Consider the following 288,358-nt stretch of genomic DNA (forward strand, 5'->3'; position numbering starts at 1 on the left):
GTTTTGATATTACTGTTTATCGCAATATTTCTCTGTAGCGATATATATCGAGCTTCAAAATGTGGAAGGCCTGTCTGTAACCTGTATTACCAATAGATCTATCATGATAATTAATATATAAATTTATCGTTCAGTATATGAAAGCTGGAATGATATTTTTTGGGGTCAGTATTTATCGTGTGTACATTTTCTTTGCACTAATGGGAAATTTGTGTTTATTTTTTTGCTATATGATAAGATTTGAGCTCTAGAGCAGTGTTTCCCAAACTTTTTTCTGGTGACTCATATTTTAAAAGTCACAAACCTTCACGACCCAAGTCAATCACAAAATAAAGGTAGATTTGACCATTATTGAACATTAATGAAGATATTTTATTGTTGACTGAGTGTCATGTCTCTGTGAACAGTTAGTTCAAGCTTTAAACAATGAAAAACATGAACTAAACCAGTCGCCTATTTTGACATTAAATGTAGCCCATTTCTTTTTCTTTTCAACATTGAATTGAGCCAGCAATATTGGAACAAAATAGTCAATAAAATACAAAAAGAATTACAAAAAGATTAGAAATTATCCAAAACATGTCTTAACATTTCAGCATGTGTCAGAACTGTTTATTTCAGACCTAAAAATCTCTCGCAACCCACCTGAAGGTCACAGCCCAGTCTTTGGGAAACAATGCTCTAGACCACATGTGGCAAGGCCAAGGCCCGCGGGCCGCATCCGGCCCTCTAAGCCGTTTTATGTGGCCCACAAGGGGTTAAAAGGTATAATTTATTATTATGTTGCGATTCTGTGCTGCTACTACATTTCCCACAATGCGCCGCGAAGTGACCGCGTCCCGCAAATTTTAATAGATCCATGATCCCGCCACTAGAGTTTCCCCTCTTGCGAGCGAGTCCCCAACGCGCTCTGGCGGAGAAAACTCAACAAATCTCCCCGAAATGTTCAAGAAAAGAAAAATTGATGAAGAAGGACGGCTATTTCATGAAAGATGGGAAAATGAATACATGTTTGTACTTCAAGGAGATAAACCGGTATGTCTTTTATGTAACGAGACAATGTCCGTAATGAAGGAGTACAATTTACGTCGGCATTTTGACACAAAACATGGAACTAAGTATGCTAATTTTAGTCTCCAACAAAAACAACGAGCTGTCCAAGAATTAAAAGAAAAACTAAAATCGCAGCAGGATATGTTTTCAAGAGCTACAGCCAAGAACGATGCAGCGGTGAGAGCTTCATAGTGGCGGAGGAAATCGCTCGCGCTTCCAAGTGCTTCTCTGAGGGTGCGTTTATAAAGCAGTGCATGCTGAAGGTGTGTGAGCAGGTATGCCGGGACCAGATACAGACTTTTAAAAATGTCAGTTTGTCAAGAAACACCATTGCTGATTGAGTGAAAGAGCTAGCAGGGAATCTTACATCACAGATTACAAACGACGCACGTAGTTTTCTGTCTTATTCATTAGCCATTGATGAAAGCACAGACAACACAGATACAGCACAGCTGTCCATTTTTGTGCGTAAAGGCAGATCTGTCTGTCACCGAGGAGCTGCTGGATATAGTTCCCATGCATGGGACAACAACAGGGAAGGAGATTTTTGAGGTGGTGGAGAAGTCCGTAACTAGCTGTAAATTACCGTGGGAAAGATTAGTGGGGCTGACTACTGATGGCGCTCCTGCAATGTGTGGCGAAAGACGAGGCTTGATTGGACTGGTAAAAGAGAAACTGCTACAAGAAAACTGTCCTGCACGTCCGATAACCTATCATTGCATTATCCATCAAGAGACTCTGTGTGGAAAGGTTCTGGAAATGGATGATGTTATGGCCACTGTAATGAAAACAGACAACTTTATTCGTGCGCGTGGCCTAAATCACCGCCAGTTTCAGCACTTTTTACAAGAGATTGGCGCTAAGCATGGAAGATGTCCCGTATCACACAGAAGTAAGGTGGCTCAGTCGAAGCGCTGTCCTCCAGCGATTTTTTGAGCTCAGGGAGCAAATTGCGCTTTTCATGCAAAGCAAAGGAAGAGTCTTGCACGAACTATCAGATCCAAAGTGGCTGTGCGATTTTGCCATGTTGTGTGATCTAACAGAGCATCTCGCCCAACTGAATAAGAGACTGCAGGGACGCAAACAAGTCATCACGCAGATGTCCGACTCAATCTCAGCGTTCCAGCGGAAACTTCACCTCTGGAAGTCCCAACTAGAACAGGACAATCTTGCCCACTTTCCTGTATGCCAGAGGATTTCAGCCTTAAATTCAGTTTTTTCATGTGCTCGGTTGGCAACCAAAATAACCCGGTTAATTAATTAATTTGACCAACGCTTTTCTGACTTCAGAGCGCAGCAGCCAGAATTTGTTTTCTTTGCCAATCCCTTTACTGCTGATGTTGACAACGCACCTCATAATCTTCAGATGGAGTTAATCTCGCTTCAGAGCGACAGTGGCCTGAGATCAAAATTCCAGGACGTTGCACTCGAGGACTTTTACCGTCTGCTTCCCAATGACGTGATGCCACAGCTTCGACTTCATGCTGCCCGTATTATGTCTATGTTTGGGAGTACCTATCTGTGTGAACATGTTGTGATGATGTTTTCTATCATGAATCTAAACAAGACCAAGCATAGATCACGCCTCACCGATGACAACCTCCATGCTGTTTTGAGGATTTCTACAGCACAAGACCTAAAACCAGATCTGGACATGCTGACCAGAGGGAAACGATGTCAAACCTCCAGCCAGAAAACAAACAGATGAGCATTTTGTGTTTTTAATGTTTTAAAATTAATATCTCTAGTTTAATGTTTGATTGTGTTTTGTGTTTTTATTTTCAGTTCATGATTACTGGACTGGACTTCAGAGGAGAGCAGCAATGATAATGTGACCAATATAGTGAGACTGACAACCTTTCTAAAAATAACTTTTATTACAGTTTTTGAAGACTTCATGTTAGATCTGTTATGCAAGTTCTCAGTAGATCACCCTGAAAGAGAAAGGTTCTGAGGGAAGTAAATTAAATAAATTTGATAAGATTTGTTAATTTATTATTTGTGATCTGTTAGGTTTACTTACATTTTGCTCTGTTACTGAAGGAGTAATGTGAATATCTTAACTTTGTCAGTAGATCAATACAAACAAATTCAATATTATATAATATTTGAAACTTAAATAAATATTATGAAAAATCAATTACAGTCTCTCATTTGTAACATACCAATATTGCATATACAGAGTAGCTGTTACAGTCTTAACTTTACAACCGGCCCTTTATTGACAACCATGATCCAAATGTCGCCCTTGGTGAAAATGAGTTTTACACCCCTGCTCTAGACGGTTCTTCTATGACTCATTACAGATGCAAACTAACTACTAAAGTGTTTAATTCTACTGTTTATTTATTGCAGCTCATGTTTTTTTTGTTTGTTTTTTTTTACAATATTGTAGATTTACAGTAGAATAGGTTCAAATGTGCTCTTGAGTTTTTGTGTCAGTGGCATAAATTTGTTTCAGTGTTATCGTTTATCACAATATTTCTCTGTATATACCGTGCTTCAAAATACAGTATGTTATCATGACAGATCTATAGCTGTAAATCTGGATTACAAAGGTTCACGTGTTTCTTATTTCTCCAGGTGGACGGGCTGTTTATCATTGGCTGGATGTATTTACCACCTCATGATCCAAGAGTAGAAGATCCAATGAGAAGAAGGCCTCTTTTCCGGATTCACCTTTGGGAAAGTAAAAAGGCAACAGTGGAGTGTATGTACGGGCACAAAGGTCCACATAAAGGAGACATTCAGGTAATATCACAGATTCTCAAATGAGGTAAAAGGTGCATTGTGTAACTTTTCTGGAGGAGGTAAAAGGTGCATTGTGTAACTTTTCTGGAGGAGGGTCTTTGTGGAGTTGTCAGAATGCCTGTTTTTCTAGGTATAGTTGAGCTATAAAACCATCTGTAATTGAATAAATGTAAGGCAGAGCTGTTTAATGTCACACTGTGGAACATTCTAGGCAGAGCAAGTGACGGACCCCCAGCCAAAAAGTTACATAATGCAGCTTTAATGAATTACAGAAGTAGGTCATGCTCAAATATATGTCTCTATTATTAGACTGTGAAAAAGGACGAGTTCTCTACAAAATGTAATCAGACAGATCACCACCGCATGCCTGGAGGCCGGCAAGAGGTAGGTCAGGAAATTATTGGAATTATTTGGCGTTTTCATATTAACAGCCTCCTTTCACAATAGAGTCTTTGTGTTGACTTGTTCGTAGGAGTTCAGGACGTGGCTGGAGGAAGAATGGGGCCGAACACTGGAAGAAATCTTTCATGAGCACATGCAGGAGCTCATCCTAATGAAATTTATTTATACTAGTCAATATGAGTATGTTTTCAACTTTCAATAATTACAGTACAGTAGATTCTTGATTTTCAATTTCTGGGTAATGTTATTCTCTTTTGTTCATTAGTAATTGTCTTACATATCGGCGGATATATCTACCACCTCCGCTGCCTTCAGCCCTGCTCCAGCCCGGCCTCTTCAAGGGCACTTACGGCAGTCATGGCCTGGAGATTGTTATGCTGAGTTTCCATGGGACGTCAGCAAGAGCCACTAAGCTCACGGTAAAAAACTCTTCATCGCTGCTCACTGTTCTGTCTTTTTAAAGCTGCACAAACCTACGTCATGCATTAGACCAAGTGAACTGTGTCAGTAGAAAAGAGGCTATAAAGATAATTTTGTCTTTGTCTTGTCCCACAGGGAGACCCCAACGTTCCGGCTGGACAGCTCACTTTAGATGTGGACCTCGGTCGGCCTGTGGTGCTTCCGGACCTGGAGCGTCAGAGGAACATTGAGGAGCTGTCCCGCCTGGTGCTGGGGGTGCATGCCGAGGTGCAGAGAGACATGGAAGGAGCCTCTACTGCAGCTGCAAACAGCACAGAAGAGGGCGCATGTGGTGGTGAGGAGGGAGGTCCAGACCAAAGCGCTGCCTCAGAAAACTGCCAGCCAGAGACCAGCGGCAGCACAAACCCACCTGAACTCCAGCCGTTTGTTCTGCCTTTGGGGGTGATGGCACGCAATGAAGTGTACCCCCGCACCTGCAGGAAGTGGTGAGTAAGATTTGACCCAAGATAACTAGCAGTGGAGTTCAACTGGCCCACCTCTTGTGTTGTATAAGTAAAATTCCCATAAATTTTTCCAATAGAAATACATTAAAGAAGACCTATTGTGCTTGTGTCCTATTGTGTGTCACATAGGCATCAATACAGCTCTTTCAGTTCTGATACTAATTCCGATCCTATGGATTTAAGTATCTGCTGAGACCTGAAAACAATTGACACCAGTGCAGAGACTGAAAACAACATTTATTTCCTTTAACTAAAATAAAGTAAGACAAAACTGATCCAAGAGTGTAACTGTTATTTATCCCACAAGTAACTGCTGAGCAACACTGTAATGAATAAAAATGCAAACATTATGAGACTTTCTGGGCCAACAAAGACCGGTAAATAGTCTTATTACAACAATTTATATAAAATGTAGCGTAGAGTACAACCTTGTTTTTACAGTTTTAAATAAATTTATAAAATCAAGCCATTTCTATCTCTGTGTGATTTAGAAAATGTCATTTACGCTTTTATTTACTCCAGATTAGATTACTGCAATGCTCTTTAACCGGTCCTGACAAAACTCGCCTTCAACTTGCGCAAAATCCAGCAGCTAGACTATTAACAGGTACAAACAGATATGACCATATCCTCCCAGTTCTCTCTGCCCTCCACTGGCTACTTATCAAGTATTGATTTTAAAATCCTGCTTTTAACATTTAAAGCTTTAAATGACTTGGCACCAGTGTACTTCAGGGATCTCCTTACACCATATGCTCCAGCTCGTACACTTCACTCTAATGAGGATTCCCTTCTTGTGGTGCCAAGGACCAGTCTTACCACCAGAAGGGACAGGGTCTTTTCAGTTCATGCCCTTGATCGCTGGAAGTCACTGCCCCTTGAGCTCTGAAAATGTAAATATCTTACCACCTTTAAAACCAACTTTAAAACATTTTTATTCCAGTAAACATTTGAGTCATCATATTCTTTTCTCTATGGAGATGTTATTGCTTTATCTGGAATGTTACATAGTATAGTTTTTTCACTATAATATAATGCAACTCAGTGTAAAAGTATTCAGAAGACAGTTTGTTTGGCCCATGGAGTACATTACAAAATACATTCTAATGCAGGTATTCAGTATTCTGTAACTAAATACATGATCAGAGTTTTCTTTCCAACTCTATTTACTGATGAGTCTTTCTTTCTTTCAGTTTCTATGGCACTGGCCTGTCCACTGGGCATGGGTTCAGGAGAATTTTAATCAACCATTATTTTTGTTTTTATTGTATCAAAATAGTTTTAATTTGTGCATTTTAAGATACATATAACTCACCATTTCTCTACTAGCTCACTATTGTTCCTCACAGCAATACAGTGCAAAACATGTATTGTGTAATTTGATATAGGAAGTAAGCAAAAAAAAACACAAAAAAAAACAGAAATGAACCTAAAAAGGAGATAATATGCAAAAAGGACTTTTAAGAGCTTTTAACCATATTATAATTGTTGTATTATTGTTTTCTCTTCTCATTTACCCACTTGAAAAGGTATTTAGAGCGATTCTCTTGCACTTACTGATGAGTCTTTCTTTCTTTCAGTTTCTATGGCACTGGCCTGATCGCTGGGCATGGGTTCACGAGTCCGGAGCGTACCCCAGGGCTCTTTGTGTTATTTGACCAGGACCGGTTTGGGTTCATCTGGCTGGAGCTGAAGTCCTTTAGTCTGTACAGCCGCCTCACGGACCACCTGCCCCACGCACAGGCCCCTAACATGGAGCGCTTTGAGGCCATGCTGCGAAATATGCAGTCCTGGACATCCTGATGCATCCAGCTTTAAGTCTACAGTCACGTGCAGATGGACCACGCACCCACCACTTGGTTCCATAAGTAAATTTCACATAAATTTTCCCATAGACGATCAGAAAAAAAACAATTCTGAAAGTCTGCTTAAAGATGCACTGTGTAACGTTACTGGTGGAGGGTCCGTCAAATACTTTTCTCCATGGAGATTTTTATTGCTTTGATTGGAATGTTTCACAGTATGGTACTAAACATTTCTATCTGCATGGAGACCAAACCAGACCAAGTTATAAGTCAGATCTGTGGAGAGGCAAGCCCACTCACAGTCAGAAAGCCTGTTTTTCTAGGTATGTTTGAGCAATAAAACCACCTGTAATTGAATAAATGTAAGGTAGATCTAATGTTATACTGTGGAACGTTCTAAGCAGAACAATGAAATATCCATAGAAACAAGACAGTGACGAACATCCAACCGAAAATACAGACCTTTAAAGATGCACTGTGTAACTTTCCGGGTAGAGGGTTCGCTACCATGGAGATGTTGTTGCTTTGCTGGACATTTTTCACACTTCTCACTTATCTATTTCCATGGAAACAAGCACCATGCCAATTGACAGGTCCAGTTTGTGGAGAGGAGATCCCACTTACAGTAGAATGCATATTTTTCAAGTCTTTGTTTTCTGTAAAAAAATATATACAAAAATATATAATTAAGTAATAAGCAAGTTTGTTAGACTCTTACTAGAAAGGTTAAATAGTGCACCTTTAAGGCTAAGTAGCTATAACCACTGCATGGCATCACAAGGTGGAACAGAGCATTTGGAGCTTTGGAGATGTAGACAGACTAATAATAAAATTACTAATTACTCAAACGTGTGAGCATGACTTGACTAAAAGCTCATAAGAGTCAATTTTGTGTAATATAGGGCCTTTTATGTTTGAATTTTTTGAAAGTCTATGGGAAAAATTGAAATTTTTCTTCCAGAACAGCATGGGACTCTGAAGTGAGCGGGACTTGAGCTCCATTCGCCCTATGAACGCACGTGTCACTTCCTCTGTCCTTCGCCTGACAATGTTATGACCACATTTACTGTTAACCTTAACTCCACTGGTTTTATCTTTGTTTCCATCATTAAACCCCAGACACAGGTTTACTGTCCAGTTAAAGGTGCATTACGTAACTTTTTGCTGGAGAATCCGTCAGATGCTTTTCCCTGGAGATGTTATTGCTTTGTCTGAAAAGTATCACAGTGTAGTATTGAACTTTTGCGTCCAAACCAAGTTACAAGTCAAGTCTGTGGAGAGGCAAACCTTCTCACAGTCAGTTTTTCTAGCTATTTCTGAACTATAAAACCACCTGTAATTGAATAAAAGTAAAGTAAAGCTGTTTAATATTACAGTGTGGAGCATTCTAGGCAGAGCAATGACATATCCATTGAAACAAGCAGGTGAAGGACCCACAAAAAGTTACACAGTGCACCTTTAAACAAGTTACACCACCTCACATTTTGCGCCAATTTTCCTTTAAATAGTACTTGGTCACTTTCTCTTATGACCTTACAAATAAATATTGCCAGGCAGCATGATCAGGTCACTATAAGTATCCTATTAAACTATAAGTATGTCTATTTATTCCCCACCCGAAGAAAGTGAATGAGCATTTTTAACTCTTCTTACCGATAGAAGTGTATGTGCCTCTGACTATTACAATCATGTCTGTACTTGATAGTGCTTGAAGGCCTCTAATGTATTCTACAATATAGTATTTCACTTGTTATTTCGCATGTTGCATATTACTCATGAGGGATTATATCATATCTGACCCAGTATCATTAATAAAGGTGCAATGCACAACTTTTCTGGTAGAGGGTCCATTACCTGCTTGTCTGGAGATGTTATTGCTTTCATATTAAACAGATTTATCTAGCATTTATTCATTACGGGTGTTTCTATCGCTCAAAAATACAACAATTTTCTCTGTGAGTAGGCTTGCCTCTCCGCAGATCTGACCTGTAATGTAGCTTAGTTGTTTCCCTTGAGATATATAACATTAATCTCTACTGTGGAACATTTTAGACAAAGCAATAAGTACTGTATATCTCCTTTAAGACATGAAGGTGGCGGACCCTCCATTAGAAAAGTTACGCAAAGCAGCTTTGATTACACATTTCGGTTAACAGACAGTATGTTTTTTTCGTAGCCGCAAGTCATTAAAACACAAAATATCTATGTAAATACAGTATAAAGTAGAAGTATACTTTTCTACTAATGTACAATTGCCTAGTAGTGATGTAAAGTGGACTTTATGATCACTTTTTCTTGGTTGCAGATTGCTTTCTTAGAATGATATGTTATTGATCTTTGGACCCTTCTGTAGTGAGATATACTTGACAATGACACTTCTACCACGCCCACCAGAGTACACGGGTCAGAAAATTACCGCAGTTTAGTATAGCCTCCTAGACATAAGCTGTATTTATTTAATGTATCAAAATATACAATTTATGTGCTTTTGACAAGGTGTCCTATCTTTAAAAAGTATTGCATTTGGTGTTTGTTTAAAATTGGCTGACATAATGTTTGTATGGCTGTGCATCTTTATTAACTTACCATTTCAGTTTTGCCAAAAAATATAACTGTGCAAGCTTAAAGGGCCTATATTACCTATTTTTGATCTATGTTATAATTTTGTCTCCCCATGAAAAACATACTCGGAGTTGTGTTTTTTTGTATTCACACGTTTAACACACAAACCCTGCGTCATTTGGGTGGTTTCAGCCCTGGAATTGTCAATCTCTACTGAACTAAAGGTAAAAGGTATCTTGAAATCACTGCATGACATCACAAGGTGGTGCTTTTTGAGCTTTGGAGATGTAGACAGACTAATAATAAAGCATTACTGAAACTTGTGTGAATTAAACAAAACACAACTCTGGTATGTTTTTTGAAACGGTAACAATGTTATAACATGGGTTAAAGATCACAAGAGCCAATTTTGTATAATATAGGACCTTAAACGTAATTTAACAACCAATAAGCTACTGAAGTGCAGCTCCGAATTTAAAGGAATACTACGTAAAATTTCTGATATGGGCTTGTTACTTGCCTGTCTCCATGTGTATATGCTATTGCTTTGCCAGGAATGTTCAGCAGTATGGGCTTTAACTTGTCCATTGATACTTTGACGTGACATCTCACTGGGGGTGTTATACATGAATTTCTGTGATGGATTGTTCTGCAGTTACCATGGTGATGCAATGCACACATGAGCAAAGACTGTCAAAGGCTTAAAGAGTATCTCAAATGTTGTAGTTCCAACAAACTCAGCTCTTTGTGATCAGATTGTGTTAAAACGAAGCTTAGATCAAAGTCTAATTTAAGTAACAGCTTCAGACAGAGTAATACCCCCAGATAGCATCACACCCCAAGAGAATGCTGATGTAAAATTGGGTTTTTTCTTTTGTTTAAAAAATCAAATAAAAATCACACAAAAGCACTACTGTTCTCTCACAAACTGTACTTGTTTTCGTGGAGACTGATTTTAGTTTAAAGTCATACTGACGAGCATTCCAGGAAATCTAAATCATCTACACGAAGGCAAGCAGCTGGTGGACCCTCTACCAGAAATGTTCCATAGCGTCCCTTTAAGTAAAAGTCTGTATGTCTCATTATGGCCTGATGGTAACGCCCAGTAGCTTTTTATCTTCTACAAGTGCACTTTTCTGGGCTGTATTCCATTCAGAACCACTGGCCTGCACTTTGAAAAATGAGAATAACTTTATTAACTTGTGCAAAACGTTTGTCAGCTCATTTTGTCAGCTATTTTATTAATTTATTGAAATTTTATTGTGTTTTTGGTGTATTTCTTGTGTGGACTCGTGCGGTCCTTATGTACACAGCTTTCAGAATGATTTGCCTTTGATTGTCTAGTTTACATGTTCTGCTTTTAATGCCACTAGCCTAGTCTAAATTTGGTCCATTGAACTGCTCACTTCAAACTTCAGGGAGTTTTGAGCTTAAGCGCTATTCTCGGTAAATAAATTAAAAACTTTACAAAAATCCAGTCTGTTTTGTTTTTATTATTGTTTATAGCTCATCTATACCAAAGTCCCAGTCCAGTTCTGTTCCAGTTGTGGCAGCATCTTGGTATTTGGGGGAGTTGTGTGATTCTTTAATTTTGATTTAATTTGGCGGGATTATAGCTATTGTAAACATAATTTATCGTTTTATATAAATCAAGAAACAAATTGCAAAAAATAAATAAATAAATATGATGAAAATTACAGAAACACAACGACATCACTCAAGGGAGAATTCTATCCTAAATTTCAGCCCAATTCACACACAATAACCTTTTTTCTGATACTGTTAACATGATTTCAACAAAATAAAGGTGTTTTCTTACATTTGTATTAGCCAGATAATAATTTCCATGTACATTAGAGTTTTGTTAGGTAACAGGTAAGGAATTCACTAGTGCAATGTCATGATTTCCAACTAAGAAGTCAAATTTTAAGCCTAAAAAATATCGAGTGTGAATGCTGTTTTAAAAATCTTACATGTAATGATTTCTACTGTGCTTTAGTAAAATGAGTAGTCTAAGATGAGATAAGCACTTTAACTGCTCATAATGTGACAAGTGCGCTCCCTCCAGGTCAGAAGAAGAAACAGCATACACGTAAACAAGTCAATGTGAAAAAGAAAATATTCACAGATTTGGCCGCTCTTAATGAAATTGAAATACCTTGAAAAGCAGTTGAGAGATTTGATAAAGCAGTCTACCGTTCTAAAGGAATTAAATACTAACTAGTAAAGAAAAACAAGACATACAAGATGAACAAAAATATTAAATTTATTATTATTTTTAGATAAGTCACAGTTTTGAGTGCTTGGTAGTCCACAAGGGTTAATTTGGTCTATGATTGTTCAGTTTGCTAAGTCTTAATGGTGCATTGTGGGAGGGTCCGTCAAACATTGTTTTCTCCATGGAGATGTTATTGCTTTGTCTGGAATGTTTCACAGTATGGGATTAAACCATTATATCATAATGGAAACCAAACCAGACCAAGTTACAGGTCAGATCTATGGAGAGGCACAGTCAGAATGCCTGTTTTTCTAAATATTTTTGAGCTATAAAACTATAAAATTTGCTAAATGTAAGGTAAAGCTGTTAAATATCATACTGTGGAACATTCCAGGCAGAGCAATGACATATCCATAGAAACAAGCAGGTGACGGACCCTCAGCAAAAAAGTCACATAGTGCAGCTTTAAGTTGAGTATCCAGTGTTTGATCATGACAGTGTTATAAAAGTCTCATTAAGGGATTTCAATGTTTTAATGATTATTTCTACAGATTGTGGCCAGTTGCTCTATAACTCTATGTGCTCTTTCTTCTCGAGCTCCTCCAACATTTTTGGAAGAGTCTGAGTAAAGAACACAAAGTGGTCCTTCCTCAGCCCCTGACGGACCACCTGCTCAGAGTCAATAAACAGGTAGTTCTCCTCTTTTCCATACTGTGGCCAATGCACCAGGCCTTTCCCATTTGGAGACCTACAAAACAAACAGAGTGACCAAGTCTGTACAAAAAATGCCCTTGTATTCGTAGATGTATTTTACATTTACCCAGTGTAAGCAAAGTTTGCCCAGTATCTCATGACACTTTGGGTGAAATCTTCCTCCTCTTTTGAGCATTCTTCTGCAGAAACAAAGAATTGTTTCAGACAAAAATATAGTACCAACAAGCAGACAATTTAAACATTTAAAGGTCTTATATTAAGCAAAAATTTACTCCAGTGAGCTTTAAGCCATGCAATAACATGAAAAACATAGCTGGAGTTGTTTGTTTCATTCATAAGTGTTTGAGTAATTCTGCATTATTAGTCTGTCTATATCTCAAAAGCTCAAAATGCTCTTCCACATTGTGATGTCAAGTTAACAGCTATCTTTACCCAATTCCAGAGATGAAATCATCCAAATTATTCTAGTGAATGTGAATGGTGTTTAAAAACACAGTGGAGCACTTCCTGTATTACCACAACATCACAAAATGGAACAGAGTGTTTTGTGTTTGAAAGAAGAACTCCATCCATCCATTTTCTTCCTCTTCTTTCAGGGGCGAGTCGTGGGGGCAGCAGTCTAAGCAGGGACTCCTAGACTTCCTTCACCCCAGACACCTCCTCCAGTTCCTCCGGGGGCACCCCGAAGCCTCCTTCCAGTGAGACATGCCCAGAACACCTCCGGAACAGATGCCTGAGCCACCTCAACTGGCTCCTCTCGACGTGTAAAGCAGCGGCTCTACTCCGAGCTCCTCATGTGTGACTGAGCACCTCACTCCATCTCTAAGGGAGCGCCCAGCCACCCTGCGGAGGAAACTCATTTCGACCACTTGAATCTGCGATCTTGTCCTTTCGGTCATTACCCAGAGCTCATGACCATAGGTGAGGGTAGGAACAAAGATTGAGTGGTAAATCGAGAACTTTGCCTTTCGGCTCAGCTCTCTCTTCACCACAACGGTCCGATACAGCAGCAGCATCACTGCTGACGCCACACCGATCCACCTGTCAATCTCACGCTCCATCCTCCTCTCACTCGTGAACAAGACCCTGAGATACTTGAACTCCTCCACTTGGAGCAGGGACCCCCCCACCCACCCGGAGAGGGCAAGCCACCTTTTTCCGGTCAAGAACCATGGCCTCAGACTTAGAAGAGCTGATCCTCATCCCAGCCGCTTCACACTCAGCTGCAAACCGCCCCAGTGCACATTGCAGGTCCAGGTTTGATGAAGCCATCAGGACAACATCATCTGCGAACAACAGAGATGAGATCCCATGGTCCCCAAACTGGACCCCCTCCGACCCCTGACTGCGCCTAGAAATTCTATCCATAAACACAATGAACAAAACCGATGACAAAGGGCAGCCCTGGTGGAGTCCAACATGCACCAGGAACAGGTCTGACTTACTGCCGGCAATGCAAACACAGCTCCTGCTCCGGTCATACAGGAACCAGACAGCCCTTAGCAAAGTGCCCCGGACCCCATACTCCCAGAGCCCCTCCACCCCTACAGGACACCACAAGGGACACGGTCAAATGCCTTCTCCAAGTCCACAAAGCACATGTGGACTCGTTGGGCAAACTCAGATGAACCCTCGAGCACCCTCGGTGAGAGAGCTGTTGACCTCGACTAGGGACGTTGTCTGGCGGTGGAAGTAATACTTTGAGGATCTCCTCAATCCCACCGTCATGTCTTCCGAGGAGGAAGCCGAGGCTGGGGACTCGGAGGCGGACTCGTCCATCACCCTGGCTGAAGTCATTGAGGTGGTTGGCAAGTTCCTTGGTGGCAAGGCTCTGGGGGTGGATGAGATCCGTCCTGAGTACCTTAAGTCTCTGGATGTTGTGGGGCTGTCTTGGCTGACACGCCTCTTCAACATCACGTGGTGGTTGGGGACAGTACCTCTGGACTGGCAAACCGGGGTGGTGGTCCCTCTGTATAAGAAGGGGGACCGGAGGGTGTGTTCCAACTACAGGGGAATCACACTCCTCAGCCTTCCCGGTAAGGTCTATGCCAGGGTACTGGAGAGGAGAATCCGGCCGAGAGTCGAACCTCGGATCTAGGAGGAGCAGTGTGGTTTTCGTCCTGGCCGTGGAACACTGGACCAGCTCTACACTCTCCATCGGGTGCTCGAGGGTTCGTAAGAACTCTCAAACATAAAAAAAATATGCAGCCTAAATATGCAGTATGTGAATGAAACAAAACACAACTCCAGGTCTGTTTTTGATGAGGAAACAACTTTATAACACAGATCAAAAAATAGTGTAATATGGGCCTTTTAATAAAACTGTCGCTCATACCTTTTAGTGTGATATGAGTTGTAAAGCAGAGTCCAAATACAGAAAAAATGTCATCTGCGTGATCTGTTCCGACAAAGTCTGGCCTCAATTTCTTCAGCATCCGAGGGGTAAAGTTGTATTCATAAGCGTACACAGGAGCTCCTGCATCTGGATATAAAAGAACAATAACGTTTCTTATTCTAAAGCTAATCATTATATAAAACAAAACACACTTTCCACGAGAGCTGTAAACCTTTGTTGTTTAATCTATTAATTCAGCAACCCCAGCCCCCGGACCACAGACTGGTACTGGTACGTTTCTCCAGTGTGAGCGCAATCAAACCGTGCCCAAGTGTGGAACATTTGGGACTTTGGCTCAGCTGGAGGAGGTGGGAAAAAGCACGGCACGTTTGCTCATGTACGCGCACACGCACAACTTTACTATACGAGCCCTGTGTGTGCGTACAATAAAAACAGTGAATAAAGTCTTCTGGAATCTGAATGTCAGATCTGTGGAGAGGCCAGCTCACTCACAGTAAGAATGCAAGCTTTTAGTTCTGTAATAATGTGTTATTATGTAAATGCAAGATGAATATGTTCATAATGCCACTCCAGGACATTCCATACAAAATAATAACATCTCCATGGAGACAAACAGGTGGAGAACCCTCCACCGGAAAAGTTACACAATGCACCTTTGAATATGAGTTCAACAAAATAAAGGTGTTTTCTGATGTTTATTTGTTAGATAATAATTTCTATATACATTAGAGGAGTTTTGGCATGACTTGATGATTTCCAAACAGGATGTCAAATTTGAAACCTAAAAAAATGACCAAACTGGAGAATAAAAATCATAGATATAATGCTCTTAACTGTGTTTTAGTAAAATTTCTACCTAACCTGTCTAACCTGTCATATTTGCACAGTTCTTGTTGTTGCACTGTCCATTGTTTTTTGCATTACTGATAAAGCAACAACACAAAATATCAACATAGTTTTATGCAAATGTCAAACCTGTATGGGCGTTTATGGTTTTCACTGCAGGAACGTTGAAAACAAAATCCCCAAGAATGTCAGTAAAGGCCTTCCGGAGTATTTTGGGGTCCTCACTTTTTCCAGTGAATTCGTCTATGATCAAATTCAGTGCTTCATCTTTACGCTTTCAATAAAAACATATATTGTTAGAGCAATGTCAAATTGGAAATCATGCATAATATTTGGACCCAGGATGTAATCTCACTTCAGCAGTGTAAAAGAGGGACAGTATGCCTTTCACTTCGTCTCGCGTCATTCCCTCTGTCCAGTTTGGAGGCGCCATAGACTGTGAAAACAATGGAGAATTTAGATAGAGGTGAGGTACATCTTTAAAAGGCCCATATTGTGCAATTTCATGATGCGTTATAATGTATAATGTATAATGTTTCCTCATCAAAAAGAGTTTTGGTAAGCCTTTACTATTAGTCTGTCTACTTTTCCAACGATCAAAATGCTCTGTTCTAACTTGTCATTTGGTGGTAGTTTTTAAGTTACAGCTACATTTTATCTTTAGTTCTGTACAGATTGCTAATTCTAGGGGCTTCCAGGGAAGTTTAAAAACATAGTGGAGCATTTCTTGCATGACATCACAAGGTGGAACAGAATGATCCACCTCAGCCTAAATATGCAGGGTTCGTGTGAATGAAACAAAACACTTCAGGTAAAAATAGCATAATATGGGCCCTTTAAAATCAAATATTTGAACTTACTTACACTGGGGAGTAACCAGCCGCCTTCATCACTTGTTATTCCGGTCATAAAAGGAACTTTATGGAACTCGTGGTTACGAAACAATTCATTCACAGGTTTGGGCAAGAAAAGGCCATCAATAGTTACAGTAATTATCAATTCCCTGACCTACATAAGAGAGGTAAAAAACACAGGTGAAAAGAAGGGTGCACTATGTACATAGACTGTATATGAATGGACAGAGCTGACGCGCGAGCCGCCGCGTTCCAAATAGGAAGTGCTTCAGGAGGCTCTTCTGGCTCCTTCTGACCCTGACTCCAACTGACATACACTGGGATCTTTTCGTCCCTCTCTCTGTAACTGCTGCTGTGAACCTCGTCATTTGGGTCTTAAAATGTTTGCTTTAACCTGCTCTACATGATTCTGAATTTCACTGTTTTGTCCCTAAATATAATATAATAAGATATGAACATAAATAATGCACCAATCATATGCCTTCACAAACTCTTGGTTTGATTGACAACTAGTGCATTTTGTTGTCCCCTTCCCACTTTCCAGTGAGAAGGGTGGGCACATTTAACAACCTCAGTCATGTTTGGCTCATGTGGTTGCTATGATACTCGCAATCAAATTTCCAAATATGGAGCCTGGCTCCAAATTTGCTTCTGTAACAGTGGCAACAGGAGCCTCATTTGAGCGGTGCTGAACGCTGTGGGTGACGTCACACTCGCTTAGTCTACTTCTTTTTCTATACAGTCTATGACGAGGTAACAGTGTTAAAGGTGCACTATGTAACTTTTTGGTAGGTAAGCCCGTCACCATCTTGTTTCTATGGATAAGTCACTCTTCTGCCTGGAATGTTCCACAGTATGACATTAAACAGTTCTACCTTACATTTATTCAATTACAGGGGGTTTTATAGCTCAAAAATGCCTAGAAAAACATATTCTGACTGTGAGCAGGGTGGCCTCTCCACAGATCTGACCTGTCACTTGGTCTGGTTTAGTCTCCATGATGATAGAAAGGTTTAATGCCACACTGTGAATCATTCCCGACAAAGCAATAAGATCTCCACAGAGAAAAGCGTTTGACGGACCTTACACAAGTTACACAATGCACCTTTAATAATAATAATGATAATAAGAAGAAGAAGAAAAAAAGAAAAAAGAAGAAGAAGAATGTGCTGTAGTATCTTACCTCTGTGAGCTGCACTATTTTTTGTAGATCAAGGTTTCTAATGCAGTTACTAATAATTTCAGGACTTTCAAGGCTGCAGCCAGACATGTTTGCTGCCATCTAGAAAAAGTTCACAAGCATTAAAAGTTGTACATACTGTATTTTTGTCTTAAGCGACACTGATTACATATTTCATTTAGACATGAAACGGGAACGTAACAAAGTAAAAGTAGTACAGTAGTATAGTTAAATATAGACTTTAGGTATCTGTACTTCACTTAAGAGTGTTTTAAAGTGGATACTTTTTACTTTTACTTCACTACATTTGACAGTATGTATCTGTACTTTCTGCACTACATTTTTTAACAGGACTGAAAAGTATTTTTTATTATCATCTGAGACCTGCTGGTTAATTTTTAGCACATTCTTCGTTTGAGCTAACACAATTAAAGAATTAAGAAAAAACAATCCATTCAGTTGTTCCACAAAATTCAGCACAAATCTTTATTAAAATCTCTACATTTGAATCTTTATAAGATCTAAAAATCAGCATGAAATACCTTAACTTTTTAATCTTTAAGTACTTTTTAAACAGGTACTTTCAATACATTTACTTCAATAGATTTTTCATGTGATTCTTTTACTTTACATTATTAGATTTTTTTTTTTGCTCTGGTATCTTCCACCACTGCCTGCCAGTTTCATTTAAGGCTAAACTGACCTGTGCTATGATGAGGGGGTCTGATAGAGTTTCAAATAGTGCAGCTGTGCCACTCTCTGCGATTCCCCGGTGGAACAGTCCATTTGACAGAGGTGAGAGATACTGTTAAAACAACCATAGACAGTAAGACATATTCAAAGAGACATAATTCAAAATATCATCATCAAATATCATCGTCAGATCTCAGAAGCTAAGCGAGGCCGAGCCTGGTTAGTACTTGGGGTTGGGAGACCGCTGGGAATTCCAGGTGCCACAGGGGGTCGCCAGTGGCAAAAACTGTCATCGTGTTCTTAGGCAAGACACTTCACCCACATTGCCTAGTATGAAAGTGGTGTGTGTGTGTGTGTGTGTGTGTGTGTGTGTGCGTGTGTGTGCGTGTGTGCGTGTGTGCGTATGTGTGTGTGTGTGAGTGATGGTGGTGGTCAGAGGGGCCGATGGTGGAGATTGGCAGCCTTGTTGCGCTCCTGTCAGTCTGCCCTAGGGCAGCTGTGGCTACAGTAGGAGTTTCTGTAAGGATTTGTCGAGTAAAAACAAAAAAAAAATCTGGAGGTTAATCCAGATTTTCCCATTGAAATCACATTATGTTCCATTTCACTTTTGCCTCTGCCATTCTGGAATTTAAAATGTTTTTGTTTACATATTTTAAAGGGTCTATATTGAACCCCCAAATACGTGGTTCCAGCGGTCAGTTATCGAATGATAATTTGATATAATAATTATCATGACAGGCTTAGTTTATGTGAATATCTTACCAGAAGAGACACACTCATTCCTCCAGCAGACTCCCCAAATATCGTGACTTGATCTGGGTTCCCACCAAAGTTGTGGATGTGCTGCTGCACCCACTTCAGAGCCTCTACCTGATCCAAAAGGCCAAAGTTTCCAGCCATGTCTTTCTCTCCAGTGCTGAAATGAGTAAGAGGTTTCATCACAAAAGTTTAAAGGTCCTATACTATGTGAAATTGACTCTTGTAAACTTTAAGCCATGTTACCTCCTCAAAAACATACCCAGAGTCGTGTTTTGTTTCATTCACACATGAGTAATCCTGCATTAGGCCAGTTAATAAGCAGCAAGACTATGGACCAGTGGACTCACTTGGTCACTGCATCCAACAGATCAGTGTGTGGATGCAAAACAACTTTCTCCAGCTAAACTCTGACAAGACTGAAGTCATAGTGTTTGGTCCACAGAAACAAAGGGACAGTGTCAGCAGTCACCTCCAGTCTCTCTCTCTAAAACCTTCAAATCAGGCAAGAAATCTAGGGGTAATAATGGACTCAGACTTGAACTTTAACAGCCACATCAAATCAATAACATCTGCAGCCTTTTACCATCTAAAAAACATAGCAAAAATCTAAGGTTTACTGTCTAAAGCAGACTTGGAGAAACTTATCCATGCGTTTGTCTCCAGTAGGTTAGACTACTGTAATGGTCTGCTCACTGGTCTCTCAAAACGAGCTGTGAGACGCTGCAGAACATCCAGAACGCTGCAGCTCGGATCCTTACTCGAACTAGGAAGTATGAGCACATAAGTCCTGTGCTCAGGTCTCTGCACTGGCTTCCTGTGCCTCAGAGAATAGACTTTAAAGCAGCTCTGCTTGTGTACAAGTCTCTCCATGGCCGAGCACCAAAGTACATCTGTGACATGTTAGTGTCATATGAACCATCTCGCACTCTGAGGAGCTCAGGGACCGGCCTCCTGCTGGTGCCCAGAGTCAGAACTAAACAAGGGGAGTCAGCGTTTCAGGTTCATGCAGCTAAAACCTGGAACAGTCTTCCTGAACATGTGAGACAGACTCTTCTGTGACGCTGTTTAAATTCAGGCTCAAAACATTTCTGTTTAACTGTGCATATAACTGAAAGGTTTTCATTCCTCACTGTTCTCTCCAATTTATGTCTCTCTTTTTTAATTTTAATCTTCATGATTATTTATGTTTTGATTTGTTTTTATTATGATTTTAATGTATTTCTTATTCTGTAAAGCACTTTGAATTACTTTGTGTACGAATTGTGCTATACAAATAAACTTGCCTTGCCTTGCCATTATTAGTCTGTCTTCATCTCAAAGTCAAAATTTTCTTTTCCTCCTTGTCATGTCATGAAGCAGAAGTATTCAAGTTAACAACTACTATTTACATTTTGTTTAGTAGATATTGGCATTTCCAGGGCTGAAATTATCCAAAAAAGTCTTGTGAAAGTGTATGGAGTTTAAAACACAATGGAGCACTTCCTGTGTTACTACATGGCACCCCAAAGTGGGCAGGGTGTTTTCTGTTGTGAGAGAAGAACTCAGCCTAAATATGCAGGATTTGTGTGTTAAACATGTGAATAAAACAAAACACAACTCTGGGTATGTCTTTGATGAGGAAACATTAAAACATAGATCAGAAAATAGTGTAATATAGGCTCTTTAAGGTTTAGGTATGAAGAGAAAACAAAGACTGAAAACAATCAGCCCCAACGTTTTACCTGAGAAATCCCAGAATTCCTAAACGATACTGTATCACCACCACCACCACATCTTCATACGCAGACAAGGCAGAACCATCATAAGAAGAAGCTGCTCCTATGGTGAAGCCTCCTCCATGAATCCAAACCATAACCTGTGAATAACAATAATAATAACTGTTAAGTTCACTTATATTAGAAATCATGCTCACACACTATGAGTCAAAGGTTTGGACACTTGGACACAGGCTCCTACAGCTCCTCTCAAACTAAGAGATACAGGACTACATTCATACCATACTCCATACAACTGTAGAACAACTCACCCTTACGAAACAGATAAGCCCACGTTTCTGTCAATCATCATATCATCTTTGCATTGCTTTGTTTCCTTATGACCTCTTGTAACTGTCTTATACTGTATCTATATTAACATGTTTATGTTTTACTCACTGTACATACATGTATATAATTTATGTTTTAATGATACCAGTCTCTCTCTCTCTCTCTCTCTCTCTCTCTCTCTCTCTCTCTCTCTCTCTCTCTCTCTCTCTCTCTCTCTCTCTCTCTCTCTCTCTCTCTCTCTCTCTCTCTCTCTCTCTCTCTATATATATATATATATATATATATATATATATATATATATATATATATATATATATATATATATATATATATATATATATATATCATATTAACCTACATAATCTACATAATCCTGGTGTTTTTATTAAGATATTTTGCCTGTAAATAAATTCCTATTCCTAATATGGAACTGAGCTCCAATTTCACCCCATGACTGCCAGCAGCATGAGCTTCATTTGCCTGGAGCAGTTTAGGAGTAAACCTAAAAACCAAAAAAACTACTTAGAAAAAGAAGTCCAGACTTTTGACCGGTTGTGTAATTTATAGCCTAAATCTGATCTAATCTGTTAGTTCTTACTGGGAGCTTGGCGTCGGGAGGTGTGTTTGCAGGACTATAAATGTTGAGGTAGAGGCAGTCCTCGGAAATCCCTGGGATATCTATTTCCATTTCCATTTTAGTGTAAACATCTTCCAAGAATGCTACATCTTGAACACACCTGGATAAAAAGAAGGATTTTGTTTGTCTGTTTCTGTGTAAAGTGGGCTACTGGAGTTTATTCACTACTTGCTCATAACAGGAGTCTTACATGGGAGGCTGTTTAGTTGCATCCTTCACTCCATTCCAGGCTTGGACAGGTCGAGGTGGAGCCAGTCTGAGCTCTGGGCCCACAGGTGGATAAGCAAACGGAACTCCTAAAAAGGCATGTACTCCAGACTCTTTGCCCTTTACTGTCATGTAGACTCCTTTCAGGCCACCCAGAGCCGTTTGAACAACAGGAGCTGTAAAGATATGATATGAACACTTTGTTGTAATAAAATCAATGACGTCTAATGACAGTCTGTCAAATACTTCCATATTACGCTATTTTCTGATCTATGTTATAATGCTGTTTCCTCATCACAAACATTCCTGGAGTTTTGTTTTGTTTCATTCACACATTTAACACAAACCCTGGATATTTAGGGTGAATTCTTCTCTCAAACAGAAAACACTCAATGTTCCACATTGTGATGTCATGTTGTAATGAAGTGCTTCATCTGTGGTTGTACGCCCTTCACCTTTACTAGACTGGGAATTGGGATAATTTCAGAGGTTGAATTCCCAGTCCTTTGTGAATTGTACAAAATCAAGGACCGTGACATCACCTAGTGTGGCACAGCTGGGGCCCCACCCTGCAGCCAGGTCGAATTCGAGCGCCTGTTCCCTGAGGAGGTGTTCTGGGCATGTCCCAATGTGAGGAGGTCCCGGGGAAGACCCAGGACACGCTGGAGGGACTATGTCTCCTGGCTGGCCTGGGAATGCCTCCCACCGGAATAGATGGAGGAAGAGTATGTGGAGAGGGATGTCTGGGCCTCCCTGCTTAGACTACTGCCCCCGCAACCCGGCCCCGGATAAAGTGGAAGAAAAATGGATGGATGGAATTGCCAATCTCTACTGAACAAACGGTAAAAGGTTGCTGTTAACTTGAAAACTACCTCTTCATGACATCACAAGGTGAAACAAGACTCTGTGTCTTTCTCTGTCTCTGTGTGTTTCTCTGTCTCTCTCTGTGTCACTGTTTTCTCTCTCTGTCTCTCTCTCTCCTTTTCATATAAAATATATAAACCATATCTGTACGTTTTAAATGTTTTTTGAATGTGAATTGTAAGAAAAAGGACTAGTCAATAATTGATCCAAACAACAATAAAGTAGCTGGGAAACTGTGACCCACATATCCCCGCACCAGCAGCAACAAGAATTACATAACACACTGTAATGTAAACAAAAAAAGAAACAAAGAAGAAACATATCCAAGAGTCTTAGATGCAGAAGACCGCTGAATGTACTCACCATGCTGGTTTGCGCTGTCACCTTCTGCATGTAAAAACAGCCCTAAAATTAAAGTCACAATGAAGTCTGTGCGGAGCATCGTGTTTCCAAAGGGAGGACAGGAAGACAGTTCACAGTTTCCCCCTTTTTAAGCGCAGATCCTTTACAACTGGACAGGTGGGAGGGATCAGTGTCTCATATTGTGCTGTAAGTAGCCCTTCCTCTTTGCCCTACAAGCCTTTGGTCACACTTTACTATGCAAATGGTTATTGAAACAGAGGTCGTAAGTAACAGGCTAAATTGACCATAAAAGGACTATATTATAACATGAGTAACAGCTTCTGAAAGAGTAGTATCCCCAGTTAGCAGTTAGTTATTTTACATTCAGAATCACTGGCCTATACTTTGAAAATGACAATAACTTTATTAACTTGTGTTGTCAGCTCATTTTGTCAGCTATTTTATTAATTTATTGAAATGTTATTGTGTTTTTGGTGTGTTTCTTGTGTGGACTCGTGTAAAAAGAGGTTCAGAATATGCTGAAAATTACAGGAAGTAGATGTTAAAACACAGTGACATAACCTTTTTTCTGAGACTTTTAACATGATTTCAACAAAATAAAGGTGTTTTCTTACATTTGTATTTGCCCGATAATAATTTCCATGTACATTAGAGGAGTTTTGTTAGGTAACAGGTAAGGAATTCACTACTGCAATGTCATGATTTTCAACTAACAAGTAAAATTTTTAACTTAAAAAATATCCAAATTGTGAAAATGAGTGTGAATGCTGTTTCAAAAGTCTTATGTGTAATTATTTCAACTTTATTTGAGCAGTGTTTTAGTAAAATGATGAGATAAACACTTTTAACTGCTCATAAAGTGTGCCCACTAGAAACAGCATACATGTAAAGAAGTCAATGAGAAAAAAAAAATCTGGTCTTAATGAAACTTAAACAAATACCTTGAAAAGCAGTTGAGAGATTTGATCAAGCAGACTACCATTCTAAAACAATTAAATACTGACTATAATAAAAGTAAAGAAAAACAACACATACAAGATGAACAAAAATATTAAATTTATTATTATTTTTAGGTAAGTCACAGTTTTGAGTGCTTGGTAGTCCACAAGGGTTAATTTGGTCCATGATTGTTCAGTTTGCTAAGTCTTAATGGTGCATTGTGGGAGGGTCCGTCAAACATTGTTTTCTCCATGGAGATATTATTGCTTTGTCCGGAATGTTTCACAGTATGGGATTAAACCATTATATCATAATGGAAACCAAACCAGACCAAGTTACAGGTCAGATCTGTGGAGAGGCAGCCCTGCTCACAGTCAGAATGCCTATTTTTCTGTTTTTTAGCTATAAAACTATGAAATTTGCTAAATGTAAGGTAGAGCTGTTAAATATCATACTGTGGAACATTCCAGGCAGAGCAATGACATGTCCACAGAAACAAGAAGGTGACGGACCCCCAAAACAAAAAGTCACATAGTGCAGCTTTAAGTTCAGTGTTCAGTGTTTGATCATGACATTGTTATAAAAGTAATTTCAATTTTCCAATGATTGTGGCCAGTTGCTCTATAACTCTATGTGCTCTGTCTTCTCGAGCTCCTCCAACATTTTTGGAAGAGTCTGAGTCATGAACACAAAGTGGTCCTTCCTCAGCCCCTGACGGACCACCTGCTCAGAGTCAATAAACAGGTAGTTCTCCTCTTTTCCATACTGTGGCCAATGCACCAGGCCTTTCCCATTTGGAGACCTACAAAACAAACAGAGTTTGTACAAAAGCCTGTACAAAAAATGCCCTTGTATTCGTAGCTGTATTTCACATTTACCCAGTGTAAGCAAAGTTTGCCCAGTATCTCATGACTCTTCGGTTGAGCTCTTCCTCCTCTTTTGAGCATTCTTCTGCAGAAACAAAGGGAATTGTTTTAGCCAAAAATATAATACCAACAAGTGGACAATAGAACAGACCAGACTGGAGTTTTCAGAATTTAAATTTAAAGGTCCTATGCAAAAATTGATCCTGTGAGCTTTGTCACTCTTACCTGTTAGTCTGACATGAGTAGTTGTAAAACAGAATCCAAACACAGAAAAAATGTCATCTCCATGATCTGCTCCGACAAACTCTGGCCTCAATTTCTTCAGCATCCGAGGGGGAAAGTTGTATTCATAAACATACACAGGCGCTCCTGCATCTGGATATAAAAGAACAATAACATTTATTATTCTGAAGATAATCCTTATAAATATAAAGCAACACACACTTTCCACGAGAGCTGTAAACCTTTAGCTGTTTATTCCATTAATCCAGCATCCCTAACCCCCAGACCGCGGACCAGTACTGGTACATTTGTCCAGTGTGAGCGCAATCAAACCGTGCCTAAACGCGCTGAACGTTTGGGACTTTGGCCCGACTGGAGGAGGTGGGCCAAGCTTTTAGTTCTGTAATAACCCTTGTTATTAAGTAAATGCAAGATGAATATGCCCATAATGCCACACCGGGACATTCCAGACAAAATGATATCTCCATGGAGACAAACAGGTGGAGAAAAGTTACACAATGCACCTTTGAATATGAGTTCAACAAAATAAAGGTATTTTCTGGTGTTTATTTGTTAAATAATAATTTCTATGTACATTAGAGGAGTTTTGGCGTGATTTCATGATTTCCAACTAGTAAGTAAAATTTGAAACCTAAAAAAATTACCAAACTGAAGAAAAAAAATCATAGATATAATGCTCTTAACTGTGTTCTAGTAAAATTTCTACCTAACCTGTCTAACCTGTCATATTTGCACAGTTCTTGTTTGCTTTTTTGCATTGTCCATTGTTTTTGCAATGTTGATAAAGCTACAACGCCAAATATCAATATAGTTTTATGCAAATGTCAAACCTGTATGGGCGTTTATGGTTTTCACTGCAGGAATGTAGAAAAGAAAATCCCCAACAGTGTCAGTAAAGGCCTTCCGGAGTAATTTAGGGTCCTCACTTTTTCCAGTGAATTCGTCTATGATCAAATTTAGTGCTTCATCTTTATGCTTTCAATAAAAACATATATTGTTAGAGCAATGTCAAATTGGAAATCGTGCATAATATTTGTATCCAGGATCAGTATCTTACTTCAGAGGGGTAAAAGAGGGACAGTATGCCTTTCGCTTCGTCTCGCGTCATTCCTTCTGTCCAGTTTGTAGGCAAAAAAAACTGTGAAAACAATGGAGAATTTAGATAGAGTTGTGGTACATCCTTAAAAGGCCCATATTACACAATTTCCTGATCTGTTGTAATGTTGTTTACTCATCAAATAGAGTTTTGGTAAGTCTTTGCTAATAATCTGTCCAATCTCCAAAGCTCAAAATCTCCATTCCAAATTCTGATGTCATTTAGTGATATTTTTCTAGTTAACAGCTACCTTTTATCTTTATTTCTGTACAAATTGGTAATTCAAGGGGCTAAAATCATCCAAATGATTCTAGTGAAGGTGTAAGGCAGGCATGTCCAAACTATGGCCCGGGGGCCAAATGCGGCCCTCAGACAAATTTTTCTTGGCCCTCAGGCTTCCAGGTGAATTGGCCCAAATTACCTTGTATCAATTAAAAAGTTTTTTTTTTTACCGCAAGTTTTTTGAAAATCTACTTGATAAAGCTATTATTTAATATTTTGTGTGTGGTTTTAAGGATCTTTGCATGAATGTTAAACATGCACATATTTCAATTATTCACTGTACTGAGCATCAGTCTACGGCCCACGATCGGCCCTCTGCTTCATCTGTGTTTAGATATGTGGCCCTTGATGAAAAAAGTTTGGACACCCCTGGTGTAAGGAGTTTAAAACAGAGGCGGTGCTACCATTAGGCAACAATAGGCAGCTGCTTAGGGCCCCCGAACATGTAGGGGCCCCCAACCAATGCCACTGCCACTTACGGCTGAGGCCTCAAAGCAATCTGAGTTTCTCTTAATATGACATTAAATGAGAGTAGGTTTATTTTTACTTCCAGCTCTGGTTATCTAGTAGGCTACCTAAATAATAACACAAGTTTCCAGTCCACCCTAATTCAAATAAAGATGTACGTGTCTCATGAACAATGGGGAAAAAAACAGACAATAAATATATACAAAACCCCCCCCAACAAAATAGAGCATTATAGTGAGGGCCCCAAATTCAAGTTCCCCTAGGGCCCCCAATATAAAACATTGTGGAGCACTTCCTGTATTGCCACATGACATCACAAGGTGGAACAGAGTGTTTTGTGTTTGAGAGAAGAAGTCTCAAACACACAAAAAACACAAAGTCCAAGTCTGTTTGTGATGAGGAAACAACATTTTAACATAGATCAAAAATAGCATAATATGGGCCTTTAAAAATCAAATATCTGAACTTACACTGGGAAGTAACCAGCCACCTTCATCACTTGTTACACCGGTCATAAAAGGAACTTTTTGTATTTCATGGTTACGAAACGATTCACTCACAGGTTTGGTCAAAAAAACGCCATCAATAGTTAAGCTAATTCTCAATTCCGGTATCTACGTAGGAGAGATAAAAAACACAGGTGACAAGAAAGTGACAGGGCAGTGTTAAAGGTGGGTTAGTCAAAATGTCATTGCTCTGCTGGGAATGTTCCACAGTATGACATTAAAGAGCTCTACCTTACATTTATTCAATTACAGGGGGTTTTATAGCTCAAAAATACCCAGAAAAACAGGCATTCTGACTGTGAGCGGGGTGGCCTCTCCACAGATCTGACCTGTCACTTGGTCTGGTTTAGTCTCCATGATGTTAGAAAGGTTTAATGCCACACTGTGAAACATTTCATCTCCACGGAGATAAGCATTTGACGGACCTTACACAAGAAAAGTTACACAATGCATCTTAAATAATAATAATAATAATAATAATAATAATAATAATAATAATAATAATAATAATAATAATAATAGGCTGTAGTATCTTACCTCTGCTAGTTCCACTATTTTTTGTAGATCAAGGTTTCTCATGCAGTTACTAATAATTTCAGGACTTTCAAGGCTGCAGCCAGACATGTTTGCTGCCGTCTAGAAAAAGTTCAAAAATATTAAAAGTTGTACACACTGTGTTTTTGTATTAAGGGACACTGATTACATATTTCAATTAGACATTAAACTGGAACGTAACAAAGTAAAAATAGTAAAGTAGTGTGTGTGTGTGTGTGTGTGTATATATATATATATATATATATATATATATATATATATATATATATATATATATATATATATATATATGTAAATACATTTACTTCAGATTTTTTTACTTGACATGACATGAGTATTTTTTTTTGCTCCGGTATCTGTACTTTTACTTAAAGGTTGTATAGAGGATTTTCCAAGGAACGAGAAATCCAGCGACTGTTTGTCCTTTTTCAAATGTTGCGCATGCGTGAAACCACCCCCCCTCCCCTACAGCTCCCTACGTAGAAACGCCTCCTCCCGCCTCCTCCTTACGCCAGAAACAGGTTTGTTTACAGCCGGTGCTGCACATGACTTGTAAACAACTAACTACAGTGTTGGTTAGGCAAGACGGAGAAGTGAGGAGCGGGGGGAGGGGTGTGCGGACATTTCGTGCGCGGACGAGAAGTGAGGAGCAGGGAGAAGAGCGGAGCAGGGAGAGAGGAGAGGAGAGAGGAGAGGGGAGCGGTGCGCGGAGATTCCGTGCCTGGAGAAGTGAGGAGCAGGGGGGAGAGCGGAACGGGCAGCGGGGACAGGAGCAGGAAAGGGGAGCAGAGAAGGTTGCGTGGAGATTCAGTGCGAATGAACTAACTACAACACGCAGCAGCAAGCGGACTCTTTCTTTGCCTTGAAAATTACGTTTTCAGACATAGGATATCGCTTTCGTGTCCTGAAAAATGTTTGACTAGCTCTTGGAAATAAAGTACGTTTTCATAATAAGCAGAAGTGACCTGTCCAGGAGTAATTTGGCGACCAGTGCGTCAGTCTTTAGACCCTGCGTCTGCTTCAGTTGCGCCATCGCTGGAATGAATCTTCAAGAATCACCTTAGTTTGGCTTCGCTGCTTTTCCCCTTGTCTTCTTCTTTCAGCAATCTCAAAAACGGACTTTCTGCTCCTGGATTCTTGTCTGCCATTGCAACAAACTTTGTGCAAACTGCGAGGAAGATATAGGTAAAAAAAAGCCGCTAAGAACTGTTGCGTTGGTGGAGTAAACAGCGTCTGTGCGGCTTGCGTCTGTGGACTGCGTGACAGTCGTACGTAAACCACGTACCGGCGGCGCGCAGGCAAGTCAGTTACGCTAGAAACGTAGGGAGATTGATTGACAGCCTGTCAGCTCACAGATAACGAGGCAGTGTTGTTATCTATTGGCAAATGTTTAGCCCCACCACGTCCAGAGTTGATGAATTTTTATTCTCTTTTTTTTGGTCATCATAATTCCAAGGCTACTGCATCTCTATAATGCTATCATTGACAATTTGAAACAAAAAAAAATCCTCCATACAACCTTTAAGTAACAACATTGAGTACATCTTCACCCACTGTCTGCCATTTTAATTCAAGGATTTACTGACCTTTGCTATGCTGAGGGGGTCTGTTCCCAGAACATCAAACAGTGCAGCTGTGCCACTCTCTGCGATTCCCCGGTGGAACAGCCCGTTTGACAGAGGTGAGAGATACTGTTAAAACAACCATAGACAGTAAGACATATTCAAAGAGACATAATTCAAAATATTAGTAGTCACAATAATTATTATATCAACTCATTATTCAATACATGAAAGCTGGAACAATATTTTTTGGGGTCAGTATTTATCGTGTGTGCATTTTCATAGCACTACTGGGAAATTCTTTGGTTATTTTTTACTTTATGATAGGATTTAAGCCATAAAAGGTTGAATAAATCACTTCTATGACTCATTATCGATAGCTATTGGTAGGTTTATGATGACAAAATTTGACTAACACTACATTGCTTTTATTTTAGAAGTGTTTTTAAAATGACATTTTTTATAAGGCAACCTCACTTTATCATTGCTTAGTCATAACATAAACTCTTACCAGTATTACCAGCCTGTCAAAACAATTTCAGCTATTTACTGTTTTTTATTTTCCTTGCTGGATTTTTCATATTTTGTGATATTCTGAGGTTAATCCAGAATTTCCCATTGAAAACACATTATGTTCTGTTTCAGTTTTGCCTCCAGCTGCCTCCATTCTGGTTTACATATTTTTAAAGAGTCTATATTGAACCCCAAAATAAATCGTTCCATTTTACAGATATTGAATGATAATTTGATATAGTAATTATCATGACAGGCCTAGTTTACACGAATATCTTACCAGAAGAGACACACTCACTCCTCCAGCAGACTCCCCAAATATCGTGACTTGATCTGGGTTCCCACCAAAGTTGTGGATGTGCTGCTGCACCCACTTCAGAGCCTCTATCTGATCCAAAAGGCCAAAGTTTCCAGCCATGTCTTTCTCTCCAGTGCTGAAATGAATAAGAGGTTTCATCACAAAAGTTTGAAGGTCCTATATTATGTGAAATTGACTCGTAAACTTTAAGTGCATTCAGCACCACCCTCTGGCGGTCATCCGGGATTCATAGACCCGCAGTTATATACGTAACTTTTATTTTAAACATGTGTGAATAAAACAAAACACAACTCTGGACATGTGTTTGATAAGAAAACATTGATCAGAAAATAACATAATATGGGCTCTTTAAGGTTTAGGTATGAAGGAAAAACAAAGACTCAAAACAATTAGCCCCAACGTTTTACCTGAGAAATCCCAGAATTCCTAAACGATACTGTATCACCACCACCACCACATCTTCATATGCAGACAAGGCAGAACCATCATAAGAAGAAGCTGCTCCCCCAGTGAAACCTCCTCCATGAATCCAAACCATAACCTGTGAATAGCAATAATAATAATTGTTAAGTTCACTTATATTAGAAATCACACACACACCCACTACCAGTCAAAGTATTGGAAACTTTTTCATTTATGTTTCCTCTATGGACACAACAAAATCCAGGCACTCCAAAAAAGTAAAAGCCACACAAGGGAAAGTATAGTTAAAAGACCTATCTAACGACGCTTTTCCTCCTAAGACTTTTACTTTTTTGGAGTAACACATATGTTCATGTCCTGTTCTAAACAAAAAATTAATTCTTAAGTAAAAGTTGTTTCAGATTTTTTTTTTTTTTCAAATAACCACCCTTTGCTTTTACCACTACTTTACACTTCTGACATTTCTTGGCAGAGCCTTGCAGTGACAACCATTTCATGTGAATTCATCAAAAAGCTAATTTAGAGAAGGCCAAGGGTTTACGGTCTGCACAGCAAAGCAAAGGCTGGCTACTTGTGCCGTGTTCCAAAATAAAAAGTGTTCTTGGGGCGCTTCCGGCTCCATTGACTCTGTTTCCAGATGACTTTACATTGGAATATTGTCACCCGTCTCTGTAACTGCTGCAGTGAGCCTCGTTATTTTGGTCTTAACATGTTCGTATTAACCTACTCCACATGATCCTGGTGTTTTTATTGAGCTATTTTGCCTGTAAATAAATTCCTAATATGCAACTCAGCTCCAGATTCACCCCTGTAACCGCTACAGTCACACTCCCTTAGGTCACTTCTTTATACACTCTAGGAGTAAACCTAAAGAAAAACTACTTGAAAACGAAGTCCAAACTTTTGACTGGTCGTGTAATTTATAGCCCAAGTCTGATCTAAGATGTTAGTTCTTACTGGGAGCTTGGCGTTGGGAGGTGTGTTTGCAGGAGTGTAAATGTTGAGGTAAAGGCAGTCCTCCGAAATCTCTGGGATATCTATTTTCACTCCTAGTTTAGAGTAAAGGTCTTCCAAGAGTGCTACGTTTTGAACACAACTGGATAAAAAGAAAGGTTTTGTTAGTTTTTTTCTGTGTAAAGTGGGCTACTGGAGTTTATTCATTACTTGCTCATAACAGGAGTCTTACATGGGAGGCTGTTTAGTTGCATCCTTCACTCCATTCCAGGCTTGGACAGGTCGAGGTGGAGCCAGTCTGAGCTTTGGGCCCACAGGTGGATAAGCAAATGGAACTCCTAAAAAGGCATGTACTCCAGACTCTTTGCCCTTTACTGGCACGTAGTGTCCTTTCAGGCCACCCAGAGCCGTTTGAACAGCAGGAGCTGTAAAGATATGATATGAACACTTTACTGTCATAAAATCAGTGACGTCAAATGGCAGTCCTCTGTCAAAAATACTTAAAGGATCCATATTACGCTACTTACAGTGGAGGAAATAAGTATTTGCTCCCTTGCTGATTTTGTAAGTTTGTATATTGACAAAGAAATGAACAGTATATAATTTTGATGGTTTTAACAGTGAGAGATAGAATATCAAAAAGAAAATCCAGAAAATAACTTTAAATAAAATGTATAAAAAGATTTGCATTTCAGTGAAATAAGTATTTGAACCTTCAGCCGAAAAAGACTTAGTACTTGGTGGCAAAACCCTTCTTTGCAAGTCAGAGGACAGACGTTTCTTGTAGTTGATGACCAGGTTTGCGCACATATCAGAAGGAAGTTTGGTCCACTCTTCTTTGCAGATCATCTTTAAATCATTAAGATTTTGTGGCTGTCGCTTGGTAACTCGTGTCAGCTCCCTCCAAAGGTTTTCTATAGGGTTAAGGTCGACAGACTGCTAGGCCACTCCATGACCTTAAAATGCTTCATCTTGAGCCACTCCTTCATTGCCACTCCTTCGTTGCCTTGGCTGTATGTTTTGGGTCACTGTCGTGTTGGAAGACCCATCCACAACCCATTTTCAGTTTCCTGGGGGAGGGAAGGAGGTTGTCACTCAGGATTTTAATGGTACATGCCTCCGTCCATCCTCCCGTTGACACGTTGAAGTTGTCCTTTGTCCTTGACAGAGAAACACCCTCAAAGCAGAATGTTTCCACCTCCATGCTTGACAGTGGGGATGGTGTTCTTGGGTTCATAGGCAGCATTTCTCTTTCTCCAAACACAGCAAGTTGAGTTAATGTCAGAGAGCTCGATTTTGATCTCATCTGATCACAGCACCTTCTATCAGTCTCTCTATAAATCATTCAAGTGTTCATTGGCAAACATCAGGCGGGACTCCACATGTTCCTCCTTAAACAGGGGAACCTTTGAGCACTGCAGGATTTTAATCCATTGCGGTGTAAAGTGTTACCAATGTTTTTTTTTTAGTGACTCCCAGCTGCCTTGAGATCATTGACTAGCTCCTGATGTGTAGTTCTAGGCTTCTCACTGTTCTCATGATCACTGAAACCCCACAAGGTGAGATCTTGTATGGAGCCCCAGACAGAGTTCGATTGACAGTCATTTTGTATTTCTTAAATTTTTGAACAGTTGAACCAACAGTTGTCTCCTTAACACCAGCTTCTTGCTTATGATTTTGTAGCCCATTCCAGCCTTGTGCAGGTCTACAGTCTCGTCCCTGACGTCCTTTAACAGCTCTTTGGTCTTTCCTACATTGGAGAGTTTGGAGTCTGATTGATTGACTGATTCTGTGGACAGGCGTCTTTTATACAGGTGACTAGTTAAAACAGGCGTCTAATTCAGGTGATGAGTTGATTAGAAGTATATAACAATACTTATGTCCTCCACTTTATGATGTATCCTCATGATAAACATACCTGGAGTTTTGTTTTGTTTTTCTGTCTGTCTCCATGGAGTTAGACAAGTTTAATGTCACACTGTGGAACCAAACAAAGCAATAGCAGATCCATGGACACAAACAGGTGGTGGGCCCTTTACCAAAATGTTACGCTCTTTGTGTCTCCAATTCTCTGTCTCTCTCCCTCTGTCTCTCTCTCTGACTCTCACTTTCTGTCTTTTTTTCTGTCTCTCTCTCTCCATCTCCATCTCTGTCTATCCTCTGCCTCTCTGTTTCTGTCTCTCTCTCTCATTGTCACTCTCTCTCTCTCTCTGGCTGTGTGTCTGCCTCTCTGTGTGTATGTGTTTCTCTCTCTCTGTGTGTCCCCGTCTCTCTGTCTCTCTTTATCTCTCTCTCTGTGTCTCTCTTTATCTCTGTCTGTGTGTCTTTCTCTTTCTCTCTCTCTGTGTGTGTCTTTCTTTCTGTCTCTCTTTCCATCTTTCTTTCTGTCTCTCTGTTTCCTTCTCTTTGTGTCTCTCTGTCTGCCTGTCTATCTCTGTTTCTCTTTCTCTCTCTATCTTTCATTCTGTCTCTGTTTCCCTCTCTGTCTTTCTCTCTTTCTGCCTCTGTCTCTGTCTCTGCACCACACTGTCTCTCTCTCTCTCTCTCTGTCCTGTCTCTCCTTTCCATATAAAATATATAAAACATATCTGCACGTTTTAAATGTTTTTTGAACGTGAATCGTAAGAAAAAGGACTAGTCAATAATCTATCAAAACAGAAAAGAAACAAAAAGTAGCTGGGAAACTGTGACCCACATATCCCCGCACCAGCAGCAACAGGAATTACGTAACTCTCTGTAGTGTAAATAACTGAAAGAAGAAACATATCCAAGGTTCTTAGATGCCGCTGAATGTACTCACCATGCTGGTTTACGTTGTCACCTTGTACATGTAAAAACAGCCCTAAAATTAAAGTTACTATGAAGTGTGTGGAGAGCGTCATGGTGCCTCTCCAAAAGTGCGAACCAGGAACGTGTCCCCGCATTTTAAGTGCCCAGTCCTTTTAAACTGGACAGGAGCGGGGGGGTCAGTGCCTCATATTATGCTGTATAAAGATCATAGATGATAAAGACCTTTATCTTTGCCCTACAAGCCTTTGACCATGCTTACTCTACTGTGTGAATGGTTAATGAGACAGAGATCAAAACGTAATAACGGGTTAAAGGGATTATATTACACTGTGTTACACTATTATATTACACTATTTTTGGATCTGATTCCTCATCACAGACATACCAGAGTTGTGTTTTGTTTCATTCACACATGTTTAAGCCCTGCATAATTGGGCTGAGTTCTTCTCTCAAAAAAACAAAACAAAAACAAAACACTGTGATGTTGAAAACAGGAAGTGCTCCACTGTGTTTTAAAACTCCACATGGCTTCACTTGAATTATCTGGATAATTACAACCCTGGAATTGCCAATCTCTAGTAAACAAAGGGTGAAAGTAGCTGTTAACTTGAAGACTACCGCTTCATGACATCACAAGGTGGAACAGAGCGTTTTGAGCTTTGGAGATGTAGACAGAGGAAATGTTTTACTCAAACATGTGTGAGTAAAACAGAACACAATTACAAGTAGGCCTATGCAGCCGGTGCGACGCACTGGGGCCCATGGCACTTTGAGGGCCCATCGTAGGCTAGGACTGAGTGTGTAAGAGCAAGTGAGCAAGTTTTGTTAGTTGTTAGTGATGGAATCCCCTAGTGTTATGTCGCAATTTTCCAACCAAGAAGTAAAATGTTAAACCTAAAAAATTTCCAAATTGGGAGAGCGACTATGAGTGTTGCTACAAAAATCTTATATGTAATGATCTTAAATGTGTTTTACTAAAATGAGAAGTCTAAGCTGACATAGGCACTTTAACTGCTCATAATGTAACAATTGCGCCCCCTTCAGATCAGAAGAAGTCAATGTGGGAAAAAAATCTGATCTGGTTGGTCTTGAAATTGAATGACCTGAATTGAAATACCTTGAAACGCAGTTCAGAGATTTTATAAAGCAGACTACCGTTCTAAAGGAAATAATATTACAACCCTTGACACTAGCGCTTAAATAAACACTACGTACAAGATTAACAAAAATATTACATTTATTATTATTTTCACAGTTTTCAGTGCTTGGTAGTCCACAAGGGTTAAGTTGGTCTTCCATGATTGTTCAGTTTGTTAACTCTTAAAGGTGCATTGTGTAACTTTTGTGGTGAAGGGTCCATCAAACAGTTTACTCCATGGAGATGTTATTACTTTGTCTGGAATGTTTCACAGTATGAGATTAAACCTTTCTATCATAATGGAAACCAAACCAAACCAAGTTACAGGTCAGATCTATGGAGAGGCACAGTCAGAATGCCTGTTTTTCTAGGTATTTTTAAGTTATAAAACTATAAAATTTGCTAAATTCCAGGCAGAGCAATGACATATCCATAGAAACAAGCAGGTGACGGACCCCCAAACAAAAAGTCACATAGTGCAGCTTTAAGTTCAGAGTTTGATCATGACAGTGTTATAAAAGTTTCATTAAGTGATTTTAATTTTTAATGTATTATTTCTGCAGACTGTGGCCAGTTACTCTATAACTCTATGTGCTCTGTCTTCTCGAGCTCCTCCAACATTTTTGGAAGAGTCTGAGTCATGAACACAAAGTGGTCCTTCCTCAGCCCCTGACGGACCACCTGCTCAGAGTCAATAAACAGGTAGTTCTCCTCTTTTCCATACTGTGGCCAATGCACCAGGCCTTTCCCATTTGGAGACCTACAAAACAAACAGAGTGACCAAGTCTGTATAAAAAATGCCCTTGTATTCATAGATGTATTTTACATTTACCCAGTGTAAGCAAAGTTTGCCCAGTATCTCATAACACTTCGGTTGAGATCTTCCTCCTCTTTTGAGCATTCTTCTGCAGAAACAAAGGGAATTGTTTTAGCTAAAAATATAGTACCAACAAGTGGACAATCAACCAGACCAGTTTGGAGTTTTCAGAATGAAAATGTAAAGGTCTTATATTATGCAAAAGTTTACTCCTGTGAGCTTTAAGCCATGTTATAACATCAAAAACATAGCTGGTGTTGTGTTTAGTTTCATTTATATACGTTTGAGTAATCCTGCATTATTACTCCATCTACATCACTAAAGCTTAAAATACTCTGTTCCACCTTGTGATGTCATGTACTGGTAGTTTTCAAAATAGTAACTCCTTTTACCTTTAGTTCAATATAGATTGGCAATTCCAGGGCTGAAATCATCCAAATGATTCTAGTGAAGGTGTATAACATTTAAAAACACAGTGGAGCACTTCCTGTATGACCACATGACATCACAAAGTGGAGTGTTGACAGAAGAACTCAGCATAAATATTCAGGGTTTGTGTGTTAAACGTGTGCGAATGAAACAAAACACAACTCGAGGTCTGTTTGTAATGAGGAAACAACACAGATAAAAAATAGTGTAATATGGGCCTTTTAATAAGACTGTCAATCTTACCTGTTAGTTTGACATGAGTAGTTGTAAAGCAGAGTCCAAACACAGAAAAAATGTCATCTCCATGATCTGCTCCGACAAACTCTGGCCTCAATTTCTTCAGCATCCGAGGGGTAAAGTTGTATTCATAAACGTACACAGGAGCTCCTACGTCTGGATATGAAAGAACAATAACATTTCTTATTCTGAATATAATCCTTATAAATATAAAACAACACACACTTTCCACGAGAGCTGTAAACCTTTAGTCCATTAATCAGTTGCAGTTCAGGTTGCCGGTCTGCTACCATGGAGATGCTACTGCCTTTGCCTGTCATGTTCCACAATATGGTATTAAAATGATGTAAGCTGTAATTTATTCAATGATGGGAGTTTTTATTGTTCAAAAATGCCTTTAAACACAAATGCACGATGGATATGTTCATAATCCCATACTGGGCCATTCCAGACAAAACAATAACATCTCATGGAGAGACAAGCAGGTGGTGAACCATCCACATGAAAAGTTACATAGTGCATATTTAAAGTGTGTATGACAGGTTTTGGTGATTAATAGTCTTACACCAACAAAAAGGAAAGTGAGAAGAAAAGTTAAAAAAAAAAATGTATGGGAGACACTGAGAAGAATTCTATACAAAAATCTGGCACAATTTATTCTTACCTGTAACTTTTCTGATGGAGGTCTGGATGGATGATTTCAACAAAATAAAGGTGTTTTCTGATGTTTAATTGTTAGATAATAATTTCTATGTACATTAGAGGAGTTTTGGCGTGATTTCATGATTTCCAATCAGTAAGTAAAATTTGAAAACAAAAAAATGGCCAAACTGGAGAACAAAAATCATAGATATAATGATCTTAACTGTGTTCCAGTCAAATTTATAGTCCAACCTGTCTAACCTGTCATATTTGCACAGCTCTTGTTTGCTTTTATTTTGCATTGTCCATTGTTTTTTGCAATGTTGATAAAGCAACAACACAAAATATCAACATAGTTTTATGCAAATGTCAAACCTGTATGAGCGTTTATGGTTTTCACTGCAGGAACGTTGAAAAGAAAATCTCCAACCATATCAGTAAAGGCCTTCCGGAGTATTTTAGGGTCCTCACTTTTTCCAGTGAATTCGTCTATCATCAAATTCAGTGCTTCATCTTTATGCTTTCAATAAAAACATATTGTTAGAGCAATGTCAGATTGGAAGATCGTGTAGGATATGGATGTAATCTCACTTCAGCGGTGTAAAAGAGAGACAGTGCGCCTTTCACTTCATCTCGTGTCATTCCCTCTGTCCAGTTTGGAGGCGCCATAAACTGTGAAAACAATGGAGAATTCAGATAGAGGTGTGGTACATCCTTAAAGGGCCCATATTACATATTATTGTATTGTTGTTTACTCATCAAAAAGAGTTTTGGTAAGCCTTTACTATTAGTTTGTCTACATCTCCAAAGATCAAAATCTCTGTCCCAACTTGTCATTTGGTGGTAGTTTTTAAGTTACAGCTCCTTTTATCTTTAGATCTTTCTTTCTACAGATTGCTAATTCCAGGGCCTTCCAGAGGAGTTTAAAAACATAGTGGAGCATTTCTTGCATGACATCACAAGGTGGATCAGAGTGAGAGAAGAACTCAGCCTAAATATGCAGGGTTTGTGTGTTAAACGTGTGAATGAAACAAAACACAACTCCAGGTCTGTTTATGATGAGGAAACAGCATTATAACATAGATCAAAAATAGCATAATATGGGCCCTTTAAAATCAAATATTTGAAATTACTTACACTGGGGAGTAACCAGCCACCTTCATCACTTGTTATTCCGGTCATAAAAGGAACTTTTTGGAACTCATGGTTACGAAACAATTCATTCACAGGTTTGGTCAAGAAAAGGCCATCAATAGTTAAAGTAATGATCAATTCCCTCACCTACATAAGAGAGGTAAAAAACACAGGTGAAAAGATGTACATAGACTGTATATGAATGGACAGAGCTGACACGTGAGCCGCTATGTTCCAAATAGGAAGTGCTTCAGGAGGCTCTTCTGGCTCCTTCTGACCCTGGCTCCAACTGACATACACTGGGATCTTTTCGTCCCTCTCTCTGTAACTGCTGCTGTGAGCCTCGTCATTTGGGTCTTAAAATGTTTGCATTAACCTGCTCTACATGATTCAAAATTTCACAGTTTTATCCCTAAATCAAGATATGAACATAAATAATGCACCAATCATATGCCTTCATTCCCTGAAGTCCCTCCCGCAAGCGTGAGCAACAGGTGAGAAGGCACATTTAAGAACCTCTATCATGACTGGCTCTTGTGGTTGATACTCGTGGTCAGATTTCTAAATATCCCAAATTAGGAGCCTGGCAACAGTTACAGGAGCAAATTTGGAGCCTCATTTGAGCGGCGCTGAACGCTGTGACATCACATTCGCTTAGTCCACTTCTTTATACACTCTATGATGATGTAACAATGTTAAAGGTGCACTATGTAACTTTTCGGTAGTTAAGCCCGTCACCATCTTGTTTCTATGGATATGTCATTTGCTCTGTCTGGAATGTTCCACAGTATGACATTAAACAGCTCTACCTTACATTTATTCAATTCCAGGAGGTTTTATAGCTCAAAAATACCTAGAAAAACAGGCATTCCGACAGTAAGTAAGATTTAATGCCATACTTGTGAAACATTCCAGACAAAGCAATAACATCTCCACGGAGATAAGCGCTTGACGGACCTTACACAAGTTACACAATGCACTTTTAATAATAATAATAATAATAATAATAATAATAATGGGCTGTAGAATCTTACCTCTGCTAGTGCCACTATTTTTTGTAGATCAAGGTTTCTCATGCAGTTACTAATAATTTCAGGACTTTCAAGGCTGCAGCCAGACATGTTTGCTGCCGTCTAGAAAAAGTTCAAAAATATTAAAAGTTGTACATACTGTATTTTTGTCTTAAGGGACACTGATTACATATTTCAATTAGACATTAAACATACATTTACTTCAATAGATTTTTCATGTAATACTTTTACTTTACGTAGTGTTGAAAGTATAGAGTATTTTTTTGCTCTGTACTTTTACTTAAGTAACAACATTCCATACTTCTTCAACCACTGTCTGCCATTTTAATTCAAGGATATACTGACCTTTGCTATGCTGAGGGGGTCTGATATTAGAGTTTCAAAGAGTGCGGCTGTGCCACTCTCTGCAATTCCCCGGTGGAACAGTCCATTTGACAGAGGTGAGAGATACTGTTAAAACAACCATAGACATTAAGACATATTCAAAGAGACATAATTCAAAATATCATCGATAATTACTAATGTTGTGGCCATACCGGCTTGTCAAAACCTGATCTCGTCAGATCTCAGAAGCTAAACAAGACCGGGCCTGGTTAGTACTTGGATGGGAGAACACTGGGAATTCCAGGTGCCACAGGGGGGCGCCAGTGGCAAAAAATGTCATTGTGTTCATAGGCAAAGCACTTCACTCACATTGCCTAGTATGAAAGTGCTGTGTGTGTGAGTGATGGTGGTGGTCGGAGGGGCCGATGATGCAGATTGGCAGCCTCGCTTCCGTCAGTCTGCCCCAGGGCATCTGTGGCTATAGGAGTAGCTTACTACCACTGAGTGTTGAGTAAATGAATAATGAACTGTAAAGTGCTTTGGGTATCTTGAAAGGCGCAAAATAAATGCAATGATTACTTAATAATAATTAAAAATAACTATATCGACTCACTGTTCAATACATGGAAGCTGGAACAATAGTTTTGAGTCAATATTTATCGTGTGTACATTTTCTTAGCATTATTGGGAATTTTTTGGGTTATTTTTAAACTTTATGATAGGATTTAAGACATAAAAGGTTCTGAATGCATCGCAACATCCTATAGGCCAATTATATGTAATACAGATGGGGGCAGCTAAAATTGATATTGTTAAAATGTAGATTTCTGTTGTAATATAGTGAGTTCATGGGTCTAGTGAATAATAAAAATGAAATCAGGTTTAACAATTGTGCATTTGTACCAAATAATACTATGACACACAAAGTACACATATTAGTTATTTGCTTCTCTGGTAATACGTGTATCAGTGAAAAACTGTAGAGGGCTCTGCTTTTCTGTAAGAATTTGTCCAGTAAAAATTAAAAATCTGGATTTTTCCTTTGTCAGAAATGCTTGGTGTCTATTAGAACCTCTTTTTAAATTAACAAATAAGATAAAATACAATTGTAAATGTTTTTAAGATGGGCTCTGATATAACTCACATGTATCATAAGGGTTTCATTTGCCAAATTTCCCTGGATTTTTCATATTTTGTGATATTCTGAGGTTAATCCAGATTTTCCCATTGAAAACACATTATGTTCAGTTTCACTTTTGCCTCCAGCTGCCTCCATTCTGGAATTTAAAATGTTTTTGTTTACATATTACAAAATCATACATACATCTATATTGAACCCCAAAATATATCATCTAGCTTTCAGATATCAAATAATAACTTGATATAGTAAATATCACAACGGGCCTAGTTTATGTGAATATCTTACCAGAAGAGACACACTCATGCCTCCAGCAGACTCCCCAAATATCGTGACTTGATCTGGGTTCCCACCAAAGTTGTGGATGTGCTGCTGCACCCACTTCAGAGCCTCTACTTGATCCAAAAGGCCATAGTTTCCAGCCATGTCTTTCTCTCCAGTGCTGAAACAAATAAGAGATTTCATCACAAAAGTTTAAAGGTCCTGACTCTTGTGAACTTTAAGCCATGTTACCTCCTCAAAAGCATACCCAGAATCGTGTTTTGTTTCATTCACACACATGTTTGAGTAATCCTGTATTATTAGTCTGTCTACGTCTCAAACTCAAACAACTACCTTTTACATTTTGTTTAGTAGATATTGGCATTTCTAGGGCTGAAATTATCCAAATGATTCAAATGATAGTGTATGGAGTTTAAAAACACAGTGGAGCACTTCCTGTATTACTACATGGCACCCCAAAGTGGGCAGGGTGTTTTCTGTTGTGGCAGAAGAACTCATGTGAATAAAACAAAACACAACTCTGGGTATGTCTTTGATGAGGAAACATTAAAACATAGATCAGAAAATAGTGTAATATGGGCTCTTTAAGGTTTAGGTATGAAGAGAAAACAAAGACTCAAAACAATTAGCCCCAACGTTTTACCTGAGAAATCCCAGAATTCCTAAACGATACTGTATCCCCACCACCACCACATCTTCATACGCAGACAAGGCAGAACCATCATAAGAAGAAGCTGCTCCTATGGTGAAGCCTCCTCCATGAATCCAAACCATAACCTGTGAATAACAATAATAATAACTGTTAAGTTCGCTTATATATTAAAAATCATTCTCACACACTACGAGTCAAAGGTTTGGACACTTTTATTTCGGACATGTTTCCTCTTTGAACACAACTCTGGTGACAACTCTGACACAACTCTGGTGAGAAGGACGAGGTGAAGAGGGTACAGCAACAGGCAGAGTCAAGAAGTGTACAGGAAGAGGCAAGAGGACAACACCAGGGATGTGTGGAAGGGTTTCAACATAAAAAACAAAGCAGCAGGACCAGATAGGTCGCATTTTAGTCATTTTTCTGGCATTCCCATCTCTTCACCTCTCAGATCCCAATCCACACCTCACCACAGACCACTCAGACGTCCATTCATCAGCCCATCTCTGCTTTCACATCTACCCCCATCCCCAAGGAGGAACCCAGCCCAGTGTCTTTGTCACCTGCCCAGGGGAGAAGACAGCTGGATAAAGTTCACCAAAGCAACTCTCCCGGATTAATTTTGGTCTTAACATGTTCGTATTAACCTATTCTACATGATCCTGGTGTTTTTATTGAGCTATTTGGCCTTAAATAAATCCTTATTCGTAATATCGGGCTCAGCTCCAATTTCGCCCCTATAACTGCTAGCATCATGAGTGTCATTTGCTTGCAGCAATTTAGGAGTAAACCTAAAAAACAAAAAACTACTTAGAAAAAGAAGTCCAAACTTTTGACTGGTCATGTAATTTATAGCCCAAGTCTGATCTAAGATGTTAGTTCTTACTGGGAGCTTGGCATCGGGAGGTGTGTTTGCAGGAGTGTAAATGTTGAGGTAAAGGCAGTCCTCCGAAATCCCTGGGACGTCTACTTTCATTCCCAGTCTAGTGTAAAGGTCTCCCAAGACTGTTACATCCTGAACACACCTGGATAAAAAGAAGGATTTTGTTTGTTTTTTCTGTGTAAAGTGGGCTACTGGAGTTTATTCACTACTTGCTCATAACAGGAGTCTTACATGGGAGGCTGTTCAGTTGCATCCTTCACTCCATTCCAGGCTTGGACAGGTCGAGGTGGAGCCAGTCTGAGCTCTGGGCCCACAGGTGGATAAGCAAATGGAACTCCTAAAAAGGCATGAACTCCAGACTCTTTGCCCTTTACTGGCACGTGGATTCCTTTCAGGCCACCCAGAGCCGTTTGAACAACAGGAGCTGTAAAGATATTATATGAACACTTTATTGTAATAAAATCAATGACATCAAATGACAGTCTGTCAAATACTTAAAGGATCCATATTACGCTATTTTCTGATCAATGTTATAATGCTGTTTCCTCATGACAAACATACCTGGAGTTTTGTTTGGTTTATTCACATATTTAATACAAACCCTGCATATTTAGGGTGAGGTTTTCTCTCAAACAGAAAATGCTCTGTTCCACCTTGTGATGTCATGTGGTAATAAAGGAAGTGCTCCATTGTGTTTTTAAACTCCATTCACCTTTACTAGACTTATTTGGATAATTTTAGAGGCTGAATTGACAGTCTTTGATGTACTGTAAAAAATCGAGGAAGGTGACATTGTCCAGTATGGCGCAGTCAGGCCCCCACCCTGCAGCCAGGCCGAATGTGAACATCTGGTGGCCGAGCCTTTGCCCACAGGGCTCGGGCGGGTTCAGTCCAAAATGAAAACATTGGTCCACCTTTCTGTGGGCTCACCCTCAGAGCGATTCAGAAGGTTCGGGTGCACAGAGGACTGAGTGGCAGTCAAGTAGAGGAGTTCAAGTACCTTGGGGTCTTGTTCACAAGTGAAGGGAGGATGGAGCGTGAGATTGACAGGCAGATTAGTGCAGCATTGGCAGTGATGCAGTTGTTGTATTGGACTGTTGTGGTAATGAAGGAGCTGAACCAAAAGGCAAAGCTCTCGATTTACTGGTCAATCTACATTCCTACCCTCACCTATGGTCAGCAGCTTTTCCTCCGCAGGGTGGCTGGGCACTCCCTTAGAGATGGGGTGAGAAGCTCAGTCACACGTGAGGTGCTCGGAGTAGAGCCGCTGCTCCTCCACGTCGAGAGGAGCAGCTGAGGTGGTTCAGGCAGCTGTTCCAGATGCGTCCTGGGAGGAGGTCCCGGGGAAGACCCAGGACATGCTGGAGGGACTATGTCTCTGGGCTGGCCTGGGAACACCTCGAGATCCAATCGGAAGAGCTGGAGGAAGTATGTGTGGAGAGAGAAGTCTGGGCCTCCCTGCTCAGACTACTGCCCCCGTGACCCAGCCCAGGATAAAGTGGAAGAAAATGGATGGATGGAATTGACATTCTCTACTGAACAAACGGTAAAAGGTTGCTGTTAACTTGAAAACTACTTCATGATTTCACAAGGTGGAACATGGAGAGATGTGGAACATTCCAAACAAAGCAATAGCAGATCCATGGAGACAAACAGAAGGTGGGCCCTTTACCAAAAAGTTATGCTCTAAGTGTCTCTCTCTTTCTCTCTCTCTGTATGTGTGTCTTTTTTCTGATTCCCTGTTTGTTTCTCTTTCTCTGTCTATCTGCCTCTCTGTTTCTGTCTTTCTTTCTATCTGCATCTCTCTCTGTGTGTGTGTGTGTCTTTCTCTCTCTCTCCTTTCCACATAAAATATACAAACCATATCCGCATTTTTTAAATGTTTTTTGAACGTGAACTGTAAGAAAATTGATCGAAAAAACTATGAAGTAGCTGGGAAACTGTGACCCACATATCCCCGCACCAGCAGCAACAAGAATTACGTAACTCTCTGTAGTGTAAACAAAAAAGAAACAAAAGAAGAAACATATCCAAGATTCTTAGATGCAGAAGACCGCTGAATGTACTCACCATGCTGGTTTGCGCTGTCACCTTGTGCATGTAAAAACAGCCCTAAAATTAAAGTTACTATGAAGTGTGTGCGGAGCGTCATGTTGCCTCTCCAAAAGCTCAGGACAGGAAGGCTGTTCACTAAACCTTCCCCTCTTTTTAAGCGCAGATCCGTTACAACAGGACAGGTGGGAGGGGTCTGTGGCTCGTATTGTGACCTTTATCTTTGCCTTACGAGCCTTTGACCGCACTTTACTATGTGGATGGTTATTGAAACAGAGATTAGAGCGTAGGTAACAGGTTAAAGGGACTATATTACACTATTTTGTGTTATGTTTTATTCACACGTTTAACACACAAGCCCTGCGCGCTTGCACAGGGGTCTTGCGCAACTACGCTACTGAACACAACGTAATTTTTCTGATATAAACTCGTCACTTGCCTGTCTCCGTGTGTATATGTTATTGCTTTGCCAGGAATGTTCAGCAGTATGGGCTTTAACTTACCCACTGATACTTTGAAGTGACAACGCCTGGGGTCCATATGAAATCAGCTGCACTCCCCCCATGAACCATCTCAGATTTGGCTGAAAAAAAATCTAAAAATTTCTAAAATCACCAAATGAAAGAATCTCAAATTTTAGCTCAATCTCTTGAGTCGTTCCTGAGTTATGGCCTGTTGAAATTTTGGGGCCATGCTCACTTTTTCTGAAGCCTTAATTTATAAGCATGTTTGAGAGACCACAACTTCATAAAAAATAGAGCTAGGAAGTTGAAAATGTGTATTATTGTAGATTCTTGGTTATAGATTCTGAATCTGTATCTTAATTAAGTGTGGGCCCCCAAAATCTCACATTCGTTTTTTTTGGTCAATTTTTTATTTTATTTTTTTTTTTTTTGAGGTCCAAGATCTATTTATTTCAAGCAGATATATACAAACTAACTCTTGAACCTGAATATTTGAGAGAATGACCATTTCTGACAACAATCTCACACTTTTCTGAGCTTTCATATGGATGGTGTACAGTCCCAAATATAGTCACAGACCAAATGTGATCTTTTTGGCCCTTTCTTTGGTCCCACAGTTCCCCATGTGGACACCATTAGATGCTGATTTAAAAAATATATAAAAAAAATCAGCTTCAGCTTGCTCTGTTTTTATGAAGTTATGATCTCTCAAACATGCTTATAAATTAAGACTTCAGAAAAAGTGAGCATGGCCCCAAAATTTCAACAGGCCATAACTCAGGAACGACTGAAGGGATTGAGCTAAAACTTGAGATTCTTTCATTTGCTGAATTTAGAAATTTTTTGAATTTTTTTCAGCCAAATCCAACCAAATTTGGTTTTCCTTGAAGACGCCTGATTTCATACAGACTGACCCATGCATATCTATGATGGAATGTTCAGCAGTTACCATGGTGACATTGACAAATGGTGTCAAAAAGTCTGAAAACTTTAAGAACAGAAAAATTACAAAATGCATTTTAATGAGTGTTCATGGTCAGCTCTTTCTTTTCAGATTGTGTTAAAACAAAAACTCAGATTAAAGTTTAACTTGAGTAACAACTTCAGACAGTAGTACCTCCAGTTAGCAGTTAGTTGTAATTCCATTCAGAATCACTGGTCTGCACTTTGAAAATGGCAATAACTTTATAAACGTTTTCTCAGCTCATTTTCTCAGGTATTTTATGAATTTACTGAAATTTTATTGTGTTTTTGGTGTATTTCTTGTGAGGACTCGTGCGGTCCTTATGTACACAGCTTTCAGAATGATTTGGCTTTGATCGTCTAGTTTACATGTTCTGCTTTTAATGCCACTAGCCTAGTCTAAATTTGGTCCATTGAACTGCTCACTTCAAACTTCAGGGAGTTTTGAGCTTAAGTGTGGTTTAATTATTGTTTATAACTCATCTATACCAAAGTCACAGTCCAGTTTTCAATGTTTGTTCCAATTGTGGCAGCATCCTGGTGTTTGGGGGAGAAAAAAAAAACAAGTATCCACAGATCTAGCTGCTCTGAATGAAATTTAAATACCTTGAAAAGCAGTTCAGAGATTTTATAAAGCAGACTACCATTCTAAAGGAATTCATACTGCAAACCTTCACACTGTTTGAATAAAAGTAAAGTAAAACAACACATACAAGATTAACAAAAATATAAAATTTATTATTTTTGTTAACTACACTGAAAAAACGGTCCGAGAGGGGTTGCTCAAATTGCAAAAACAAATTTGACAACAATAACATCACTTTTTTACGTTTCTCTGTCAACCATGTTTAAATCTTACAAACATCGCTTGATTGTGGCCGATGTGAGACCTGCATGTTTTAATCAGGTTGAGGAAACATGACTTTATTATAATTTCTGGTGAGGCTCCTCCCTCTGGAATTCTCCTCCCCAAAACTTTTGGAGGGAAAATTCAAATGTAACAGGACACAGGACAGATACAAGAGCAGAGGACACACAGTGTGGAGCAGGAGGATTATGAAGTTGATCTGGAGGTAAGACTTTTCAAAGATTTTATTATGTGCTTCTCCGGCCTAGAATGTCGTCATTGTTAAAACATGTTTGTGGTGTTTTATTTGAAATTAGAGTTAATGTAAGGACAGCTTGAAACATCTACAAGAGTGTGACACTTGTACTAAGATTTGAATGTGTTGCTTCCAGAGTCGTCTACAAAGAGTGACGTCCAGAGCTTTGCTGGAGCTGTGGGGAAGTTCATGAATGTTATAGTTGATGTTTCAGAAAAAAAGGAAGATGTTTGAGAACCAACAAAAACACAGAGCACAGATGAACAAAGTAAGTAAACCAACTAAAATTATTTTAAAATTTTTCAAAATGAACTTCCTATTGAAACTGTTATCGTGTTTCTACAAGGTGATGTGGCATTAGGAGACTTTATACCAGATGCCCTCCCTGTTACTGTGTTTAGAGGAAGAAAAGCAGCACATGGTGAGTTTTGTTTCTGCAGATACACTTCTAATGTTCTTGTGATTCTGTTCTGGTCCATTATTGTAGTAATAAGTGCTTTAAGTGTATTTAAACATGTAGAACAGAGTAGATCATCAGAATGTGATCATCATGTGTTATTCGTGTGTCCACAGGCAGAGACCAGAGCTTCTTCACTGGAATAAATCTTCACACTGTCCAGCTCCAAACTGTGTGTCTCTGTCCCTGTGCTCTCTTTGTGTTTGATTCTGTTTAAGACAATACAGAACTGTGGAAAACTAAAGACTGTTTTTGTATTCTTTTACAGAATTAGATCAATTAAATTACATTATACATACTTATACATTTCATGATAAGGTACCATAAGATAAATATGCATATTCAGCATGATTTGTTCAAATTTCATCAACATGAAAAAGTGATGTTCATGTTCCGAGAAAAATATGTGTAGAGGGGTTCGAAAAAAGTTTCAAAGCCTAAACATAATTTTATTGCGTGCAACCGCTGTCCATAACTTTTTTACGCAAATCCAGCAACCTTTTTTTTTCAGTGTAAGTCACAGTTTTCAGTGCTTGGTAGTCCACAAGGGTTAATTTGGTCTTCTATGATTATTCAGTTTTCTAACACTTAATGGTGCATTGTGTAACTTTTGTGGTGAAGGGTCCATCAAACATGTTTTTCTCCATGGAGATGTTATTGCTTTGTCTGGAATGTTTCATAGTATGGGATTAAACATTTTATCATAATGGAAACTAAACCAGACCAAGTTACAGTATTTTTGAGCTATAAAACTACAAAATTTGCTAAATGTAAGGTAAAGCTGTTAAATATCATACTGTGGAACATTCCAGGCAGAGCAATGACATGTCCACAGAAACAAGCAGGTGACGGACCCTCAGCAAAAAAGTCACATGAGTCATAGTGCAGCTCAGTTCAGTGTTTAGTGTTTGATCATGACAGTGTTATAAAAGTCCCATTAAGTGATTAAAATTTTTAATGTATTATTTCTGCAGATTGTGGCCAGTTGCTCTATAACTCTATGTGCTCTGTCTTCTCGAGCTCCTCCAACATTTTTGGAAGAGTCTGAGTCAAGAACACAACGTGGTCCTTCCTCAGCCCCTGACGGACCACCTGCTCAGAGTCAATAAACAGGTAGTTCTCCTCTTTTCCATACTGTGGCCAATGCACCAGGCCTTTCCCATTTGGAGACCTACAAAACAAACAGAGTGACCAAGTCTGTATAAAAAAATGCCCTTGTATTTGTAGTTGTATTTCACATTTACCCAGTGTAAGCAAAGTTTGCCCAGTATCTCATGACTCTTCGGTTGAGCTCTTCCTCCTCTTTTGAGCATTCTTCTGCAGAAACAAAGGGAATTGTTTTAGCCAAAAATATAGTATTTATAATATAGCATTTGTGTGTTAAACATGTGTGAATGAAACAAAACACAACTCCAGCAGTGGCGGCTGGTGGTATAATTGGCAAAATTATAAATATATATTATAAATATTTGTATTATATATAGGCTATTTAACAAATGCCAGAAACAGTGAGTCTTTTGGTCACTATTGGCTAAACTATATCAGAGTGCAATGCAGCCAAGCGCAAAGTTTACAAAGTTTATGCAGCAGCACAACCTGATCCACCACTCACACCCAACCCCAAGAACACAACGTTACACACATCTCACACCCAGCCTCAGGAACACAATGTAACACATCTCTCATACCCAACTACAAGAACAAAAGGTAGTCCCCAATTTACACCAATGCATAACAGCGTGAAAACTCATCAGCACACGAGCAGGTTTGGCTTTCTATTTTAATCGGTGGGATAATTTACCCCAACAGTGTCATGCACGCATCTAACATCCATCATGATGCTGCGCGCTGCTCAAGGTTGGAGTTCTAATTTTACAGCCTCATCAGAGCATCTCCAGGCTTTTTAGCAGAAGAAAGATAGGAAATGGGAACGTGGTGTCAACATAAACTGTTGTTCATTAGCCTTAACATGCTGCCAGGGCAGAGTTGGGGCTGGGCAGGACAGAGCGAGCACGCTGAGTCACAAAAGGCCAGAAGTGTGTGATAATGTTTATAAAGACCAATCACTTGATTTCAGGTTGCTCCCATTCTGCGCCCCCAAAACATATTTCAGAGCTGCAATGTAGAAGCAACGCAATGATGTAAAATTTTGTCAAAACTTCAGGCTCTCCCATAGATCTCCATTAAGTCGCTCTGACTCAGTGTACTCAATTGACAAACACAAGAAAAAAATAAAGTGATATGACCACATTTAACATGATAAAAATATGTCTATCTAGATCAGGGGTGTCAAACTCATTTTGGTCCAGGGGCCGTGTCCAAACTACATTGATACCAAAGGGGCCGGATCAGAAAACTCATGGCATATAAACCTCAAAAATAACAAATCTATTACAGAAATCTTTTTTAATTGATGAACTCTTTCTTATTATAATATTATACTATTATGAACAACCTGAAACTTTAAGAAAAATACAATTTCAACACAATGTTTTAACATTAACTTGTATGCAAATAGGAATAAGTCAATTTTTCTTGGAAAATCCTGCACTCGGCTCCACTTTTCTCATTTTGGACATTTTTCTGATGAGGGTGTCACGGTCAACAGTCAAAACGATCGTCCTTTAAGAGTGTTTGGAAAGAGACAAGTCTTCATTTGTGCTGCTCTGGTGGGAGGGGCCACGCACAGAGACACTGGAGACGCTGCGATACTAAGCACCGCAGAAAATTACCAATATTTTAATAGAAAATATAATTAAAATATTTTAGTAGAAAATCACCCAAGGGCCACATTAAAGGTCTTGGAGGGCCGGATCTGGCCCCCGGGCCTTATGTTTGACACCTGTGATCTAGGTACACATTCAATTTTAAACAAAATATTAAACATATAGCCTAATACAAAATAACAACTTCATTATTTATTTATTTTTTATCTAGGTCAAGTTAGGGAGTGTGGCACACCTGTGCCCTCTATTGACCAGCCGCCACTGAACTCCAGGTATGTTTTTGATGAGGAAACAACATTATAACATAGATCCGAAAATAGTGTAATATGGGCCCTTTAATATGACTGTCGCTCTTACCTATAAGTCTGACATGAGTAGTAGTAAAGCAGATTCCTAACACAGCGAAAATCTCATCTGCGTGATCTGCTCCGACAAACTCTGGCCTCACTTTCTTCAGCATCCGAGGGGAAAAGTTGTATTCATAAACGTACACAGGAGCTCCTACGTCTGGATATGAAAGAACAATAACATTTCTTATTCTGAAAATAATCCTTATAAATATAAAACAACACACACTTTCCACAAGAGCTGTAAACCTTTAGTTGTTTAGTCCATTAATTGGTTGATAGTTTCTTAAAGGCGCACTGCGGAACATTTCAGGTATCTGGTCTGCTACCATGGAGATGCTATTGCTTTGCCTGTCATGTTCCACAATATGGTATTAAACTTGTGTAAGATGCATTTATTCAATGATGGGAGTTTTATTGCTCAATAATGCCTTTGAAAACCTGCATTCTCACTGTGAGTGGGGTCACCGCTTCACAGATCTCACCTGTAAATTCACCTGGTGGCATCTCCTGCTTGTCTCAGTGGAACGTGGCAGGCCAAGCAATAACATCTCCATGGAGACAAGCAGGTAACAGGCCCTCCACCAGGAAAGTTACGCAATGCACCTTTAATCAACCAAAAATTGAATTATCCAATTCATCACTCTATTTAGATTAAAGTTGTTGAGTGAGTGTGTGTGTTAGCTGGTATTTACAGGTAAAAAGGCCAATTACACCCATGACTCCCAAATTTAATGTCTTTATGTAGATATATTGTTTCCTGGTCCTTTTTTTTTTTGCAACCGGGTTGTTTTTGCATGAACCCCAGTGGAATTGTAATCCTGTGAACGCAGTTTGGGTCAGGTACATAGAGATACGTATTAGTTTTGAGAGCTTTTGTCATGCTCTCTTTTTAATCGACCAAACAAATGGCCGGACATGTCTTTACCTGAGCAAGAATATCTTTAGTCTAATACAGCTCTTAATATTTACTTACAGCATACACTCAGATTTCTACATTGTAACTTTTCCATCACTTATTTCTCTCTGTGTAAATATGGCCTGAAATGTCCCACAGTATGGCATTACACTTATATATCTCTATGGAGACAGTAGGTGACAGAACAGGGCCAAGTTACATGTCAGATCTGTGAAGAGGCGAGCCCCCTCTCAGTAAGAATGCAAGTTTTTAGTTTTAAAACCCATGTTATTAAGTAAATGCAAGAGGGATATGTTCATAATGCCACACTGGGACATACCAAACAAAATAATAACATCTCCATGGAGAAAATCATTTGGCAAACCCTCCATCAGAAAAGTTACACAATGCACCTTTAAATATGATTTCAATAAAATAAAGGTGTTTTCTGATGTTTATTTGTTAGATAATAATTTCTATGTACATTAGAGGAGTTTTGGCGTGATTTCAAGATTTCCAAATAGTAAGTAAAATTTGAAATCTAAAAAGATGACAAAACTGAAGAAAAAAATCATCGATATAATGCTCTTAACTGTGTTTTTTTTGTTTTTTTTTTTGCATTATTCATAAAGCAACAACACAAAATATCAACATAGTTTTATGCAAAGGTCAAACCTGTATGGGCGTTTATGGTTTTCACTGCAGGAACGTTGAATATTAAATCCCCAAGAGTGTCAGTAAAGGCCTTCCGGAGTATTTTGGGGTCCTCACTTTTTCCAGTGAATTCGTCTATGATCAAATTTAGTGCTTCATCTTTATGCTTTCAATAAAAACATATATTGTTAGAGCAATGTCAAATTGGAAATTGTGCATAATATTTGTACCCAGGATGTAATCTCACTTCAGCGGTGTAAAAGAGGGACAGTATGCCTTTCACTTCATCTCGAGTCATTCCTTCTGTCCAGTTTGGAGGCGCCATAAACTGTGAAAACAATGGAGAATTCAGACAGAGTTGTGGTAAATCCTTAAAAGGCCCATATTACACAATTTCTGATCTGTTGTAATGTGGTTTACTCATCAAATAGAGTTTCGGTAAGTCTTTGCTAATAGTCTGTCTACATCACCAAAGCTCAAAATTTGGTGATAGTTTTCAAGTTACAGCTACCTTTTTATCTTTGGTTCCATACAGATTGGTAACTCCAGGGGTTAAAATCATCCAAATGATTCTAGTGAAGGTGTATGGAGTTTAAAAACATAGTGGAGCACTTCCTGTATTACCACATGACATCACAAGGTGGAGCAGAGTTTTTTTTTTGTTTGCTTTTTTCAGAGAAGAACTCAGCCTAAATATTCAGGGTTTGTGCATTAAACATGTGTGAATGAAACAAAACACAACTCCAGGTATGTTTGTGATGAGGATTCAGCATCAAAAAACAGCATAATATGGGCCTTTTAAAATCAAATATTTGAGCTTACTTACAGTGGGGAGTAACCAGCCACCTTCATCACTATTTACACCGGTCATAAACGGAAGCTTTTGTATTTCATGGTTACGAAGCGATTCACTCACTGGTTTGGTCAAGAAAAGGCCATCAATAGTCACACTCATTACCAATTCCGGTACCTACATAAGAGAGGTAAAAAACACAGGAATGAAAGATTTGTTTCATCAGATTTTGAATTTTAAATGCCATCGAATTTTTCACTTTGAATTTTTTAACTCTAAAAAAAGATGTTTGAATTATTTTTATTCTGAATTTTAGTTGCTAAAATTTTAAGAATCCTTTTTCAATATGTTTGAAATTCAGAATATAAATTTCACCTTTTAAATATTCAGCACAAATATGTTCAAGCCCTCAAATTCAACTGTCAAAGTTCAATTCAGAGTGTAAAATTCACAGTGAAAAAAATTAGTAGGAAAGATCCAAGATGCCAAGACAGAAGCAATTGATCCAAAATGATCTCATTTAACTTCCCCTGCGTTCGATTATCTTCTGACTCCCACTTGGACCTCAGGCACGCTGGAGCTTGAAGTGTATTATTATATTTCGCGTGTCGGACTTGGAGAGTAGCATGTAGCCTCACCACAACACCAACTACCAAACCCACAGGCAGTGATATGGACACAGTCAGGTACTGCAGTAATACAAGTGACTGAAATTGTTATTTAAACCACCAAAGTGGCCAAACACAATGGAAAATGTTCACATTTACACATCCCAGTGGGCGCTGGGATTCTGACTCGGAATCCTTGCTCGGTCTACTTTTTCCACCGAGGTCTGAGTCCGAGGGTTAGTAACAAGCAGGAAATGGTGCTGTGAACTGATCTGATTGGTTAGCATTTGACAGACCCTTCACCAAAAAAGTTACATATTGCACCTTTAATAATAATAATAATAATAATAATAATAATAATAATAATAATAATAATAATAATAATAATAATAATAATAGGCTGTAATATCTTACCTCTGTGAGTTCCACTATTTTTTGTAGATCAAGGTTTCTCATGCAGTTACTAATAGTTTCAGTACTTTCAAGGCTGCAGCCAGACATGTTTGCTGCCATCTAGAAAAAGTTCAAAAATATTAAAAGTTGTATATACTGTATGCTGATTACATATTTCATTTAGACATTAAACTGGAACTAGTAGTTAAATATAGATTTTAGGTATCTGTACTTTACTTAAGAATGTTTTAAAGTGGATACTTTTTACTTTTACTCCACTATATGTGACAATAGATATCTCTACTTTCTACTGCAGTACATTTTTTTTACAGGACTGAAAAGTAAAAGTATTTGTTATTATCATCTGAGACCTGCTGGATAATTTTTAACACAATATACAAATAAAAACAACTAAGAAAAAACAATCCATTCGTTGTTCCACTTGAACAAAATTCAGAACAAATCTTTATTAAAATCACTACATTTGAATCTTCATAAGATTTAAAAAATCACAATGCCATATCTTTACTTTTTACTCTTGAAGTACTTTTTAAACACTTTTACTTCAGATTTTTAGATGTGATTCTTTTACTTTACATGAGTATTTTTTTGCTGTACTTTTACTTAAGTAACAACACTGAGTACTTCTTCCATCACTGCCTGACATTTTCATTCAAGGATTTACCGACCTTTGCAGTGCCGAGGGGGTCTGCTACCAAAGTATCCAGTAACACAGCTGTGCCACTCTCTGCGATTCCCCGGTGGAACAGTCCGTTTGACAAAGGTGAGAGGTACTGTGAAAATAACCATAGACAGTAAGACATATTAAAAGAGACATAATTCAAAATATCAGTTGTCACTATTTATCATGTGTATATTTTCTTAGTACTACTGGGAAATGCTTTGTTTTGACTTTACAATAGGATTTAAGCCATAAAAGGTAGAATAAATCACTTCTATGACTCATTATCAATAGATTTCTGATCACAACATCCTATAGGGTAATTATATAGGGTAACTGTACTTCAGAATGGTGGTGGGGGGTCTGGTGTAATACAGTAAGTTCATGGGTCTAGTCAATAATAAATGTTACCAGGTTCAACATTTGTGCTTTTGTACCAAATACTACTATGACCTGTAAGTAAAATGTACTTATTTGTTCTTAATAGATAACTGGCCTTTTCATATTTTGTGATATTCTGAGGTTAATCAAGATTTTCCCTTTGAAATCACATTAGGTTCCATTTCACTTTTGCCTCCAGCTGCCTCCATTCTGGAATTTAAAATGTTTTTGTTTACACATTTTAAAGGATCTATATTGAACCCCATAATATATCATCCAGCTTTCAGATATCAAATGATAACTTGATATAATAATTGTCATGACAGGCTTAGTTTATGTGAATATCTTACCAGAAAAGACACACTCATTCCTCCAGCAGACTCCCCAAATATCGTGACTTGATCTGGGTTCCCCCCAAAGTTGTGGATGTGCTGCTGCACCCACTTCAGAGCCTCTACTTGATCCAAAAGGCCAAAGTTTCCAGCCATGCCTTTCTCTCCAGTGCTGGAATGAATAAGAGGTTTCATCACAAAAGTTTAAAGGTCCTATATTACGTGAAATTGACTCTTGTGAACTTTGAGCCATGTTATAATGTTACATCCTCCAAAACATACTCAGAATCATGTTCTGTTTCATTCACACATGTTTGAGTAATCCTTTATTATTAGTCTGTCTACATCTCAAATAAAATATATAGTATTACAATGAATGCCAGAAACAGACAGTCATTTTGTCCACTATTGGCTGAACTACATTAGAGCACAATGCACAGCCAAGCGCAAAGTTTACGCAGCAGCACAACCTGATCCATCTTTCACATCCATCCCCAAAAAAGTCAACAAAACTACAGTAAGGCTACGGTCACAAGATGAACACATGGCACACGGCAGAACACTGGAGCAGCTCTGTCGCACTCACAAGATCTTTTACACACTATTTAACTATTAACACTATAACACCATTTACCTGTGAGGCTCCATCTTCAGATTTGCCCCCAAACTAACGAAAACAAGCCTCTTACCTTCTCCAAAGGACTGAAGCCGACTGTAGCCTCTACCCACTATCCCACTGGTTCTGTCTCCAAAAGTTTATTGTCCAATATGATGAGATCAAACTGGTCCAAATCCCGGTCCAGTCAGGTCCGCGACACAAGGTCCAGGAACCGAGTGCACAAGCTGGTTGTAAAACTAGTCTTAATCCCACATCCCACTTTCCATAGCACACAGTTCTGTTGTTATCCATTCATTAGCCTGTAGCAGTAACATGCCGCCAGTGGAATGTTGGGATTGGGCAGGAGAGCAAGCAGCTGAATCACAATAGGTCTGGTGTGTGATAATTTTATATATACGGACATATAAGGTCTATGGCTGCAATGTAAAGTAATGGGCAGAAGCAACGTAATGACATTCAATTTTGTCAAAACTTCAGTGTACTCAAATTCCCAACACATGACTTACATAAAGTGATACTACTACATGGAATCACAAGGTAGGTAGGGTGTTTTCTGTTTGAGAAAGGAACTCAGTCTAAATATGTATTTTGTGATTTAGATTTGTGTTTTAAACATGTGTGAATAAAACAAAACACAACTCTGGGTATGTTTTTGATGAGGAAACATTATAACATAGATCAGAAAATAGTGTAATATGGGCTCTTTAAGGTTTAGGTATAAAGAAAAACAAAGACTCAAAACAATAGGCCCCAACGTTTTACCTGAGAAATCCCAGAAGTCCTAAACGATACTGTATCATCACCACCACCACATCTTCATACGCAGACAAGGCAGAACCATCATAAGAAGAAGCTGCTCCATGAGTGAAACCTCCTCCATGAATCCAGACCATAACCTGTTAATAGCAATAATAATAATTGTAAAGTTCACTGATACTAGAAATCACACTTTTTCATTTATGTTTCCTCTCTGAACACAACAAAATCCAGGCACTCCAAAAAAGTAAAAGTCACATGAGGAAAAGTATAGTTAAAAGACCTATCTCATTACACTTTTCCTTGTAAGTCTTTTACTTTTTTGGAGTGCCTGAGTTTCATTGTGTCTATTGATGCTTTTTCCAAGTGCTAAGAACCTTTCCCTGTTCTCTCCAAAAACCTGCAGCAAACAGCCACATTTTTGATTCCTTGATTATTTACATTGCAGATTCTCACTGAAGGCATCAGAACTATGAATGAAACATATGACCTGTACTAAAGAAAAAATGAACTCAAAAAAGGGTTTGTGGTGCTGTCAACAAAGCAAAGGGTGGCTACTTTAAATAATGGAATTAAAAATATAAAAATAATAGATAATTCCATTTATCTTGCTTATATATTTGATGTCTTTTGTGTGTATCTAAAATGTAGAAAGTGGTAAACCAATAGTATATATAAATGGACATAGATAACTCCATAGCCGCCGTGTTCCAAATTAAAAATTGTTCTTGGAGCGCTTCCGGCTCCATCGACTCTGTTTCCAATTTACTTTACATTGGAATATTGTCATCCGTCTCTGTAACTGCTGCAGTGAGTCTCGTTATTTTGGTCTTAACATGTTCGTATTAACCTACTCCACATGATCCTGGTGTCTTTATTGAGCTATTTTGCCTGTAAATAAATTCCTAATATGCAACTCAGCTCCAGATTCGCCCCTATAACTGCTAGAGTCACATTCCCTTACTTCACTTCTTTACACAGTCTAGTGGTAAACTACTTAGAAAAAGATGTCCAAACTTTTGACTGATTGTGTAATTTATAGCCCAAGTCTGATCTAAGATGTTCTTACTGGGAGCTTGGCGTTGCGAGGTGTGTTTGCAGGAGTGTAAATGTTGAGGCAAAGGCAGTCCTCAGAAATCCCTGGGACATCTATTTCCATACCCAGTCTAGTGTAAAGGTCTCCCAAGACTGCTACATTTTGAACACACCTGGGTAAAAAGAAAGGTTTTGTTTGTCTGTTTCTGTGTAAAGTGGGCTACTGGAGTTTATTCACTACTTGCTCATAACAGGAGTCTTACATGGGAGGCTGTTTAGTTGCATCCTTCACTCCATTCCAGGCTTGGACAGGTCGAGGTGGAGCCAGTCTGAGCTCTGGGCCCACAGGTGGATAAGCAAATGGAACTCCTAAAAAGGCATGAACTCCAGACTCTTTGCCCTTCACTGGGATGTAGACTCCTTTCAGGCCACCCAGAGCCGTTTGAACAACAGGAGCTGTAAAGATATGATATGAACACTTTACTGTAATAAAATCAGTGAGGTCAAATGGCAGTCCTCTGTCAAAAAAACTTAAAGGGCCCATATTATGACAATCGCTACTGAACAAATGGTAAAAGTAGCTGTTAACTTGAAAACTATGTCTTCATGATATCACAAGGTGGAACAGATCATTTTGAGCTTTGGAGATGTGTAAATTTTCTGATGTAGGCTGTGGAACCTGCTTGTCTCCACAGAAACGCTTGCCTTCTATGTTCCACAATATGGCATTAAACATCTATATAACATCTAACGTCTTTCAGTGAGATGTGTTATTACTTTAAAAAATTGTTGTGAACGGACCTATCTATGTCTCTGACCTCTGTCTGTCTGCATGGAGTTAGATAAGTTTAATGTTGCACTGTGGAACATTCCAAACAAAGCAATAGCAGATCCATGGAGACAGGAAACAGGTGGTGGGCCCTCTACCAGAAAAATGACACTCTCTGTGTCTCTGTCTCTCCCTCTCTGTCTCTTTCTCTCTGTTTGTCTCTCTGTCTCTGTGTGTCTCTCTCTCCTTTCAGTCTAAACCATATCTGCGCATTTTAAATGTGTTTTTAACGTGAATTGTAAGAAAAAGGACTAGTCAATAATCTATCAAAACAACAATGGAGTAGCTGGGGAACTATGACCTACATATCCCCACACCAGCAGCAACAAGAATTACGTAACTCATTGTAGTGCAAACAAAAGAAGAAACAAAAGAAGAAACATATCCAAGGTTCTTAGATGCCGCTGAATGTACTCACCATGCTGGTTTACGTTGTCACCTTGTACGTGTAAAAACAGCCCTAAAATTAAAGTTACTATGAAGTGTGTGTGGAGCGTCATGTTTCCTCTCCAAAAGCGCTGACCAGGAAGACAGTTCACTAACCTTCTCTTTTTAAGCACCTGGTCCTTTACAACTGGACAGGTGGGAGGGGTCAGTGCCTCATATTGTCAGAGCCATATTAAGCCATTTTGGTGCCCCTAGGTATTATACCTCACAGGTAACCCTGCCCCTCCCCCACTCACACTCACACTCACACACACACACACCTATCTTCGTGTCAAAAATACTACACATCAAGGGCATTTCTCATATGTAATGGGGAATGAGTGGTCATGTAATCTTGATTTGTTCAGTATTATCATTATTATTGTTGTTGTTAAATTGAAATTAGTGTTAAAGAAGAGTTATGTATGGCCATTTTACATTTTCAAGTGAATAAAAAGTGTATGAAAAATATTTTAAGTTTGTGTCAAGTGGTGCCCCCCCCACCACTTGTTGAGAATGGTTGGTGCCCTGGGCATTGTGCCACTGGCACATATAGATAATCCAGCCTTGCGTATTGTGCTGTATAAAGACCTTTATCTTTTCCCTACAAGCCTTTGACCACGCTTACTCTACTGTGTGAATGGTTAATGAGACAGAGATTAGAACGTAGGTAACGGGTTAAAGGGATTATATTACACTGTGTTACACTATTATATTACACATTTTCTGATCAGATTCCTCATCACAGACATACCAGAGTTGTGTTTTGTTTCATTCACACGTTTAACACACAAACCCTGCATATTTATTCTGAGTTCTTCTCTCTCACCACTGTGATGTGGGAATACACTAAGTTCTCCACTGTGTTTTTAAACTCCATATGGCTTCACTAGAATTATTTGGATAATGTCAGTCCTGGAATTGCCAATCTCTAACATACATGAACATTCACACAGACAGTGGCTCCCTCTTTTCTGCTTCACTTGAGGAAAAACTAAAACTAAAACACAACACTACCCATGCCAAAGGGAAAAAGGTCAAACATGTGTGAATGAAACAAAACACAACTACAGGTAGGCCTATGTTTTGATGAGGTAACAGCATAATAACAAAAAGAGTCAATTTTCTGTAATATAGGACCTTTAATTCTTTTAAAAATAACCTTATACTGGCAGCTAGTCATAAAGCTTCTAAGACCTGTCACAATAACATATTTTGAAGCTGAATTGGTACACAGAGATACTGCTTTAAATCTACAGTAAAGTATTGTTAAAAAGGCATGTGCTGCAACAAATAAATAGCAGAATGAACCAATAATTAGCCAAAGATGTTAATTATACTTCCCTCTGGAGCTGTTATTGCATAGAAATGGTACACATAACAAATACTGAGCCCCAAAATATACAGTTTCAGCTTCCAAATTTAAAATATTTAAATTTAGGCTATGACTGTTTGGGGTTTGATTTAGAAATATATTATTTTGTTATTTGTTTTTTAAATGTGTTAAAATGGCAATTCAAATGACAGGGGAGGCTCAGAAAAAGACAAAATGAGTGAGATCTGAAGAACTTTAGTTTGAAGTTTATTAAGTTATGTTATTATTATTATGTATTGTTTGAGGGGGGCCAAACAGCAGGACAGCAGGCATGTTTTTCCCTCCAGCACTGAAATAGTAATAAGAAGGCAAAAAAATCTAGTATATACAAAAGTAAAGTGTACACAGAAGACTTGAGTTGAGATAAGGATATGACAATTCTTTTAACTTCTCTGTTTTTGTTTTGTTTTGTTTATTTCACAAAAGGCATCACTGGTCTGCTTGATTTCTCTGTGAGTAACTTAATCCTTGTAACAAATATCCCTGTGGTTTGACTCTTTACCTCTGCAGAGATCCTGATTCTCTTACAGGACTCAAAAGGGAACAGAGTTGAACCTGGTTGAAAGAGCTAATGCCTGTTCAAATTTAGGTGTGTTGAGAGAGGCTGCTAACATTATTATACATGAAGACTGCAAGATTTATGGCAAAGACTGCAATTATTTAAATTACAACAAAAAAATCTAGGCTTATTATGTAAGAAACCAGCTAACCCAGACCTTTTAGACCGTTAGAACATGTTCTGAACTGAACTGCATGCTTGTTTTTTAGCACTTCATATCTTCATGTCTTCTTTCAAACCTTACTGCTGCTTAAACCTTATACTTGGAATTGTGTTTTGTTTCATTCACACGTTTGAGTAACCATTTATTATTAGTCTGTCCACACCTCCAAAGCTCAAAATGCACCAAATGTTTCACCTTGTGATGTCATGAACCTCCCTTTTTCAGGTAAACAGATTCATTTTAGTTCAGTACATATTGGAAATTCAAGGACTGAGATGGTCCAACTGATTCTAGAGAAAGTGTATGGAGTTTCAAAAACATAGTGGAGCACTTCGTGTATTGCTACATGACATCACCAGGTGGAGTGTTTTCCGTTTGAGACAAAAACGCATCCTAAATATGCAGGGTTTGTGTGATAAACCTGTGGATGAAACAAAACACAACTCCTAGTATGTTTGTGAAGAGGAAACAACAATATGACATAGATGAGAAACAGTGTAATATAAATGTAGAGAATATATTTTTAAAACATAAATCAGCAATTGCAATTCTTGTCAGAAAAAGTCACACTTGGATATTTTACCAAGATCCTAAACATCCCCACAGTAGCTTACGTCATATTGGTACCGACGCAAAGCTAACATTACAATAAAAGATTGTGTGTGTAATATGATCTTATATTACACACATAATATATTCTATATTACTGAAACAGAGCAAACATCATTGGGACAGAAGACAGCAAACATTGTCACTGGTTTAAAGAGGCAATCAAAACTACGGCTGTCACAATAACCGCAAAAATGAATCACCGCGGTACTACAAAGGCCACCGTTTTGCATGTTGGGCCACCGTGGTCACCGCATTGACCAACGTGACCCAACCCAGAGTCCTGCACAGGTCCATTTTTAGAGACCTGCACCCACCAGTTTCTGCCCGTGCCCGTGATAACCCAGGTGCGCCCACGTAGACCATTGGGTGACCGTAGGTGAAAGGACCACCGCAGAGCTCCACGCCACACAGAGTTAAGTGCAGCCATCGCCTGATCGCACTATGTGGACACCTACTCAGCATGCTCATGCTAGGGGCTCTCTCTCTTAAGTCCGCGTGTACCCGAGCCAGTGCAGGACTCTGACCCGAGCTGCCACAGTGAGAGGTGGAGAGATGCAGCGGCACTTGTTACAAAGCCAAATGTTACTTCTCCCATGCTACACACATGACAACCAAGGCACACGTGCATCTGCGCAACAAGCACATCATCTGAGAGAGTTTTCAGCGCCGCAGCCCTAATCAAAACACAGAAATGTGCGCACAGGACTATAAACCGGGACGAGGGGGCATTTTTACTCTCACACACCTGGGATACTGTTCTGAAGTAGTCAGACTGCAGATGGCGCCGTCATCCTGCCTCCACCGGTAGGAAGACAGCGCCAAAACCTGTTTAAATCAGCTGACCGGACATGTCACAACAACATCACGTGACCACTGTGAGGAAGACTGCTAGTGAATGAACAAACTCTTGATCTGAAAAAAGAACCTAATAACATAAATTATCAGAAGACCAAATAAACCTCACTGGACTACAGATATTTGGGTTCAGACCTGCAGAAGGAACCCACTGATTCTGATGCACACTCTCACCTTCGGAAGAGTAGAACCTCAAGAGGGCTTCTTTAAAGGTTTAAAGACGGTTACGGCACTACGCTACTTTACAATTCAGATCTGTGGAGAGTCGCCCCTATTCACAGAAGGAATTATTGCATTTTGAGCAATAGAAACACCCATAATGAATAAATGCTAGATGGAAATGTTTTAATGTCATACCATGGAACATTCCAGGGAAAACAATAACATCTCCATGGAGACAGGTAAAGTTGACATTTACCGGGAAAGTTGCAGAGTGCAGCTTTCCAAAAATATGGTTGTATATTTGAGATGCCAATGCAATTTTATTATTTTATTCTTGTGTGTGTGCGTGTAACACCACTTTTATTATTTAATTTTTTTTTGTATATTTTTTTATTATTGTTTTTCATTTTTATTATTTTCAGTTCTTTAGATTATCATACCCATCCGAAATTAAAATTAAAGTAAAAGTGAAGCTGCACTACTGTTGAAAATAACAGCTTCAAAACAAAGTGGAGTTGTGTCTTCTTGATAAAAAAACAAAAAGACACTACTGCACTACTGACCCCATAAAACAAATTATTAGTAGTACAGCGTCAGCATGGATAACTGTTTGCTGATATCAACTTACGTATGGGTGTGTTTTAGAGATAAGACTTCGTAGGGTAGTTTAGGGTCACACAGGAGCATTGATTCTCCCTTAGAATTATGTATATTTATCATTACCTCATCTTGTAGCTTTTTAGTGTCCAAAACCGATATCAATACTTTGGCTTTAAGTATTTGCGAATATCTGATATTAACCAATACCAGTGTAGAGAGGGAAAATGGCACTTGTTTCCTTAAAAACACATTTAACTTATTATAAAGAGATCCAATTGCGTTACGTAACTGTTATTTATCCTTCAAATCACCACTGAACTGCTTTGTATGAATAAAAGTTTAAACATAATGAGACAGCCAAAATCAGTCTGTAAACAGTCTTACAACATCCATTTTTTACAATGTCATCAAGTGTAAATTGTGCACAGATAGTTTACTTTACTCACAGCTACAAATTTGTGGGTCTTAATGATTGTGGTAAAATAACATTTACTCTCAGGGTGAAAAAAAAAAGCACATGACTTGTAAATTAGACTAAGGTCAGCTTGAATGACACGAGTAACTTCAACAGTGACGTATTACTGGCAAAGGTCCAGCTCCATTTCCAAGTCTGTTCCAGTCCTCCTTTTTTTTTCCCCTCCCTGTTTTTCCTACAACCGCCACAAATTATTCATTCAGTCTGTGTTCGATTACACCTGTTCACCTGTTTTGTTTCTTCCAGCATTTTTTGAGCTCTAAGTGCAAGGGCCTTGGTTGAGTTGACATGGAACGACCGAGCTTTATTATTTTATTGATACACATGTTACGATGTGTTTTGAACTTAAGCTGAACAAAAGTTTTGCAAAGTTTTTTTCAAAGACTAATAAATATTTAAATCCTTGTGTAGCTGATGCTGATCTAAATGGGATTATTGTAGAATAGAACCTGTTTTTACTCTAACTTGTATATATAAGTAACATTTATTTGCTCAATTCAAGGCAATCGGTTTCCATAGTTTTGCCAAGTAAGATGAATTTACTCTTAAAGTAAAGGTTACTACACCACCAGGTATGGAGTGAATGAATAATGCTCTCTAAAGCATCATTGTGATAAATGTCTGTGAAAAGCGCTCTATAAATAAAAACTTACTTGCTTACTTACATATTTCAGATTTGAGGAACTGACTGATGAGTTGCCACAGCTTCACAACATGAAGCAATAAATAAAAGTACACTGAACTTGTGACTAGTTATATGAAAGAGGAATTTACTGTACACTACACAAGGAATTACTTAACCTCAGTTTTAGATTCACAGTCCACTTTAGTCAGATTTTTCAGGGCAATCAATTTCTTAGAGTTATTCATGTAAAATCTGCTTATTAGATTTTACAGTGCAGTTAAAGGTTGTATGGAGGATTTTTTTTGGTTTCAAATTGTCAATGATAGCATTATAGAGATGCAGTAGCCTTGTAATTATGATGACCAAAAAAAAAGAGAATAAAAATTCATCAACTCTGGACGTGGTGGGGCCAGCTAAACATTTGCCAATAGATAACGACACTGCCTCGTTATCTGTTAGCTGACAGGCTGTCAATCAATCTCCCTACGTTTCTAGCGTAACTGACTTGCCTGCGCGCCGCCGGTACGTGGTTTACGTACGCCTGTCACGCAGTCCACAGACGCAAGCCGCACAGACGCTGTTTACTCCACCAACGCAACAGTTCTTAGTGGCTTTTTTTGACCTATATCTTCCTCGCAGTTAGCACAAAGTTTGTTGCAATGGCAGACAAGAATCCAGGAGCAGAAAGTCCGTTTTTGAGATTGCTGAAAGAAGAAGACAAGGGGAAAAGCAGCGAAGCCAAACTAAGGTGATTCTTGAAGATTCATTCCAGCGATGGCGCAACTGAAGCAGATGAAGGGTCTAAAGACTGACGCATTGGTCGCCAAATTACTCCTGGACAGGTCACTTCTGCTTATTATGAAAACGTACTTTATTTCCAAGAGCTAGTCAAACGTTTTTCAGGACACGAAAGCGATATCCTATGTCTGAAAACGTAATTTTCAATGCAAAGAAAGAGTCCGCTTGCTGCTGCGTGTTGTAGCTAGTTCATTCGCACTGAATCTCTGCGCAACCTTCTCTGCTCCCCTTTCCTACTCCTGTCCCCGCTGCCCGTTCCGCTCTTCCCCCTGCTCCTCACTTCTCCGGGCACGGAATCTCCGCGCACCGCTCCCCTCTCCTCTCTCCTCTCCCTGCTCCCGCTCCGCTCTTCTCCCTGCTCCTCACTTCTCGTCCGCGCACGAAATGTCCGCGCACCCGCTCTCCCCGCTCCTCACTTCTCCGTCTTGCCTAACCAACACTGTAGTTAGTTGTTTACAAGTCATGTGCAGCGCACCGGCTGTAAACAAACCTGTTTCTGGTGTAACGAGAAGGCGGGAGGAGGCGTTTCTACGTAGGGAGCTGTAGGGGAGGGGGGGTGGTTTCACGCATGCGCAACATTTGAAAAAGGACAAACAGTCGCTGGATTTCTCGTTCCTTGGAAAATCCTCTATACAACCTTTAAGTATACAGTGTCTCTGCAAACATTAGAAAAATTAAGTGGAAAAAAACAAAACAAAACATACACATTACAAATACACATGGGCTTATAATGTTTTAGCAATAATCACTTTTAAATAATAATTCATTATATTTGCTTTCCTGGTGGTACATCTCTAGAAAGTTGCCTTTGTACATAAAAATAATAATAATATTTGCACATTTTTTATACGTTAATTTTTTATATGTCCATTCCTTTTACTCATTTGTCAAATTGTTGTACTATTTTGAATGTGCCAGGATAAAAAGAAGTTTTTTTCTTGTTGTTTGACTTCTGGAGTTTATTCATTGCTTTCTCATAACAGGAGTCTTACATGGGAGGCTGTTCAGTTGCATCCTGCTCTTCATCCCAGGTTTGGACAGGTCGAGGTGGAGCCAGTCTGAGCTCTGGGCAATGTAACGGAACTCCTAAAAAGGCATGTACTCCAGTCTCTTTGCCCTTCACTTCCACGTAGAGTCCTCTCAAGCCACCCACAATCAGTTGAACAACAGGAGCTGCAGAGATTAAGTGATTTATTATCATGTGTGAGTCATTTCATATGCAGCACAACGACTTAACTGCAGGGCCTTTATCTTATATCATATATGTTATATCTATATATTATATCTGTATAGCCAGTATAGGAGAATGACATAATACGGCTGCAATCAGCAATTTTTTGGAGATGTCACATGTTGTCTCCATGTGAAAGTTTATATTATGAGAGTGAAAACATGATATAAAGGAACAGCACTCTTAAAGTTACCAATGATAGTTTCTGCAAATTGTACCTTATACTTTTCTACACTGACCCATTTAGCCACATGTTTTGCTATGCAGTCATTACTTTCAAGACAGATTGATGCATAAGCTATACAGCTCACATTTCAATTTAAACAATCACTATTTGACAAGATTTAGAACATTTTGTACATGTATTGTATGTATTTATGAAATGTATGAATCGGTGTGTGCAGGGCACTGGCTTTGGGTATTGGCTCTGTAAGCAATACGAGATTTATTTTCCTTTAATAGTGCACTAGCAGTAATTCTTCTAGGTATGTAAGTAATGTGAATTCTAGGGCTGCCAAATCGTTGATAACAGGTTTATAAGCAGACTCAAATATGCCATAAACTGATAAAAGAGGTTTTATGACAGACACAGCAGAAATTGCAAGAAAATGACATCAGAATTTTGTGTTTTAGATGAAATTGCCTAGTTTCAAAGGCAGACATCATTCAGCTGCTATTTGGAAGTCATTTTCAATCCATCTGTAAATAAAGCCCACCAGAATGACCTCAAGTGGCTTCGCTTCAGCTTTATCTGGGTAAAGTGCTGTAAAAATCACATGTTCATGGGGCCTTCGCAACAACTAAATGATATTTCGAAAGAATAATCACAAGATGAATTGATTCCCAAAGTAATCATTAGTTGCAGCCTTAGCAGACTCCCACTAGTCATGTAGTATTAAATAGTTAATATTATAAATATACTATTCTAGATGACAAGGATAGATTTAGATTATCCTTATGTATTTCAGATTCAAGAGATTTTATCATCATTGTCAGAGAAACAACAGAATTACGTTTAGAGCATCAAACACTGCAGATTTGATGTAAAGTGAAATACTACAGGTGCAATACCCCCAATAAACTCTTCAGTATCTCCAGTGTAAACATTAACACAATAAGGACATTCAGGGCAGCACATGAGTAATAATTCAAAGTCCGCAGGTTGTTGTCCGTGGGAGAAAGGCAGAGAGGGGAAGGGGGCACTGTTCAGCAGCCTCACAGACAGGAGTTATAGGCTGTTGGTCAGTCTGGTTGTTCTGTCCTCTGTGGATTTGTACTTTGCAACAGGTGGAAAAGGTGATGAGCAGGGCAGTGTCGCGAGTGGTGTAGGTGCTATTGATCTGCGGGAAAGTTCTCCGATTAATTTCCTGTTTCCTTGTTCTGCTGTTTTCACCACCCACTGGAGAGCGTGTAGGTCGGCCTTAGTGCAGCAAGAGAACCACTCTAAAAATCCAGCTGTCAGCCACTTCTGATGGCACAGTTGTAGTAGTTCACCATAAGTCCTCAGTTTCCTCAAGTTGTAAAGGCGTTGTTGGGCTTTCCCCACACCTGAGGCAGTGTGAATGCCTCAGGACAGGTCCTCAGTCACAGTTACCATCTTTATTATCGACACCATCCATTTTTGTGGAAGTCCACAATATTCTCCTTGGTTGTCACCATGAGGCCAGATGTCACACATGGTTCCTGTAGTCCGTCGCATTGTCATTGTCATTTTTCTCCATCTGTGCTGTCTTCTAATGAGCTTCATCACTTGTTTTTGAGTCCTCCAAAGACCATTTGTTTCTTTTTGTTCCCCCATTAAATCCACAATGTGCCCCTCAGCATCTGCACAATCACAATATTACATAGGGATCATAGAGCAAAAATCTTATTGTAAAACTTGCAAATATTTAGTATAGGTTCTTTTTTCTCACCACTGTTGGAGGTTCTGGTTCTTCTGGAGATCTTCATCAGGAGTTGTGACCTTCATCAGGAGTGGTTCTTCAGTTTTGATTAGACTGAACTTCAGAGTAGCAGCAGATTACAAAGACTGAAGGCCTTCTCACTTGTGTTGGGCCAAGTCTCTTTTTGGACCAGGCCTCGTTCACCTGCTCTCGTGTAGGCGAGAGCATCTGGCGGGTCACATTCAGGAATGTTTTTGGATCCTAAAACACATGTTTAATGTAACTTTATATTCTACTTTACCCCACAGATTTAAACTGTATTTCCAGATAATAACTTACAGAGGTCTGTGGATCTTCTGAGCGACATAAGCCACTGTAGCTGTACACGTCTTAGCAGAGATGACGATGACTATGGATCCTAAAAGTGCAATAAAAGTACAAAACACATCATTTATAATTATTTCATTATTATTTCTCTCATTTCTCAGAATACCTTGTGTTCTAACGTTAGGCTCAGGACTCCCTCTAGTGGTGGTTCACTGCACTTTGTGGATGATACCAGGGACAGCTCCATCAGAGATGCACCTTTCTGTGAAAAGTGAACAACAGTTCAATAATACAAATATTACGTTAGTTTTGCTTTTTACTCACCAGGACACGGTGGATCTGACTGGAAAACATTTCTGGACATACATATAATAAGACATATCAATCAAAGCCCTTTTTATGGAACTAGGAAGAAACCATTAAGTGTGTATTTATTCTCCGTCTGTGGAATCAGTCCACAAATACACTTGAGATGCACTTTGGTTTAAGTCCTCTTTTGAATGAACAGCCATCCTGAAAAACAGGCTTTTGTGTACCAGTACACTGTGCAAAGAAACAAGAACAATGTTTTATCAAACACACAGTTAAAATTCAACTTAAACAGGAGAAGTAGGGAGTGTCGCACCAAATGACAAGTTAGAGAACAAACTCAAGTCTCCCCATTTTACAAATCATTATAAATCAAAAGTACAATCTCCACAGAGACTGTTTACAGGGATTTTGGATGTCTTGTTATTAATATTACCGTATATTGATATTATAATATAAAATATTAATTAATAATAAGGCACATATCATATATATTTGAATAAACCTGGCAAATTGGCATAGACCAAGTGAATGAATCAAGATTAGATACTAAGTCAAACTTGCAATGTCCCATATAAATCTATGATTCAGATGTTTGATGCTATAGAGGTGGAATTAATTAGTTTAATAATATCACATTCTATCAACAAACTGAGTCAACTGTCGCCTAAGCAAAAGATCAAACTGATCTGCTAAGGCATGAAAGTCTCCTGTTGGTTTCTCATCAATGACCCGAAGGGGGCGACTCTGCACCGTCCTGTGGTTAGAAAACTCGAGTTGGTTTTAATGCACGAGACTGCGAGTCCTCTTGTGCCAGCAAACATTTCATAGGTCAACCATCAGTGTGGGTCAGATTACTTCAAAGTAATCTGATTACTAACTTCGATTACTCCTTTTAAAATTAATCTAACTACTACTCTGATTACTACAATGGTACTTTCTGTACATTCGGTAGGCCAGTGTTTTTTAATACTGATAGGGTGCAGATAAAATTAATACTGTTAAAATTTAGATTTGTGTTGCAATACAGGAAGACCCTGGGTCTAGTATCTCAAAGAAATGATCAGGTTCAACATTTGTGCATTTATATGTTAGATATTTCATGAGTAAATATAATGTGATCAATAGGAAAAACTGTCTCTTGACCCACATCTGGGAAAATCAGAAAACCACCAACAGAGCTTAATGTGAAGCAGAAGGGATGTGCACAGTCCTCCTTAAATTAAACCAATATTTGTGTAGGTTTGGTTGATCTTTGAACAGAAGAGGACAGCTGTGCTTCTGTTTTATCTGTTTTGCAACACTGTTCTAATGGATAACACATATTTTTTACAGGGGAAAAATAACTTAAAATTACTAGCCCAAGTAACTGTAATCTAATTACAAAATTTTCTATTGTAACTATTTACATTACTACATTACCAAAAAAAGAAGTAATATGATAATAATATAATTCTGTACTTTGTAACTACTGCCCAACACTGTTAACTGTAGACTACAGCCAAGTGGGTAACTATTAAAAAAGTCTGTGATGTTCATTCAGACTGGATTGTAAAGGTTGTCTTCTTCTTTTGTTTGTTCATATTTTTTACATAACATGCTGATTTCTTGCACTAGTTTTTCTCTTGAATTTTGACATCTGATGTAACAAAATTTGTAGTTGCATATTTGAAGTATTACAGTTTTACAGTTGTGTGTCTAGTTCTCTAATGTGTTAATGTTGTAATTTCTTGTAATGTGGCTTTTCCTTCATGAACAAAATCCTCCATGAGTAGCAAATCTGAATTAAATTTCCAAAGTTTTTGCTGTGGTTAGAATTGAAAATAAGGATTTAGAATTAATTTAAGGTGCAGCAGCTATTTCTACTTTCTCAACAACATTTAGTATTTAATGCTCTGGTTCAATATTTTCATATCCTGTGTCACTGTTTTTGAAAATTTTGTTGAATTTTGTTGTTCATCTTGTTGTATTTTGTGACTATATTTGAACTCTGTCTTAGTTTTTGTTCAGATTTGATTTATTATGTGTCTAACAGTCAAGTGTGAGTGACTGTGTGAGTGTGTGTGTGTGTGTGTATGGTTGTGTTGCTTTTGTTGTTTTGATGTTTATTTGAATGTATGTAGCTGACTGTCTGACCTACTGTATCTGTCTTCTGCTGTTGTAACTATGAGGACCCCCTCAAAAACAAGACGGCAAGACATCTCAAAGGGCTTATCCTCCAGACAAATAAATTCAAATAAATTTCAGGTGACAATATCCTCATAAATTGACTTGTATCGATGTGTGTTACACAAAATTAACTTTAACCCTTTCCTTAATGACGTCTTTTGACACCTCCGCTGTATCACTTAAGACAAATGGCTCAGTTTTTCACATGTAATCAGAGGCTGTGATAGGTGGGGGGCACTACAACCCATATATACTTATATGTATGGGTTGTTCCAAGTAGGCGTCCAAGGGGGAAAGAGTTAAGCCACGTTACAGTGTTGTTACGTCATCAAAAACATACTTGTGTTTTTAAACTGCACACATCTTCACTATCATTTGGATAATTTCAGCACTGGAGTTTCCAATCTCTACAGAATAAAAGGTAAAAAGTGAAAACAAAACACAACTCCAGGTTTGTTTTTGAGGAGACTACATGGCTTAAGGTTCACAAGGATTAATTTTGTGCAATATTGGACCTTTAATAAAAGAGAAGAAATAAATACTCAAGTTATTTGCTAGCCTATTATTATATACTATTATTATAAACTAGTATTATATTATACTAGGCCTGTGAAGTGTGGTGACTTTATAATACAGTACACAGATAAAAACAAGGTGTGTTTCCCAGGTTTATTACAGGCTTGTATAGCATTACTGGCAGTTAGTAGTCCAATATCAAAGGAAAGTCAGCAAATGTTATATTGTAGAAAACTGGATACAATCTCTGAAAAGCTTTACAAAGGACAACCTGGTAACGACACAAAAGCAACTCTTTAACAACATTTTAAAGATAATATTAATTAGCTTAGCATAAAAACAAAATAAAAAGGGATGCCCCAGTTAAATATTCTCACATTTCCTCTCTTTAAATATAAAATGTCCGTGTCACTTCAGTAAGTGTTTTGTTTTGAATGTAATACTAAATCAAATAGAAATAAAGACATACATAAATACATTTTCAGTCCAGGGTCCTCCCAAAGCTTCATTAGGTACATTAAATCACAGCCAAAAGTCCAGCATGGCCACATAGCTTCATTAGTTACATCTTTACACAGTTCTCCAGTCAAGACCAACTTCCACATCTACTACTCTAATATTCTTGTCTTCCAGCGCAAGTCCGCATTTTGTCCAGTAGGGGCAGAAGCGCATTACAGTTTCTTGCATTTACGTTCTGCTTTTGTCAGTTCAAACTGGGTTCATTCGTCTTCCTGATCAGAACAACTTCTCTTTATCCTTCGTAGAGTGTCCTTCTCAATACAACACAGTCTGTGGTCTTTGTGCAATATGAACAGCTCCACGTCAGAGAAATAACGCAATATTTTAAAGGTGCACTGTGTAACTTTTCCGATACAAGTCCAGCATCGAGTTATGTCCATATGGCATTAAACTTGCTTATTATTTAATTATAGACGTTTTGTTTTCTTTTCTTTTTTTTGTTTACAATAAAGCAATGCCTTGAAAAATATCCACTGTACACTAAGCAGCTCGCCTCTCCACAAACTCAACCTGTAAATTGGCTTGGTGCTTGTCTCCATGGAAACAGATAAGTTTAATATCATACTGTGAAAAAAATCCACACAAAGTAACACCATCTCTCTCGGAAAAGTTACGCAGTGCAACTTTAACTGTGCATTGTGTAACTTTTCTGGTGGAGGGTTTGTCAAATGTTATCCATTATTGCTTTGTTTGGAATGTTTCACAGTTACAGGTCAGATCTGTGGAGAGGCGCCCCCGCTCACAGTCAGAATACATGTTTTTATAGGTATTTTTGATCTATAATTTAACAACTATAAGGTAGAGCTGTTTAATGTCACACTGTGGAACATTCTAGGTGGATAAATGACATCTCCGTAGAAACAAGCAGGTGACGGACTCTCCACCACTAAAGTTACACAGTGCACCTTTAAGACAGTAAGCGTTAGGTCCTCCTCACACTCTGGAGGTGACATAAAGCAGGTGAAGACGCTGCGCTAATGTAGTCTCCATTTCTTCCAGAGGAGAGTCGGATCTGTGGGCCGGAGAGGAGGAAGAGCCGTTCCCCTGGCGAGGTCCCAGCAGCAGACTCTTGAAGCCCTCCCTCTCCAACATGGCGGGCATCTGTTGTAAGAAGAAGCCCTCACAGAAAGAACTCAGCTCCGACAAACCGTGGGCCTGGAAATGGAAAGATGAGATGGAGGACGACGGTAAATACTGTGCATGTGTGAATGTTGCAATAAAAGTTAATCAGGTTAATCATCTCCATGTTTAAACAAATACACTAAGATTCAAAGGTCCTATATTATGCAAAATTGACTCTTATGAGCTTCATCAAAAACATACCTGGAGTTGTGTTTTGTTTCATTCACACTCGTTTGAGTAATTATTATTAGTCTGTCTACATCTCCAAAGCTCAAAATGCTCTGCTCTACCTTTTTCTCCTTTTTACTTTTTGTTCAGTAATAATTAACAATACCAAAACTGAAATTATCTTAGTGAAGGTGTATGAAGTTAGTATAATTCATCAGCCGGTTTCACTTCGCGGAAACCGTCTGACCTCGCCGCATTAGGATTTGTTCGCTTGACAGTAGGCGGGTACTTTTTTATTTAACCAATCTCTGTTACTTGGTCATGACGTATGTAATGCGCCAAATCCCGTGGGAAGAAGGGCAATAACGTCTTTTCCCTTGATTCACCAAACATTCTCTTTGTTCCGGCTTTAAATCCTGTCTGGCTTAATCACAAAAAGGATCCAGACAGGCGCTTGAGTTTGACGTCATGGCTTCACAGCTCTTTTTGATTGGCCGATGCGTGGTCTACAACTTCAGGGGTTCTTGCAAACCGTCGAGTGTATTCCGATTCCTGACCGAGTTGCTGGAGAGAAATTAAATTGAGCAGAGGCACTAGGTGGCGCCACCCAGGCTAGTATGAAATATTTTCCTTAGTTTTAATTGATCCCTCTATTTTGCTCCACAAGAGAGATTTTAGGAATAATTAAAGGGTCCATATTAGAGTATTTTCAGATCTATGTCAGAATTTAGTGTCCTTATCACAAACAGACCTGCAGTTGAGTTTTGTTTCATTCACACATGTTGAACACACAAACCCTGCATATCTAGGCTGAGTACTTCTCTCAAACAGAAACACCCACTGTGTTTTTAGACTCCATACTCCTTCACTAGAATCATCTGGATGATTTCAGCCCTTGAACTGTCAATCTCTACTAAAGAAAAGGTAAAAAGTATCTGTTAACTTGTAAACTACCACTACATCACATCACAAGGCGGAACAGAGCATTTTGATAGCTTAATAATAATAAAAGATTACTCAAACATGTGTGAATAAAATAAAACACAGCGGGTTTGTTTTTGATGAGGCAACAGCATTATAACATTGCTTAAAGCTCACAAGAGTCAATTTGGTTTAATATGGGAATTTTAAAAGCAAAACAACATTTTATGACAGAAAAGCGGCAGTAAAATCCCCATTTCAAACTTACTTTGGCAGTTTTGTAAATGCTGACTGCATTGTCCAGATGAATGTGCTTCGAGCAAATCACTTCACAATGTCTCTGCAGCGTCCCCAACTTAAACAGAGAAGCAGCCGCCAGCAACTAAGCAGGAAAAACAAAGAAAAAGTTGTAAAAGACTGTTGGATACGCCCAGAGATTTAACTAAAAATAGAAAGAAAAGGAACATGCTTTTCATTACCTCCAGCAAATCGGGAACATTGGTTTTGAGCGACTCTGCTCCTCCGCAGTATAAGTACGACATCATCATCTGTGAAAGGGTCAGCGGTCATTAGAAACAGGTTTGTAGAAGCAGCTGGACAGAATTATGACCAGTCTGTATTCTGTCACATGCATTAAGACTTTCCAGCAACACCTCGTCAACATTTACCCAAAGGAAAAATAAAGCTTTAGGTAATAAAAAGCTTACCTGGAAAGTGTTGTATTTGACGTCACCGATATTTATTTCCTTACTCGGACTTCCATCAGAGCTCATTGACGCCAGCAGAGACCTGAATCTGCAAGAAAATAAAAAACAAAACACAGGATTGTTAAAGGTGCACTGTGTAACTTTTCTGGTGGAGAGTCTGCCATCTGTTCGTCTCCATGGTGATGTTGTTGCTTTGTCTAGAATGTCCTGGTATGGTATTAAACGTATAAACATCTTGAATTTACTCAATAAAATGGGATTTTATCAACTTAAAAAGGTACATTCTTACTGTGAGTGAGCTCGACTCTCCATAGATCTGACATGTAACTTGGCCCTATGGTGTCACTTGCGTCTCCATACAGATAAATAAGCGTAATGCCTTATTGTGGAACATTCCAGGCAACATCTCCATGGAGTAAATGACCCTGAACTTATGACAGGTTTTGATGATTCTCTAATTATGACTTAATTTTGTGAGATAATACATATTTATGGGGTAAATATAAATGTTTTGTTGTTATAATTGTACAAAAATATGGAGCAGTGACTTTTCTCTATACTTTTTTGATAAATAAAACCACCTATAATTGAGTAAATGTGGGGTAAAATTGTTTAATGTCATACTGTGGAACATTCCAGGCAGAGCAATGACATCCAGAGAAACTTAAAGGTGACAGACCCCCAACCAACTTTTTAAATTAACTTTTCACACACTCGAGAAATCAGCAATTACGGTAAATAAACATCACTAAAAGAACAGAAAAAGAAAAGGCTGTTTGTGTTTCTCACTGTGTACCTTTCAGAGGCTGTGATTAAGAGGACTTTGTGGCCGTAAAACGGTTTCCCCTCAACAATAAATGTCACATCAGACATGTCCGGGTTGTTCAGGAAAAGTGGATCTGTTTGGGAAGAAAAATGCAGTAACCGTTAGCAACAGTAATACGTTTTAAAGGGTCTGTATTACGGTATTTTCTGATCCATGTTATTTTTTTTGTCTTCAGCATACCTGGAGTTGTGTTTTGTTTCATTCACACATGTTTAACACAGAAACTCTGCATATTTAGGCTCATATTAAGTTTTTCTCTCAAATGGAAAACACTCTGCTCCACCTTGTGATGCCACGTGGTAATACAGGAAGTGCTCCACTGTGTTTTTAAACTCCATACACCTTCACTAGAATCATTTGGATAATACTACAGCTACGGTTACAGCTACAGCTACTACTACTGCTGCTACTACTACTACTACTGCTGCTACTACTACTACTGCTGCTACTGCTGCTACTACCATTACTACAACAACTACAACTACAACTACAACTACTACAACTACAACTACTACAACTACTACTACTACTACTACTACTACTACTACTACTACTACTACTACTACTACAACTACTACTACAACTACTACTACTACTACTACTACTACAACTACTACTACTACTACAACAACTACAACAACTACTACTACTACTACAACTACTACTACTACTACAACTACTACAACTACTACAAACTACTACAACAACTACTACTACAACTACTACAACTACTACAACAACAACAACAACTACTACAACTACTACTACTACAACTACTACAACTACTGCAACTACAACTACAACTACAACTACAAACAACAACTACAACAACAACAACTACTACAACTACTACAACTACTACTACTACAACTACTACAACTACTACTACTACTACTACTACAACTACTACAACTACTACAACAACTACTACAACTACAACAACTACTACAACTACTACAACTACTACAACTACAACTACAACTACAACTACAACTACAACTACAACTACACTACTACTACTACTACTACTACTACTACTACTACTACTACTACTACTACTATAATAATAATAATAATAATAATGATAATGATAATGATAATAATAATAATTATAATTTCATCCTTAGAATTGCCAATCTCTACTAACATAAGTAAAAGTTAACTTAAAACTACCACTTCATGACATCACGATGTAGAACAGACCATTTTAAGATTTGGAGATGTAGAAGGACTAATAATAAAGGATTACTGAAACAAAACACAACTCCAGGTATGTTTTTGATAAGGTAATAACAATATAACATGGTTTAAAGCTCACATGAAGCAATTTTGCGTTTTATACCAGCAGTGTAAATGTGAATGTTTTGAGTATCTGTTGTACCTAGCTGTGCGGAGAGAGTTGCCTTGATTTCAGGGATGGATGGGAGAGGAGCAGGGCCATAGCAGTGACTAAAGATAGAAGCCAACTGTTGGATAATCGCATCATTCTGAAAAAAAAGAAAAAGTATATTTAGTTAATAACACACACGAGAATACATACAGTACAAAGCAGTGAGAGATTTCAAGACTACATTCATACCAAACTCCATAAAACTGTATAATAACTCACCCTTATGTAACAAATAACCCTATGTCCTGTCAATCATCACATCATCTTTGCACTGTTTTTTCCTTATGATCTTTTGTATATAGCTGAGATATATTTGTATTACTTTATTTCTACATTTTCAATCCAATCTACTTTATTTCTATAGCACATTTCATAAACAAAGACTGTTTCCAAAGTGGTACAAGTCTACAAAACTGTAAAATAGACCCATAAAAATAAATAAATAAGTTAAAATAAATCAATAAAACAAAACAAAGCAATAAAAGAAAACAGAGGACCACACAACTGAAAAAAAGCCAGAGAATAAAAGTGATTCTTTAGACGAGACTTAAAACGCTTTTATTTTACTTGTACGCATACAAATATATATATAATTATGCTTTATTTCACACTAGTCTCTTGGTATTTTTGCGACTTATTTAAAATGTATTATTACCATTTACATTTTTTCTCTTTGTTATTATAATATATTGTGATGTGTGAGCTGCTGTGTCCAAATAATTCCCCTTGTGGATCAATAAAGCTCGTCTAAGTCCAAGTCTAATGTGATTGGTGTAAAACTGGACTTGCCTTGGTGGAGCGTAGGATGGTGAACATGAGCGGCAGGCCTGTAGTGACCAGCTCCTCGCAATAATCTTCGTCTTTGATTGTGGTGAATTCTCTGAGGAGGGACAGAGTGACTCCAGCGCGCGACTGCTGCTGGGCACAACGCAGAGACTCCAGCCACACATGCAGTTTCCATGGCACACCTGTTAAAAAAAAAAAAATGTTTATTGGGTTACAAATATACCAAAAACTATAATAATAATGTAAAAAATAAATGTCTTGTCTAGCAAACTGCTTTAAAGGCAAGGCGAAGGTTGTGCAAGTATATTTATTTTATTTTTTAAGTATAGAGATTGTAGAACAGCTGGATATATAGTTTATTTTGGATACATTTATGTTTTTCTATGCCTTATTTCATGTTCAAAGTATATTTTATACATCGCAAAACTGCTCTTGTAGCCGATATTTTTTTTTCAATTTGAAAGTTTTGCATAAATTATCAATAACAAAGTGTTTTTTTTACATTGTGTAACAAAATAATAATCATTTGAATAATCGTGATTTCAATATTGACCAAAAATAATCGTGATAATGATTTTTTCCATAATCGAGCAGCCTAATTTAAAGGGGCATTATGTAACTTTTCTGTTGGAGGTCCGCTCAAGCCTCCACCTTTCTGACAAAGGAGGTCGTTCTCAAACAGGCTCCAACAGGCTCCAACAGCTCTGCTCAAACAGTGAGAGATACAGGACTACATTCATATCATACTCCCTACAACAAGAACAACTCACTCTTATGTAACAGATAATACTCTCTATGTCCTGTCAATCATCATTTGCACTGTTTTTCACTACGACCTCTTGTATAGAGCTGAGGCGCATTTTTCATTTCAGTTCAATTCAAGTTTATTTATAAAGCACATTTAAAACTACTTGATCTGACCAAAGTGCTTCATATAAAAGTCAACAAAAACATATACAGATATACAGATAAAACAAAACATGTGAAAACTACAATAAAACACCAAGATAACCTGACAAGCTAGTATTAGAGGTGAGTTTTCAGTCTAGTCTTAAACTGCAGATTAAAAACTGAGAGGATCGAGCTTTTTTATTACTGTATTTCTGGTAATTCCTTCAATATTCACAGAAGAAGGAATTATCAGGGTTCCCACTCTTTTTCACTCACAAAATTTTTGTCACTTTTTCATGACCTTAAAGCGAATTTTCCATGAGTTTACAGTACCTACATATGTACAATTGATCATACTTTTAGGCCTAAATATGAAATGTTAACCCTTTCCACTCACTTTATGGTTTGGTATTATAGTTTTTTTTTAACAATCAATATACTGTCAGTGCATTTATTGTCGTCTCTTTTAAACAAAATGCGCACACTTTCAGAAATAATCATAATAGTCTAATGATAACAGAACGCTGTAGCTGCGTGAAAGAGATACTTAAATTCCATGACCTTTCCAAAACTTTCATTAAATTTACAAAATGCCATGGCTTTTCTAAGCCTGGAAAATGACATTTTCAATTTCCATGACTTTTCCAGGATTTCCATGACCGTTGGAACCCTGAATTATTGTATTTTTGAGCAACAGAAAGATCCATAATGATAATAAATAAATACTAGATGTATTTTGTTTAATGTAATACCATGGAGCTTTTGAGGCAAAGCAATAACATCTCCATGGAGATGAGCATGCAGCAGACCCTGCACCAGAAAATGTTACACAGTGAACCTTTAAAGTTATGAATCATGTTTGTACCCATAGCGCGCAGCTCCATGGTGACATCCAGGTATCCGTGCTCAGCGCTGTAGTAGCTGGCCTCTTGTAGCGCCTTCATTCTGGCCTTGCAGAGCTTGGGGACGCCTCCCTGGGGCAGTGGGCCTGGGGCAGAGGAGGGGGTCTGCAGGGGCGACAGGGGCAGAAAAGGGCACAAGCCAACTTCCTCTACCCCCTCTGCCAGAATCTCCTCCAGAGACAGGACGTCCTCTTTGACCTGCTGAGGCTGAGTCAGGAGCTTCCTCAACACGTTCCTGAAAATGCAAAGTAAATAAAAGTTTAAAAGTCACAATTTACACAAAATAAAGGTGTATTCTTCTATTTTTATTTAAGAATTTCTGTGTACATAAAGGAGCATAACATGGTTGGTAGGTAATGTGATGTCATGATTTCCAACAAGGAAGTAACATTTTTCAACCTAAAAATGGCCAAAGGGAAAACAATTTTATTTTATTTTTTAGCTAAATTTTAAATATAATGGCCTTAATAGTGTTTTAGTAAAACGACTAGCCCAACCTGTCATATGCATTTTAAGGTACAGCTGCATTGTATAACATTTCTGGTAGAGAATCCATCAAATGCTTTTCTCCATGGAGATGTTACTGTTTTGAAATATTTTACGGTACAGTATTAAACCTGTCTATCTTCATGGAGACCAAAGCAGATCAAGTTACAGGTCAGGTCTGTGGTGAGGCGATCCCGCTCACAGTCAAAATGCCTGTGTTTTCTAGATATTTTTGAACTATAAAACAATTTGTAATTGAATAAATGTAAGGTTAGAGCTGTTTAATGTCACACTGTGGAACATTCCAGGCAGAGCAATGACATCTCCATAGCAACAAGCAGGTGACGGACCCCAAACCAAAAAGTTACACAGTGCACCTTTTAGTAAAAGAAAGTAAGTATATATACTGGAGCAAAAAAAAAAACTCAAGTAAAAGAAAAAGTATCACGAAAAAATCAACTTAAGTAAAAGTATTTTGTGCATATTTTGAAGTCTTAAAGCTTAAAATATTCTGTACTTTTAACAAAATCATTTGACAGACCCTTCACCAAAAAGTTACGCAATGCACCTAAAAGTAAAAGCAAGTATATATAATAAATATTGGAGCAAAAAAAATGCTCAAAAAAACAAAACTCTAATACTTTAAAGTACTGGTTTAAAAATGTACTGAAAGAGTAAAAAGTGAACATTTCGTGGAGAGACAACCCTGTTCACAGTTAGAATGTTTATTTTTCTAGGTATTTTTGCACTATAAAACCATCTGTAATTGAGTAAATTAGTAGAGTAAAGTAGAGCTGTTCAATGTCATACTGTGGAACATTCTAAGCAAAGCAATGACATCTCCATAGCAACAAGCAGGTGATGGACCCCCAAAACAAAAAAACATACATAATCCACCTTTAAATGATGCTGTCTATTTAGAAAAAAAAGTCAGTGCTATAAGGTAGTTTCAATATTATCATTTATCATTATGTATCTCTGTAGAAATATACGGAGCTTCAAAATGTGTTGTTGTGACAGGCCTACAAAAAAATACACGTGTGAAACCATTTCTCTGGTTGCACAATCTGCCTGCTTAGAGGAATGCGCAGTGTTGAGTCTATCCTGTCTTCACACATTGGAACAGTAAACAGGTGGAGAGGTTAAAGCTAAGCAGTTGGTGCCCTCTGACAGATGGGCCCAATATAGAAGGCCATCCTGAGCAAATTCCCTTTTTCAGCACATGATTAAAGAGATGTATTCCTCCCCAAAGCTCACGTGGGATCTGCATGACATTTTGTTGATGCTTTGCACTATTTCTGACGTTTAAAGGTCCCGTATTACACAACATGGATTCTTCTGAGGTTTTAGTCGAGATTAATGTTGGTACGTCCTCAAAAACAGACCTGGAGTTGTGTTTTGTTTAATTCGCACATGTCTGTTTCCAAAGCTGAAAATGCTCTGTTCCACCTTGTGATGTCATGAAGTGGTAGTTTTACAGCTACCTTTCACCTTTTGTTCAGTAGAGATTGGCAATTCCAAAGCTGAAATTCTCCAGGGTTCTCACTCTTTTTCATGGACAAAATTTCAAAACTTTTCCATGACTTTTTCATGACGTAAAGTGAATTTTCCATGACATTACAGCGCCATGTGTAGAATTGATCAGACTTTTAGGGCTAAATATGAAATGTTAACCCTTTCCACTCACTTTATGGTTTGGTATTAATAGTTTTTTAACATTCAAAATACTGTCAGTGCATTTACTGTCATCTCTTAAAAACAAATTACGCATACGTTCAGAAAAAAATCATAATAGCCTAATAACTTAACAGAATGCTGTAGTTGCATGAAAGAGATACCAAAATTCCATGACTTTTCCCAAACTTTCATTGAATTTACAAAATTCCATGGCTTTTCCAGACCTGGAAAATGACATTTTCAACTTCCATGACTTTTCCATGACCAAGGGAACCCTGATTATCCAAACGATTCTAATGAAGGTGTAAGAAGTGTTTTCTGTTTGAGAGAAGGACATAGCCTAAATATGCAAGATTTGTGTTTTTAAAATTTGGGTGTTTATAATTTTTCTTCCTGGCTGGACATGAGCAGCAGATATGACATAAGTAGAAATAATTCCAAAACCGGTAAACAGTGAAAAAATATATATATATTGCAGAATAGTTATGCCTTTCTTGCATGTATGGAATTTCCCATATTGACGTCAATGGTATTTTTTTTTAGAAAGCAGCACTACTTCCTGCATTTTTGTCCTTTTCTTCTGAACTTTCTTTTCACAAACTGCCACTCAACTGATGCAAAAGTACAATACATATTTATTTATTTATAGTACGGGTACAGTCCAACCAAACCAAATCAAAACGAGGCAAAAATGTAAACAAACTTATGCGCTTTCCCTGCAGTTATGAACCTCTGTGTGTGTTTTATCTCTTGATCAGAATGCTGTTGTATAGAGACATACCTGTGTCCGTGTGCGGCCGCGTGACTGAAGCAGTTCATGTCTTCAAACAAAGACGACGTCAGTGCGTTTCCATCGCGAGTCTTTGACAAAGGATCGGCTCCTCGGGCAAGAAGTAGGCTCACCATCTCGTAGTTTCCTGGAATAGAAAGAGTGGTTAAAATAAAATATATGTGGCTTTCAACCTTTCAAACTATATTTAAAAAAATCATGTTTAGATTTTTATGCACTGGCAAAGAAGAACTGGACAAACTTTTACTATTTAAATAAACCTTTTGCCATGAATTTTACCTGGAGGACTGAGGGATTCTTATATATTCTGCAATTTGGCTTCTGAGACAAAAAAAATAAAAATAAAATAAAATAAATAAAACCCTTCTTTCCTAAATGGTAACTGTAATGTTAAAGCTGCACTTTGTGACATTTTTGGTGGAGGATCTGACTGGTTGTAGTCATGGAGATGTTATTGCTCTGCCTGAAATGTTCTGCAGAATAATTTTTAACTTGTCTATTTCCAAGAAGAAGAACTGAATAAATGCAAGATTGAGATGGGTCCTTGTACCATTTGTTCTTTTGAATTTCAATTAACAATGAAAAACAATAAAATGGGAAAACAGTTTGTTGTTTCATTATTCTGTTTTAGTGTCAAACAAAAAAAAAACAACTATGCTTATGCTGCAGTGTCAACCATGGACCTACAATAAAAAACTATTTTTATTATCGCTCTGTGGTGTCAACTGAACAAAGAGATTTTATCGCTGCTTCCTGTTTCTCATTTTGGAGTTCAAAAATGACTTTCTAAGACTCGAAAGTAAACACGTTGCTATAAAAGAAGAGGAAATGTTTGTCCACAAAATTGCAACGATTTTTCAGATAAGTCCTTCTAGCAGCAGAACTTCTGGGGCAAATAACCAGAGAGATTAAAATATCCAAATTGAAATAGGCACAATGACATAAACTTTAAATACTACTACTAATAATAATAAATAACTAACTTTAAATAATACTAATTATACTGAAACTTTAAACTTTAAATTAAATATTGAGAATAGAGGTCGAAATCTGTGTGTTGTTTTTTTTTTGGACACTAAAGTGGAATAATGAAATAAACTCTTGTTGTTCTGAATTGAAATTCAAAAGAACGAATGATACACAGACCGAGATGTTTAATGCCATACTTTGGAACATTCAACTTTTCAACTTTTCAAACTATATTAAAAAAAACATAGCAATTTGTATGTATTGGTAAAGGAAAAATGGACAAATGTTTATTATTTAAATAAACATTGTCCATTTGACCAACTGAATTTCTCCTTTAACATGAATTTTACCTGGACGACTGAGATATTCTTATGTGTCTGTAACTTGGCTTCTGAGACAATTTGAAATTACCACTACATGACATCACAAGGTGGAACAGAGCATTTTGAGTTTTGGAGATGTAGAAGGACTAATAATAAAGGAATGAATGTGAATGTGTGAATGAAACAAAACAACTCCAGGTCTGTTTTTGATGAGGTAATAACATTATAATGGCTTAAAGCTCACGAGTCAATTCTGTGTAATATGGAACCTTTAACCTTTGACTTTTAACCTGTACATTCTGTCAGCACCCACCTGCTGCTGAAGCTAACTGTAGTGGAGTCTCGGCCATGTTCTCTTGTCCATTCCTCACCGCAGCCCCCTCCACATTGGCCCCGGCGTCTAACAAAAGCTGTGGAGAAAGAGCACATCTGTTCAGCCTGAGTGATGCTGTAACTCATGTATGTCCTGACCCCGCGAACTCCCATTTCACTTTTCAACATCACGTTTGCCTCTAGACCGGGATTAGTGACAACAGCTATATCCTCCGTGCGTGCATACAGCTGTCTGACAAATGCTTTTCAGAGTGTTTTGGATTCCGACCTGCACTACGGAGATATGGCCATGGAGCACTGCGAATGTGAGGGCCGCCCAGTGTCTGCTGTCCGGGTGCACAGAGGGGTGCTTCTGTGAACATGGAGGAACCTGTAGAAAAGAGAAGATAGAATTACATCCATTTTCTGGTTTTCAAATATATGAGAAAGTGCTATAGCGATTTGTCATTTTGAAGGTGCACTGTGGAACGTTTGTGGTCTGTCACGGCCCCCGTTGTACCGTGTTTGTATTAATTGTTGTTCTATTTTGAGGTGACCCGGATGCACTAGGGCCCAGCGCATCCAGCCGCCTATAAAAGGGACCCGCCTCCTACACCCATGGCTGCTCCTTTGACTCGACTCCACCTGGCCACGCCATCAGCCGATTGCCACAACGCACTTTTGCACTATTTGTACATATTTATTGTAACTAGGACCGGGTACGTTAATGTGTTAATTTTGGGTTAACTAATTAATTCATTATCGCCGACAATTATTTTTCTCCCCTTAACACAGTTTTTATTTTTTTATTTTTTTATTGTAAACGTCTCTTGCTCACTAGCTTTTATTTTGAAAAAGTCCATTGCGAGCGAGAATTGCTTACTGCTGCGGTACTCACAGAAATTGAAGAGAAAGAAAGCGGAATAAACAAACATGGAGAAGGGTAAGGAACTTTTACATGGCCATTTTCATTTTAAAGTTCTTCCAGACAGTGCAGTCAATAGAGCCAAAATAATTTGTAACCACTGCAACACTGAATTGTCTTATCACCGGAATTTCACGAGTCTGAAATATCACCTGAATGCAACACACTCGGTTGATGCTGCTAAATCATTCAACGAAACAAGTGGAGCGGAGATGTGTGGCACTTTTGTTTACATTTTTAATAAAAGTGCACTATATGCTACTTTTTAATTCATTAACTGGTTTTGCGTATAACAAGCGGTTAATCATGATTAATCACAGCAACTCATGCGATTAATGCGATTAATATTTTTCATTTTTGCCCAGCCCTAATTGCAACTTATTATTAAATGCTCCAGCAGGGAGTTTAAACCGTCACCGTTGTCCTGTCCTTATATCTGTCAAGCATTTACTCACTGCGGGTGTTTCTGCTGCTCAAAAACACAATAATTCCTTCTGTGAATAGACGTGACTCTCCACAGATCTGACTTGTAATGTAGCATAGTGCTGTAATCTGCTTGTCTCTCTTGTGATAGGTTTAATATGTACTGTGGAGCATTCTAGACAAAGCAAAAGCGTTTCCATGGAGATAAACAGGTATCGGACGCTCCACTGGACATGTTATGCAGTGCAGCCTTAAAGGAAAATATTATCTCTTTTTAATGTCCTTTTGGAAATCCTGTTGTTATAACTATATATAGAACTATACAGAAAGCTAAAACTCATGAATAGTTTAGTGGTTTGACTTACAGGGATGTCAGGATTCGCTCCAGCATCAAGCAACATCTGCACCAGAGCTTCGTCTCCAGCAGCACACGCGTACATCAAAGGAGTCATCCCCTGTGACAAGAACAGAAATGTGAGACTGACAACAGAACTATATTTCTATATTTTATTATTATTATTATTTTACTATTTTTGCTTTTTGTTATTGTATTTATATTATATTGTAATGTGTGAGCTACTGCGTCCAAATAATTCCCCTTGTGGATCAATACATTTTGTCTAAGTCTAAGAAGAAAATGTAAGGTATGGTTCGCTTTATTGTCCCCATAGGGAAATTCGTCTTCCACATTTGACCCATCCTTCAGTGTCTCTAGGATAACCTGTCAGGGGCAGGGGGCACCACAGTGCAGCGCCCAGGGATCCAAATCCAGATTTTGAGCTAGGCTTGATCAAGACTACCTTAGCTGAAGGACAACATGGACAATAAGTAGACAATTGTGCATGTTTTTGAGTTGGGTAACCAGCAGGATTTGTCCATAGAGTAGGCTATAATGAACAAAAGTCTATGATTAGAGTGAGTCCAAATTATACAAACTCTGCAGTGCATGGTAAGGTTGTAAACACTCATTATAACTGATACTAAAGCTCGTATTTCAGTTTGTATTTTCTCAATAGCTTTAGAAATATTTTTGGTTGCTCGAAAATAACATTAAAGGCACATTGTGTAACCTTTCTGGAGTGGGTCCTGCTGTGAGTGGGGTCGCCTCTCCACAAATCTAACCTGTAATTTGGCTTGCAAGTCTCCAAGGAGATTCATAAGTTCATGGCCATACTGTGGAACATTCTAGGCCAGATCGTCCAGTAGACAAGTTACACAGTGCTAGCCTGATTCATTAGCTGGTTTCACTTCGAGGAAACCGTCTGACCTTGCAGCATGAGAATTCATTCGCTTGATGGTAGGCGGGTACTTTTTTTAATTTAACCAGTGGCTTCTATTTGGTCATGGATGGGGCTAACTGGTATATTAAGTTTTTTCCAAATCCTGAAGGAAGAAGGACAATAACGTCTCTCCCCTTGATATAATTCACCAAACATTCTCTTTGTTAAGGCTTTAAATCCTTGATCTCGGGAATTGTTGCCAACACAGAATGTATGGCTTCATCTACATCCATCTCGACCGCTTTGTTTACTGTTGTGCTGTATCACAAAAAGGACCCAGTCATGGCTTCACAGCTTTTCGCTGATTGGCTGGTGCACGATCTACAACTTCCAGGGTTCTTACAAACCATCTAGTCTAGTGTATCCTGATTCCTGACCAGTCGCTGGAGTGAAATTAAACTAAACGGAGACACGAGGTGGCGCCAGCCTGGCTAACACAGTGCATCTTTAATGTCTAAAAAATGTGTTTCATGGTTGAAATCGGTCTTGAGTGTTGAATCTTTATCTCTGTATCAAACTGTGCAGTACCTGGTCGTCCATGCTGTTAACTCCATCAGGCCCGAGCAGATTGATAGCGTGACCGATCAGATCCGTCCTCCCACAGTTCAGCATCCGGAAACCAAGATCCAGGTGAAACTTATCCGTGGCTGCTTTTGAATCCAGACGCTTGAAGGAGCTGAAGCAACACTCAGGCCTGAAGGTGACAGGAGAGAACAAAACATAAGTTTATTCATAATGCATGGCTCTTTTTTTGAAGCTCCTATATCACACAAAATGGATTCTATGAGCTTTAAGACTGTTATGGTTGTTATAATGTTGACATCACAAGGTGGAGTGTTTTCTGTTTGAAAGGAGAATACATTTGCAGAGTTTGTGTGTTAAACATGTGCAAACAAAACACAACTCCAGGTATGTTTTTGATGAGGAAACTACATTATAACAGAGCTCAGAAAAATAGCCTAACATGGAAACTTTAACTGGCTTTGAGGTGATAATGTACTTTATGAAAAGGTTAATTTGGGTTAGCTGTCACTTTTTGTTAGGAAGCTATTAAAACCTTTTGCACTGTGCTGCCATAAAGTGTTTTGTTCAGACTGATGTAAACCCGGAGCCCTGAGTTGGACAGCGGCGGTCAGTCAAAATGAAAAATGAGCTCTGTGGTGCGTGGATACAGTGTAGAACATATGAAAGAGGTGCTGTTGTATTTACTTCAGTTGTCTTGGCTCACAGTCCAGCCCAGGCAGCAGCAGTCTGGCAGTCTGCCTCACATCATCACTGTCCACCAACAGGCTTTTCCTGTGCTCCGCGTGAACAATGGCCACTCGAATCCACTCCATCAGAGGGGGCAGCAAGAGGAACGGCCTGCAAACACAAACAATGTATTATAAGATGTAGTATAGCGTACATTATATTTTGGGTTTGTTTCAAAAGCCCTAATGGAAAAACAATGTAATAGGTTTTCATTTCTCAAACTGAAAGGGAAAATTTATGAGAAAGTATGCTGTTTACATTTATTTTACAGGAAAGTGCAATTTAAAGAGACAATATGTAACTGTAAGTGTTTACGGTAGAAAATCTGCTACCAGATTGACTTTGTTGTGTTGTTATTGCCTGGAATATTCCCCAGTATAGCATTAAACTTCAATCCAGCATCAGTAAAATGTAATAATAATCATTTTAATTAAAAAATATAACCGAAATATCATGAAATCGTATTGTCAAAGTTCTCACAATAATATCGTGGACCATCACAATGTATTGAATTACAAGTCTCTTTGCTTAAATTAAGAGTTAAGGTACAGCAATAGCCAAAAAAAAAAAGACAGAGGGAACTACATAGACCATGATCCTTTGCTCCATTTCAGTGCAGACTACAAGAAGAAATCACAGTTCTAAGCACTTTTAAGACTTAGTTCTTTGGATTAAGTCTTATCAAGGCATTTTATGAGGAAAAAGTAAAATATTAACAGTTTTAGCTGTATTGCCTCCACAAAATATCGCAATAAATATCGTACCGTGAGATGTACAATTTGGATATTGTTACATCCCTAATCGTGAGCCTCCCCACCATATTGTGAGCTTTCCAACGATATCGCAATAAATATCATACCGTAAGATTCATACTGTGACGATATCGTATCATGAGACTTGGATATCGATTTACATTTCAAGAAGATCTCAAATCGTTTTTACCTTGAAAAAAACATACATTCTTTCTATGAACGGAGTCACCTCCCCACAGATCTGACTAAATCAACTAAATCCATTTAATACCAAGCAATAACATCACCATGGAAGAGAGCAGATTGTTAGCCAGGCCGGCGCCACATAGTGCCTCCACTCAATTTTATTTCTCTCCAGCGACTAAATCAGTAATCGGAACACACTAGACGGTTTGCAAGAACCCCGGAAGAGCGAGTCCGGGCACGAGTCAATCAGCGAAGAGCCATACATTCTGTGTTGGCAACGATTCAAGAGATTGAGGATTTAAAGCCGGAAACAAAGAGAATGTTTGGTGAATTTTATCAAGAGGAAAGACATTATTGCCCTTCTTCCCACGGGATTTGGGAAAAGCTTAATATACCAGTTTACCCCGTTAGCATACCTCACAACCAAATAGCAGCGATTGTTTAAATAAAAAACGTACCAGCCTACTGTCAAGTGAACAAATCCTAATGCTGCGAGGTCAGAGGGTTTCCACAAACTGAAACCGGCTGATGAATCAGGCTAGTAGATAATTGACCCCTTGAGAAAAGTTACATAGTGTATTTTTAAGTCCATTTTCAATAACTTTTATGAACATGAAGCTGGATTGTGCATACTTATCATTTCTTCTTGATTAAAATTACTTCAAGACAGATTTTGAGTACAGCTTTTTACTATTGCTCAAAGGCGGCTCACTGGTGTAACTCGTAAAATACCCATTGTGAACACTCAAAAAACACTTCCACAAGTAGGTGTGAACGTTTACTGGTCATAAAATATTATCAGACCAAGACTCCACTATGACCCTGAAACTGCTTTGTAACTAAAATGTCAATCTTTCATCTCTGATTCACTAAAAGAAACTCACGACTGACTTGTGTACACCTGGATCCTCTTCTGACCTTTACTCAGAGTTAGTCACAGCCAGACTCTGCTTATCTCACACACTTGTTACTTTTACACACGTCAGACCCTTCACTCCAGTGTCACTCACAAACACTACACATGTCCACACACACAGGGAGGAGCATTTACAGGAAGGGTGGAAAGCTGGTTTACTTTTGTAGTTATGTCAACATGAATAAAAAATCACTATTTCAATTGGATAATATGAAACTGTGGTAAATTTAGGCATAATTGGACTCGTTTTTTATTATATTACACTATTCTCTGACCTATGTGATGTTGTTTCCTCATTAATAACAGATGTAGAGTTTTGTTTTGTTTCATTCAGACACGTTTGACACACTTTTCTCAGACAAAAAACACTCTATTCCACTTTGTGATGTCATATGGCAGTAAAGGAAATCCTCTACTGGTTTCTTTTTGTTAATCTTTACACCTTTACTGGAATTATTTCGATAATTTCCGTCCTGGAATTGCCAACATCCACTGAAGAAAAGGTCAAATGTAGCCGTTAATGTGAAAACTACCTCTTCATGACATCACAAGGTGGAACAGAGCACAAACTAATAATAAAGGATTACTCTACTACTATGAATCAAACAAAACAACTCCAGGTATGTTTTTGAGGAGGTAACAGCATTTTAACATGGCCTAAAGCTCACATGAGTCACTTTTTTGTAATATGTTTGTCATGAGGAAACAAAATTATAACATAGATCAGAAAATAGTGTAATAAGGGCCCTTTAAAGACCAGTATTTTCAAGTAAGGTATTGCCTTCTATGTGTGGAAACTAGAAACCGTTTAAAAGGACTTTACAGAGCTTGGACTTGTGTTTTGTTATCTTTTATCTTTTTTTTTTTTTAACCTGTGGCTGTTCAGTACTTATCTTTGTACCATTTCAAGCTCTTCATTGGACTTGCACGACTTGAACTGCAATAAATAACTGGAAAAGTTAGGGTGTTGTAACACTTTTGACCGGTAGTGTAAACAGATTAACAATAAAGCATTACTCAAACATGTGTGAATGAAACAAAACATGCATATACTCCACATATATTTTGATAAGGTAACAACATTATAACATGGCTTAAAGCTCACAAGAGTCAATTTTGCGTAATATAGGACTTTTAATACAAAAACGGTAAGTGAATATATAATTAGACAAACCTTTAAAAATAAGTTGGCCTATTTAAACCATTAACCATACATGGCTTGCTATATGTGGAAACTAGAAACTGTTTAAAAGGATTAAGTGACTTTACAGAAATCCTTCAGGTCTTTTTAAAGTGTGTTTTGTTTTTGCTCCAAGCCTCACGTCTTCCCTCTGTATTCCAATTGTTCTCCTCCTCCTCTTTCTAATCCCTTCCCTGATATGGCTCTGACTGCGGGCCAGCGTCTAGCCGGCGTGTGCCTATCGTCTGACCATATGTGCATAGAATGGAGCTGTGAACAATGGAGCGTGGCTGCTGTTTGTGTTTGATTGGGAGTCAGGGGTGTTAATGATTGTTTGAACACGAAACTTCCCCTCTCCTGCTGAGGTGTTATTTTAAGCCCCGGTCCACCTTTGTTTGGTGTTATGTGATTGCTTTAATGTATCTATGAATACAAATAGAGGGGAAAGCAAAGACATTACACATGTAGATTGTAAACAAAAGAAGATGTGTTACACGGAGTTCATTCTCTGTTAATGAGAAAGAGGAGTCTTGCAGTGCTTTGTATTCCCCTCATGGGTTTTAAGTACCCTGCTGTTCCTATGTGGGTTAAAACATTTCTATTAGATAGGCTTTTTAATGCAAAAGTTAGCCAGTCAAAGTGCCCATGTTCAGCTATTTTCTGATCTATCTTATAAAGTTGTTTCCTTATCAATAACATACGTGGAGGTGTGTTTTGTTCCATATACACAGATATGTTATAAGGTACTTTTTTCAGACCAAGAGTTTGTTTTCATACCTGACAGTTTGGATTGCTCACTAGCAGTCTTCCTCAGAGTGGTCACGTGATGTTGCTGTGGCGTGTCCGGTCAGCTTTTGGTGGTGTCTTCCTACTGGTGGTGGCAGGACGACAGCGCCACCTGCAGTCTGACTTCCTCAGGACAGTATCTCAGGTGTGTGAGAGGAAAAAAGCCCCCTCGTCCTGGTTTATAGTCCCATGGGCACGTTTCCCTATTTCGATTGGCTGTTTAATCCAGCAACGGTGTTTGTTTTCCTCTGTCCCAATGATGTTTGCTCCGTCCCAGCCCATAATGTGGTTCTGTCTTTTACAGAGGTCAGAGATGGCTAGAGATGGGATAGTGTCCTGAGGAAGTCGGACTGCAGATGGCGCTGTCGTCCTGCCTCCACCGGTAGGAAGACAGCTCCAAAACCTGATTAAATCAGCTCATCACATCACAGCAACATCATGTGACTCGGAAGACCGCTAGTGAGCAGTTGAAACTGTCAGGTATGAAAACAAACTGTTGGTCTGAAAAAAGAATCTAATAACATAAAATATCAGAAGACCAAATGAACCTCACTAGACTATTCATTTACACATGTTTAACACAAAAATCCTGCAGATTCATGCTGAGTTTTTCAGAAAACCTTGTCATAACATGTGGTAATGCAGTAAGTACCCTGCACCACTGTGTTTTTAAACTCCATACACCTTCACTTGATTCATTTGGATAATTTCAGCCCTGGAATTGCCAATCTCAACTGAGCTAAAGGTAAAAGGTGTAAACTTAAAAACGACGGTTTGAGGATATCATAAGGTGTTACATCTAGTGAGCATTTTGAAATTTAGAGATGAGGTTTGGAGACGTGTGAATCAAACAAAACAAAACATACAAACAGAGTATATTTTTGATGAGATAACATTATAACATGGCTTAAAGCTCACAAGAGTCACTTTTGCATAATATAGGACCTTTAATACAAAAACGGTGGTACAAAGTGGATATATAATTAGACAAACATTAAAAATAAGATGGCCTATTTAAACAGTTAACCATACATGGCTTGCAGCAAGGAGTACAACATATTTATAAAACTGTTGACCTTAAGCTACTCTGCTTTTCTATCTTAGGCTCTTTATCAGCAGATATCTCTCAAGAGGAGGACCATTCTGTCAAGAGTGAAGCTAACAAGCAACAAGGCCTAATGAAGGAGGAGGAATGGACACTTAAATGGGACTGATAAGAACAGTTAAAGGGGGTAGAGACTGGTGGAGGGCTGGAGACAGGTGGACAGGAGTAAACAGGGCAGACTGGTGGGCGGGGGTGAGTGTTGTGACAGTCGAGGTCCTGTGTGTGAGTGACAGGAAAAACATGTTCGAATGAGGAGCAAAAACTTCGGAAATCAATGTTATGTCTGGGTCAATGCAGCCTCAAAACTGAAAAGATCTAATGTGTGTTTATGGCTTAAAACCAAGCTGCAGGGAGTATAATGTGGCTCACTTGATGCTTCAAACTCCTTGTTTTTACATTAGTGGTTTTAATCTTTGATCTCTCTTTGCAATAGACTTGAAACTAAAGTCTTATTTTCTTTGATATTTTGAAGTGGAATAGCTTGATGCAATTTGCAATTTTGAGTTTAGTTCATTAAACGAAGAATGAAAGAGTGGGTGGTAATTCAGTTCTGACTAGAGGGGATGGAGTACGTATTAGGGATGTAACAATAACCAAAATATCGTGATATCATATCGTCAAAAGTCTCTGAAGTGGCTAAATTTCCCTTCTTGTGTTCATTGAGTTCTTCTTTTCATATTCATGCAATTAACCACTTTCAGATGGAAAGAACGAGTCTACTTGTGTTCATGGTTTTAACAACGGTAGAAAACGGTGTGTCTGTTCCGTCTTTACTGAAAATCTTACACAAGATACAGAATAACGGTTTTACCTTCCATCAGTGTGCGAGCTCAAAGCGTCATATTGGCGCCGGCTCCTACTGACTATACATCTGGAAATTCTAAAACTTCTAAAAAATTATTCTGAACTAATTCAAAACTAAATAAAAAAATCACTAAATACAAATGATCAAATATAGTAATGTAAATGTAATGTAATCCTAAATATGCTGTAACATGCAATCACTGAATATAAATCAAATTATATTATGAATCTGAATCTGACTTGAATCTGAGCTTAAATTGTAACATAGAAAATGGCACCAAAAGTCTCACAATAATATGGTGGACAACCTAAATATAATGAATTACAAGTCTTTTTGCTTAAATGAATAGTTATGTGTTTTTTATGTCTTTCTTAGTGATTTGCCATTCTTATTCTGTAAAGCACTTTTGTGAATGAATTGTGTGACAATTAAACATGCCTTGCCTTGCCATGGTGTACCAGTGGCTAAAAAACAGAGCAAACTACATAGACCATGATCCTTTGGTGTTGTCAGTGCAGACTACATCAATAAATAACTATTATTAAGAACTTTTAACATCTTAATTCTTCATATTATAACAGGACAAAAAACATGTGAAAGCTTTTAAAAGGAAAAGTGGCATATTCACAATTTTATACGCCTCTATAAAACATCGCAACAAATATTGAACAGTCAGATACATATCGTGAAAACACTGTATCGAGGGAATTTGATATCGTTACATCCCGAGTAGGTATGTATCCTATAGTCCAACAACCAATAACAACAGAGAAGAGAAGCTCAATTAAATTCTAATAGCCTCATTGATTATGTGGTAATACAGGAAGTGCTCCACTGTGTTTTTAAACTCCATACACCTTCATTTTAATCATTTGGATAATTTCAGCCCTGGAATTGACAATCTCAAAGGTAAACTTCACTGGTTATTATTAACTTCACTGGTTATTATTTATCTTCAAATGCATAAATCTCAGTTATCCTGAATATCTCAAACAGTATTTAATTCCGTTCAGGTTCTCTTACAGTTTTTGTCACGTAGATATAAATCACATATTTTTTGTTGTCCCAAGAGTCAAAAAACAAATAGGAAAACACTTGGTTAAATATAAAGCTCCCTCTGATTGGAACAATCTTCCCTCATGGATTTGCGTTTAACTTCTGCCCCATTTAAAAATGCTCTGGTTCAGTGTTTACATAACCCGTGTACTTGTTTTTGATCATTTTGTAAAATTTTGTTGTTTATCTTGTTGTATTTTTGACTATATTTGAACTCTGTCTAAGTTTTTGTTCAAATTTGATTTATTATGTGTCCAACAGTCAAGTGTGAGTGAGTGTGTGTATGGTTGTGTTGATTTTGTCATTTATTTTTTCATGTTTGTTTGAATTTATGTAGCCGTCTGTCTGCCCTACTGTGTCTGTCTTCTGCTGTTGTAACTATGAGGACCCCTTCGAAAACGAGATGGCGACATCTCAAGAGGTTTATCCTCCAAACAAATAAATTCAAATTCAAATGGTAGATTGATTAATAATAAAGGGTTACTAGAGATATAACGATATCCAAATCTCTCAGTACGATATTATCACGATATGTGTCTCACGGTAAGATATTCATTGCGGTATTTTGGTATGATAGGACACTTTTTTGCTTTTAAAATACCCCGACAAGTGTGAATTATTACCGTCACAAACCCAAGAATTAAAGTAAAAAATTAAAATAAGTAAAAAACATATTACTTTAAGTTGTCTGCGCTGAAATGAATCATGGGATATGTAATTCCTGATGCTTATTAGGTATTGCAGCTGTAAAACCATGCATTTAAGCAAACAAACTTGTAATATGATTTACTGTGTCAGCCCACGATGTTATTGTGAGATTTCTGACAATACGATATCTCGGATATTTCGGTTATTGTTACATCTTTAAGGGTTACTAAACATGTGTGTATGTAACATTTTGAGCTTTGGAGATGTAGACAGACTAATAATAAAAGGTTATTCAAACGTGTGAATGAAACAAAACAACTCTGGGTATGTTTTTGAGGAGGAAGCAGCATTTTAACATGGCTTAAAGCTCACAAGAGTCAATTTTGCATAATACAGGTCCTTTAAGCCTAGGTTGGATTTATTTAGATAATTCAGCACCAAGAAACATACCTGTCAAACGGCCAATATTTTTCCAACATGCTCTACAACTGTGTACAGACCTCTGCCAGTGACCCAGAGCCGCACACGAAGCATATCTGGTTCATCGTCCATGCTGTTCTGGCCTCTTTCCCACAATGCATCCTGCCTCTAATCTTTGTACGTGAAGAGTCAAACCCCAAACCCCAGCCCCTGACCCCTGCCTCTGGGTTATGGCCCCCGGCATGAAACCCAAACTTGAGGTCCGCATGACATCAAAGACTGGACGCCTGTTAACGCTGTAACTGGATAGGCTGTCTGGCTTGCCCACTGACCAGCATTGCGAGGTTGCTCTGTGGGAACACATACACAGACCTGTACGCTATCTGTGATTTATTCTGACGCTTTCTACCACACCTGGCTGATCGTAAAATAACTCAGACCCAAGCCAGGTGTGCACGAACTTTAAAAGGGCCCATATTATTCTATTTTCTGATGTTCTATGTCAGTGTTTCCTTTTTTTTTCTGGGGACCCTTATTTTAAAAGTCACAAACATGTCAATAGACATAATTCATAAATCACAAAATAAAGGTGGATTTGAGCATTTAATTTAGCTTCAATTAAGCCCTGATGATGGTTGAAAGATGTTGGCTTTGGCCATTTAAATAAAGACCTTTTACTATATTTTTCCTCGTGCTATATACTGGAGTCCTGTTGTGTTTGGATTTAAGCATTACTGAACATTAATGAGCATATTTTATTGTCGACTGACTGATCGTGTCTCTGAACAATTAGTATTACTCAAGTTTTAAACAATGAAAAACAGTCATTGAACCAGCAATAAAGGGGATTAAGTAGTCGCCTATTGGGCCCGTTTCTTGGCCCGTTTCTTTTTCTTTTCAACGTTCAGTTGAAACAGCAATATTGGAACAAAAGAGTCAATAAAATAATTACAAAAAGATTATAAATTATACAAAATATGTCGTCACATTTCAACTTGTATCAGAATTGTCTATTGCAAACCTACATGCAGATCGTGACAAGGCAACCCCAAAAAAATCTCTAACTTGAAAACGACCACTTGCTGAAATCACAACTTGGAACACAGCATTTTCAGCTTCAGAGATGTAGACAGACAAATAATAAAGGATTATTCAAACATGTGTGAATGAAACAAAACAAGTCCAGGTAGGGCTGCTCGATTATGGAAAGAATCATTATCACGATTATTTTAGGTCAATATTGAAATCACAGTTATTTTTTAGTTACACCATGCATTTATTCAGCATTTCTCTATCAAAAAAACCCACTTTGTTAACTTTCAAACTGAAAATAAACAGATGCTTCAAATATATATCTCGTTTTTGCTCAGTTTTACGATGTATAAAACATTAAATTAATAAAATATACTTTGAACATGAGACATAGACATAAGGCATACTTATACATATTAGGGATGTAAGGATATTCAAAACTCTCGGCATGATATTATCACGATATGCATCTCATGGTACGATATTGATTGCAATATTTTGAAGAGGCTGATATAATTGTACAAGGGACACTTTTTTGCTTTTAAAATACCTTGACAAGATTTTGGTGTGAATTATTTCTGTCATAATCCCAGTAATTCAAGTAAAAACATATATATTCATATTGTCTGCACTGAAATGAATCATGGGATATGTAGTTTCCGATGTTTATAAGGTGTTACTACTAGAAACGTGATAGAAATTTAATTAATTGCACAGACTTAACTCCAGGGATATTTTTGATGATGTAACAACATTATAACATGGCTAAAAGAATCTATTTGGCATAATATAGGACCTTTAAACAGTCCACCATTAAAAACACACATCACAGCATTCCTACATCCAGTTTTTTACATGTTCTATCCTAAAGAAAATATACAAGTGTCTTTTGAACTGACTCCAAAGAGGTTTCAAAATGGGGGGTATAATGAGCGAGTACAGGTCAGGGTTAACTGCTGATGTGGAGTCGGATTACTCGCATTAAAGGGGGAAAAAACTTGTATCTGATGAACTTTTGGTTAAGGTTACTACTACCAGTCCGCTCTTATCGTGAACACACATCGATCCATTAGTACTCGAGGGCGTCTGGGGAGGGGAAGTGGACGTGGTCTGCTGAAAAGATGGAAATGCTTCTATTTTTGCCAAGGAGTTTGTCAGTTTTCATAATATATATTCACTATGTTATTATTTCATTGTTGAGAACGTCAGAAACATTTGTGTGTAAAACTAGTAATTACTTTTTTCATATTTGTGCTGATTAAACTATAATTTGACTGTTAGACGTCATATAATTTAAAGTTTCGTAAAACAACTTTTGTAAGCAAGAATTCGTCTCGTTAAAGAAGAATAATCTTGATTTAAAAGGTCCTATATTACGCAGAAAATAGCGAAATATGGGTCCTTCAGGAAGCACTCGCTGCTAAATTAATGCTTTATAAGAAGGAGTAAAAAAGTAAAAGTATGTAGCAGTGTAAAATGTAAACACTACATGTGATTTAATCCTGTATTATATATTATTATTAACTAATTGCCGACTCTAAACAGGGTCTTAAAAAAGGGCGTCTCCCAAAATAATTCTAACATGCCTGAAGTGTTTGACGATCTGGGCCACACAGTTTCTGGTGGTTTGAGGTTTCCACCATAAATTTTATAAGCTTTTAGTAGAGGTGGAAGAGAAGGAGGGAAGGAGAGAGAGAGAGAGGTGAGAGGTAGAGAGGGAGAGGAGGAGAGAGAAAGACTGGGGCAAAGAGAGAGAAGAGGGAGAGAGAAAAAAAGAGGGAGAAAGGTGGGGGAGTGGGGGCAGGGAGAGAGAGAGAGAGAGAAAGAGAAAGAGTGAGAGAAGGAGGCAGAGACAGAGAGAAGAGGGAGATAGAGTCGGGGAGAGAAAGACTGGAGGGCAGAGAGAGAGGAAAGGCGGGAGAGAGGAGGAAGGGAGAAGGAAAGAGAGAGAGAAAGAGAAGGAGGGAGAGAAAGAAAGGGAAGCAGGGAGAAAGGTGGGGGGCAGGCAGAGAGAGAGAGAAGGAGGCAGAGACAGAGAGGAGAGAGGGAGAGAGAAGGAGGAGGGAGAGAGAGAGATGGAGAGAAAGGGAAGGAGGGGAAAAGAAAGCAGGAGAAAGGGGGGGCAGGTAGTGAGAGAGAGAGAGGGATGAGGGAGAGAGAAAGAGGGAGAAAGGTGGAGGGCAGGGAGAGAGAGATGAGGGAGAGAGAGGAGGGAAGGAGAGGAAAGAGAGAGCGAGAGAGAGAGGGAGAAAGGTGGAGGGCAGGTAGAGACAGGAGGGAGAAAGAGGAAAGGAGGGACAGAAAGAAAGAGAGAGAGGAGGGAGAGAGAGAGAGAAAGAAAGAAAGAAGGAGGCAGAGAGCGGTAGAGAGGGAGAGGAGGAGAGAAAGATTGGGGAGGCAGAGAGGGAGTGACATAGATAGAGAGAGAGTGAAAGAGAAAGGGGGAGGGAGAGAGTGAGAAAGAGAAAGGGAGAGTCATAGTGAAAGAGGGCAGAGAGGCAAAGGGAAAAAGAAAGAGAATGAGAGAGAGACATAGAGAGAGACATGGGCAGAGAGAGAGAGAGAGAGTGAGAGAGACGGTGCCAAGATGCAAAGAGGCCTGACTGCAGAGAAAAGCCTTCATCATTACCAGAACCCACACCATAACCATAGATTCTATAAAGCTTTTAGTAGAAAGGAGAGAACGAGAGAGAGAGAGAGAGAGATGGAGGGAGGGAGAGACATAGAGCGAAAATGTGCCAAGATGCAAAGAGGCCCGACTGGAGAGAAAAACCTTCATCATTACCAGCACCCACAAACTGTAATCACTACCAGGTTTTGCACCGTTCTACTCCACTACCTGCTCTGCCACAACAGTAGAAAGCAGATACGAAATGCAGCTGCTTCTTCTATTAAAGTCTATAAGTTGCAGATGTTGACAAGCAGCAAAGCATTTCATCTTGGGAATAAAACTCGTGATATACAGTAGGCATAAAACGGAGACAGCATGGGAGTAATATGGAAAGCTATAGGAAACGTATATTCTCTAACTCGGACACACTGGCCACTTTATTAGGTACACCTTATTGTCTGGTATTTTTTAAAGGATTTGAGCAAACAGGATAAAAGCAAAACTCAACCACACAAGTTACTAAAAGTCTGTCATACTAATTTAGGGCCCATTTCAGTTTTTTCTTTGTTTACCAGGGGGTTCTGCCTTCACTTCAAAATTAAGTTCAAATATTTGTGCAGAAACACAAATCTATTACAGAAATCTTTTTTTAATTGATAAACTTTCCATGAAATTTGTAATTTAAGTTTTAACATGAACTTGTATTCAAATTGGAATAAGTCATTTTTTCTTGTAAAATCTTGCACTCTGCTCCACTTTTCTCATGTTGGACATTTTTCTGATGAGGGTGTCACAGTCAACAGTCAAAACGATCGTCCTTTAAGAGAGTTTAAATTTGTGCTGCTTGGTTACAGAGACGCTACTGCTGTGATAAACCACAGAACAAAATTGAGGGCCACTCTTGGAGGGCCGGATGCCACCTGTGCTTTAAGCCATTCTGAATGCTGTTACCTCATCAAAAACATACCTGGAGTTGTGTTTTATTTCATATGAATATCTATGTGTACTGGACTGTGCGTCTATATTGTGTATACCAAAAGAATTAACTACATATTCTTTCCTGCATTCATAAAGTTTGATGATTTTTGTGTTGTTTTCTGTAAATAGTTCTGCCGTCTTGTATCCTGTTCTATATGTTAATAGAGTTAGGTAAAATAAGTGCAAAAACTTCAGTGATATGCATATTTTTTTGTGTTAATTCACTGTAATATGATTATGATTGTGATAACTGACCAAAAAAAATAAACTTGAATAACTAAATGTACATGTTGTTGAGTAATTACTGAGTTGTCTACATCTCCAAAGCTCAAAACGCACTCTTTTATCTTCTCATTTGACAGCTACCTTTTACTTTTAATTCAGTAGAGATGTGAATTCCAGGGCTGAAATTATCCAAATGATTCTAGTGAAGGTGTATGGAGTTTAAAAACACAGTGGAGCACTTTGTCTTTTATCACATGACATCACAAGGTGTAACACAGCGTCTTACACAGCCTAAATATGGGACATTTGTGTGTTAAATAGGGCTGGGTATCATTAAGAAATTGCAGATACGATACATTTCTTGATACAAGGCACTTTCGATTCAACACACTTCAATAAAAATAAAGGCTAAATCGTGGCTGTGATACTAAAAGTGTTTGTTAAACCACCTCTTGTGCAAAGTGAATTTGAAACACACCCATATTACTCAAAAAATTGTGAAAACGTCAAATCTGTTGCATAAATGAGTTTCTTTCTTCTCAACCAGCAACAAAACTGTAGCTCTGAAACAAAATAATTTACTAAAATATACCAAAAAATACTCTTGGCGATATATCAATACAGCAGCCTACGATATCGATACTGTATTATCACATTAAACAATACGATATATCGATATTTCAGCGTGTGTGAAAGAAACAAAACACAATCCCGGGTATGTTTTTGAAGAGAAAACATTACAACAAAAATCTGAAAATAGCGTAATATGGGCCATTCAAGTTGCACAATAAAATTACATAGATAAAAAATAAATGCTGATAATTTTCACTGTAAATTGTAATCTAGCAATCCAAACTATTCCAGTAAACCTTATGAAACGCTCTCTGTCTCTAAGACTCTCTCTCCTTGCGTAAGAGTCCCAGTAGGCATAAGCAAAACACTATGACAAAATTGCTATCTACTTCCTCCCATTGACAATTACCTTTCAAAACCCCTGATCCTACTCTTGCAATCACTAACACATGGTCTTTTCACAATCCAGCCACTGCTCCGCGTTCATGTCCCTGAGTGTTACCTTGAGACGGGCCTGCATACATCAATTCAAAAGTGTAATTAACCTTTGAACATATGCAAGCACTTTCCAATGACATTTTAACATGAACTCGTGTCGAAAAAAGCACGTCTGAATACTTTACAAACACAGATGTGCAGGGAGTCTGGGAGCACTTTTCTCAAATATACTGCGTTAACTTGCCTGGTAATCTTTTCTATTGGGTATATCAAAAGTAAATACATATTAGATTACTACTTCACAGCTTTTGTATGCGTGGGGGAAGAATAAAAGACTTGAGCACTTCTTAAATCAACAGTTTTCAGACTCAACATTCTCATCAACTTTCCCGTTTATCCGTTCATAAAAAAACATTAATTCAATTTCTGTTGGACAAAATTCTGTTCAAAATCAGTATATTTGAAACTTTATTAAACCTCAAACTCTGCACAAAATAAATTTACTTGGGTACAATGGGTACTGTAATGCTTGAACTTAAGTCATTTTTGTCATTTGATCATTTTACTTGAGTATATTTTTTTGGTCTGATATTTGCACTTAAAGATTCACTGTGTAACATTTCAGTTGGGGGTTCGTCACCTGCTTGTTTCTATGGCTATGTCATTGCTTCGTTTAGAGTGTTCCACAGTATGACATTAAACAGCTCTACCTTACATTTATTCAAGTACAGATGGTTTATTGTAGCCAGGCTGGTGCCACCTAGTGCCTCCGCTCAATTTCATTTCTGACCAGTAACTAGGTCAGGAATCGGAATACACTAGAAGGTTTGCAAGAACACCAGAAGTTGTAGACTGCGCACTGGCCAATCAGCGAAGAGCTGTGAAGACAGGACTGGGTCCCTTTTGTGGTACAGCACAACAGTAAACAAAGCGATCGAGATGGATGTAGATGAAAACAGACATTCTGTGTTGGCAATGATTCCCGAGATTGAGGATTTAAAGCCGGAACAAAGAGAATGTTTGGTGAATTTTATCAAGGGGAAAGACGTTATTGCCCTACTTCCTACGCGATTTGGGAAAAGCTTAATATAGTTAAACCCTGTTAGCGACGCTTTACATACGTCTCGACCAAATAGCAGCGACTGGTTAGATAAAAAAAAAATATACAAACAAATCCGAATGCTGCGAGGTCAGAGGACGGTTTCCACAAAGTGAAACCAGCTGATGAATCTAGGTTTATTGCTCAAAAATACTTAGAAAAACAGGCATTCTGACTGTGAGCGAGGTTGTCTCTCCACAGATCTGACCTGTAACTTGGTCTGGTTTTGTCTCCATGAAGATAGAAAGTTTCGTAATATACTGTCAAGCATTCCAGACAATAACATATCCATGCAGGAAAGCTTATGACCCTCCCTGCTGTTTACTTTGGAGAGCAGGTATCTGTACTTTTCACTCCACTACATTTTTAATGGACTGATACTTTAATACTTTTACTTAATTAGTTCTTTTTCATGTGATGCTTTTATGGTATCTGCACTTTTACTCAAGTAACAAAACAGAGTACTTCTTCCACCAGTTTGTGAGAGATTAGATCAGTTTGTTGTGCTGTTTATTTAAAGTGTTTCCGAGTGTGTCTCCCACCTCTCTTTGCTCAGTGCCATGCGTGGAGGGTCCAAGTTGGGATTCTCCATGGACTCCATCTGTGGACAGCGCAGGAAGTAGTAGAGGGTGTGGAGGGCGTCCGGGGACCAGGACACGGGCTGCTGAGGGCGTGCGTGACGAGACGGACTCTGCCCCGCACGGACCGAGCTCAGCCTCTGCATGTGGTGCATCGCCCTGGAAACCAAATCACCTGGAAAAAGGAAGAGGAGATTCATGTTTAGAGTTATTTAAATTTTTTTTTACTTTGTGCTTTAAAGGAGCACGATGTAATTTTTTGGTTGGGGGTCTGTCACCTGCTTCTATGGATACGTTATTGCTCTGCCTGAAATGTTCCACAATATGACATTAAACAGTTCTACCTTACATTTATTAAATCACAGGTGGTTTTATGGCTTAAAAATACAAAAAAATTTTGACTGTGAGCGGGGTTGCCTCGCCACAGCTCTGGTTTAGACCTGGTTTAGACCTGGTTTAGACCTGGTTTAGTCCTGGTTTAGTCCTGGTTTAGTCCCGGTTTAGTCCAGGTTTAGTCCAGGTTTAGTCCAGGTTTAGTCCAGGTTTAGTCCAGGTTTAGTCCCGTTTTAGATCCGGTTTAGACCCGGTTTAGACCTGGTTTAGACCTAGTTTAGTCCTGGTTTAGTCCTGATTTGGACCTGGTTTAGTCCTGGTTTAGTCCCGGTTTAGTCCCGGTTTAGTCCCGGTTTAGTCCCGGTTTAGACCCGGTTTAGACCCGGTTTAGACCTGGTTTAGACCTGGTTTAGACCTAGTTTAGACCTGGTTTAGTCCTGGTTTAGTCCTGGTTTAGTCCTAATTTAGACCATGTTTAGCCCTGGTTTAGTCCTGGTTTAGACCTGGTTTAGATCTGGTTTAGTCCTGGTTTAGACCTTGTTTAGATCTGGTTTAGATCTGGTTTAGTCCTGGTTTAGTCCTGGTTTAGACCTGGTTTAGATCTGGTTTAGTCATGGTTTAGTCTTGGTTTAGTCTAGGTTTAGTCTTGGTTTAGTCTTGGTTCAGTTCTGGTTCAGTTCTGGTTTAGTCCTGGTTCAGTTCTGGTTTAGTCCTGGTTCAGACTAGGATTCATATTTATTTCATACAATCGTTTTGTTTTATTGACATATTTAAAACATTAATGCATTTTCTAAAAGTAATTATTTGTACTGACCATATTATAAACTCAGTGTCGTGACATATTTCAGCCACTAGTCCTCAGCGCAAACTCCAACTTTGTTTATAAATGCCAACAAAGATGAAATTAAGCACTTATTATGCATTTACTATTAACTAGCTTTTAATATGTGGTCCCTAATCTAAAGTGTTAACAAAATTAGAGTATATGGACTCTTTAAAAAGTCATTCAGCATTCACATGTTTTGAGTTAATCTAGTACAAAATTGGTTCAACAACAGTAACCAAGCCCACAAATTGTAGTTCAGAACTTTTCATGCACCATCCACAAATAAACCAATGAAAGCATCAATTCATGTAGATTTCCTCGCTGCAATGTCAACCAGCTTCTTACACTCCTAATGTGTGTAGTATTTCCCATTAACAACCGTATCATAATCACTCACCAGAGCAGATGGCCATTATAAATTCATCTAAATTCTCAGCAAACTAAATGAACCAGGAATGTTGAAAGTGTAAATGAAGTGTGTAACCTCTTCTGTGTTTCTTAATCACTGCTTTCAGCCTGAGGTGGTCTGTCTCAGTCTCAGTGTGGGCAGCTATGTGATTAGGACTCTTAAAATATCGTGTATTTTGTTTAGACTAGTCTGCCTGCTATATTTACGCGCTATAGGGGACTTTATCAGTAAGTCATGTGAGCGTCCACTATAAACAATGTGACCATGAGCACGACAAGACTACAGTAAGAGGAACAAGGGAGAGACCCAAACTGGAATCACAGAAGAGATAACGGAGCTAGAGATAAGAGTTAAAAGAACAACCATTTTATACATCCACTGGTTTCAGAGTGTTTTGTCTGGTTTCTCAGTATGGTATTAAAGGGACAGTCTGGAATTTTGGACATTCCTAGTTGGCCAGAGTGTTGGAGACGTGTGGAGACACTTTTTAAAAATATTGCATCCAGTCCTTGTATTTGCAGAGGTCGCTGGTGCTAGACCAGAGTCCCGCGGGTTCGGGCAAATAGTTGCTGAATCGGGCAGGTAGTACCGGTATGCGGGCGGGTAGTAATTACACACGGGGAGTCAGGACTAAATCAGAACTAAACCAAGACTACACCAGGACTAATCTTGGGCTCGAGAGAGAGAGAGAACCCCGAGCTCGTGGAGCAGGGTGTCCACAAAGTGCGATCGGGCAACGGCTGCGTTTACCTCTGGAGCACGGAGCTCTACACGGTCACCGCTGAGAGTCCGAGCCCATCCCGACAGTTAGTCCTGGTTCAGTCCTGGTTTAGTCCTAGTTTAGTCCTGGTTTAGTCCTGGAATCAGTCCTAGGTCAGTCCTGCCTTAGTCCTGGTTTAGTCCTGGGTCAATCCTGGCTTAGTCCTGGTTTAGTCCTAGGTTAGTCCTGGCTTAGTCTTGGTTTAGTCCTGGTTTAGTCCTGGAATCAGTCCTACTGTAGGTTAGTCCTGGTTTAGTCCTAGTTTAGTCCTGGTTTAGTCCTGGAATCAGTCCTAGGTTAGTCCTGGCTTAGTCCTGGCTTAGTCCTGGTTTAGTCCTGGGTCAATCCTGCCTTAGTCCTGGTATAGTTCTTGTCAATCCTCGTTTAGTCCTGGTTTAGTACTGGAATCAGTCCTAGGTTAGTCCTGGCTTAGTCCTGGTTTAGTCCTGGTTTAGTCTGTGGCATCTCAATCAGTGTTTCTTCTGCTCAGTAAATAAAGCCTGTGAAATGATGACTGTAAATTCATGTCTGTGAATTTGTATTCGTAATGAAGAAAGCGTAACCGTTTCATTTCATTTCGTGATTGTAATTCTTAAAGTCGTAACTTTTCAGTTCGTATTCTAATGGATGAAGTAAAACCAACCTTGCATTTGAAGGATTTATGTCTGAGTAGCAACAGCGAGTTGTACTTCCTGATAGAAACCTTGACAGCGACGGGCTGATATCACCTAGCACCTTTCTTACCGGCAAAGTAAAATTCCACAGCTGCTGAGAAAATAAATTCCGCTGCTGAGAAAATAGTCCCTCAACATGCGACGATTCAAGCGATGCAAGGTTAGTTTTATTTCAAGCATTATTCTATCAACACAGACATTCACATCGATAGTCTGGTGTAATAATATATTTGCTTTGAGTGTTTTGTGGAGTGGGTAAGACTGTTTTTAGTGGCAGGATAACTATGGTCATTGACATGCACTAGTCTAGCACCAGCGACCTCTGTAAATACAAGGACTGGACGGAATATTTAAAAAAGTGTCTCCACACGTCTCCAACACTCTGGCTCACTAGGACATGAGGCCCTATGTGCAAAATTCTGGACTGTCCCTTTAAACATTTCTATCTTCATAGAGACTAAAACAGACCAAGTAACAGGTCAGATGTACCCTTCTCACAGTCAGAATGCCTGCTTTTCTAGGTATTTTTAAGATGTAAAACCATGTGTAATTAAATAAACGTAAGGTAGAGCTGTTTCATGTCATACCAAGCAATGATATATCTATAAAAACAACCAGGTGACGACCTCTAAACCAAAACAGTTACACAATGCACCTTTAAACTTTTAAACATTTTAATGAAAACTAAAATATTACTTAATTGATTACGGTACTACAATGACTAGAACCAAGATTTGTAACTATAGAATTAACACTTAAGTATTCATAAACAGATTTCCCTTTAGTAGTAGGAGTAGTGTACTTCAACTCTTTTGAGCAGTACTGGGTTGAGTCAGTATTGTGTTACTTCTGGCTTCTGTTAGAACTTGGAATCATGTAACAAATTCTAATTAAACTTGATTAGCTCTTGCCCTGGGTTAATTTCTAACCGGATTACTGCAGTAATGGGGCAGCCTGAAGGCCAAGGCTGAGTGGGCCTATATGTCTTTATTAAGGGACGTGAGGTTCTCCGAGGGGGGCTTATTGGAGTAGCCCTCCCAAAACAGCTCCACTTAAATCTGAAGGGCCTCTTTTGTACTTAACCACCAGCAGCAGCCGTCCCTCCAGGAGGTCTCCCAGGAATTCCAGCCTGAGATGGAGACCCTCTTCTTGGCTTTCCATCACTGTACTGTGCCCGGAGGCAACTCTGGACTGGACTGGGGTTTGGGGGGCTACTTCTTTTCTAGATAAAGACTTTTAATGGGTTTTTTGTGTAGGCCTAGAGGGCAAAATGCAATGATATATTTATATTTTGATAGACAAGAGAAGATGGTTTAAATTAACTTAAGATTTATGACTAGATTTAGAAGATTTTAGACAAAGCTCTTCTTATGTAGTGGCAAAAGCGAAAGGCAAAAACCCACCACCTCAACGTTTCCCAGATAAACTACTGCTTGTCCCACGTTGCAAGTAATTTTGGCATCTTAAAGCAAACATTCCTAGTCTTCCACCATGCATCCTCAATCATGCTAATCATTTGGATTTGGAATATTTTGAACAAAGTTGGTGTTAATGTTTTTATGTCGTTCCAACGCGAAAAACGACCGCCTCAAAACTTTCCCAGATAAACTCTTGGTTGCCCAACGTTCCAAGTCTTTAAAAACACAGCGTTTTCTATTTGCGAGAATAACTCAGCCTATAAATATGCAAGATTTGTGTGTTAAACATGTGTGAATGAAACAAAACACAACTCCAGGTCTGTTTGTGACGAGGAAACAACACGAAAAACACCCACCTCCAACTTTCTCGGATAAACTATTGGTTGCATTCCAAGTATTTTCTTTTCTTAACACATGCATTCTCAATCATGTTAATCAATGAAGCATTACTTTAGATTTGGAACATTTTGAGCAAAGCTGGTGATGATGTTATGTTATTCCAAGGTGAAAAACGACCACCTCATACTTTCTCAGATAAACTACTGGTTGTCCAACATTCCAAGTCAGTTCTGAATCTTAATGTTGTCTTCCACCATGCATCCTCCATAACGTTAATCATTTAGATTTTGAATATTATGAACAAAGCTCATGTCCATGTTATTATTCCAAAGGGAAAAAATGACCATCTCAAATCTTTTCACATAAACTACTGGTTGTCCAACATTCCAAGCAATTTTGGGATCCTAAAGCAAAAATTCCATGTCTTCACGCATCCTCCATCATGATAATCAATGAAGAATAAGTTTAGATTTGGAATATTTTGAAAGAACTGGTGTTATGTTGTTTTAAAGTGCAAAATGACCACTTCAAACTTTCTCAAATGAAATATTAGTTGTCCACATTGGAAACAAACTTTGGGATCTTAAAGCAAAAAATCCTAGTTTTCTACCATGCAACCACCTCAAACTTTCTCAGATAAACTACTGGTTGTCCAACATTCCAAGGAATTTTGGGATCTTGGTGTTATGTTATTCCAAAGTGAAAAAACGACAACCTCAAACTTTCTCAGAAAAAGTATTAGTTGTCTCACACAGGAAGTAATTTTGGGATCCTAAAGCAAAAAGTCCTAGTTACTATGCAACCACCTCAAACTTTCTCACGTAAACTACTGATTGTCCAACATTCCAAGAAATTTTGGGGTCTTAAAGCAAAAAATCCAAGTCTTCCATCATACATCCTCCTTTCTGTTAACCATTTGGATTTGTAATTTATTTATTTATTTTTTTAAAGTTGGTGTTAATGTTTTTATGTTGTTCCAAAGTGAAAAATGACCACCTCGAATCTTCTCAGATAAACTCTTGGTTGTCCAACATTCCAAATCTTCCACCATGGAGTTTAAAAACACAGTGTTTTTTATTTGAGAGAAGAACTCAACATATAAATATGCAAGATTTGTGTGTTAAACCTGTGAATGAAACAAAACAGAACCTCAGGTGTGTTTGTGATGAGGAAACAACACAAAAAACACTAAACTATTGGTTGCATTCCAAGCATTTTCTTTTCTTAACACAGTCTTCCACCATGCACTCTTCATCATGTTAATCAATGAAGCATTTCTTCGAATTTGGAAAATTTTGAACAAAGCAACCACCTCAAAACTTTCTCAGATAAACTGCTGGAGGTCCAACATTCCAAATAATTTCTCGATCTTAATGTAGCCTTCCACCATGCATCGAGTAAATCATTTAGATTTTGAATATTTTGAACAAAGCTGGTGTTGATGTTTTGTTATTCCAAAGGGAAAAACATCCACTTCAAACCTTCTCAGATAAAGTACTGGTTGTCCAATGTTCCAAGTAATTTTGGGATCTTAAAGCAAAAATTCCAAGTCTTCATGCATCCTCCATCATGATAATCAATGAAGAATAACTTTAGATTTGAAATATTTTGAAAAACCTGGTGTTGTGCTGTTTCAAGCCAAAAAATTACCATCTCAAACTTTCTCAGATAATGTATTAGTTGTCCACATTGGAAGTAATTTTGGGATCTTAAAGCAAAAATTCCTAGTTTTCAACCATGCAACCACCTCAAACTTTCTCAGATAAACTACTGGTTGTCCCACATTCCAAGCAATTTTGGGATCTTAAAGCAAAAAGTCAAAGTCTTTATGCATCCTCCATCTAATAAATGAAAAATAGCTTTAGATTTGGAATATTTTGGGAAAAAACTGGCGTTATGTCGTTCCAAAGTGCAAAATGACCACTTCAAACTTTCTCAGAAGAAGAATTAGTTGTCCACATTGGAACAAATTTTGGGATCTTAAAGCACAAATTCCTAGTTTTCCATCACGAGACCACCTCAAACTTTCTCAGATAAACTACTGCTTGTCCCACATTCCAAGTAATTTTTGGATCTTAACGCAGACTTCCGCCATGTGCCCTCGATCATGCTAATCTCCAGTGCATCTTGCCAAACTCAGCGCGAACATGGAACACTTCGGATCAGCTCAGTACAGATGCTCCTGTGTCTGTCCCTCTATCCGAGCCCAGATCTGTAGCTCTCAAACTCCTCCGTGTTTTTGTTGTGTGTGTTCGTTTGGAGACTGGTATGGGTGTGAAGCATGCCAGGACAGCCCAGGGAGATGTGGCACAAAGAGGGCTCTGAGTTGGGGGAAGAAAGTGTGTCTGTAACCGCGCCACTGGATCAACGTGGCCTTGTCCTGAGGAACAAACTGCAGAGTGTTGGAGAGGGGAAACCAAGCCCTCCTCAATCCAATATGAATATCCTCTTTTCCCCATAGGAAGACATACCTGCCCCACCAACCTGACTGCCCCCCTCTGTATTCCTCAGTCTCCTAACTGCCCCCACAGACCTACACTTTACCTTCATCTGGCCGCTGCATCCTTCAAGTTAATCCTCTCTTTTCCTCTCTCTCCGCAAGCATTTCCACCTTTTTCCAAAGCAGACTTCAGTTGTATACATAGGTAGTAGTAGTATGGTACTGACTGACTTCTAAGGTAATACCCAATGTGTGTTCCTCAATCAATTAAAGATTCTATATTACACAAAGTTGACTCTTGTAAACTTTACAACTTGTTAAAATGCTGTTACCTCATCAAAAACATACCTGGAGTTGTCTGTCTATGGTAGTTTTCAACAGTGGTGTAGTGAGGTACGCGATTCGTGACGTCAGTGATGTGATGAAACCAGGAATAAACCAGAACTACACCACGACTAAAGCAGGTCTAAACAACCAGGATTAAACCAGGACTAAACCAAGACTAAACCAAGACTAAACCAGGACAGGACTAATCTTTGACTTGAGAAAAAGAACGAGAACCCCGAGTCCATGGTGAAGAGGGTGTCTGCAAAGCGCGATCGGGCGATGGTCTTTTTGCCTGCGATCACCCGATGGTCTACATGGATGCATCTCCAGGACCGTCCTGACACTCCATCCTGGTTCAGTCCTCGTTCAGTCCTGGTTCAGTCCTGGTTTGGTCCTGGTTCAGGCCTGATTTAGTCCTGTTTTAATCCTGTTTTAGTTCTGGTTTATTCCTGGTTTAGTCCCTGGTTTAGTCCTAGGTTTTAGTCCTGTTTTAGTCCTGGTTCAGTCCTGGTCCCCTCATGTCGCAGATCACTATAGGACAGTACTGCAGATATCATGAGCCTATGCAGGTTGTTTTCATCATTGCCAATAGCTCCGGTTTGACATTTAAATTGTAGCTATTTTATATCTTACGTCAAAAGAAGTGGGTGGACGGCGCAGCCTCGCGTACCACGCCCACTACACCCCTGATTTTCAAGCTACCTTTTACCTTTAGTTCAGTTGAGATTGGCAATTCACAGGGCTAAAATCGTCTAAATGATTCTAGTGAAGGTGTATACGCAGGGTTTGTGTGGTAAAATGAAACAAAACACAACTCCAGGTATGTTTGTGATGAGAAAACAACATTATAATATGCAGTAGATCAGAAAACTGCATTAATATGGGCCCTTTAACCTCCCTCAAACTTGAGCAGTAAACAGCAGATGTCAAACAATTATGGAGAATGCATGAGACTCACCAGGCTAATGATCTGAACTTTAACTTTTCAAAAACAAGGCTAAATCTGGGAGAAACTAGGCGTAACCCCATAATCATTAGTAAAATGGAGCGTGGAATGAAGTTTCTAATTAAGACAAATAAATTATAAAACTGCAAAATCTTGTGTACTGCCAGAAAACACTCAGAATAACACGGAGAGTCTGCCAAGTCATGGTCAAAAGTATTTTAATAGAAATAAATATAAACTGACAATAACGAATGACTAGTTACTGTTCATGCCTTAGATTAAGACTGAACATATAAATGGACAAACGTGCTAGCCACTGCATTCCAAACAGAAAGTGAGCATGGGGACACTTCTGGCTCCATCGACTTTGGTTCCAATTCACTTTGTATTGAAAAAAAACAAAAAAAAAAACTGTCACTTCTCATTCTGTAACTGCTGCTGTCAAGTTGCTCATTTCCTTCTTAAAATGTCTGTATTAACCTGCTCTACATGACCCTGTTGTTTTTATTTCACTATTTTGTCCGTAAATCAATTCCTATTCCTAATATCAAATTTGCCCCCATGACTGCAAGCCTCATTGAGCTTCATCTGACTGGAGCCATAGTCCACTTCTTTATACAGTCTGTGGTTGACGCATATTGTGCTGTGCTCCAAAGCTCCAAAATACAAAATAACGCCATTACCACTTAAATCTGGCAAATTGAGTGCACAATAATAGTCTCTGAGGGAATTTAACTGCATCGTGTTGCTTAATTTACCTTTAAAGGAGCAATATTTTTGATCTATGTTATAATATGATATGTTGTTTCCTCATCATAAATATACCTAGAGTTGTGTTTTGTTTCATTCACACATGTATTATAATACAGACAATACAGAAAGTATATGGGAATGATCCCCCACCAGACCGCAGCCCCTCTAACCATTTATCTGAAGTCCCACCAAATTTATATTTAATAAAAGGAGTTCTAATGAATCTAATTTTAGTTTTCCATTCAAACTCCCTTTGTTCTGGGCTGTTTGTAATTTTGTATTCCTCCCAATCCTCATTTTTAATTATTATATTCATTTCTAATTCCGATTTCTCCTTAATATATAGTGTGTTCTCTGTAGTATTTTGTAGATATGAGATGTTTAGTAATTGTTTTTTTAATCACAGAGGTTAAAAAGATTTCTATATTTGAAGGTGGAGCTTGCAAAACACCCAACACTGTATTTTTATTTAGATAAATGTAAAGGAAATCTTGGCTTGGGAGATCATATTTTTGTTGCAGTTGCTGAAAAGACATCAAGCTTCCACCCTCAAACACACTCCATTGTGTTTTTAAACTCCATACACCTTCACTCGAATCATTTGGATAATTTTGAATTGCCAAAAGGGAAAAGGTGTTAACTTGAGAACTACCACATCATGACATCACAAGTTGGAACAGAGCGTTTTCAGTTTTAGAGATGCAGACAGCCTATTTAAGTTTAGTCAAACATCTGTGAACGAAACAAAAACACAAATCCGGGTATGTTTTCAATGAGGTAACAACATTATACCACGACTTAAAGATCACAAGAGTCAATTTTGCGTAATATAAGATCTAAATCTGGCAAACTAAAAAAGTAAAACTAGTCTCTGGGGGCATTTTAACTGTACCGTGCTGCTTATTTACCTTTAACATTATCTTTTACAGTGTCTTTTTCAGTGATCAGAGGGCAGATAAAACAGGGATAAGTGGGAAAACAAGCTCCTAAAGGACTATATAAAGGGCCACTGTAGCGCATAAATGGCATAATGGAGTCTGGGTCTTTTATCATTGTAAGTGGGTTAGTAGCAAACGTGACACAGAGGCACTCATTGTTTGCACTGACCTGATGCTCGCCGCTCATATCCACTCAAACAAACACGGCTTTATCTAAATATATATGTGCAATGTGCTATAACCAAACAACCACATTATCGCTGTATTCTCCAGAGAGGTCAGTGTAAATAAGCCACTTCATGCATTATTTATAGAAAGGTGCAAATTGGATATTAGTCAAGTTAAAGGACAAGATAGGACATAACATTGTAAGACCCTATTATCTCAATGGAAAATAGAATTAGTCCACCAAGGGAAATCATCTTCACTAGTATGGTACTTTGCAGCTGATGTCGGGAAAATTGCATGGGGGGGTGCTGCTAACTGGAAGTACTATTCTGTTAGAAGCTCTGTTACTCAAGTTAGACTTTATCTGAGATCTTTTATAACACAGTCTGACCAGAAAGAGCTGATTTAGTTGGAACTACAACAGGTAAGATGATGATTTATGCCATTAAACAAGTCTCTCACACATAAAATTACAGTTTACAGCAGTTTTTCAGTTAGTCGCTCTAAACTTTTTATTGAAAATCAAACACTTAAACAGGATTGAGCACAAGCTCCTGAAAATGCTGACTATCATAAAGGTTCACTGTGTATAGATCAGAATTTCAAAATAATAAATCTGGAACATCCCCATTTTTTTGGTGATTGGTAATAATAAAATTGTGTGTAATTAAGGAAATTTGTTTTGCAGAGACCATTCATGACTAACATGTGAGTCAGTATAGTGTTTTGGTCATTTTCAAGCAGCTTTTCTGTATTTTACCTAAACAAATGACAATTTATGCTTCTCTTTACTGTTGGCAGGTGTCAAATCTGTCAAACTCCTAGGACATTTCTTGTATGAAAGTCGGACAAATCAGTGTTTTTGGATAAATCTGATGGGATAGGGGACACAGGGCTCAAAACTGGGACTGTCCCGGGTAAATAGGGACGTCTTGTCATCCTAAAGCCTCTGGTTTAGTGTCCATCACGTTCTTGTTTCTATGGACATGTCACTACTCTGGAATGTTCCACAGTATGACATTAAACAGATCTACCTTACATTTATTCAATTACCATATTTTCTGCACTGTTGGGCACACTTAAAAGCTTTTAATTTCATCAAAAAAAGACTGCACGCCTTATAATCCAGAGTGCTCTATAGTGCGGAAAATACAGTACAGGCATTTTGACTGTGAGTGGGATCACCTCTCCACAGATCGGACCTGTAACTTGGACTGGTTTGGTCTCAGTGAAGATAGAAATTGTGAAATATTACAGACGAAGCAGACTCCATACAAGTGTACAACAACCCAACCATGTGCAACAGATAACCCTATGTCATGTCATTTATTATTTCATCTTTGCACTGTTTTCCTTACGACATCTTGTATATAGCTGAGACACATTTGTATTACTATATTTCTGCGTTTTATTTTTACTTGTACATATACATTTATATAATTACGCCTTATTTGACCCTAGTCTTTTGCTATTTTTGCGACTTATTTAGAATATATTACCACCATTTATATATTTTTACTCTTTGTTATTATATTATATTGTGATGGGTGAGCTCCTGTGTCCAAATAATTTCCCTTGTGGATCAATTAAGTTTGTCTAAGTCTATGTAAGTCTTGTGTCAACATGGTAACTGATGGACATTCCTCTAATAGACACACATGTAGAACACTCCCAACATGCGATGTCCCTGCATAGTATCAGTATGGGGCTTTTTGGACAGGGACCCCGGCCGGTAGCAGAGCAGCTGTTGGATGTCAATGGCGGGTTAATGGGCACCGATCTGCCAGCACTCACTCAGTTCGGAGATGCTGCCCACACACGTCGCCAGGAGGGACTGTTCCAGGGTCCGGAGCTCGAGCTGGGCATAGGCGTCCTCCCTGCTGTCCACACACGCCTGGTTCTGGTTCTCCGTGTAGGGGCTGAAGTGGGCTGGCAGGGATAAAACACCTACGAGACAAAAAGCACAAAGCGTTGATGAGTGATGAGGTCTATTAGTGTGCAAAAGCTGGGAAAGACGGAGGAGTTGGTTGTAAATCCAGGCTACTTCTTACACACGGTTAGAAGAACAATCGCTCGGGTGTTTACACAGAGAAACTATAATCCCTTTGCATGTAACTGAAACTGCTAAAAGGCAAAATAAACACAAAGAAATCCAAGACATGTTTCAAAGCAGTTGGGGAAGGAAACGGTATGCAGACATTAGCTAATATAAATATGTGGACATTGGTTTGATAAATTAGAGTAAAAAAAGAATGTTAAGAAAAGATATGGGTGCTTTAAGTTTTCACAGATAACAAGTTATGAATTAAGTGTTAAAAGGGGCACTTTGGAGCTTTCTGGTGGGGGTTTGTTTCTTGCTGGTCTCCAAGGACATGTTGTTATCTAGTCTGGAATGTTTTACAGTTTATTTACTCCAGTTTCAGTTCAGTTTATTTATTTTAGCAACATTTGATTGTAGGACTTTCTACGAAGTGAAACCGTCTGACCTCACAGTGTTAGAATTCATTCGCTCGATGGTAGGCAGGTACTTTTTTATTTAACCAATCACTGTTATTTGGTTGTGGCGTATGTAAACTGGTATATTAAGCTTTTCCCAAATCTTGTAGGAAGAAGAGTAATAACGTCTTTCCCCTTGATAAAATTCACCAAACATTCTCTTTGTTCCAGCTTTAAATCCTCGATCTCAGGAATCGTTGACAACACAGAATGTATGGCTCTTCGCTGACTGGCTGGTGCCCGAACATGCACTTCCGGGGTTTTTGCGAACCGTCAAGTGTATTCTGATTCCTGACCTAGTCGCTGGAGAGAAATGAAATTGAGCGGAGGCACTAGGTGGAACCAGCCTGACTAATTGTTGTATGTACTATTGTACATATTGTGCAGTATTGTAGCTTGTATTTATTCAGTTACAAGTGTCTTTTTATTGTTCAAAAAACCCCTGAAAAACATGGCATCTTACTGAGCTCGATATCATCTCCAAGGACACAAGTAAACAGCAGAGTTTCCAGAGACGGCGCTACCATTAGGCAAAAGTAGGCGGCTGCTTGGGGCCCCCAAAGCTGGAGGGGCCCCCAACCAATTTGCCGTCAGTGTCACTAATGGCAGAGGCCTCAGATTTAAGACATTAAATTTGAGTATTTTTACTTTTAACCATTAATCATAAGAAGAAAAAAAAATCATATGTAATGGATGTAAAGAAAAATGTAATTGTAGTAGCAAAAAAATTAAAACTACTTTCAGCTCTGATTATCTAGTTGGCGATCTAACTAATAAGACAAGTTTCCAATCCACCATAATTCAAATAAATAGAGATGTGCATGTCTCAAGAACAATGGCGAAAAACAGACAATAAGTATATTAAAACAAACAAAACAAACAAAAAAATGGTGCATTACAGTGAGGGCCCCAAATTCAAGTTCGCCTAGGGCCCCCAAACTGCAAACTTTACCACTGAAAGCTTTCCTATTCAAAAAGTTACATAGTGAACTGCTAAATTACGGCATAAATCGACAGGACTGGAAGAGCATCTGATTTGAAAACCTCTACCACGTGAAGGTGCGTGTGTTTGCAAATGAGGAGGCAGATGTTGATGGCTGCACTCTGAAAATCTGAATGGAAAAAGCAGTTCTACTTCATGGAAACATACAATGGTAGACAGGACACTTTGCCATTACAGTGATTGGAGCGTTCAGGGACAGAGCTGGTATTTCCTCTTGAGTTTTCTCTCTAGAGCAACAATCTGTGCTATCTCTGCTACTAACTGGATCAAATCAGCCTATATCACACAAAACTGACTCGTGACTCGTTTTCCGTTTGAGAGAAAAACTCCTAAATATGCAGAATTTGTGTTAAAATTGTGTAAATAAAACAAAACACAAGTCCAGGTCTGTTTTTGATGAAGAAACAACATTACAATACATCAGAAAATAGTGTAATATGGGCCCTTTAACTACAATGTTTGCCTTGAAAACGTGACCTGTATTTTTAGCTGGAAATGTGTACTTTCTTTTGAAGGAGTAATTACAATATATTCAAAATTATGAGGTTTCCATAAGGTAAACTTTATCTCCAAACCAAAGGGGAGTTCCAGCAGCAGTGGAAACAGCAGCAGAAAAGAAAAAAAACCCTCCTGGTTAGTGATTTGTTTACAAAAATCTAAAGGGAAAGTCTCCTCATCGCTTTGTCTTTGGGGAAGAGAGACGCTGCCAGTCCCGAAATGACATCCCCATGTGCTGCTGGGAATGTTCTCTTGGAATCTGGGAGGGAAGCAGAAAGGAATTACTGTAGTGGATTTTCAAGATAGCTTTTGCTCTCAGATGTCTTTATTAAACTGACTTGTGGTTAGAGCAAGGGTTAGACTCTGAGTAAGTGAATATATTACAAAAACGGATATGAATCACTACAGAATTGTCATTGGAAAAACAAAACCGGGCTTATATTACTCTGTGCTAAGGGTGTGACGATATTTAAGTCTCACGATGCGATATCGTCACAGTATGAACCTCACGGTACGATATTTATTGCAATATTGAGATTTGGGGCAATACATATAAGACTAACACAAATCCAGTTTTTACCTTGCAAAAAAAGGCAATAAGAGCAATCACATTATCAGCTTATAACGAATCAACCAATGCGTTATTTATAAACCTTCAAACTCTGAAATTTTAGATTTAGTCGACCTTTATACTCTGAAAATCATGTTCAAAGAAAACAATAATCTCCTGTCAAAATCTTTACAGAACATTTTCAAAATCTGAAAGAGCCGATATGAGCTCAGAGGCATGGCCATGTTTATCAAAAATAAAATCAGAACAAACATTATGAAATTTTGTAGATCTGTTAAAGGGGTGGAGCTGTGGAACAACTGCACAGAAAACCTAAAATTGTGCACCAGTCTCTTTCACTTTATAAAGGAGTTTAAATGTTTAACTCTGGACAGACACATGAATTATGATACTTAGTTTGTGCTGTAGTACTTTGTTGTTCTGTTTCTAATTTGTTTGTTTCCTCTTGCTGTATTTATGAAGATGAACTGGTGTTAAGATGATGCTCTGATAAAGGAATAAAGGGTAAAGGCATAATAAGCTTAAGCTTCAGCCTATACCTTTTCGGTCTCTGTATGTTAAATATGACTGTCTGTGAATTAATGTCAAAATATACCTGTGACCGAAATAAATAATCAAATCAAGCAATATGGTGGGGAGGCTCACAATTAGGGATGTAACAATATCCAAATCTCTCGGTACAATATTTTCACGATACACATCTCACAGGACGATATTTATTGTAATATTTTGTGGAGGCAAACAAAACAGTGAATATCTTTTCTTCTTAAAATGCCTTGAAAAGACTTAATGCAAAGAATTAAGACTTAAAAGTAAAAGTGTAACGATATCCAAGTCTCACGATACGATATCGTCACGGTATGAACCTCACGGGACAATATTGTGGGAAAGCTCACGATATGGAGGAGATCTTTTATGATATTTACGCAATATTTTCACAATATACATCTCACCATACGATATTTATTGCGATATTTTAACTGTCAATACGCTACTTTTTCCTCTTAAAATGTCTTGACAAGACTTAATCCTAAGAACTAAGACTTGAAAGTGCTTAGAACTGTTATTTCTTCTTGTAGTTTCCACTGAAATGGAGCAAAGGATCATGGTCTATGTAGTTCCTTCTGTTATTTTTAGCTATTGCTGCACTACAACTCTTAATTTAAGCAAAGAGACTTGTAATTTGATATATTGTGATGGTCCACGACATTATTGTGAGAACTTTGAAGATATAATATCACGATATTTCCGTTATTGTCACATCGCTAACTCTATACTATTTTCTGATCTATTATAATGTTGTTTTCTCATCATAAAGAGACCTGGAGTTGTGTTTTGTTTCAGTCACACAAATTTTACTGCTTACTTCTTTGTGTATAAAAGTAAATCAGAACATGTTTAGTTTACCACAGTCCTTGCTTTTCTCCTGAGAAATTCTGTATGCGTCACGTGTGTGCGCAGGTGCCTAAGTTGACACCTGTAGTCTGTGATAAGGAGCGGTGTTACTAAACAGATACAGATGTGACGCACATGAAAATCTAAAAATATAGTCAATTATCTGACTTTCAGTGGAGTGATTCATGAAAACATCTCCTTGACGACAGTGTTACTTCATTTTAAAAAGCAGAGACAGGAGCTTTAATTGTTTAAGCTAGAATAATATAACCCATGCTAAAATACTCTCACTGTGAAGGTTGAGTCATGTTTATTTTAATTTATACATAAATTTTTCCCCATTTTTTAAATTTTATGTCGCAAAAAACCCTCCCAAACTCCAACCTTCTCTCCACACTACACAAAATTACATTAAAAAACACTGGAGAAACAAAAATCAGTAGTCACTTAAGTCCAATCTTGTCAAAATGTTAAAAAGGGGGGATGTGTTCATATGTGTTCATAGTATGTTTATTTCAGTTTATTTATTTTTCCCCAATTTTGAAATTTTATGTAACAAAAACACTCCCACACCCCTTCCTTCTCTACACACTACACAAATTACATTACACTCGAACACTTGAAAAAAAAAAATCGTCACGTAAGTCCAATCTTGTCAGAATGTTAAAAAATGATCCGTATTTGCTCATACTATGTTTATTTAAATGTATTTATCAAAATGTTAAAAACAAAAGGAGATCCTTATGTGCTCATAGTATGTTTATTTCATTTCAGTTTATTTATTTTTCCCCAATTTTCAAATTTTATGTAACAAAAACACTCCCAAAACCCATCCTTCTCTCCACACTGCACAAAATTATATTGAAAAACCACTGGAAAAACTAAAATCAATAGTCACTTAAGTCCAATCTTGTCAAAATGTTAAAAAAGGGGGGGTCCGTATGTGCTCATAGTATGTTTATTTCATTTCAATTTATTTATTTTTCCCCCAACTTTGAAATTTTACATAACAAAAACACTCCCACACCGCTTCCTTCTCTCCACAGTACAGAAAATCACATTAAAAAACACTTGAAAAACAAAAATCAATAGTTACTTAAGTCCAATCTTGTTTAAAAAGGGGTCCATATCTGGGTCCATACTATGTTTATTTCAATTTATTTTCCAAACGTAACACAAATTACTTCCCTGGCACATCCAGACTGAGATTTCTGTGTGTTTTTAAACAGATTGATATCAGTCTGGTGCCCACGCCCTTTGTTGAGTCAGAAGTCCTGCCAAACGTGATTGTCCAATCAGATTTGTTTATTTCAGTGAAACGAAGGAGCTCATTGGTCACTCGTCATTTACAAACAAAATCAAATTCAAAATCAAAACAGTTGAATGCTTCGCTCATGAAATCTGCAGAAATCCTCCTTGCTTTTCAGTTCCCTTTTTTTATTTTTTTCCAATACAGATGAAACATGCATGTCCCTGATTGGCTGATCCACCTGTCAATCACGCCCAAGTGAAAATGAGATTTCCCACTGACCAGACTCACATCGTAAAATCCTGAAGAAGTGTGTATTCTGGATCCCAGGCAAACAAATGACAAAATTATGACGCAACCACCATCTACGAAAGCGCCATTCCGAAGTGCTCACTGCAAAACATAACATTAATGAATCTGCACACCAGCCTCCACATGCTATAACACTCCAAATACTATAAGAGCTCTCAAACTTTCAATTGATTCTGAGGTTTCTGGTCAGTTCCCACAGACCCACCCCATTCACCGCTGAGCCTGGAGCCTGCGTCATTTTGGCCTCATCTAAGTCCCTGCCACCACCACTAATATCATGGGCACATTCAGCTGGAGCAGAGGGAGAACTGTGCAATGAGAGGGAAGGGTCTGGACTCTGGAGCAGGAGCTGAGGGGACGACAATCTATAAGAGACTGGAAGAAACTAGGCCTGTCACAATAATCATTTTTTTAAAAAGGTGCACTGTGCAACTTTTCCGGTGGAGGGCCCGTCAAGTTAGTCAGGCTGGTGCCACCTAGTGCTCAAATTAATTTCTCTCCAGAGACTAGGTCAGGAATCAGAATAGTTTGGGCACCAGCCAATCAGAAAAGAGTCATACATTCTGTGTTGGCAACAATTCCCAAGATCGAGGATTTAAAGCCCGAACAAAGAGAATGTCAAGGGTAAAAACGTTATTGCACATCTTCCTACGGGATTTGGGAAAAGCTTGATATACCAGTTAACCCCATTAGTGGTGCCATTACATACATCACAACCAAACAACAGTGATGGGTTAAATAAAAAAAGTACACGCCTACTGTCGAGCGAACGAATCCTAATGCTTCAAGGTCAGACGAATCAGGCTACCGTCAAGTACTATTCTCCCTGGATATGTTGTTGCTTTGTCTAGAATGTTTCACACTATGATGTTAAACCTTTCGAAATTCATGGAGACCAAGCCAGATCAAGTTCACAGTCAGAATGCCTGTTTTGCGAAGTATTTGTTTGCAATAAAACCACTCATAACTCATTGGGGGTCTATCACCTTCTTGATTCTATGAATATGTCATTGCACTGCTTTTTGAATGTTCCACAGTATGACATTAAACAGCTATACCTTACATTTATTCTTTTACAGGAGGTTTTATTGCTCAAAAAAACAGAGAAAAATAGGAATTCTGGGGTTGCCTCTTCACTAGGGCTGCTCGGTTATGGAAAAAAAATCATGATCCCGATTATTTTTGGTCAACGCAGTTATTCAAATGATATATTTTTTAGTTACACAGTGCATTTATTTAGCATTTTTCTCTCTTAAAAAAAAAAAAAATACTTTGTGACTGATCATTTACGCAAAACTTTCAAATTGAAAATAGATATAGGCTACAAATATGTACCTCAGAGCAGTTTTGCAATGTATCAGACAAAATAAAATACTTTTAATAAGGTATAGAAAAAACATAAATGTATCCAAAACTAGAAAAGCACTCAGAGAGCGCAGACCTTTTTTATATAAATTGCGATAAAATCAGTCTTCTGGATCAGATCCGGATCAGCCTTTGGAATATGAAAGAGGATCCCATTGTCCATCCCTGAGTCAAATTTCATGGGGTTTGGTCAATAATTAACCGAGATATTGAGAAACAAAATTTTTGGCCCCATTTACCACAATGTTAACTAAAATTTCAAAGTGATCCAGAATCCAGGATTTCTTCCGGATCACCCCCAAAATGAAATCAGTTCTTCCTTTTCACGTTTCCAACAAATCCTGAAAATTTCATCAAAATCAGTCCATAACTTTTTGAGTTATGTTGCTAACAGACAAACAAACAAACAAACAAACAAACAGACAAACGCCGGCAAAAACATAACCTCCTTGGCGGAGGTAATAAACTATATATCCAGCTGTTCTACAATCTCTGTATTAAATTATGTTTCAACTCGATTTTATGAGTTTTGAGATCGTTTGACACGCAAATTGTAAACTTGATTAAAATTCAATTAAATGCACAGCCTTACTCTCCACAGATCTGACCAGTAACTTGACCTGGTTTGGTTTTAATCCCATACTGAGAAGCATTTCAGACAAAGCCATGACATCTCCATACAGAAATGGATCTAAATTAACATGTTACGTGAGCACCCACATTTAAGAACTTAGCACCCGTTTAATTCCTCCAACAAAAATGGCCCAGTGGTGAGGAGGGCGTGGCACTGCAGACAACTGGCACAAGGCTTTCATTCTGTTGGGACTTGGGACCGCCTTTATGGTTCCATTACTGAGGTCTGACCCTGCAGATGTCATGTGAGGATGCCGACCATAAATCCCAGCTGTAAACTCATCACCAAGCATGCAGCCTGTGTCTTCATTCACTTAATACTATCTCCCATAAATAAATCAACCAAAATATCAGTGGAAATGGAATCTCCAGTAAAACCAAGCCAAGATTTCCGTTTTAATAAGGCACCGATTGTGAATTCTTGATTGTGCAAGTTTCCAGATATGAATACCAAAAAATCAGATTCAAAAAGAGAGAAAAGAGGCACTGTCACAAACTTAAAAACCTGTACTGAGCAAGTGACAGCCTAATAATAAAAGATTCTGACTGCTTAAAATGGATCACAACAACAGGGACAGTTTTACAAGATCTATCATTCATGTAAAAGGTAGCTGCTAACTTGAAAACTACCACTTCATGAAATCACAAGTTAGAACAGAGCATTTTGAGCTTTGGAGAAGTAGACAGACTAATACTAGTGTTACTCAAACCTACTAATCAAGCTAATAATGAAAGGTTCTGACTGGTCAAAATGGACCCCCGTAACAGTGACAATTACACCGTGTTGCAAGAAGTACTCAATTTTGTTAAAGTATCACGTGAAAAAATCTATGTAAGTAAAAGTATTAAAGCACCTGTTTAAAAATGTACGCAAAGATATTTTTCTTTGTTCAAAAAATGAACTCGACTGGTCCTCTCGGAAATCAGCTGGAAACTCCCCCTGGCTCGAAGGTCCACAAGCTGGAAAATCTCCCTGAATTGTACCCTTTATGTAAGTCCGTTAGTATCTATACACATATAAATACACTTTTGTACCTTCTTAAAAGTGATTCTGAATGATTTTTGAACAAATTCTGTAGCTTTAAGTTAAGTTTCTTGTGTTGCGCTGCTTAGAAATTATGTTCAAGGCAAGTAGGTAAGGAAATAATAAATATTTCTTCCCAAATCAACAGTTACAGATGTTATATGACATGGGGAACAAAAAAAAAAATTAATATACGATTTTATAGTGAACTTCTGCGAGCAAATGAGGATTATGTTGATATTACAGACTGAAAAAAATGTGTGCCGCTTCGGGAATATCGGTAAAATGACATAAACAAGGCCCGACATTTGGTCTCGCTATATTCACATTTCATTTCATTATGATATAGAAGCTGATTTTCTAACCTACTAAACGCCGGAGAGAATGTCCCCCTCAAGTAGCAGTTACCCGTGTGCCGCCCAAGAGAAGGGTGCGCCCAGAGGGACACTCCCTGAGAATGGGACACTCGAGCCGGGACTTTCAAGCCAGGGGAACGCTCGAGCCGGTATTCGTCCTCTCTGTACTTTTAATACAGATGACCTCTCAGTATTGCCACTACCTCCTCTTCCTCTGCTTCTCAAGCCAAAACTCAAATAGGTTAGTTTACTTCAGGGGCACATAAAGTCTATCAATCTGTCATTTAGAACAAAATCACACTTTATTATTATAAACTGACATTTGTATTTTTGCTCTTTGTATAGATACCTGACAATATACTATAACAACAATGTTTAGTGCTTTGCTCAAGGACTTCCCAGAAATCTGTGACCTTTTCCATCCTCTGTGTTATTATATATTTCCATAAGCAGCCATGTTTTAAGCAGCCTGTCCCGATTGACTAATGCGTCTGAAACTGAACAGATAAGACCAGTGCCCAGACTATACACATCTTTGTAAAGTAATGGAAAAGTGTGTGGTCTTGGCTGGACATCAAAGTAAAGTGCACAAAGAGCTGAATTTAAGCAACAGATTTTTATGATTCTCTCATTTTGACTTGATGTGGTGGGATTATAACTATTGTAAAAATAAATTATAGTTTTCCATCAATCAAGAAGCAATTTGTGAAGAAAAGTTGAAAACATGTTGAAAATTAGAGAACGTAGAAAGTTCAAACAACAAGATTCTGTCCGAAAGTTTACAATTTACACAAGAAACATTAGATTTTTTTTTTTTCTGATACTTTACATATGATTTCAACAAAATAAAGGTGTTTTCTTTATTTATATTTGTAAGATAATAATTTTTGTGCACTATAGAACAGTTCAGAACAGTTAACTTGGAAAAATAATTGTGAATGTTTTTGCAAAAATCTTAAATTTGAAGATCTTAACTGTGTCTAATCTGTCATAGGTGCTTTAAAGGTTCACTATGCAACTTTTTGGCTGGGCGTCTGTCACCTGTTTCTATGGATATGTCACTGCTCTGCCAGGAATGTCCCACAGTATGACTTTAAACAGCTTTACCTTACGTTTATTCAATTATGAGTGGCTTTATAACTCAATTTTAATCATTTTGAACAGGTCGTGCATGCTTTTATCTCAACTCTTGTGGACTACTGAAATGCACTCTACACAGGAATCAACCAAAACACACTTCATCTTCATCGTCTTTTAACAGGGAGCAAAAAGCGAGATCACATTACCCCAGTTCTTGAGTCACTGCACTGGCTTCCTGATAATTTTAGAAATGATTTTAAGATTTTATTATTTGTTTTTAAAGCTTTGAACGGACTGGCCCCACAGTACGTCTTGGACCTCACCCAGATTTACTCCCCAGCGCGCTCTAAGGTCCGAGGGCCAGCTCCAGCTCATTTTGCCTAAAACAAGACTTATAACCAGGGAGAGATGGGGCCTTCTCTGTAGCCGGTACCAAACTCTGGAATGTTCTGACCCCCCACGCCCCCACAGTGGAGTGTTTTAAGTCTTGTCTTAAAAGCCACTTTTATTCTCTGGCTTTTAACACTGTGTGAGTTGTGAGGTCCTCTGTGTCTTTTATTTATTTTAGCTTAATTTTATTTAATTGTATTAATTATATTATATTATTAATTATATATTATACTATATTAATTATATTATTTTATTTTTGTTATGTATTGCTTTTATCTTTTATTTTCTAAGTACTGCATTTATATAGTGATTTTATTATTTTTGTTCATTGATTTTATTATTATTATTTTATTTATTGATTCTATTAGTGTCCTTATCATTGGAACATAATTCTGCAGGTTTTTTTTTTTTTTTTTTTTTTACATTGCATTGTAAAGCACTTTGGAAACTGACTTGTTTATAAAATGTGCTATACAAATAAAGCTGGATTGGATTGGCTTGGATCAAAAATACCTAGAAAAACATGCATTCTGACTGTGAATGGGGTTGCCTCTCCACAGATTTGACCTGTACCTTGGTCTGGTTTGGTCTCCATGAAGATAGAAATGTTTAATCCCATACTGTGAAACATTCCAGAAAAACATCTCCATGGAGTAAAAACATTTGACAGACCCCAATGCACCTTTAAGTCACCTCAATTTATTGAAAATCATAATGTCACAATTCACATGATGTCAGCATGCATAAAAGTATACGACTGGCAAACTGTGATGTGGTGTTTTGTTGATTTTGGACCTTTTAAAAGTTTCGTTCACAACACTTCCAGGAACAAATGACATCTTCTTTATAGGTCAGGTCTCATATGGAGCAGAAACGCGCGCTTCGCCATTTTCCAGTTCAACCAAACCCTGAAATTTCCTCATGCGATGCCATACTCTCCCACACTTCTTACTTTCCCACCACCTCAGCTCTGAAAACACCACACCTAATTGGTCTGTGCAGTGATGTGTTTTGTCTACCAACCTGAGAACTCTTTAAAGACACAAGGACGGGGTCTCTGGTGATGGACGTGCTCACAGTGAGAAACCCCGAGTGTAGAAATGCAGAAGTCAACACCTGCTCGGCCTCATCCAACAGTCTCTTCATTCATTCTAGTGCAGAAAGATCAGAGGCCTGCAGAAAAATGCCTTCAAAGACTTCCCCCCTTCAGTCAGAACTTTGCTCTGATATCGGGCCAGGAGACAGAGCAGGGCCCCAGTGCGGATGGATGTCTGACTCTTATAATATTACTGCTAATGCTTTAAAATGTGTATTACAATACTCTTGAGTATGACAAATGAGCAAAAGCTACTTGTATTGTAAAGAAAATATTCCGATTGTATTACAGTTTGGATCTTTCGTTGAATGGTTCCACTGAAAGGTAAAATATTGTCTGGAAAAGGGATTAGATAACATAAGATTTACTCTTCTTTCTCCTCCTTTTCATTCATTTCTTGTATGTTTAATGTTATGACACAGTTGATGTCTTTTTATATTTTATGAATGAAATAAAAAAAATAGAAAAAAAAACTTCTGGAAAAGACTTCAGGAAATGTTGCTAAAGCATTGCAGAAAGTGGTTGGGTCATGGGGTCAGAAAGTCAACAACAAAAATCTGCCAAAAACCATATTAAAGCAGACCTACTATTCAACTTAGACCTGTGTTTCCCAAACTTTTTTTCTGGGGAGCCATATTTTAAAAGTCACAAATCTTTGCGACTAAAGTCAATAGACATTATTCGTGAATCATAAAATAAATTTGTGACCATTATTGAACATTAATGAGGATATTTTATTGTTGACTGAGTGATCGTGTCTCTCTGAACAACTAGTTTTACCGTATTTTTAGGACTATAAGGCGCACCGGATTATAAGGCGCAATATCAATAACGTTGAATTCACAAATGGGCAACACTTGAGACTTTTTTATTTCCTACGAGGAGGACTCAACTATACATTGAGTAATAATGTGTTTAATGCAGCTTTACGCACATTTGTTTACATTTTACAGGAAACTTAAAACCACATAACTAATTTGCATAAACTATAAGAGATAAAAACAGCTTGCTCCTGATCTGTCGGACTAAAGAACTCAACTTGGTGAAATATGTGTGAAAATCTGTTTGAGGTCAGTAAGCACAACCAGAATTAATACATAATGTGCACCGGATCATAAGGAACACTGTCGATTTTTCAGAAAATTAAGGGATTTTAAATGTGCCTTATAGTCAAAAAATACTGTACTCAAGTTTTAAACATAGAAAAACAGTAATCAGTATTTCCCACAGTGCTACTCATGCAGATGCAGGTGCAGATCGTGTCAAGGCGACCCAAAAAAAATCTCTCACAACCCAGTCTTCAGGAAACAATGTTATAGAGCTTTTAATGATATTATAGTTGTACAAAACTGCTCACTAACTTGATCTGCAACTAATTCCTAACTGAATTTTTCTAACATGGACTTAGTTTGGACTTGTTGTGATTGAAAATATCCAAATTATGACATAAAGGCTCACGGGTGTCATAAATTATAGCTATACAGCAGACACAAGCACAATAGGTCTTTAAATGTGCTTTGTGTGACGTTTCTGGTGGATCTGTCAAATGCTTTTCTCCATGGAGATGTTATTGTTTTGTCTGGATTTTTTCACAGTATGGTCTTTTCTATCTTCATGGAGACCAAACCAAGCCAAGTTACAGCCAGAATGCCTGTTTTTCTAGGTGTTTTTGAGAAGTAAAACCAACTGTAATTCACAAAATATAAGTTAGAGCTGAGTTTGATTGCATTTTTTAGTAATTTAAGAGTCCAAACTGTGTCACATTTACACTTGTACGTTACATGTTTTTCTTCCATGTAAACACAGCTCTAGTTTGACACCTTAATACTCTGGCTAAGCTACTTCTACACTAATCCTCTCAGCCCCTATAGTAAACATATCTGTGCATAGAATAAATCTTATCATCAAACTTGTTCCATTGGCTCGAGTCCAAGGGCCAGATGCGATATATCTGTCAAGACGCACTGTTGTGTTTCCAAACGTAAGCCTTTACAGACACCTGTTTTTTTACATAACCAACTCCAACCGAACACATGAGCTACATTCTTTTACACAAGGGTGGGCCAAACATACAAAACTCCCATTGATGCTTTGGAGACTTTGGTTCCATAGTGATTAATTTGTGGTTTTATGCAGTGGTGGAAGAAGTACTTGGTTTTGTTACTTGAGTAAAAATACAGATATCGGAGCAAAGAAAAACTTAAGTTAAAAGTAAAAGCTTCACATGAAAAATATACTTAAGTAAAAGTATGAAAGTATTTGTTTAAAAATGTACTTCAAGAGTAAACGTAAAAGTATTTGATTTTGAGATATGATAAAACTTCAAATGTAGTGATTCAGCTGAAGATTTGTGATTAATTTTGTTCAAAATAAACAATTAAATCAGCATTTTTATTAGTTTTTGTTTGCTCAAACTAGTAATGTAACAATAAAACCTTCAGAATTTTCAGCAGGTCTCAGGGCCTGTTTACACGAGAACGCTTGCAGGTAAAAACGACAAAATATTTTATCGCAAGTTGCCTTTCGTTTGGATGGTGACCGCGTTTTTGGGGCTTAAAAACGCAAAAACCTGAAACCACCCTCCAGAGTGGTGTATCGTTTCCGTCTACACTGCCCAAGACGCAAAACTCTGGTCAGATCTGCTCACGTCGCGTACGCATTTACGTCACACACATACAGTACACAGAAACAAACATGTCGGATCATTTCCATGCGCTGGACCTTCAAGCTGCTCTGGAAGCTCTAATAAACTTACAGGAGGCATCCCAACAAATGTACAGATTATGCAGAAATACTATTAGTGGACAGAGAAGGATTTGCAATTACCTCGATGATGGTACAACTTGGTGGAAGGAGTAGCTGATGAAAAAGCAACCAGGGCATCTTTGGACATATGGAAGTTTTCACGCCACGCATTAAGTACAAGGATACCCAATCGAATTCCACACACTTTTGCGTCACCGTATGCACGCCATATTCCCCCCGAAAAAGCTTGTGGAATAAAAAGTGAAGACGTGATGCCACTTTTGCGTCCTTTGTTCAGACAGTCACCATATAAACGTAGCCTCAGACAATAATAAAACGTACTTTTACTTTTTAATCCTGTTCAAAAATGTAGTAGAGTAGAAAGTACAGATAAAAAAATGTAGTGAATTAAAACTGTAAAATGTACTTAAAGGTGCAGTGAGTAACTTTTCAGGTTGAGGGTTTGCTACCAGATGCTATTGTTTGCTTATAATGTACCACAATATTTTATTAAGCTTATATAAGATGCATTTATTTAATTATGGGCACTTTTATTGCTAAAAACACCTTTGAAAATGTATTCTGACTGTGAATGTGGTCGCTTCTTCACAGATCTCACACGTACAGTAAATTGACCTGTTTCTATGGTGATTGAAAAGTTTAATGCTATACTCTGGAATATTTTACGTAAAGCAATAGCATCTCCATGAAGATAAGTAACTGCTGGGCCCTCTACCAGAATAATTACACAATGAACCTTTAAATACAGCACTTTACTAACTTTTAATTTATTACGTTCCACGACTGGTTTTATGTTTTGGTGGAATAAGAAAGATAATCTGCAACAACACCGGTTCAAAACATCTTAAAGAGCCAGCTCGCGTGCTCCAGCAGAGAGACTTATCTAAACAAAATCAAGCCGGACAGAGCGCCATTGACCAGAGAAAAGTAGTCTATTAAGATGTGGACCAAAAATAATCGTGTATTTGACAAGTTAGTATAAGAGCGGCCTTCATAATGTCGTGAACAGTGTGGCATTCATCGGCCTGGGCTGTGTACACTTCAGATCACTTTAAATGGCCACTCACTGTTAATGTTTCTATCCAGATGTTTCATGAGATGCTAACTCAGATCGCTCCCAAATCGCTTTCAGGCTGGAAAATTAAAGGCGCATTGTGTAACCTTTCTGCTGGAAGGTCCATCAAATGCTTTTCTTCATGGAGATGTTATTGCTTTGTTGGGAGTGTTTCACAGTATGGTTTAAACAATTCTATCTTCATGGAACCCAAACCAGACCATGTTAGAGGTTAGATCTGCGTAGTGGCGACCCAGTTCACAGTCAGAATCCCTGTTTTTAAGTCTTTAACAACACAAACAAAGGATTACTCTACATTCTATTGGCTGAAAGTAAAGTGGCTTAAACGTGAGCGACCAACAATTGAGAAGTGAACTGATATTGTGCAAGATCTACACAATGGAAAAGGTTTCATTTTTACTGAAAGTGCAGCTAGACTTATTTTACAAGATGTGGTCTAAATGAAGTATGGAGTAGACCAGACTTCATATAAAACTACTTCAAATTTACAGTGTTTTGTTGATTTGTGAAAGAGGTTCCCCCCTTTTTTTTAAAGCAGGAACATGTGATTTCATTCTACACATTGCAATGTTTAATCTGCGTTTTCAATAAAAAGTTAATTTGAAACTGTTTTTCATTATTTCTGAGCAATAAAACCACCTGTAATTGAATAAATGTTAGAGCTGCTTTTTGTCACACTTTGGAACATTCTAGATAAAACAGTGACATCTCCATAGAAACAAGCAGGTGATGGATCCCCAACCAAAAAGTTACGTAGTGCACCTTTAATTACAGTTGAACAGAAACCATTATTTGAAAAATCGCTTTTAGAAAATGACAAAAAATAATAAAAAATAATCCTAACCCTGTAGTTTAGTGCTCAACAAACATGTTCTAAAATGTATTTGATTCTTGTATTAATAATTAATTTTAAGTCTTCTTCCAAATGTTAAAGGCCAATATTACACTATTTTCTAATCTGTTATAATGTTGTTTTCTCATCAAAAACAGACCTGGAGTTGTGTTTTGTTTCATTTACACGTTTAAAACACGAACCCTGCATATTTAGGCTGAGTTCTTCTCATAATAAAAACATAATAAAACACGCTGTTCCACCCTGTGATGTCATGTGATATTACGGGAAGAGATCAACTGTGTTTTAAACTTCACACACCTTCACTAGAATAATTTGGATAATTTCAGCCCTGGAATTACTCATCTCTACTGATGAAAAAGTAAGAAGTAGTTGCAAATTTGAAAACTACCACTTCATAAAATTACTAGATTGAACAGAGAAATTTGATGTAGACAGACTAATAATAAACGATTAAAAGTTAATTAAGCTAAAAGAAAAAAAAAAAAAAAAGTAGGATTAAATAAAAGTAAAAGTAGTATTTAGTTAAGATGGTTTGAAAACTCAAGAAAAACTACAAAAACATTTTCAGGAGTTTTTCAACAAAAAGGTGAGAGAGACTATCTGAAAAACTGTCGGGTAAGTAATTTGTGACTGTAATTTTACATGTCAGACTTGTTTAACAGCTAAAACTACAAAGGCAGAGTAACCAGACGACCCTCTTTACCCCAGGACAGTCCCAGTTTTGAGCTCTGTGTCCCCTGTCCCAGCAGATTTACCCAAAACTATTGATTTGTCCCAGTTTTATACCATAAATTTTATACCAGGTGTCCCTATTTTGACCACTGATACCCAACAACACTTAATAGGGGAATATGTTGTCATTTGTTTAGCTAAAATACAGAAAATTTTGCTTGAAAATGACCATAAGGGGTAAAAAAGCACCGTCAGAAGTCCCTCAGAGTATGATGGACCCACAAAGTAAGTTGTGAATTAGTTACAGTTACGCTCTCTTTATAATAAAGAATTACTCAAACAAGTGTGAATGAAAGAAAACACAACTCCAGGTCTGTTTTTGAGGAGGTAACAACATTACAACATGACTAAAAGCTCACATCATTTCAAATATATATTGCAAATCCAATCACAATCGCTAACATAAATAGTTCACCCCTAATCTTTGACACAAAAGCGCTTAGTTAAGTCAAATAAATCTGCCGCACTGACAGGCGACTGGAAGAAGGGGTCTGCACCTCGTCCCTTGACACCTCCCGTAACCCCAAGCAGCCTCGGGGATCACAAAAGGTCAAAGGTGGCGCTCAGCTGGGGCTAAAAGAGGAAGTAACTTTTATCAGCTGTGTAAAGCGGCTTCCATACACTCCGCTGGGAACACCCACACACAGGAGTAAATCACAGCGTGTCAAAAGCAACAAGAAAGTGTCTATGCTCCGGAATGGGAAAGAATCTGATGAATCTGGAGAAGTCAGGGCCAGAGATGTGCAGAGGAGGCAATTAGGGGGAGGTTTCACACAGATCTGCAGCTTGGGGTACATGTGTGGGACTATTTTGGTAACGTGAACTGTAAACATAAATCAGTCTTAGAAATGTAACGATATCCAAATCTTTCTGTAAGGTATTTTCACGATATGCATCTCACGGTTCGATATTTATTGTGTTATTTTGTGAAGACTAACAAATTAACAATGCTACTTTTTCTTCTTAAAAAAAACTTGTGATGTCATGTAGTGGTAGTTTTCAAGTCAACAGCTTTTACCTTTCGTTCTGTAGAGATTGGGGAATTCAAGGGCTAAAATTATCCAAATGATTCTAGTGAAAGAATGTGTATAAAGTTTAAAAACATAGTGGAGCACTTCCTGTATTATCACATGACATCACAAGGTGGAAAAGAGCATTTTCTGCTTAAGAACCGCCTAAATTATGCAGGATTAGAGTGTTAAACAAGAACAAATGAAACAAACAAGTCCAGATATGTTTGTGATGAGGAAACATGACATCATGGATCAGAAAATTGAGTAATACGAGCCCTTTAAAAACAAATTATGATGAAATTAGTGTCTTTTGAAACTGCATTACCCCAAATGAATTGCTTATTTATCTGTATACTATATTTCTTGCATAGTAGTGTACTTGTAAGATTGAAAAAACAGTCCCTGACCGTCCCCTTCCCGTCTTCCAGCTGAAAAACTACTTCACCCAGAGAGAGCCCAGTCCAGGGTCAGAATACAGGCCTGGTACCAGAATGTTTATAGACTTTACTAGCTCATTGTACTGTATGCTCCTAAAATACCCCCATATGAGAAATAGTTTGAGCTTCTTAAATTACACGGCGCCGAATAACGGTCTCATACACATATACATTTAACCTCAAATCCGCCCTTATAACAATATAGAGTTTCAGTATAAAGACGATGATGTCATGACTCAAGCTAAGGCCACGGCGTAAAAGCCCCGTAATATGCAACTGAATACAACGACTGCAAGTGCTCTATATAACTTCACCTGCTTTGGTCACCATGGAGATGGTATTGTTCCACAGTATAGCATTAAACTTGAGCGAGGTTGCATTTCCACAGATGCCTGCTTGCCTTAAAGGGGATAGATTTGCTTAAAGGGCCTGTATTGTGCTATTTTCTGTTGTCATTGTTCCACCTTGTGATGTCATGCAATAATACAGGAAGTGCTCCACTGTGTTTTTAAACTCCATACACCTAAAGTAGAATAATTTGGGTGATTTCAGATCTGGAATTGCCAATCTCTACTGAAACGAAGGTAAAAGTTAGGTGTGATATTGAAAAGTAGAGGTAAAAACTAGGGATGTAACGATATCCAAATCTCTCAGTACGATATTATCACGATATGCATCTCACGGTATGATATTTACTGCGATATTTTGGAGAAGGTGATATAATTGTAGATCGGACATGTTTCTGCTTTTAAAACACCTTGACAGGATTTTGGTGTGAATTATTTTTGTAATAATCCCAAGAATTAAAGTAAAAAAACATATCTCTTCATGTTGTTCATGCACTGAAATGATTAATGGAATATGTAGATCATAAGCTGTTGCAGCTATAAAACCATGCATTTAAGCAAAGGAACTTCTGATTCGATGTATTGTGACACCCCACGATATTACTGTGAGAACTTTGACGATACAATATTTCGGTTATTGTTACATCCCTAGTAACAACATTCTAACATGGCTTCATTTTGTATAATATAGAAGCAGATGGCCAGAAAAGATACATAGTGCTGCTTTAAAGGGACAGTCCGAAATTTTGGATATAAGACCTCATTTCCTAGTGAGCCAGAGTGTTGGAGATGTGTGGAGACACTTTTTAAAATATTCCATCCAGTCCTTGTATTTGCAGAGGTCGCTGGTGCTAGGCTAGTGCATGTCAATGGCCATAGTTATCCTGCCACTAAAAACAGTTTTACCCACTCCACAAAACACCTGAAGCAAATCTATTTTTAAACCAAACTATCAATGTAAATGTCCGTGTCAATAGAATAATGTTTGAAATAAAACTAACCTTGCATCGCATGAATCGTCGCATGTTGAGGGACTATTTTCTCATATATCAGTCCGCTTCTGCTAAGCTTTCTGTCAGGAAGTACAATGCAATCAGACATAAATCCTTCAAATGCAAGGTTGGTTTTACTTCTAGAATTACTCTATCGACACAGACATTTACATCGACAGTCTGACATAATAATTGTTTTGCTTCGTGTGTTTTGTGGAGTGGGTAAGACTGTTTTTAGTGGCAGGATAACTATGGCCATTGACATGCACTAGCCTAGCACCAGCGACCTCTGCAAATACAAGGACTGGATGGAATATTTTAAAAAGTGTCTCCACACATCTCCAACACTCTGGCTCACTAGGAAATGAGGTCTAATATCCAAAATCCGGACTGTCCCTTTAACTCCTTCTTGGTCAAAGTGCAAAGGGGGTCGAGTTTTTCATTAGTCTTCAACAGTGCGTCTTCTATACTAGTGAATTCACATCAATAACCAACTTCACTTCAGAGGGGCAACACAAAGGCCATTGTATGTCCATGTACTAATTACTCCATTTGTGTGTGTATGTGTGTGTGCTTATTTTCTCTCCAGGGCAGCATCGGGAGAACAAAAACGCACAGCCAGTCAGCCCCGACGCCACACTGAATGTTCATTGAGCTAAGACCTTAACCTGAACTCCAGATTCTGCTACACACACGAGCAGAGCGCACACACAAAGAATGATTCAGCGTTTAATTGAGGGGTTAACTGTGGAGGTGTGGTACTACAAGGCTCTGGTTTTTAGGGCTCAAGGCTTACAATAAAATATGATCCTTGAAGAAAGTCTGAAATGAAAGTGGATGCAATAAGTTTAGAAGTGGGTTTAGAAGTTTTGAGAGTGCGCTGAATTTCAAGCCTTTAAAATGAGAACAGTCACGACTAAGTAGAAAAAAAAAATTCGACTGAATATTGGAACGTTACTGAATAAACTTCTTTCTTCTAAATCTTATTCTAGTTGCCAGAGCAGCCAGTCTCTTCTACATTATGTTTCAAATGCAGAAGATATCCCCTTTAGAAAATTCTCATATCATTTAGAACAAAATATATAACTACTTTTACCTGCTATAAATAAGAGAAATAAGAGTTTTGTGCTTTGATTGTTGATTTGGCAAAACTTTAAGCTGTTTTTCTCCTAAAAATGGACCATACATCTCTCTGATTGGTTAATCCGCCTGTCAATCACACCCTCTGCACTTAGGAAGCCAAGATACAGCTCCAGACCCACTCATCTTTGTAAAAGTTTTGTGAAAGCGTGTGGTCCTTGTTGGTCAGGTAAATATTCTGATGTAAATCTGTACTTAAAGATACACTCTGTAACATTTGTGGTAAAAGATCTGCCACCAGGTTGTCTCTGCGTATGTATTTGTAATCTATCCCAGTTTTACCCTAGTTTCCTTTATCTTAGGCTACGTTCAGACTGCCGGGCTTAATGCTCAATTCGGACTTTTTTGTGAAATCAGATTTTTTTGCGAGGTTGTTCACATTTTCAATTAAATGTGACTTGTATGTGATCCCCAGTGTGAACATTAAACGCCCCAAAAGTGTCCTGCATGTGCATAGGAGCAGTGCAGCGAGCATGACCAGTGTTTATGAAAGTCGCCTAAACATGGACGTGAGCATTGAGCACCTGGTGATTTTAAAGTTGCTGTCGTACTGGAGCCAGAACATGTACAGCTTATTTGTTTTAAGGAGGAGATTGAGAAGGAGAAGGATGAGGTTTTTGGTCATGGCGTTTTGTGGGGCAGTGGCAGCAACGTCCGTAGAAAGGAACATGTGGGTGTGGAGTTGCAGCCAAGAGTCGTGGGATTGCGATGTGCTTCACTGCTTCACTGACACGGAGTTCATACACAATTTCCGTATGACGAGAAGAAAGTTTGTGTACATTTGTGAGCGTGTAGGTGGGATGAATGCGACCTGGCCGTTCAGACTGAAGTCACATGTCAAAAGATCAGATATGTATCGTTTTAGGAGCACATATCCAAGTGACCTGGGTCGCATTTGAAAAAATCAGCTGTGTCGTTCAAACTGTCATTAAAAGATCCGATACAGGTCACATAGGGGTGAAAAAATTTGATTTAGGTCACTTCAGGCTGCAGTCTGAACGTAGCCTTAGACCCCTTTTCGTTTTACATGTTCATGTGTTGGTGAGTGAATGCATTATTTTCGTCTAAGATTTAGGTTTAATGTCATTCTATGGAACATTCAAGGCAAATTCTAACTATTATTGACTTTATTTACACTTACACTTTGATTTATGGTAGAATACTAACACATTTCTTATACCAATTTCTGTTCAGGTGGTTTTGAACTATATGAGGGTAAAATTAGGGCAATACTGCTAACAGAATGAGCTATTGTTATCCTTAAAAAGTCACACGCTCCACTGTTAAAATCCCTCTGTGAGTCATTGGCTAGTCATACCCAACATACAAATGTGACCTGTTTGTCTGTATTTCCCATAGCAGTGCAATAGTTTACATAGAGAGGATTAACTTGACATTTCAAAGGGACTGGATCCAAATTCCCCTTGTAAATTTAAAGCAGCTTTCTCCTGATTAACATTCCGCTTTGGGAAGAAGTGAGGGCAAACCACGAAAAGGAGTCTAACTAAAGGAAACTAGGGTAAAACTGGGATAGATTACAAATGTGAAATGACTGGACACTTGCTTTGTGAACACGCACACTCAAATCTGACCTTTATCTGATTTCTGAAGTAATCTGATTATCGAAATACCAGGTAAACAATTGCACCTGATGTGAGTAATCTGATTTCTTAATGATTGTTCATACCAGTGCAGGTTACCACAAGGAAAATGATGACAAAAACATGCAAAGTAGTGAGTCAAAGATCAAAAATTAAACAGAAAATCTAAGTGAAGAGTTATTTTAAAAGTCCACTGTGTAACTTTGCTGGTGGACGGTGTGCCACCTGCTTGTTTCCATGGAGATATTACTGTTTTGCCTTGATTATTTTGCCAACAGTATAGAAATAAACTTGGTAATCACAGTGGAGAAAGGTTAATGGTCAGATCTATGGAGAAGCAAGGCTGCACATGGTAAAAGTTCATGTTTTTTAAGATATTTTTGAGCTATAAATCACCTGTAATTGAACAAATGGGGGAAGGGAGATATGGTTAATGCCCTACTGTGGAATATTCCAGGCAAAGAAATAATATTTCCATGGAGAGAAGCCAAAAACCTCCACCTTAGAAGTTACAAAATGCACCTTTAAAATTATTTGTACTTTCTCCTATTATATTACATATTACCAGGTGTTTTTATGATATGATGTTGATGATTGATATTATTATTATTATTATTATTATTATTATTATTTATTTTTTTTACTTTTTTTTTTTTACAGTTGTATTAATTTTATTTTATTTATTTTTTATCTTTTATTTATTTATTTTATTTTCTGCTAAACAAATACATATCTTTCAGTTTTTTTTTTTTTTTTTTACTTATTTATGTTTGTACTCCTTCATGACAGTTATTATCACAAATTACACGCTACAAAAACTATTACTACACGATTATAGATTTCTACCAACCATGTAAATGTACCCATTGTTTTAAACAGACACAACAGAGCGCACTATCCTATAACTTATTAAACACCATTTAAACATACATTAGAGCGAAGAATAGGTAAGCCCATATTATAACTCATCAGTAAAAGGGTGGATATAAAAGTCTATGCATAATTTAATGGGCACCAGAGCTCAGCAGTATTTCAGAGCTGTAGACAGTGACTGGGGCAGAGCTTTGTTCAAAAGGCCAGTGTGTTTTGTGAGCGGTGATGAGTGGGGCTGGCCCGTTCCCCATTGTAACTGTTTACTCATTGTTGAAGCCATAAAAGAGGTGAGGGTGCACGGGTGGGGAGGTGGGATTTAAGCATGATGTGTGGCTACAGAGAAACAACGAGAAATAATGGTGGAACATAACGAAGTAAAAGTAGTGAAGTGATGTAAAAAGGTGCTCTATGTAACTTTTTGGTTTGGTATGGCTGTCACCTCCTTGTTTTTATGATATGTTATTATTATTATATATTTCAGACACAAATATTGTTCGTTCCACAGTTTAAAAGAAAAACTGGATTCCAAAAAACATACAAAGCACCCAAATTAGTCTGTAAAGTTCATTTAAAAAAGTGTTAAAGAGTTTCTGTGCCCAGTGCTTTCTCAGAGCAGAGGTGTACAGGTCCACAAAATGATATTAAACAGCTCTATCTTACATTTATTCAATTACAGGTGGTTTTATAGCTCAAAATACTGAGAAAATCAGGCATTCTGACAGTGAGCATGTTCGCCTCTCCGCAGATCTGACCTGTAACCTGGTCTGGTTTAAATCTCCATGAAGATAGAAAGGTTTAATACCACACTGTGAAGCATTTCAGACAAAGCTAGAACATCTCCATGGAGAAAAGCACCAAAAAAAAGTTACAAGTTGCTCCTTTAAATATACATTTTGGAAATCTGTACTTTACTTTTTACTTTTATTTCACTACATTTGAGAGCAGGTATCTGTACTTACTACTCTACTTCATATTTCAACTGAATTTTTTTATTATAGTTTGAGAAAAGTTTGCTGAAAAGTTTGAGAAAACAAAAATATACAAATAAAAACAGCTTTCTGTTGAACAAAATTCATAAATCTATATCAAAATCACACATTTAAAGCCTTATAAGACCTCAAATTCTGTGCAAAATACTTACACTTTTTACTCTTTACGTACATTTTTACTTAAGTAGATTTATTCATGTGATACTTTTACTTTTGCTGGAGTACTTTTTGCTCCAGTATCTGTACAAAACTGAATACTTCTTCCACCACACAATGTGATAAATGATAATACTGAAACTACTTAATGTCACTGTCACAATAACAATAAAGCAGAATCATCCCAGAAAAACATTTTTAAATATACTGCATCATTAAAATTAACCAATAATTAGCCATAGAAGTCATTTATTCCACTCTCTACATCTCAAATCTGACTTTTCTTACCTAAAAATGACCCTAAAAATGACAAAAATCTCACCACTTTTGTACAGAAATTGTACACACGATAAATACTGAACCCCAAAATGTATTGTTCGAACTTTCGTATACTGTGGATAAATCTATATATTAATTATTATGACAGGCCTGGAAGCGATTGGTATTTCATAATGTGTATTTTCTGAATGGGTACAGCTGCTTACGCAATCAGTCTGGGAATCAAAACGAAATGAGTGAAAGTTTAAGCTTGTTTAAATCTTCAACCACCCAAAATTAATACACCATGAGAAAGGGCACGCAAGGTTAGGCCTCGTTCATTCACATGTCAGCGGATTCACAAATCACCTGGATATGAGCTGTCTTCGCCGAATATTTTTTACGCAGAGGTCGAGTCTGGGCACGCCGTTGACCTGGGTGTGTTAGCAACCTGCGGGGCGTGTGCAAAAGTCCGGCCATAAACCACCTCTAACCAGACAAGTCAGACCCATTCATCTGGCTACACGACCTCTGACCTTTCCACGCAGAGGGAGTGTCCGCTGCAATAAGAGGCCGCGCTCGTTTGACCTCTGAACCCTCACCCTTCAGATTAACAATACGGCGCTCGGTGTACATGCATGATGCCACCCGCCTCGGTGTCTGTGGACGAGCACAAGAGCCCAGTTGGGACACTAAAAATGAACAATGTGAAGATTTGGGTGTCCGAGATCTTTTCTAATTAAGCACAGACACGCCCCCTTCAGCCACAAGTTGTAGATAAGCGCTGTTAAAGATGCATTGTGTAACTTTCCTGGTGGAGGGTCCGTCAAATGTTTCCTGCTTTTGTCTGGAAGGTTTCACAGATCAACATTAAACCTTTCTAGCTTCACCGAGACCAAACCAAACTCACAGTCAGAATGTCTGTTTTGGGAGTGTGCCTATGTTCCCTCATTTCTAAGTTTTGTTGTTGTTGTTTCCTCAAAATTAGGCCCTATGTTCCCACATTTCCTTTATCATCAATTTATCAATTTATATTAGATTTTTTCCCAATTTCTCCCATTTTCTCTACATTTTGTAATGTAGAGATCATGGTGCAAAAGACCCTAGGTTGAAAAGACTCTGAATCATCAAATGTGGTATAAAAAATAAAAATGACTTGACTTTGAGTTTCATTTTGAGAAAAAATTAACAAATTTCAAACATCTTAGAAATGAAGGAACATTGGGCTGACTCACTGTTTTTCTAGGTATTTTTTTGAGTTATAAAACCAGCTGTTATTGAATAAATGTAACGTAGAGGTGTTTAAAGTCATACTATGAAATATTCCAGCCATATATATCATATCCATAGAAACAAGCAGGTGACGGACACCCAACCAAAAAGTTCCTATAAAACTGCAACTTTGGATTTTTTTTTTGCTTTATGGTAATTCGTGAACCAGTTTTTCTGAATTTTGGCTAAACAAGTGGAAGCGTGCCTATGTTCTCTCAGGTGTTTTGTTTCTAAGCTTTTTTTTTCCAAAATTAGCCTTATGTTCCCACATTTCTTTTATCATCAATTTGCATCAGATTTTATCCCCATTGCTCCCAATTTGGTCGTCAATTACACCTAACCTATTCTCCAGCAGCAGTGGACTACAGATGAGGTTGACAACAGGTCAGTAGAGGTCATGGTGCAAAGGATCCTAGGTTGAAATTACTCTGAATTATCCCTTTAAATGTGATATAAAAATAAAAATGACTTGACTTAGTTTCATTTTTAGAAAAATCTTAGAAACGAAGGAACATAGAGCTGTGGGAACATAGAGCTGATCCCAAAGAAATGACAATTTATGTTCCTCTTTACTGTTGTCAGGGATCAAATTAGTCAAAAATGGTGATTGTCCTGTTTTAGTCCTGGTTTAGACCTGATGTAGTCCTTGTTTAATCTTAGTTTAGTCCTTGTTTAGACCTGGTTTAGATCAAATTGGTCCAAAATAGGGACTCCTGGGACATTTCTTGTATAAACCTGGGACAAATCACTGGTTTTGTATAAATCTGATGGAACTGGGGACACACAGCTCAAAACTGGGACTGTCCCGTGTAAATAGAGAAATCTGGTCACCCTAATCTCACCTAGTTCCAACTAAATCTGTACTTTTTGGTCAGACTGTGTTAAATTAAACTCAGACGTATACAAAAGGTAACATAAGATAGCTCCTTCTCATTCATTTCTTGTATATAGTTGCAAGTAATTGTAGTAATAGAATTATCATGTCGACCTACATCAGTTCCAAAGCTGAATCCAAACACATGTTAATGCAATGAACGTCCGATCGCTCCAGTGAAAAGACATTTTCAGTTTCCAAAATTCAACCGCTGAATAAGTGTTGACATACAGTTGAAACATTAATAACAACATTTTGAAATAATTTTTGCCAAACCACATTGTGAATAAATAAAACAATAAATCAAGACTTGGCAGGAAGCAAAAGCCAACAGCCCCAGTGTCTCTCTGTGTGTATACGAGTACAAGAGCCCATTTGGGACACTAAACATGAACAATAGGTCTAATTGTGTAACATTCGCACACACTTCAACGCCTTTTTTCTAGCAACTGTGTTAAGTGGGACCTGCTGCTGCTGCTGCTCTAACCTGGAATACGATAGGCCTGTTGAAAGCTCTGCAAAGTGGAGGCTCTTGTACTTGTATTTAGGGAGAATATTAAGCTACTGGAGTGTTACTTTTCTGTCAACACACTTAACTTGTCTGAATATTAAGTCAACTATGCTTAAACACAGGGGTGTAGTGAGCGTGGTATGCAGGGGTACGCTGTCCACCCACTTCCCCCGACGTAAGATATAAAAAAAATATATATATATATAAAATAGCTACAACTTAAATGTCAAACCGGAGCTACTGGCAATGATGAAAACAACCTGCACAGGCTCATGATATCTACAGTACTGTTCTATAGTGACCTGCCACATGAGGGGACCAGGGCTGATTCCAGTACTCAACCAGGAATAAACCAGGACTAAACCAGGACTAAACCAGGACTAAACCAGAACTGAACCAGGACTGAACCAGGACTGAACCAGGACTGAACCAGGACTGAACCAGGACTGATAGTCTACTCAGTCTACTCCACCCTGTCCTGACAATCGAGTGACCGCAGGTGAAAGGACCGATGCAGGGTTCCCCTCAGGGTTCGCTCTCAAATCCAAGATTAATCCTGGATTAATCCTGGTTTAAGTCCTGGTTTAGTCCTGGTTTAGTCCTGGTTTAGTCCTGGTTTAGTCCTGGTTTAGTTCTGGTTTAGACCTGGTTTAGTCCTATTTTCGTCCTGTTTTAGTCCTGGTTCAGACCTGTTTCAGACCTGGTTCAGACCTGGTTCAGTCATGGTTTAATCCTGGTTTAGTGCTGGTTCAGTCCTGGTTTAGACCTGGTTTAGTCCTGGTTTAGACCTGGTTTAGTCCTAGTTCAGGTCTAACTCAGAACTGAACCAGGACTGGTTCAGACCTGTTTCAGTCATGGTTTAGTCCTGGTTCAGAACTGGTTCAGACCTGGTTCAGTCATGGTTTAATCCTGGTTTACTTCTGGTTTAGTCCTGGTTCAGTCCTGGGCACATGTGTTGGATTTTGAGCTTTGGAAATGTAGTGAATGAAACAAAACACAACTCCAGGTTTGATTTTGATGAGGCAACAACATTATAACATGACTAAAACCTCACAAGAGTCAGTTTTGTATAATATAGGACCTTTAAACGTTGGGCAAAAGTAGAAAAATCTAGTTAAAAGTTCAAGCCAGGAATCCTACGTAATATGTAAAAAGGGGGAAAAAAAGCATTCACTGACCTATTCCTGTATTCCGTAATCAAAAGCTCAATATTTTTACAGTTACAGACTCCTCCAAGTCCAACGCCCATGTCACAGTCAATCAGACACTAAAGCCCACAAAGACATAGTGTACTTTACAGCGAGAGGCACTTCATCACAACTGCCAACAATTTCTCTTTTTCTGTGAATTTTTAAAAGGAAAAAAAAAAAGTTCATGTGACTGTGCTTTATGATGGTGTCAAAACATTAAAATCATACACAAGAAAACTGCATATTAACAATTCAATTTTGATACCACAATGATGCAGCAGTAATGAAAAAGTAAGTTTTGAAATAATTATCAACATATATTAAAAGTGCACTATGTAACTTTTCTGGTTGTCTCCATGGAGAAACCGTTTTGCCTTGAGTATTCCCCAGTATGGAAATAAACTCTGTCATCACAATATGCGGAACATATAGAATCCACAGCAGCTTGAGCACGTCACGGTTCTAAAGTCCAAGTATGATTGCGCCCTAAAGCTTAACAAAGTTTATTTTGGGATATTTTTATATAAATAAGTATATTTATTTTATTTTTTTAAATATTGAGATTCTAGAACAGCTGGATATATAGTTTATTTTGGATAGATTATATGTTTTTCTATGCCTTATTTCATGTTCAAAGTATATTTTATTCATCAAAATTTTATGTTTCATATATTGCAAAATTGCTTTAAGTTTCATATTTGTAGCCTATATTTATTTTCTATTTGAAAGTTTTGCTTAAATTGGCAATAACAGAGTGTTTTTTGAGAGAGTGAAATGCTGAATAAATGCATTGTGTAACTAAAAAATAATCAATATTTCAATATTGACCAAAATAATCTTGATAATGATTTTTTCCATAATCGAGCAGCCCTAGGTTAATGGTCAGATCTATGGAGAAGCAAGTCTGCACATGGTAAGAATTAATGCATTTTTAAAGAATTTCTCAGCTATAAAACACCTGTAATTGAACAAATGCAAGGGAAATATTGTTTGTTTAATGCCCTACTGTGGAACATCTTCATGGAGACAAGCAAGTAGCTCCACCTTAGAAGTTACACAGTGCACCTAAGAGTATTTTCTTTTATAATGCCACGTAACTAGTATTGCTTTTTCAGTATTGATACCTACAAATACGTATCTAGCTTTGATAAAAGCTTTTGTGTTTTGTTTTAAATTTGTTTTCATTTTGACGCTAATCCTGAATATGAGAATTGACATTTAAGGTTGGCGGCTGTTTACTGAAGAGGTCTTAGTCTGTAAATGCTTCTTGTTTTTTTGCTTATTTGTGGAAAACGATCTGAGTATCTCTGCAGAAGACACCTGCTCACACATTCTTCAGCGCAGGCCTGGCAGCAGTACAAATAAAATGGTGGGAGGTGAGGAAAGCATGTGTGTCTGTGGCGGTAGGTCAGCTTGTTTCCACAGCTGTTGTCTTCTGCAGGTGCCTGGGTCAGATGGGAAATGACACAGAGGACGCCATAGTATTTTATAAAGCAGTAATCTTTTCAGAGCTTTAAAGTTCTTGTTTTTATGTTTGGGTCTAACACTCTGTGGGAATGTGGGACGATAACGGGTCTGAGGATCTGAGGAGATAAGACCACCCACTGAAGCAAAGCCAATGGAAAAATAAAGATATTGAGAGACACCATTTCATGAGTTCCATCTTTTTTCCATCTATTTTCATGAAAACTGCACTATGTAACTTTTCTGGTGTAGGATATTTTCTCTTTTAGTCTCCAAGGAGATTTTATTGTTTTACCTGGATGTCTTAAAACTAATCTATCTTCATGGAGACAAGCTTATGACACCACCAGGCCAAGATACAGGTCAGATCTATGGAGAGTTGATCCTCCTAATTGTAAAAATACATATTTTTCAAGGTATTTTTCAGCAATAAAAACACCTGGAATGGAATAAATGCAAGATAGACAAAAAAATGACAAGAGTCCGCCGCCTATTCCGACATCCCTTCATTATAACATGCCTCTATTTAGATGTTCCGGTTTTCCAACACTTTTCTCAAACCTGTAGCTCGCCAAGGGATTTCTGAATTCTATATATTGTGGAGAATAAGTAAAATTTGACTAATTACTGATTAATTAATTGTAAATATATCATTCTGATGCCCAACTTGGTGCACCAATAAATGGACAATGGTTTACACTGCCGGTCAAAAGTTTTAGAACACCCTAATTTTTCCAGTTATTTATCGCAATTCAAGTCGTGCAAGTCCAATGAAGAGCTTGAAATGGTACAAAGGTAAATACTGAATATCCAGAGGTTAAAAAAAAAAAAAAGATAACAAAACACAAGTCTAAGCTCTGCCAGAACTACCTCAGGGAAAAAGAACAAGATGGTAAACTTGAAAACAAGTGTCCAGCACAGTCTCCAGACTTAAACCCCATCGAGCTGGTTTTGGATGAACTGGACAAGCAACCTACAAGTGAAACACATTTATGGGAACTTCTGCAACAGTCTTGGGAAGAACTTTCTGAAGAATATTTGATTTCTATTGCAAAAAGAACAAGCCATAAGTGTGTTCAGCTGTTATATCTGCCAAAGGTGGACACTTCCATGAATCAAAAGTTTAGAATATGATTTGATCAACAGTAAACAGTTAAAAAAAATGGAAAAAGTGTGGTGTTCTAAAACTTTTGACCAGTAGTGTATGCTTTATGGGCATCTAACTTTTCCTCATCTAAGTCTTGTGTGGCTCTTATATTTACTCAGTTTTCTTTGCGATTGCTGAAATTGGTAGCTCTCTGGCATTTTTGTTTCATAAAGGTAGCTCACTGGAGGAAAAAGTTTGGAGACCCCTGCTATATGACGAAATGAATGAAGCACAAAGGGCCCATGCAGCCTCGGTTTTAGATTAGATATTTTCCTGAAGGCTGGCCTATGTTCTTTTTTTAAAATGCATGACTGTTTCCCATGGCTCAATTAGGACATTTTCCCACTGCTTGATATTATATGTAGTATCCTATGTAGTATCCTATCCTATGTACTAGTATCCTACGTAGTATCCTATCCTATGTAGTATCCTATGTAGTATCCTATCCTATCCTATGTAGTATCCTATGTAGTATCCTATCCTATGTAGTATCCCACGTAGTATCCTATCCTATGTAGTATCCTATGTAGTATCTTATGCAGTATCCTATCCTATGTAGTATCCTATGCAGTATCCTATGCAGTATCTTATGCAGTATCCTATGTAGTATCCTATCCTATGTAGTATCCTATGTAGTATCCTATGCGGTATCCTATGTAGTATCCTATGTATTATCCTATGTAGTATCCTATTCTATGTAGTATCCTAAGTAGTATCCTAAGTAGTATCTTATCCTATGTAGTATCCTATGTAGTATCCTATGCAGTATCCTATGCAGTATCCTATGTATTATCCTATGTAGTATCCTATTCTATGTAGTATCCTAAGTAGTATCCTATCCTATGTAGTATCCTAAGTATTCTCTCAAATGTTTTGCACCTTCCCAAGTATATTATGATCTATGGGAGGCAAAGTATAATAGGCTATCACATTAATATTAATCATGTCAGAAAAGCAGAATGTTTGAAAAATCGTAAAGTTCTGCTACTCCGACAATGGGGGAAAAAAAAGATGTACAAGTTGTGGGATGCTTGAAAAATAATGTTTATGCCGCTACTCCGATAATTAGTGGCATCCCTATGGAGACAAGCATGTGGCGGATTGCCCATTAACCCTTTATTATTAGTCCGAAATGCTCTGATCCACCTTATGATGTCATGGAGTGGTAGTTTTCAAGTTAACAGCTACATTTTACCTTTTGTTTAGAAGAGATCGGCAATTTCAGCATTAAAAACACAAATCCAAGACAGATTCAGGTTTAATGCCATACTGTGAAACATTCCAGGCAAAGAAATACCACAGTGCATCTTTGACTGTAAAAGCAAAGTATTTTAACAGACACAGCACTTAGAGGACGCGCTCTGAGAGACTTCCATAACTGCAGGCCAATTCTGTTAATGCATTGCTTCCTGAATTATCAAAGAAGATTAAGCACTGACGTTCCCACTTCAGCCACAAGTCCGAGATAAACGCTGACACGCTATCAGGAAGCTAGATCCGGGAGCATAAAAAATACAGGATGTGTTATTAAACTTTGGAATAACATAGGACTACAGTAGGCCTATTGATACCGTGCAATGTTTATCAAGTATTAGCATGGCGACACAAAGCACACATTAGCAAACACTAGAAACACAAACTCAAGAAAGTTTAAAGATTGCCTGAAAACTCAAGCGAAAATACAATATGGATTTAAACAGCACATTTTTAAGCGTCTGTGATCAATTCGAGCGTTCATGGTTTAGATGTTTGATTTTGAACAAAAAGTTAAAGAGAGATGAACTGAAAAACTGTTGGCTAATGCTAGTTAGCTTGTGGCTAATGCTATTTGACAGGGACCAGCTAAGTTTGTTTTTGTTTTGTTTTTTGGTCCGACTGTGTTAAATTAAAGCTAAATTAAAGGAGTATACATACATAACATAAGATAGCTTTTTTAAATTTTTTGTATGTTCAACTTTATGATTAGTTGAACATACATCGTATCATTAAGTCTTACAATAAAATCATGGGCCATCGCAAAATATCGAATAACAACTTTACAATACTGACACAAACTAAAATATATATGGCAAAAAAAAAATAAAATAAATAAATAAATAAATAAATAAAAGAATTACAACTTCCTCTGCTTAAATTCACTATTATGGTGCAGCAAGAGCTAAAAAACAGACAGAACTACATTTACCATGATCCTTTGCTCTGTTTCAGTCCAATCTACATGATGAAATAACTGTTATTAAACATGTTTACATCTTAATTATTTGTATTATGACAGAAAATATTCACACTTTTGTTAGCCTACGCAAAATACCGTAATAAATATCATACTACAAGATGCATATTGTGAAAAAAAAAAAGATTAAGATATTGTTGCATCTCTATTTATGACACTGTTGACGGTCCCAGTTTTGAGCCCTGTGTCCCCTGTCCCAGCAGATTTATCAAAAAACGGTGATTTGTCCCAGTTTTATACAAGAAATGTCTTAAGTGTCCCTATTTTTGACCAATTTGATCCCTGTCAACAGTAAAATGAGGCATAAATTGTCACTTGTTTAGGTAAAATACAAAAAAGCTTCTCAAAAATGATCAAAACACAAAGAAAATGTGACTATACTGACTCACATTAGTGCATAACAATTTTCCATATGTACTCGTTTCACAGTTTGATTATTAACAACCAACCCAAACCAGGGGAATCCCAGTTTTTTAGTTTGGTTTCAAATCTGGTCACCCTATTCATATATGAATAATAAAAGTAATAACAGTAATTGTAGTAAAAGTACCTTCTAGAATTAGCATGTCTACCCTATTATTATTAGTTTGTACGACCATATACGAAAACAAAACTGGCATCTTTAAAAGATGAAGATAAGAAAAAAAAAAAAAAAAAAAAAAAAAGTATAGAGTATGTCTGTTAGAGGGGTTAGTATATGGAACAATTTGTGGAACACTGTAGAAGCCTTTAAAAAAAGAGTATAAAGTGTTATGTTTGATGAAATGAATGAATATGCGTTAAATTTAGTTTATGTTAATTTAGATTTGGTCTCTTACTATATACAGTAAGTTGCAAGTGAAATTGTAAATGTAAACGTTTCAAAAGCTGCTTTCTTTCTCGTAATTCTGTCATTGTTTAATAGGGTTTGGCATTACAAGTACTTTTACTTCAGCCTAAACCCTTTCAGGCATGATCCATGGGGTTGTAGTCTACGTTTTGTTTTGTTTTGTAGTGCTGCAAAATGACCGAATAAAACTACTACTACTATATCAGTTATAAGGCTAAATCTAGACACATGTTAATGCAATGAAAGTCCGATCAGTCCAGTTAAATGACATTTTTAATTTCCAATATTAAACCTCTGAATAAGTGTTGACATACATTTCAAACATTAATAACTCACATTCTGAAATTATTTTGCCAAACCACATTGTGTATAAATAAAACAATAAATCACGACTTGGCAGGAAGCAGTCACCAACCGCATATATGCATAAATTCAGATTGGCTAAAAACTAGGAAATCACAAAATTGCCAATTACGGAAAATTTTCACAAAACTTGGAAAACACGCTGAGTGTCTGAAAACCATTGGGTTTTGTTAGTAAATCAGCCTGAGTGAGAGGTGCTAGCCACATCCTGACCACACACACTAAACACACAAACCCCCTCTCTCAGTTCCCATAGTCTACTTCCAGTACCAGAAACAACCTTTTACAGCCTAAAGAGGAGAAGGGCGTGGGTGAGTGTTCAAGACAATGTTTTTGAAGGACAGATTGGTGGGGAAAGACCTATTCTTGCCTGTTCAAACAAGCCATAAGTGTTGTTTTACTTCACAAAAACAAAGTGTGCTGGACAAGTACCCTATAGCAGCGGTGATAGGAGAAAAGTACTGAACTTAAGTAGAATGTTTAGATATCTGTACTTTACTTAAAGGTGCATTGTGTGATTTTTCTGGTGGAGGATCTGCCAAATGCTTTTGTCCATGGAGATGTTATTGATTTATCTCCAATACATGCATCCCAAATTTCGTCCTTCAGGTCATCGCACAATGCATACTGGGAAGGATCCTCCAAAAAAGTGAGCATCAAACTGCCATGTTTGATTTCCCAGTGGGGCGTATCTATTGTCAAAGCTGATCTTTTCAAGTCTTTTGAACCATATCGCTTTTGTTTCTGGTTCTGATATTGTCATATTTTGTTATGGGATTCGGACATCGTAATTGTGTGGTTGCTGGATCTCCCAGCAGCGGAAAACAGCTCGAGAAATGGGCTTCAGAAGTTTGCAAACTCCCTAACTGCAAAAGGGAATCAGATGTGTGTGACTGCAAACCTCTGTTCAAACTGTTTCTCTTCCCATCGGAATTGAAAAATAGTGAAAGGCGAAGGTGATGGGCAGTATTGATACACAGGAAGGATGAAAAAGGAAACATTTGGTTGCCGAAGAAATCATCCCGAGTTTTGTATGTGGAGCACCATCAACTTACCAAAGTCCCACACTGGGTCTGGTACCTGCGGGTGCCCGGCGTGACTATTACTGTCAAAAATCCATCATCACTTCACTGGCATTATTTACTGAGCAGAAGAAACACCGATCGAGATGTCGGACTTTTGCGCAGCATACAGACTGAATCAGGACTAAACCAGGACTAAACCAGGACTAAACAGGACTAAAACAGGATTAAAACAGGATTAAAACAGGAGTGATTCCAGAACTGAACAAGGAGGACTAAACCAGGACTGAATCAGGACTAAATAAAATCAACTTTACAACATATAAACAATAACCACGATAGAGTATCATCAGCCTATTTGAGATTATAACGTTTTTAATGCAGCTTTGCGCACATTTGTTTACGTTTTACAGAAACAAAACTTAAAACCACACGGATAATTTGCATGAGTGTTCTTTGATGATGTTGACAATGCATACATGTGAAATAGTTGAACAAACAAACCCCGGGTCAGTTAGGATCACTGCAAAAAACGAGACTTTGACGCTCCCAAAATCGTGTTGTCTGAGATCGCGATTTTCGGTCCAAAACTATCGCTTAGCCCTAATTTCAAGGCATTTTTCTCAGCAAATAAATTCACCTGTAATTGATTAAATGCAAGATGGTCACAGTTAATGCCACAGTGAGGAACATTCCAAGCAAAGCAATAACATCTCATGGCAGCAGACAATTTCTAGTGCATCTTTAATTATATTTTTCTATGTGATACTTTAACTTTTACTTGAGTAACTTGAGTAACTCTGTACTTTTACGTAAGAATCAAAACATCATACTTCATCCAGCACTGCCCTATAGGCTACCCACTGTTTGTATTGTCATTTTGGTCTAATCTTTCATCATTTTTCTATCTCGGTTGCTTTAAAATCCTCATTCTTATCCAATGTAAACAACTGCCCAAGGAGAGCCAGCAACCACAAATGGGTAGCTGGACAGTCAGGAACAGCCCATGGGAAGTTCAATTATCTTTTCTGCCAAGAGTTACTACATTTTTATGCTATAAGCCTACTCAAATTCTCGAGTTTCAACCAAAGAGGACAGATGATCAGAGGAGAGAAAATGAATTAGATTAAACCCAATTTAAACGCCCAACGGAGAGGAGAATTGGAGTAACAAATTGTCATTTTATTTCGAAATAAAAACGACTGTTCCCTCAGCGAATACCGGGTGAATGTGCCTCCCAAAAGATAAGTGCAAATTCAAAAATCAAACCTCCTGGTGAGTTGGGATAATGCTTTACCCAGCCACTGCGAGAAAAGAAATAAAATGAAAGAAAATAACAAAGTTTGGTACATGACGTTATGATTTCAGACTGGGGAATTACACAGACTTAGCACACTTAACAAAATTGGTTTAAAGGTCCTATATTACGCAAAATTAACTCTTATGAGCTTTAAGCCGTGTTATCATGTTGTTACTTCATCAAAAACATACCTGGAGTTCGCACGTTTGAGTAACCCTTTATTATTAGTCTGTCTACATCTTCAAAGCTCAAAATGCTGTAAAAAGTGGTAGTTTTCAAGTTAAAAGCAACAATAATTTTTTCCATGGGGCCACATCAGAAATAGAAAATATTGCAAAGGGCTGGGACCGAAATGCTTAACTCGATCCTGCATAATATTAATTGTATTTCTTTATAAAAAGCAGATATAAAGTAGAAAGAAGAGAACGTTGCACATCATTTACTTGAGACGGGTGCGTTGGAGGAGAGAGAGCAACCCAAGAACATAGAGAAAAATCCTGCACACCGTCTTACTTCCAAAATGTGAGATTTATTAGGACAAACGGAGTAAGAGCTCACTCTGTTTGTCTGATGAAGGCCTAGTGCCGAAACTTTGCACTGTTTGTCCTAATAAATCTCACAATTTGCAAGTAAGACGGTGTGCAGGATTTTTCTGTATTAAGAGTTACCAGCAATGAAAAAGTGAGGTTGCCTTACAGAAAATGTCATTTAAAATCATCTCTAAAGTAAAAGCGATGAAGTTTTAGTCCATGCATGAGGTAAAATTTAAAAAATATGTTTATTTTGTAGCTTAAACTGGCCGGTCAGATTCATCCAATTTGCCGTATGTGGCTCGGGAGCTGCAGAATGCCCAGGTCTGATTTACCTTTTGTTCTTTTTGTGAAACATTACTGACAAATCATTAACATCTCCATGGAGACAAGTAAGTAGTGGACCGTCCAACTTAGAAGCTACAAAATGCACATTTTTGTTGGTTTGTGTATTGATTGGTTAAGATTTTCTTATGTTATTTATTCATAATAAAGCCAGTAAAGATATTTCAGTTGTAATTTCTTGAACATTAATACACACATTGCCAATTAACACAAAAAGATATTTACTTTTTCTCCTCAAAACTCAAAGCTGAAATCATCAGTGACTCTAGTGCAGCTGTATGGAGTTTAAAAACACAGTGGAGCACTTACTGTATTACCATTTGAGAGAAATACTCAGCCTAAATATGCAGGATTTGTGAGTAAAACATGCGTGAATAAAACAAAACACAACTCCAGTTATATTTGTGAGGAGGAAACAACATTATAACAAACTGTAGATCAGAAAATAGCATAGTACAGGCCCTTTAAAGCCTGCCATAGCACTTGACTTCATTGTGCTCGCCGGCTAAATGCTGCTAACTCCTGACCTCTCTGCCCAAAGCTACAAACAGGAGTCGACCAAAGGGTAATTACAGGGTCTGAGCAGCAGAGCACGGAGCCAGGAACCACCAGGCAGGTTCATCTCTCTTCTGTTTCCCCAGTGGTTTTGCTGCTGCAGGCATGTTATTCTCATTCATTCAGACTGCAGCCTAGAAAGCTTTGGGTTTCAGCTCTTTGGAAGTAAACACATGACTCTATTAGTACTTTATTCTAAATTTATATGAACTTTTTTAATGTTAGCTGATGTTTTTAATAGCAGTATTTTGTGGCAAGTGCTGAAAATGATCTATGTAACTTTTCGGGTGGAGGTTATTATTATTTTTATTATTATTATTATTTCACAGTATGGAAATAAATTTGGTTATCGCAATGGAGACAAGTTAATGGTCAGATCTATGGAGAAGCAAGCATGCACAAAGTAAGAATTCATGTTTTTCAAGGTATTTTTGAGCTATAAAACACCTGTAACTGAATAAATGCAAGACAAATATGTTTAATCCCGTACTGTGGAACATTCCATGCAAAGGAATGGCATTGCCTCTCCACAGATCTGACCTGTAACTTGGGACTGGTTTGGGCTCCATCAAGAGAGTCACTATTTTCAGGACTTGAGACTTGGCTTGATAAAATGGACTAAGATTTGGGACTCAACTTAAACTTGAAGGTCAGTGACTTGGGACTTGACTCAGACTAGAGAAGACTTGAGAAGCACTTTTAAATCTGAATTCTTTCTATTCTGACCCTAATGATTCACACTAAGATCTTGTCAAGACTTAACTAAATTAATTTCTACAACTCTTATATACTCTATAAATACTCATATATAAATATACTATGATTTTTTTAAGTACAATTTATCTTAAAAGTCAAATATATTGCACAAGCTATATTTGGTACTTTGGTTTAAAGACTTCAAATGACTTGAAGCTCAAAGCAGACTTGGAAATATGGGCCAGTGACTCGAGACTCGACTTGGACTTGAGGTCAAAGACTTGAGACTTACTTGAGACATGCAAAACAAAGACTTGGTTCCACCTGTTCCCTCCAACTTAGATGTTACATGATGAACCTTCAAGTTGGTTTGTGTATAATTGATTAAGATCGTTTTTAGTCATAATAACATCAACAAAATATATTTCAAAAGTAATTTCTGGAACATAGACAATACAGACGTTTAATCATTGCCATTTAACACAAAAAATAGTTTGTTTTCTTCCTCAAAACTTTATTCTCTGCTCCAAACCACATGATAGTACTGAATGAGGACCGGCTGTAGACCAATTAATTAAATCCTTACAGTTAGAAATTACAAAATCTTGATTAAAATTAAATTATCCTTATTAAAATTGGGGGATTTCTGCAAATGCCAATCAGCTGACAGCAAGAACTCTAGTGGTAAGTGGCTTGAGAGTAAAAAAGAAAAGTAGATGTTGCACTGACGTCACTTGTCAAACACACAAGGTTTTGTAATATAATAATTCCGTGTCTACACCTTACATTACTCCTCCTCAATTTACAACAGTCTGGTAAATTTCTCAAGTGTTGTGTTGAAATACATAAGCCATGGCAATCAATGGTTACGGACAGAACAAAACCTACTAAAAACAAACATGTAGAAACTTTAAATCTCTGCTTCTGGCAAAACAAAAGTATGAAATATGAAGATTTCCTCATGTAGCTCGAGCCAGTAAAAAGACTGTGATGGCATTTCAAGGTTTCAAGATCTCAGGGTGGAACACAAGACGCTTAGCAGAGGAAGAGGGAGAGAGTTATGGAGCTTTTGGGAGTGAAAAGTTTGTCTATCACAGCGGTGGAAGGTACCACAGTAAAAGTAATAAAGTACGGTATATATTTTAGGTATCTGTACTTCATTTAAATGTGCACTGTGCCACTTTTCTGGTAAAGGGTCCACTACCTACTTGTCTCTATGGAAATGATCCTGCTTTGCGTGGAATGTTCCATGGTATGACATTAAACTATTTACACTATACAAAAACAAAATCTAGCCAAGTTAAGATGACTTGAATTAAGAAAGCTTTATCATGATTTCAGTAAATTTCACTTGACAAGTAAAATTATCTAGCCTGATTCATCAGCGAGTTTCACTTTGTGGAAAACGTTATGAGGATTCGTTCACTCGACGGTAGGCGGGTACTTTTTTAACAGTTAACGGGTCCAACTGTTATATTAAGCTTTTCCCAAATCCCATAGGAAGAAGGGCAATAACGTCTTTCCCCTTGATAAAATTCACCAAACATTCTCGTGGTTCCGGCTTTAAATCATCCAACACAGAATATATGGCTCATCGCTGATTGGCTGGTGCCCAAACTTGCACTTCCGGAGTTTCTTGCAAACCGTCTAGTGTATTCTGACTCCTGACCTAGTCCCTGGAGAGAAATGAAATTGAGCGGAGAAACTAGGCAGCACTAGCCTGGCTATTTTTGAACAGGACTGAAAATTAAAAGTATTTTTTATTATTGTGTGACACCTGCTGAGGGATTATTTTTTAACACATTTGTAGTTTGAGCAAACCAAAATATACAAATAAAAACAGCTATTCAAAAATAACACAACACTACATTTTAAGCTTCATTAGATCTCAAAATCTGCACTAAATACTTTTACTTTACAGAGAGGGGATCGGGCATTTGCAGTGGCTTCTCCAAGGCTGTGGAATCGGCTCCCTTTAGGCTGACCGACTCACTGCCCGTTTTTAAGTCCCTCCTAAAAACTCACTTTTTTTCCTTGGCTTTTAACACACTTGGAGGGTTGACTTTTTATCTGTATTTGTATTGTATTATATCTTACCTGTTGTCTCTGTATTTGTCACCGTTTGTTATCTGTTTGTGTACAGCACTTTTTTCGACTGTGCTGTTTTTAAAGTGCTCTAGAAATAAAGTTGAGCTGGTTTGAGTTGAGTACTTTTACCACTCTTAAAACACATGAGTGGATTTTACATGTGATAGTTTTACTTGAGTATTATTTGCTCCATTATCTGTATTTTTACTTAAGTAACACAATTGAATACTTCTTTCACTGCTGGTAAATCCTAACAGAAGCAGCTTGACATGATCGTAGTCTGCAGTTGCATAATGACCGGTAAGAATTCACTTCCCTTTCCTTCCTGTCACGAGCCCCCAGTATCACAGTCAGTCTTTGCGTGTTTCTACTGGCTCCCACAATCACACCTGCATCTCATAAAAAACAACATTTCTTCAACTTGTATCTGTGTTTTCAAACGCGCCGCCGTCTTGACTGACTGACGGATTTTTGATTGTCATTTACTGTTTACAGACCTGACATAAAGGCGCCATTATCTTCGCTCGTACAGATACAAGCGCAGAATTACAATGTTATCTGAGCCAAGTCTTCCCTTATGTGAGTCTTTCCTCTGTTCCACACAGACTGAGGTCATACAGGCTTCAGGGTCCAGCTTAGAGATACAGCAAAACAAATAAAACTCTCCTGGAACATTACAATAACAAGTTGGAAGGTTTGTCAAAATGTTTGGGTGGATGGATCAAGACAAGGATACACTGCAGAATGTGGTATGCAAGTGAAAGGCCTAGTTAACGTTTTGTTATGTTCTCCAGTTTGTATACAACGGAGAAAATTGAAATAAGGATCTATCTTACCAATTCTCTGTAGTTTAATTGACCTACTTACAGTATTTAATAACACCACCAGTAGCATTAAAATATCATGTCTTATGGGGTGAGTGGTAGTGTTGTAGTGAAGATTGCATAATCAAGACCAATACCAGTCCCGAGGGTCCCGAGACCAGGACAAGACCAAGACCTCTGAGAATCGAGACCAAGACAAGACCAAGATCTCTGACAGCTGAGACCAAAACAAGACCCAAGACTTTTAAAGATCAAGACAAGACCGAGATCAAGGCCCATCGAGACCAAATCAAGACTATCTTCGTTATTTCCGACATTTGTTTGTATTTTACAGTTATTTTGGCACATATATATCAATGTTTTTAGAAATTTATCTCCATTTTATCACTTGTCGAGTGTCAGACCTCGAGACTGAGACAAGACCAAGTCCAATCGCAGTAGAGTCTGAGACGAGACAAAGACTGCAAAAAAAATTGTCTTGAGGCCAGTCTCAAGTACTACAACACTAGTGAATAGTCACAATACTATAATTTTGATACTGTAATAATGTAATTTTCAACAAAAAAATCTACTGGTTCCTCCAAAAGTATCTGGTCTGATATGTCATCTTTTTTTAAAAACTATTCAACAAAATGTCCAATTCTGTGCATTGCAAAGAAGTTTGTCCAAAATTTAAGATAGAAACACTTAAATCTATCAGAAAATGACTTTAAAGTAGTGAAATTATTTGTCCATGCAGCAAGTTATCTTAAAAGAAACTCCCTCTAGACTTGAATGAAGCAGTCTCAGAACTAGTACATAATACATCTGAAAACAAGATGAATAACCTGATATAAGTTTTAAAATCTTGGCCAGATCAGAGAAATTGGCAGTGCACCATTTTTTTATACTGATACTTTCTCAAACAAGTATCTACCATTTTTTTCCGGAGTCGCAACAGCCAAAAAATGCGTAATGAAGAAGAAAAAAACATATATAAGTTTCACTGGACTATAAGTCGCAGGACTACCCAAACCATGAAAAAAGTGTGACTTATAGTCCGAAAAATATGATAGTTTTAAAGGTGCATTGTGTGACTTTCCTGGTGGAGGGTCTGTCAAATACTTTTCTCCGTGGAGTTGTTAGTTGTTATTGCTTTGTCTGGAATGTTTCACAGTATGGTATTAAACCTTTCTATCTTTATGAAAACCAAACCAGACCAAGTTACAGGTCAGATCTGTGGAGAGGTGACCCGCTCACAGTCAGAATTCCTGTTTTTCTAGATATTTTTGAGGTATAAAACCCCCTGTAAATGAATAAATCTAAGGTAGAACTGTTTAATGTCATTGTGGAAAGTTCCAGGCAGAGACATACCCATAGAAACAAGCAGATGATGAACCGTCTACTAGAAAAGTTACACAATGTGCCTTTAACATACAATGTCTTATGAGGTGAGTGGTCACAATACTATACTAACAGCCTAAAAATGCATATATTTAATTCTACACAACAGAATGTCATTTTCTACAAAAAATATTCTGCTTCCTCCAATAGTGTATGGCCTGATGTAGACTTTTCTAAAACTATTCAACGAAAGGTCCAATTTTGTACCATTTTTTGTATTGATACTCGCTCAAACGAGTATCTGGTTTTAAAGGTGCACTGTAATGTTTCGCAGTATGGTATTAAACCTTTTCATCTTCATGAAGAACAACCCAGAAAAAGTTACAGGTCAGATCTGTGAAGAGGAGATCCACTCACAGTCAGAATGCCTGTTTTTTGTAGGTATTTTTGAGCTATAAAGCCACCTGTAACTGAATAAATCTAAGGTAGAGCTGTTTAATGTCATACTGTGGAACATTCTAGGCAGAGCAATGACATATCCATAGAAAGAAGCAGGCGATGAACACCCAACCCAAAAAAGTTATATACTAGTTTTAGTTTACATTAGTGTTTGGGTATGTTTTCCTGCAGCAGAACATTTTCATTATCCTGGGAATATGCAATTGACAAAGAATCATAATTGTTAACAGGCTGCCATCACAACGCATTAAATCACTACTTTCCACAGTTTTCGCATTTTAAAACAAGGTAGAACCCCAAACCGTGACTACAATTACTCTTTTCTGGGTGGGTGCTGTATAACATTTATTTACTGACCTCCTGGCTGTCTGTCTGTCTCTCTTTGCCCCTCACCCACTTCGACCCGCCCCTTCTTAGCACCTCTCGGGGCTCTGAAAGACTCCTTCTGTCTGGAAACGACTGCTACAACTTTCCTCACGTTTAAAAGGACAAAGGCTGGATTTGTTAGTGCTTTGATTAATGGCCATAAGGTGTGTTAACCCGGTAGACTCCAGTTTCCTATGTTTTGACCCCTGCTTCATATGTATGCTCAAGTGGAGTTCACGTCGTGTATTTGATTACCTCAGAGGATGGTTTGAACAACACCTCTTTAACAGAAGCGCCAAGACACGTGCGTATATACTGTACATGAACTGTAAAGTGCGGGCTTAATGTAAAACACATGGGGAGTAATGCATGGACTTCCCCATTAGTCACACAGAGCAGGGAGCGAGGGTGGAACAAATGTCAAATCCTAACACGGTTAATAATGCCATTGGTCTGTAACAGGAAAAGTAAGTTTGATGAGCTGAGGAACATGCAAGCTCTGAACTTTTGACATCGTGAAGTGGACCACAGAATCTGATCAGATCTGCTTAAAGGTCCTACTGTATATTACACAGATTTGACTCATGAACTTTTACTTTCACAGCAAGCCCAAGAATATTTTTCTGCTAGTTTCCCCTGTATGTCAGGATACACATGCAAAATTTAGGGTTATTTGACCATTTACCATATTTTTCGGACTACAAGTCACTCCAGCTAAAAACTGCGTAATGAAGAAAAAAACATATATAAGTCGCACTGGACTATATGTCGCACTTTTGGAGGAAAAATTTTATAAAATCAGAGACCAGGAACCGATATTTCATCTTGAAAGGCAAGTTAGAGTGATAATAATCGAGAACAACAGGCTGAATAGGCGTCTAGTTTTTTAACGTCACAAATTACATAACATAAGTTTACCAAACTCTCCATCTCACTCCAAAATCACTAAATCCATTGAATTCTTTATCCTCGGTGTCACTTCTGAGCAACTCCTTGACCACAGGACATAATCAAAGCACCACTTCCTCTTCTGTGTCGCTGTCATCAGACTCAACATCTGTTCCAGTTAGAATTATTCCGGCCTTTCTGAATCCCCACAGGATGGTTTCAGTTGTCACCGAAGTCCAGGCTTTGTCGATCCATTCAATGACTTCCAGGAAAGTCACTTTAATCTTTGCAAAACAAGATCTTGGTCTAATTCAGTGTTCTTCAGTAATATACTCTGGGAACATGACACACTAAGTAGATTATGAAGGACATAAGACTAAATGGGCAAAACAAATCAATCCCTCAGACTAAAACATACTTTCTTTGTAATTTCTTGCATTCTTTCTTCATCTTGTTGTCCTTCTCTGCTCTTGTCCTCAATGTGCAGATTATGAGATGAGAATTGTGTTATAAACATTTTAATAAAAATATGTATGTAACTACTTTTTCAGAGATTCAATTCACAATGCATGTTATTAAATTAGCTAGGATAATTAAGATTCAAGGTTCAAGGTTCAAAGTTCATTTTGCCATTCAAGCATCCAAGAGAAACACATGACAGAACGAAATGTGTTCCTCGAGGCCCAGTGATTAAGAAAGATAAAAACGATAATAAATAAGCAATATTAAAAAGAACATCAACAGAATTTAGCAGTTCCAACAGACAAGTACAAGTAGAACATGCGGAAAGATAGAGAAAGACAAAACTGAAATATTAACAGCTAAAATAATACACAAATCCCATTTATTTCAAAACCAAGGACTGTATACGGCAGTGTGACACCATAGCATTCAGTTCCAGTCAAGCGAGGCTCAACGACGATGGCAGTTATATGAGCCAATTCAGAGCCGAGTTTCGAATTTGTTAAAGGTATTTATTTACGGACAAAATTGTGAAATAAAAACATCAGGATCATGTTTCAGACCCAAGCATGTTTAGGAAGTGGGTTAGCAGGATTTACAAATAATACAACACAATGGATACTATATTTAACACTTATTTACTACGTACTACTGATAATAATAAAAGCCTTTTTGTTTGCCCACTGCGAGCATTTACATACACTTTCCATTTGTTTGGTTTTAATCTTGCGGTCCTAAACGTTACAGTAGAATCTCGTGACCTGAATAGAGTGTATTATGTCCAGTAGTGTCAGCGACCGGGCTGAACACACAGATGGCCAAAGAACAGATGTGACGCAGACAAACAAAGAGCTCTAACTCAAACTGTGACAGGGAGACAAGCCCACACCAGCACATACATCACGACTATGCTAATGAACAGACACATACATCCTTCAGTTTATTCCAAGTACAATCCATATTAAACAGACCTGGTTTGACAAGTAGCACAATCATAGTAATGGAGTATATGTTTGCACTGCAGACTGTTAGTGTGAGTGCTACGTGAACATCTTTTTGGTCTGCTGTACTTTAATTTAATTTCTGTTATGGCCTCAATATGAAACCACAGACCTACATAAAGCATCAAAATGAATTGGGTTCATGAAGAGGCTTGAGGACATTGTCTGTTTACTTACTTAAGATTAAACATGTTCCTACCGAGATAACCACCAATGTAAACAATGAATAATGACCTTACTTGTGTCTTTAAAGGTGCACTGAGTAACTTTTCTACTGGGATTGTTGTGCTTAAAATGCCCAGTACGGCATTAAACTTTACATTTATTCAGTTACAGGTGTTTTTATTGCTTAAACAATACTTTAACCAAAATCATGCATTCGTACTGTGAGTGGGCTTCCATCTTCAAAGATCTGGCATGTATGTTGGCATAGTGTTGTCACTTGCTCAACTCCATGGAGATAAATATGTTAAATGCTATACTGTCGAACCTCCCTGCTATAGGTAAAGCAATAACATCTCCATGAAAACACACAGTAGATGGATTGTCCACCAGAAAAGCTACGCAGTTTTAGCCTGATTCATCAGCCAGTATCACTTTGTGGAAACCGTCTGACCTCACAGAATTAGGATTCATTTGCTCGCTCAACTGCAGGCGGGTACTTTTGTTTATTTAACCAATCACTGCTATTTTGTCGTGACATATGTAATGCACCAAATCCCGTAGGAAGAAGGGCAATAATGTCTTCCCCTTGATAAAAATCACCAAACATTCTCTTTGTTCCGACTTAAAATCCTCGATCTTGGGAATTGTTGCCAACACAGAATGTATGGCTTCGTCTACATCCATCTCGACCGCTTTGTTTACCGTTGTGCTGTTCCACAAAAGGGACCCAGACAGACGCTTGAGTTTGACGTCATGGCTTCACAGCTCTTCACTGATCAATGCGCGATCTACAACTTCCGGGGTTCTTGCAAACCATCTAGTGTATTCTGACTCCTGACCTAGTCTCTGGAGAAAAATGAAATTAAGCAGAGGCACTAGGTGGCACCAGCCTGGTGAACACAGTGCACCTTTAATAAAGATTAAAGCAGACCACTTTTGCAAATTTGAATCTTTTTAAAGCTTTTAACCATGTTATAGTCGTCACCATTTACTCACTCAAAGTTGTATTTAGAGTGATTTCTGCATGTCTGAGCATTCTTTAATTGCTTAGTTTCAAGACACCATATTGCCATTTAATCCCTTTTTTCACTGCAGCATACGCCCACTGCTCTGTACTTCTCCAATTTTGTTTTCTTAATCAGTGATACGTGTAGGACTTGGCAACATCACAGACATTTTGGTGCAAAACATAATCTGTAACTATCCATGGACATAGGAGGGGCAAACAGTTACTTGGTTCTTTGTTATGATGACGTTTACAGCGATGTCAGCTCTCACTGGGTACCGCAGCTTTGTAACACAGAAATCAGCTGACTTGTTTTTATTTTAGTAAGTCATTTCAGATGAATATTATGATTTTTAATGTCCAAAGCATATCATAATTATCCACGGGTGTCATAGATTATAACTATATAGCAGACACAAGCCCAATATGTCTTCTTTAAATGAATGGAAAAAACAACTACCGCAGCCCCCTTTGTTTAACTTTTGTGTCACATCACCACGGAAACATGTTCTGTATCACCCAAAATGTACAGCTAAGGCACTTATCCTATCACAAAACACGACTGCTCACCCACAACTGAACACCACTGTGGACAGATGTGGAGCGAATGAATAAAAACAATTTATCCTTAAAGACAAACAGAGTGTGGCGTCTCTTATCACAGCTGGCTCTGCGGCCGGCCATGCCCACGTGTACAGATTAAGTTTTCCCATTTTTACACAAACACAACACAGACGCAGAACCAAACATCAGCATTTCCAAAGGGAGGGCGCAGACAGCTATTATGTGAAATAGGGACTCTGCAGAAACAAAACATGAAGCAATTATAGTTGTGAAATGATTCTTAAGAGGTCCTGTATTACACAAAATTGACTTTTGGGAGCTTGTTCAAGTTAGAACGTTGTTACCTCCTCAAAAACATACCTGGAGTTGTGTTGTGTTTCATTCACGCATGCTTGGGTAATCCTTTATCATTAGTCTGTCTACATCTCCAAAGCTCAAAATGCTCTGTTCCACCTTGTGATGTCATGAAGCGGTAGTTTTCAACCTACCTTCTGTTCAGTAAGAAATGGCAATTCTGGGGTTAAAATTATGCAAATGATTCTAATGAAGGTGTATGGAGTTTAATAACACATTGGAGCACTTCCTGTATTACCGCATGACATAGGTGTGTGCAAAAATATCAAAATATCGACATATCGTATCGTTTAATGTGATGATACAGTATCGATATCATGGGCTGCAGCGTCAATAGATCGACAGGAGTAGTTTTTGGTATATTTACTAAATTATTTTACTACAGCGTGAGGAAGGATGCTTTTTTACGTGACACATTTGACATTTTCACAATTTCTATGATTAAAATGGGTGTGTTTCATATGAATTTTGCACAAGAAGTGGTGATACTTGGGACTATGAAAGAGATAATTCACACCAAAATATTGTCAAGGTATTTTAAAAGCAAAAAAACGGTCTTATCTAAAATTATATCAGCCTCTCAAAAATATCGCAGTAAATATCGTACCGTGAGATGCATATTGTGATAATATCATACCAAGAGATTTGGGTATCGTTACATCCCTATACTGGAGCACGGCTAAAATATACGGGAAGTAGGGGTGCACAAAAATATCAAAATATCGTTTCTTTTAATGTGATGATACAGTATCGATATCGTGGGTTGCTGTATTGATATATCGACATGAGTATTTTTTGGGTGCATTTTACTAAATTATTTTTGTTAAAGTGCTTGTTTAGAGGAAGGAAACTCCTTTATGCAACACATTTGACATTTTCACTGTTTAGATAAATAAAATGTTTGTTTCATATGAACTTTGCACAAGAAGTGGTTTAACAAAGACTTTTACTATCACATCCATGATTTAACCTTTATTTTTTATTGAACCATATCAAATCGATTTGAAATATATCGTATCGAATCAAATGTTCACTGTATCAAGATATGTATCGTATCATGGCGTATGTATTGAGGTATGTATCGTATCGGCAACTTCTTAATGAAACCCAGCCCTAGACATCACAAGGTTGAACAGGGTATTTTCTGTTTGAGATAAGAACTCCTAAATAAGCAAGACTGGTGTGTTAAACATGTGTGAATGAAACAAAACACAACCCCGGATAAGTTTTAAATAATCCGTGACAAAACTATAACAAAGCTCAGAAAATAGCGTAAAACGGGCACTTAAAGTCTGACCTATAGCAGCGTTTAAACTTTATTTTTAGTCTTTACCTTGAGCTGTTTATTTTAGTTCCAAGCGGAGGTCCCAAGCGCTGGACGTGCTGTGGAGATTTTATCAACAAAAGTCAGACTTAAGTTAAGGTTTGTCTTGTCTGCAGTGTTTGGCTGTGCCCACATGTGCCGACCATATGACCCTAAAGCTGCTCCTTCCTCCACAAAACCACACGGGGATTCCAGTCTTACTGTATCAGGCTGTGGTTTAGGGCCGTGTGCTGAGCCGTGGTTTTTCTAATGATCGTGTGTCTAAATGCGAGCTCTGGAACAGGTGATGCTGAAGAGGCTGAAGCGCAGTTGTTGTTGTTGTTGAACTAAAAGAGTTATTACAGTGTTTGGACCTGCAACATGGTCTGGTTTGATCTACAGAAAGAACCTTTAAAATGATTTTGTTATCTGAATTCTTGGTAGGGGTGGGTGAAAAATATTACTGTGTGATGATTACACTGCAAGTTTTCTTTTATTTTTACATTTAAAGAGCACTGAGTTCATTTTAAAAGGTTTGCAGTGGTCCAAGTTATTCCTCACTTACCAGAATTTCTAAGATTTCTTATTATTCACCACCACCTCCGACTAGGATGCTAACACGCACTTAAAATACAATACAATGTTTTTTTTTTAATTAGATGCATGTTATTTTGACCTATTTTGTTACAGTGCTACAGTTTTGTTGCTTGTTTAGTGGAAAGAAACTCATTTATACAATACATTTTTCACTGTTTTGATGATTAAAATGTTTGTGTTTCATATTAACTTTGCACAAGAAGTGGTTTAACAAAGACTTTTAGTATCACAGCCATGATTTAGCCATTATTCTTATTGAACCATATCGAATCGATTTGAAATATATCGTATCAAATAGAAAATGCACTGTATCAGGATAATTATCGTATCATGGATGATGGATCGAGGTATGTATCATATCTGCAACTTCTTATGATTCCCCGCCCTAATGGGAAGATTTGTGTATAGGCCCTTTAGGTCAGTCATGCCCAAGCTCGGGGTCTGGACCCAAATTTAGGTCACAAAAGATCCTCAGGGGGTCTTAGAAAAGAGGTCCAAACTAGATTATGAAAGTTTTAATGAAGGGATAACATGTTAATTGCATCTATGTAATGTATTGTAGAAGAACTGCTGTTACAACATCTTTATTAACGAGAAAAATAATAAAGACAGTAGCTTATCAGGTTGTAGAAGGATGTAAGGGTCGCGAATGTACCCTTGGATAAAATAGGGGTCCTGGGAGAGTATTTATTCTGGTTGCCATAGAGGGACGGGAAGTCAAATTTAGAAGGAGTTTGACTGGAAGGCCGCTGAAAACTTTTATTTCGAAATGTGGTCTTAGTGACAAATGTTGGAGGAATTGTGGACTTGTGGGTGACCAAACTCACATATTTTCGGACTGCCCCAATACACAATGTTTCTGGATTGATGTTAAAGATGTTCTACAAAACATATAGGCTGTGGACCTCTTGTTGGACCCAAAGATCTTTTTGCTTGATACGTTTCCTCATGGTCTCTCTCATGATCAATGCTTTCTGTTGCAGTTTCTTCTGATGAGTGCAAGAAAAATTATCACAATCTACCGGCTGAAACCTGAAGCGCCTACCATTGGTCAAGTTTATACAATGGAACTTTTAACGGCTCAACTAAAGCTCAAGGTGCCAACTTCTAAAAAGAGGTGGGGTCCAGTTACTGACTTTTTCAAATAAGACTAACATGCCTTACTTTTTATTTATTTTTGCGAACCACTACTTTAAATTACAGAGGACACATTAAAGGAACAACTGGGGGAGATCATTGCCAGATAAGCATTTTGTAACTGATCAGAAATAGTTATTTGGGTTATTTTCTGCCCTGATTGTCGCTCTCCTCTTTTCCTTTGAACCTAAACAACAGTAGTTAGAGCGGTTCTCTCGTTTACAGGAGCAGCTGAAGTGTCGGAGCATGTGTCTGCTGCTGACAAAGCTAAAGACAGGCGCAAACACAAACACATTCCACCGAGAGACGAGCCCCTGACAGAGGAGTGGCCACAAGGAGACAGAAACTTGGAGACGAACTGTGAGAATGAATGAAGTTTACAAATCAAATGCAAATGAGACACCTATAGGCCATGTGCACTTATGCAGGAGATGTTTGAAATGCATAAAGGTTCTGAGTTCATTGTACTTCTTTGTGTATTTTTAGACACTACTTTTTACTTCTTTCAGTGCAAGACAAACAAAATGAAGAAAAAACATCTAAAAAGTTACATACTAGAGAGTTAACTTGCAATTACAATTACTTTTAGAAGTAGTTTCCCAAATATGTTTTGTTTTGAGTATTTTCTAGGATCACTACTTTGCATTTATTTGTATAATATTTCGTAGCACACTTCTCTACTTGAGAGCAATTCTGAGAAACTCGATACACAAACAAGAACATCAATGCACATCCAGGCTTTTGAAAAACAGATACTATAGGTTGGAAATGAGAGAGGGAGAGAGAACGAGAAGAGAGAAACAGAGAATTAGAGAGGCTTTTGAAAAACAGAGGGAGGGAATGGCAGTGAGAGAGGGGGAAAGAGAGAGATCAGAGTGAGAGAAAGAAGAGAGAGAGCACAACATCAAAGCATGCAAAAGACTTGAGGGAGGGAGAGATAGAGAGAAAGAAAGAGAGAGACAGGGAAAGAGAGTGAAAGAGAGAGAGGCAGAAGGAGAGGGAGAGAGAAAGAGGGAGGGCCAGAGAGACGCACAGAGAGAGAAGAAGAGAGATAGAAAATTAGAGAGAGAAATAGAGAGACAGAAAGAAAGAAAGAGAGCAAGAGGAGGGGCCAAAGAGAAACAGAAAGAGAGAGATGGAGAGAGAGAGCACACACACAACATCATAACACACACAAGAATAGAGGGAGAGCTAGAGAGGTAAAGAGAGAAAGAAAGAAAGAAAAAAGAAAGAGAGAGACAGAGAAAGAGAGTGAAAGAGAGAGAGGCAGAAAGAGAGGGAGAGAGCAAAAGGAAGGGCCAGAGAGAATGAGAGAGAGAGAGAGAGAGAGAGAGAGAGAGAGAGAGAGAGAGAGAGAGAGAGAGAGAGAGAGAGAGAGAGAGAGAGAGAGAGAGAGAGAGAGAAACAGAAAGAAAGAGCAAGAGGAGGGGCTAGAGAGAAACAGAGAGAGAGAGCACACACAACATCAAAACAGGGGAGAGATAGAGCGGTAGAGAGAGAATGAAAGAAAGAAAGTGAAAGAGAGAGAGGCAGAAAGAAAGGAAGAGAGCAAAAGGAAGGGTCAGAGAGAGGTAGAGAAATAGAGTGTTGGAGAGAGAAAGAGAGAGAGAGAGAGAGAGAGAGAGAGAGAGAGAGAGAGAGAGAAAGAGGTGGGAGAGGAAGAGGAAGGGCCAGAGAGAAACAGAAAGAGAGAGAGGTGGAGAGAGACAGAGAGAGAGCACAACATCAAAGCATGCAGCACAAAATTGAGGGAGAGATAGAGATTTAGAGAAAGAAAGAAAAAGAGAGAGACAGACAGGGAAAGAGAGAGGCAGAAAGAGTAGGAGAGAGAATGAGGAAGGACCAGAGTGAAACAGAGAGAGGTGGCAAGAGAAAGAGAGAGCACACAACATTAAAGCATGCACAAGAATTAAGGGAGAGATAGAAAGTTAGAGAGAGAGAGAGACAGAAAAGAGGAGAGAGAAAGAGGGCAGGCCAGAGAGAGAGAGAGAGAGAGAGAGAGCACAACATCAAAGCCCACAAAAAGAATCGTCCAGTAAATCATGACCGACTTCTAAACAGGTTAAGACTTTTCTCAGCGGAAAACACACATCAACAAGCACTTATGACACAGGCCACAGCCCTTTCCATACACCTCATTTCAGAACCACTTTCACTCCGGGGAAACTTGGCGAACTGTTTTTGGACTTGGCTAAAAGGCTAAAAGCGGCTCTTAAGTGCAATGTCATGGAAAAACCTCTCCAGATTACATATTAAAATCCAGGTTAATGGAGTAATGAAGAAATTGAGTTTAAATTCTCTGACAGGGCTGAACAGCGGGACCGGTGACGTCAAATGTCAAATCGAATAATGGAAAGCCACACAGTGTAATATTACACAGCAGCGAAAATTGTTTAACAGTTTCATGAAGGTCTTAAAGGTGCACTAAGTAACTTTTTCGTTGGGCGTCTGTCACCTGCTTCTTTCTATGGATATGTCATTGTTAGTTAAACCTTATTTTTATTGTTCAAAAATACCTCAAAAAACAGATATTCTGAGTGTGAGCGGCATCGCCTCTCCACAGATCTGACCTGTAACTTGGCCTGGTTTGGTCGCCATGAAGATAGAAAGGTTTAATACCATATTTGCCACACGAGAGAGCTGTAATTCCAAAAAATTCTGAATAAAAACTAATTCTGCTTTTAAAAGATCACGTAAACACTTAATTCCTAATGAAAATGTATATCCTTTTATTTAAAGGTACATGGTGTAACTTTATGGTTAGGGCTCCATCACCTGCTTGTTTCTATGATTATGTTATATTGCTTCACCTGAAATGTTCCACACTATGACATTAAACAGCTCTGCCTGATATTTATTCCATTACAGGTGGTTTTATAGCTCAAAAATACCTAGAAAAACAGGCATTCTGACTGTGAGTGGGGTTAACTCTCCACAGATCTGACCTGTAACTTGGTCTAGTTTTGTCTCCATGAAGATAGAAAGGCTTAATATCATATTTACCATGTTTGCACGAAAGCTTTAATTCCAAAAAATAAATAAATAAATAAATTAAATTAAATAAATTCTGAATATGAATTAATTCTACTTTAAAAATAAATTTTTAGCTCAAAAATACCTTAAAAAAAACATGCATTCTGACTGTGAGCATCGTCGCCTCTCCACAGATCTGACTTGTTTGGTTTGGTCTCCATGAAGATAGAAAGGTTTATTAATACCATATTAATGTGAAACATTCCACACAAAGCAATAACAACTCCATGGAAAAAAATGTTTGATGGACCCTCCATCTGAAAAGTTACACAATGCACCTTTAACCTGAACCAGTGGGGGATGTCAACATTCTAAGTTAAAATTAAAAGGGCCTATATTATTCAAAACTGATTCTTGTGAGCTTTAAGCCATGTTACAATGTTGTTACCTCATCAAAAACAGACTTGGAGTTGTGTTTTGTTTCATTCATACATGTCTGAGTAACCTTTTATTATTGTTTTGTCCACATCTCCAAAGCTCAAAATGCTCTGTTCCACTTTGTGATGTCATGTAGCGGTAGTTTTCAAGTTACCTTTTACCTTTAGATCAGTAGAGATAGGAAATTCCAGGGCTGAAATGACCCAAATGATTCCAGTGAAGGTGTATGAACTGAAGTTTAAAAACACAGTGGAGCAGAGTCAACCTAAACATGCAGGATTTGTGTGTTAAACATGCGTGAATGAAAAAAACACAACACATGTCCAGGTATGTTTGCGATGAGGAAACAACATTACAATAAAGATCATTCAATTTTAATCCTTTAATTTTGTGAATCACTTCTGCATCCTGGCCCATCCTTTGAGGCCCGATGTCGTCTGTCCAGTTTATGAAATAGTTGTATATGTAAAGTATGGGAACCAAAGCAGTTCACAGTGTACCTTTGTGTATTTAGTCACATTTGCTCACTCCACCCTTTACACAGAGGCAGCCCTTATAATCACACAGGTTCAAATAAAGGCATCTTCTATCTGTCAATGGGTGTGTTTTATGACTGGGAAAGAACTATACTACACCATGAATAATACAACAAGGGAATGCATTTTATATTGTTGCTTCTTCCTGGAGTTGTCAAATACAATGATAGTGTGTGTGTGTAAATGTTCTTTATATGCATGACAGAGAGGTGTGCGTGTTTAGGAGCAGTGTATTCTGGGATTGTTTACTTTTACAGGGTCTTTGAGTTTCCACACTAGTCCTTTTAAGACCAGGACGGACAGAGGGGGCACTGAAAGCAAAACACAAAACTTTCTTTACACTCTTGTGAGCTTTAAGCCATGTTAGAAGGGCGTTATCTCATGAAAAACATACCTAGAGTTGTGTTTTCATTCGCACATGTTTGAGTAAAACATTATTATTAGTCTGTGTACATCTCCAAAGCTCAAAATGCTCTGTTCCACTTTGAGTTTTCAGCTGCCTTTTATGTTTAGTTTAGTAGAAATTGGCAGTTCAAGTTACAATCATCCAAAAAAATATTCTAGTGAAGGTGTACGGAGTTTTTTTTTTTTTTTTTTTAACCAAATGTTTATTGGTTTTTGGCTTAACAAATAAACTAGTGGACCTGTTAAGGACCAAAAAAGTGCCCATTTGTTCACTTCTATGGTACAAGCATGAAACTTTGCCAAATTAAAAGCAACTAAACTAAAAAAAATAGTTGTTCAACATTACAAAATTAAAATACAAATTAGACTATAAAAAAGGGGATTAAGCAGTATTTTTTATGACAGCCTCATTTTCATGTAGTTCATTTTGTGACATGTGCACTTCTCAGCTCCAGTGTTAAATCAGACTTAGTTCCATATCTAGAAATATTACTTTTGGGGGTGTTAGTAATCTGGTAAAGTTTCATGCTTGTACCATAAATGTGAACTATTTTGGTCGTTAACAGCTTCACTAAACAATATACAAACAAATATAACAGGTCCAGGACAAAATTAAACAAATGAAAGATTAGTGCTCATCTATACATACCATATTAAACTTAGACAAACTTAAAACTACAATATCGCTTAACCACTCAGTTGTCTAATATATACCTCATAACAAGGTGGCTTTAAGATCAGATACTATTTGGTTCCAGAGCTGAGCAGTTTTTATCTTTTGCATTATGGATATGTGCCGTGGAAAGTGCATGGATTTTAAAAACACAATGGAAACAACATTATAACTAGGGGTGTGCAGAAATATCGAAATATCGATATATTGTATTGTTTAATGTGATGATACAGTATCGATATCGTGGGCTGCTGTATCGAAAGTATTTTTTGTTTATGCAACACATTTGACATTTTCACAGTTTTCAGGATTAAAATGTTTGTGTTTCATATGAACTTTGGACAAGAAGTGGTTTAACAAAAACTTTTAGTATCACAGCCATAAATTAGCCATTATTTTTTATTGAACCGTATTGAATTGATTTGAAATATCGTATAGAACTGAAAGTTCACTGTATCCAGATATGTATCATACCGTGGGCCTATGTATCGAGGTATTTTTCGTATCGGCAACTTCTTAATGATACCCAGCCCTAGCTATAACATAGATCAGAAAATATAACAATAAGACTACTGTAATGTTTCTGTTGGAGGATCTGCCACCTTCTTGTCTCAAATAAGACACTATTGCTTTACCTGGACTCTTTCATTGTATGGCAATAAACTTTCCTATCTCCATGGAGACAAGCATCAAGTTGTAACAGGTCAGATCCATGGAGCAGCAACACTTCTCACAGAAAAGAAAAAAAAAAAAGTCTTCAAGTGCATTTTTAGCTAAAGATGTAATTATGCAACTGAATAAATGTAAGATAGACAGGTTTATTGCTGTATTGTGAAATATTCAAGGTAAAGCAATAACTTTTCTGAGGTGACAGACTAATTACACACCACCACCCACCAGAGGAAATACACGGTGCACCTTTATAAATCTAACTGGAATACGCTTAATTTGTTAACATGAAAAGCTTAGTCAGAGGATAAGTCCATAAGCCTCTGGGACTTTTCACACAGAAGCGTTCACAATGGGAACACATTAGTTCACCAAATTTATGAAGAAAGAAGACAAAACAAATCTTTAAATAAGCGTTTAAAAGTTTGTAGAAGAATTTGCATATTATTCGTCATATTGTTCGTCTCTCTGATTAGCTATGGGTCTTAAAGGTGCACTTTGTAACTTTTCTGGTGGGAGTTTCTACAGCGCAGCATTAAACTTATCAATTTCCAAAAAAACAAAGCAAGTGACGCCACAAGGCAAAGTTACAGGTCAGATCTGTGGAGAAGCGACTGCACTGCCAATGAAATCAGCTGGAAAGTCCACTTGGCTGGAAGGTCCCTGAGCTGGAAAGTCCCCTTGAATAGTACCCTTTATGAAACCAAGTTATTTAATCGATATACATATATAAAAACAAAATAAAATAAAAACATTCTGTGACAGCGGTAGCATTTAAAAGCACTGCCAGCGTATTTGAAACCTATTGGTCAAAATGGTTGAGGTATGTAACGACAAAAAAACCCGACTTTGTATGATGTAGTTATGTCTTTATATCTACCCCCACTGTCTTGTTTTGTTTTGTTCTTACTGTTTGAATGTTGTCTATTTTTAATGTATGTCCTTATAAAAGTTGAAAATCCAATAAAAAGTGAATGACAAAAAATAAAAGCACTGCCAGTGTGAGTAATGTCTAAAATCGTCGCTTCATTGCAGGCAGCAAAGAGGAGTGTGGGGAAAACGTTTTAGATAAATATGTACAATAAAACGACTCCAGAGCCCCATGATACAAGTACGCACCAGTAGAAGCACCAGGAATACAGACTGGGACTTTGAAGCCAGGGGTACGTTCAAGCCGGTATTCACTGTCAATGGCACTACATGTTTTTCTAAGCAATAAAAATACCTGTGATTTACTTAATGCGAAATAGAAACGTTTTATCGTACCGTGAAACATTCCAGGCAAAGCAAACACACACATCTTCATGGAGACAACTGGGTGGGAATCATTATTTCAAATCTGCTCTATCCACACATATAACTCCAATTCAGCATATTTTAGACTTTCTTTTTATCCATTCACATCCTGCCGTAATCCCTCTGTTCTCAAGTGTTCCCTGCCTGGGAAAGTGATACCAGTGAAAGCGCCTGTGACAAGTTAAACTCCTCGTTTGACTAAAACACAGAAAAGATCATTATATTTCAGATTTTACAAAACATTTGACACTTTTTTGGCCAGTTTTTTTAGGTTTCAGTTTCAATTATTACCAAACAACCATACTAGAGCCAAATCTTTTATAATCTGACAAATAAAAATACAAGAAAACACATTTATTTTGTTGAAAAAAAAAAAGTTTCTCGTGTGAAAATTGCGCTTAACGTTTAGACAAAATTCTCCCCGTGTGAAGCCATCAATATAGAACTCTACCTCCTCTAATTTTTAACATAATTTTCAAAGTAATTTGTATTTACAACATGTATTATCCCACGGGATGAAATCAAAATTTGAGAATCATAAAAACCGTAATACGCACTTTAAGCCACCTCCTTCCAGTGAGAGGTGATTACATGTAATTCCTGGTTGGACAAATCTGTTTCCACTTAAAGCGCACCCTTCCTGATCCTAACGTGATCCTGGCGTGTGCTCCCTCTACCCTCACTTCCTCCGCTGGTCTGTCTGTCCCATCGGATTGCGTGTAATTAAATACTACAACCAAGTCACCACAAACCCACGGCTACACTGACTGCACTGTAACTAAGTGAAGTTTAGAGGAGCACACACACGAGCACTCATTGAAAAAAATAATATAAAAAGTAAGTTTCAATTCCTCACGTTAAGAAGAGTTAAAGGTGGATTGCGTTACTTTTTTGGTAGAGGATCCGTCATATAGATGTTCTTGTTTTTTCCTGGAATGTCCTGCAGTATGGGAATTGATTTAACTAGCAGGCCACATCACCAGGTTACAGGTCAGATCTGAGGGGAACTAGGCCCACTCACTGTATAAATGCATGTCTTTGTAGTAGTTTAGAGAAATAAAAACACATGTAAATCAAAAATTCAAGATATATTTGTTTAATGCCATACTGCGGAACATTACAGGCAAAGCAACAAGCAGATGGTGGACATACAAATGTTAGAGGAAGACCTGTATTTTAAGTTTTATATTGAGAATTACTTACAAAATTATGGTAAGTTTGGTTTGGTTAGTTTTTACCAGAGTTGGGGACTTACAAGTCATGACTTGGACTCGAGTCAGACTTGAGTCGCTATTGATTTGTTAAAATGGACTAAGATCTGGGATTCAACTTGGACTTGAAGATCAGTGACTTGGGACTTGACTCGGACTTGAGGCCTGTGACTTGAGAAGACTTGAGAAACACTTTTAAATCTGAATTTGTTCTGTATTCTGACCGTAATGATTCACACTAAGACCTTGTCAAGACATTTAAAAAGGAAAAAAATTGCATTTCCACAACTCATATATAAGACTTGAAATGACTTGAAGCTCAAAGCAGACGACTTGGACTTATGGGCCAGCAACCCGAGACTCGACTTGGACTTGCCTATATTTGACTTGGGACTTGGGTCTCCCTCTCTCAAGGTCGCCTCTCCACAGATCTGACCTGTAACTTGGTCTGGTTTGGTCTCCACAAAGAAACAAATGTTGCCATGCTGTGAAACATTCCACAAAAAGCAATAACACTGAGAAAAGTATCTGACGGTTCCCTCACCAGAAAAATTCCACAATGCACCTTTAATTCAAACAACACACAATTTTGTTTCTTATTTCAACTATAAAGAGTTACTGTTTTTCTTATCTTCAGTGTAACTAGGTGTATTTTGCTATTTAAAGTCTAAAAATACTTGTTCGATTGCTAGATAATTTTACTTGTTATGTGAAATTTACTCAAATCAATATAATGTTTATAATTCAGGTCATTTTAACTTGGCAAGATTTTAGTTTTTGTAGTGTAAAGTCGAGTACAGTCCCAGCAAATGCCTTAAAGCTATTGGGTTGGTATTGATTATATGGATCATAACCGTGGAAATTGGTGAGTTAGTGGGTTTTCTGGGTGTCACGGTGATTACATAGTGTGAGATTGGCAATAAAAACAAAGGTATAAAGGTCCTATATTGCGCAAAATTGACTCTTGTAAGCTTTAAGACATGTTATAATGGTGTTACCTCCTCAAAAACAGACCTGGAGTGTGTTTTGTTTCATTCACAAGTTTGAGTAATCCTTTATTATTAGTCTGTTTACATCTCTAAACCTTAAAATGTTTTGGTCCACCTTGTGATGTTTCAAGTTTTACCTTTTGTTCAGTAGAGATTGGCAATTCCAGGGCTGAAATTATCCAAATTATTCTTGTGAAGGAGTTTAAAAAAACAGTTAAGCACTTCCTGGATTGCCACAAGACAGATTTTTTTTTTCTATTTGAGAAAGAAAAAGCCTAAATATGCAAGGTTTGTGTGTTGAATGAAACAAAACACAACTCCAGGTGTGTTTTTGACAAAGAAACAACATAATAACAGATCAGAAAATGGTGACACATGTGCTCTTTAACCTGGCTCGAAGAGGATATGAAACTGTTTGTAGATTCAGTATGAAGTGTTAGATTCCAGCTTAGAAAAACATTTCCTCTGTTTGTCTCCAAAAGGCAAAGTTTATTAACCATTTGAATCGGCTGCTCTTTGAAATAGCTCATTACACACATATACAACATACTGAAGAAAAAAATAATCCCCTGGAAAACGCTGTATTTTTACAAATGACTAAGACTTGGCGGCCAGCGCACAGATCACAGATGCTTGACCTTTCCGAGATGGTGTCCATGGGAGAACACAAATATGAGCAACAGGAGTCCAGTGCTACGTCACGAAAAAACTCCCCTCTTTCTTCTGCCTTGAACCATGACTTTAAAGCTGCAATATGTAACTTTTTTAGATGGAGGGCATTGCTTTCTTTGCCTGAAATCATCCTTAATATGGCATTCAGTTTCCCTGTGCTGGATTTATTCAGTTACAATGGGTTTTATTGCTTTAAAAATGCTTTGAAAACACGCATTCTTACTGTGTGTGGGCTCCTCTTTCCACAGACCTGCCCTGTAATGTGCCTAGTTCAATGCTATATTGTGAAACATTCCAGGTAAAGCATTATCTTCTCTATGGACTTTCTTAAAGGTTGTATGGAGGATTTTTTTGTTTGTTTGTTTATGAATGTAAATGAAAGATGACCAAAAAAAAAAAAAGAAAAAGAAAATCCATCAACTGTGGACGTAGTGTGGCCAGATAAACATCAGCCAATAGAAAACAAGGCTACCTCATTTTCTATTGGCTGTTAGTCAATCAAACTCCCTACGTTTCTAGTGTAACTGACTCGCCAGCACGCGGGGATTGCGTAGTTTATGCAGCGGTTCTTAGAGGCATTTTCAAACTGTTGCTTCCTTGGCAATTCGCACAAAGTTTGTTGCGATGGCGGACGAGAATCCACGACCAGTTAGTCGCAAAAGAAAGTCCATTTTTCGAGGTCTCTGAAAGAAGAAGAGAAGGGGGAAAAGAGCAAAGCCAAACTGTGGTGATTCTTCTAAAAGCTGACGTGTCGGTGACTAAATTATTTCTAGACAGGTCACTTCAACAGTAATTCTGAACACGCACTGGCTGTAAACAAGTGTGATTTCTAGAGTAAGGAGGCGGGAGGAGGTGTTTCTACGGAGGGGAGCTGTGGAGGAGAAAGGTGGTGTCATGCATGCACAACATTTGAAAAATTCCCTTCAAAAATCCTCTATACAACATTTAATGCAACAGCAAAGTTTAATCAAATACAGTGTTAGATCTCGGGCAAAGAAAATGTACGTAATAGACATTTAAACACATTTACCATCATTTTTGTTTCGATATGTGTCACTTCCCTTCATTGATAAAACTGCGTGAAGAGCTTTTATGACTCATGCCATTGTACGGTAATTTAAAAGGAGAAGCGTCATATACTGTACCAAGACAATGGGAGAAACAGAAAGCACATTAAATCAAAGACTAGACGCATCCCTTTTAAAGAAAATACACTCATCTCATTCCTTCACTGGAAATAAGCAGGAGGTTTGCATTGACTTTGATAAGAAATGATGATTCCTGCGCTTGTATCTGCTTTAATATCACACAAAATGGATTATTGTGCGCTTTAAGTCATGTTATAATGTTGTTACCACCTCAAAAACAGACCTGGAGTTGTGTTTTGTTAAGAGTAATCTGAGTTTATTAATCTCAGGGATGCAACGATATCCAAATCTCTCAGTACGATATGCATCTCATGGTACGATATTTACTGCGATATTTTGGAGAGAATGATATAATTGTACATAGGAGACTTTTTTGCTTTTATAGTGTGAATTATTTCCATCATAATCTCAAGAACTCAAGTAAAAACATATTTCTTCATGTTGTTTGCTCTGAAATGAATCATGGGATATGTAGTTCCCGGTGTTTATAAACTGTTGCTACTATAAAACCATGCATGTAAGCAAAAAAATAATGTAATTCAATATATTGTGACAGCCCATGATATTATTGTGAGACTTTTGACGCTACGATACATGCATCCCCAATTTCAGACTTTCGGTCATCAATGTATAATGGGGGAGGATCCTCTGAAAAAGTGAGCATCAAACCACCATAGCTGATTTCCAGTGGATGTGTCTGTTGTTAAAGCTGATCTTTTCATGTCTTTTGAACCATATCACTTTTGTTTCTGGTTCTGATATTCTCATATTTTAGTTATGGAATTCGGACATCGTAATTGTGTCATTGTCGGATGTACTATCAGCAGAAAACTGGCTTTGGAAGTTTGCGATCTCCATAACTGCAAAGGGAATCAAATCTGTGTTACTGCAAACCTCTGTTTAAACTGTTTCCCTTCCCAGCGGAATTGAAAAATAGTGAAAGGTGAAGGCGATGGGCAGTATTGAAACACAGGAAGGGCCATTAAGGAAACTTTTGGGCTGCCTAAGAAATCACCCCGAGATTGCAGCGAACACTTTGTACGTGGAGCACCAACAAAGCAAAATCCCGTTTGTTAAGCAACCACACAACCACACAATTACGATGTCCGAATCCTAAAACTAAAATAAGACAATATCAGAACCTGAAACAAAAGTGATATGGTTCAAAAGACTTGAAAAGATCGACTTTGACAATAGACACATCCCATTGGGAAATCAAACGTGGTGATTTGATGCTCACTTTTTCGGAGGATCCTTCCCAGTATGCATTGCGCGATGACCGGAAGTCCGAAAATATCACAATATTTCGGTTATTGTTACGTTCCTACTCTTTACATGTCTATAACTCAAAATGCTCTGTTCAAGTTAACCTTTTATGTTTAGTGTGATAGAGATCGGCAGTTCCAGGGCTGAAATCATCAAAATGGTTTTAGTGAAGGTGTATGGAGTTTAAAAACACAGTGGAGCACTTCCTGGATTAGTACATGACATTACCACATGAAATCAGCCTAAATATGCAGCGTTGGTGTGCTAAATTTTAAATGTGTAAGTGAGACAAAAAGCAAGTCCAGGTGTGTTTTTGATAAAGAAATAACATTCAAATCAAGATCAGAAATACACTCATCGCTTTCACTGGAAACATGTAGGAGGTTCGCGATTATTGTAATAAGAAATGGCGACTCCTGCGCTTGTATCTGCTTCGGCGTGACTCAGTGGTTTTACAAGAATAGCCCGTGTTGTATATATGGCCTCGCAGCAGAACAGTAATGGGCCCAGTGTTTTCACAGCTGGGACGAGACACAAAGCAGCCAGTGCAAACAGACCTGGACGTGTGTGTGAGCCGTGCTACAATCAACACACAAGAGATTAACCCTTATTATACAGTAAAGTTATACTCCCGACACTCACCTCTGCTTAAATAGAACAAGGAAATATATGGTAATCCCTACACACTTTAGTACTAACATTACATTCTATACTGACTTTTACTACCAACTACTACTACAACTACTGTTACCACTACTACTACTACTACTACTACTACTACTACTACTACTACTACTACTACTACTACAACAACAACAACTAGTGCTACTGCAACTACTACAATTACAGCAACTACAATTACAGCAACTACAACTACAGCAACTACAACTACAGCAACTACAACTACAGCAACTATTACTACTACAACTACTACTACAACTACAACTACTACTGAAACTGCAGCTGCAACTACTACTATGACTACTATGACTACTACAACTACTACTATGACTACTATGACTACTATGACTACTACAACTACTACAACTACTACTATGACTACTATGACTACTACTACTACTACCGCTGCTGCAACTACAACAACTACCACTACATACTACTGAAATTACTACTGCTGTATACTACTACTACTACGGCAACTACTACAACTACAACTACAACTACTAAAACTACAACTACAACAACTACTACAACAATTACAACAACTACAACTACAACTACAACTGTTGCAGCTACTACAACTACTACTACATACTGCTGCAACTACTACAACTACTGCTACTACTACTACTGCAACTACTACTGCTGCAACTACTACAACTACAACTTCTGAAAAAATAATTTTGTTACTGGTCTACATGGTGACATATGTACCTCATAGGTGAATCTCAATTACAATTTTGATTAGTAGTAGCAGTAGTAGTAGTAGTAGTAGTAGTAGTAGTAGTAATAGTAGTAGTCTATAATTGTTCTTATTATTCTTATTATTACTTAATTGTATGTGTAGTGAGTGTCTTGTAAACTGTTTGACTCCAGCCTGGGTTAGCTATAATCACATCATCTATAATCATTATCTATAATTATTACATATTTACAATTTAAATGTTCATTCATGCGTGCTGTCCCTTTACAAATAAACAAAATAAAAAAGAAATTCAGTCCTTTACAATTGTCAGTGATTGGGTATTTTTATCAAAAGGTGGTGTTTGGGAGTAGAGTTTATACTTTGGATGTCATTTGTTCAAAGTTTATATTGTATAAGCTCATGATCAATCAATATGACAAAAACATTTATTCATTTGATATCTGTCATTTCCCAGACTTAAATAAGACTACTTACTTAATTTACGTAATGATAATAATCCTGCTAATCCTTCTAGTACTTCTCTACTGTTACTACGATGACTCATACATAAACTAGTACTAATACATGATACAACCTGGGATCTTGTGGGAATTATAACATCAAGACAAACTTGCACCTGGCCATCGGAAAGTTTTTGTTTTGTTTTTGTTAGTAGTAGTTAGTTATCATATATACATACACTTACTACTACTACTACTACAGTTATATCTTTGTACTACCTTTCGACTACTACTGCTACTATAGTTACTGCTACCGCTACTACTACTACTGCAACTACTCCAAGTATGACTACTACTACTACTACTACAGCAGCTACTCCAAGTACTACTACTACTACAGCTACTACTACTACAGCTACTCCAAGTACAACTACTCCACATACTACTACTACTACTACTACTACTCCACATACTACTACTACTACTACTCCACATACTACTACTACTCCTACTCCACACTACTACTACTACTACTCCTACTCCACATACTACTCCTACTCCACATACTACTCCTACTCCTACTACTACTACTACTACTACTACTACTACAGCTACTCAAAGTACAGCTACTACTACAGCAACTCCAAATACCACTACTACAGCTACTCCAAGTACAGCTACTCCAAGTACGTACTCCTACTACAGCTACTCCAAGTACTCCGACTACTACTGCTACTCCAAGTACTACTACTACAGCTATTCCAAATACCCCTACTACTACTACTACTCCAACTACTACTACTACTCCAGCTACTCCAAGTACTATTACTACAGCTACTCCAAGTACTAATACTACAACTACTCCAAGTACTACTCCTACTCCTACTACTCCTACTCCAACTCCTACTACTACTTCTATAACCACAGTGACTACTTCTTCAAACCAAAATAATCCTAATGTACTTGGTAACAGAGTAAAAGTTGTAAAAGGTTAACTGCACTGCTCCCCACCACTACACTAATATTAATGTCCATCAGAGCACTTGATCCTGGTCCAGTTCTGTGGCAGAGGGAGTGTATTTTAGTATTTCAGTTTTGCTGGTTTCTCCATCTGCACTACCACAAAACTTTTTCTCCTCTCTCCCAGCGCGCCCTCGTCTTCTGTTCCCACGCCTCTTTTTGGGTTAAAAACATATTTCGGGGCAAAACTGAACTGCAAATCATATGCGGTGGTGTACTTACAATGCACCCCGAAGCATTACTCACTTGGCTCCGTATCTGGCAACAAGCGACGGAGGGACTGGGGTTTGTTTATCAAGGTACATTTGCGAAGTATGAATCGCTTCTTTCATTTACGCAGCACACTCGGACTCTGTGCAGTAACTTAAAGTCCGATCTGCGGTGGGATAATTGGAGTTGATAAGAGTCCAATCAAAACCATGCTCATTTAGCTTCTGATTTGAACATAGACAAGCTAAAAACTCATTTCCTCAAGCTCACAATAATGAACTCGCAGCATGTCAAACACAAACGTAATGCCAATCTGAAAAACACTGCCCACTTAAAGACGGATGGTGGATCTTGCCTTTGTTTATGCCTGGTTAAGACGAATGTGATTGCATATATGTGTACTGGGACTCTTCTCGACTGATTTTTGTGCATGAAAACCATCGCGAGCTGGAAGAGGTACAATGACGCAAACATATGAATGGCCAAGAACTGAGAAACTCCCCATTCATAACTTCAACTGCCTTCTTCAACCGCCAAGGGGACATCGAAGATACATAATGCAGATGTGATCTTAAATGAGTAATATGTAACGTTTCTGGAGCGTCACCGGGTTGTCTTCATGGAGACGTTATTGTTTTGCTTGGAATGTCCTAGCCAGATTCATCAGCCGGTTTCAATTCGTGGAAACCGTCTGACCTCACGGCATTAGGATTCATTCTCTCAACTGTAAGCGAGTACTTTTTTATTTAAGCAATTGCTGCTATTTAATCATGACATTTGTAATGCGCCAAATCCCGTAGGAAGAAGGGAAATAATGTCTTTCCCCTTGATAAAATTCACCAAACATTCTCTTTGCTCCGGCTTTAAATCCTCGATCTCGGGAATCGTTGCCAACACAGAATGTATGACTTCATCTACATCCATCTCGACCGCTTTGTTTACTGTTGTGCTGAACCACAAAAGGGACACACAGAGACGCTTGAGTTTGACGTCATGGCTTCACAGCTCTTCACTGACTGGCCAGTGCGTGGTCTACAACTTCCGGGGTTCTTGTAAACCTTCTAGTGTATTCCGATTCCTGACCTAGTTGCTGGAGAGAAATTAAACCAGCTAGGAATGTCCCACAGTATTGTATTAATCTATCTCGTATTTATTCAAGCTGGTTTTATTGCTAAAAACATCTTGAAAAACATGTATTCTTTATGTGAGCGAGATTGCTTCTTCACAGATCTGACTCATAACTTAATTTGGTAGTGACATTTGATTATCTTTAAGTTTAGCAATTGATACTTTGCGGTGACATGGCGCTGGGGGATTGTTCTACATGGGTCTCTATTCGTGAAATGTTCAACAGTTACCATGGCAACACAATGTCATCAGCAAACACTGATAAAAGTTTTACGATTGTTTGAAAACTCAAGAAAAAAAAAAAACACAAAATGGATTTAAACAACACATTTCCAGGAGCCTGTGCTGAATACAAGAGTTCGAGGTCGTGTTTTGGTGTTTGATTTACAAGAAAAACATGAGACAAGCTTGTCCAAAATAAATGTAAAGAAATGATGGCTCAGTCAAAGAAAATTTCACTGAAGTGTGTTTTTTATTCACAACTCAGCCCAATGTGCAGAGTGCAATGTTTACAGAGAAAATGACAAAGCAGAGTCCCCAAAAAAAAGAAGAATTTACAACAATATTTACAGCAGCAGCACTCACATCAAGCCTGCACCCTCATAGTCAGGTCAGGGACAGACAACAAAAAGAATGGAGCTTCCCCTTAAATATCACTTAGCCCCTCCCCCTGGGCTAACCAATTAACAAAAACTATACTTATTTTGTTTTAACAGCACAAATCAGCTGTTGTATTTCCAACCAAACCAGCTCTTTCTGATCAGATAGTGTTAAAATAAAGCTCAGATTGAGTTTAACTTGAGCTTCAGACAGAGCAGTGCCTCCATTTAGCATCACACCACCAGGGAATTTTGACGCAATCAGCCGCAAAGCATCAACTGTCTTAAAACATACAACCTACCAGTTCGATTTGCAGGATAATCAAGTTGCAAAGACCGTCGAGTTCGTGTCGGCATTGTCCATTACAGAGAAGCCACCATTGTGGACTTTAATACTCCCCACAGTCCCGTCATTTGAAATTACACCAGGAAATGCTCAGTCATACTTTTTACTTTAGTGCACAGAAGTGAATGTTAAATGTTAAATGAATGCCTACTGAAGGGCGCCTTGTGCGGTGGACACAAGACTGTACAAGAGGCTATTGGAGTGGGCTAAGAATACAGTCCAAGGTCTTTTGTTAATGTGGTTGTATAGATGTATGGATGAGTAATGAATAAGATCCTAGTACATTACGAGCCAGTTCCTCTAATGTACTCCCCACAGACGCGAGATATAAACAGATAGAGTGAATGGCAGAGAGGGAGAGAGGGAGAGAGAGAACGTGCATTGTTATTGGAGCCCTGTAAGTCATTTAAGCCGTAAAGAGTTCCAGATGTGCAAGGGCCAACCAACCAAGTCTAAGAAAAGAAAAAAAAAACAAATTTGACTGAAAAAAATCGAAGGAAGAGGAAGGAGCATTGGTGGAAGAAGAAGTGCTCAGTTTTGTTGATTAAAGGTGCACTCTCTAGCTTTTCTTTGAACCTTTCTATCTTCATGGAGACCAAACCAGACCAAGTTACGGGTCAGATCTCTGGAGAGGCGACCCCGCTCACAGTCAGAATGTTGTTTTTTTAAGAATTTTTGAGCTATAAAGCCACATGTAATTGAATAAATGTAAGGTAGATTTGTTTAATGTCATACTGTGGAACATTCCAGGCAGAGCAATGACATAACCATAGAAACAAGCAGGTGATGGACCCCAAACCAAAAAGTTACACAATGCGACTTTAAATAAAAGCAAGCAAGTATAGTATTTTGTAACAAAAAATATTCAAGTAAATGTAAAACTATCAGATGAAAAATTCAACTTAAGTAAAGTATTAAAGTTTCCAATAAAAAAGTACAAGTATTTCGTACACATTTTGAGGTCGTATAAAACTTCAAATATTCTGTATTGGACCCTTCACCAAAAAGTTACACAATGCACCTTTAAGTAAAAGCAAGTAAGTATATATATTGGAGCAAAAAATACTTTTACTTACGTTGAATTTAAAGTATTAAAGTATTGGTTTAAAAATGTACTGAAAGAGTAAAAGTAAAAGTATTTTGAGCATATTCTGATGTCTTATAAAGCTTATAATATTCTGTACTTATATATTCTGTAAAATTCTGTACAATTTCGTGCATATTTTGAGGTCTTCTAAAGCTTAAAATATTATGTACTTTTGACAAAACCATAGTAAGTATATATACTGGAGCAAAAAATACTGAAGTAAAAGTATCACCTGGAAAAATCCACTTATCAACTACAGTGAAAGTATTAAAGTACCAGTTTAAAAATGTGCTGAAAGGGTAAAAAGTAAAAGTATTTCATGCATATTTTGAGGTCTTATAAAGCTTCAAATATACTGTACTTTTGACAAAACCCTCCACTGAAAAGTTACACAATGCACCTTTAAGTACAGTACTTTTACTTTCGAAGGAGTTCTAGACGAGTCCCATTCTGATGATGGCGTGTCTGGTGCGCTGAGGGCATGTGCTGTGGGCAGTGGGCAGTGGTGGGGTTTGGGTGTGGGGTGTCAGGTGGTGAGGTGGTAGTGGGCTCTGTGGGTTATACAGGCCCAGACCTAGACCTATAAAAAGCCGGGGTGGTCAGAATAATGGGCTGTTGTCATTATAACTGAACTGAAAAAGGACAGTGGTGGAGATGGTTTACAGATCTGTGTGCAGACGTAGAAGAAGAGTTAAACAGACGATGGTAAAGTCATGATGGAAACAAAGGACGTTGGTTAGATTTGACTTTGGATTGCATTATGGAAATATTATACCTATGTAAAGTATAAGATTATAGATTAAAGGGGCAATACTCTTTTTTTATTAATGTAATAAATAGGGATGTAACAATAACCGAAATATCGTGATATTGTATCGTCAAAATTCTCACTATAATATCATGGACGATCCCTTTACTTAAATTAAGAGTTATGGTGCAGCAATAGCTAAAAAAAGACAGAAGGAACTACATAGACCATGACCCTTTGCTCCATTTCAGTGAAGAAATAACTGATCTAAGCACTTTTAAGTCTTAGTTCTTTGGATTAAGTCTTGTCAATGCAGTTTAAGAGGGAAACATAGCATATAAATATTGTACCATGAGATGTATATCATGAAAATATTGCGTAAATATCATAAGAGATTTGGATATTGTTGCATCCCTAATCGTGAGCCTCCCTACTATATCCTGAGCGTTCCCACGATATCACAATAAATATCATACCCTGAGGTTCATACCGTGACAACATCGCATCGTGAGACTTGGACTTCCACTTTCAAGCCACTCGAAGCTGTTTACACCAAGAAAACACTCATCCATGTACAAAGACACTGGGGGTGAGGTGTGCTAAGTGTCTTGCCCAAGGAAACACCGACAGCATTCACCTGTGTGAGCTGAAATCGCACCGCCAACCTGTGGATCTGATCGTTCTAACAATGACGTCTATTTGGAGAGCGAGATTCGAAACAGTAACCTTCGGATCAGTGGACAAAAGCTCTACCAACTGGTCTATAATTACTAGGGATGTAACAGTAACCAAAATATTGTGATGTCGTATCGCCAAAGTTCTCACAATAATATCGTGGACCATCACAATATATCGAATTACAAGTCTCTTTGCTTAAATTAAGAGTTATGGTGCAGCAGTAGCTAAAAAAAAGACAGGGAACTACATAGACCATGATCCTTTGCCTTTCAGTGCAGACAATAAGAAGAAATAACAGTTCTAAGCACTTTTAAGTCATAGTTCTTTGGATTAAGTCTTGTCAAGGCTATTATTATTGTTATTGTTGTTTATTATTGGATATTTTTACACCTCTAATCGTGAGTTTTCCCACGATATCGCAATAAATATCGTACTGTGAGGTTCATACCGTGATGATATCGTATTGTGATACTTGGATAATGTTACACCCCTACTAATTACAAAAATGTTTTATAATTATCAAATGATTTTATCCTCTGTGACCCATGAAGTAAAGCATGCCAGAGCTGGTTAGTAGTTGTTGAAAATAGTAAAAAAGAGCTTATGAACACATCACCATGAATAATTACGATGCTAAAATCACATTTGAACGACTGCCAGAACGTAACAAATTCTGGTTTTCATGTTCTAACATAAATCAGGTACAATGCCTTTACAAGCTACTGTCTGTAAACTACCTTTAACTATCCAAATTAATTAGAAAAATCAGTAAATCATCATCTATCCGCACCATGGAGATCGTCTAGACATGTCCAGCCCAAAGTCTCCAGCTCAGACCTCTCCCTCCACCTCACTCGACTCAACTTTACAGCCATAAAAGTTTCATAACATAGCTCTATTGTTACGGACAATTACATGCATTTCTTTGTAGACAACAACACTGTCTGTGACCTCATACCTGTTTGTTGCGTCCAGTCTGATTCTGTTATTCTGCGAAACGCTTCAGACACATGGGAGTCGATCTTGTGACAGCCACAGATTCATATGACCGTCGAGTGTGTGATCATCATGTTATGTTGTAATGTTCTTCGCTCACCACATCTTTTACCACAGTTTCTCTTAAGAGTTATGACAAAAGACAGTCATTAAAGGCCCCATATTACACTCTGTTCTGATCTGTTATAATGTTGTTTCATCATCAAAAACATACCAGGAGTTGTGTTTTGTTTCATTTACACATGTTTAACACACAAATCCTGCGCATTTAGAGTCAGTTCTTCTCTTAAACTGGAAAAGCTCTGTTCCACCTTGCGATGTCATGAGGTAATTTGGATAATTTCAGCCCTGGAATTGTCAATCTCTACTGGAAAAAAAAGCAAAATGTAGCTATTAACTTGAAAAAGCCCAAAACGGTTCTGTTTAACTGTGCATACGACTGAAAGGTTTTCATTCCACACTCTTCTCTCTCTCTTTTTTAATTTTAATTCTTTAATTTTATGATGATTATTTATGTTTTGATTTGTTTTTATTGTGATTTTAATGTATTTCTTTTTCTGTAAAGCACAATTGAATTACTTAGTGTACGAATTGTGTTATACAAATAAACTTGCCTTGCCTTCAAAACTACAGCTTCATGACATCACAAGGTGGAACAGAGCATGTTGAGCTTTGGCCATGTAGACAGACTAATTATGCAAGCTAATTACTCAGACTTGTGTGAATGAAACAAAACACAACTCCAGGTCAGTTTTTGAGGAAGTATCAACATTATAACAAGGCTTAAATCTCACAAGAATCCATTTTGTGTAAGATTTCAGTCATGTTTGCGTTTGATTTTATTTCTCAATATTTACTTTGGAGTTTGCTTTGGCATATTGTGTTCTAGACTTTTCACATTATGCAAATTCCAGAAACCACAGTAGCACAATGTCTCTGGCACAACTTCACCGTCCCCACCCTGTTCCAGAGACGTGCTCCTGCATGATACCCCAACTTCATTCCAACCAGGTATCGCTGACTCTCTCTTTGTAGTCTATTCATGGGTTTCAGTGTCCTTTTGTGGTGACATTTTGAGAACGTATTACCATTCAAAAGAGAGGACATTTTGGTTGCAGTGTCTCAGATGTGTACTCATGTGTCTTTTGTTTGTTATGTTTCATTTTTGAAGGTCTTACATTACACAGAATTGATTCTTGTGAGTTTTAAGCCATGTTATAATGTTCTTATCTTCAAAAGAAACAGAAAACGCACACCAAAATTCCTGTAGAGGTGCAAATGCAAGGAGCAGCAAGACAAAAGTGAAAAAATGCATAGTGCACTCAGATGGCCGATGTCCAAAAGCCTTTTTATTTTTAAATTACGTTTCGCCGTTAATGTTATTTATAAATAAAAAAGCTTTTGGACATCGGCCATCTGAGTCTGCTCTGCTTTTTTTCGCTTTTATAATGTTCTTATCTTATCAAAAACATACTCAGAATTGTGTTTTGTTTCATTCACACATGTCTGAGTAAGATTTTATTATTAGTCTGTGTACATCTGCAAAGCTCCAAATGCTCTGCTCCACCTTGTGATGTCATGAAGCGATGAAACAGCTACCTTTAACCTTTTGTTCAGTAGAAATGGGCATGTCCAGGTCTGAAATCATCCAAATGATTCAAGTGAAGGTGCACAGAGTTTGTTCAGCCTTGTGTTTTCTATTTGAGAGAAGAACTCCACCCACAGAGTTTGTGTATTAAACATGTGTGAATAAAACAAAACACAATTCCAGGTCTGTTTGTGATGAGAAAACATAATAACATAGATCAGAAAATAGATACATGGGCCCTTTAACCTGCTTTAGGACTGATTCGATTTTGTGTTGAAGCCGCTTGTTGTCACATACATTCATAAGCACTGCCCTCATTCATTCATAAATAAACAGACTTAATTGCCATGACAACAGCCCTAATTTTTCATCACGCTGGACCCCACGGATGCCAGGCCTCTCCCGCGTGGTTTCACTGCCTCTGCTTTGGGCTGAGCTGCAGCGCTGTACGATCACACAACAAAGAGGTATTGTTCTGGCCTGAAAGCACAGCTCCGGGGATCTGGTGGTGGGCCACAAAACAAAGGCTGGCTGCACTGTCCCAACACGGGCTCATGCATCTCCTCCACACCGGACCTGCCAAAACTACACTGGTAACATGAGCGGTGAGGGGGCACGTGAGTCTGACAGAGAGCAGAGCCAGACCAGTGTGCAGGGAGAAGACAATATACACTGTACGCTATACAGCAGAGGTGGGGACTTGCATGTCGCGGCTTGGACTCGAGTCGGACTTGAGACTTTACTTGATAAAATGGACTAAGACTTGGGACTTGGGGTATTATTATTTTTATTATTACTATTATTATTTCACAGTATGGAAATAAACTTGGTTATCGCAATGGAAACAGGTTAATGGTCAGATCTATGGAGAAGCAAGCATGCACAAAGTAAGAAGTTTTGTTTTTCAAGGTATTTTTGAGCTAAAAACATCTGTAATTGAATAAATGCAAAATAAATATGTTTAATCTGGTATTGTGGAACATTTCATGCAAAGAAATGGCGTTGCCTCTCCACAGATCTGACCTGTAACTTGGGTCTGTTTTGGTCTCCATCAAGAGAGTAAGGTCTAATACCACACTGTGAAACATTACAGACAAATCAGTAACATCTCCATGGAGACAAGCAAGTAGAGGGCCCTCCAACAGTGGTGTGGACTTGCAAATCGTGACTTGGATTCGAGTCAGACTTGAGTTACTATTTTTAGGACTTGAGACTTGAGTTGATAAAATGGACTAAGACTTGGGACTCGACTTGGACTTGAAGGTCAATGATTTGGGACTTTGGCTTGAGGCCTGCGACTTAGGAAGACTTGAGCAGCACTTTTAAATCTGAATTCTGTCTATTCTGACTTTAATGATTCACTCTAAGATCTTGTCAGGGGAAAAAAAAGGAAAAATTTTGATTTTTACAGAATCAACAATCGAAGCACCAAACTATTACTTATCTCAGGTCCAATTATTTATATATAGTTCTGAAATGTTACGAGAAATTTTGATAGAAATTAGCAGCTGTGGTTCAATCATCTTAAGTTTGTACAGAGGATTTTAACGCTCTGTGCTCCAGTTCCAGACCTTTCTGTGGACAAACTGAATGCAGAAGGGACTGGCTGGTCAGGCGAGGGATGTTTGGCAATGTTGGCATCATACTGCAACCCACTGATCATTAACTTATGCAATATCCATGAGGAAGTTCCTGGGTTTAAATATGTAAAAATAACTGGAAGACATGGAGGGAGAACTACAGAGACTGTAAGCCTTTCCTGTTTCAGCCCACAATCTGATACCAAAAGGTCAGATGTAATTTTGTTACTAAGGAACTGGTGAGATACAATCTTTCTTTAATATTAACTTATGGCCTTAACTTGTTCTTACAGAGATCATTTGCTATTCTAGAGCTACTCAGAAATGGTCCAACTTTGTTTTTATTTAAGTAATTTTCTTCAGAATTGATCCAACTATTTTCGATACTAGTTTTAGTATAAATTAGTATCTGGTTTTCATTTTTTAATACAACTTTCCTAACCAAAACGACAACACACTTGATGTTGGAGGGTCCGTCAAATGTTTTTCTCCATGGAGATGTTATTACTTTGTCTGGAATGTTTCCCAGTGTGATATTAAACCTTTCTATCTTCATGGAGACAACACCAGACCAAGTTACAGGTCAAATCTGTCAGAATGCCTGTTTTTCTAGGTATTTTTGAGCTTTAAAACCACCTGTAATTGACTAAATGTAAGGTAGAGCTGTTTAATGTCATACTGTGGAACATTCCAGGCAGAGCAATGACACATTCATAGATCCAGAGGTGACAGACTCTCTATTCTTTCTCTCTGTGTGCTCTAGATTTCTTATAACAGGTCTATTTTGTTATTATTTTGAAGTAGAAACACTTTAAGACCAAGTTACGGCTACTCTCCACAACCATCAAAACACATGAGTTTGACAAAAAGCAGATAAACACACGGGCAGGGACCGGGTTGCACAGCTGGGGTCAGGGATGCGGTCAGTGGAGGGTGGAGGAATGAGATAAGGAGAGGATTTTAGGAGGAGTAGAGCCAGCGCAGTGGGGGAGTGGACAGGAGCAGTGAGTAACAGAAAGCTGTGCCTCACTCCTGGATGCTAAACAATAACAGAACAAGATCCAAACATGTGGCGCTGCTAAAAGTCAATCAGAGGAATGAGGATAGGCCAATCACACTTCTCCCTGTGGAACAACCCCTAAGAAAATGAAGTCTTTGTCTCAATCAGAACCTTATGCAATGTTTTCTCAACACTGACGAGCCAAATCAGCAACATATCCATCACAGAGCGGGAGGAGAAAGCAGCTATTGTACAGGAGGCAGACTTCAGTTCACCTTTACCGACAGTGTGGAAAGTAGTGACCAGTGAGGACTGAGTGACAAACACAAAACTCTCTTTGACATCAGCTCAAAGATAGGCGAAGCAATTCTTCACACCAATAATGATTGACAGCAATAGTGGCAAGTGTATAATGGCCAAACATGTGCAACTTTGAAGTGACCTCACTGAACATCTGGGGAAATAGTCTCACTACTAATGGTTTGTTATGTTATTGACTCAGGCGTGTCTAAGTTTAACACGTGACAAAGAAAAATGTAACACAGTGACAAAGTGCCCAGGTTAGTTTCAGTTTGCAACGTGCCTTTCAGAGCTGGCACCAGGCCAGAGTCAGGCAGAGAGAGTCAAAGTGTGTTCTGAAGTTCTGTGCATTACTGACTGTGTGACATAAAGGACACAAAGTGACATGTGCAGTGAATAAAGCTGAAGTATATTTACCGCTGGCGTTCTTGCCGCAGATCAGGTGCTCGTGGTGCTGCAGGACCCCCCACAGCTCTGCGTCATTGTTCACGAGCGCCTCCAGGCTCTCCGCGCTCACGGGGCACGCGGCTGACACAGCATCCGGACCCGCGTGCCCCCTCTCGGCCATCAGGACACGCGCTCCTATCTCCTCCACCAGAGCCTCTATGCACGCGCTCATGCAGATCGCCGCGTACTCGTGGATGCGCACGGAGATGCGCGTGTCCACCATCCAGCGGAAGAAGCGGCCCACGGAGAGGGTCAACCCGCAGCGGGCAGACTTCCCCTTCCTCAGCAGCTCCCCCGCGCTCATGCAGTACATGGAGATGGCTTTGACTGTCGCGGACACGCAGTGGTCCGCCAGAGCCCAGCTCAGGATGAGCCGGATGGCGCTCTGCACCTCGAAGCGCGTGCAGCGGCAGTGCATGACGCTCAGACGCTGAGCTTCTCTGGAGATACGGATCAGAGCTCTGCGAAGGAGCCCGGACAGTTTCTTTACGGCCTCGGGGGAGAAAACAGCAGAAACTCCCCCCTTGGCAAAACTTCCAGCAACTCTGCGCAGGATCTTTGCAATTTCCTCCTCAGTCCAGGGGAACTCCTCCAGCTCTGGGAGCCGCGGACACTTGGAGAAGATGTCCTCGGGATCCTCCGGGAGAACCGTGTTGACAGTGTCCCAGCTGTTGTTCCTGCTGTTCATGGAGCCGGAGTAGTACCACCAGTTGCCCCGGTGCGGGGCCGTCATGAAGGCTTGGGAGTTGGACTTGGAGGAGGACAGGCTGAGGGACTTACAGGAGTCCCCTGCGCCGTAGCCCGAGTCCAGAGTCAGGTCCTCCAGGGTTTTCATGTTGCTGACACCGGCCATGTTGTACAGAGCCACGGCAGCGTGGCTTTGGAAGTGCTGGTTACCTGCGTGCAACTCCCCGTCGGGCTGGACGAACTGGTTACGCTCTGCAACTTTTGCCACTCATGCTGCAAACGCGAGTTCAAAGCAAGTCCCGCTCCAATACTATCTTTTCCTCATTCAAACAAGTCAGAAAGTCTCACCTTTTCCCTTGGACACAGAAAACTGACGAGAATGTAAACTTTCTTTGACGTTCCCAGTGATCGGATGTGTGAAACAAACTGCTCCTTATTCTCTGAGACCAAACGAGCTGAGTTCATTGATAAAATCCGTGGCGTAGCCGCAACAAACTCCAGCGTCTCCGCTCCGTGTGATGTTCGCAGCGGTAAAGTCCGAGTTCACTTGATCTGAGCTGCGCCTGGTGCGCGTCCTGCAAACACTGACGTGTGAGAGGAGGGGCGCACAACACAGAGCGAGCAGCGCACCAATCACAGCACGACTCACTGTTCGTCTCAACCAATCAGAGAGCAGCTCCAAACTCTAACAACTTCTGCTATTTTGATCGGAGTGGACTGTAAATGTGTGTAACGTGACCGACGTCTGTGGGTTTGAGACTTGTGTTGAATCAGTGACATTCACATGACGCAACCGTGTTTTCCCAATTATATTTCATAACAAAACAAACACAAACCAACATCAGAATTAGACCCAGAGAAATCAGAGAACATCAAAGACCTAATATTAGGGCCCATATTAGGCTATTTTCTTATCTGTTAAAATAAAAACATACCTGGAGTTGTGTTTTGTTTCACTCACATGTTTATCACACAAATTCTGCATACTTAGACTGAATTCTTCTCTCAAACTGAAAACACTCTGTTCCACCTTGTGATGTCATGTGATAAGAAGTGCTCCACTGTGTTTTTAATCTCCATACACCTTCACTAGAATCATTTGGATAATCTCAACCACAGAATTTTCAATCTCTACTGAATAAAAGGTAAAATGTCACTGTTACCTTGAAAACTACCACTTCATGACATCACAAGGTGGAACAGAGCATTCTGAGCACTGGAGATGTGGACAGACTAATAACAAAGGATGACTCAAACATGTGTAAATGAAACAAAACACAACTCCGGGTCTGTTTTTGAGGAGGTAGCAACTTTATAAGACGTTTTACAGCTCAGAAAAGTCCATTTTGTAATATAGGACCTCACAGCAAAAACCTCATCTTGCTCTTTGGGTGATAGCTTCAAACCAAACACCGCCTGGATAATTTCTCGCCTAACTACAGCCTAAATTGAATCTGCATAATCCTCCGAAGGCAGCATTATGTTGACTCTGATTATCGAAAGTGCAGTTAAAAGCTTTGAGGAGATTTTGTCACACCTTTGGTTCACTTTAAGAGCTCTTTCTTCTGAAATCTGTGGATCATTTGGGGGAATTACGATACCACTGAAGCTCTGTAATGTGTAAACACCAGCAAAGTCCTATATAGCTTTTATTTCCAAAACAAAGCGCATGAAAAGAATACGCAATTTTTGGATCATTGTGCGAAGACTGTTATTTTCTGATTAAATTATAACACGCTTGAGTGAAATCACATGGGCCGCCTATAGTCATCACTGCACATACCAAGACAAGTGCGTCTGCTGGGGATTGAGCAACAGCTTTTAGACACACAACGGGACTTTCTTAAAGGGCACACATTACGCAAAATTGACTATTGTGAGCTTTTGTTACAATTTCTGGAGTTGTGTTTTGTTTAATTCACACGTGTTTGAGTAATCTAAGCTTTGAAGACGCAGACAGGCTAATATGTATTATTAGTCTGTCTGCTTCTCCAAAGCTCAAAATGCTCAGTTCCACCTTGTGTTGTTGCGTGTAGTGGCACTTTTCAGCTTAACTTTTCAGCTTTTACCTTTTGTTCAGTAGAGATTGGCACCTACAGGCTTGAAAAAAAGCGATCGGATGATTCTAAAGAAGGTTATGGATCTTAAAAACGCAGTGTTAAACATGTGTGAATGAAACAAAACACAACTCCATGTCACAAAATCAGTCACTCATTATGGACTGGCTGTTTCTTTCTGAATATTATGAGATCATTGTTCCCACACTTATATTGTGGAGGCGAGAGTATTCTATAGACAGCTCTGTATGACCATAAGTGGAAACAGTGAGTGACAAAGCAAACACACACACACACTCACACTGAATCACTGTCTGCCAAGAGCTCAATGAACAGGGAGTGACCAATGGTGGAGGGGAATGAAGTAAAAGTATTCAAGTACACATTTTAACTTGAAACTAATTGAAATAGATACTTTTTACTTTTATTTCACTACATTTGAGAGCAGGTATCTGTACTTTTTACTCCACTATATTTTTGAACTGGACTGAAAAGTCAAGTCCGAAGTATTTTTATTATAGTTTGAGAGCTGCTGAAAAGTCTGAGGGTTTATTTTTTAACACATTTGCGGAAATAAAAATATACAAATAAAAACAGCTACTAATTTGGTTGTTTCTTTTGAACAAAGAAAAATCACTACATTTGAAGTATTATCAGATCTCAAAATCTATGTGAAATGTGAAAAAAAACTTTTACTTTTTACTGTTTAAGTCAATTTTTAAACAGGTACTTATACTTATATACTATATTTTTACTTAAGTAGATTTTTTCATGCTACTTCTACTTCTACTTGAGTGTTTTTTGCCCTAGTATATGTACTTTTACGTCAAGGTGCACTGTGTAACTTTTTGGTTCAGTGTCCGTCACCTGCTTGTTGCTATGGATATGTCATTTATCTGCCTGGAATGTTCCGCAGTATGACATTAAACAGCTCTGCCTTACATTTATTCACTTGCAGATGGTTTTATAGCTCAAAAATACATACTTTCACTTGAGCGGGGTCACCTCTCCACAGATCTGACCCGTAACTTGGTCTGGTTTGACTGAAGCACTTCTTCCACCGCAGGGAGTGACCGGCTGAGCTCAGAGGACCTCCTGGTTTGTTCGAATGACATCAGTGCCCGGGGCCCAGTGGAGATCACAGGAGCTTCACACTTGCCTCACAGACCTCACAGCCCCACAGGCAGCGGGCGGGACAAAACTACCTCATCATGGACCTCCTGTGTTATTTTCAGAGGGAACGAGGAATATTGGAAAGACTAAATTAGATTGGAACAGATCAGTGGTGGAAGAAGTGCATTTCATTACTTAAACATAGTATCCCCAGGTTTGACTGCCCCAAATTTAAGACTTTTTAAAGACCTTTTTTACAAGCACTTACATGAAAATTAAGACCAACATCGCACCCATTATGTGGGTGAAAAATACCAGATCTTGGCAGAGTTCTAATAATGACCAACCAACTACTGGTATTATATCTAGAATCTAAGAGCCACTGTGGATTAAACCTACACTACCCCATGATCCATCCAACGTCTTCCTCCACTCTACTGGAGCCAAAAACCAAATGCTGGTGCCAGAAACCAAAATACTGTTAGCATTGAGAGCAAAGAAACATTCAAGTAAAAGTTAAAGTATCACATGAAAAAAAAAAAAACTTAAGTAAAAGTGTAAAAGTACCCATGTAACAATGTTTGCGAATAATCCAAATTAGACATTCATTCACATTATGTGATTTCATGTTGTTTTTTTTCCTCCCATTGCCATGCTCCCGGTTGAGGATACAAAAAAACATAGTATAATGAAATTTAAGACCTTTGTGAAAAAAATAAGACTTGGACAACATAATTTAAGGCTTTTTAAGGCTTTAATTTAGGAACATGAAATTTAAGACCTTTTTAAGACCTTTAAGACCCCACAGCTATCCTGTTAAAGGTTGTTTAAAATATATATTTTTATGCAGATTTGCAGATCTAATAAAGTTTCAAAATTGAGTGATTTAATAACCATTTGTGCTGAATTTTGTTCAATAGAAACAATTATTGCAGCGAAGGTTTTTACTTTTCAGTCCTGTTAAAAAATGTAGTGGAGTAGGAAGTACAGACCTGCTCTCAAATGTAATGAAGCAAAAGTAAAAAGTATCCACAATTAAAGGACAGACATCCAAAGCTTATACTTAAGTACAGTACTTTTACTACTTTTACTTTGTTACGTTCCACCACTGGAATAAATGTCATTATAGAGGCTCAAAACCTTGGTCCTCACGTATGACAAGAATAAAACCATTTTCTCTCTAATCATTTATTTCATTGAACACAGTATGAAAGGTTTCAGCTACACTTTACAAAAGCGTCAGAATGCCAACTGCACCCCCTTGTGGACATTGAAGGCAACAAGTACCATTTTCATGTGATGCATTTGCACAGTAAGCAGACTGTGACGAGCCCAGGAGGAAATACGCAAAAGACAAAAACTAATAAAAGCTTGAAAAGTATAACTGTAAGGATAGTACATTTTTATTTGCAAAAAACAGATGAAAATAAAGGAACAGTACATTCTTAAACCCACTTTCTACAAAACAATTTCACAGAAATTACTTTGGAATGTAGTCCCATTTGTTTTTGTAGGTTTTAAAATGTATTTTCTTGCATTTATCTCTATTTGTTTTGTAATTTATACATATCAATGCTAAAGGTTGAACAGTATACAGCTTTATGGCAACAGTGACCTATAGAGGGCGTTTGAATCCTACTGTCAGTCACCACCTCGTCAGTAAAAAGCCCCCTGCTGTTTGATATAAGTACAGTTACATGGACAGGGTCATGGGGACTTGAGCTAAACTAATGTGAGCAGGTGGGCTCCTCGCAGCTGCCTCCTCTCCATCACACCTCCTGTTTACAGTAATAACTCTGACCATCCCCAACTCTGTCTTTAGACAAGTTAGTGACACTTCATTTATACAGTTTAAAGGGCCTATATTACACAAAATAGACTCCTGTGAGCTTTAAGTCATGTTAGAATGTCATTTCCTCATCAAAAACAGACCTGGAGTTGTGTTTTTTTCATTCACACGTCTCAGTAATCCTACATTATTAGTCTGTCACATCTCCAAAGCTCAAAACGCTCTGTTGCACCTTGTGATGTCATGGACTGGACAAAAGTTTATTTGGTTGAAGACGTTTCGCAGCTCATCCAAGCTACTTCTCCAGTTCTGGTCAGATGCTGGTGGACACTTCCTTATTCCTTATCTGCCTGAAACGAGGAGCTAACTACACTGAAACTACTCTGAAACTAACACATCTATGTGTTTACAGTTTCTGTTAGTTAGCAAGGCCTATTGAACTTGCAATGAGTGTGGGGTCTTATCAGCATAATCATTCATGGCCATAATGGAGCTTTCACACCTCTGGGCCTGACCTGGCTACACCTATTGTTTTCCTTTGCTTGTTTTGATTTAGGTTTGAGGATGGACTTGTAAATAGGAGATAGATTATGTCTGAGTACCACATTTCTGTTCAAAGATGGATTGTCTTTCCTAACAAAAATAGCTTCTTTAACTCCCCTCTCAAACCAATTATTTTCTCTGGTTAAGATCTATCAACCTCATTCATCAGCTGGTTTCAGTTCGTAGAAACCGTCTGACCTCACAGTGTTAGAATTCGTTTGCTCGACGGTAAGCGGGTACTTTTTTATTTATTTAACCAATCACTGCTATTTAGTCATAATTAATGTAATGTGCCACAAACGGGGCTAACTGGTATATTAAGCTTTTCCCAAATCCCGTAGGAAGAAGGGCAATAATGTCTTTCCATTTGACGAAATTCACCAAACATTCTCTTTGCTCCAGCTTTAAATCCTAGATCTTGGAAATCGTTGACAACACAAAATATATGGCTCTTTGCTGATTGGCTGGTGCCCGGAATTCGCACTTCCGGGGTTTTTGCGAACAGTCTAGTGTATTCCAATTCCTGACCTAGTCGCTGTAGAGAAATGAAACAGAGAGGAGGCACTAGGTGGCACCAGCCTGGCTAAAGATCTGTACCTCACTATCCTCAAAGGAGTGACCCATGGATTTTAGATGGAGATTTACAGTAGACTGAGGTCCACTATTGCTTTTGTCCAGTTAAATTGAATTTCTCCTTTTGCCATGAATTTTACCTGGACAACTGAGGGATTTTACACACCTCATGATGCAGTAGTTTTCAAGTTAACAGCTACCTTTTACTTTTTGTTTAGTAGCGACTGGGAATTCCAGGTTTGAAATTATTAAAATGATTCTAGTGAAAGTGTACGAAGTTTTAAATTCCTGTAATACCACAAGACATACAAAATTGGAACAGAGAGTTTTCAGTTTGAGAGAAGAACTCAGCCTAAATATGCAAGATTTGTGTTTTAAACATGTGAATGAAACAAAACACAACTCCAGGTTTGTTTGTGATGAGGAAACAACATTATAACAGATCAGAAAACAACAAAATACGGGCCCTTTAAAGGATCTGTTCCTACCCAAATCCTGTTCAGAGCTGGTTTGTCATGTATAAACTACAGTGATACTGAACAAGGCACTCTTACAGGGATAACATGCCTTCTTGTATTACACAGTACCATGAAGCAAGAACCCTTTTCGTAATCAAATTTCACTCATTTTCCCTCAGAATTGTTGCGTTTTCAAGTTAACATTTAAAGGTGCATTGTGTAACTTTTTGATTAGGGGTTAGTCACCTGTCATTTACTGAATTACAGGTGGTTTTATAGCTCAAAAATAACTACAAAATCAAGCATCAGACAAAGCAATAACGTCTCCACGGAGAAGTTTTTGACGAACCCTCTACCAGAAAAGCCACACAATGCACCTTTAAACTAGGTCCAATCTGTAACGTTGAGTAATTAGGCCAGTATTTCATGTACAGCTTCTTATTTTTATGATTTTGGTGACTTTAAAGACATCATTAGCAGAGTTAAATGTGTAAACTGTTCACAAGTACAGTGTATGAGAACTAAAGCACCCAATCATTAGTACACCAACTATGTACAAAGCCATGAGAAGAAATCAGATTTAAATAATTTGACAAAACCCTGAAGTTAATTTAAAACAAGTCTCCTGGACATAATAAGCAGCAAGGCCAAATAAACTCTGAAACATAAATACATAAATAAAAATATGAAGGTAACATGGATGGCAGGTTCAGCAGAGTCCTCGCTAAAAACTCAATTATCTGATGTGACAAGCCACAACCTACGTACCAGAAGTGCTTTACAAACATCACTTTATTAATGATATTCAACAGGTAGTAGTTCACTTAGAAATATTTTTGATGTAAAACAGTTTCCTATGTCACCTATGTCACCAGTTCTGATCTATTGTTGAAACATTCAGTTAAGCTCTCGGCGGACGAGAGCTTTCAGAAAAGATCTTAGGTTGTCTTCCTGTCCCATTTACTTGTACAAAAGGTGCTTCCGGACACAAAATCAGACCCGCATTCACCCCCGCGCAGACAAACGCACAAGCACGCACACACAATAGCTGATTGACAGTCTGTCTTTAGAGATTGCACCAAAAAGAACAGAGAGAAGTCGCACAAAAATCCTCTCTGTGGACAGTAGTCGAGTCAGTGAGGCAATGTCAGTGAGTCAAAACGCGTCAACGAAACGCTTTCAAAATCCTGGTCCAGTTCCTCATTCAGGCCTCACCGCGCAGGCCGATGGTGAAACACAGGCTTGTTTCCTAAAGGCAGAGTTTAAGCAGTGAGAAGGCTCCCTCACTCACTCACAGTGGATCTGCTGCTTTTTGTCTTTTGTCTTTAGGCCTCCTGACCAGCGGGTGGTGCTATCCTTTAGGGCTTTTCTTGTTCTGAGCGTTCCACATGCCCCGTTTGGAGTGGTAGTAGTGGAAAAAGTTCCTCAAACGAAGCCGCTCCACTTCTAACCCGTTTTGTAGCACTCTGAGGAGAAAAAATATTATGTTTTTAATTTTATCTTCGCTTTTCAATTTGACAAATACATCAATATGGAAGACGTCCCTCACTATAATGCGGTTCTCACTGTTTTGAATTTTTTTTAGTGCAAGTTTAGTGCTTTTTTCTTTTTACAGCATATGAACGTGTATTGTGTTCCTTCCCCTGCGTCCTGATTGGCTAAGAGACTGTAGATTGTCAATCAGTCTCCTCCGTGCCGTGTCTCCTGTACAGAATGTGTTCAGCTTTCCAAATTTACATAAATGTTTGATCACTACCAGTGTGATTCTGAAGTGCTGTATGTTTGCAAGTTTTCTCCCACAATGTTGACAAAAATGTTGATGAAACCCACATTGTTATGCTGCACCGACAAAGGCTCCTGCGGTCGTACCCAAAAGACAGAAGAAGATGCAAACCATCGCACAAAAAGTTGGACTTCTGGACATGCTGAAGGAAGGTAGAAAGTTACGAGGCTCTAGGGTGCCATTACGGAATAAATTAATCTTCAGTTCATTACATAAAGAAGGAGGAAAATAACATAAGGACGATGGCAGCAATAAGTTTTACGAAGGATGCAAAAAAGGTCCTGTCTGAAAAAAGTATAAAAAGTGTGTGGTGAGGGCTTTTATAGCCTTAAAACAGATATAGTAATTACAAAAAATGAAGCTGACTACTTTGTGGGTTTCGCCTACTGTGGGTTATTTTTAGAACGTAACACCGGCGATAAACGAGGGACCACTGTGTAATCCTCCTGTTTAAGACATCATTATTTCTCTCCATGATGTTACCTGTCCAACAGCTCCCAGTCCTCTCCTCCCCAGCGGTCTTTGAACTCTTCTGTGTTCATCCCACCGATCTTATCAAAATCAGACTTGTAGATTCCAAAAAGGCCAAATCCATTTACCTCCCAATAACCTGACAAGGAAAGAAATAAACATTAATTTAAACTGTTCTTTCTTTCATGTACAAAATAATGATGTGACAGTTGTACCATCAGGCTCCTGTGGGGAGCTGCCACAGCTCAGCCTCATGACGATGGGGGCGAAGGCCAGACGTCCCTCCACACAGTGTTTCCTGATGCTCTCCAGGATGTTCATGGGGAAGTGAATGTGCAGGTCACACAGGAACACGATGCTGTGGTTGTCCTGGAAACAACAACATCGTTTAGGATTATTTGTTTGGTTTAGTACTTATTATCAGTGTGCATGTAAATTCTGCCACTAGGGGTCAGCAAAGACACATTAAAGATTTTCAAGGGCTTTTCCGTGTGAAAAGTGAGGTTAGATTAGTGGAAATAAATTAAAATAAATGTTTTCCATATTGCATCCAGAGACTATCACAGCAGTGTAGGTCTATTTACAGTAACAAAGGCCCTTTATCACAGCTGACAGATGAGTGACAACTCTTTCATGTCTCCATGACAACGCTGACAGACAGATGACAGATCACTGTCCACGCTCCCCGGCCCCGGGCTGTGTGAACGTACGAGAGGAAGAGGAGAGGGAAGAGGAGAGGGAAGAGGAGAGAGAGAGAGGCAGAGCGAGAGATGGAGAGAAAGGGGAGACAAAAAAAGACAGAGATAGAGATAGAGAGAGACAGGGAGAGTGAGAGAGATGGAGAGAGGGGGAGACACAGAGAGATGGAGAGAGAGGGGGAGAGAGAGAGAGAGAAGGCTAGAGAGAGAGTGAAAGATGAGAGAGACACACACAAAGAGAGAGAGAGAGAGAGACAGAGAGAGTGGGAGACAAGGAGAGAGAGAATGGGGAGAGGGGGAGAGACAGAGAGAGAGAGATGGAGAGAGGGGGAGACAGAGTTAGAGACAGAGGGAGAGAGGGGGAGACAGAGAGATGGAGAGAGAGAGAGAGGGAGATACACAAAGAAAGAGAGAAAGACAGAGAGAGGGGGGAGACATGGAGAGACAGATAGAGAGAGCTGTAGCTAGAGATAGACAGAGAAAGGGAGAGAGAGAGAGAGAGGGACACACAGAGAGAGAGAAAGAGAGAGAGGAAGGGGAGAGAGACACACACAGAGAAAGATAGAGAGAGAGGGAGGAGAGAGAGAGAGAGGGAGGAGAGATAGAGAGAGAGAGAGAGGCAGGAGGCACAAATAACCTGAGACAGTGAGACAGGGAGTGGATGTGACAGCCATGGGAAACATATGACAGGGAGATGGAGCCAGGAGTCACACTGATTCTGTCTGTGTCTGTCTGGGCTGAGGGCGGAGCGGAGATAAGGTCCAGGCCCGTTACAGTCTGACGCGTTCATAATTCATGAGAGTTCTGCCTGTCCATCAGCTCAAAGGGCAGTGGGCAGTGTGGGTGTGTGACCTTCATAACTGACAGATATTACTCTTTACCTCTATGGTGTCAACCCCGATCTGGAGTCCAGCTGAGCGCTCAAAGTTTCCTTCTCTCCTGAGATACTCGTATCTGTCAAAATAAATATACAAAAATATAAGTCATAAATAATGCATTAGAGTCTTATTTTTAACTTGACATGTTGACTCCGGGGTGCACAGACCTGGGCACGCTGCTCTCTCTCAGCGCCTGCTCCACATCCATGTCCTCACTCTCAAAGTCAACGATAATGATGCTGAAATTGTCGTCCTTGGTCTGACGATGGAGATTCTCCATGTCCGAGATAAACTGTTGCACCCAGCGAGCCTGGTTTTTCACTGCACAAAAGAGAGGGAGCGTGAAGAAGAGAAATGATCCCTGAGAAGGTCCATTGATCGGTTCATATTGATTGTGAATAAAGTAACTTCTCTTTTGTCTGACCTGGCACAACGAAGTGGACCATTACATCTCTCCTCCATTGCAGCATGACGGGCTGGCAGAGCAGGGGCTTGGCGTAGGCGGTGCTCCAGGCCGTGGGCGCGGGGCGGGCGGGGGGCTTGTTGGAGGGGGGTGTGGTGGTGGCGTGGTTGGGTTGGGCGCTGGTGGGAGCGGCCGGAGCTGAGGCCAGTACAGAGTCTGTGTTCTCCGGGCTCTCGTCTCCCTGTCGGCCGCGGTGCAAAAGCAGGTAGATGTATTCGGACAGACGCACCACGCTGCGCCCTCGCTCCATCAGCTCCAGCTCCACCAGGTAACGGTTCCCCCGCGCAGAGTCACGCCGCTTCTCCACGTTTATGATGCGAAGGAGGGTGTAGATACTGAGGCAGAGCAGACAGCGCAGATGCTCATTAAATCTACATAAGTTTCTAGTTATTTATGAGGAACTGACTGTACATGAATAGTCAAAGCTTCAATTTATTTTTTTCACTTTGGCAATTTCAGTTTATCAGTTACCATGCTGTTAAAAAACGTAATGGACACTGTCAAATTGAGACACTTAAATACTAAAAAGGCCATGACTTAGGGAGTAATTGGTAAAAAAATGAATGTACGATACTGTATACATGTAGTGATACTTTGCAGTCATGTCACGCTGGGGGTGTTTTACATGTATGTTCAGCATTTACCATGGTGACACAATGCACATCTTAGAAAATGATGTCAAAAAAGTATTAAGATGGTTTGAAAACTCTACTCATAAATACAAAAACATATTTTCAGGAGTCCTGGTTTAGGAGTTTGATTTTCAACAATAAAGATGAAAGTGACTAACTGAAAAACTGCTAAATAGCTTGTGTCTGTAATTTTAACTTGTTTAACAGCTAAAACTACAAAGGCAGGATGGCCAGACGTCCCTCTTTACTCAGGACAGTCCCAGTTTTGAGCCCTGTGTCCCCTGTCCCAGCAGATTTATCTAAAATGAGTGATTTGTCCCAGTTTTACACAAGAAATGTCCAAGGTGTCCCTGTTTTTGATCAATCTGATACACACCAGCAGTAACGAGGGGAATATATTGTCATTTGTTTAGCTAAAATACAAAAAACTGCTTGAAATTGACTATAAGGTGAAAAATCTATACTGACCCACAAGTAAGGCTGTGCTATTAATTGAATTTTGTCTGCAATTTACATTTGTGTGCCAAACGATCTCCAAACTCATAAAAAACGACTTGAAAGTTTATTTTGGGACATTTTTTATATAGTTAATTAAGTATATTTATTTTATTGTTTAAATATAGAGATTGTAGAACAGCTGGATATATAGGTTATTTTGGATACATTTATGTTTTTCTATTCCTTATTTCATGTTATTTCAAGTTTATTTTATTCATTTTATGTTTTATACATCACAAAACTGCTCTAAGGTCATATTTATTATCAATTTGAAAGTTTTGTGTAAAAAAGAGACAGAAATGTTGAATAAATGCAACATTTCCAGATTTTCAAAATTAAAAATCTGGGACACATCTGGGTTGGGATGTTGGTGTAAATAAAATGTGAAAAGAGAGCATATATATTACATATTTACAAGATAATTTTTTAGTTACATGATTATTTTTTTGTCAATGCGTCATGTAACCAAAAAATAATCGTTTGAATAATTGTGATTTCAATATTGACCAAAATAATTGTGATAATAATTTTTTCCATAAACGAGCAGCCTTACCCACAAGTGAATTGAGAATGGACAACGTTATTCTCTCTTTTCACAATTTTATTTACACCAATATCCCAACACAGATGCGTCCCAGTTTTTAATTTTGAAAATCTGGTCACTCGATACAAAGGTGAGATGATTGTGCCAAGTCAATTGTTTATGGTCAGATTGCGTTAAAACACAAAACACACTAATATGCACTGAATAAAATGTAGTAATGCAATCATCAGTCTGTTTATTACTTTAGAGATTTCATGAATATGCTTGGCCTGTGATTCTGATCCTACATTAGCCTTACCCTCCATTGCGTTCGTTGAGTTTCTCCATGTACTGCGCCAACACGTCCACCACCTCGCTCTCCGCCAGCTGCAGGTTCCCAGACACATTACAGCGCAGGTCATTCCAGTCTGACCTGAGCAGCTCGAAGTCCATGGGGTTCACCGAGAAAGTGCGTTGCCAGTTGATGCTCTCCTCCACCCAACCCGGCCTCGGCTCCACCTCCTCATAACTGTAGTCTGACAACTCGCCTTCCTCCGGCTCCGGCTCCGCGTCAGGCTCCTGGTCCGGATCCGGGTTGGACCTGTTGATTTCCGGGTCAAATTCCGGCGGGTTTGGGTCCGCTTGGTCCCTTGGGTGTGATTCTGTAATCTCTGAAGTTCTGAGGTAAGATGTAACACGTATTTGTGTGTTGTGCGTCGTGTTCACAGGAGGTAGAGGAGTCACTGTTTTCTTTATAGCTTGATAATCTCCTTTTCTTTTCGTTTTCTCGATCTGTTTTTCCATTACAGCCTTGTGCACGCTTTCGTTTTGTTTGCTGCCATTTTGCGGACCAGTTTTGTCTTTCAGCGGAGGCCAAAGAGGTGGACTAACATAATTCCTCCCTCCTGTTGTGTGTCCCTTTGCTCCAACATTGACAAGTTTGGTAGTTTTTCCGTTCTGATACAAAAACACACCTGGAAAAACTTCTCTAGGATGTCGAGAGGCCTTTTCTCGTTCCTCCCTCCTCTCCCGGCGCTCCCGCTCTCTTTCTTTAGCTGGTCGAGGTCTCGTTATGTAGATTTTACTCTCTTCTCTCTTTTTATTTTCATGGAGGTTGTTGTTATGAGCGGAGTTCGTGAGGATTTGCTTGGCACGGTTTGCGAGAACGGAAAGGTGCGATTTTTGTGGAAAAAGCAAGGAATTTTTGTTAAGTTTAGGTGGAGATTCAGCGTCCTTCTCTCCTTCTGGTTCCTCGGGGCCGGTTCTGATCCAAGACAAGGATCTGCCTCGCACCACGCTGTACGCATCGGACTGGAAAGCGCCGTGTTGGATTTCAGAAGGCACTTTTCCAATGTTTCCTCGTACCCACTCTCTATCTCGATCTACAAAGTGGCGTCTCCCTCTCCGTTGCATAATTCTGTTTAACGCATCTTCATCCTCGTCAGCCTCCTCTTCCTCCGGTTCCCTGGCTCCCGCGGTGGAAGCAGGCCTGGAGCGACGGGGGTGCTCGGGGTTGGATGTGTGGCTGGTTTGGCTGGGTTTTTTAGGCGGAGGAGTGCCAACAATCTCTGCTTCATCTTCGGTGTCTACAACTTCCTCCTCCTCAAGGAAATCTGGAATGAAAAAAGAGATAAAAACGCTGACTAAATTCCAGGATACATTTACGGATTTCAAATTAAGGATGCTATAAATGCTGCACTTTGTAGCTCTGAAGGTGGAAGGTAGAGATGCTATTTATTACTTTGCAGAAAATGTTACACAGTATGGCACCACCAGGAGGGATGAGCGATACGATACTGGTGTCAAATATTGGGGTCGATACAAAAAAAACTGTCCAGATCAGGTATCCAATCCAATCCAATCCACTTTTTTAACATTTATATTGCACATTTTATAAACATGACAGTTTCTGATGTGCTGCACAGACAAAATAATACAATAAAAGACAATAAATTATAATTAAAAACAATAAATAAAAAGTGTTGAAATGCATAAAGGTAAAAATGATAAATCAATTAATAAAATAAAATAAGTAAAAGACATAGAGTACCACACAATTCACATGGTGTCAAGAGTAAGGGCCTCTTTACACAAAAACGCTTGCGGGAAAAACAACAAAATATTTTATCAGCAGTGCCTTTCGTTTAGACGGTGACAGTTTTTTTGGGGGGCTTAAAAACGCAAACATCTGAAACCACCTTCCAGAGTGGAAAAGGTTGAACACGCTCCACCACCGTAGCGTTTCTGGCTACACTGCCCACGTCATGTACACGTTTATGTCACATACATGTGCGTGACATGCATAATTAATCGAATTCCACACACTTATGCGTCACCGTATGCACGCAGACTTCCTCCCAAAAACACTCGTCTAAACACGGAATAAAAAGAGAAGACACGACTCCACTTGTGTGTATTCTGTTCAGACCGTTATCATAAAAACGTAGCTTAAAAGTACCAAAAGTACACACCTACCAATGAGCGAACGAGTCTGAATGTTGCGAGATCAGACGGTTTCGAAGAAGTGAAACTGACTGATGAATCAATAATTTTCCCTCCCTACACTGGTATCGGTTGATATCGGATATTCGCAGATACTTAAATAAAAGTATTGATATTGGTATGGACACTAAAAATGCTGGATCGGTGCAGGCAAAGTTACAGGTCAGATCTGTGGACAGGCAAGCCCACTCAAAGTAAGAATGTTTTTCAAGGTATTTTAGAGCAATAAAAACAAATGTAATCCAACAAATGCAAACTAGATATGTTTAATACCATACTATAGAACATACAGACAAGCACACACACACACACAGATTGGACATGTGTCATAATGAAATAAATATTAAGTATAGAAATGTAGCCAAGAGAGGAGGAGAGGAAACGAGCCGTGCATACTGATGTCTGTGCATAGGTGTTTTATTCTTAGTTACCATCTGGGTTGGGGAAAAAGAAAGGCCTGTCATCCTCCTCCTCATCCATCTTCATGTATTTGTAGAAACCAAACCTGGAACACATAATAAGGCACAGTTATATGGATTATCAGGGATGGTAGCGTACACTATCCGTCAAAAGTTACGACTCACACTCGCATTTCTACATTTGATATACATACAGGAAAGGAATGGGATTATGTAGAAAAGAAATAAAAACTTAAATAGCTCTACTAAATCTACTAAATATCAAAAATGTAGAAAGTAGTAAGCAAAAATAAACAAAACACTGAATGAAAAGTGGGTCCAAACTTTTGACGGATGCTGTTTAACCATAAAAATGACAGTCAAAAGTTTGGACTCGTCATCCGATTCAGTGTTTGTTTTTTTTTTTCTTTATTTTTACTATTTTCGACATTTTATATAAATACAGGAAAGGAATGGAGTTATGTAGCAAAGAAATAAAAAGTGAAATAGCTCTACTAAATCTACTAAATATCTAAAATGCAAAAAGTAGTAAGAAAAAACAAAACAAAAACAGTGAATCAAGAGAGTGAGTCCAAACTTTTGACTGGTGCTGCTTAACCAAAAGTTTCGACTTGCCATTTCATTCAGGTTTTGTTTTTCTTTATTTGTACTAATTTCTGCATTTTATATATATACAGGAAAGGAATAGATTTGTGTAGAAAAGAAATAAAAAGTTAAATAGCTCTACTAAATCTACTAAATATCTAAAATGTAGAAAGTAGTAAGAAAAAAAACTAAAAATCTAAACAAAACAAAAACAAAACAAAACAGTGAATCAAGAGAGTGTTGAAACATTAGACTGGTGTTATTTCATTCAGTGTTTTTTTTTTTTTTTCTTTATGTTTACTTCTTTCTACATTTGATATAGTATTTACAAAACACATCAAATATATAAAGAAAGAAATGCGGAATTATTTAGAAAAGAAAAAGAACTTAAAACTGCATTGTGTAGCTTTTCCGTTGTGATCCGTCAAATGATTTTCTCCATGAAGATGTTATTGCTTGGTCTGAAATGTTTCACAGTATGGCATTAAACCTTTCTATCATCACGGAGACCAGACCAGACCAAGTGACGGGTCAGATCTGTGGAGAGGCGATCCGATCACAGTCAGAATGCCTGTTTTTATAGGTATTTTTGAGCTATAAAACAAAATGTAATTGACTAAATGTAAAGTAGAGCTGTTTAAAGTCATACTGTGGAACATTCCAGACAAAGCAATGATATATCCATAGAAACAAGAAGGTGATGGACCCCCAAAAGGAAAAGTTACATAGTTCATTTTTAAATAACAAATGTGAGTTAAATAGTTAAACAAAAAAGCATAGGGTGTCTAATTTGAGGATTTAGTTATAATTAATAATATAATTAATAATAATGTACATATTTTTTTGGTTACAGTGTTTTGTTTTTGTTTTTTTTTGCTTTTTTCCATACAATTAACTTCTTACATTTGATGTTTTCTGTGTGTAAATCAAATCCAGAAAGTAGTAAATAATTTTTATTTATGTGTGACTGGTAGTGTACTTGGACAGAAATTAACAAAAAAGAAAAGAAAAAAAACTTAAAAGCCACAAACTGTCCTTACCGTTCCAGGTAGATAGGAGATTCTCTGTAGAAGCACTTGTTCTCTCTCTCCATGTGTGTCAGACGAGTGAAGTCGTTGGGATACACAAAAGACAGATAAACCTAAAGAAAAATAACAGGACAGGTCTGAATAGAAGCAGAAAACGTAATATATTCACAAACACTCTCTCTCTGAGCTGTTGTAAGGATTTTCACACGTTTAGTTACGGTGTCAAGGCAACTGCAGTACCACACTTTGGCCTGAAGAGGGGGGAAGCACACAGCACGTACTCGAAGCTTAGTTACTGGAGTCAGGATAAAAGTTTAATCTCTTCTGTTTAGTTTTTTTCTTTTCTTTTCTTTTAAATATTTTGCATTACTTTGCATGCATTCAGTACATTTTATCATTACTGGTCCTTGTTTTTCACTAAATCGTTGAAGCAAATTCCTAGTTTGAGAAATTGCGAGATTCGCAAAAGTTATAATAAATGGAAAAGAATTTGAACTTGGTGATATTGAAAAGTCAAAAAAATGTGATCCAGACTAGTGACAAATAATATACTACATATTGAGAACAACTACATATGAGGGTTTTTGTGTATTAAATATAAAGCAAAGGGTTTTGAAAGCAGGAGTCTCCAACCTTTTTCCTCCTCTGAGCTACTTTTTGTAAATCAAAAATGCCACAGAGCTACTAATTCTTGCGATTGCCAGAAATTGAGTAAATATAAGAGCCATGGCAAGCCTTTAAAAGCCTTCAAAACATAAACCATTATCCATTTATCAGTGCACAAGTATAGGCATCAAAATTATACATTTACCATGGAAAGAGGCATTTAATCAATCAAATTTGAGTTATTCAGCTCAATACGTATAATTCAGAAATCCCTTGGCGAGCGACTTGGAAGGGGGTGGAGAGCTGCCAGTCGCTCCCGAACTACAGGTTGGCGATCCCTGGTTTAAAAGTTAAAAACATTACAGCTACTTTTAATGATTTTGTATGCAAATTTGTTCAATGGCACTTCGCAAATATACATAACCAGGCAGACGTTTTAATTAAGATTCACAGCCAACCCTCTGTCTCTAAAAGCATTTGGTTTGGAGAAGTGTTTTCACGGTACTAAAATTTCAAACTATTTCGACACTAAGGAACAGACTTGACACTCAATATTGATTCTGATACCACAATGAGAATAAAAACACTCTTTATTTAGACAATACAATGTTTCCTTCTTTTATATTATCATGTGGTGTTAAATCTGTGTAATCCCACAGTCGTCCACGTAGGTTCCAAAGGTTCCTTATACTTCTGATTCAGCTCAAGCTCATTCTAAAACTATTAAGGAAAGGTTCATTTCTGTCCTGTGAATGTGACATTTTTAGTATCGATTAGGGGTGTAATGATATCCAAGTCTCATGATACGATATCGTCACCGTATGAACCTCACAGTACGATATTTATTGAGATATTGTGGGAAAGCTCACGATATGGTGGAGAGGCTCATGATGTAACAATATCTAAATCTCACAGTACGATATTTATTGCGATATTTTGTGGAGGCTAAATAAACTGTTAATATGCAACTTTTTCCTCTTAAAATGCCTTGACAAGACTTAATCCAAAGAACTAAGACTTAAAAGTGCTTAGAACTGTTATTTCTTCTTGTAGTCTGCACCTAAATGGAGCAAAGGATCATGGTCTATGTAGTTCCCTCTGTCTTTTTTTTTTTTTTTAGCTTTTGCTGCACCATGACTCTTAATTTAAGTAAAGAAACTTGTAATTCGATATATTGTCATGGTCCATGGTATTACTGTGAGAACTTTGACAATACGATATCACAATATTTCGGTTGTTGTTACATCCCTAGTATCGATACTTGCTCAAATGAGTATCAAATTTTGATACTAGTTTTAGTATCGATTACGTTTTTTGATACTTTTGACGAACCTTAGTCTGGAGCAGAGTTCAGACTTTGAAGGGAAAAAAATCAAAGCAAACATTGTGGAGTAAACATCTGTGTTGTTTATATTCACAAAACTTATCTTTAAAGGTGCACTGCGCAACTTTTCTGGTGGAGTGTCTGCCCCATACTTGTTATTGCTTTGCTTGGAATGCTTCATAGTATGACATTAAAAATATCCACAGTATTTTTGGACTATAAGACGCACTTTTTTCATGGTTTGGGTGGTTCTGCGACTTATACTCCGGTGCAACTTACATATTAAAATTTTCCCACTGACAGCCACAAGAGGCTCTAGTCTTGTGTGTCAGTATCTGTTACCCCTATTACTCCTGTACCACTGTCACTTCTCGCTCTACTGTGCATGTCTTCTGCAGAAAAAGACGCTGTCCTGCTGCAAGTAGTGAAATACTCAGCTGAAAATGGTAATCGAGCAGCAGAAAGAAAGTTTGGAGTGAGTGAGACACTTGTGAGGGACTGGCGGAAAGAGAAGATGAAGAATTTAATTGATTTAATGATTTGGAGTGAGATTGAGACTTTGGTAAACTTGTTATGTTCTGTCGTTTATGTGACAATTATCTGAAGAACTGTTCATATGTTACATTAACACACCAGACACCCGTTCAGTCTGTTGTTCTCTGTTCTATTTTTATTACTATAACTTGCATTTCAAGATGAAATGTCGGTTCCTGGTCTCTGATTTTATAAAATAAATTTCCCCCAGAAAGTGCGACTTACCGTATAAGGCGCACTGTCATTAAATGGTCTATTTTCAAACTTTTTTCACAAATAAACCGCACCGGACTTTAAACGAAACACAACAGTTGGATGGGTCAGTCGGACTTTGTTTGTCACATTCACGGTGACTCTGGGCTTTGTTCAGTTGTGGCGTGTAGGGAGGGTGCTGTCTGGGACCAACGGATTGTTGCCGTGTTCGCAGTGACTCAGTTGTTCAGTTGTGTCTAGAAGTGGCACATTGCACTCGCTTTTTCGGTTCATTCCTCCGTTCTGTTCCTCGTCGGCGTGGAGTGATGAGTGTGGCTGTGGGTGTTTTTCGCTGTGCGGTCGCTGTCTGCTCCGTGTGTGTTTGCGTGCGCTGCGGGTGGTGCGGCTTTGTAGTTTACTGGAAGTCGTGCTGGGACACCCGAGTGGATTCGTGTATAGGGCGCTCTGGATTGTGGGGCGTGTGGCCATTTTTTGATGGAGTTGGAGGCTTAGAGTGCGCCTAATAGCCCGGAAAATACGGTTTATGTTTTTTCTTCTTCATTACGCATTTTTTGGCTGGTACGACTTATACTCCGGAGCAACTTATACTCCGAAAAATACGCTACTCATTACAGGTGTTTCTATTGCTCAAAAACACAGCAATTCCTTCTGTGATTAGGGGCAACTCTCCACAGATCTGACCTGTAATGCAGCGTAATACAATAACATTTCCATGGAGACAAACAGGTATTTGACCCTCTACTAGAAAAGTTGGGCAGTGCACTTTTAAAACCATTGTATTTGCTTTAATAAGACAAGAAAAAGAATGTAATGAGGTTGTGTGTGGAAGAGACTTTATAGAATGACTATTGACAGAACATAATGTGACACAAATCACTAAGCCAGTAAAAAAAAACACTGTTTATTGTCCAAGTTTGTGATGTGCAGTTTAAATCAATACACACACTAACGAAGTGCTATGTAAAGATGTTCCCAGCTGCAATCACCAGCCATAAATTTGCAGGCCTCCATTCAATACAATTATACACACACTGACTTTGCACTGGGGAGCTGGTTTAGTGTAGCTCTGACTCATTCTGACAGTTGTGTTCTCGTGTATTTTCTCCTTGTACGTTCGTCGGTGAAGGGTGTATTAAAATGGCAGCTCTGTGAGGATGGAGAGGATTAGTGGTACTTACAAACTGCAGACCCTGATATCGTGCGATGGGGAAGTCTTTAACCACGTAGGTCGGGGAGTAGAGACAGGCCGGCAGCACGTTCTCCAGACGGGCAGGGTCAATCATAGGAACTAAAACAGGACAAGATGAGTTTAGTCAGACCGAGTTAAAGATTTATGATGCATTCAGACTGGGGTGACAAAAAAACGCGCTGGACGCCTTTGGATTTGAGTTTAGACGCCCTCGAAGCACATCTTGGACGCCACGGATGAACAAGAGAAATATACTTCATGCTGGTTTAGTCCTGGTCCAGTCCTGGTTTAGTCCTGGTTCAGTCACGGTTCAATCCTGGTACAGTTCTGGTTTCGTCCTGGTTTAGTCCTGGTTAAGTCCTAGTTTATTCCCAGTCCAGTTTTAGTGTAGTCCTGGTTCAATCCTGGTTTAGTCCTGGTCCAGTTGTGGTTCGGTCCTGGTTCAGTCCTGGTTCAGTCTTGGTCCAGTCCTGGTTCAGTCCTGGTTTATCCTCAGTTTAGTTCTGGTCCAGTCTTGGTGTAATCCTGGTTTAGTCCCAGTTTAGTCCTGGTCCAGTTCTAGTCCAGTCCCGGTTTAGTCCTGGTCCAGTCCTGGTTTAGTCCTGGTGTAGTCCTGGTTTAGTCCTGGTTCAATCCTGGTTCTTTCTGGTTCAATCCTGGTTCAATCCTGGTTCAGTCCTGGTCCAGTCCTGGTTTAGTCCTGGTTAAGTTCTGGTTCAATCCTGGTTCAATCCTGGTTCAGTCCTGGTTCAGTCCTGGTTCAGTCCTGGTCCAGTCCTGGTTTAGTCCTGGTTTAGTCCTGGTTCAGTCCTGGTTCAATCCTGGTTTAGTCCTGGTTCAATCCTGGTTCAGTCCTGGTTCAGTCCTGGTTCAGTCCTGGTTTAGTCCTGGTTTAGTCCTGGTTCAGTCCTGGTTCAGTCCTGGCCCAGTCCTGGTTTAGTCCTGGTTTAGTCCTGGTCCAGTCCTGGTTCAGTCCTTGTCCAGTCCTGGTTTAGTCCTGGTTTAGTCCTGGTTCAGTCCTGGTTCAATCCTGGCCCAGTCCTGGTTTAGTCCTGGTCCAGTCCTGGTTCAGTCCTGGTTCAGTCCTGGTTCAGTCCTGGTTCAGTCCTGGTTCAGTCCTGGTTTAGTCCTGGTTTAGTCCTGGTTTAGTCCTGGTTTAGTCCTGGTCCAGTCCTGGCGATGGGCTTGGCAGCTGTGGTGTGTATATTTATAATCTGCTAATGACACGGTTTGGATTTCTTGTTCTGGTGTTTCTGGCTCTCGGCCCAAATTCCCGAACCTTTCTCTTTTTTCCGGATAATAACGTCGCTTCGTCACTGGATACTCGTCCCTGATTGGTTGACGCGGCATGTCCGATGCCAAAAGTTAAGCATTTTCAACTTACGACGCCGATGCTCTGGACGAGAGTCTAGAGCGTCGATGCCTGAATGCACAAGACGCCAGTTTTGCACCAAACTGACGCCTGAAAACCTGAAAAAAGACGCCTCGGTCTGAACGCAGTATTACTCATTATATACAAAAGGGAAGTGTAAGAATATAAAAAAATAAAGTTAATAATGGTATGTTTTAAAATATCTGTTCTCTACTTGGTTGAGATGTATTGATACTTTGCTATCAACATAAATATGAAGCTAAATGGAGGCACTGCTCTGTCTAAAACTCTGTTAAAGTTAAAGATCTTAATCTGAGTTTTACTTTTTAACACAGTCTGACCATAAAAAACTGACTTTCACTATTTCCTGATCTGTGTTATAATGTTGTTTCCTCGTCACAAACAGACCTGGAGTTGTGTTTGTTTCATTCACACATGTTGAACACACAAACATATTTAGGCTGAGTTCTTCTCTCAAACAGAAAACACTCTGCTCCACCTTGTGATGTCATGTGGTAATACAGGAAGTGCTCCATTGTGCTTTTAAACTCTATACACCTTTGGACTAGAATGATTTGGATAATTTCAGGAGTAGAATTGCCAATATCTACAGCTGCAGTACATCCAGAACGCTGCTGCTCGGGTCCTGACTTGAACCACGTGCTCAGGTCTCTGCTCTGGATCCTGTAGCTCAGAAAATAGATTTTAAAGTGTCTCTGCTCGTGTACAAGTCTCTCCATGGCTCCGCACTGAAGCACATCTCTGACATGTTAGTGCCACATGAACCATCTTGCACTCTGAGGACCCCAGGGACCGGCCTCCTGCTGTAGTCCTGATGTAGCCCTGGTTTAGTTCTGGTTTAGTCGCGGCCTCCTGCTGGTGCCCAGAGTCAGGACTAAACACGAAGAGTCAGCGTTTCAGTTTTATGCGGCTAAAACCTGGAACAGTCCTCTTGAAGATGTCAGACAGGCCTCTGCTCTGACTGTGTTTAAATCCAGGCTCAAAAATGTTCTGTTTCGCTGTTAGGGCTTCATTCTGCACTCTTCTCTCGCATTTAATGTCTCTTTTTTACATTTTATGATGATTATTTATGTTTGTATTGTGATTTTAACGTATTTTTTATTCTGTAAAGCACTTTTAATTCTTTGTGTATGAATTGTGCTATATAAATAAACTTGCCTTGCCTACTGAACAAAAGGTAAAAGGAGCTGTCAATTTGAAAACTACAGCTTTATAACATGAGAAGGTGGAACAACATTTTGATCTCTGGAGATGTACACAGAAAATAATAAAAGATTACAATTCTCAGACATGTGTGAATGTAACAAAACACAACTCCGGGTCTTTTTTGATGAAGTGACAACATTTTAAGACGCCGTAAAGCTCACAAGAGTAAATTTTGCGTGATATTTAAACATTTAAACGATGATTGACAACATGGCAGCAGCTCTATTCAATTGATGATTTAAGCATATACTAGACACATAAATAAAACAGCAACATAACGAAATGTTGACGTACAAAAGAACATATCTGTTTCCTGATTCAACAGACCGAATAAGAAGAGGGTGCAATGGAACACAGCCAGTCAGGCAAAATGATAGACTTAATATAGCAAAACTGACAGCCAAATAAGACCGTGAGCCAGAGGACCAGCCAGCCAGTCAATCAGAAGCTTAGAGCAGACGGGGGAGGAGGAAAAGGGGACAGAGGCGGGGGGGGGGGTGGGGGAACATGCCGAAATGATGAGTGTCAGATTTACTGCTATAGAAGGTGTCCCGTGGGTCTGGCTTGAGCATGTCAGCCCCGTGCTGGGAGCTCGGAGGCGCAGACTGCTCGGGGAGACGGATGTGACTGGCCAAGGTCTGGGGGATGTGCTCCACGCTGTTCATCTTCAAAGTCGACTCATCTGGAACACACAAGATACAGGCTGAGTCACAGAGAGAGAGGACTGAGCAGGAGGGATATTACATGCAAATCTGGCAACGCGGGTCGGGTCATGTATCATAACGCTGGTGATCGTGATATAAACTACCAGTCAAACGTTTGGACACACTTTTTTAAGTAAGAGACCGTTGGATTGTGTGAAATAAGCGGTTTGTTTTTCCTGTTTGCATGGAGACTGTGCGAGGAGCCTATGAACATTTAAGATGCTACAGGCTTTTTAAATCTGTGTGTCATTCATTTTTCAATGTTAAAAAAAACCCAGCTGTTTTCTTCATTATTTGTCTCCAAAACCAAAATGAAAAAAACAGATAATGATTCATTTTTTCAGTTTTCAATTTTGTGTTTAAATGAATAATGGGAAAAACGGATAACAGCCATTTCACATTTCCATGACTTAAACCATGACTGAACCAGTCCTGGTCAAGTTCCAGTCTCAGTCCTGGTCTGGTTCCGGTCTGAGTCCCAGTCTGGCTCCAGTCTCTTCCTGGTCTGGGCCCGGTCTCAGTCCCGGTCTGGCTCTGGTCTTGGTCCCGTTCTGGTCCTGGTCTGGTCCCGGTCCCGATCTGGCTCCGGTCTGGCTCCGGTCTGGTCCCGGTCTCAGTCCTGGTCTCAGTCATGGTCTGGTCCAGGTCTCAGTCCTGGTCTCAGTCATGATCTGGTCCTGGTCTCAGTCCCGGTCTGTCTCTGGTCTGGTCCTGGTCTGGTCCTGATCTCGGTCCTGGCCTCAGTCCCGATTTGGTTCCGGTCTGGTCCTGGACCTGGTTTAGTCTTGGTTCAGTTCTGGTTCAGTCCGGCATCCCTGTTTAAGTCACGGAAACGGGAAATGGCCGTTATCTGTTTTTTCTCATTATTCATTTAAACACAAAACTGAAAAACCTGAATCATTATCCGTTTTTTCGTTTTGGTTTTGGAGACAAATAATGAAGAAAACAGTTGCTTTTTAATTTTTTTTATTTTTGGTTTTATATTGAAAAAAAGAATGAACAAATGATACACGGGTTTTTTTACACCTACGTGGCAGCAAATGTGGCCTTCAGACCTTCAGAGGAAACACTCTGAGGGAATGAACCATTTCATCACAAACTCAAACACCAGATTATGGAGCTGTTAAATGACTCTATGAAATCTAAACTTTTTAAAAATATTTTATATTTATATCATCAAAGTATATACCCTTTACTTTTAACTTTTTTTTCTTTGTTACATACAGAATTCCTTTTAAGACCATTGATATAAAAATGTAATACCTATTTCATAGACCTACCACCAAATAAAAACTAAATTCCTGAATTTGTGTTCATTTATTTCTCAAACAAAGAAATATGGGAAGCAGAGAGACTCTTTCTCATAACCCCAGCAGCTCGGTAATGTAAAACCAATGTTAAAAAACAATATAACAGCGTTAGTCAAACTTTGTGTTCTGCTGAGATTTTCTTTGATTTTACACACTTCTGCTTAGTTGTTGCTTGTGATGCTGTAGCGTGCGATCTTCAGTGACGTGTTCAGAGTATTTTGACCCAGAGGAGCGTTGCGTTCTCAATAATTGGTTCTGCTACATTATTTAACCAAATAATGGTGTATGACAAATTAATTTTTGAGGAGAAACGCGATACAGAGAAGTTTCATTCTGCACAAATTTTAAGACCCAGATATACAAATTCAAGACTTTTCCGAGACTTTTTATGGTATTATTTCCATATTTTTGAATTCAATGCTCTTAAAATTTATTAAAATCTCCGCGTGAACCCTGTACATAATCCCAGATATCTTGCTTCATATATTTGATGTCTTGTGTGTATATATAAAATACAGGGAGTAGTAAAAAATAAAGAAAGAAAAAAAAAACATTGTGTGGAAACTTGTGTCCAAACTTTTATATACTGGGATGAAATTCAGTACTGCTTGTTTTGCACTATTGTTCTGTTCATATTGAAGTTCGTCCTTGTATTCAGTCAAAGTACATTTCTATCAAACACTTTATTGTTTGCATACCTTTATTTTATTACCTGGCAAATCCAGACTCTTATCACTCTGTATTTTTTAAACAGATGGATATCAGTCGAGTTCCCACGGCCTTTGTTTTGTCTCGACCCGACCAAACGTGATTGTGTGCAATCATGACATCATATGTCTCAGATTAACAGAGATTAATTTCAGATTAACAGAGATTAAATCTTTGTCCATTGATTCAGCAATGTTTTTCAGTCACTCGTGGTATTTTTTCTCTTGTAAACATCCATATGCATCAGTGGTTTTCAGCAAGAGCCAGTTTTCCTGATTACATTATACTTTGGCATGAAATGAACAAATGTGCGTGATCATTTTTATTTGTGACTAGGCCCAAGAACTCACTGAATTACAACAAAAATGCATTTTAACAATATTAATTTTAGCTGCCCCCATTTGTATTAAATAATATTGATCTATAGAAGCTTTTTATTTATTTTTTTCTTTTGGTACCCTTAGGTAAAGCCCATCTCCCCTGGGGACACCACACTGGGGACTGAACCAGGAGGAGTAAACCAGGACTGAACCAGGACTAAAACAGGTCTAAATCAGGACTAAACCAGGACTAAATCAGGACTAAACCAGGACTAAATCAGGACTAAACCAGGACTGACCCAGGACTAAAACAAGAGTAAATCTGGACTAAACCAGGACTGAACCAGGACTGAGAGTTGGGATGGGCCCGGAGGTGCACCTGAGTAAACTGTCAGGTGCAGCAGGAGAAAGGACCGGTTTAGAGCTCTGCACCCCACAGGGTTCTGCGCAGCTGTCACCTGATTCTCTCTCTCCCAAGTCCAAGATTAGTCCTGGTTTAGTCCTGGTTAAGTCTTTCTTTAGACCTGGTTTAGTCCTGGTTTAGACCTGGTTTAGACCTGGTTTGGTCCTGGTTTAGACCTGGTTTAGACCTGGTTTAGACCTGGTTTAGACCTGGTTTAGACCTGGTTTAGTCCTGGTTTAGACCTGGTTTAAACCTGGTTTAGTCCTGGTTTGGTCCTGGTTTAGACCTGGTTTAGTTTAGACCTGGTTTACCTGGTTTAGACCTGGTTTAGACCTGGTTTAAACCTGGTTTAGACCGTTTCCTGGTTTAGACCTGGTTTAGACCTGGTTTAGTCCTGGTTTAGACCTGGTTTAGACCTGGTTTAGACCTGGTTTAGTCCTGGTTTAGATCTGGTTTAGACCTGGTTTAGTCCTGGTTTAGACCTGGTGTAGACCTGGTTTAAACCTGGTTTAGTCCTGGTTTGGTCCTGGTTTAGACCTGGTTTAAACCTGGTTTAGTCCTGGTTTGGTCCTGGTTTAGACCTGGTTTAAACCTGGTTTAGTCCTGGTTTGGTCCTGGTGTCCTACTGATGTTCAGTGATGTTAAAAGCCTGCATGAAGTTGGAAATTATTAGCAAAAATGATTTATCAATGTACTAAAAAAAAAAAAAAAGAAAATAGAATATTAAAAAAATACATTATCAGTTGTTGAAACTCATCATTGCCAGGAAAACAAAAAATGCATTTACTTCAAAGGCCTGTGTAGGGTAGGTGTGGGATTTTGGGCAAGGGGAAGGGTTCTAGTCGATAGAATGTTGTGATAGAATGTCTGAAACCTGGAAGTGTCTGTTCTGGATCCCAGGCAACATATTTTCTATTATTAATTATGATTATTGATTGTTTTATGTTGAATCATATTGCCAAATTTCCAGTTTGTGAATTTTGTTCCCTGACAACGGCAATAAAACTTAGTCTGAATTTTGCAATATCGTAATGTAATTGCGTCAAGCAGCACAAAGGATTTTTCTCTCATTTGCGACGGGAGGCAGACAGAGATTGTGGCTAATTGCTACTGCTAAAGCTTAGAGTGACTTAAACACTGTGGAGGCCCTGCAGAGGCTTCAAAGTCTAATAATGAAAGAGATAAAACATGAGGAGTGAAAGCCTAATTTATAGCTATAACTTAAAGGGCCCATATTACGCTGTTTCCTGATTTATGTTATAATGTTGTTTCCTCGTCACAAACAGACCTGGAGTTGTGTTTTGTTTCATTCACACATTTTAACACACAAATCCTGAATATTTAGTTCTTCTGTAAACTCCAGACACCTTCACTAGAATCATTTGGGTGATTTCAACCCCAGGACTTGCTCTCTACAGAACCAAAGATAAAAGGTAGCTATTCATTTGAAAACTACCTCTACATTACATCAAAAGGTGGAACAGAGCATTTTGAGGTTTGGAGATGTTGACAGACTAATAATAGGATCATTCCACGCCACATCTCCAAATGTCCTCGCTCGACCATCTCAGATTTGACTGAAAATTTCAAGGAGGTTCACACACAAGTCCCAAACTTTAGCTCCCAACTCCTTAAAGTTTCGCCATTAAAAAAATATGTTGTCAACTCTCCCCTTTGCGCAGAGTTTTTCAATGAGCCACTTTCAGATTGCTGTATCTAAAAAACTATTTAAGGTCGGTCCTTCAAATTTTTAAGGGTTAATATTTGGCAAATGTACTTGTAGAATATAGACTTTTACACATTTGCTTTTGGTTTATCACAGATTTCTGGGAGCTTGAAACTGCTTGAAAATTCTACTCTTCAAATGTAAGTTCATCTTTGAAGGACTGTGGAAAGTGCAATTTCAGAGACAGAGGTTTAATATTGACCTTCCCGCACAGCCGGTGTACTTTGTATTTTAAAACTGTCCCTCTGTGATGAATGCTGTAGAAGATATTAAAGGGCCCATCTCATCTAAAGTCAACTTTTCAGAGCTTTCAACCTTCTAAGAGAGATGTGTGGGCCTTGCATATGTCGCCAAAGTGGTTTTCAGATTGATTTGGCATTTTTAAAATTTATTTCTGCCACCCTCCCACGTGACAACAAACTAAAGCTGCTACAACAATGACGCGGTCAGATACACCTATGACGCGTTTGACACACCCACCCCCGTCCTCGTCCGATTCCAGGTCCAACACATAAAGCTGAACGTGCTGTATCGCCATGATGAATAAAAGTTTATTCCTACCGCTATCAGACCGCTAAACAGGTTTGAATGGCGGAGCCTATGCTTTCTCAGGACGGGCGGGGGGATGAGCAATAGTCGGCCTTTCATAGTTCCTGGGCTGTGACTGCCTCCAAGAAATCAGTAAGATTTCATAACTATTGTGTCATGGATGGATATGGGTTTCCTCCGCAGGGTGGCTGGGCGCTCCCTTAGAGACAGGGTGAGGAGCTCAGTCACATGGGAGGAGCTCGGAGTAGAGCCGCTGCTCCTCCACGTCGAGAGGAGCCAGTTGAGGTGGCTCGGGCATCTGTTCCGGATGCCTCCTCGGCGCCTCCCTCGGGAGGTGTTCCGGGCATGTCCCACCGGGAGGAGGCCCCGGGGAAGACCCAGGACACGCTGGAGGGACTATGTCTCTCGGCTGGCCTGGGAACGCCTCTGGGTCCCCTCCGGAGGAGCTGGAGGATGTGTCTGGGGTGAAGGAAGTCTGGAAGTCCCTGTTTAGGCTGCTGCCCCCGCGACCCGGCCCCGGATAAGCGGACGAAAATGGATGGATGGATGGATGGATGTGTCATGAATGTTCCAAAACCCAAACTGTGCTTGTATATGTGCAGAAGATACAATGTGAAAAGAGTTATTTTGCATGAGATGGGCCCTTTAAGTGTTAAAAATGGAAAAAATACATTTGGTGCCATCTTTACCATGTTATACCAAAAAAGTGACAGCACTCACCAACATAAAATGCACCGTTTTAAAAAGACTAGATGTCTGTTTTTAACATATCCAAAATTTGTGATGGTGTTCTGGCTTGTTTTCGCAAAATGAATTTTTGAAAATGAAAGGGTCGAGCTAGGGCATTCGAAGATTTGACATGGAATGACCCAATAAAGGATGACTCAAACCTATGAATGAAACAAAACAACTCTGGGTATGTTTTTGAAGATGTAACAACATTACAAAGATGGTTTAAAGCTCTTTTTGCGTAATATAGGACTTTTAAAAAGCCTGAAACAAGTGAGAACAAATACTATAAAAGTCACAGTTAAGCAGCCTGAGTTATATAGTCATTCAGTTATTATTATTATATCTCTTTTATATCTTAATAAAAAGTTAGAGCCGTATCACCCTGCCCTCTTGCAACTTGAGTTTTAGCTGATTAAAGGGGAAAGAACATCACGTGTAATCAAAATAGGACAAAGCTGAAGTTGGGAAAAACGTAGAAGAAACAGGCAAAGTAGTCGGAGTCATAATTATACTAATCAATGCAAAGGGAGGAGAGAGAGGGTGATTAATGGCATGTCAGCGCTTAGGCCTGATGTGGAGATGGGTTATAATTAACAGGGTGGTCAGCATCAGAGCATCCTCCAGGGGCAGCAGCGTACACTCTGTGCTGTTTCTGCATTCTCTGTAATGGTGACTCATGGTAACAAAAGCAATCTATAAAAATGTCTTTCTACTCAATAAGGATACTGTATTCAGGCCAGACTGGATTCAAACTAATACTGTGTTTTTAATCAGACATTTTAGAGTAAAGTTAAAGCAGCACTTGGGTTACAAAAGATGCCAGAAAAAGCTACACTTGTCATGGAGAAAAACATTTGACAGACCCTCTACCCGAAAAGTTACACAATGCACCTTTAACTGTTCCCATACCAATGACTAGTGTTGTAGTCAAGCGTGCACTAATCCAGACCAAGACCTGTCGGAGACCACAAGGTCCCAAGACCAGGACACAACCAAGACCTCTGATGGTCGAGACCGAGACCACAGTCAAAGACCAAATTGAGACCATCTTTATAATTTTCAACATTTATTTGTATTTTACAGTTATTGTGGCACATATATATCACTGTTTTTATAAATCTATCTCCATTTTATCACTCGTCGAGTGTCAGACCTCGAGTCCAAAAGCCTTCAAGACCAAGACAAGACCAAGTCCAAGCACCTTCAAGACCGAGACAAGACCGAGTCCAAACGCCTTCAAGACCAAGACAAGACCGAGTCCAAACACCTTCAAGATCAAGACAAGACCGAGTCCAAGCACCTTCAAGACTGAGATAAGACCGAGTCCAAGCACCTTCAAGATCGAGACAAGACAAAGTCCAAAAGCCTTCAGACCAAGACAAGACCGAGTCCAAGTGCCTTCAAGACTGAGATAAGACCAAGGCCAAGCACCTTCAAGACCGAGACAAGATCGAGTCCAAGCACCTTCAAGACCGAGACAAGACAAGTCCAAGCACCTTTAAGACCGAGACAAGATTGAGTCCAAACGTGGTCGAGTCTGAGACAAGACCAAGTCCAAGCACCTTTAAGACCGAGACAAGACGAGTCCAAGCACCTTTAAGACCGAGACAAGACCGAGTCCAAGCACCTTTAAGACCGAGACAAGACCAAGTCCAAGCACCTTCAAGATCGAGACAAGACCGAGTCCAAACGCCTTCAAGACCAAGACAAGACCGAGTCCAAACACCTTCAAGATCAAGACAAGACCGAGTCCAAGCACCTTCAAGACTGAGACAAGATAAAGTCCAAAAGCCTTCAGACCAAGACAAGACCAAGGCCAAGCACCTTCAAGACCGAGACAAGATCGAGTCCAAGCACCTTCAAGACCGAGACAAGACTGAGTACAAACACCTTCAAGACAGAGACAAGACCGACTCAAAGCACCTTCAAGACCGAGACAAGACTGAGTCCAAACGTGGTCGAGTCTGAGACAAGACCAAGTCCAAGCACCTTTAAGACCGAGACAAGACCGAGTCCAAGCACCTTTAAGACCGAGACAAGACCGAGTCCAAGCGCCTTTAAGACCAAGACAAGACCAAGTCCAAGCACCTTCAAGATCGAGACAAGACCGAGTCCAAACGCCTTCAAGACCAAGACAAGACCGAGTCCAAACACCTTCAAGATCAAGACAAGACCGAGTCCAAGCACCTTCAAGACTGAGACAAGACAAAGTCCAAAAGCCTTCAGACCAAGACAAGACCAAGGCCAAGCACCTTCAAGACCGAGACAAGATCGAGTCCAAGCACCTTCAAGACCGAGACAAGACTGAGTACAAACACCTTCAAGACAGAGACAAGACCGACTCAAAGCACCTTCAAGACCGAGACAAGACTGAGTCCAAACGTGGTCGAGTCTGAGACAAGACCAAGTCCAAGCACCTTTAAGACCGAGACAAGACCGAGTCCAAGCACCTTTAAGACCGAGACAAGACCGAGTCCAAGCACCTTTAAGACCGAGACAAGACCAAGTCCAAGCACCTTTAAGACCCAGACCAGGCCGAATCCAAACACAGTCGAGTCTGAGACAAGAACGAATCCAAGCACCTTCAAGACCAAGACAAGACTAAGTCCAAACATGGTCGAGTCTGAGACAAAACCAAGACTGTAAAAAAAAAGTTCTCGAGGCCAGTCTCGAGTTCTACGACACTACCAATGACTAAACTTGTTCTTTAAAGTATCTGCTGATGCCCAAAATCAACTGATACTGGGACAGAGACTGAAAATATCTTTTATTTACAAGCAGCGTATGGTAAAAAAAAAAATCCAAATGTGTTTCAAAATTCCAGAACAGCTTTGTGAAAATACAACATTAATATTAGGAGATGTTTTGGGCCCACATTGTCCAGTAAATTCTCTTATTACACCAGTTTATAGACCAAACTGAGATATCTTGATAAAAAAGTTTGAGTCATATCATCCTACCTCAGTGGGAAAAGAACATCATGTGTAATGAAAATAGGACAAGGCTGAAGTTGGTAAAAACACAAAAGAAACAAGAACGTGGGGATATCAACCTCTCGATATCCTTGAAGCCGATATCTGATCCACCAAATGTTCAATATTCATGCAGATATCTGATACAAATATTGTATCGGTGCATCCCTAATTCAGATTTGATTAATATGAATTCAATAATAATGAATTCAACGAGGCTTTTTCTGATCAAATGAATGTAAATCAACAAAAAACAAAACCAAAAAACCAGGCTGGACTTTTCTAGGACTTATCAAAGACGTTTTTAATTATATAATCACGCGTCCTCAAATACATTACCCCTTTTTATACAGTTTTCGTAATAAAGATGTAGTCGAAGCCCTGAAGTCCACAATGATTGCAAATGAATTCCACACCAAGGCAAACTCTCTCATTATATTAACATAACCTCACGTCGGAGAAGAAGCGGCTCCGGCCTCCTGTCATCTCCCTGAATCACACGTTGAACATAAAGAGGGCAAAAGGAGCGGGAGTTTAACGCTGTCCTCAAAACGGCTCCTACCATATCTGCATGTGAACTTCCCCTAACTTTGAACAAAACAGCGGATGAAACTTCAAATCTCAAAGGAAGTAGCTGGTGCATAATTTACACTGCTTTGCTGATAAAACAATAACAGATCAAACAACAGATTGCGTCTTGGCGCTTTATTATGTAGTCATTTGTTGTTCTTATTGAAATTATCCCTCTCCAGGCCTGCAAGACGCCATTACAAATTCATCAGGTAGAACTCAGGTGCTTTTTATTTATAAGCCCTGATTCTAGCGCAGTAATAAACACGACGCATTGACTTCAAACCATGACAAATTGTGCTGTGGTAAGCTGCTATGAAAACTACACCATTATGTAAATTATCCTTGCTTTTTCCAATAGTACGGGAGTGATTTTCTATTGTTTTGGCTTATTAAGTAATGCACCAACATCACTGCTTTGGTTAAATTGCTAGATGGAGTTTCTGGTAGGAAAGCTTATAATTATTGTCCATAACTCAGTCATTAAATCTGAATGTTTTAGAACAAAAGAGCAAAGTTTATGCGATGGGACACGGTCGATACAATGTGTAACAAACTCTAAAAATTGGAAGCTTTTCTTAATGATAATTTGGCCGTATTACGTTATTTTCTGATGTTATAATGTTGTTTCCTCGACAAAAACAAATCTGGAGTTGTGTTTTGTTTCATTCACGCATGTTTCACACAAAAATCCTGCATATTTAGGTTGAGTTCTCAAACTGAAAACACCCTGTCCCACCTTGTGATGTCATGTGGTAATGTACCTGGATTTAAATCACTCCTAAAAACGCAACTTTTTTCACATTTTTTTAATAAGTGACATGTACGTTTCTTGTTGTTGAGTGTCTTATTGTTTTCTATATTCTTAGTAAATGTATTGTGTTTGTATTGTGTATTGGTTCCCTCCCACAGGCAGAGTTCAAAAAAGCTATCCATGCTTTCGTGACATCACATCTGGACTATTGTAATTTCTTGTATGTAGGGTTAGACCAGGGCTCCCTGCAACGCTTACAACACGTCCAGAACGCTGCAGCTCGTCTGCTGACAAATACTGAGAAATGTGAACACATCACACCTGTTCTGTGTGACCTGCACTGTCTCCCTATCTTATATTGGGTGCAATTTAAAATGTTATTAATTGTTTTCAAATGTTTGCACTCTATGGGTCCAGTCTATTTTAGGGAGTTACTGCAGCCCTATACGCCGCCCAGAGCCCTGAGATCAGCCGACCAGCTCCTGTTGGTCGAGCCCAAAACTCAGCTCAAGACAAGAGGTGACAGAGCTTTTTTTGTGGAACAGCCTTCCTCTTGCTGTCAGATCCTCTCAGTCTGTAACGCAGTTTAAGACGAGACTGAAAACTCACCTCTTCTCCCTGGCATTTGGTACGAGCTAGTCAGGATATCTTGGTGTTTTTATTGTAGTTTTCACATATTTTCTGTATATCTGTATATGTAACTGTTTCCTCTATGTTATTGACTTGTATGTGAAGCACTTTGGTCAGCTGTTGTTTAAATGTGCTATATAAATAAACTTGAATTGAAGTGAATTGAGTTGGTTTGTACTGCGATTGTCCTTGTCTATTCCGTGTTTGTGTACAGCACTTTGGCCAGCTGTAAAGTTTTTAAAGTGCTTTATAAATAAATTTGGTATGGTATACAAGAAAGGCTACACTGTGTTTTTAAACTCTATACACCATTGTTTCCCAAAGACTGGGTCGCAACCTTCAGGTGGGTCACAAGAGATTTTTTTGGGTCACCTTGTCACAATCTGCATGTAGGTCTGGTACACAGTCCTGACACACGAGTTAGTGAGTCCTCTGCAAAGACGCTCTGGATCTGTGACCTTATCGTCATTCTGGATAAGCATTTCGTCAGAATATCCTGTCCTCAGTAGAGTCGGTATTTCTATGCTTATTCCTTTCACTACAAATATGTGTGAACTGGGATTTTCTGTGCTCACAAAAACAAAGACAAAGCACAGAAACAAACTGAATGCTGCGCCTGATCTGCTGCTGTGCTCTCCCCCTGCACCCTGGACTGGAACGAGCTACAAATGTCATAAGAAATGTTGAAATGTTAAGACATGTTTTGTTTGTAATTATTTTATTGACTATTTTGTTCCAATATTGCTGGTTCAGTTAAATGCTGAAAATAAAAAGAAATGGGCTACAATTAATGTCCAAATTGGTGACTTATAGATACCTTTTATTGCTGGTTGAATTACTGTTTTTCATTGTTTAAAATCTGAGTAATACTAATTGTTTAATTATATTAGGCCCGCAAGGTCATATCAAATATATATTAGAACTGGCCCATCGGCTACAGCTATAGAGACAGTATTTATTTAAAATTTTGTTATTATTTTATATTTTGATTGTGCTGGATTCAATATTTAAGCTAAACTATTATTAAACATTCATTTTAACAAGAAAAGGTTTAACATTACATATCTCGAAAGAAGAGAAAACATGCAGATGTCGCTGAAAATTTTCAATAAATATTTAGTTTGGCCCACGACTTAGTTCCAATTTTTAATTTTAATTTAATTTTCTGTGAATTTGAGTTTGACGCCCCTGGTTCAGAGAGACACAACCACTGAGTCAACAATGAAATATCCTCATTAATGTTCAATAATGGTCAAATCCAACTTTATTTAGTCATTTATGAGTAATGTCTGTTGACTTGGGTCACGAAAATTTGTGAGTTTTAAAATATGGGTCCCCAGAAAAAAAGTTTGGGAAACACTGACATACACTTTCACTAGAATCATATGGATCATTTCAGCTCTAGAATTGCTAATCTCTACTGAACTGAAGGTAAAAGGATCTGTTCACTTGAAAAGTACCACAACATGACATCACAAGGTGGAACAGACTAATAATAAAGGGTTACTCAAACATGTGTAAATAACAAAACACAACTCCATGTATGTTTTTGATGAGCCAACATTGTAACATGGTAACAACATTTGGCCATGACTTAAAGCTCATAACAAATATGTTGTGTAACATTGGATGTTTAAGGATCAGGGGTAAAGACACAAACAAGCAACTAGAATTTCCTAATGTTTTTCTGTATTCAGACCTTGCTTAGCCAACCAAACTGTTCATTTCTTCCTTGCTCCATTAAGGACCGTTTTCTCAAAATATTACCAAATTTTTCCTTGGTCTCTTGCTGTCCGGCAGACAGGCAAACCAACAAACAAACCAATCAACCACAAATGTGTCTGCAAAATACCACAGAGCAGTGCAGGTTACAGCGGAGAACGAGAATAAAAAATGAATACAGAAAGAAACGAATAAATAAAAAATGACCTATAATGTGTTATGTTTATTTAAAGGGGCACTATGTAACTTTTCGGTTGGGGCTTCATCACCTGCTTGTTTCTATGGAGATGTTATTGCTGTGCCTTGAATGTTCCACAATATGACATTAAACAGCTCTACTTTACATTTAGTCAATAACAGACAGTGTTGAGAGTAACAAATTACTGTAATGCCACAGGGAAAAAAAGGTAATATTTTACTTGGTACAAATGTGAATAACACGCGTTACAATGCATTTTTAACCTGGATTGAATTTTTTCGTTTTTCTTCATACAAATTCGCTAAAATCACCGCAATATCAGCAGCGGTGAAACGCCATCGTTATGGTTACAAATATAAGGACTGGCCCAGAGGTGCTCCTGTGTAGACCATCGGGTAACCACGGGCAAAAGAATCGGCAGCTGATGCCCGATCGTGCTTTATGGACGCCCTGCTCCACGGGCTCGGGGTTCTCTCAGGGGCAGTCCTACTTTCCAAGTCCTAGTCCAAGATTAGTCCTGGTTCAGTTCTGGTTCAGTTCTGGTTCATTTCTGGTTTAGACCTGGTTCAGTCCTGTTTTAGCTCTGGTTTAGTTCTGATTCAATCCTGGTTCAATCCTCGTTCAGTCCTGGTTTAGTCCTGGTTTAGAAATGTTTTAGTCCTGGTTCAGTCCATATAGGGCACAAAAGTTCAGCATATTCGCTCGCTGATTGTTATTTGACGATCAGCGACAGTTATTTTGGTGTAATTTAAAGTGCTGCAATAGTCGTGTAATGTCTTAAATTTTAAATGCAGCAATATAGTAATGTAACGTATTACTTTGAAATGACAGTAACAAGTCATAAATAAATAACACATTACAGTTTTGAAGTAACTCGCCCAACAGTGATAACAGGTGGTTTAATAGCTCAAAAATACCTAGAAAAACAGGCATTCTGACTGTGAGCGGGGTGGCCTCTCCACAGATCTGACCTGTAACTTGATCTGAGAATGAAGATAGAAAGGTATAATGCCATACCGTGAAACATTCCAGACAAAGCAATGACATCTCCACAGAGAAAAGGCACCCCTCCTCTCACAAAAATGTCTGGCGCCGCCCCAGTGGTGAGGAGGGCGTGGTACTACAGACAACTGGTACAAAGATTTCATTATGTTGAGATTTCAGACAAAATAATCTCAAACATCTCCGTCCAGACAAGTATTTTACAGACCCTCCACCAGAAAAGTCACACGATGCACCTTTAAACTAGTTGACCTTTAATAATAAGAGTGGAAAGCAGACGAAAACAACATGATGTGGAGACGGGTGGAGAAGACGCGGTCGCTTCTCCCAATGACATCATACACGGGCGGGCACAAAGCGGCCTTCTTCTGCGCTGCAACTGGCCGTAAGTAAAGGCCAACAGTCAGTCTCATCCATGGCAACCGGCGCACTCCAAAAAAATGACAACTCCATACATCATCTTTTTGCAGGAGGCATCTGTGCTTGTTAGGCCCTCGGTGAATACCTGTGAGACTCTGCTATTCTTAGTCCCAGCCAAGACACTGAGTCAGGAAAGCTGTGCGGAGACTGACAGCCACATGGAAAAGCATTGATCAGTTCTGTCTGTCGCTCAGGGCGGAGGTGACAGGAGTTGGTAATCTGCAGCTGGGAGCATGGTTCAGTCAAGGTCATATATTTTGTTTTATTTTCAATAGTGTTGACATATTCCTAACATTTCAAACTTGATTTTTCAGTATTAAGGAAAATGTCAAGACATGATCCAACTTTGAAATAAAAGTGGTAATAAAAACACTCTCTACACCTTCAAATAAGACATATTGTGCTTGTATTTGCTATATAGTTATAATCTTATATAATCACTTATGAATCATTATAATTTGCACATTTTAAATCACAATTTTCATCTAAAATTACTTAATAAAAGAAACAAGTTTGCATTAGAAAATGGCCATTGGGAGTTGACCTCGCCACAAATGTCATCACAACAAAGCTGCCGAATCCTGCTCATATCAAGAAGGAAGAAAATTAAATTGGAGAATGAAGTAAGCACAGAGCGGTGGGCGTATGCCGGTCGAGTTCAATGCATGAATCTTTCCAAATACAATTTCAGATGAATAAATGGTGAAAGGAAACAACTGCAACATGGTCAAAAGCTCTGAAAAGTCGATTTTGTATAAAACGTCTGCTTTAAAAACACTATTTAGACAATAAAATGGGCAACACAAATTATTAGTACCATATTTTCTGGACTATTGAGCGCACCTGAATATTAGCTGCATTAAATACATTTTAACAAAATTTTTAAATTATACATATATGGGCCGCACCTGAATGTAAACCGCAGGTGTTCTCATCTTCAAGAACGTTTTCAAGTTCGGGCTGTCTACTTTTATTGCCTCTGAAAGCTTTTGTCGTCTTTTTGCATTGAGTCAGTGCGTCTCACCATCCACTCACTGATGTCGAGCTCACGTGCAGCAGCTCTGTTGCCTTTTTCAACAGCCACGTCAGTCGCCATTAACTTAAAAGCTGCATCATCTGCATTTCTTCGTGTGTTTTCTATGAGGAGGGTGTGTGTATGAAGTGCAAAATAACAGTTCAAAACACAATCAAATGAGCATCTTCCTCAGCACATCACCCCCGTCTCTCCCCATGATTTACTGTGCATGTCTCCTGCAGAAAGAGTCTCTGTCCTGTCTGGATCATGTCAGTGTCTTGGAGGATTTCAGCAGATTTCAGTCTCTCTCGGGACGGGGCTAGTTTTGTCAATCAGGTATGAGTACATGTCCGGCTACTGAAGTTTGACACGTTTCTTCTCATCATTTCAATACGTATCCCCCTCACTAAAGTTAATTTAGCATCATAACTTATTTTATCACACGACGATAAACTATTTGAGTGCGCTGACAATATCGCTAGCAACTTGATGTGAACCCGAGATCCATGTGTTACCGCACAGACAGCGGCGTTTTCTGCAATCAGGCTGCGCGCATCCGCTGTCTTACCAAACCAGACCATATTTACAGTCTGATTGGACAATGTGTCAAACCAATAATCCGTCGTTTTATTAGCCGCAGGGTTCAAAGTGTGAGAAAAACGTAGCGGCTTATACTCTGGAATTTACGGTAACTGTTTTAATATTCACACGTTCTTTAGTTTACTAGCCCTGATATAGACCACGACTGTAAAACGACTCAATAAAAGTTCAGTCAAGTCAATTATATAACCTTATGAGCTTGACGCCTGCTCAAATGAGAGTCTAGTTTCAATAATAGTTTTAGTTTTGAGTAGCATGTAGAAAACCAACCAGTCTCCTGTTGTGAACTCTGAACAACTTTTGAGCATTCAAACTATAGAGTATTTAGTTTTAAATTGTTAATCGCTATGGCAACAATCTCAATATTTCATCACTACAAAACCAGTGGACCATTTTTAGAAATAGGTGTGTCCCCGAATGCAGAGGGCAGAGTGGTTAGGCGGTTTCAGAGCACTTTGGTTCTGTGCCAGAAGGACTGTGGCCTTTCTCTGTGGAATCTGTCTGTGGTTTTTCTGTGTACCAGACTTCCTTCCGCTAAACACATCTATTCATAATAGTCCAGCTCCACTCTGTTAGCGTGGCCCCTTTGACCCATTCTTTAAATAGGCAGGGTCTAGGAGAGGTTGTTTGTAATTACTGAGAAAACATGGGACTCAGGGCACTTTAAAAAAAAAACAAATTATAATGTATTTCTGCAGACCTTTGTACCTCCATAACTGCATTAATTCTGTTTTCTGATGTTTGCATTATAATGGATCTGGCCTGAACAGATTAAAAAAGCAATTTCATGTTTGCCATTTTATTTGCTATTGTCATTCTCTGTCTGTGTGTGTACTGTCATTGGCTGTTTATCCTTTCAGTGCAATGGAACAAGAATTAACAGCTTGTCAGTGTGGCTCATAATCAATCCCAAAACACTACTGTGAGTAAAGACAAGTTTAAAGGGCTTATGTGATGCAAAATTGATTCTAGTGAGCTTTAAGCCATGTTATAATTCTGTTACCTCCTCAAAAATATACACGGAGTTGTGTTTTGGTTCATTCATACATGTTGGAGTAATCCTGCATTATTAGTTTGTCTACATCTCCAAAGTTCAAAATGCTCTGGTCCACCTTGTGATGAAGCAGAAAATTTCAAGTTAAGAGTGACCTTTTATCTTGAACTCAGCGGAGATTAGACATTCCAGGTCTAAAATCATCCAAATGATTCTAGTGAAGGTGTACGGAGTTTAAAAACACAATGACGCACTTTCTGTACCACATGACATCACAAGGTGGAATAGAGTGTTTTCTGTTTGAGAAAAGAACTCAGCCTAAATATGCAGGGTTTGTGTGAAAAGGGGTGTAACGGTACACAAAAATCACGGTTTGGTATGTACCCCGGTTTTGAGGTCACGGTTCAGTTCACTTTCGGTACAGTATGAGAGCAAAATCCAAATCCATTTGCTTGTTGTTTATTTGTGTGTTTATTAAACCAACTAATTTGTTTTAACATTATACAAACAGGAAAATAAAATAAATGCTAAGTGCTGCTTGGTAATAGTAATAAGTTAAATAAAATATTCTCAAATAAGCAACAAATGTATGAAAAATTATAAAAAATAAATTCTTTGTAAACAGGAAAGAAAACTTTTCAAAAAGTAAAGCACAGCAGTAACAGTTCCAGCCTGAAGTTTTACTCAGTCTTCATATTTTTGGACAGAAAAAAACAACTTGTCCACATTGGAGATTCTGTGCCGGCAAAAAGCAAAAGTGAGGACCGCAGCAAAATGACTCTAGTTTGGCTGTCCTAACTATAAAGCAAGTTGGCCGTCCTAACTATAAAGCGCTGCGGGAAATACTGCCACCCCAATCACGGACAAATTTCCTCATGAATATTAAAGAGCCAAGCCTTCCGTGTTGCACAAAATTCACTCATGCACAGCCGCGCACCAAACCAAACGTCCTGTACCGTGTACCATTACAACGCTATGTGTGAATGAAACAAAACACAACTCCAGGTACACTGTTGATGAGAAAACAACATTATAACATACCGTAGATCAGAAAATAGCGTAATATGGAGCCTTTAAACTAGTGCGCTACATGTTTTATCTAAGAATACTCCAAAAACCTCGCTTTTCCTAATACAAAATAGCCCATTCTCCAATTCATCAGTGCTGCAGATGAGCTGTTACCTGTGTACAAGGAGATGTAGGCAGAGTCAATCACTTCGTACTTCAGACCGGGGAGAAACGGCCGCCACTGTGAAGGGACAAACAGAAAAACAGTCAGATGAGCTAGAATTCTTCTAAATAGATTTCACAATTACCGCGTCACTTCTGATTAATAAAAGTATAATACGTGGAGACAGGTCATTTTCCAACCATTTTAGTCTTGCATTGAAATATAAACAGGTTCTCGGGCTCATGCTAATGTCTTTACACGCACTGAAAAACCCACGGCTTCGGATATAAGGCGATACATACCATTATTTTGTAGTTGAATCTTAAATTATTATTGCCTTACATTTTTAAATCGATGTTATAATGGTGTTTCCTTGTCACAAACATACAAACTCCAGGTATGTTTTTGATTCTAACATGGCTTAAAGCTCACAAGAGTCAATTTTGTGTAATATAGGACCTTTAAGAGTCTCAAAATAGTCCAATATTGTCCATACGCTGTCTCATTTACACATGAGGACATTTACTCTATAGGCTACAACAAATATGGACACCATAGAAAGCCTCCTGCAGAGATCCCAGCAGGAGGCGCTCAGCAGGGACGCAGTTTTATGTCAGTTTCTTTATGTTTTCAAGGTTAATTTTAGAGAACATCAAAGAAGTCAAACAGGACAAAAGGTGGAAATAAAACATTCTTGCAGTACATGAGCATACACTACCAGTCAAAAGTGTGGACACACCCTCTCATTCAGTGTCTTTTCTTTACTTTTACTACTTTCTACAGTTTATATAGTGAGATATACGCAATTATATAGCAAAGAAAAAAGTGAAATAACCATTAAAATCCTCAAAGTGGCCACCCTTTGCTTTGCTTTGTTGAAAAATATTTAGTAAAGTTATTTCACTTTTTCATTTACTATATAATTCCATATATTTTACTTCATATATTTGATGTCTTCTGTGTGTATCTAAAATGTAGAAAGAAAAAAAAAAAAAAACTGAATGAGAGGGTGTGTCCAAACCTTAGACTGGTAGTGTATAATAAAAGTTTTCTCCCATCTGTATTGTGTATGTAAACAAATAGATGAAATGTTTAGAGTTTCAAAATAAAATGCACTTGCAGGTTACATGTGGATGCTGATGTTAAATGTAGTCCTCAAAATGGTTAAATTATAAAACAAAAATAGTTTTCAATGTACATTACCAGTCAAAAGTTAAGACAGACCATGTAATTTAATGTTTATTTTCTATATGTTTACTACTTTCTATGTTTTATATATGTACAGAAGACAAATATATGTATAAAGTAAGATATAAATAGATAGATACTTTATTGATCCTGTTGGAAATTTAAAAAAATTATAAGGAATTATGAAGCAAAAAAACTTAAATGACTCTGCTAAATATTTTTTTATATATTATATTCAAGTCTTCAAAGTAGCCACCATTTACTTTGTCAAAAAATAGTACCATTTAACATTTTTCTTTACCACATAATTCCATATATCTTGTTTCATATATTTTCTGTCTTCCTTTGTATGTCCAAACCTTTGACTGGTAGTGCACATTGAAACCTAAATACATTCTAAAATTAATACGGGGCAGTACAAAGCTCAGCGCAAAGGTTGGCAGTAAATTGTGTTAGGGTTCTCCCATTACTTTTCCTCAGAGATGTACTGACCTGAAGTGGATCTCAGGGCGTACTTATATACATGCTGTATCTGCCATACATGTGTGAACAAGAGCGAGCACGCAGACTGCAGACACGAATCTGTGTTTGTCTTTGACAGCAGGAGGAGCTCGGGCTGCTTTTTGGTCCATGAATGAGACCAAACTGAGAAAATAATAAAAAGTATTGACCATTGTGCGAAATGGCAGGAAGCAGCATGCAGGCTGTTTTATAACATATCATGACATTTCGGACCAAACAGAGAGGGACAGTAAAAGTGTCTCAAATATATATAGCAAAAAGTTTTTCCCAACTTAGATTTCTTTGAACATAAATAAAATTCCATTCAAGGCGGTGTTTTTCTATATCTCAGGAGTCCATTTCTTTGGAGAGGAAGAGCGCCGCAGTGTTGTTTGTTTACTTCAATTCAATTGCCCGCTCCAGAGCCACAGGCGCTCGGAAACCAAGAGAGTTTGAGTGTGACACGCAGGAGGTAATGAAATCAAAATACCTGACCTTTCACATTTCATGTTTAAATCAATTTAGTTGTGAGCTCTGATAAGATTAGCAGAAACCAAACACTTCAGTGTATTAATCATAAATGCTCCCTTATGGTTTTATTGTACCTTACAAAACCTCTGAGTTCTGATTGAAAATGTGGGTTAAATCAAACTGAATCATTTTTGTGACTAATGCTCTTGTTCTAAATGTAGCGCTAAATCTACACTGTATGTAAGTAAAAAGGGTTAGTTACATGAATTCAGTGATAAATTATCCTTAACAGGTAACAGTTGATGTGATGGCAGTAGCAGCATCATCCATGCATGTACTTTAAAAGCGCTTTGTGTTGCATTTTTGTATGAAAAGCGCTCTATAAATAAAGTTTGTTGTTGTTGTTGTAAATAGTGTTTCAGAATCATGCAGCTAAAACCTGGAACAGTCTTCCTGAAAATGTGAGACAGGCATCTGCTTTTGCCGTTGTTTAAATCCAGCCTTAAAATGGTTCTGTTTAGCTGTGCATATGTTTTTATTTTTCATTCTGCACTCTTCTCTCTAATTTAATGTCTCTCTTTTTAATTTTATGATAATTATTTATGTTTTGATTTGTTTTTATTGTGATTTTAATGTATTTCTTATTCTGTAAAGCACTTTGAATTACTTTGTGTACAAATTGTGCTGTACAAATAAACTTGCCTTGCCTTAAATATATAGTCTTGGTTATGAAAATTAATGGAACGCTCACTGAGTTACAATACTCTAACATCTTCTTAAAGAAAATCTATTGCACTTGTGTCTGCTATATAATTATGATCTATAACACCCAGGATCATTATGTCATAATTTGAACATATACAATCTCAATATTCATCTGAAAAGACTTAATAAAATAAACAAGTTCCCTGACTTCCGAGCTGGTGTAAACTCCATCAAAACAAACAGCCGTGTAGCTGTCAGCCCTTCTGATGGATAGCAGCAATTCACACTAGCAAGCAGCAGATTTTTTTTTTTACATTTGTACCAAAATTACTACGCAACGTTGCCAATTAGGAAAATAAAATTGAAGAATGTAAGTCCAGAGACGTGGGTGTGTACTGGGGGAGGTGAAAACTGGTATTGATCCACAACATGGCATCTTTAAAATAGGGATTAAAGCTCAAACATGCACAAATCACTCCAAAAACAACTTAGAAAGGATAAATCAGAAGAAACAGCTACAATATGGTTAAAATCTCTGAAAAGTCGATTTCCATAGGCTAACAGGTCTGCTTTAAAATTCAACAAAATAACAAAACAAAAACAAAACCTCCCACACGGTCGAAACAGAGGAGTTCAGCCTCAGTTCAGACTATTACATATGGGAAACAGACATGAGGTTAATTCTTAATGAGGTTCCCAAAAGTGCTTTCTCTGAATATACCGCACACTTCGCCTCACTTACCATTCATTTAGCCTGTTACTGAGAGACAACCGTTGGAAACAAATCTTCCCTTTGACCTATATTTGTACTTCTGTTGCCAGACGACTCCACAGCCTTAGCAACTGGTTTGGCCCAAAATGACACGCTGCTAACACGCCAAGAATTGTAACTGCATAGATGAAGCCAAATTACCAAAGAGTGACAGTTTAAACGCTAATGAGAGTAAATATGAATTGCCTAAAAGCGTTTTGTTTATTTTAAAGTGCTGTTATTAAAGATCCCATATTACGTTATCTGGAATTGTTGGACTGTAGCTGCGTGTGCTTCTATAAAGGACGGACGAAACTGACACTCAAGGATCTTCTGTGAACATAAAAATGCCATTAGAACTAAAAATCCCAATTACCCAATGGCCCTACATTTTAAACCCTCCATTCAGTGTAAAATCAGCCTCTTAAAAGTCATGGTAATTGAGGTGATCCCTCCAAACATCAGGTCGCGATAGACTCCTCTAAAAACCTTCTGGATTGTAAACCTTAAAGACCACACGACATCCGAGCCTTAATGACGATTTGGATTATTCAGTGTTCCTCTGAAACTAAAGCTTTCTAGGCAATTCTTTAATGTAGATGATGTTTTTGACCTGTGGTATCTATTTTTGTATATTTATTATTGCGTATGTGATGGACACATCTACTTATCTCCAACATGTCCTGTTTATCTTGTTGCTGTTCGGTGGGTCTGTTCATCACATATTTATTCCTCATGGTTGGCCAGCCTTTTTTATTTTTACCTGGTCCCTGAAGGGTTGACCAGGTTTTGTATTCACCCTGTGTGTCCGTGTGTGTGTGTATCTGTCCACCCATGATAATTCTGCCATTTATGGACCGATTGTCACCAAATTTGGTACGTGGGTCAAACCCCCGTGCCTGATCCCGCAAAAAAAAAAAAGTTTGGTGACGATCTGAGGTCATTTGAGGTCACATGGGTCAATAGAAAAGTCGCGCCATTATAAAGGATAGGCAATTCTGGCAATTTCTGATCCATCTCCGGGCTAAAATATTCACCCAATCATCACACAAGTTGTTACACACATAACCGGGGTACACTGGATGTTACTGGTTGAAACCGGTCAAGGTCACTTGAAGGTCAAGGTAACCAAATATGTGTTTTTGGTCATAACTCCGTGAAGGATCGAGCTAGAGCAACGGGATGGTCTCAAAATCTCAGAAAAATTATAATCTATTTATAATTCTGTGGACTTGTATAATAAAATATTAATAGTTTTTCAGATAATCACTAATTATAACAGTTCCTTTCTCTTTCAGTGTATGCCATCAAAATTGTAATTGGAACGAATATAATTTCCATGTCTTCTTTTTCTGTTGATACACAACACACCGATCTACAGTCACACAACTACCAAACACTGAACTCATGAAAAATTACATTTTCATTACACACTAGTAAACACAGACATTCTCATGTGTGACCAATATCCCACAAATGTTCATGGGCCTGTACAGACACACACATTGCATTGTGGATATAACGATCATGTGATATGGGCTGGGCTCCTCATAAGCTGCTTCTGTGGTGATGACCTGCCCCACCGATGTCTCATGGGGACCAGATTGCTGTCTCTAATTGCGCTTGTTTTGTTTTTTTTTTCTTTTGTTCGTTGTCTCTTTTTCCTACATTCATGTGATGTGGTCATGTGATTTATTTGTATTTAATGGCATCTGTGTGTCTTGTTCTTCCATTATGCCCTGACAAAGACCATCTTGCTGATCAAAAGGAGTTGGTGTCCGTTCATGTAATAAAGGACTTTTAATACACTCAGTCAGAGTGCCTCGGGTTTGTACCTTGCCCATTTTTACATTTTTCAGTAAGGGCTACATTCTGTTAAGATTACAAGTTTAACCCTCGTAGAGCACCATGCTATTTTTTACTTTTTTATGACCCTTCATCTGATATCTGGATTTGTGTTTTGTTTAATTCACACAAAAAAACTACATTTAAGGTGCTTATAAGTGCTTCTCTCAAACTGAAAACACTCCGATTCATGTTGTGATGTCATGTGGTAATACAAGAAGTGCTCCACTGTGTTTTTAAACTCCACACACCTTCACTAGAATAATTTGGATGATTTCAGACCAGGAATTGCCAATCTCTACTGAATTGAAGTCAAAAAGTAACTTGAAAACTACCACTACACTTTGAGCTTTAGAGACGTACAAAGACTAATAATAAAAAGTTGCTCAAACGTGTGAATGAAACAAAACACAACTCTTCTGGTATTTTTTTTAATGAGGTAGCAGCTTTATAACATGGTTTAAAGCTCACAAGAGTCACTTTTGTGTAATATAGGACTTTTAAGTCTAAAAATGTAAAATGCTGATGTATAGCAAACAAAGGGAACAGACAGTAGAAGACTATGATTTGTGGTGATGGGTTTGAGATCTTCTTGTGCTATATTGAAGTGACAGGCAGTTTGTAAGCTACTATGAACTGCGGGGAAAACACAACAGAGGCAGACTGCTGACAAAGCCCTGCATGGCGCTTTCATAACACACTTAGAAGTACTTTGTACCACTCCAGTGTATTTGCAATCTGTGCGTTCAAAGCAGCAACTGGACAAATACAAAATTAAAGGGCTTATCTTGTGCTATTTTCTCATCTATGTTATAATGTTTGATCTTTACAAACATATCTGGAGTTTTGTTTTGCATCATTCACACATGTTTAACGCACAAAACCTGCATATTTAGGAGTAATAGAGGTTCTCCCCTGTGTTTTTTAACTCCATACACCTTCACTAGAATCATCTGGAATTGCCAATCTCTACTAAACTAAAAAGTAGCTGTTAACTTGAAAAAACCTTTCATAACATCACAAGGTGGAACAGAGCATTTTGAGCTTTAGAGATGTCAACATACTAATAATATAGTATTATGCAACATGTGTGAATGAAACAAAACTCCAAGTATGTTTCTGATGAGGTCATAAGCTCACAAGAGTTAATTTTGCTTTTTAAAGGCTTAAAGGTTTAATATTTAAACCTTTAAGCCTTTAAACAACTGGCAGTAAATTACGCTGGGTACATTGTGTATTTTAATATGAATCAGTACAACATGTTCCCTGACCTTCCACTGCTCTATTAAGAATAGGATTTTACAATTATGAAGCCATTACTTTTCTAATAATTGCAGTAAAGTATAATAATTATTTTTCTGAGGCTACCTTTAAAAGTGGTGTTGTGTCTTTACTTTTTTTTCCACATTTAGACAAGCGTTTTCTGGAGGAAATCTGCATACGGTGACGCAAAAGACTGTGTAATTCGATTGGGTTTGCATGTTCTTAAAGCAGCAAGGGCATCTTTGGACATATAGGAGTTTTCACGCTACAGATATTCATCGGCTACTCCTTCTACAAAGTTGTCCCACCATCGACTGGTTCTCCCAGGTCTCGTCCATCGCCGTCTGACTCGCCTGCGATGAACTGGTGCACCCAGAATTTGACAGAGGTGATTGCAGATCCTTCTCGGTTCACTAATAGTGTCTCTGCAGATTCTCTACATTTGTTGGGAGCCTCCTGTAAGTTTATTAGAGCTGCCAGAAAAGCTTGAAGGTCCGACGCATGGAAATGTATTTGTTTCTGTGTACTGCATGTATGTGACGTAAACGTGTACGCGACATGAGCAGATCTGACCAGAGTTTTGCATCTTGGGCAGTGTAGACGGAAACTCTACGAGGGCGCGTATTCAACTTTTCCACTCTGAAGGGTGGTTTAAGATTTTTGCGTTTTTAAGCCCCAAAAATGCCGTCAACTCACCTTCTAAACAAAAGGCACTTCCAATAAAATATTTTGTTTTTACCCGTTCTCGTGTAAACAGACCCTGAGTCAACAGGAAAAGTCAGAAGACAAAGGCAAAAAAGGCTATAAAGTAATAAAAGAAATTAGTTTTTAAATTGCTGCCATGTTTTTGAGCTAAGAATGGACAATAAGGTAAAATATCAAATTGTGAGTTTTCTGAGAAGCATTCAAATGGATGCTTTATGCTTTATTTATGCTTTAAAGGGCCCATATTAAGCTATTTTCTGATCTATGTTATAATGTTTCCTCATCACGTACCCAAGTTTTGTTTTCTATAATGATCCTGCATATTTAGGCTGAGTTCTTCTCTCAAACAGAAAACACGCTGTTCCAGATTCTAGTGAAACTGTATGATTTCAGTGCCTGGAATTGTCAAGCTCTACAAAGCAAAAGGTAAAAGGAGCTGTTAATGTGGAAAATACCTTTCATAGCAACACAAGGTGGAATAGAGCATTTTGGGGTTTGGAGATAAAGACAAACTAATTATAAATGATTACTCACATGTTAATGAAACAAAACAACTCCAGGTATGTTTTTGAGGAGGTAACAGCATTATAACACAGCTCACAAGAATCCATTTTGTGTAATACAGGATCTTTAATAATAGGATTCTGTTCAAAGTTCACATCTGAAAGGCATGAAGAAGAACTGACAAAAAGACTGAAATATGAACTAGTACAAGAATCACATTTCAGAACATGTTTGTACAGATTTAAACGACAGGGTTAGCAGTTTTTAAGCAGAATGAAACTGAATATTTAGTTGTTTGCGAAAGAAATGAGTACTTATTAAAAGGTACACTGTGTAACTTTTCTTGTGGAGGGTCCGTCAAATGTTTTTCTCCATGGAGATGTTATTGCTTTGTCTGGAATATTTCACAGTATGGCATTAAACCTTTCTATCTTCATGGAAAATCAGACCAAGTCACAGGTCAGATCTGTGGAGAGTAGGGCTGGCTGGGTATCAAGAAGTTGCTAATACATATCTCGATACAGTGAGTTTTTGATTCGATACGATATATTTAAAATCAAGTCGATACAATTCAATAAAAATAAAGTTTAAATCATGGCTGTGATACTAAAATGTCTTTGTTAAACCACTTCTTGTACAAAATTCATATGAAACACACCTATTTTAAGCCTCAAAACTGTGAAAATGTCAAATGTGTTGCATAAATGAGTTTCCTTCCACTAAAAAAGCAACAAAACTGAAGTGCTGTAACAAAATAATTTAGTAAAATATACCAAAAAATACTCTTATACTCTTGATACTGTATCGTCACATTAAACAATGCGGATATTTTGATATTTTTGTCCTAGTGGAGAGGCAATCCCGCTCAGTCAGAATGCCCATATTTCTAGGTATGTTTAAGCAATAAAAACACCTTTAATTGAGCTGTTTAAAGGGCCCATCTCATGCAAAATAAGTCTTTTCACATTGTATCTTCTGCACATAAACAAGCACAATTTGAGTTTTGGAACATCCATTACACAATAGTTATGAAACCTTACTGATTTCTTGGAGACAGTCACAGACCAGGAACTGTGAAAGACCGACTATTTCTCAACCCCCGCCCGTCCTGAGAAAGCACAGGCTCCGCCCTCCAAACGTGACGTAGGCTCTGAGTGAGCCGCCCTTCCTCCGCCCATCTCAGGGAGGGAGGGGGAGACAGGCGTGCGCCCTGACAGCGGCAGGAATAAACTTTTACTCATCATGGCGATACAGCGCGTTCAGCCGCATGTGTTGGACCCGGAATCAGACGAGGACTTTGAGGTGCATGAAACACAAGCACCACGTCGACATCAGCTGAACATTACTGATTGGTAAAGTATTAATAAATGGTAGTAGATAAACCTATTATATCGTGTACAATGCAGTGTAGAACAATTAGCTTATGCTGTCGCATTTGTTTAGGTGTTCATGTGGGAATTGTCAGCCAATGCGGGGTGGAGGCGGGGCAGAGGCGGTGGAGCGGTGAGGTGGAGGGTGCGAAGCACTTTCTACTAAGTCAAAAGCGTCATAGGTGTAGCTGTCCACATCATCGTTGTAGCAGGTTTTAGTTCATTTTCACATGGGAGGGTGGCAGAAAAATGCTGCAATTTGTTAAAAAAAAAAAGCAGAATCAGTCTAAAAAAGCACTTACACGGGTACATATACAAGGCCCACACATCACTCTTAGAAAGCAGAAAGCTCTGAAAAGTTGATTTTGCATGAGATGGGCCCTTTAATGTCACACTGTGGAACATATCCATTGAAACAAGCATGTGACAGACCCCCAACCATAAAGTTACACAGTGTACCTTTAAATTGTCCATTTAAACAGTGATTTTGATTCCATTTGCTATCCTTCAGTTCTACTTTGCTCAGTTTCAAATGGTGGGATCAGATTCAGGTGTGTCCGAGTCCACATCAGTGCACCAGTGTGGGGTTGGCAGTGATGAGTGGGCCCTTGTGTTGCTAAGGAGCTGTCAGCTGTAGTTCCAGGCAGCTGAGCATCAGTCTGTTCATACGCAACAGTGCACACACCAGCACAGGCGGGTCTGGCTCAGTTAGAATTACTAAAGTCACGTTTCAAAGAGATTAAAAAAAAAGAAAAGAAATACACTGTAAGATTGAAAACCTCATATTCTGTTATTTTCTGAAGTGTTATAATGTTGTTTCCTCATTGCAAACAGACCTGTAGTTGTTTTGTTTTATTTACACACGTTTAACACACAAATCCTGCATATTTAGGTTTTTCTCTCAAACTGAAAACACTCTGTTCCACCTTGTGATGTCATGTGGTGATACAGGACAGGAAGTGCTCCACTGGGTTTTTAACTCCATACACCTCCACTAGAATAATTTGGACACTTTCAGTCCTGGAATTACCAATCTCTACTCAACTAAAGGTAAAACAAAGATATTTTTAAAAAGGTACTTAATAGCTGTTGACTTGACTTGACATGACTTGAAAACTACGTCATGACATCACAAGGTGGAACAGAGCATTTTTAGCTTTGGAGATGTAGACAGACTAATAATAAAGAGTTACTCAAACATGTGAATGAAACAAAACACAACTCCAGGTCTATTTTCAGTGAGGTAACAACATAATAACATGCCTTAAAGCTCACAAAAGTCTTGTTTTCTAACAGCCACTACATGACATCACAAGGTGGAACAGGGAATTTCCAGCTTTGGAGATGAAGACATAAAGAGATAAAGAGTTAATTCATTCATACATGTTTGAGTAATCCTTTATTATTAGTCTGTTTACATCTCCAAAGCTCAAAATATTCTGTTCCACCTTTTGATGTCATGTGGTGATACAGGAAGTGCGCCACAGTGTTTTTAAACTCCATGCAGCTCCACTAGAATAATTTGGACAATTTCAGCCCTGGAAATGCCAATCACTACTGAACTAAAGATAAATATAGCTATTAACTTGAAAACTACCACAGATTAATCATGCAGGATTACTCAAACTTGTGTGTGTTTGAATTAAACAAAACACAACTCCTCTCCTTTTTCTGAGACTGTAACAACATTATAAGAAGAGTGTAATATAGAACCATTAATGGCATTTTTCCCCAAATATTTCAGCCTTAATTCTAAACAATCTATATTTACAAGGCATTCATTCATTCAGTTTTTAGTCTTTAATCCGAGCTTTAACACAATCGGACCAAAAAGAACAGATTTAGTTGGAAATATAACAGGTGAGATGATATTGAACTGTTAAACAAGTCACTCACAAATAACATTACAGTCACAATCTAGCTTGCATTCAGCTACTCTCACCATTTTGTTAAAAATCAAACAACTAAACAGGACAATGAATGCTCGTATTGATCACAGGCTCCTGAAAAATACAAAAATCCATTTTGTATATTTTTCTTGAGTTTTCAGAGTTTTTTTGACAGTGTTTGCCAAAGTGTGCTTTGTGTTTCCACAGGCACTTCTATACATTCTGCCATAACACATATATGTAGAACACCCCCAGAGAGATGTCACTATAAAGTATATATTCTCAAAGCTCTTCACTGGCTCTGTACAGTATCCATTATACAATTCTAATACTCTCATACAAAGCTGTGCCTGCAGTAAGGCCCTGGCATCTCTCAGATCTACTTCAGTGTACACTCACATCAGACAGATGAGATCACTGACTCGGGTCTCCTGGCTAGCTTCCTTTGCACTACCTTTTGAGAGTTGTTTCTTTAACTTCGCTCTGGAACTCTCTCCCAGTCAACATCTGACAGTGTGACAGGCTTTGGATTAAAGTTAGTCAGGCCCTTACTGAAGAGTTGTTTTTTTCACAGTGGTCCTACGCGTTTCAGGATCATGTACAGCGCCTTGGGTGTCTTAAAGGCACTACATAAATCTAAAGTTTTATTACACCACCTTGCCCGATCTCATCTGATCTCAGAAGCCTTAAGCAGAGCTGGGCCTGGTTAGTACTTAGTACTGAAAATACCAGGGGCTGCAGTGTGCAGGGTTCCCACTCTTTCACTGAAAACTTTTCCTTGACTTTTTCATGACCAGAAGTGAATTTTCCATGACTTCACAGCACCTACATGGTTAGAATTGATCAGACTTTTAGAGCTAAATATGAAAGTTAACTCTTTCCACTCACCTTTTGGTTTGGTTTTATAGTTTTTTAACGTTCAAAATACTGTCAGTGCATTTATTGTCGTCTCTCTTAAACAAAAGGCGCAGATGTTCAGAAATAATCATAATAGTCTAATGATAACTTAACAGAATGCTGTAGTTGCGTGAGAGAGATACTAAATTTCCACGACTTTTCCAAAACGTTCATTGAATTTACAAAATTCCATAACTTTTCCAGGCCTGGAAAATGACATTTTCAATTTCTATGACTTTTCCAGGATTTCCATGATGTGGCAGTAGTGGCTCACACATCCAGCTAGGTGTGTTCTACATGTACTTCTATAGTGGAATGTTTAGCAGTAACCATGGAGACACAATGTACACATGACACTGTCAAAAATGTTTTTGGACAGTCTGAAAACTCAAGAAAAAATACAAAATGGATTTAAATAGCACATTTTCAGGAGCGTGTGATCAATACAAGTGTTCATGGTTCTGTTTAGGCGTTTGATTTTCAACAAAAAAAGTAATTTTATGAGAGCACAAATCATCTCACCTGGTGCAGTCTCAACTAAACCAGCTCTTTTTGGTCAGATTGCATTCAACTAGAGCCCAGGTTAGAGCAGTGCTTACGGTTAGTTTCACACCCCAACAACAGTTATGGAGCGATTTTGGAGCCGAGTTCCACATTAGGAATAGGAATTTATTTACAGAAAAAACAGTGAAACAAAAACACCAGGATCATGTAGAGCGGGTTTATATGAACATTTTAAGACCAAAACGAGGAGTCTGACAGCAGCAGTTACAGAGAGAAGGGCGACGCTTTTTCAATACATAATTCGATGGAGCTGGAAGTGCACCCATGCTCACTTCCTGTATGGAACGGAGCGACTAGCACGTTAGCCCTATCTATCTATCTATCTATCTATCCCAAGCCAGCTGTGTCCACAATAGTACACAAAAGACCGTGGGTAACTAAACACAGGAGATAAGAGCCACGTACATAATCAACAAAGCTTATTATTCCTCACATGTCAAAGTCCGTCTGAGACTGAAAGAACAATACTCAAAGAACGTCACGGAGGTGGATATAGGGGAGTTTGATTTTGTCTGTTGAATTATATATTAGCCGAAGTGAGGCGCGCCAGCCACTTCAGTAAGACAAATGAGCTCAATAACCACAGCAATTACAGACATGTCACATTAGTGTGTGTATCCACGAGCTCTGATGGAAACCAATTAACATACATGCTAACACAACGCAAAACAATGGACCCAGGCTACGCTAAGTGGAACAGGAGCGAAAATACTGTACACAGAGATCAGTGCAGCTGCTTTGGGGTTTTTTTCTTAGCTTTGAAAGTCTTAATGTAATGTAATTTAAATTTGAGAATGGTTTACTCTTCCCTGTATATCCAAATCCTTAGTACGACTTTGTGTATTTGGGTTTATTTTGACTTCTTATTGACAGTGTTAACTTCTTTGTTGTGACTGAATTTATATTTAATTAAAGACCTACTGTGCTTGTGTCTACTATATATTTTTATACGACGGTCAGTGAAAATAAAAATTGCCCCGCCGTTATACTGCATAAAGCACGAGTAGTTCTGGTGTGGTATAGGATTTTGACCCCGCGGTGAGATGACCCCGGGTAAACATATCATATAGTATATTGACCCCGGGGTCAGAATCCTGTTATGGTATGTTGACCCCCCCCCCATGAAAATCTATATTTTATTAATAAAGAACTTGAATTCTATGGAAAAACTTTGAATATTAATACTATATCTGCAAATTAAAACTTTTAAATATTGACATATTTAAAAGTGTTTTTTTGTTAAGAATTCAGATGCATTTTTTATGTTGATTATAAATTTGAATGTTAAAAATTACTTAGTTTAAACACATATTTTACTGAAAATGAAATAAGTAGTTATTAATTAGTTAAGTAATCAAAGTGATGTATAATGATTTGGAATCTTAAAATAGACAGCGGTGATCAGTAGAGTAGTTAAATAGGGGATACCTATGAATATAGCAATCTGACCCCCCAATATGTTTATTATAGTTATTATGATGTAAAGTAATTAGTCATGTTAGTTGAATACTGACAATGATCAATTATATATAAAGGAATTCAAAATGCTATGGCTATAGTAATCTGACCCCCAATATGTTTATTATAACACAACATGACTAAATTCATGGTCATTATTCTTACAAACCATTGCTTAAACTGACATTATGATTAACGATTATCTGAACGTAACAAACTAAAAACCATAACAATGTAAAATACAAAATTAAAAATGACAAGATTGCTATCTATATGCAATTTTAACAATACGGTACATTTACACAAAATACCAAGTCCTTATCCATCAAAACGTTCCTTAAAATACCTTAAAAGAAAGTGAATATGTAGTAATATATAATAAAAGTAAATTACATGAGAAATAATGATCATATAAGTAACTACTAAAGAAAAAAGTAAGGGGGGTATAGCGGTATGTTCACCCCGAGGTCAATATACTATGGGAGTCAAAATACTATCTCACACCGGCAACAGCCAAATCACTGCTCTGTATCACTGCTCCGCCATAGCAATGGGAATAACTGATATTTTGATATTTTGGACATTTACAGACAGAGAACAGGCTTTTCACATTCACAAGTGAGACATTTCAGTTTCGTAGTTGTGCCATAAACACATTATACATCATGGAGTCGTGCGTTATGCAGTTTTAACGCTCTGCTCCTCCTTGTTTAATGCTTTTACATATCACTGCTTTGCTGCCATCGCCATGACGTCACCATAGCGACAGGTAAACAAACAACAGCAAAACAAACAAACAACTTAAAACTGCATAACGCAAAACTCCTGGTTGTTTAATGCTTACATAATCTACTACACCCATGGATCACTATGTTATAATTTGCACATTTTAAATTGCAATATTCATCTAAAACAGAGGTGTTAAACTCAAACTCACAGAGGGCCAAAATTAAAAACTGGGATTAAGTTGTGGGCCAAACTAAATATTTATTGAAAAATTTCAACAACATCTGCATGTTTTCGCTTCCTTCGAGATATGTAATGTTAAACCTTTTCTCATTAAATAAATGTTTAATAATAGATTTGCTTAAACACTGAATCCAGAACAAGCATAATATAAAATAATAACAAAACTTAAAATAAATTATGCCTATCTGTAGCCGGCGGGCAGCTCTACTACATAATGATATGATCTTGCAGGGGCCAAATATAATTATATCACGGGGCAAATTTGGGTTTGACATGTCTGATCTAAAACGACTTAATAAAAGAAACCAATCTGCTGCCTTTTGCGTTAGAAAACTGCAGTGCCCAATGACAGCTGCAGTCACCGTACACACCATCATAAGTGTCGACCCCTCCTATCGATAGCTGACACTAGTGAGTAGCACATTTCATTTCATTCGTACCAAAAAGACTCCACAAAGTTGCCAAATCCTACAAATATCATTGATTAAGTAAACAAAATTGGAACTGAAGGAGAGAGCTGTGGCCGTGTGCCGGTGTTGGTGAAAGCGAGGATTGATTACCAATATGGCGTCTTGAAAATAAGTCATTACAGATTGCTCAAACACGCATGAATCACTCCAAAAACAACTCTGAGAGGGGAAATGAGACAGGAAAACAACTATAACATGTATTAAAACCTGGTTAAGTTTATCCATCAGTTGTGTCAATCAATTTTTACTCCCATATTTATCTTCCCAGTTCTTTATTTCCACAGAAGATTTCAAACTTTTTTGCAACGCCATCAGAAACCACAAGCATACTTTTGGAAATGGGGGCTGTTCCACAAATAGTGATAGTTCTGATAGTACAAAACTTTCACACAGTTGCAGACAGGAAATAGTTTAGACAGTTTTCAGCAGAATTGTTCAGACTTGCTCAAATTAACAGACTCTATACAGTGTACTCGAACGTACCACAGAAGTGATTAGTTTCATTTCTGCCTGACCTAGATACAACACTGATTTGTTTGAATATTAAAGGATAGAACTACAGTGGGCAATTCTCAATTACAAATGCTGGATTACTGACTCAGAAAATTAATTAAATACGACCAAAGATAACTTGCTAGTCTTGCCAAAGGTCCTAGATTACGCAAAATGCACTCTTGTAAATTGTAAGCCTTGTTAAAATGCGGTTACCTCATCAAAAACATACATGGAGTTGTGGTTTGTTTCAGTCACACACGTTTGAGTAATCCTTTATTATTAGTCTGTCCACATCTCCAAACCTCAAAATCGAAAATCAAAATGTCATGAAGCAGTCGTTTTCAAGTTAACAGCTCCTAAGTTGCTACTTTAAAAACATATATATATTTTTTTTGTTTTACCTTTTGTTCAGTTGAGATTGCCTCTTGGGTATTGAGAAGCAAAGACTAAAGGCTAAAACTTAGACAAACTTTATTCATCCACAAGGGAAATTATTTGGACACAGCAGCTCACACATCACAATGAATATAATAACAAAGAGCACAAATATAAATGGTAATAATAAACTCTAAATAAGTACGCAAAATTATAGACATGTAAATGTACAAGTCAAAATAAAATTGAAAGATAAATAATAAATAATATAAAATCACAGCTTGATACAAAAGGTCATAAGGAAAAGCAGTGCAAGAATGATATGATGATTGACAGGACATATGAGTGAGTTGTTGTACAGTTGTAGGGAGTATTATCTGTTGCATAAGGGGAGTTGTTGTACAGTTGTATGGAGTATAGTATGAATGTAGTCCTGTATCTCTCACTGTTTGAGAACAATAGATGTAGCTCAAAATGTGGACAATTCCAGAGCTGCAAATTATCCAAATGATTCAGCTGAAATGAAATGCATGAAGTTTAAAAACACTGTGGAGCAATTCCCGTATCACCATGTGACATCACAAGGTGGAACAGAGTGTTTTCTGTTTGAGAGAAGAACCCAAATATGCAGGATTTGTGTGTTAAACTTGTGTGAATGAAACAAAACACAACCCTAGGTATCAAAACTTTGGGGGGCAGGAGTGACACTTGGATATACAGAAATTATGCAGAATTGTCCTTTTAGTGCTCTTCTGTGTTAGCCTGATTCATCAACCGGTTTCACTTTGTTGAAACCATCTGACATTGCAGAGTTAGAATTCGTTTGCTCTACAGTAGGAGGGTACTTTTTTCCATTTAACCAATCACTGCTATTTGGTCATGACGTAGGTAATGCGCTGCTAACGGGGCTAACTGGTATATAAAGCTTTTCCCAAATCCCGTAGGAAGAAGAGCAATAACGTCTTTCCACTTGATAAAATTCACCATTCTCTTTGTTCCAGCTTTAAATCCTCGATCTCCAGAATCATTGCCAACACAGAATGTAAGGCTCTTCGCTGATTGGCTGGTGCCCCAACTCGCACTTCCTGGGTTTTTGCAAATCATCAGTGTATTCTGATTCCTGACCGCTGGAGAGAAATGAAATTGAGCTGAGGCACTAAGTGGCGCCAGCCGGGCTACTTCAGTGTAGGGACAGTCTCAAATACAAAGCTGAAAAAAGTGAGGCACTCAAAAAGTACAAAATAATTAAAAGCCTTTAATACCACGATAGATAAAGTTAAAATCGTGTCAACGTGTTTCGGTCCTTCGGCCTTCATCAGGACACACTCGAGATAGATATCGCAGTGCAGATTTAAAGTCACAGGTGTAGGTCACATGTTCACAGTGGGCTGGCTTACAGTCCACTGGTGCATGATGGGACATGTAGGCTGAACAGATTTTAGTTACAAGCTATGAAAGATAAGATATAATAAAAGATATAAATAGTACAATTCCCAACAACCAATACATAGAACGAACTATAGTATAAATACATATATATATAGTGTAAAAGTTCAAAAGTGCTAAAGATTCAGCATGTATAATTTGAATAATATATTAGAGGGCTAGTCTTAAACAGTTTCATGGAGACAAAGATGTAAAACAGGAGTTGATTGCCCATTTAAATCTTATAGTTTAAAGGAGAGGGGAGAAATCTGACTCCAGGTCTGTTGATGACGAGGAAACAACATAACACAGATGAGAAAACAGCGTGATATGGGCCCTTTAAAGCCCGGCTGTGAGTTCAGGATTACAGTGATAGAGGCATATGAAATTCTTATTGACAAGCCCACAATAGGAGTGGGTGATAAAACTCTACCCTGCCTTCACAAGTTGACATGTTATGTGTGGGACAGTGAGCTCTACTATATCAGTGCTGAAATATGAGTGATGACATGAAAAAGCATGGAAATTAAGATGAATACCGAACCGCTAAAGGCACTGAATTCTCAAGAACTGCCTAGTCAGAGGTTTTACTGATTAATTATGTCTTCTGCAGTACATGATAATAAAACGTATGATGACAGAATGAAGAAATATAACTATCAAAGTTTTATGGTCCTATCTTATGTAACATTGACTCTTTTGAGCTTTAAGACATGTTATAATGCTGTTACCTCTTCAAAAACAAACCAGGAGTTGTGTTTTGTTTTATTCACACATTTTTGAGTAACCCCAGTAACACTGAAAGCTCAAAATGCACCGCTCCAGCTTGTGATGTCATGAAGTGGCAGTTTTCAAGTTGACAGCTAAACCTTTTACTTTTTGTTCAGAAGAGATTGGTTATTCCGGGGCCGAAATTATTCTAGTGAAGGTGTCAGAGGTGGGGACTTGCAAGTCGTGACTTGGACTCAAATCAGACTTGAGTCACTGTTTTTAGGACTTGAGACTTGACTTGATAAAATGGTCTAAGACTTGGGACTCGACTTGAACTTGAAGGTCGGTGACTTGGGACTTGACTTGAGAAGTACTTTTAAATCTGAATTCTTTCTATTCTAACCATAATGATTCACACTAAGATCTTGTCAAGACATTTAAAAAGAAAAAAAAATAGAAAATAATAAATTAAATTCTACAACTCTTATATAGTTTATAAATACTCAGATACAAATATACTATGATTTTTTTAAGTAAAATGTATCGTAAAAGTCAAATAAATTGCAAAAATCAAAGCTATATTTGCTACTTTGGTTTAAAGACTTGAAATGACTTGAAGCTTAAAGCAGACGACTTGGACTTGACTTGGACTTGACTTGGACTTATGGGCCAGTGACTCGAGACTCGACTTGGACTTGCCTGTATTTGACTTGGAACTTGACTCGGACTTGAGGTCAAAGACTTGAGACTTACTTCAGACTTGCAAAACAAAGACCTGGTCCCACCTCTGGATGGTGTAAAGCGTTTAATAACACAGTGGAGCTCTTCCTGTATTACCAGATGACATCACAAGGTGGAACAACTGTTTGAGAGAAGAACTGCGCCTTAATACGCAGGGTTTGTGTGTTAAATGTGTGTGAATGAAACAAAACAAAACTCATGGTATGTTTTTGATGAGGAAACAAGATTATAACATAGATCCAAAAATGGCGTAATATGAAAGATTTAATGGGTCACCGTGTAACTTTTCCGGTGGAGGGTCGGAGGGTCTTCTACCTGCTCGTCTCCATGGAGATGTTATTACTTTGTCTGGAATGTTCTGTACAGTATGACATTAAACTTAACTCCACAGAGGCGTGCAGGTGCTGCCTCGGGGCCAAGTTCGTTTTTAGCAATAAAACCGTGTGCAGTTGAATAAAGATACGAGCGTAATGCCAGAATGTGCAACGGCTGCAAGCAAAGATTATTTTATTATCGACTAGTCAGCATTTTTATTTTCCATGAGTCGACAAGTCAAACAATTATTTTTATTGTACATACAGGATACATACATTTACATTTTGATTCAAGAATGACAGTTGCTTCTGGCATGTGTTTTTGAGTCGGTGTGGTTTCAGTGCAGAGGTGGAAACTTGCAAGTTGTGCGTTGAAATCGAGTCAGACTTGAGTAACTATTTTCAGGACTTGAGACTTGACTTGATAAACTGGCCTACGACTTAGGACTCGACTTGAACTTGAAGGTCAGTGACTTGTGACTTGACTGGGACTTGAGAAGCACTTTTAAATCTGAACTCTTTCTATTCTGACCATAATGATTCACACTAAGATCGTGTCAAGATATTTAAAAAGGGAAAAAAATTAAAATAAAATAATTGTAAATAAAATTCCACAACTCTTATATACTCTATAAATACTCATATAGAAATATACTATGATTTTTAAGAACAATTTATCTTAAAAGTCATATAAACTGCAAAAATCTAAGCTACATTTGGCTTTGACTTGAAGCTCAAAGCAGATGACTTGGACTTGACTTGGATTTATGAGCCAGTGACTCGAGACTCGACTTGAACTTGCCTGTATTTAACTTGGGACTGGACTGGGACTTGAGGTCAAAGACTTGAGATTTACTTGAGATTTTCAAAACACAGACTTGGTCCCACCTCTGTCTCAATGTACAATGATGTTCTGATTATGATTATTTTAATAAACAGGCTCACGGCACAAACCAAGAAGAAATTTGGAAAGTGCAATTACAACTTCTGGTGTAGTTGATGACAATGGGCTCGCCTAACATGGATCTATTAAAACCGACTGTGATAAAACCCACTGAAGTAAATGTGATCAGTGGGAAAATGAAGATGGTAATATGTGCTGTTTGAAATCATCTTGAATTTGGCGCCCTCATCTCTTCTAATCACAGTTACCCAGTGCACTCAGAGTTGTGTGTCAGTGGGGAAATTATGAAACCTCCCTCAGTTTTACAGTTTGAGGCACACTGCAAAAAACAAACAGCACATCTTCATAAGAAAGGGTAAAATGGGATAAGAAGTTGCATATATGTTTTATGAATTCTTTCCAAAAACACAGAGTCTGGGCAGGTCCAAAATAAGTGAGAGGTGGTTTCATTTTTCAGTTTGTGTCCATTGCCCTTCTAAGATGATTCTTTGCCGAATACCAGCAATGTGGAAGTTTGTAGCAGATTTCCCTTTGCTTGTTGGTGATGAGATATTTGTGAGGTAATGTCCAAATATTTTCCCATGAAATATTGTCAATAGAGTCGGGCTGCTCACAGCGCAGGAGTAGTGCTCTGTTTGGGAGGTGTTTAATTGAAGATGAAGCCAAGGAAGTTCCTTTTGAAAAGATTTTCAAAGTTTGGTGCAGCGTCTTCACCCACGCCTGCTCAAGCCGACATCTTTGGGTGCTGGTCCTGTGATGCCGCTTCCCCAGTTTAGACTCTTGGCACCACTAATGACATCACTCTGTCAATAGCCAATGAAATAGCGGCAGGTGTAAATCTGTCATCAAATCACTGAATACATCTCAGAACATCTAATAAACAAAATGTGAACCAAAACGTGTTAAATTAATACTACTGAGTTTGGAAAAATATCTGAATAAATAGATTTTTTTGTTAATAAAATATTAAATAAAATGGCAAATATTGGTAGGGACTATTTTGTCTTCCCCAAATATTGGTTGTGACATGTCCCCACTGTCCCAATGCAAACCTACACCCTTGGCTACAACAACATGTAGATGAAGAAAACTGGGCCATTTTCTCATTTTTCCTAGAACAGAGCCCGCCGGAAGTTGTAATCACATCTTTCCAAATGCCTTGCTGGTTTGTAAACATAAGCATGAATACAGCTTATTAGATGATTATACCAATTGCTACTTTACATTAAAATCATGCTGGTTCTACGTGTATGTGTACAGCTGAATATTCAGAAGTTTCCATGGTGTCACAAAGCATACATTAGCAAACAATGCTAAAGAAGTGTTATGTAAAGTGGATTTAAACAACACATTTGCAGGAGGCTGTGATCTACACGAGCATTCATGTAGAGGGAAGAACTGAAAATCTGTTGTTGTTATGTAATGTTATTTGGCGAGGGACTTGTTTTTTTTTTTGCTATTTATTTAAAATTTATTATTACCATTTATATTTTTCTCTTTGTTATTATATTATATTGTGATGTGTGAGCTACTGTGTCCAAATAATTTCCCTTGTGGATCAATAAAGTTTGTCTAAGTCTAAGTCTAACAGCACAAATCAGCTCGCCTGCTGCAATTCCAGCTAAATTGGTTCTTTCTGGTCAGACTGTGTTAAAACAAAGATCAGATTAAACCTTCTAGACCTATGGGCAATTTCAGTAAATTGGTCCACGCTTGGAGTTTTTTCTTAATTTTGCCATTAAAACTCTCCCTTTTACCCCCTGAATGAAGTGTTATAGATCCTTTTTTTCAGCACAACCTGTTATTTCACAATCTGCTGCTGTAGTTATGTCATATGGTTGTAATAAAAGCTATAGGTCCAAAAAAAAAACAAAAAAAACCCTGAAAATAAAATACACACTCTTTCATACAAAACAAACACAAGCAAACATGTATAAACAACTTTTTGGACATAAAAAGTTCTTACTTTAGGGCATTAACTAAAAAAAGCGCAAAATATCAAGTCTGTAAGCAAACTAAAAATATCCTTATAGCCCTCAAAACAAAAAAAAAAAAAAAGTGCAATCTCCCCACGACTTTCCTGGTGCCAGTCATGCAGTCATGGAAACAGCTCGTGTCAGGTCCAGGGCACAGAGCCACATCACTTCCTGCATTTCTGTGGTGTTTATTACATTTGTATTTGTACATTTTGTCTGAAATAAACCTTTGAAATAAAAATAGCAAGGAATGCACAATTACACAGATCAAGATGAGTAATTTGCCTTTTATTTGAGAAATAAATAACTGTACCTAGATCGGCTTTTTCAATTGTTACGAACACAGACTCTCAGAGCAGTCGACCATTTTGACTCACTAGTTTGACCGTTTGGCAGAAAACAAACCTCCTATTGGACACTCCTATTATCCTCATGTGTGTGACATAGGATAATGCCGACTCAATTCAACTTTTCAAGGAAGAAAAAAGTAAGCTTCTATCTTTTATGGTTGGAAAGTTATGCACAGTTACCTTAATTCTGGACTATAAGCCGCTATTTTTCTCACACTTTGAACCCTGCAGCTGATAAAAGGACGCGGCTAATATATGGACGGATTCTTTGTTTTATAAATTGTCCATTCATATATATGGTCTACAGTTTGGAAACACAATGGATACCTGCCGCCTGAGTGCAGAAAACGCCGCTGTCTGTGCGAGTAACACATGGATCTAAGTTGCTACACAAGCCAGCGATATTGTCAGCGCACTCAAATAGTTTATCGCTGTGTGATAAAATAAGTTATGATGCTAAATGAACATTAGTGAGGGGGATACGTCTTATCCGTATGTGTAAATGACGAGAAGAAACGTGTCAAACTTCAGTAGCCGGACATCCACTCATACCTGATTGATAGAAGTAGCCCTGCCCCTGAGAGTTTGAAATCTGCTGAAATCCTCCAAGACACTGACACGATACAGACAGGACAGCGCCTCTTTCTGCAGGAGACATTCGCAGTAGATCGAGAAGAGAGACGGGGGTGATGCACCGACAAAGATGCTCATTTGATTGTGTTTTGAACAGTTATTTTGCGCTTCATAGACACACCCTCCTCATGGAAAACACACGATGAAATGCAGATGATGCAGCTTTTAAGTTAACAGCAATTGATGTGGCTGTCGAAGAAGGAAACAGAGCTGCTGCACGTGAGTTCGGCATCATTGAGCCGATAGTGAGATTTTGGCAAAGGTAGCGTGACGAACTGACTCAACGCAAAAAGACGACAAAAGCTTTCAGAGGCAATAAAAGCAGACGGCCCGAACTTGTAAACGTTCTTGAAGACGGGGACACCTGCAGCTTATATTCAGGTGCGGTCTATATATGTACAATTTTAAAATTTTGTTACAATTTAGTTGATGCGGCTTATATTCAGGTGCGCTCAATAGTCCAGAAAATACGGTAAACAAAACATATTCCCAGGTATTGTATAAGATACCGTCGGTCTGGAAGGGTTAAAGCCTAACAAAGCCTCAGACAGAGCAGTGCCTACAGTTAGCGTCACACCCCTAAAAATATCAGCTGAAAAGTATGAATCAATTACTGGGCAAAGAGACCACAAAAACTGCATCTCTTAAAAACCTCAAAATATCAACTGTGAAAGTAGAAATTTCACCCTCTGCCATGCATAAAGTAATGTATTCATTGGTCTATTTACTATAATTATATGCAAATAACTGATCAAAGAGCCAGTGCAAGATCTGTTGAAAGCACATTAAGAGTGTTTCATTCCTTTAGCGGAGGTCACATAAAAATTAAAGCTCCTTGAAAGCTGCTCATAGAAAAGATCAAAGTAATTAGTAATTTACGAGTTATGTAGCGGTGTGCATTGGAGCGATACAAAAGGCAGAGGAACAGATTAGGCGAGGTAAACGAGGAGGTTGTGAAAAGTGAAGCTACTGAGGTGTAGATTATGACTCCGTATGTCTGAGAAGTGCTGAACTTCTGTCAGTCCTAAAGGGCCACGGTGAAGACGGAGCAGATTTCAGCTCTGCAAATTATCAAAAATACACAGTTCACACACTACAGAGTTTAACAGCCGTCTCCATGGTCTCACAAAGCAGACGGGGGAGGATTTAAAGGTGTATTACGTAACTTCTCAGAGGTTTTACATGTATGATTTATTATATCTTCAGCTGTATGACGACAGTGTGAAGAAATGTCACTAAGTTTAAAGGTCCTACATTATGCAAAATTGACTCTTGGGAGCTTTAAGATGTTATAATGCTGTTACCTCATCAAAAACAAAGCTCAAAGTGCTCTCTTCAACCTTGTGATGTCACGAAGTGGCAGTTTTCAATATAACAGCTACCTCAGGGTATCCCCGGGTTTGACTACCCCAAGTTTAAGACTTTTTAAAGACCTTTTTAAGACCACTTAAATCAAAATTAAGACCAATATCACACCCATTATGCAGGCGAAAAACACCACATCCAATTCTAATAATTAATTAATTAGACGTTAATTCACGTTACATGATTTCCCGTTTTTTTTTTGTTTTTTTTGAATAGTCTAATGAAATTTAAGACCTCTGTGAAAAAAATAAGACTTGGACAACATAATTTAAGACTTTTTAAGGCCTTTATTTAGGAACATGAAATTTAAGACCTTTTCAACACTTTTAAGACCCCACGACTACCCTGTACCTTTTACCTTTTATTCAGTATAAATGGACAATTCCAGGGCTGAAAATCATCCAAATGTTTCTAGTGAAAGTGTATGGAGTTTAAAAACACAGTGGAGCACTTCCTGTAATGCCAGATGACATCACAAGGTGGAACAGAGAGTTTTCTTATGATCTAAGCCCTACAAATGATCAAAAATACACAGATCACAGTGTAAAGTTCACAGTGTAGTTTAGCAGCCGTCTCATGGTCAGACAGAACAGACTACAGAGGATTTAAAGGTGCATTACGTAACTTTTCAGAGGTTTTACATGTATGATTTATTATATCTTCAGCTGTATGACGACAGTGTGAAGAAATGTCACCAAGTTTAAAGGTCCTACATTACGCAAAATTGACTCTTGTGAGCTTTAAAACATTATAATGCTGTTACCTCATCAAAAACAAAGCTCAAAATGCTCTGTTCCACCTTGTGTGTCATGACCTGGCAGCTTTTTTAATCTCAACCTTGCAAATTACCAGTTAAAAGATAAATACTTTGCACTATAGAGTTTAACAGCTGTCTCCATGGTCACAGAGAGCAGACAGGATTTACGTGGAGAGGATTTTAAAGGTGCATTATGTAACTTTTCTGATGTATGTTCTGCCCATAGACTGTATAATATCTATAAATGTACACAGTTAACCCGCTAGTCGTCATTTTCCAAATAAGAAGTGGGAATTGGGACAATTCCGGCTGCACTGACTCTGGCTCCAGTTGATTTTACATTGAAAAACTGTCACTCCTCTCTCTTTAATTGCTGTTGTGAGCCTTGTCATTTTGGTCTTAAACATTCATATTAACCAACTCTACACGATCCTGCTGTTTCTATTTTGCTTTTTTCTCTTTAAATAAATTCCATTTCCTAATATGGAACCCAAATTTTCCCCTATAGCTGCTGGCCTCGTGAGCTTCATTTGACTGGAGCGGAGCGCTGTGGGTGATGTCGCACACACCGCTTTTTTACACACTTTACGTTTCTGCCACCTGCTTGTCTCTATATAGATTTTTATTATTCTGCCTTGCGTGTTCTACAGCATAACATAAAATTTAAGTGCCTCCATGAAGACGAGCAGGTGCTGCCTCAGGGCCAGGTATTTTGTTTTACCAATAAAAACGTCTGCGATTGAATAAATGCATGAGTAATGTCAAACTGAGGAAAGAAGGCAACTAATGATTATTTTATTATTGACTAGTTAGCATTTTTATTTTTTTTACTCGTCAAATGGTTATTTAAATGTACATTACGCAACATTTCAGGTGGAGAGTTCATGTCTTGTTTTCATGGAGATGTCATTGCTCTGCCTGGAATGTTCCACAGTGTGACATTAAACAGCTCTTCCTTAGAATTATTCAATTACAGGTGGTTTTATAGCTCAAAAATGCCTAAAAAAAACAAACTTTCTGACTGTGAGCGGGGTCACCATTCCACAGATCTGACCTATTAACTTGCTCTGGTTTGGTCCCCATGACGATAGAAAGCAACACCGTGAAACATTCCAGACAAAACAATAACATCTTCACGGAGAAAAGCATTTGTCAAACCCTCTACCCGCACCTTTAAATTATATATAAAATACACTTCTCAACAAATAAAAGTTGAAATATGGTCTGCCACAGGCTTGTCTCCATAAAAAACATGTATTACTACTGTGATCGAGGCCACCTCTCCGCAGATCTGACCTGCAGCATGACCCCCAATTTATACCAAAGCGTAACAGCAGGTAAGCGCAGGTATCACTTTCCATTTTAACCGGTCGGACAATTTACACCAGCAGTGTCATACGCGAGTCCAGCGGCCGACAAGAAGCTACACACAGCTCAAATTAGGTCGGAGTTTTAATTTTGCAGCGTCAACAGATCTTCTCCAGGCTTTTTATCAGGGGCAAGACAGGAAACAAGCACGCGGTGTCAAAATAAACGTCCGATGTCTTTTCAAAACACGTTCTCTAAAACCACTACAGTCGTGTAAACACTGTGCGTCGCATCAGGAGCTCGGGGAATGACTCGTGATGGACTACGAAAAGTTTACAGCCTCGGAGGATAAAAATAAAACACTTTACGACCTCAGACAGCAACTTTACAAGAACAACTTCTGAAGGAAAAGGCGGCGTGGTGCAGACGACCAAAGTTAATTGGTGAGTGGCTTAATTAATGTGGGCACTGCAGACGCGGCTTGTTATCGCTGCAAAGCAAAGCATCGTTTCTCTTGTTGTTAACATTTGCTTTGTGATTTACAAAATAATTCATCCAATCAACAGTGAATACATAAGCATTATAAAAAGTTTAGTGTTAAAACAAACAGAGCAGCTGTCTTGCTTCCGGTGTAAATTGAAGCGTTACCTGGTGTAAATCCTGGGTAAGTTTAATGCTATGGGGCCTGGTCAAGCAGAAGTAAACAGCAAGGCCAAAAATTCAAGTTAATGCATCTGATATAAAAATGTATTCAACAGATACATATGTACTCTAGTTTATGAAACTGTTTACCTTTTTTTCTGTACCATTTTTGGTTCTAAAGTTACATACGTTTTAAACAGACCATGTATGAAACATGGAACTAAAATTATTTCCCAAATTTCAAAGACCTGCAAATCATGTAAATAAATTGATGTATTTCATCACATCTTGTGTTATTCGATCTTTGAACTGTTGATGAAGGTACATGATTTAAAAAAATAAATTTAAATGATAATGATTTGCTTGGAAGGACTGGCATATTTTATAGAAATAGTTTCCTTTCATTTTGAAGTAATATTAAAGTATTCGGAAGAAAAAAGCTGACAAATTATGCAAAATCATGCACCTTCTACTTGCTTGCACAATTTTCCCTCCGTTACTTTTCCCTCCGTTACAATGACCTTTCTTAATAAAAAATCTCATTACTCAAAAAGTAAGAGTTTTTTTCAATCTGATCTTGTACCATGGTTCAAGTCCTATCTAGAAGACAGGAAGTATTTTGTTGAAATTGGAAACTGACTATGGTCATGAGCTCTGGGTAGTGACCGAAAGAGTTTCCTCCGCAGGGTGGCTGGGCGCTCCCTTAGAGACAGGGTGAGGAGCTCAGTCACACGGGAGGAGCTCGGAGTAGAGCCGCTGCTCCTCCACGTCGAGAGGAGCCAGTTGAGGTGGCTCGGGCGCCTCCCTCGGGAGGTATTCCGGGTATGTCCCACCGGGAGGAGGCCCCGGGGAAGACCCAGGACACGCTGGAGGGACTATGTCGCTCGGCTGGCCTGGGAACGCCTCGGGGTCCCCCCGGAGGAGCTGGAGGACGTGTCTGGGGTGAAGGAAGTCTGGGAGTCCCTGCTTAGGCTGCTCCCCCCGCGACCCGGCCCCGGATAAGCGGACGAAAATGGATGGATGGATGGATGGAAACTGTGTCTCAGATGACATGGCCCTGACCTGTGGGGTGCCTCAGGGGTCAATCCTGGGCCCCCTGTTGTTCAATCTCTACATGCTGCCATTAGGCCAGTTAATAAGCAGCAATAACGTGTCCTACCACAATTATGCAGATGACACTCAGATCTACGTCTCTCTGGCAGCAGGAGACTATGGACCAGTGGACTCACTTGGTCATTGCATCCAACAGATCAGTGTGTGGATGCAAAACAACTTTCTCCAGCTAAACTCTGACAAGACTGAAGTCATAGTGTTTGGTCCACAGAAACAAAGGGACAGTGTCAGCAGTCACCTCCAGTCTCTCTCTCTAAAACCTTCAAATCAGGCAAGAAATCTAGGGGTAATAATGGACTCAGACTTGAACTTTAACAGCCACATCAAATCAATAACATCTGCAGCCTTTTACCATCTAAAAAACACAGCAAAAATCAAAGGTTTACTGTCTAAAGCAGACTTGGAGAAACTTATCCATGCGTTTGTCTCCAGTAGGTTAGACTACTGTAATGTTCTGCTCACTGGTCTCTCCAAACGAGCTGTGAGACGCTGCAGAACATCCAGAACGCTGCAGCTCGGGTCCTGACTCAAACTAGGAAGTACGAGCACATAAGTCCTGTGCTCAGGTCTCTGCACTGGCTTCCTGTGCCTCAGAGAATAGACTTTAAAGCAGCTCTGCTTGTGTACAAGTCTCTCCATGGCCGAGCAAAGTACATCTGTGACATGTTAGTGTCATATGAACCATCTCACACTCTGAGGACCTCAGGGACCGGCCTCCTGCTGGTGCCCAGAGTCAGAACTAAACAAGGGGAGTCAGCGTTTCAGTTTCATGCAGCTAAAACCTGGAACAGTCTTCCTGAACATGTGAGACAGACTCTTCTGTGACGCTGTTTAAATCCAGACTCTAAACATTTCTGTTTAACTGTGCATATAACTGAAAGGTTTTCATTCCGCACTCTTCTCTCCAATTTATGTCTCTCTTTTTTAATTTTAATCTTCATGATTATTTATGTTTTGATTTGTTTTTATTATAATTTTAATGTATTTCTTATTCTGTAAAGCACTTTGAATTACTTTGTGTACGAATTGTGCTATACAAATAAACTTGCCTTGCCTTGCCATATGGTAGAAAACTATATGAAGCAAATATTCAAACCAGTTTGTTAAGGATATGTAAGTGAGAATCTCTACTTATCGCTGTTTGTATTTTTTGGCCAAAAAGTGCTGCATATTTCATTCCCTCCGTTACCGACATGAGTTTTAAAAATTTTGTCAACAACTTGAAAGAATATCGCAGGTTTAACTTTACTCTGTTGGAGTGTTAACTCTTTCCTACATTCTAATACCTTACTTATTTCAATAGTCCCTCTAGTTTCTGAATAAGAGCTATTTGAATGTAAAAAATCTGCCCGTTTCCCTCCGTTACCGATCGACCGGACCCTATGATGCATCTCCATGGTTCCAATCAGAAAAGGTACATGGTGCGTCTTTAAGGTACAAGCCATAAATGTGTAGATGTAACAGCCGTAGTGAAGAAAAGAGGGCAAGACACTGGCAAAAACTGTCAAAATTATGTATACTGATAAATACAAGTAAACAGCGTCTTCTTAAGTTAAAAGGCAGATTAAAACTTCCAAAACTCACCTGGTTTCTTCTTTCTGACATTGTGCACATACAGTAAATCCTTCAAAACATTTGCAGACTAATAGAAAATCCACTCAACTAAGACGCCATCAATTGGTTAAATGACTAAACTACTTAAGAACTACAAATATACTTCAGAGTCTGTTACATTGTGGGCAGTTGTAGGAGCAATAAAACAGAAGTACATTTAAATCCTACACCCGTGTCTCTCTATGAAGTAGCACTAATTAAGACTAGACTTCTTCACACTCTCCTGCCCTCTCTCGGTCTTAATCTCGCTGCTTAATGACCAACGTTAGCCCAGAGTTATTCAAATGCAGTTTCATTACAGCACAGATGATCTATTATGATTTAATGTTGCAAGTATTAATGTACAAACTGAGGCATGTCATGGATTTCCATTTGGACAGAGGTGGAAGAAGGACTAGACTGTGTTTACTGGATACTGGAGCAAAGAAACACTCAAGTAAAAGTAAAAGTATCACATGTAAATATCTACTTCTAAGTGAAAGTATTAAAGGACATGTTTAAAAATATATTTGAAGAGTAAAAAGTATCTTGCGCAGATTTTGAGGTCTAATAAATCTTCAGATGTTGTGATTTTGATAAAGATTTGTGCTGAATTTTGCTCAACAGAAACAACTCTTTTTTCCCTAGCTGTTTTAATTTTTTATTTTCGTTTCCTCAGACTACAAATGTGTTAAAAAAATAAACCCTCAGTCTTTTCAGCAGGTCTCAAACTATAATAAAAAACACTTTTCAGAGCAGGTTAAAATGGTAGTGTAGTAGAAAGTACAGATACTTGCTCCCAAATTTAGTGAAGTAAAAGTAAAAAGTATCCACTTTAAAATGTATTTAAAGGTGCATTGTGTAACTTTTTTCGGTAGGATGTCCATGTTATTGCTGTTGTTGTTGTTGTTGTTGTTTGTTGTTTGTTGTTGTTGTATATAGTGCTTCTTTTTTCATATTGTTTGTTCATGTTGTTTTTGTAATGTTCTACACTATGGCAGACCACAACATCAGGCCAGGTTACAGGTCAGATCTGTGGAGAAGTGGACCTGCTGACAGAAATAATGCATATTTTGCAGTAGTTTTGAGAAATAAAATCACCTGTAATGGAATAAATAAAAGAATTTTGTTTAATACCATTCTGCCAAAGCAATATCATCACCATGGAGATAAGCAGATGGTGGACCCTCCATAAATAAATAAATACTTTACTACTTTTTAGGGATGTAACAATAACCGAAATATCATGATATCGTATCATATAATGTCTCACAATAATATTGTGGACTGTCAAAAACATATCGATTTACAAGTTCCTTTGCTTAAATACATTGTTTTTTGTAGAAGAAACAGCTTATAAACATAGAGAACTACATATCCCATGATTCATTTCAGTGCAAACAACATGAAGAAATATGTTTTTATTTGAATTTTGGGGATTATGATGAAAATAATTCACACCAAAATCTAGTCAAGGTATTTTAAAAGCAGAAAGGTGTCCTATCTACAGTTATATAAGCCTCTCCAAAATATCGCAATAAATATCGTACCGTGAGATGTGCATTGTGATAATATGGCACCAAGAGATTTTGAATTTCCTTACATCCCTACTACTTTTACTTTAGTACATTCCACCACTGCATGTGAAGCACAATATGATTTTATGCAAGAAGAAGACCACTAAGAATTCAATACATTTTAAGCACCACATAGCTCCTGATTTGCATTACGTGTCCTCAGAAATCTCGACAACTGTTTGCATGAGAAAGGCCATCTGATGCAAAACATACATATTATGCAGATTTTCATGTAAATTAATTCAAATAGACAGATCCAAGCTTTACCACTACTGTAATGTCAGGTATTTTCATTCATAACTCTCTTTAAAGGATCACGGCTTACAGGGAAAAATATTGCTTATAGCTAGGAGGGAAAAAAAATCTTATAGCAACATTTCTGACCAACATTGCGATTTATGTTTTAATAATACGATTTAATTTTATAGTTTAAAATTGAATGTGTCTAGGAAAACTGACCAAAAAATGTGAAGTGACTAATTAATACTACAAGAATCACGTTTTAAAATATGTTTGTAGAGGTCTAAGTGCAGACTGTATATATAAATGGACACAGCTAACGTGCTTCTAAAAAGGAAGTGAGCATGGGAGCACTTTCAGCTCCATTGACTCTGGCATCAGTTCACTTTGTATTGAGAAAAATTCACCTCTTTCTCTGTAACTGCAACTGTCAGGCTCCTCATTTTGGGATTAAAATGTTCGTACTAATCCGCTCTACATGATCCTGGTGTTTTTATTTTTGCCATTTTGTCCGCAAATCAGTTTCTATTTCTAAAAGGAGAATTTGCCCGATTTTGGCTGCGATTTGCTTCTCCCTGAGTTTGAGGCGGGAGGAGTTATCCAACTTTATGTCTTCGTGTGCGATTTTGAAGCTGCTGCTCCTCGTGTTTGTGGTGTCAGTGTGACTCTGAGCTGCTCTGTCAGATCATAACCACCAAACATCAGCAACGCTACGGTAACAGCCAATAAAACAGGGACAGACACAAAGGCACAACATACAAACTAGAGTGAAAATAATGAGAAGATTTTATTACTCACCTCTCGTAAAGTGGTAAATTTAAAGTGCAGCATCTCATCTACATTATCCATAAAAACTATTCTCCGCAAATAATGACATCTAGTCCACAAAACCGCACTATTAATCCAGTTTGAGGCACTCTTTAAAAGTAAAAAGGCAAGAGTAGTTCCTGACGTGTGTCTGTTTACATCCACACAGTGCACAGATCGAGGTGAAGCTGCAGATTAGCGATAGTGACTCTACTTCCTGTGGACTTTATCGCCAACTTTCAACGCTTTAAATATCCTGTATCTGAAATATTGCACCACGTTTCAAAAATAATAATAACACAGTTTCGACTTAATAATAACACAGTTCTCGCTTTGACTTGCGAGATGTTTTAGCCTGATACATTAGACGGCTTCACTTCGTAGAAACCGTCTGACCTCGCAGCATTAGAATTCATTCGCTCGACGGTAGGTGGGTACTTTTTTTATTTAACCTGATAAGGATCTGACGGCCCGCCGAGTTACAACGCTACAGCAATTTGCATATGAATCTCCGTCGTCCACACTAACAATATACACATCAAATTAAAGCTACGAGTATCGTCTTTTTGAATATCCAAATCATTTTCCACAGTAACCACAACAGCACTGACAAGACAGCCGTTTTACAGAAAAGCACGTGCAAAGGATTTGGACTGTTCTTACCTTTTGAGGGCTCTCATTCTGTCAAACATCCACATATCCCCAGAAAGTTGGTCTCATTTGGTCCGTACAGGTCCAGAGAATATAATCCAGTGAAGAAAATATGTCCACAAAATGAATTAGTTCCTCTATGCCGGAAAGTATTCCAAAGTATTCCAAACGTGAAAAGTGAGCCGTCACTTTTTTTTGCATTTCTTCTGGCGATTTCAGGGCTAAGATATTTACTGAGCACAATAACGCTACTGTCTATGCTAAACGAAAGAGTTAGCATTTAATTGGCACTTTGGTCAGCCAATAGAGTGCAAGTTTTCGGTTACTAAAGCCCCACATCGCCAATCAGTGGTACAGAACTCAGAAAGTTTACTCCCCACTTCCCCTCGTGCACAATCACCCAAACTTGATTACAGGCGCGGAGTGATATTTTTCCCTTACAGTCAACGAGCCAATGAACACAATGACATATCACAAGCCATGGTTTTCTGTATACCTGCGCCGCTTGGATGATGCGTAACCGCCGGCACAAACGCAAACAGACTGTGTGCGTAAAGCGTGCGTCTTTTACGCAGCCAATGGTTACGCGTTACGCACTAGTGACGCTTTACCTAATAGCCAATGGGCAGTCAAAAAAAGAGTTTATATATACAGTTTGAGGTGTTTACTGTACACAGTACATCAGTACAGTATAGTACAGTATAGTACAGTACATACTCCGTGCGTGTTGGTGCTCTGCCTTTGTTTCAAAGTTATGGCTAAACGAACAGAGAAGACGCGGTTTTCAGCCTTGGAAGCTGCGGAAATATGTACGAGAAGGCTGAGTGACACCTCGGACCAGGAGCTGTCGGAACCGGAGAGCGATGTGTCCGCGGTGACTCAGTGGAAGAAGAAATGTTTTTTGAGGGATTGGATGCCATTTTGGATCGGTAAGTGTATTTATTTTCCCGCTATAAATATAAATGTAAAATATTGTAAAATGTAATAAAATATCAGATACCTAAACAGCATTTATGTACACCGTGCACACTGGGGAGGCGCACTTTTAGTTAGTTTTTTGGATCAGACTTCTAATCTCTAATTACTGTAGATAAGGGCATGTAGGCCCAGAGTAAAAACAAGTATACACATAATAAATGGTGAAACAATAAGTTGCAGCATCTTATAATATGGCATACATAGTGGCAAATAAACACTATTCTTTCTTTTACAGGCAAAATGACTCTGACCCTGATTGGGAACCAGACACTGAAGTTTTGGCTGAGGTGCATGTGGAAATTGATGACCCTGAGTAAGTTACTTTATTTGATCAATAAATGCAATGTATTTTGAGTGCATTGTTACAGTATGAGACTATTTTAGGTGTATACAATGTTGGAATGAAGTTAGTTGCAAGGTGTAAATATGGTGTGAATGTTTGTGGGGGAGGGAGGCAAGTGTAAGTAGTGGTTGAATATTATACAGTAGTAGAATAATAGTCTGTAGAGCAATCTGTATAGTAGCATTTACTGTTTACAAATCATTTATAGTATTATAATATGTTTTTGTTGTTTTCATTTTAGACTGACTTCAGTGCCTGCAGCCGAACCAGAGCCGGGCCCTTCCTCAAAGATTCCCGGGTTGAGAAAACAGCAAAAAGAGGCAGAGGACGGAGGAGGGGCAGAGGCAGAGGCAGAGGTGCAAGACCATCTTCACCTTCCACAGGACGTTGGAACAATACAGAAGTGGCGGATTTCACACCTACCCCCCTTCCCTTTTGTCCTACACGTACTCCTGGACCTCAACTCATTAGCACATCTGACTACACATGTCTGGAACTTTTCCAGCTGTTTTTTACTGGTACTGTGTTATCGACACTTATCAGAAACACAAATATGCATGGCCAATCAGCATACAGAGCATGGACGGACATTGCGCTTCAAGACATTTTCTCTTTTTTGGCACTTGTTATATACATGGGATTCGCAAAAGTACCTTCACTTACTGATTACTGGAGAAGAGGAAAGTTGTACAGCCTACCATTCCCTAAATCAGTTATGACCGGAAAGAAATTCTTTTCTATTATCCGTGCTCTCCACTTGAGTAGTCCAGAAGAAGATGCCAAAAATGAAGGAAAAAGAGGCACTGAAGAGTTTGACCGCTTGGGCAAGATCAAACCACTGTATACTGAGATAAGAGATGCATGCCGCCAGAATTACCAACCTGGTCAGCATATCGCCATTGATGAAAGGATGGTGGCATCAAAGGCAAGAGTGAGCTTCAAACAATACTTAAAAAGCAAACCTGTAAGGTGGGGCTACAAGTTATGTTAAGTTTGTTTTGGCAGACTCTAAAACAGGCTACACATGGGACTTCTTTGTTTATGAGGGCAAAAGCTCTCAGGCCAGCAAGAACGGGCTGAGCTATGACTCTGTTATGACCCTTTTGGACACATCTCTACTGGGCACAGGCTATAAACTCTATGTAAGACAATTTTTACACTAGCCCTATTCTATTCCGTGACCTTCTGAAAAAAAAAGTGTCAGCCTGTGGCACAATAAGAACTAATAGACAAGGATACCCCAGGACAACAGAAAATACGCTGGACTCCAGAGCTCCCCGTGGCAGTATAAGGTGGATTCGTGAGGACCCCTTGCTCTTTGTCCAATGGAAAGACACCCGTGATGTATTCATCTGCTCCACCATGCACACTGCCCATGGAGAGGAGACAGTGGAGCGCCGGGTAAAGGATGACACAGGCTGTTGGACTATGAAAGATGTGCCAGTTCCACCAGCCATCAAGGACTATAACAGGTATGTATATGATATAATATTGCTTCATCCCCTCTCAGTTTTGTACTTGCTTGTTGCTAACGTATTTGTGTTTTTCCTTAGGCACATGGGAGGCGTTGACCTATCCGATGCATTGATCGGATATTATGAGGTTTTACACAAAACCAAAAAATGTACAAGACTTTTTTTTTATCATTTTGTGGACATTGCTGTGGTGAATGCCTTTATCCTTTATAAAGGACAGTGCACGTTAAAGGCTAAAATCCCAATGCACCAAAAGGCATTTAGAGAAACCCTTGTATTGGAGCTGGCAGAGGCAGGAGCCATCAGTACAGAGCGGGAGGAGGAGAGTAGGAAAGAGACACATCATCGTCTTGTGCACATCGTCGCAAGTGGTGACAAGACCCAAGGAAGACTGAAATGCAGGAAGTGCCATGCGAAAACGGCTGTAAAATGTTCAACCTGTGACGTGCCCCTGTGTTTCCAGCCACAAAGGGACTGTTATAATGACTGGCACAAAGAACAAGGACAATAGAAAAGTGTTTTTACAGTTTGCAGTGTGTGTGTGTTTACAGTTTGAATTGTGTTTGTTTACGGTTTGAAGTGTGTTTGTTTACAGTTTGAAATGTTTTGTTTACAGTTTGCATTGTTATACATTTGTAAATATACATTTATTTTGACCCATAACACTTGTTTTGACTATATTTTATATATATAAATATACATTTTATATTGTGTTTTGATATGCTATATATATTTTCATAAGGAATAGAGCAGCTTGGTGTGTAGATAAAGATTCCTCTAAGTGTGAGCTTTCAGTAGAGCCCTCATTGATGTCTGTGGGTTGAAGCATTCAAAAGTTATTGCATTTTTTTCCAAACGTTCTCCAAATGTCTCCATTTGGATAGGTTTGGATAGGTTTGGATAAATTTGGATAAAGCAAAAGTCCCTCTGGAAAACGCCTAAATATACTAGCAATAAAAGTAGTCTAAAATCCTCATTTTTATAGATATTCTCATCAAATTTGAAATGTAAGAGGTCAACATGGTTTTCAATAGAAATATAGAGTGTTTCAGTCCCCAGCTACCTACTGCAGCTTTCTACACCTTAATTTTAACAAAAAAATTTGGGCGAGGATGAGAAAAAATAATTTTTTAGGTGTGTGCCAAAGTGTATAAATACCTACCAGACATACTTAGAGTGATTCTTACACCTGTGGGTGAAACTATTGGGTGTTACCTTACAAAAAAACCCAAACTTGTGTATATGCAACTGAGGGTTCACTCATGGCAATCATTTTAGTTTGGAGAGGTCAGAACAAGAGTGATTTCACAAAAATGGCCTGGAATTCTAAGAGGTTAACCAATCACTGTTATTTGGTCCTCACATATGTAATGAGCCACTAACGGGGAAACTGGTATATTAAGCTTTTCCCAAATCTCGTAGGAAGAAGGGCAATAACGTCGCTCCCCTTGATCAAATTCACCAAACATTCTCTTTGTTCCGGCTTTAAATCCTCGATCTCGGGAATCGTCGCCAACACAGAATGTATGGCTCTTCGCTAATTGGCTGGTGCCCGAACTCGCACTTCCGCTGTTTTTACGAACCGTCTAGTGTATTCCGATTCCTGAGCTAGTTGTTGGAGAGAAATGAAATTGAACGGAGGCACTAGGTGGCAGGAAACAGCTGATGTGAGGTGCGCTGTGAGATTCTGTTCATGTCTGTGGTGTTTGCTTTTTGTCGCACGTTTAAATATCATTTAAAACTGAAAAATCCTGTAGTATGTGGCGGCCTCCAGAGGGAATCAGCTCCAAATTCACTCTGCAAGCCTCTGTGAGCTTCATTTGGGTAGCGTCACACTCCTTTAGTCCACTTCTTTGCACAGTCTATGGGTCTAAACCACAGTGTGAGCATTTTTTATATGCAGAATAAAATATGATGTTGTTTGAAAATTAAATTACGGTACTTAAATAAATGCAGCCTTGCGATTTGCTAAATGTTCAAATTGAGATTCCGATTTGATTGCAATTAGTCTTGCAGCCCTGCTTCATAAAATTCTCAATTTTGTTTAGATTTATTTTATAGACATAACATTAAAAAATCTATTGGTGGATCAAATTACATTTCAGAGGGTAGTTATACTTTGCACTGGCAGCGTTATGAGATGGAACAAATTCAGGACTGCCCCACTCGCCTGAACCGTTGAGTAACTTTCCATTTGAGATAAACATTTAACCGGGACTAGGTGCTAAAGGGAGATTGGAGCAAAAGTAAATTCTCCCTCCATCTTAATCGCTCACAGTCAACTCATTCACTGACCTGCTGCTCCACACACACATACACACACACACATTTCCATGCCTCTGGGTCACATACAGACTCCTTCTATCTTGGCGCAGTTTATTTTCCTAGCCCTGCAGCCATTGCCTTTAATCTGCAATGTAAAAACACCAGTACAAAGTGAACAAGCTTTCTCTCTCTTACCCAGTCGCCCAGAGGTAACCTTAGGACACCATTTGTGCACCAACAGATTTTTTTTGTACCTCCTCTTTCAATTATTTTTAAAGCCTCTGTTTTCTGATCTTTGTTATAATGTTGTTTCCTCATCAAAAACAGACCTGGAGTTGTGTTTTTTTTTTCATTCGCACATGTTTAACAAATCTTGCAGGTCTTCTTTCAAACTGAAAACCTTGTGATGTCATTTGGTAATACAGGAAGAGCTCCACTGTGTTTTTAAGCATCAGAAGCATTTGGATGATTTTCTGATCTGGAATTGCCAATCTCTACTGAACTAAAGGTAAAAGGGTAGATGTTAACTTGAAAGCGACTACTTAATGACATTACAACACCACAAAAAACAAAATCTAGCCAAGTTAAGAAAGTTTTATCAGGATTTGAGTAAATTTCACTTGATGAGTAAAATTATCTGCCAGTAGAACAAGACTTTTTGTACTTTAAATATAAGAAAACGCATCTTGCTACTCTTGAATTAAGAAAAACTACAACTTTTTGCACTTAAAAGAAGAAACAAAATCGAATGTTGCTTGAATGAAAAAAAACACACTTACTCCATTAGTAGATAATTTTACCTGTCAAGTTGAATCGACTCAAATAACGTAAAATGTTCTTAATTTAAGTAATTTTAATTTATCCACATGTTGTTGTTTTTTTAAGTGAAGGTGGAACAGACTATTTAGAGCAGGCCTGTGGGCCAAATACGGCCCTCAGATAAATTTTTCTTGGCCCTCAGGCTTCCAGGTAAATTGGCCCAAATGACCTTGCATCAATTAAAAATTACTTTTTACTGCAAGGTTTTTTTTTGTTTGTTTTTTAAATCTACCTTGATAAAGCACTTTTTTTAATCATTTGAGGCAAACAAAAACAAAACATAAACCACGACTACATAGGTCATGACAGGAAGAGTCTGAGCTGAAACAAAAGGTACCAAACGCATGAACAACAAGTTTGCATTCACAACTCCAATCACTGTACATATAAATAAACAAAATATACATTAAAACAAACAAAACTCAATGCATAATTCATCAACTCCAGAGCTCCATATTTTCCAAAACACAACAGTCTATAGTCTTTTTAAAGGTTTCTACAGTGTTGAACTGTTTAAAGTCATTGTGCCGAATATTTTACAAACCAAAATCTCTACCAGAAATTTCTTTTCTTCGTTCTTATTTTATTTTATTTTATTTTAGCACATATTTAATATTTAGTGTGTGGTTTTAAGGATCTTAGCATGAATAAAGACTGATGGCTCATTCTAACGTGTTAAACGTGCACATATTTCAATTATTCACTGTATTGAGCATCAGTCTATGACCTTGATCAGCCCTCTGCTTTGTCTGTGTTTAGATATGTGGCCTTTGATGAAAAAAGTTTAGACACCCCTGAGTTAGAGCTTACAGCCTAAAAATGCAGTATTACTCAAACATGTGAATGAAACAAAACACAAGTCCAGGATTGTTTTTGAGGAGGTAACAACATTAGAACATGCCTTAAAGCTCACAAGAGTCAATTTTGTGTAATATTTTGTGTAATACAGAACTTGAAAATTACCACTACATGACATCGCAAGGTGGTATTTGCAGCTTTGGAGATGTACACAGACTAATAACAAAGAGTTACTCAAACATGTGTGAATGAAACAAACCACAACTCAAGGTATGGCGACAGTATAACATGTCTTAAAGCTCACAAGAGTCAATTTTCTGTAACATAGGACCTTTAAACAAACACATGTCCTGAGACGCCCACCTTTGACCAATCACAGCACCGGGGGCAGAAAGAGCAGTGAATCCGCTCTATCTACTGTTTAACAAATGAGTAGAGGATTTCAGTGGATTTATAGGAGCCCTGGGTCTGTGCTGTTGTGGGCCCAGTCATGGTAAATCTGCTATTTTTGTCAACGTGTGAAATGTGTTCACTGCTAAATCAGACGCCTGGGCCTCACTGCGAGAGTTCCCCACACAAGATGGAAAGTACCCACTGTACATATATTTTACTTTGAGTGGTTTTCTTTTTCTTACTATTTTATTTAAAGGGCCCATGTTACACTACTTTCTGATCTATGTTATAATGTTATTCCTCATCAAAAACATACCTGGAGTTGTGTTTTGTTTCATTTGCTCATGTTTAACGCACAAATCCTGCGTATTTAGGCTGACGGAAAACAGTCTGTTCCACCTTTTAATGTTATGTGGTATTAAAGGAAGTGCTCCACTGTGTTTTTATACTCCACACACCTTCACTAGAATCATTTGGAGGATTTCAGACCTGGATTTGCCAAACGAAAGGTGAAAAGTAGCTGTTAACCTGAAAATTATCACTTCATGACATAACAAAATGGAAAAGTGGAGATGTAGACTAATAACAAAGGGGTGTGAATGAAATTAAAAAAACAACTCCAGATATGTTTTTGAGCAGGTAACGACATTCTAACAAAAAAAATTGTAGACAGCATAAGAACCAAAAACCAATAGAAGTCATTTTTCCACAGTACAATGTTGTCCTCTCATTAGAGTGTGGATCGGGCTGAATTTTTCTGTCCAAGCCCGGCCCGTGTCCAACAGAGCAGTGATCGAATCCGACCCGAGCCCAACAGATTAAGATATTTGTGTCCGAACCCAACACAATTAAAATCACACTGTTTTCATAGGCCGACTAATGACACTTGTAGGATATTGTCTAACGGACACAGAGACGCAAAATACAAACTCAGGACAAAAGTGAAAATAATGAGAAGCCTTTATTACTCACCTCTCGTAAAGTGGTCATTTAAAGTGGGGCATCTCATCCACATTATCCACAGAAATTGTCCTCCGCAAACAATGACATCCAGTCCACAAAACTGCGCTATTAATCCAGTTTGAGGCATTATTTAAAAGTAAAAAGGTGAAAGTAGTTCACGTGTGTTTGTTTACATCCACACAGCGTGAAGCTCCAAATTTGCAATAGTGACTCTACTTCCTGTGGACTTTATCGCCAATCTTTATCGCTTTACAAATCACGTATCTGAAGTATCGCACCACATTTCACAAATAATAACAACACAGTTTTGACTTGCATCTAAACTAGAAGTGCAGTGCTCTGATCTTTTGAACACTTAAGTCGTTTTACTGTAGACAGCTGACGTGCTCATGTGTCCGAACCCGACCTGAGCCCGAGTCCTAAAGTCCTAAATATTTGTCCAAGCTCATCCCGTCGAACTTTGGTCAGGTTTCCATGCTTTACCGCTCATATTTATTGTGTTTTCATATATTTTGAGGACATCACATTCATTTCCTGGAGGCTGATCCCAACCGTAACCATAGCAACTACTTGTCTAACCTTAACCTAAACCTTAACCTGTTTTACTCCATATCTAAAATTTAAAGCATGTTGTTAATCTAATCATAAAGGATTTACGATTCCGATACCATAATGATAAAAAAAGCAGGTCAATGGACAATATAATGTGATTTTCAAGATTAAATCGTAGTATCTTCTTTATATATTTCCATGTGGATTTATATTTGCGTAATCCCTCAGTGGTCCATGGGCGTATACGAGTCTTTGTGCTCCTATACTTGTTCTGTTCTGTTGTTAGTATCGAATCTTGTTCAAAGTTTCAGCACTAATTATAATCTCAATTAGTATCTGATGTTTAATACTTTTGGTAACCTTAATTTGCAGCATATAAAAGCACACTCTCCCCATTTATTATATTTGACAGTGTTTATGAGTAGGAAAGAATACGTGAAGATGACCAAAACAATGAAAATATAATTACAAATTGTATGCATGCACACCTGAATCTTGTTTTCGAGGGAAGCACCAAATGGCTTTCAATTCGAGAACATCTTTAGTAGTTGTAATTTCCCAATTTTCTGAGAAAGTCTTTTGTTGGTGCAAAGACGCAGCCAGTGTTTATGAGGAGAACACGCGGCAGAAATAGCCTCGTGTTGAATTGAAAAGACAGTCGGTCGGATGTGGTTAGGTTGCTACGGGAACCAGCGTGAAGACACCATGACTATTTATACACGGCGCTCCAAATATTTCTATATTAATAATGAAATACAAATGTTAGTGTGAATAGTTTGTCTGGATTTTCAGTCGCAGCATCGTCTTGTTTATTTTAGAACAGTGTTACAGATGTGCAGGGAGTTTTAGGAATAAAGTATTAATAAAGTATGAGCGCCAAAATACTAGGCTAAATACAGAAGCACATACTATACCTTTATTTGTACTCTGAAATTAAAAGCAAGGGAATTTCTGAATTTCTTTCTGGAATCCTTGTATTGATACTTTACAGATGAGGTCATCTACTTTCCCTGGAGGTGTCATTATAACCAAAAGCACTACTCTACTCTCTTTTCACTCATGCGACTGTGTTTGGGATCAGGATGAGTTTTGGCTTGTAAGGTGAGGTAACGAGAACCGGTTAATACCTCACGACCAGCTCCCGATCGGCAATCGTAGGTCACAAGAATATCAAACCTGTGTGAAATCCAGGCGCCTCTCGTGAGGGTTTCGCACTGTTGAAGTAGTTCGTATAGTATAGTGTGACAACAAGAATTGTGAGCTGTGAACTTTTAAACCCTGTGATTAGGTTGTACAGTTTGAGCTGGGGCTGAGTGAAACAATCGAAAACATAGCACAGTGTATGTCCGGCATTACTCAAGTTAAAGGTTGTATAGAGGATTTTTTTAAGGGAAAAGAAATACAACGGCAATCCTTTTTCAAATGTTGTGCTTGTGTGAAACCACCTTCCTCCTCCACAGCTCCCTCAGTAGAAACACCTCCTTACTCTAGAAATCACACTTGTTTACATCCAGTGCGGTTTCAGAATTACTGTTGAAGTGATTCTAGAAGTAATTTACCGACAGACACGTCAGTTTTTAGACCCTTTTTCTGCTTCAGTCGCACCATCGCTGGAAGAGATCTCCAAGAATCACCTCAGTTTGGTTTCGCTCCTTTTCTCCTCCTCTTCTTCTTTCAGCGACCTCAAAAACGGACTTTCTTTTGCGGCGAACTGGTCGTGGTTTCTCGTTCGGCATCGCAACAAACTTTGTGCGAACTGAGAAGAACCTACAGTTTAAAAAAGCCTCTAAGAACCGCTGCATAAACCACATAATCCCAGCACGCCGGCGAGTCAGTTACACTAGAAACGATTGACAACCTAACAGCCAATAGAAAATGAGGCAGCCTCGTTTTCTATTGGCTGATGTTTATTTGGCCTCACTACATCCACAGTTGATAGATTTTGATTCTTTTTTGTTTGTTCATCATAATTACAAAGCTGCTGTGTATCTGTAATGATATTTTAAACTTTCATTGACAATTTGAAACAAAAAAAAAATTCCTCCATACAACCTTTAAGACGGTAACTTTTCTGGCGAGGGTCCGCAATCAGTTTGTCTCCTTGGAGGGGCAGCAGTAGCTCAGTTGTTACAGAGTTTGTCCACTGATCCGAAGGGTGACAGTTCGAATCACATAAAAACATAATTGGTTGAGTGATCAGATCCACTGACCTACAGGTTGGCGGTGTGATTCTAGCTCCCACAGATGTATGCTGCAAGACACTTAACCCACCTCGCCTCTCTCGCGTGTGAATAGGTGAGTGGGTGACTTGTTATAAATCTCTTGAAAGTGGAAAAGCGCTGTATGAAAATGTGACCATGACCATCTACCACGTTAATGCTTTGGTTTAAATTGTCCACAGTATGGCATTAAACTAATCTGTCTTGCATTTATTCAACTAAAGCTGAAGTTTATTGCTCAAAAATATCCTTAAAACATTAATTCTTACCGTGACTTAACCTGCTATTTGGTTTGCAAGTCTCCATGGAGATTCATACGTTTATGGCCATACTGTGGAACATTCTAGTTACACAGTGCACCTTTAATCTGGGTTTAATTTTAACGTAATCTGACAAAAAGAAGGTCAGTGAATTGGTTCAAACTGCAACAGGGGAGATGATTTGACTTGTGAGCTCAAACAAGTCTCATTACATTACAGTAACATCTAGAAAGCATTAGCCAACAGTTTCTCAGTTTGTTACTTTCACATTTTTTGTTAAAAATCAAACACATGAACAGGACCACAAACGCTCGCATTGATCACAGGTTATTTAAATCCATTCAATATTTTTTTCTCGAGTTTTTAGACTGTCTTTACACGTTTCTGTCTCTGTTTCCTACTGTACGCATTTTGTCACCCTGGTAACTGCTGAATATTCCACCAATAGAAATACATGAAAAAAAACCCACCCCAGCATGATGTCACTGCAAAATATCCATTAAATTATTTATAGATTGCTGTATGAATTTGAAACTTCTTCTGTAGTTTACTCACATAAATGTAAGAAAATGTTCAACTCCCATAAAGTTACACAGACTTCCCTCTGCCCTCCATGTAAAATTATGTGATAATCCAATTCCACTAAATTAACCTGAAGTCACAATATCTCTAAACTTATTTCTTGTGAGCTTTAAGCCATGTTAGAATGTCGTTACCTCATCAAAAACATGGCTGCAGTTGTGTTTTTTTTTCATTCACACTCACATTTGAATAATCCTGTATTATTATCCTATAATCCAGGACACGGTGGAGGGACTATGTCTCTGGGCTGGCCTGGGAACGCCTTGGGGTCCCCCTGGAGGAGCTGGAGGAAGTGTCTGGGTTGAAGAAAGTCTGGGAGTCCTTGCTTAGACTGCTGCTCCTGTGACCCGGCCCCAGATAAGCGGAAGAAGATGGATGGATGGACGGTATTATCCTTTATTATTAGTCTGTCTACATCTCCAAATCTCAAATTGCTCTGTTCAGCTTTGTGATGTTTTGTAGTGGTAGATTAAATTTACAGCTACCTTCTACCTTTAGTTCAGTCGTGATTGGCAATTCCGGTTCTGAAATTACTCAAAATGATTTCAAATTGATATCTCTAAACGTAAGATTTTTTTCCTATTCACCTGCAGAGTCTCGCCTTAATTTATTTGATTTAATGTGTGTTTATATTTAGCGTACACGGTGATCCTCTTTATCAAGGTCAAACCAAACCGACCTAACCAACCAGAGGAAACGTGGTGTACAATTTCTCCCACCACAAGAGTTTCCTCAGTACAAAACCATGACAACCACCACCGACCAATCGGAGCTGAGGTAGGAAAAGCCGAGCGTTTAAAAGCCTACAGGGATCAGGAAGTGTAAGCAAGGTTAAAAAGCTACGAAATGATTAATGGCTTATAAGGGAAGGAAGCCAAAAACAAAACTATGACAGAACATTTAACCAGATAAAGACTTGGAAAGGAACAGTGCGTAATAGAGAAAGGACGATACTAACTTGGAGTCCTCACGCGCGCAGACTTTAAGCGTTAACCTTGAGGCTAAATTGACACTTAAGCTCGGCGAAGATGCGAAGAAAAACCTGCTTGCCTTTGCCATAGCTGTAGCTCTGCCTGCTTGATGGTCACAGTGATGGGGATAACTTGAGGCTTGTTAAAAGAATCATTGCACGCACGCACCGCTGACTTCTTTTTATCGCCCGGCTCCCGATTTGAGAATGGTGTGTGCGACCTCGACTTGAAATTATGCCCAAACTCACCTCTGAGCTTCGCCCGAGGTGTACAACAGCAGAGGTGAGAGAAAAGTTAAGAAGAAAATACAAGCTTAAAGGTCCCGCATTAAGCAAAATTTACCCTTGTGAGGTTTGAGCCATGTTATAATGGTGTTACCTCATCCAAAACAGACCTGGAGTTGTGTTTTGTTTCATCTACGCATGTTTAAGTAATCCTTTTTTTATTAGTCTGTTTACATCTCCAAAGCTCAAAGTGCTCAGTTTCGCATTTTGATGATCTGAATCGCTATTTTTCACATTTTGAACTACATTTTACTTTTTATTCAGCAGAGATCGGCAACTACAGGCTTGAAAAAGTTATCCAAATGATTCTAGTGACTGTGTATGGACTCTAAAAACACAGTGGGGCACTTCCTGTATTACCACATGACATCACAAGGTGGAACAGAGTGTGTTCTGTTTGAGAGAATAACCTAAATATGCAGGATTTGTGTGTTAAACATGTGCGACTGAAACAAAACACAACAGGAAACAACATTATATCACAGATCAGGAAATAGTGTAAAATGGGCCTTTTAAAGATGCACAACATAACTTTTTTGTTGGTCTCCATGGAGATGTTATTGAATTACAAGGAGCATTCAACAGTCTAGCATTGACCCTGTCTATTTCACATTTAATTAATAAAATTTTTTATTGCTAAAAATTAGGGATGTAACAATAACCGAAATATTGTGATATCGTATCGTCAAAAGTCTCACAATAATATCGTGGGCTGTCACAATAATCTTAAATTATAAGACTTTTTGCTTAAATACATGGTTTTATAGTTGCAACAGTTTATAAACATAGAGAGAGAACTACATATCCCATGATGCATTTCAGAGCAGATAACATGAAGAAACATGGTTTTACTTGAATTTTTGGGATTATGACGTAAATAATTCACACCAAAATCCTGTCAAGGTATTTTAAAAGCAAAAAAGTTTCATCAAAGTATCGCAATAAATATCGTCCAGTGAGATGTATATCGTGATAATATCGTACCAAGAGATTTTGAGATCGTTACATCCCTACTAAAAATATTGTGAGAATTACATACATTCTGACAGTGAGTCATTTTGCTTCTCCACAGATCTGACCTGTAACTTGGCTTGGTGACCGTACCTGCTTGACAAATATGCTTAATGCCATGCTGTGGAACATTCTAGGCAAAATAAATATAGCTTCATAGAGACCAGTAGATTATGAACTGTTTGATACACAAATAAAACAATCTGAGGTGCATATTGTAACTTCTGTCAAATTCTTTTCCTTCACAGAGATGTGATTGCTTTGTCTGGAATGTTCCACAATATGGCATTAAATCTTTCTATCTTCATGGAGACCAAACCAGACCGAGTTACAGGTTAGATCTGTGTAGAGGCGACCCCGCTCACAGTCAGAATGTGTTTTTCTGGGTATTTTTGATCAATAAAACCACCTGTACTTGAATAAATGTAAGGTAAAGCTCTTTAAAGTCATACTGTGGAACATTCACCCCCAACCGAGAAGTCACACAGTGCACCTTGATGTGTTTTTATCTCCTCTGGTAAGAAAAACAAAAACCAGAAACCAGAATCACTATGACGACGCACCTCTCTTTGATCCCTCTTTAACAGAACAGAATTTCAATTTCACTTAAAAAAAAACCCCAAAAAACAAAAAGAAAGAAAGAAAAACACCTACCCCAACTTCAACATGATCTGATCCTTTGTCATCTTGCTTGTGCAGAATTTCAAAGTAGTACCGTCTTGAAGAAATCAGGCTGATGAGAGAGAGAAAAGAAGAACATCTGATTACACATTTGCAGTTATAAAACACTTTATTGTAGCGCAGAGCAGCTCCAGGCGAGATGCTTAATAAACCCCTATGTACTGAGCTAAACTACTTGAGCTTCTATGAAAACATACATCAATTGGCAATCTGTAAGGGTTAAGAGCACCCGGGCGTAATTTGGAGCTGTAGCTAAATGGCATAGAGCAGCCAGCCATACCAGATATTGAAAATGCCCGAGGCGGTAAAAAAGATGCTCTTTCTGACGCAGCGGATAAATCAATATTTCACATTTTACTCCCAGTATTTCCACGCAAGAGCAGGTTAAAGGTCCTATATTACGCAGATGTGATTCTTGTGAGTTTTAAGCCACCTTATAATGTTGTTACCTCGTCAAAAACAGACCTGGAGTCGTGTTTTGTTTCATTCGCACAAGTTTGAGTAGCACTTTATTATTGATCTGTCTACATCATTTCCCAAAGACTGAGTCATGACCTTCAGGTGGAGATTTTTTTTGGGTCCCTTGTCACGATCTGCATTTCACTTTTTTGGCAGCACCACCTTCCTAACCAATTTTCTGTGGGACACACTGACACTGATTACTGTTTTTCATTAAAACTTGAGTAATACTAATTGCTCAGAGAGACACGATCACTCAGTCAACAATAAAATATCCTCATTAATGTTCAATAATGGTTACAAATGTGTTTTCTGATTTACGAATAATGTCTATTGACTTGAGTCGCGAAGATTTGTGAGTTTTAAAATATGGGTCCCCAGAAAAAAAGTTTGGGAAACACTGGTCTACATCTCCAAAGCTCACAATGCTCTGTTCCACCTTGTGATGTCATGTAAATGGTCACATTTTTATAAAGCGCTTTTCCACCTTCAAGACACTCAAAGCTCTCAAGAAACCATTCATTCACACACATATTCACACACCAGTGTACGCAGACACTAGGGGCAAGGTGGGTTAAGTGTCTTGCCCAAGGACACAATGACAGCATTCATCTGTGGGAGCTGGAATCACTCCGCCAACCTGTGGATCAGTGGATCTAAGCGCTCAACCAATTATGTTTTTTTATGTTGAGAGCGGGATTCGAACCGTCAACCTTGTGATTAGTGGACAGATGGTCTTACCAACAGCTACCTTTTTTTAATCTTCAGTAGATATTTAATAACCCTTTAATGCCTGAATTTATATAAATGTATATAAAAATGTTAAGTGTGTGTTTTTACCTTTAAGTTGATGTAAATTAAGTTGAGATTATAAAGTTGACTATAGGAAAAAATAAATAAATTGAAATTTGGGTATGTTGCAAATTTGGGATAACTAGAAACAAATGCTTGCCAAAGGTTCCTAGGAAGGTCCTGCATATGCACTAATGGCCTTGGGGGGAATGCAACCACTATCCTGGCTTATATCTTGAGCCAAACGGTTTGTCTCATATTTGTAACAGTCGGCGTTAAGGGGTTAAGGCAATTCCAGGGCTGAAATGATCCAAATTATTCTAGTGAAGGTGTATGACGTTTAAAAACACAGTGGAGCACTTTCTGTATTACCACGACATCGCAAGGTGGACCAGAGCATTTTGAGCTTTGAAGATGTAGACAGTATACATGCATCCCGAATTTCAGACTTCCGGTCATCGCGCAATGCATACTGGGAAGGATCCTCCGAAAAAGTGAGCCTCAAATCGCCATGTTTGATTTCCCAGTGGGATGAGTCTATTGTCAAAGCCGATCTTTTCAAGTCTTTTGCACCATATTGTTTTTGTTTCTGGTTCTGATATTATAATTTTTTAGCTATGGGATTCGGGCATCATAATTGTTGTGGTTGTTGGATGTCCTAACAGCAGAAAACGAATCGAGAAATAGGTTTCAGAAGTTTGCGAACTCCATAAATGCAAAAGGGAATCAGATCTGTGTGACTGCAAACCTCCGTTCAAACTGTTTCTCTTCCCAACAGAATAAAAAAATTGTGAAATGTGAAGGTGATGGGCAGTATTGAAACACAAGGATGACGTAAAAAGTAACCTTTGGCTGCCTAAGAAATCATCCCGAGTTTGCGGCGACCATTTTGTATGTGGAGCGCCGCTGTTGGACATCCAACAATCACACAATTACGATGTCCAGATCCCATAACTAAAATATGACAATATCAAATCCAGAAACAAAAGCGATACGGTTCAAAAGATTTGAAAAGATCGGCTTTGACAATAGACACATCCCACTGGGAAATCAAACATGGCGGTTTGATGCTCACATTTTCAGAGGATCCTTCCCGGTATGCATTGTGCGATGTCCGGAAGTCCGAACTTCGGGATGCGTGTATAATAAAGGGTTACTCAAACATGTGTGAATGAAACAAAACTTCAGATATGTTTCTGAGGATATAAACGTATTGTAACAGGAATTCAATTTGCGAATGTGTTTTGTTTTTCAAAGAAGAACTTGGTCTATATATGCAGGATTTGTGTGTTGAACATGTGTGAATGAAACAAAACACAACTCCAGGTTTGTTTTTGACAAAGAAACAACATAATAACATCACAAAATAGTGTTATATCATCCCTTAAATCTAGTAAAAGCACCCAAAGAGGTTTTACAGTTTGGGTGACTGATCAGTGCCCTCCACGTTTTAATGACACAGTGTTGTTTAATGTGGATAATAGACCAGACATCTGCTGCTTGGTGAGAAACAAAACAACAAAGCTGGTCTTCACGCACAATTAGGTCCATGCAAACATAAAAATCATACATGAACAGACGCCTGGTGACGGGAAACACATGGTTTTAACTAACTCAATTTGGAACTGAAAATCTTACATATATTTAATGGGAAAGTTACTGTCAATATTTCTTTTTTTCCTCTTTTTTTTCATCACAACATCACAAACAAGAATCTATTTTTTGATGCTTTGCAGCTGATGGCTCTGTTACTCAAGTTAGACTTTAATCTGAGCTTTGTTTTAACACAGTCTGACCAGAAAGAAGCAATTTAGCTGAAACTACAACAGATGAGCTGATTTGTGCTGTTAAACAAGTCACTCTCAAGTAATATTACAAACACAAGCTAGTAATTATAACA

General features: G+C 38.5%; 7 protein-coding genes, 1 long non-coding RNA gene and 1 pseudogene across 8 annotated transcripts in view; 3 read left to right on the forward strand and 6 right to left on the reverse strand.

Moving 5' to 3' along the window:
* fbxo31 (F-box protein 31) overlaps positions 1-10,973 on the forward strand; it is a 14,965-nt gene extending 3,992 nt beyond the window's left edge. Inside the window, 6 exon segments of the mRNA XM_020931098.2 lie at positions 3,637-3,804; positions 4,114-4,188; positions 4,277-4,386; positions 4,472-4,625; positions 4,762-5,111; positions 6,710-10,973. Of these exon segments, the coding sequence (XP_020786757.2) occupies positions 3,637-3,804; positions 4,114-4,188; positions 4,277-4,386; positions 4,472-4,625; positions 4,762-5,111; positions 6,710-6,932 (1,080 nt within the window). The 3' untranslated portion in view covers positions 6,933-10,973.
* Positions 10,974-11,744: 771 nt separating this feature from the next.
* Positions 11,745-23,358, reverse strand: LOC110165929 (pyrethroid hydrolase Ces2e-like). The gene is made up of 13 exons (XM_020931127.2): positions 23,233-23,358; positions 21,989-22,181; positions 21,760-21,898; positions 20,838-20,971; positions 19,120-19,273; positions 18,368-18,469; positions 17,668-17,766; positions 16,495-16,638; positions 15,986-16,066; positions 15,760-15,904; positions 14,764-14,910; positions 12,535-12,607; positions 11,745-12,462 (listed from the first exon to the last, which is right to left on the reverse strand). The coding sequence occupies exons 1-13, from the start codon at positions 23,309-23,311 to the stop codon at positions 12,282-12,284; spliced, it is 1,671 nt and encodes a 556-aa protein (XP_020786786.2). The 5' UTR covers positions 23,312-23,358; the 3' UTR covers positions 11,745-12,281.
* A 913-nt stretch (positions 23,359-24,271) lies between these two features.
* On the reverse strand, positions 24,272-34,865 carry LOC129409374 (cocaine esterase-like). Its single transcript, XM_055155212.1, has 13 exons — positions 34,759-34,865; positions 32,191-32,383; positions 31,962-32,100; positions 30,989-31,122; positions 30,543-30,696; positions 29,774-29,878; positions 28,170-28,268; positions 27,597-27,740; positions 26,338-26,418; positions 26,111-26,255; positions 25,263-25,412; positions 25,050-25,122; positions 24,272-24,973 (listed from the first exon to the last, which is right to left on the reverse strand). Exons 1-13 carry the CDS (start codon positions 34,838-34,840, stop codon positions 24,793-24,795), a joined length of 1,680 nt encoding a protein of 559 aa, XP_055011187.1. The 5' UTR covers positions 34,841-34,865; the 3' UTR covers positions 24,272-24,792.
* A 1,102-nt stretch (positions 34,866-35,967) lies between these two features.
* On the reverse strand, positions 35,968-45,677 carry LOC110165928 (cocaine esterase-like). Its single transcript, XM_020931126.2, has 13 exons — positions 45,526-45,677; positions 43,687-43,879; positions 43,459-43,597; positions 42,564-42,697; positions 41,927-42,080; positions 40,522-40,626; positions 40,180-40,278; positions 39,149-39,292; positions 38,603-38,683; positions 38,387-38,531; positions 37,376-37,525; positions 36,719-36,791; positions 35,968-36,646 (listed from the first exon to the last, which is right to left on the reverse strand). Exons 1-13 carry the CDS (start codon positions 45,605-45,607, stop codon positions 36,466-36,468), a joined length of 1,680 nt encoding a protein of 559 aa, XP_020786785.2. The 5' UTR covers positions 45,608-45,677; the 3' UTR covers positions 35,968-36,465.
* On the forward strand, positions 40,699-40,816 carry LOC129409655 (5S ribosomal RNA; annotated as a pseudogene).
* Positions 45,678-48,981: 3,304 nt separating the features above from the next.
* LOC110165927 (cocaine esterase-like) lies at positions 48,982-60,059 on the reverse strand. The gene is made up of 13 exons (XM_020931125.2): positions 59,966-60,059; positions 58,982-59,174; positions 58,753-58,891; positions 57,690-57,823; positions 56,327-56,480; positions 55,603-55,707; positions 54,935-55,033; positions 53,946-54,089; positions 53,367-53,447; positions 53,141-53,285; positions 51,578-51,727; positions 49,739-49,811; positions 48,982-49,665 (listed from the first exon to the last, which is right to left on the reverse strand). Exons 1-13 carry the CDS (start codon positions 60,045-60,047, stop codon positions 49,485-49,487), a joined length of 1,680 nt encoding a protein of 559 aa, XP_020786784.2. The 5' UTR covers positions 60,048-60,059; the 3' UTR covers positions 48,982-49,484.
* Positions 60,060-72,771: 12,712 nt separating this feature from the next.
* Positions 72,772-195,669, reverse strand: abtb2b (ankyrin repeat and BTB (POZ) domain containing 2b). The gene is made up of 17 exons (XM_020931094.2): positions 194,391-195,669; positions 116,814-116,966; positions 104,653-104,863; positions 89,259-89,411; positions 88,578-88,743; positions 87,135-87,224; positions 85,711-85,812; positions 85,423-85,519; positions 83,809-83,944; positions 80,828-81,099; positions 79,075-79,253; positions 78,277-78,382; positions 76,866-76,968; positions 76,070-76,157; positions 75,842-75,910; positions 75,631-75,744; positions 72,772-74,306 (listed from the first exon to the last, which is right to left on the reverse strand). The coding sequence occupies exons 1-17, from the start codon at positions 195,271-195,273 to the stop codon at positions 74,085-74,087; spliced, it is 3,144 nt and encodes a 1,047-aa protein (XP_020786753.1). The 5' UTR covers positions 195,274-195,669; the 3' UTR covers positions 72,772-74,084.
* A 5,977-nt stretch (positions 195,670-201,646) lies between these two features.
* The window catches only part of b4galnt4a (beta-1,4-N-acetyl-galactosaminyl transferase 4a), a 336,936-nt gene continuing 250,224 nt past the window's right edge, over positions 201,647-288,358 (reverse strand). The window contains 13 exon segments of the mRNA XM_055155299.1: positions 201,647-203,106; positions 203,907-204,033; positions 204,110-204,263; positions 205,474-205,546; positions 205,638-205,791; positions 205,895-206,268; positions 207,906-209,199; positions 210,520-210,593; positions 212,133-212,233; positions 215,976-216,085; positions 219,121-219,267; positions 237,098-237,164; positions 285,181-285,259. Coding sequence (XP_055011274.1) covers positions 202,992-203,106; positions 203,907-204,033; positions 204,110-204,263; positions 205,474-205,546; positions 205,638-205,791; positions 205,895-206,268; positions 207,906-209,199; positions 210,520-210,593; positions 212,133-212,233; positions 215,976-216,085; positions 219,121-219,267; positions 237,098-237,164; positions 285,181-285,259 — 2,869 coding nt within the window. The 3' untranslated portion in view covers positions 201,647-202,991.
* Positions 271,492-272,230, forward strand: LOC129409387 (uncharacterized). Its single transcript, XR_008632391.1, has 3 exons — positions 271,492-271,542; positions 271,827-271,904; positions 272,176-272,230. It is a non-coding gene; the product is annotated as an uncharacterized LOC129409387 (long non-coding RNA).

Source organism: Boleophthalmus pectinirostris, unplaced genomic scaffold (genome assembly GCF_026225935.1).
Source record: "Boleophthalmus pectinirostris isolate CB_2022bp ecotype Guang Dong unplaced genomic scaffold, ASM2622593v1 HiC_scaffold_2, whole genome shotgun sequence".
Taxonomy (NCBI): Eukaryota; Metazoa; Chordata; class Actinopteri; order Gobiiformes; family Gobiidae; genus Boleophthalmus; species Boleophthalmus pectinirostris.

What these genes read in the sequence shown, in the direction of transcription:
- LOC110165927 (XM_020931125.2), bottom strand. Translation starts at nt 60,047, where the DNA reads ATGACGCTCCACACACACTTCATAGTAACTTTAATTTTAGGGCTGTTT. An exon ending in TGACAACGTAAACCAGCATG is followed by an intron (nt 59,175 to 59,965) that starts GTGAGTACATTC and finishes ATATCTTTACAG; the next exon opens with CTCCTGTTGTTCAAACGGCT. An exon ending in GTGGCTGGTTACTCCCCACT is followed by an intron (nt 53,448 to 53,945) that starts GTAAGTAAGCTC and finishes TTGTTTTCACAG; the next exon opens with TTTATGGCGCCTCCAAACTG.
- LOC110165928 (XM_020931126.2), bottom strand. Translation starts at nt 45,607, where the DNA reads ATGACGCTCCGCACACACTTCATAGTAACTTTAATTTTAGGGCTGTTT. An exon ending in AAATAGTGGCACTAGCAGAG is followed by an intron (nt 39,293 to 40,179) that starts GTAAGATTCTAC and finishes TCTCTTATGTAG; the next exon opens with GTGAGGGAATTGATCATTAC. An exon ending in CTCTCTTTTACACCGCTGAA is followed by an intron (nt 38,532 to 38,602) that starts GTGAGATTACAT and finishes TTTTATTGAAAG; the next exon opens with CATAAAGATGAAGCACTGAA.
- LOC129409374 (XM_055155212.1), bottom strand. Translation starts at nt 34,840, where the DNA reads ATGACGCTCTCCACACACTTCATAGTAACTTTAATTTTAGGGCTGTTT. An exon ending in TGACAACGTAAACCAGCATG is followed by an intron (nt 32,384 to 34,758) that starts GTGAGTACATTC and finishes ATATCTTTACAG; the next exon opens with CTCCTGCTGTTCAAACGGCT. An exon ending in CTCCCAACGCCAAGCTCCCA is followed by an intron (nt 31,123 to 31,961) that starts GTAAGAACTAAC and finishes TGCTATTCACAG; the next exon opens with GTTATGGTTTGGATTCATGG.
- LOC110165929 (XM_020931127.2), bottom strand. Translation starts at nt 23,311, where the DNA reads ATGCTCCGCACAGACTTCATTGTGACTTTAATTTTAGGGCTGTTTTTA. An exon ending in GCAACTAAACAGCCTCCCAT is followed by an intron (nt 21,899 to 21,988) that starts GTAAGACTCCTG and finishes CTTTTTATCCAG; the next exon opens with GTGTGTTCAAGATGTAGCAT. An exon ending in GAATGAGTGTGTCTCTTCTG is followed by an intron (nt 18,470 to 19,119) that starts GTAAGATATTCA and finishes TTGTTTTAACAG; the next exon opens with TATCTCTCACCTCTGTCAAA.
- abtb2b (XM_020931094.2), bottom strand. Translation starts at nt 195,273, where the DNA reads ATGGCCGGTGTCAGCAACATGAAAACCCTGGAGGACCTGACTCTGGAC. An exon ending in GCCATATCTCCGTAGTGCAG is followed by an intron (nt 85,520 to 85,710) that starts GTCGGAATCCAA and finishes CTTTCTCCACAG; the next exon opens with CTTTTGTTAGACGCCGGGGC. An exon ending in TTAATCACAGCCTCTGAAAG is followed by an intron (nt 76,158 to 76,865) that starts GTACACAGTGAG and finishes ATTTTCTTGCAG; the next exon opens with ATTCAGGTCTCTGCTGGCGT.